Raw genomic sequence first — 288358 nt, 5'->3', positions numbered from 1 at the left:
ACTTCATTCAGAAAAACTGAAAAAAGTTTTTCTTAAGGCCCCCATTGTAGCATTCAAAAGAAGCTAATTTAGGTGATATTTTAGTTCACAGTAAACATAAAAGAATAATTGACAGAATAGGTTCTACAAATACTTGCACTAGTACATGTAAAGTGTGTAAATACATGGACAAAAGTAAAAATATAATTAAACATAAGAACAACACATATCCACTAAAAACTAATACCTACTGTAAAAATAGCAATGTTGTTTATGGAATAGCCTGTGAAAAATGTGATGAAATAAAATATGTCGGAGAGATGGTAACAACTTTATGTAAAATAATTCAGAACCACCTTTCATTAATTAGAAATAAAAAAATGAATGAACCAATAGTACAGATAGAACATGACATGTTTGTAGTATTAGAATAGCTCAAATTAGTCAATGAGACATATAGAAGAATAAAAGAAAGTAAATGGATAAATAGACTGAACACGATTATGCCAGCGGAACTCAACAGAAAAGAATGAGCTAATTAACTCCAATAAATATAGAACTTTTAAATAAATAAATAAACAAAATTCATTCAAAAGTTATGCATGCTAATGTGATGAGGAGGCCAAATCAAGGCTGATCCTCAAAGCCAGCATTGCATGATAATATAAATCTAAGTTTACATAAAATAATGTTAATTAGAATTAATACAGATTTAAAGATATAAGTACAACTGATGTCACAATATATAGAACACCATTACATCATGTAAGAATAAATCATGGATTTGAATATAAACAATAACAAGTAGTTGTCATGTGTCACAAAGACGGCCGGAGTGGGTGGCGTCAGACCAGAAACAGGAACACAAACGACAGAGACTTGGAGTTTGGTGGAGCTGAGCGAATGGTTTCGCTCAGCATTTAATAAAACAGCACAGAAAATAAAAGGGTTTAACAGACAAAAACACGGGACACGGCACTACACGCCAAAATAAACAGGTAGACAAAACGGACTAGACAGTACACAGACAGACAGACAAACGAAACACGGTGAGTGAGACAGTTCTTTCCTTATTATTATTATTATTATTATTATTATTATTATTATTATTCTTTTTACCTCCTTCTCCACACTCGTTCTCCACTCACCGAACACCTAACTACGAGTGACTAAACGTGCATCTATTTATACTGTTTGTGCTGGGATTCAATTACTAATTAATTATTCACTTGAATCCCAGCACGTGAATTCATTACGTGAAACCCCGTGTTCACATATTATATTTTAAATGCACGTGCGTGATGTGCAATCCCGTGCCTAAATACAAATATACACTTTAAACACACGTGAAACACAGACCTGTTTATATCCCGTGTACCAATCTATACACCAACATTAACACACGCACGCAACACACAAATGCACACAGGGACGGGGCACATTGCCACATATACCCCCCCTTGTGCGCAGCACACATGGCCTCAACGGCCACCTCCCCCCTTAAAAATCCAGCAGTCCAGGACAAAGTCTCGGGCTGGGAAGGGAGGCTTCAGTGGGCCCTTGGCTGGCAATGCTGTCAGCACCCCTGCCGGTAGTGGCACGGCTGACAGCCTGCTGGTCCATGCTTGCAGCGAACTTGCTGCAGGGGATGCTGGTCTCCTGACCTCACCCCCTTCCTTCGTAGCCGGTAGCTCCCCTTGGTGGGGCTCCGACCACAGTACTGCCGGCAGCGAAGAAGCTGCAGTGGGAGCAGGTCTCCGGACCTCCCCCACGATCTCTGGCAGCGAAACTGCTGCTGGGGTTGGTGGTCTCCAGACCTCCTCCCCCTTCTTTGTGGCCGACAGCTCCCCTTTCTGGGGCTCCGGCCACCGTACTCCCCGTGGTGGAAGTACGGGAAGCAGAGACAGCTCCTGCTGTTCTGCTTCTGGCGGTGGTGGAGGCAGAGGCAGCTCCTGCTCCTCTGCTCCTGGAAGTGGCAGAGGCAGCTCCTGCTCCTCTGCTCCTTCCGGTGGTGGTGGCGGAGGCAAAGGCAGCTCCTGCTCCTCTGCTCCTTGCGGTGGTGGTGGCGGAGGCAGAGGCAGCTCCTGCTCCTCTGCTCCTTGCGGTGGTGGTGGCGGAGGCAGAGGCAGCTCCTGCTCCTCTGCTCCTGGAGGTGGTGGAGGCAGAGGCAGCTCCAGCTCCTCTGCTCCTGGCGGTGGTGGAGGCAGAGGCAGCTCCAGTTCCTCTGCTCCTGGTGGAGGTGGAACCAGCAGGTATTCACCCTCTGCTGGTGGAGGTGGGAGGGGCAAGCAGTCCTCCCACTGCGGTGGAGGTGGAACCAGCAGGCATTCACCCTCTGCTGGTGGAGGTGGGACCAGCAGGTATTCACCCTCTGCTGGCAGCTTGGGTCCTAGGGCTGTGGAAGCCCCGACTTCCCTCTCTTCGGGCTGTGGACGCACCGACTCCTCCCTTTTGGGCTGTGGACGCCCCGACTCCTCCCTGTTGGGCTGTGGACACCCCGACTCCTCCCTGTTGGGCTGTGGACGCCCCGACTCCTCCCTGTTGGGCTGTGGACGCACCGACTCCTCCCTTTTGGGCTGTGGACGTTCGGGCTCCCCCCACTCAGGCGTAGGACGTTCGGGCTCCTCCCACTCAGGCGTAGGACGTTCGGGCTCCTCCCACTCAGGCGTAGGACGTTCGGGCTCCTCCCACTCAGGCGTAGGACGTTCGGGCTCCTCCCACTCAGGCGTAGGACGTTCGGGCTCCTCCCGCTTGGGCTGTGGACGCTCAGGCTCCTCCCGCTTGGGCTGTGGAGGCAAAACCAGCAGTCATTCTTCCTCTGCTGGTGGAGACGGGGACAGCAGGCATTCTTCCTCTGCTGGTGGGACTGCTACCTGGGCTGCTGTTCCACTTATAACTGCTTCCAGGTAGCTGAGGACCAACCCCACACCTTCCTCCCAGGTGCTTACGGTCTGTTCCCTCGCATAAGCCTCCCATCGTTCCCTATCCATAAACTCCAGGAACTGGACGACTACTGGGATAGACTGGGCCTCCAGCCCAGCATTTTCCAGCATCCAGTCCCGCACTTTGATCGCGTCTTCTGACATTTTTCCTTTTTTTTTTTTTTTTTTTTTTAAATCCAAGAATGCTGTTCCTGCTCTGGCCTGAGTCCTGGAGGTGCTGTAGATCCCACGCAGGACACCACGTGTCACAAAGACGGCCGGAGTGGGTGGCGTCAGACCAGAAACAGGAACACAAACGACAGAGACTTGGAGTTTGGTGGAGCTGAGCGAATGGTTTCGCTCAGCATTTAATAAAACAGCACAGAAAATAAAAGGGTTTAACAGACAAAAACACGGGACACGGCACTACACGCCAAAATAAACAGGTAGACAAAACGGACTAGACAGTACACAGACAGACAGACAAACGAAACACGGTGAGTGAGACAGTTCTTTCCTTATTATTATTATTATTATTATTATTATTATTATTATTATTCTTATTATTATTATTATTCTTTTTACCTCCTTCTCCACACTCGTTCTCCACTCACCGAACACCTAACTACGAGTGACTAAACGTGCATCTATTTATACTGTTTGTGCTGGGATTCAATTACTAATTAATTATTCACTTGAATCCCAGCACGTGAATTCATTACGTGAAACCCCGTGTTCACATATTATATTTTAAATGCACGTGCGTGATGTGCAATCCCGTGCCTAAATACAAATATACACTTTAAACACATGTGAAACACAGACCTGTTTATATCCCGTGTACCAATCTATACACCAACATTAACACAGCACGCAACACACAAATGCACACAGGGACGGGGCACATTGCCACACATGCCATCAAAAACCTATAAATACCTCCAATGTTTTGATTCAAACACATGCTCTCTTGAGAGAGATATGTACAACATATCGAAACGTTGGGCAGCTGGCTCTTTGAGCTATATATATAATGGGGATTATATATATAATGGGGATTGATTTTATTCTTAATACAAGGAGTGATGATTCAGACGAGGACAGCCGCCAGTTCATTTTAGCAGCAGTCAGTGGATAAACCCTCCCCCAATTCTCTGTGATTGGTTGCAAATATGAATGTTGACTGTTCAGTAATTCTCACTAAATGTTGTTTGTACCGATGTGGACGACTACTACCGGGTCGTCTCCTGTCCGTTCTAGGAGCCTGTCCACGTTTTCAGTGATGCATGTGACAAAGGTTCCTGGAAGGCAGCACACTGTTGTAGTAAGGGGGTGGAGATTGTGTTTCTCAATATGGAGTCTCCAACAATCATGACCTTCCTTCTTTTTGCTGTCTGGCCATCACTGTTAATAGGGTCCTGGATGTTGTTCCTTTCGTTCTCTTGATGTTGGTTTTGATCATTTAAATTTTGAAGTGGCTCAAATGTGTTTGATGTTTTGATTTCTGGTGGTTGTGTTTGACAAAGTTTCTTTTTTTACCTGCCTCTGCCTACCTGAAAATGTGCCAGCTCCTCAAGTTCTTGTTGCTGTCTCATTTCCTGCAGCTCCATGTCTAGCATACGTACTAGTTTAAGCAAGTCCTGGATCATGCAGCACTTTACACACACTTGGTTTAGCTCTGCTGGGTTTTTTCAGATTTCCCACATCATGCAGGTGTCACAGGCTTGAAGGCCATGTTATCATTATCATTTTTTTTTCTAAGTTTAAGTTTAGTTTCTGCAGCTGTCAATCTGCTTCTAACTGCTCTGCACTTCTAAACGATGCACTTCTCACACGCTGCCGCTGGAAGAACTGCCTCGCTTTGTTGTGTTCTGTTGTAGCTCCGCCCCATCCCCTTGTCTCAGAACGGCGCTGAATTTGAATCAGCTGCTCTGAGTTTCATTTTTTGTTTTATCACTGGTAGATGTTGGCCAGTGTGCTTATTTTCCCACTCGAGACTGCTGCAACTACCCTTCGACTTAAGATTGTCCTGTGGTCAGTCTCAGCACGCCTGGTTCTCCTGGTGGAGATAACAGTGCCATGGGAAGATTCTGTGGATGAGGAAGAAACTCCAGTATGCTGAGTTAGCCTCTTTATACAATAGATGTGGGTTGTCTGGGATGTGTGTGTCTATTTGTGTATTTGTGTGTTATCATTTCGGACTGCATTACCCGGCTTCTCAGAAATCTTGGATTCAGTGGACAGGAGTTGCAGTGCACAGTGAAGGCTCTATCCGAGGAGGCAGAAAAGCAGTAACTGGCTCTGGTTGAGGAGGAAAGAGGGAGATTGGGGACCTCAGAATAGAAGTGGCAGATTAAGTCAACGTCAATAGAAAGTAATGGATGGCAAAGGCAAGTGATAATGGAAGTTAACATCAATAAAAATGAATGTATGGCTAGGGTAAGTAAACTGGGCTTGGTTGGGTGGGGGGTGGAGGGGTGTGGTGCTGGGATACCAGCATCACTGTCAAGCCTTCCTGAGATGTCAGGGGCTAGTCAACTAAGCACCAAAGACGGGAGGTGCCCACCTCGTGGCCCCTGTGAAGTGCTCAACCCAGCCCATTCCAGACAGTTGCCATGCTGAGGCGCTAGGGAGGCCATATTTTGGATGATCCTTGGAGCCAGCATTGTTGCTGTTGTGTGTGCTAATGTGCCAGGGAGGCCACAAATAGAGTGATCCCTAGAGCCAGCCATCAACACTGGGCCAAAAGGAAATCCACGTTACCTGGCAGAGGAAAAGCACTGAAAGTTCATATATTACAGCAAAGCTATGTCTTGGTTTGACCTCACCACTACTACAGTCAGCACCGCTTTATGGGGACGCCTCAGGAGAAGAAAAAAATATCCCAAATAAGTGGCTAACCCAAGTCACGCTTTTTTGATTCTTAATGAAAAAAAAGAATTAAATTACATCAGATTATTAAATGTTAAATACATAATTCAAAATACGAGTCAACAAAATTAAATCACACCTGCGATGTTGCACTTTCTTTGCAACAGTAGCCTTTGAAACCACAGGAGACTCCTCCTTCAAAAGTTCAACGTGGTTTAGGCAATTTACGCAAGTCACAGCGTAATCACGTACTCACTGCACTCTGCTATGCGACCTGCCTTGCTCTGAATAGCGATCTCTGTTCATCATTTGAAAATACTGTATCCCAATAAAACAAAGTGACACCCCAATTAAACGACAAAAATAGCATTTGGAAGAAACCTCTCCCAGAGTTTTATCCAATTTAAGCAGCAATTCCGATTATCATTCTTGGTTGTAAATCTCCCTCCCGACCTGTGAGGGCGCTAAGTAACGGGAACAGAGTACCATGGACTGCTTGGCCTGACACTTCGTTCCGAGGGTTAAAAGGAAGTCGGTCATTTAGAAAAGGGGCGGAGCTTCAGTACATTAACTCATCAACCAAGAAGGGAAATGATGTGGCAGCCACGGATTGGAGGAGCGGCTGCACTCGTTTACCATGGGGTTATGAGTGACAGTATAAGTAGGGGTCGAAGCAACGTAAACTGTTCCTTCGTTTTGGTTACTGACTTTTGAGACTGGAAGGACCTGTATTGTTGCATCGTGAGTGTTTTATTTGTTTGTCTAACTGTTGTTTGTTATTTGTTAGACGGCTAAACATGTTCCGGAGCTGTCACCAGAGGCCAGCACCTACCTGGAACATAACTGCACTAGAGCACAATAATTGTAAATTCACCACGAGCACTACTGCACTCCCTGAGGACTGGTGACCGTGTATGTTTGGTCTGTGTGTGTCTATTTGTGTATTTGTGTGTTATCATTTCGGACTGCCTCATGCATTATTAATACAGAGTAGTACTCCTGCCTGTACTCCTTATAGTTTTCTGTTGGTCAGTTTCGACTGTTGGATTATAAATAAAAACCCATCACTTCATCAGAACTGTGTTTGTCATTGTTTGGAGCACTGCATCACCTCTACACCTGCGCACTATAACCCACTTTACCACATATGCCAATTAAACTAATCTCACAAAAAAAAAATGAAGGTACAATGAAATGCAACAAAAGATCATAAAAAATATATCAGTCAAAAAAAGCCAACCCTGAAAGCAACTGTCTAAGATGTAAAATGAATAATACAATCAGTAAAGAATTTCAGCTTGAGTGACCCCTGTACTTCATGCAAATTTTCATTTCCACGAACCAGTCAGGGTACTTTTGCCGCTCACCATAGCATGACAGCTGGTTAGACTTTCAGTCCAACGTTACTATTCAGATACAGTATATGTTCCTTAAGAAGTAGGCATTAAATGCCACTTTACCCAATCCAAACTGTATCCTCATATTGAAACACTTATGTTAGAGAAGTATGTATAACATTCTTTCAGATGTTTTAGATATTACTTATTCCCTCCAGAAAAAACGCAATTCCGCGATCGTGGGGAAAAAAGTGGAATTAGACCCTACTTTTTCAATGCATAGAAAAAAAACTGAAAAGTTGTGAATTTTTCTTCAATGGTACCAACTACTGCCATTAGGTGCCAGTAGAGTAGTGCATAAACACTGTCTGTGTGTAGTGAGAAGTGTGGAAGGATTCAGTGTGAAAGTCAGCGTGTGGCATAGTAATGTAAGGAACCCCTGAAGGTACATGGTGTAAAAATTTAAATGGAAGGCTACTATCTCGTGCGCATGACATACTATAATATCTCATGCTCACAAGATAGTAAGTCACGTTACACAAGCATTTTTCAACCAATCAATCCATGAACTTTATAGAGCTTTCCTATTAATTATCTTTTATCCTCATTTGTTTCAGATATACATCTGTATCAAAAGGTACCCTACCTGCCCTGCAATGAACAGGCAAAAGTGTGGAGACAATCTATTCTGAAAAGACTTAATCATTAGCCGTGCATTTTTTCCCATCAATGTAAGCAGCTGATCCCTTGAAGGCAGCATTTTTCCCTTCCTTTCTGGCTTGTTCGACAAGGGGCACAGTTTATTCCTAGCGTCCTTTTCATTTTGTGTTAAGTCTTCAAAGATTTTTATTCTTCTTTCTTTCAGCAGATTGGATGTTCTGGTGTCCTGTCTTGGTGTGTACGGGAGATGAATTGAATGATAGTCCGGCGAGGATGTCCAGTGTTATTCTTTGGACCCAGTCTATGTGCGACATCCACAGTTTCTAGAAGTTTGTCTGCAATATCTGGTGATATTTTTTCCAAATAGATCCACCGCGATTTGTTTCATATTCTCTCTCTCCCGCTCTGGAATGCGTGCAATTCTTAAGTTCCATCTTTTGTTTTCAGCTTTAACCCTTTGCGGTCCTATGTCGGACCAGGCCCAACATTACAATTTTCCCTTTCCGGTCCAATGTCGGACCCTGTCCGACATCATCAAAAAGACATAAAACACAGGTCTCTAGTCGTTTTTTCTCTGGAAAAAGCTGAGAAAACCATTAAAAAAGGGGTGGATCCGAGCAATACACATAGCCCTGGCACCACAGAGATAACACGGACATAAACAAACAAGATAGCTGCTTCTGCATCCAGCACTCAAATATCACGGACATGTGCAGAGCTTTTTGAGATGTTATAGTAATAAAATAATTATTGAGGAGTTTGGTGATAAAATGAGTGATCAGCAGATGATTTATCGGTATGCACGACTATGAAGAGGTATGTGAAAAATACACCAAACAAGGGGTGGGGCAGGGCTGGAGATGTAGTACTGAGTGTCCTGTTGATATGTAGTGCCTTTTAAACCTGTTTTACTGTGAAACAAAAATACTTTTAAACAGTGTGTCTAAAATAAATTGCGTGTGTGAAAATAAATTGGACCTGACGCGCCTGAGACGTGCTGAATAAATGGACCGCAAAGGGTTAAGAGTTGGCACAGCCTTTTCCAAAATGCTTATCTTTTCAGTAGCGTCTTCCATTTGCTTTCCGAAGAATTCCATAGAAGAAGTGAGACTTAAAATGGACGACGTGTTCTCTTTTACACAAGTTTCCACCCTTTGTAACTTCTGGATATTTTCTTCTTGTCTCTTCCCAACTTGTTCAATAGCTGCCAGTAAGACCAAGTTAGAAACATTATCCGGGCTGCAAGATCGTGTTTTCTTGGGAGTAGGGGTTTTAACCGGTGTCTCAGGCAATGAGACAAAATCCACCGCTCGGATCTTGCATTCTGAATCCTTACCCGCGTAATTGTGGAATTGATCTGCATTTGAAAACATATTAGAGGTTTCCTCAACTTCGTTGTCTTCATCGAGGATGAGCTTGCCGAGTACATTATAGCTTCACAAACAGGATGTTTAGAGGATGATCTTTTACCCATTATTTTATGGAAGTTAAAACTCTGATTTAAAAGCGCAAAAAAAGGCTACTCGAAGTATACAGTGTTAGCTAAATGGCAAAAAACTCCATTAACTAATCACTTTAACCCATATTATAGATTAGCCCTGTCTTTTTCACAGATGGATAGTCAAGACTGTTTTGTTTCCCACAACTCCGAGCTTCCAAAGTAAGCCGTTTCTCAACTACTGAGTCAGAGAATGCACAAGTGCATTAATAAAATAAATAATTAATACATTTTTGAAAATACGCTTGCAAGAACTGCGATTTTGAAGACTGTTGATTTTACAGTTTAAATTTTCTGTAAACATTTACAATTTTCTGAAAACATTAATGCGACTTCTACAGTAAGTTGTCATTTCTTTTGATTTTAATATTTTTAATTCTGGTAACTGTTGCTTGATTAAAATATATACAAATAACAGACTTGTAGGACTCGAGTCCGGTGTGGTGCCCAATTCAGTATCCCCTCAGAAATCTGTATCCCTGGCGCATGCATAAAATGAGATTGTCCTACTGGCATGACTGATTCTTCTTTTGCTCGTGTCGGAGGTAAAATAATAGTGATATGCATGTGCAGCAGTTGTCAGCTCCATTTTGCAATCATTTGATAATGTTTGACAGGACAACGTGATTTCTTTTGTTTATATAATCAGGTCTGTTTTCATTTAAAACATGTTTGATGTGTTCTTTAATATGCAACTTATCACCATGATCATACTTCCTGTTATTTTGTCTTGGTTAAAAACAAGTCTTTTTTTTTGGTACTACAAGCCTACATGATAGTACTTACAACTAAAACAATATACTTATCATTAGTCTAACAGATTAATGCTTAGTGTATTAACTATGCAACCGACCTGTTATATAAACGATTGTGCTGATTTGAAAGTCGCCTGTTTTTTTAATATATATATTTTGGGGATTTCAAAACGTAATGTTGTTGAAGCTGACACCCTGGGATCCTTTAAGAAGCTGCTTGATGAGATTCTGGGATCAATAAGCTACTAACAACCAAACAAGCAAGATGGGCTGAATGGCCTCCTCTCGTTTGTAAACTTTCTTATGTTCTATGAGTAACAGAACAACGCTTCACTTTGAACTTGTGACTAAACTATGAAATCCTTTTGTAAAAATAATAATAATCTTACCTTATACCGTTCTTCAGTAGCCACTGTTTGTCTATCCATGGTCATTGTAAAAGTCTTCTGCCGTTTTAAAAGAAGCTATGACGGTGAGTTATTGGAAATACTGAACTTGCATTTTGCATTTGTGTCCTATCTTTTGCTGTTATATTCAGTTCTAATTTAGATTTGTTTCCGGAGCTCACCGATGGCCTTAGGAATCTCTCCATGGCTGAACTAAAACCCCGCCACACTTCTCACTATACAAACAGCGTGTATGCGCTCTAGTGACATGTACAGTGATAGTAGGGAGCAAATGTTTGAGTTTTTGTTGTTTTGCAAAAAATTGAAAATTCCTCAATATTATTAAGTACAACACAACTGAAAAAAGAACAGTTATTTATGTTTTTTCCACATGTAACACTTCAAAAAATGAAATACATAAAAAATGAACATTTTAATTTCAAATAAAAATAAGGTAAATTACATTAATAAAAAATACAGTATAAATACAACATTAATATATATATATATATATATATATATATATATATATATATATATATATATATAATTTGTATATAAATACAATTTTGTATTTAGATATTTTGTATTAATGTCATTACTTTATGTATTTTAATACCAGTAAATAAGTTAATAAATATAAAATAAACAAATCAAGTAAATTAGCAAATAAATGAATAATTAAATATGTAAATGTTAAACAAACAAATATAAAAATAAAGAAAATAAATAAATGAGTAAACAAATACATTGGAATGTGCTACGGACGCCGCACTGTGGTTGTTCCCTGGAGCCAGCATTGCAGCCGTTGTGTGTGCTGATGCGCCAGGGAAGCAAAATAGGCTGATCCCTGGAGCCAGCATTACACTTCCGCCATCAACACCAGCCAGACGGATATCTACATCACCAGAAGGAAGGAAACACAGATGGATCACATTAGTTGGTGCTTATCTTGGCGAGAGCTGAGTCAAATATGAGCATGAAGTTTTAACACCTACTCTCATGTAACGGAAATCAAAATAAACCAATCTTACATTATATATATATTGTAACGGAGCCTCGCGGCTCAGGTTTGTTTTGCCCTTAGCACAGCAGACCCAGACACAAGACTTATGATTTTTCTGCGTGTGTGCACACTTTTATTATTTACAATAATAAAATTAAAAACAAAACAAAACAAAACAAAAAGCCTAACACCACACAGGAGAACTAACTAAACTTTTGCAGTTCCACTACCTAACACCGGACAGCAAAGCTGTTTACCGGTTTCACAAAACACTGAACAACGCACACACGCACAGAGAGAGAGAGAGAGAGAGAGAGAGAGAGAGAGAGAGAGAGAGAGAGAGAGAGAGAGAGAGTTCAGCCCTGAAAAGAGTCCCCTATGCCAGCTGGCTTTGAAGCTCATCACACTGAACCCCTCCAATACTAACTCCAACCAGCTTCAGGTCAGCACTGCTTACCAGCCCCCAATCAGAGTAAACCAAATTATAAAACAAACCAAAAACTCCTATCTGGAACACTGGGACACAGAAATAAAATCCCAAAATAAACTTGATTGCTATCGGGCCCTAAAAAGAAACTACAGCCTAGCAGAGTATCTCTCCATTGTCAGAGATACGAAGCAGAGACAGATCCTGACCAAGTACAGGCTCAGTGACCACAGCCTGGCCATAAAGACAGGCAGACACAGGCAGACTTGGCTGCCCAATGAAGATCGGCTATGTGGTGAGACAGGAGAGGTGAAAACTGAGATGCACTTTCTCCTACACTGTATAAAATACAGCCAAATCAGAGAGTCATTCGTCAATAAAATACAACAAATATATCCTGTTTTCAGACAAATGGCAGACTCAGAGAAACTTGCTGCCCTCCTAGGGGAGGGACACACAGCTCCACTAGCTGCCAAATATGTAGCCACCTGCCACAACCTGAGGGGCACGCAGTGACACGGCACATTGAGAAGGAAGCTGTGTCAGTATATAAACACTTGTACTCATTGACACAGAGGCTGTGTCAGTACATAAACGCCTGTACTTGTTGACACAGGTGCTATGTCAGTATATAAACACCTGTACTCATTGACAGAGGCTGTGTCACCATATAAATGTCTGTACTCATTGACAGAGGCTGTGTCACCATATAAATGTCTGTACTCATTGACACAGAGGCTGTGTCACCGTATAAATGTCTGTACTCACTGACAGAGGCTGTGTCACCATATAAATGTCTGTACTCATTGACAGAGGCTGTGTCACCATATAAATGCCTGTACTCACTGACACAGAGGCTGTGTCACCATATAAATGTCTGTACTCATTGACACAGAGGCTGTGTCACCATATAAATGTCTGTACTCATTGACAGAGGCTGTGTCACCATATAAATGTCTGTACTCATTGACAGAGGCTGTGTCACCATATAAATGTCTGTACTCATTGACACAGAGGCTGTGTTACCATATAAATGTCTGTACTCACTGACACAGAGGCTGTGTCACCATATAAATGTCTCTACTCATTGACACAGAGGCTGTGTCACCATATAAATGTCTGTACTCATTGACAGAGGCTGTGTCACCATATAAATGTCTGTACTCACTGACACAGAGGTTGTGTCACCATATAAATGTCTGTACTCATTGACACAGATGCTGTGTCACCATGTAAATGTCTGTACTCATTGACACAGAGGCTGTGTCACCATATAAATGTCTGTACTCACTGACACAGAGGCTGTGTCACCATATAAATGTCTGTACTCATTGACAGAGGCTGTGTCACCATATAAATGTCTGTACTCATTGACAGAGGCTGTGTCACCATATAAATGTTTGTACTCATTGACACAGAGGCTGTGTCACCATATAAATGTCTGTACTCACTGACACAGAGGCTGTGTCACCATATAAATGTCTGTACTCATTGACACAGAGGCTGTCAGTATATAAACACACATCCTTGTTGACACAGAGGCTGTTTAAGTATATAATCGTCTTTACTCGTTGACACAAGTGCTGTGTCAGTATATAAACACCTGTATTCAACGACACAGTGGCTGTGTCACTATGTAATCACCTGTTCCTGTTGACACAGTGGCTGTATCATTATTAACACCTGTACTAACTGACACAGTCGCTGTGGCGCCATATAAATATCTACCTTTCCCAGTTCACACAGTTGCTGTTCAGTTAAAAAATATTGAAAGTGTAAAACAATGGGATATACAACATAGTAAAAGTACTTTCTTCACTCTGTTAACAATGTTAAATGCGCTGCTCTTATACTCATTACGGTACACTTGAATGCACCGCGCAGTCAGCTCCTTCCCAGGAAAGAAAAGGAAAGCAGAAAACAAACTGGTGATAACTCTTACTTTATTTTATGTACATTTATAATCATGACACAGTAAAATCAGAACTCACTGATGCTACGAATGTTATTCTGTGTGTGTGTGTGTGAACTTTGATTCCTTTCTTTTACCGAAGCAAACCACAAGAGCATCCTAGCCTCATGCAGTGTTCAATCCTGTTTGCTTGAAATGGCTCATTTATATAATTGTATAACAAATTGCTAATAATTAAACAATCGTTAGTGAGGTGGGTGAAACGAGTAAAGGGATGCCTTGGGTCCTGCTATCCTGCCAGTTGCAGTCCACCTGCTACATTTATACTCTGAAGTGCACCGATTTTACAAGATTAAAGACTGGGATGAAGTGACGAGTTCATAATTTCGGTTCACATTGGTGTTGTGAAAACAATAATAATAATAATAATAATAATAATAATAATAATAATAATAATAATAATAATAATAATAATAATAAAAACATTGAGACGAATTTCAATTGTTCTTCTACTTTTACAGAGTGACTCATTATTTTTATGTAGAATTATATTTAAACATAAATAGTTACATTTTCAATACCCGTACCTACACAAACCATTTCCCCCTTCCTCCGTGCTTAACACTTGCTGAGGTGACACAAGGTAAAACAATTATATTGAAATATTCTAAAAAAAAAAAAAAAAACCTCCTAGAAACAAATCAAAACTAATACATATATCTAAGTCCGGTTTCAAACCAGTTTGGACAACTCCAAGTCAACATGAGAGTAGTCTCCCTATCTCCTCCCGCCTGCACCACACACCTTATTTAAATCACTTGACAAGTCAGTTCTTGTTGTAAGGAAAACAAGCTCATGTTGGTGACATTTACTATCCACTCATTCAGAAGAGACAGAAAGACATTGATATGGAAACCGCAGCAAGTAAGTGCTATACAAATTATGCTATGGGCTTTATATGTTTGATAACATGCAAACATTAAGTGTAAATTACTGCTTCCAATTGCTTAGGCTTGTGCAGGGTTTACAAAAGTCTCATGAAATATGTTAATTCTTGTTTTGGAGACATGCAATATATTAGTTAGAATGTATTTTTGAGTTTTGGGCAGCCCCAGAGCCAAAGACTGGAACTTTTACCCGCTGAATCACCCGCTGAGCAGAGTGGAAAAAAGTCCAAGATTAACAACAATTAACCTCTGCAGATTAAGCTGTTAAAATACGTATGTTGTATTATGTTCCATTTATTGTTGTTACACTCTGTGCAGTTATCAATGAGGTTATGTGCAGCAATGCAAGTACTTGTCACAAGTCCCGTTTAACATTATTTTAGTTGCTCTAACGTAGGTAGTTTTTGTTATTGCATTTGAATACCGTACATACATGCCAACAGTCCCTTATGGTCGGGACAGTCCCGATTTCCTAAGAAATGTCCCGTGTCCCAATCCATAGGAAGAAAGTCCTGATATTTACCCATCGAAAAAAAATCATTTATTCTGCACAGTAGAGTTAGTGAAAACGCCCGTTGTGCTCTTTATGCGGCTGACACATCTGCTGATCACTAACTTATACAAAGGTAAGAACGCTTCGTTGTCTATTTTTACTGTCATGATGGTCGTGTGGTGTTGAGTTGCAGGATACATCTATTATATGATAATATATATATATATATATGATCAGCGTCCGGCTGAACAGTTTACAAATGTTGGCAAGTATGACCATACCCATAAAAAATAACTGCATTTATCCTGCATGATGGCAGATTTGGCAAATGTGTGATTCCTAAAGATTTTTTTAGGAGTTGACTTAGTATAATAAATAAGTAACTTAGTGATTCTCTTAACTGTTTACATTGTGTACTACAGATGTATCAAGGCTTGCCACGATGTTTTGTTGTTCGGTGCAGGAAGAAGCATTCCTGAAAAAAAAAAAAAAAAAAAAAAAAATGAAAAAAAAAAAATTCCTCGCAGTGGAAACTCTTGCAGCTTTTGTAAACTGAAATGTTAGTGCCCTGAATTGAAGTGAATACCTAAGACAAGGGCATACAACTATTCCACTTTATTACTTCTTAGAATGATGGACTGTGATATGCTGCTCCTTCTAATTGCTTTTAAAAAGGAAAAATATAAACAGAAAAACAACCATGAGATGCTTTGCAATCGAAACGAACTATACAAGGCAACACCGCTCGGAAGTAAACATTTCACCCGTACTTTGGTTCATATTATGAGGAAACAAGTAGAGCAAAAACAACCTTCATTTTTTGTCCCGGTCAGAAACAGTAAAATTGTTAAATCATCCTTGTTTTGTAATTATATCACCATTTTTTAAAGTACAAAACTGCATTGGTGTGCTCAGCAAGATAATAGCAAAGTAATTGTTTAGGTTGTGTTAGCGCCATTCAAAAATAAAAACAGTCTTATGAATTTTGATCATTCTGATTTATGTGTTTATCACATTAAAATAGTAATACTAATATCTGATCTATATTTAAATCAGGATGATGGACTGAACGATAATACAGTTTCTTTCACCTCTGGTCACAACCCTCCCTCTGTCTGGAAGAAAGAAGGTTCTTTTACCAAGAACAAGTAGAAGAATTATGAGGAAGGTTAATAACAATACGAGATTGACTGCCAAAGATATTCAACGTGAATTGGCTGCAAGTGGGACTGGAGTTTCTATTTCAACCATAGGTCGAGTATTGCGTGGTGACGGTCTCAATGGTCGCAGGCCAAGGAAAAAGCCACTCTTAGGAAAAGCCACAAGGACAATTGCTTAAAGTTTGCAAAACAGCATTTGAATGATGGATATGAGTTCTTGTCAAAGGTTTTGTGGAGTGATGAAACAAAAATCAAGCTATTTGGTCATGCTGATCGTTACGTTTGGAGAAAGTCTGGTGAGGCGTACAAAGGAAAGAACACCATACCTGCTGTCGAGCATGGAGGTGGTAATATCCTTCAGTGGGGCTGTTTTACCTCTAATGGCACAGGGCATTTAGTTCCAATACATGATAAAATGGATTCCATAGCATACCAAAAGATATTGGCCAATTATTTGAAACCCTCCTCTACAAAACCTGGTTTAAAGCGCACCTGGACATTCCAACACAACAACAATGCAAAGCACACAACAAAATCTGCTTCAGAATGGTTAAAGAAGAATAAAATCAAGGTTCTGGAATGGCCTAGTTAAAATCTGATTTAGAATCTTTGGTATGATTTCAAGAAGGCTGTGCACAAGGGAAGTCCTTGGAATTTGAATGAACTGGAACAATTTTGCATTGAATGGTCAAAAATGACTAAAGAATCGTACCAAGCAGCTATAGTTGGGATAGCTCAAGTGTGCCCTGAATAATTTATTGGTTTGGTGTCTAAAAATCCACAAAATTAGAGGAGTTAGTCTTTTTTGGAACAATGCCAAATATTTTGGAAGTATTTATATTTCAGAATTTCAGTTTTATATTATTAATATTATCAATTGTATCACTATTCTAAACTCTATATATTGATGTTTTCTTTTTCTCAATTACCTTCCTTTGGTTCCTGTTTGAGCGAGCCTTTTCTCCCATGTTTATACAAAATAATGTTTGTCTCTCTCTACAAACTCCTGTACTACTTAGATGTTTCACCTCTGAACTGTAAACTCTTTATGTAAAATGTTTTTATTTATTTTACTACTAATATTGACAAAAAGTAGTATTCAGTTTTACTATATATATATATATATATATATATAATATATAATTTTCCTTGCTCTTACTTTTGACATTATAAAATAATGAGAATGTATTTGACTGTTAAATGGTGTGTGCTTTTCTTTATATTCTGCACTTTCCCAGGTTCAACTGAGACACTGAAGGCTGAAGGAAAACATAAAGCGGACCCTTTATGGCTAAAAACTCAGCAGCTTATCATCCCATCAGAAAATGAAAGCCAAGAAAGGCAATCTGGTACTGAGAGCAGAACCACCAACTTTTCTACAATATATGGCCGGGGTAAGAGAATTCTTGAAATTTAGGACTGAAACAACAGATAATTCCTTCTCCGCTGTCTTTTATGTACATACAGTAGTGTAACTGATGGTGGAAGTGGAGAAACTTCTTTAGAAAAGGCAATTGTATCTTTACATAAGTACAAACAGGCTGTTTAAGTGTCTCTAATTTCTATACTCTGAGTTTAAGTTCCTAAAACCAGTGGTCCCAACTTTTTGTTGTTTGACTTTATATTCTGTATGATCGCTTCTTGTCATTATATTCTTATAATTCAGCGGTAAGACACTAGCCTGGCAAGCAGTTAGTATGGAGTCACGATCTTTCCATGTGCATAAGGTTGCCGCACCCTGACTGCTTCAGTATACCCCACAGCAAGAGTGTTGAGGCAACCAGATGACCACGGTCTCTACTTACTGAGCAATCGTCTTACCTATGTTCAGCTTGTAGGAGTAGTTTTGAGTTGATGTCATATTGGCTTTCACGTGTACTACCTTGTTTAAACAGCATTGGTCTCTCACAGTTAATGTTATGCCTGCAGGGGAACTCATGGTAAAAAGACTGTGGTAATGTCCTTTTCAACAAGCCTGTATCTGTTCTTTTGAGCATAGTTTAAATATATAAGAAGTTGAGTTTCCTGAATGTCCGAGAAGACATGAAACCAGACAATGAAAATGAGTATTTTAAACAAACTACTACCACATCATGTTCCACAATACAGTACACACTGTTTTACAGCAAATGCAGTATAGAAGACAATTAAGGCAGATGCTAGGGAGGTATCCCAAATTAACTAGGCTATATGTATTTTAGAATGTTACTGGAACTGGAATTCTGCATAGATCATGTATCACTCAAATGTTTCCGATTAAATTTGTTTTCTATTTTTCCATAGACTTGTTGCCAGCAAAGAATGGTGAGGAAAACACTAAGCAATTCCTCATTGAAGTGGTCCACATACTTCTAAACTATGTCAGCAAATCCTTTGACAGAAACACCAAAGTTCTGGACTTCCACTACCCACATCAGCTCAAGGATGGTCTTGAAGGATTTAGTTTGGAGCTGTCTGATAATCCTGAAAATTTAGAACAGCTTCTTGTGGACTGCAGAGACACCTTAAAATATGGAGTTAAAACAGGTACAATTTTAATAAATAAATAATACTAATAATAATATCATTATCTTCTTGTTACAATTTCCTTGAATCAGACTCACTTTTATTGAAATAAAAGAAGGGGCTGGAACCAGGGGTGAAATTCTGCAGTCATCAGTACTGGGACTTATTTTGATGCTGGTACATTCTGTTGGAAAGCAGTCTCATCACAGCAACTAAACTCATTAAAATATTCTTGAAATGAGCCAATGGATGGCCTCTTGACCTGCGTAAGATCATGACAAGTTATTTGGAAGCTTATGTGTCAATCATTATTAAATCAGTCGGGCAGCTTCATTTTGGCATGCGTCACAAATCTCCACCCATTTCGCTTTGTGTCAGTGCTCATTATTAATTGGAAGCCAAAAATCCACCTCTGTGTCCCCGCCATAACTAGTTGATATTAGAAATACATATCACAGCCTGTTTTGCCTTGCACCGATTTACCACCTTCTAAAATGGCAAGTTATACTGTGAACAGGCTGGCTTGTGTGGTGACGTCAGGCCAGGAAGGAGTAGCACACACAGCACTGAGGTATGAGTGAATGCGCTAGTGCGCCGGTTTATTGTAAATAAAACAAAGATTTAAACAAAACACGAAACACTAGCATAAAACAAACAAAGCAGCATGTTGACCAAAGTAAATAGACAGACAAACAAACAATGGCCGAACCAAAACAAGTAGGACCCGCACAAGTAGGAATTGTTATATTTATAATTCTAATTCTTTCTCCCGACTCTCCACACTGAACACCAACCCTGTGTGTGTGAAATGACTGATTAGCAATCGAGTCTCGGCACCAAACCCTGTGCCGAGACTCAATTGCTAATCAGTCATTCAATTGAATCTCAGCACGGTCTGCATGTGAACTAATTGTGCAATCCCCGTGCCCCCACACAAATACCCACTTTAATCTGCACATGAAGTAATTGTGCAATCCCTGTGCCTAAGTACAATTATACATTTTAAATCACTTGTGCTACATAACCCACACTTCGTGCACCACTACACACATACATATAAACACCCCACATACAACAAAAAACACAAAATACACACATGGGCAGGGCACCCCTCCGCAGATGCATAAACACAGGATTTGGCACCCGAGTCAGAATTGGGATACAGATGCAGGTGTGCTTCACGCTTTCCAAACACCGGCCCAACTTGGTAAATGTGATGTATAGTGATCAACGTTTTGTTTTGTTTTTGTTATTTTCTGTTATGAGGAGAGTACTAACAAACAAAAAACAAAACGGTGAGATTTATTTTTGTACAACACCCCCTTTTCCACATTTATTTTTTTGAAGAGTTTATTCAAGTTAAATCTGATAGTTTTCAACTGTGTGTACAGCTAAAAATTAAAAGGCATACTGTACGTAAACCTGGGGGTGGGGTAAAACTGCTCAGATCATCTTAAATCATACATCAATGTATTGCTCCCTCCCCATACATTACATACCAACAGGAATGTTTATGCTTCCAGACAAAAACAATAATAATTATTCTAGTAATTGAGGTGTTGGCTGAAGGATTGACTGACGCTTTTTATAGCCAAATAAAGCCAGACTAGAGCTCTAACAGTGTTTTTGTCTTCCTCTTATGGAAAGTCAGTAAAAAAAAAAAAAAAAAAGTAATTAACACTGTCCCTATGCCTGTAAATAACAAATATCTGTGATTTTCTAATCGAGATAAAAGGACGGTATATTTTTGTATTGCTTTTTGGTTTTTCAAATCGGCTCAAATGACAATATGCATTCTTCAACCAAGTAGCCAAAGCAAAAAGATTGTGAACTTCCATACAACTAAACACACATCCCATGAGCACAATCTGGTGTTAAAGCTATAGGCACTGTGACAAGCAACCAGTGTGACAGCCAACCCTGGTCTCCCCTATAGACCTGAATACTGTGTGAGTTAAAACAAAGTATATTACATTTGTGAATAAGATATTTTAAAGTCAGTAAGCCGGATATTGTCTGAACGTTATATATCCTGCTAAGTTTAGTTAGCACTACAAAACAGGAGATTGGATTTATTTGTTTTAACCTATTATATTGAGCAGAACACCTGATTATTAGAAGGGCCTGGAAATTAAGATCAAGTAGGGAGTTGTGAGGGGCTGCTATATTTTTAAATGAGAAACACTTTTTGATTTTATTCTAGAAATGAGTGACAAAAAATAAGTGCATATGTCTATTTTCTTTATTTTTCATATATACTTAGGTATATCACACTATGTTGAAAAATTTAAGGTGTACAGTATGTGTAACACAATTCCTCTTATTCAGCTTTGAGAAGGCTTTTCATAATTTTTTTCCTGAAATAGTTCATGGTAATTAATCTAAACAGAAACACAACAGAGAAGCAAACATACTATTGTAGATAAAAACAAATAAAAATGACAGGGTGTGACAGGGTGACTGGGCGGTGACATCAGGCAGAGGCAGGAAGGTAAATAATCTGACACCAAATACTGCAGATTTCCAAACAAAAAGACGCGGTGCACCGTTTTTATTAACAAAAATAAATAAAATATTCAAACAAAAACACTGTGCTCACAGAGCAAAATAAATAGTTAAACAGAACAAAATCACGAACACAAAAATAAATAATAATACAGGCCAGATACTGTTCCTGTATCCTGTTTTTAATTTTAAAAATGTCACTCTCGTTCCTCTCGCTCTCTCCGCTCCTAAAACACCCACCCAGAGTGCCGAGAGCTGCAGGCTTTTATATTAGTGACCGAGGGATTAACCTGTCAAAACCCCAGCCCCTCACAGGCAATTTCCGCCTGGGGGGCTGTGCCCTTAAATAAATCACAATATCTTCCAAAGTATAGACAGCACAGGCATGGTTCAGGGCTTGAATTCAAGGTAATCCCTTGTGCATCAAGACTAAAACCTCAGGTGTGATAAAATTCTTACTCAGTACCACACTGGAAGGAGATATCCAGAAAAAATACATAAAAAAACAACAAAGGCTTTTCATTTTTTTATGTTCTATAGTCATTTTTGAACTTGTAGCATATGAAAAGAGATTTTTCCAGTGCTTCACCAACATGTCTACTATACTGGGTAAAAATTTGGAACTGTTTGAACAAAGGGATCAAATTCTACAGGAGTTTTTACGAAGCTAAGCCCAAGGGTCCCCAAACCTCGCCAAAAATAAACATTGTGTAAATCTTTATGTCCAGTGATATACTAAGTTCTAAAAGGGATGTTAACTTCTGGCACCTCACATGCTATCCATTGCCACATGCATTAGCCTTTGTAAGGCTTTTTTTTCCCCCCCTTATCTCATTCAAGAGGTGGGCGTGTTTGTTTCCACATCGATTACTCTGTAATGGATTGGGCTACAAACAAAGTAAAGGTATGAATGGAAAGCTTGTGACCTCCCCTACAACGTGATCAGGGAGACTTTACCGTCATCAAGGTTGTAAGACCAGAGCAGCAAAACGCAAGCTAGTCGATCCCATTTGTTTTGGAAGCATGGGGGGTACTAGACACATTGCGAATGGGATATCTCAGCGGTGAAATGACAGATTCGACAGATTCCTTAGCTGTTTGACGGTAGGAAAACAACGATTTTGATATTGAGTCAGCTTTTTTCTGTTTTGCTTTTGTAATAATATTACAAATGAGTTATGAAATATAATGTTTACGTGCAGTTCCGTGTTCCGCCCGCGGGACCAGAGGCATTATTTAATAATCCCCCGGTCACATTCTGCACGGGTTTCTAATTACTGTGTGGATGGGGCTTCCCATCCACGCTACTTTAATACAAAAACAAACCCCACAGCGCTTCGCCGTCACAAATACACTTCTAAATAAATACAAAAATAACAAAACACTCGGCTACTCCGTCAATACATTTTTAAATAAATACAAATAAACACACGGCGCCTCGCCGTCATAAATACAATAACAAATAATCCATACTACTACTACGACTACTACTAATAATAATAATACAAAACAAAAACAAAATAATACAGGGGTATGTGTTCTAATCCAAGGCTATCAATGAGGCATAGCCAGGACCTGCTGTAGGTGAGGTCTGTTACATAAATATAGACGGGTATTTCATCACCACCTATTGTGCATTGTTTAACTTGAAAATGTGTGTAGAATTTGTTCATAGCAGTTTTTTTATTTTTTATATACCACTTTTTATAACCTCACCCATTTTTTTAGGATACCTTTAAACAAAACTGTTACTGCATAGTGTAATATTTATTAGTGTTTGTCATTTAAGATTTAACTTAAGTGTTAAGTGTTGTATTACAGTACATGACTGCAAAGGGTACAACACTTTCAGTGTTTTCAGTCTCCTTGTTTAGAACTTAGTATTTATTAATTGGCACTCGCATTGTCTTTAATGTTTAGGTGTAGGAAAAAAATAAATAAAACACAGGTCTACTCCACCTGGCTGCGCATAGGAGTACCTGCACTTTAGTGTGTGTGTGTGTGTGTATATGTATGTGTATATATATATATATATATATATATATATATATATATATATATATATATATATATATATATATATATATAATGTATATATATGTGTGTATATATATATATATATATATATACACACATATATATACATTATATATATATATATATATATATATATATATATATATATATATAATGTATATATATGTGTGTATATATATATATATATATATATATATATATATAATGTATATATATGTGTGTGTATATATATATATATATATATATATATATATATATAATTAGTTAGCAATATGTATACACAGTAAAATAAATGTTTTATATACATAACAGAAATATTCACGTTTTTTATGTAAAGTATGTACAAAATTATTGCACACAATATATACAAGGAATACAAAAAACATATTTTTATTTTTGTCAAATAAAATAAAATTCTATGTATATACTCTAGGTAGTTGATAGTTTCCTGCGGTATCTCCAACTCTTCTTCTCTACGATGTCCTAATATGGACATATGTCCTCAATGTCTTCAAAGACAGATAGGGATGTTTGCACGGAATGCAATTGAATAATAGTCACCTGATGACTTCCCGACTTCAAAACACATATCACATTACAAGCACTGCCTTAGATGATTGAGACAGAGAGAGAAGGAATCTCAGGGGACACAAAGGGGACACATCCAGAGCGCTGTGTTTTTGTTTGTTTATTTGTGTAGCAGAGGACTAGCGAGTCGGGAGCTGTATTTTTCCCATGGTAGCATCTTTTTTTAAATAAATAATTAAATGAGGGTACAGGTAGCGGCAGCAGCATTTTCAGTTTCAGAAACATGCGCTAGTGCATGGAAGAGACTGACCTGGTTCATTCGAGTCATGAGCTTTTTGCCGCGGTTCACAAGCTATGCACTTTTCCATATCTTCTAGATAAAATTGAAATTAAAATCAAACTAAAATAAATAACCTAAAGAAAACAAATAGATCACTAAAGCTATGCTGTAGCCTACTTCCCGAGTATAGCTCTTCACAGACTAATGTTTTTCATTTGAAATAATCACATGATCATGCTATCCATGCGTGCCGTCGTGGTAGTTTTAGTCAAGCACATATGTGAAACATGGAAAAATTGTGACTTTGATGATAAAAACATGGATTTTGGTACACAGTTGGGGGAGGCCCTAAAATATTTTTTGGCTGTAGGGCCATCGCAGATATATCCAATAACGGCCATGGCAGCCATTTTACAAAAAGACCGCCAATGACTGATAGTGAGCTTCTGTGTATGACATATTTGTATTGGTGGGATTGGACAAGCTGCAAGGGGCTCTCTTGAGCTGCATACCATGCTAGCCGTCAACCATCCAGTCCAGCACCAGAAAGCAGCATGGCCCTCCCTTCTCTACTGCCTCTGTTCTATGACCAGGCTGTCAGTGGCAATGATTTGGCATTCTATTGACATAGTAAAAAAGGCATTGGAGATTTTGAATCCTGGTCATGTGCCCATTATTACTGCTGATCAGCCTCAATTGCAAAACAAATCCAGCAGAGGTGGCCAGCAAGCCATGGTGAGGATCACTTTATTGTGATGTTCAGTAGGTTACACATCAAGATGGCAGCTCTAAAAACAATTGGAGACCTTCTTGAGGGCAGTGGGTGGACAGTGCAGGCTGGTGTTGCCACACCTGGAACAGCAGACTAATTTCTGAAAGCTTCCCATGTGACACGCACCTGCCGTGCTCATCAGGTCAGCTAGTAGCATGTATCTACTCCTGCTGAAGGCTGACACCTAATACAGCAGAAGCCTGGAACAGAATATGATGTCACTGGAAGACTGGTGTTATGACAGAGCTGAAGCAAGTCCCAACTTCCAGTTTTGCTACATTATTCTGCAGCTGGAGCTTGTGGCTGTGATCTATGTGAGAACAAAAATGAGAGGCAAATTTCCTATTCTACATAGATGCTTTGACGAAGAGTGTGCCTTGGTTCTTCTCCCTGGATCACACAAATTATGCCAGATGGACCCCTGTCTGTTTGCGTAACATGGTTACACTGGAAGACAGGCATTCTGATGTCTTTCTCAAGGGAAACTTTTCAGTTAAGAAGACAGCATGTGCATTCTCTGCTATTACAATTGACCAGGCCCATGAGCAGAATAATGCCTCTGTAAAAGGTGATGGCGGAGCTGTAGGCCTGACAGAGAACCCTGCAGCTCTTCGGCACTGGATGGTGTCTGGGCTTGAGATGGTTGGAGAGTTTAAGGCATTAACAGAGAAGACACAGTAGAGGACAGATCAAGAGCACAACTTTAGCTGTCTTCCTTGAAGAATGACTGCTCTTTTTTAGGCTATATATTGCTCAGCAGGTACGGGATGGGGATCTGGATGAATTCTTTGCACATGAAAACTAGGCATGTCCACCCTCGTTGTCAGCCATGTGCTAGCTGCGACAGTACAAAGTCTGACCATGTTGGCTGCTTGGAAGATCTCGTTCATTCAGAAGAAAATGTCCTAGAAGTGCAGAAGTCATCAACCTTGATGGGGCTGCTGTAGTAAACATGCTGAGACCTGGTACTGAAAAGACTTTCTCAGATTATACAACACAAGTGTTCCTTCCTTGCATCTAATTTCAGCTGCAACATGCTTGCCAGGTAGATGTTGTATGAGATGAGTATGTACCAGATAGTTTGAAGGCACATACACGGAGCAAGAGGAGAAAGGGGGAATTCGGAGATGTGTGGAGCCATCCAGTGCACTTCCTGGAAACTGGCAGGAGTTTCTCAGAAATGAAGAAAACAAGACAGAGCTGTTCTCCTTTTATAACTTTCAGCATACATCACACAGATGTACTCTGTACTCAGCTCAGAGTTGTATCAGTCTTTCTCCATGCACACATGAGGAGGCAGACACACGCATCCTGCTTCACGTGCAAGATGATGTCAACCAAGGATATAGTAAGGTGTTACTACGTCAGTCCAGCACCTCCACTTCACTGAGCTGTGGGTTGCCTTTGCCACAGGGAGGAGCTTCAGATTTTTAGCAGCTCATGAGATGGCTAGAACACTGGGTTCTGACAAATGTCGAGCCTTGTCCATGTTCCATGCCTTCACTGGGTGTGACACGGTTAGATACATGGAAGTGTTTTGATGAAGTCACGCCAGCATTCTGCGCTTTGGCTGCTAGCCCTGACTGGCTGGGGTTACTGGAATGATTTGTTATGCTCTTGTATGATCATGCCAGCAGTCAAGAGCATGTCAACGATGCTCGGATGCAGTTCTTCGCTAAGAGGGGTAGAACGATTGTTGGCCTTCCTCCAACACAAGCTGCACTACTCCAGCACACCAAGAGGTTCACCTACCAAGCAGGACACAGATGATGGTTACTGTTCCTGAGCTTCCATCTCCTAGTGAATGGGGATGGATTGAGAGTGACAAAGGTGGCTGGGATATAAGGTGGACAACTCTTCCGGAAGGCTACTCAGGCACGTTGCAAACTGCTTCTCTGCGGTTGCAAGAAAGGTTGCAGTGTAAATGCATCAAGGCAGCATTCAAGTGCACTGCTGTCTGCCAGTGCAGTGGACTGTATGTTTCTATATAGCTTTTCTTCATAGCTAGTGGACACAGAAATATGAACTTTTTAACTTTTGTATACTAAATAGTTGCTTTATTGATGATAAATCTTATTTGGTCAAGTGAGATCCGATACTGGCATCCTACAAGTAAGCAATAAGACATGACGGTGTGTGATATACTCTAATATCAACCATCCGGGACGTGGTGATATTAGAGTATATCACACAGGCTGAAGTGCCTTCTTGTGCTTAATTACAAAAAAGTCATTTTTATTAAATATCCTTCTGCCTAAAACTGATCCAAGAAAAAGTTCCATATACAGTAACTTTAAATAAAACCAAAAATGCATGGATTAAGAAAAAAAAAAAAAGCGATTTATAGATGTTGAATTTAACATTGCTGTTGGAAGTGCAGTTTTTCTTTATTTGATTTGTTATACTTCTTGGTTTGTACACTACATAAATACAATTTCACTAGTAACCGACAGTGGCCATTTTATAAAATGGCCACCCAGCCATCATAGGACAAAACTGCATTGGCCCAATAGCCAAAAACGTTTGTTTAGTCAATGTCAAACTGTTTGTCAATTTTCATGCTTTTGTCATCAAAGTCACAATTCTTATACATACCTGCTGGACTAGTAATGGTATCACTGTGTGTTCTTTTTGTGAATTACAGTAATTAAAGTAATTTACAGTAGAATTTCTCAATTTTTAGTAACTTTTATAACTTGCATGAACTTGACTGTATACCGTGATATTAAGGTTACCATGGTATTTTTTTTTGACAGTTATCACAGTGTGGAAATGTTATACCAGCCAATTTCTAATCTGCCGTGCCCATGCATTTCCAGTAACATTAGGTCCATTGTTACCTTCTGTCTATGTATTGTTTTCTGCAGGTCACCCTTGTTTTTTTAACCAGCTGTCAACTGGGCTTGATGTTATTGGATTAGCCGGTGAATGGCTGACAGCAACTGCCAACACAAACATGTAAGCAACGTTGTACTGTATTTTGAAAATTTTAGGATAACTGGCTGACAAAATGTACAGACTAATGACCAGTTTGACATTTTGAAAGAGAAAAACCAAAAAGGAGAAATGTACTGTATGAAGGTACTGTGTCTATTGATTTGCAATTAACTACAATTGAATCATACTAATATTCAAGGAATGACACTTTTGCAGATTTACATTTGAAATATCACCAGTTTTTATAATGATGGAAGAAATCCTCCTCAAGAAAATGTATGAAAAGATTGGCTGGCCATCACAAGAGGGAGATGGCATTTTCTCACCTGGTTAGTAGACCATTGTGTGCAAGTAACCTACTGCAGTAAGCAGACCTCTACTTGTGTAGGCTATTGTAACGTATCTTAGCATAATCTTCACATTCAGTATTGCAATACAAAAATAATAAACATTTTAAAAACTAACAAGAGGTTCAAAAGCCAAAAGAATACTCAAAACAGCATATAGCTGTCAAGTTTGGGGAGATAACTTAACTCAACACGACAGACGGCTAATCTAGAGCTATTTTGACACCATTTTCATTATGGTGTCATTATTCTTATACAGTTGTGATAAAGATACTGTTTTATTGCCTGTGCAAGAATGCTTTAGAAAGGAATTGTGCCTGAAGCTCAGCTTAAATTCTGATCAATTTTCCAAGACGTCCATGAGTGAGGCATTAGATTTAGACCACACACAAACCAAAACAAATATTGGACCCCATGTATTTTGTTTTTGTCAGTTTTTTTTTTCCCTTGTCATTTTAAATGTACGCATTGTAAGGGATTTCAGTTTTAATGTCATTATGTTCTTAATAAAGCTTTAAAAGAATGACATCATGTTTGTTTTTCCTATTTTGATTTTCTTAGGTGGATCCATATCTAATCTTTACAGTGTACTGGTGGCTCGATATTACCGGTTTCCTGAGGCGAAGACAAAAGGAATGGCTTCTGTCCCCAGACTGGTGCTATTTACATCTGAACATGTGTGTATTTTTTATGATTCTTTTTTCACTTTATAGTAGTGGTGGGCAATGATATGAAAATGGTATATCGATATCGTGCATGTATTTCGATGTCGATAATATCGAAGTCTTCCAAAACACAAAAAAATCCGATCACACGACTGCAGTATCAAATATATACATTCAATTATAAACATTAACATAAGACAGATGTTAACCGATATTTACAGATGAAAAGCACTAAACTACTTTAACTCGGTGGTGCTGCTTTGCTTCGTAATATCCATGGAGAAAAACAAGGTCTTGTTATCTTTAACAATGATTTCATCATCATCCACATTAAACCTGTAATATTTCCATTCTTCACTGCGCACTGACTTCAGGGTTGTTCATTTTCTAGCCATTCTGATGTAAATGAATCTTAAGCTGCTCTGTGTGTAAATGCTGACTCACGACACCTCGAACACTAAGTATTAAGTACGGTGTCATGCCGAATTTTGCATTATTTTGAGATGCGTTTTGATGTTTTCATACTGTTTTGATACCTAAAAAGTACATCTCGCTTATAATACAGAAAGTTCACGGCACTGACTAAATGGATAATAATGTAAGTAAACACAGAGACAAAATTAAATGAAACGCCATGCGCATATCTCAAACCTGTGGAGTGGGGCTAAAGTCTGAAATGGTCTGCGACACTTAACTCAGACAGTGATTGTTTACCCCATTATATTGAACTTGCAGCCATACTTTGTGTGAAAGATTTTGGGGAAATATGGCAAAATCATGCTGTGCAAATTCAGCTAAACATTTATTAACTTAGACCCGTAACATATTGTGCTTTGTGTACATATAAACATAGTATTCCAACATCACCAAGTAAAAATACTTTTAAAATCAAAGGTAACGATTACATTTTAAAGGGTGAATGACTTCAGACACAATTCTGGTTCGGCTTTACATTTTTGATCAATAACAATGCTTTTTTATTCTAGTTGAAAACAACTGGAAATACTTCACTTTCTGATTGAAGACAGAAAAATATATCTATTAATTTCTGAAATTTACATAAACTGGACCAACCTATATCTGAACAATTATACTGAATGCTGATAGACTATGTTGTGATTCATTCCTTTTGATTGCATACATCACAGAAAACAGTCATAAATGAATACCATTTGAGACTGCTATTTTAAGTTTGTATTAAGAAGTTTTGAACAAGCATGCATTCACAGTAACATTACATTCAATATGGGAAAATATAATATTTGCATAACCCCACAAACAGGGCGCCGTGTTAATATAATGAACTATTTATGGAAATCAAAATTGAAAAAACATTGACAACCAGCTTCTTGAATACTCGAGATAATTACTGGAAAACAGGCAGTTGCATGCAAGTCTATACAATCTAGTAAAAGCTTACATTGTTACTGCGCCTGCAACTGTAGCACAGAGCACTGTAAAATAAATAAATAAATAAATAAGGTCTTAGTCTTGGATTTAGAAACATTTATGGAATCTTCACCTGTAATAAACTGAGGAATAGAATTCCAAGGTCGAGGGCATTACAGCTCAAAGACCTGGCTTCAGCCAACTTCTTCTGTCGGGATTTTACATACAGACAAAAAGGAATAGAGCAAAAAACTGCCAATACTGTTCAGCACAGAGGGAGACACCTGTTTGGTCTCGTAACATGGAGATCAGATGATGATGATTCAGTCGGAAATATTATGGTGTGAGCTTGTTTGTGCTTTATAGTTACTGTCTTCTATAAATCTGAAATGCAACTACAAAGTTTTTGTTTTATAAGCTTTTCATGGCTTTTTCGAGTCTGTTTGGGTTTAGGACACAAAAGAGGTGGTTTCCCCATAATATAACTTCACCATACTCTTGTCAACAGTAACCACAAATATCTGTTTGACACAACAGGGCCGATCCTGTTGACAGCTTCAAGGGATAGTCTAAGGAATGTATTGATGATGCAAAGAATGATGCAGGTACTGGAACAGGGCAGTTTAAAGCCACATGAAGTGTTGTATGTGTGCTTGTAGCAAACAAGCTAATTTACTATATGCTGTAGGTCTCAAATATTTATGCTTGTGTTTTTTTTTTTTCTTCAAGACAAAGCTTTATTAAATTAAAGAAAAACAGATATTATGCTTTTAACGCATTTGTAAAATCAACCACCCTCACAGTGTGCAAACACAAATAATCAATAACGATCAACTGTCAAAAAAATATACAATTGTGACTGACTGAATGTAATGTATGCCAATCAAACAAATCAAAAAAGCTAAATCAAGTACAACGGAAAGAACCAAAACTAAAAAACTGTCCGGTTTCATCTGGTGAAACTATTGAAGACTTCTATCACAACATGGCACATTACGTTATCATCACTGACAAGTAAACTTCTGAACCAGCTTCTTGGACTGGGTAGTAGAGATATCAGGGTCTTGGCCAGGCTTCCAGGAGGTAGACAGTCGTTTGCCTTGTTCAAGCCAGAATCAAACGAAGGGGAAGGGGTTAAAGTCTTCCAGACATGGGCCATTCAGCTGGAGGAACATCAGGTCTGAGATTGTTGATGGTTTCAGACTATTTCTGCGATCTGTGGCAATTAGGTTCATAAGTGAGAGACCTTCCATTCAGCTGATGTTGCTGGGTATGTTCTCACTGCTGTTATTCATTTGTGAAGTTCATTTTTTGGCTCCTTACTATCAAGTCTAAATCTTTGAAATTGCTGGTCAAATCACATGATCATCAATGTCTGGCAATGTTTGGGGATCCTGGACGCTGACTTCTTTAACTGTGTCAGAGTCAGGAACTTTCCACTGGAGTGCATCGATTAATGCTTAGAGAAATTGGCCAGGGTTAATTCCACCTTTTCCTGTCAGAAGTGTCATGCCCTTGAACTGCGGCTCCGTGTTGGCTACTTGTATGTGGTTTAATGTTTTTTGGAATGACTTTTCCCTATTGATTTTTCATGGCTGTAAAAACTATTTTCTAAATTGCTGCAAAAGCATCACTGATACTGGTGTCACGTCTTTGCAGGAAGAGGGATAGATAATGTTTGGTGGGGAAGTGCATCACCGCCAAGCTTTTCACAAATTACACTGAGGCAAGACTGTTGTGAAGTCCTGCATACTTGTTTCGCTCGCTCTGAGAATGTGTTACATCATTTGAAGCAACTCTGAAGTGTCTGCTGAGTGCAGGAGTCTACCCAAACAGCTCACACTGATTGGAAACTGCTTGCGACCCATCTTGTGCTTAGACAGTGTCTAGCAGCCTGTCTAAGCTGGCTTTGAATCTTCGGTGACTGACTGTAGAGAGGGTACAGTTTTGACATGAAGGCCTGGAAAAAGTTGGTCACAGACTTCAGCACATCGTCAACAGCAAGCTCTACACGGTGGGCCAGGCAATGGAATGGATAAATGTTTTTGCCATATTTCTTCTTAAACAAAGCAGCTAATCCACTCCTGTGCCCTATCATTACTAAGGCTCTTCAGTGCATATTGCTATTCATTCATTCATTCATTCATTCATTCATCTCCTTGGAACCCAGCTTGGCTTCACTCCTCCTCTGCAATGCTCATTATGCCTTTAGCATTCTTGCCTTCTTTTGCTTCTAAGAGACCCAGGGAAATGTTTTCCACAACATGGGTTTGAAGTTTATTCTCAAGACTGCAGCGAAGATAGAGGACAACAACACTTAAATTGTAGTGTAGCTTTATCCAGCATGATAGCCATGTGTGGTCCCTGGGTTTTGATGGCACTGCAACAGCTCTTTTTCATGCAGGAATAAATATGCTGGAGAATGGTTGCACATCTGTGGTCAGAGTGCAGCAAGGGGCCCCCTAAAAGAAGTAAGGGGGCCCTACCCCCCTGCAACTCAAGCACTGGATTTTACCATAAATAAAAACTAATCTAGTGTGAGTTTTGTACTAAAGCAGGATCAGCTTTTGCTGGGGTGTGGCACAGTGGTTAACAGTGAACAGGTGCAGGTGATCAAGAAACAGACTGACAATTATAATCCAGGTGCAATGTTGTTTAATGGGTTTGTAAATCCAGTACCTGACAGAAAAACAAACAGTAAACAATAAATGAAGCTAAGTAATACAGCGGTGTGTATTACTTAAGTTGTAATCCATGGGTTTGTCCCGAAATAAGTCCCATTCTTTATACACCCACATGAAACACAAAACACATACACAAGTCTGTTAGTGAGTGAATTAGTGCTCGTGGTGCAAATACAGTTATTCATGATACAAGTGCAGTGCTGTTCCGGGTTTGTGCTGACCCTTGGCGACAGTGCCACAATGTGTTAGCCATCTACTAATAACAAGAAACAATTAGAGACAAAACAAACAAACACTCACGATACTTTTTCCACACAAATCACAGGTACTTCCAGGTTGTTCTCTAACCAAAATGAAGGAACAGATTACGTTGTGTCGTCCCCTACTTATACCGTCACACATGACCCCTTGGTAAACGATTGCAACCGCTCCTCCAATCCGCGGCTGCCACATAATTTCCCTTCCAGGTCAATGAGTTAGTGCACCGAAGCTCTGCCCCCTTTCTAGATGACAGACTTCCTTTTGACCCTGGGAATGAAGTGTCAGGCCAAACAATCTAGGCTACTCTGTTCCCGTTACTTAGCGCCCTCACAGGTCGGGAGGGAGATTTACCACCAAGAATCATTGTCTTTCTGTCACATATCCCACCGCTCAGAGTAGAGCCGAAGGAACACTTGACTAAATCTACCTTTCCCATTACTTGATTGCAGTAAAAAAAAAAAAAAGGCCTTTCACTAAATGCAGCTCTCAGATTGTGCTAATGAAAATATCTAAACTATATGACACTGTGTTTGCTGTGGTGTATTTAATATCGTAAATAGTAGAACAAACTCACTGCAATTTAAAGTTGTTTACTAAAAATAAATGGTAACATGAGCTGTTTGTGTTACATGCTGTCAGATCAGGACTTCATGACACTGAGCATGGGAGCTGCAGCATGCTATTTCTCATATTACAACTGTACACAATTAAAGGTGCAGTCACCAATTCCATACACAACACTTGCAAAATATTTAGAATATAAACACGCTCAGTTCATTTCAGTCATCAGCTGCATAGATTAACCATTCAGCAGAATGTGACAACAGACACGTGCGTACAGAAATTACATTACTGTATTAGTATCACTTTAGTGTCTTAGCAAGTTGTTGTGTTTTAAGCAGCTGAATATGATAGCAATCAACTTGCCCCTAAAGTGGCTCAAGCAATTGGATTTGGCGACCAATTAGTTTGGCTCCTAAGGCAAAAAGTTTGTCTTGAAACATGCTATTAATGAATTAATTCAGCCAGTGTCAAACCCTGAATCAGATTGTAGACTGCACATGCCTAGAGATGAACTCCCGACCACACTAAAGTGTCGTTTTCTAGTAGGATTGTGGGAAGGAGATACAAGCAGCTCTTATTCATGGCAATGAGCAAGAACTCATTGGGGGCTATACTGTACCAGCATTTACATAAACTGAAAATGCAAGGGTCGTATCAAAACAGAAAATATGGGCATAGTTAACCATGTGTGCAGAATTCAGGCAAAAAACGAAATACATTCTAGACTTATTTTCTGGTAGTCTGTTAATGTTTCATTTCCAAGGTCATTTCAGGGGTAAAATCAAGTTACTGGAGGCAAAGCATGGGGGACGGGGGCTGGTTGGTTAATGAAAGGAAAGAAAGCATTGAAGTGGTAGAGCCAATTACACTCAAGGTTAAATGGCCAAGGGAGCACAAACTAGCAGATTTCTTTAACCAATTCTATTACTCGTGTTTTTACATTATTATGTGTTTCTTTACACTGCACGATATATGTATGGATAGATTTCTTATTTTGCTGTAACCACTTTAATTTCCTAACAGTCCAAATGAAAAACAAAAGAAACATTAATCTCCATAATCCCTTTGTGTTCTTGTGAAATCCTCCCTGTATTTGCCAGTTCCAAGTAATAATAATTGGACCAAAGTTAGAATAAAGGTATCAGCCACGTAAAGCTGTACAAAAGAGGCCATATTATAAACAATGGGGATAACTCGAAGGAATAGCAACACTGTAAATATCAGATCTTCATATTGAGGATGTGTGATGGGGTGCAGTCTATTTTGTGGTGTTTTTGTGTTTTTTGTATTGTTTAGAGTGAGTTTGGGGTGTGGTTCAGTGAGTTTGTGTGAGGAATGTGTGGAATGTGCCTTGGGTAATGAGGTGCGAATTGCCCAATTAGCCCAGGCACCTGTATAAAAGGGAGTGGTTGGGTATGTTAGTGGGGGCGTGTTAGAGAGAGAGAGAGAGAGAGAGAGAGAGAGAGAGAGAGAGAGAGGGAGAGGGAGAGGGGGGGGGGGGTCTCTTCGGTATAGTTTGTTTGAGGCCTGTTTTTGTATTTGTCTTTTTGGTTGGCCATCGTGCCTTTTGTTTTGTGTATTTTGTTTAATTAAAAGTCTTTTATTTTCCCTGCACATCCTGACTCTGAGTCTTCTTACCTTGGTCAGCATGTCACATTTGGTGTCTGAGTGGGATAGCGCCTCTGGAGACTTGGAGCAGGAGTGCAGGATTTTTTTGTTTTGTTTAAAAAAAAAAAAAAAAAAAAAAAAGGAAAAAAAGGAAGAGAAGATGAGGTGGAAGAAGGACTGGGAAGTGAGGGACAGGGAGGAGGAGGAGTACATCAGGGCCAGGTACCCGAGGAGCTGTAGGTCACCACTGTTGTGCCCCCTCTGTAACCAGCAACATCAGTTTGCCGCCTGTTCCTTCCAGTACTATGAGGAGCCCGAACGTCCACGGCCTGAGTGGGAGGAGCCCAAATGTCCACAGCCCGAGTGGGAGGAGCCTGAACGTCCACGGCCCGAGTGGGAGGAGCCCGAACGTCCACGGCCCGAGTGGGAGGAGCCCAAACGTCCACGGCCCGAGAGGGAGGAGTCGGTGCGTCCACGGCCCGAGAGGGAGGAGTCGGTGCGTCCACGGCCCGAGAGGGAGGAGTCGGTGCCACCTCCACCAGCAGGGGAAGATTACCTGCAGTCTCTTCCTCCATCGCTGCCACCAGCAGAGGGAGCATGCCTGCTGGTTCACCTGCTGCTGCTGTCCCGAGAGCCAGAGGGGGAGGAGCCATTGCTGCCGTCCCAAGAGCCAGAAGGGGAGGAGCCGTTACTGCCGTCTCCAGGGCCAGAAGGGGAGGAGTTACAGGCTCAACCCCCTGAATTTTTCTGGGGGGGAGAAGGGCAGGATGCTGGTGTCCCCCAGCAGCCTCTATTTATGCTGCTGAAGGGAGCACGGCGCACACCAGCCCAGCCGCCACGACAGAGGGAGCCAGCACCACCACAGCCTCCCTCTGAGTGGCCAGCATCAGCCCCATCACCACTGCCGAAGGAGTCGGCAGCCTTTCCGCCACCACCACTGCCAGGAGCAGAGCAGCAGGAGCTGCCTCTGTCTCCGACACCACCACCGCTAGGAGCAGAGCAGCAGGAGCTGCCTCTGTCTCCACCACCGCTAGGGGCAGAGCAGCAGGAGCTGCCTCTGTCTCCACCACAGCCAGGGGCAGAGCAGCAGGAGCTGCCTCTGTCTCCACCACCGCTAGGAGCAGAGCAGCAGGAGCTGTCTCTGTCTCCACCACCGCTAGGAACAGAGCAGCAGGAGCTGTTCCTGCCTCCGCCACCAGAGGGAGACGAGCTGCTGTTCCCGCCTCCGCCATCAGAGGAGCTGGAGCGGGCTTTACCTCCTGTAGCCAACAGGGAAGAGGAACTCTGGCCGCTGCCACCCTGGCCGGAGGTTTCTGCACTGTTGGCCACGCCCAAGGATGCCTGCCTCGCACCGCCCAAGGATGCCTGCCTCGCACCGCCCAGGGATGCCACAGCCACTCCGCTCAGGGATGCCACGTCTGGATCGCCTGGGGTTGCCTGCTGCTCTGCATCGCCTGGGGTTGCCTGGTGCTCCTCATCGCTAGGGGAATCGCTAGTTACGAAGTACGAGGGAGAAGTGGAGTTCCCGCTGCCGCCTTCATGGCCAGGGGCTCCCCTCCCGAGTTTGCCTCCTGAGGGTCCGCTGCTGCCGTCGCCTCCCAAGGGTCCGCTGCCGCCATCGCCTCCCGAGGGTCTGCTGTTATGGCCCGGGGCTGCCGGACTATCTTTACTTGGGACCACCGGACTGCTTGTGGGCCAGGGGATGCCTCTGCCCTCTCCCCAGCACCAGAAGAGACGATTTTGGGACTTTAAGGGGGGAGGTGGCCATTTAGGCCATGTTGTGCTGCGCACAAGGAGGGGAGGTGTGTGATGGGGTGCAGCCCATTTTGTGGTGGTTTTGTGTTTTTTGTATTGTTTAGAGTGAGTTTGGGGTGTGGTTCAGTGAGTTTGTGTGAGGAATGTGTAGAATGTGACACTTGAAATGTATTTGCTTACGATTGTAAGTCGCCCTGGATAAGGACGTCTGCTAAGAAATAAATAATAATAATAATAATAATAATGTGCCTGGGGTAATGAGGTGCGAATTGCCCAATTAGCCCAGACACCTGTATAAAAGGGAGTGGTTGGGTATGTTGGGGGAGTGTTTGTGAGAGTGTGAGTGGTTCTTTTTGGTATAGTTTGTTTAAAGCCTGTTTTTGTATTTGTCTTTTTGGTTGGCCATCATGCCTTTTGTTTTGTGTATTTTGTTTAATTAAAAGTCTTATTTTCCCTGCACATCCTGACTCTGAGTCTCCTTACCTTGGTCAGCCTGTCACAGGATGTCATTCTTTTTTAGTTGCTATATTTATTTATTTATACATGTATTCATTGATTTCAGAGCCACTATTCTATCAGAAAGGCTGCTGCAGTACTTGGAATTGGAACAGAAAATGTTATTTTGGTCAAATGTAACGAGAGGTAAGATTTAAAGTGAAAGTTGTTTGTAAAATACATGTATTTGATGTAATAAGTCACAAAGATGAGTAAAGAAAAAAAAGCTTAATCTGAAATTTAATTCTGTCTACAGTCTTAATTTGCATTTTAATTAGGTGACTAGATATCCACAAACCGTTGTCACCAACTAACAGTTCAGAGAATAGTTAGTAAAGACTAAAAGTAATTACTTCACAGATCATATTTTTGGTGTAGCGCAGAGTTCTAACACCCTGATCAGTGATTAATAACACTTGCTGGGTTATATTGGCTTGTGAAGCATTCAGCATTCATTGATCCCATCTTTTAAGATAGTCAATCTCCCTGTAAGTTGTGCAAATCATGTGCTGTATATTTGAGTAACTCACCTGCATCCCATCCTGCCTTCATTTCAGTAAATCTAATGTAATGTATTTGTACTTCAATAAATCAGATTTCTGTAAACCACATTTGGATTTTAACATAACCAAGAGGAGTGACATAGGTCCAAGGCCTAACTTGCCCAACAACACAAAAAATCAGTTACTGGAAATAAAAATCGCAGCAGAGAAATGTAAAGTACGATTTTATGTTTTTGCTTTTTTTTTTTTTTTTAGGGGAAAGATGATCCCCTCTGAACTGGAATCGAAAATCATGGAAACTGAAATGAAGGTTTGTGCTGTTTCTGGTTTAGTTAGATAGATGGCTAAGTTGCTAATGTTTAATTTACATAGACTTCATTTATTTACAGAGCTTTTTGTATATAGAGATGAACTGAACATAGACAAAGAGATAAGTGGACTGAACTGCCTTTAGTACATATTGTTAGGACCCATAGGCAGTAAATGATCTTGTTTTTGCAAAGGCAAACACAATTATGGAAAGTATTACGGAGAAGTTCTTCCATTATCCTGTGTGTGCCATTATGCAATATAGATATAGCCAGCCACAAAACCTTCTCTTCTAGTGTTTGCACTGTGTAGAATTTGGCAGCATTGTTTTTTAGAATCAAGGATATTCTGACTGTAGTGGGTAATTTAAATAATCCTCAGAATGGCAAAAAAAGTACAAAAGTCTGTTGATGACAAACATGTCATTACCTACTCTTGAAATCAAATCTTATTGAAAGTACTGTACATGGGGTGCGATTTATTAAGGTCTTTTGATGTAAATAAATATTGTAAAAGGTACACTCCTAACTTTCAAATGTCACTTTTACATTTTGTATGTTTAAACCTAGCACAAATATAACAAATGCAAGCAAAATGGTAACTAGTTTATTTACATGTATTATTGCAATATTTAATAATACATTTTATTTATGTAGCGCTTTTCATTTAAAAATCACAAAGCACTTCACAAAATCAGACATTTCACTAGACACAGTAAGAACAACAAATCATTTACAGAAAGCCAATCAAAAGTAGTAAGTTTTAAGATTAGATTTAAAAACATCAACCGAGTCACAATTTTTCAAATAGCCCGGCAGGGGGTTCCATAGACGTGGGGCTAAAGAGCAGAAAGCCTGCTCACCCATAGTGCGCAGACGAGTCCTAGGCACAGACACAAGAACATTGTTACCAGATCTCAATTTTCGTTTAGGTATGTAGTACTGAAGGAGATCCCTAAGATAGGCAGGGCCTTGAGAATGTAAGGATTATTAAGTTAGTAATAAAACCTTAAAATCAATCCTATATTTGACTGGCAGCCAGTGGAGAGAAGCAAGGATGGAGATACATGCTCATGTTTCTTGGTCTTGGTGAGAATACGGGCAGCACTACTTTGAACATATTGTAACCTGTTGATAATCTTAGAGGAGATACCTGCAAAAAGTGCATTACAGTAATCCAATCTTGATGAAATAGACATGTGTAAGCATGTCTGCATCAGTCCTAAATAATGAGGGATTGAATGCTAATGGCCCAGTAAAGCTAATGTATGTAATAACTTTCTCCATCTGTTTTTTTTTTTTTTTTTTTTAAGCAGGGTTGTGTTCCTTTTTATGTGAATGCGACAGCTGGTACTACAGTATATGGAGCAATTGATCCTCTAAGTGAGATTGCAGACATTTGCGAGAAGTACAGACTGTGGATGCATGTTGATGTAAGAACACTGAAGAGATCTAAATGTTATGTCAAACAATACTAGCGATATGCAAAACAGAATATCGTAACTTGATTGAACTTTTATTTAGATTCAGTAATTCCTTTTTGATAAAATTGTAATGAACTTAGGGAATAGAATGTTGAATAATACATGGAAAAGGGATCATTTTGCTCAGTTTAGTTCCCACACTGCCGCCAACATGCAGGTAGCATGTTCAGTTTTACAAGAGACACACAGTATAAAAATGTATATTTCTTGTTCTTTTCACTCCAGTGCACAGCCTGAATTTCTTCAGAACAAAGTCACGTTCACATACAGTATTTCAGGGAATATGTATTGTTTACTCCTTTTTGACCTTCAATTTGGAAAAACTAGCGAATTATCCCATTTAACAGCATGCAAGTCCTCCTGCACATCTATCAAGCTGGGGCTGTATTTAGATATCCTAATTAGTATCCATATCGTTACCCAGCAGTGTATCACACATTGTGTGAGATGCATCGTTTAATTTGAGGTTTATGTATGAATAGCAACAAAACTGACAAGAGCCATTACCCATATTGATAACAGAAAATTAGAGGAAGCCAGACAGAAATAAGTCACTGTATTTAAATAAACAACCAAGTATATTTTCTGAACTTTTCTTAGATTCGTTAGCTTGGGTGATTAAATCTTGGTGCTGTAATTTACCAGAATAAAAAATACAAAAAAAAAAAAAACTGTTGTATAATAATGATAATGGTATTGTTGTGGTATGTTTCTACATACTAATATATATATGAATTCATAGATTTCATCACATTTTGTAAGAAAGGTAATACATCTCTAATTAATCAATACCGGTCACCTCAAAATACAAGAAAAACATTATCACATGTTTGGTTGCATATGAACTGTAAAAAATATATATATATATATATATATATATATATATATATATATATATATATATATATATATATATATATATTTTTTTTTTTATTTTTTTTTTACAGTTCATATGCAACCAAACATGTGATAATGTTTTTCTTGTATTTTTATATACAGTGCCTTGCAAAAGTATTCAGACCCCTGACCAATTCTCTCATATTACTGAATTACAAATGGTACACTGAAATTCCGTTCTGTTTGATATTTTATTTTAAGAAGAATGGGCCAAAATCACTCAGACACTGTGTGCAAAGCTGGTACATACTTACCCCAAAAGACTTAAAGCTGTTATTGCAGTGAAAGGTGGCTCTACCAAATATTAATGTGTGGGGGTTGCAAGCAAGATATTTCAGTTTTTTATTTTTCTTAAAAATATTTCCCAACATAAAACCAATGTCACCTTACAATAATTGATTTTGAGTTTCAGTGTTTTAAAACAAAATATCAAACAGAATGAAATTTCAATGTACCATTTGTAATTCAGTAATATGAGAAAATTGGTCAGGGGTCTGAATACTTTTGCAAAGCACTGTATATATATATATATTGACCTTACTGTAATATTGAACAATACATATCAGATTCCCTATTTACTATGGTAATGCCTATAACCAAAGATATTTACATATTTATTACATACAAATCCAGAAATTGTTCTTAATAAAGCATTTACTGTTCTTAATTTTAGGAATAGTATGTATATAAGAACATAAGAAGGTTTACAAACGAGAGGAGGCCATTTGGCCCATCTAGTTGTTAGTAGCTTATTGATCCCAGAATCTCATCAAGCAGCTTCTTGAAGGATCCCAGGGTGTCAGCTTCAATAACGTTACTGGGGAGTTGGTTCCAGACCCTCACAATTCTCTGTGTAAAAAAAGTGCCTCCTATTTTTTGTTCTGAATGCCCCTTCATCTAATTTCCATTTGTGACCCCTGCACAGGAATACACAAATTGCATTTTCCTGCATTATTATTTGTTTATTTAGCAGATGCCTTTATCCAAGGCGACTTACAGAGACTAGGGTGTGTGAACTGTGCATCAGCTGCAGAGTCACTTACAAATATGTCTCGCCCGAAAGACGGAGCACAAGGTGACTTGCTCAGGGTCACACAATGAGTCAGTGGCTGAGAGGGGATTTGAACCGGGGACCTTCTGGTTACAAGCCCTTTTCTTTAACCACTGGACCACACAGCCGCCTATCAAATGTTCATTGGCTTGCACTGCATTGTTGGGAAATAATACTACCATATAAATTAAAGATGAAAATGGATAAGATATAAGGAGTGAGATAATGCAGAATAGACACCAGCATTAATGTGGAAAAATCTTACTTGGGTTTAGCACAATAAATACCATATATATATAAAAATATATATTTTTCTCCATAGGCAGCATGGGGTGGTGGTCTTTTGATGTCAAGAAAGCACTCTGTGAAACTCAGTGGCATAGAGAGGTACTTAAACATAACAGGCACAATTATTGATGCACAAACAATACTTAAGTATTGATAATAAAGGATTTAAATACATTTTCTTAGCACGAGAAACATTATCACTAGCCAACTATTTTTTTTTTTTACTGTTTTGAATAATTGCATGTTTTTACAGACAAAGGTAACTTTCTAAATGTGTAGCATTGTATTTGAAAACTCGAGTCCATATCCCCATTCATTTATAGCAAGTAAATAACACAAATGTTATGCTCACAGACACTACTGGCACTGCACTGAGACCTGCTGTGTACTATACATTCATGGCAAGCCTTGCTGAGAATTCACACTTATTGTTTTATATTTCAGAGCCAGCTCTGTTACCTGGAATCCTCATAAACTCATGGGTGCTCCACTTCAATGTTCTGCCATACTCGTTCGAGAAAAGGTAAGAACTTTATTCTCATTGCCTCAACACAAGAAAGAAGTATAGATAATGTCCATTTAGAATCTGAAAAAAAACATCTGTGAATCCCTAATCTACATGCTTTGAACTGTTAAATTGTTGAGTATATTTTACAAAAATATAGGAAACCAAAGTGTTTAATGAAGTCTGGCATTGTCATTACTGATTTCTTTTTTAAATGTGTACAGTGCCAATTAATTTTGAACAGTCATCAGTAACTATTATATTGCAGGGTCTCCTCCAGCTGTGTAACCAGCTCTGTGCAGACTACCTGTTTCAGCCTGACAAACATTACGATGTTTCCTATGACACTGGAGACAAGGCCATTCAGTGCGGCAGGCACGTTGACGTCTTTAAATTCTGGTTAATGTGGAAGGCTAAGGTAAAAAAAACAGAGGGAAAGGAGGTCACAGATCTCTGCAGGCCAATGTCACTGTTAATGTTATCATACCAGGCTACTGCTGACAAAGGTGCTAGTTGTAAATGGGGGCCCAGTATTGTGCATGATGGTACATGACAAGTGCTTGTGGCATAATTAGGAGGCCAATGATGTCATAGGAGATAAAACTAGCAATGTGAGCAGAGAAATACTTTAAGATTAGATGACTTTATGGGGTCAGGCACATCCAAAGAAGTAACCTATGGCGAAAAAGTACACAAACAGCACCTATATAATTGTTCTCTTAAAATTACAGTGAATGTGCCATAATTGGATAAAGCAATGCAAAAGCACATTTCATGTTAGTTTCTGTATTGTTCATCAACAGGACTCCAACATAGAACAGACAGTATTTAACCTTGCACTGTACCATATTGTCATTCTTCAAGATAAGTTTTGTATTTTGTGCTTTAAGCCATTAGGACCTTAGATTGCATACCACTACCCTTGACACCTCTATTTGTTTAGCAAATTGAGAGTTTGCTGTCAAAGGCATTCATTTTTTTTTTTACAGGGTGCAGAAGGGTTTGAAGTACAAGTCAACAAGTGTCTGGATAATGCTGAGTATTTGTACAACAAACTGAAGCAGAGAGTCGATTTTATACTTGTGTTTGACGGCAAAGTAAGTTTCTTTAAAGACATTTAACTAACATCAGAAAGCAAATCGTGGCAGCTGTTTTCACTAGTATAGCTCAACACCCCTTTGAATCTAAATACCCTGCTCAGGTGGCTTTTAATGTTGGTATGAAAACAAAGAATCACTATGCTACTCAATTTCTTGGTATTAAACCTAAAATGCAAGTGAATTGTAGGCTGTGTGTCATTTAACATAGTATAAAAACACATCTATTCAATTGTAGAACCCATATTTGGTAAGGTGGGTCCTTTCTTAAAGATAGCTTTGAAGTTGCTCTTATACAGTGCTCTTGAAGATTCATGTTTAAAAAACAATGACAAAACATATAAACGAAATATATAAACAATATCTTACCAAAATACACCAAATACCACTGTACAAGTGTAAACGGCACAATTAAAAAAAAAAAAAAAAAGAAAATAGATTGATTTTTCATTATTTAAAGAGACAGTAACCAAATAAATCAAGCACATTAAAACATCCTGCCCATCCGCATAATTTTGGGGGACCTGTAAGTCAATTTAATTTGACTACAGTCCAGCACTAAAGATTGTAACTAAAGAACTAAAAACCTCAGCACATTTGGTTTCCAACCCTTTAATTTCTGTGTGATGAATATATACATTTATATCATTAAGTGAATTATTCCTGAAATGTTTGTCTAATTTCAGCCTGAGCACAGCAATGTTTGCTTTTGGTACGTTCCACCAAGTCTGAGAGAATTGCCAAATGGACAAGAGAGAAGCAAGAGACTTCATGAGGTATGACATTAGCATTGCTTTTTTTTTTAACAGTTAATTTTGTAGAAAATGTGACCTTCAAAAGACTACTTATGCAGTACATACATCGCAGTATGTGGCAGTATACAACATTTTGTTGACTTGTTTCAAATGTAGTTTTATTTTACATTTTTTATTTATTTCATTTTCCTTGTTATTGTATTCTGTTCGCAGTCATTCTAGGTGGTTCTGGATTGTGTTGCTCCCATATTGAATTATATATGAATTGTTCTCAGGCTTTGAAATTGCTTTAACCCCATTACTACCACCTGTTATATATTTGTTTTTCCTTTCAGGTCTAAAAGTTAATAGATTTCTTTTAACACCAACATTTATTTATTAACACTAAAGTGACTATTTGTCAGTGATTCAGTCATACCGTTTCTCGAGGTCAAACACCTTCATTATCTCCTGTCAGCTTTACAAAACATTTAAAAATGAATTGTAAATGTATTCATAGCTTTAATTACTCAACTACAAACACGATCTATAATTATTTCTTATTAGGAATTATATTATCTCCCCTTGTCTGCTAAAACAATAATTGTGCATTATCCACCAGTAGTTTAATAATTGGATCCCGTTTTTATCATATATTGATTATTTTAAACAAAATGTAGTTTTAATTCGCCATCATTAAATAATGAAGCCCAGCAATAGTTGTATTGGCTTTTTCAGGTTTAAAATGAGTATTGTCTGAAAACTCAGAGAAAGTGGTTCCCAAGCCTGTAATTTAGTGGGATCATTTATAACTGAGCTACACGGTTTCTCAGAGACATCAGATTCAGTGGTCAAGAGTTGCGACGCATAGTAAAGAACTTATCTGAAGCCGCAGAGAGGAGCAGCAACTGGCTCTGGTTGAGACAAAAAGATTCTGGTTGGGGACCTCAGACATCGTAGAAAGAAAGCAACGTTTATGTAAAGTAAGGTAAGTAAGCTGGGCTTAGCTGAGTGGGGGACGGATGGGGTGATGCTGGGACGCCAGAATCACTGTCGAGCCTCTTAAGGTGTTGTGGGCTAGTCGACGAAACACCAAGGATGGAAGGTGCCCACTTGAAGACCCCAGAGAAGTATCCTACTCAGCTCAGTCCAGACATTGTCATGCTGATGCGCTAGGGAGGCCGTACTGTGGTTGATCCCTGGAGCCAGCATTGCAGCCGTTGTGTGCTGATGCGCCAGGGAGGCAAAATAGGCTGATCCCTGGAGCCAGCATTACACTTCAGCCATCAACACCAGGCAGAAGGATATCTACATCATCAGGTGGAAGGAAACGCAGATGGATCACATTAGTTTACAGCAAAAGAAGCTATGTCTTAGTTGGTGCTTGTCTTGGCGAGAGCCGAGTCCAATATCAGCATGAAGTTTTAACACCTACTCTCATGTAATGGAATTCATCAAAGTTTAAATTAGATCTCTGCTCGAGAGTGGTGGTGTGATAGCAGGGTAAGTGCAAAGATCAAAGGCGACGCTCTGCTCAAGCTGAGGTGGGGAGGTGACAGCAGGGTTGCCAGATTGAGGGTAAACCCTCCATTTATGGGGGGAATCGGGGGGGAAATGGGGGGTAATGTTGCATGGGGCGAAACGTGGGGGGAAATATTTTTTTAATGGGGGTCTTCAGCTAAAAAGGGGTGGATTTTATGTCCTCTGTAATGAGCTCCTTAATACTTTCCCATAGTATTCTCATGATCTTTCCCGCCTTCTGACAGTGATGGACTACCGCAGTAGTCAATAGTGCTTGCCTTTTACCATACCTATTACATACCCTTGACCCCTCCACAGTCCTCACACACGCACTTCTCTACCATATTGAAAATAGTAGATAGGCAAAATGCAGATTTTGTATGCCTCTTCATTTACTTAAAAAAAAATCTGGCAACCCTGGCTGACAGTCGAGAGAGTGACAGAGGGAGTACAGCAGAAGCAGGGATCAGTTGCTGGTAGTTGCTAAGAGAAACCAAGTGTTTAAGCTAAATCACTTAATTTTCTTTATTGTTTTCTTTAAAAGAAATAAGTTTAATTTGGCAGCTGCAATCTAGCCCCACCTGTTAAGCGTTTCGATCGAAGTTCTATAGCCCCACATAGACGTATTCTCCGACAACTTCACCTTGCACCCAGTCTGCAGAGGGAATCCCCTTTTTTCATTTCAATCGCAACTCGACAGCTCCAGAGTCAGCCAAGACCCGATAATTCTCACTTCAGCTCATCCATTCACCTACACCATCTACTCATCTATATATCATCACCACACTCGCTAATTTCAACGTCCCTCCATCATCTTTATCACCTCACCTCACCAACAGAGTGCGAGCTGTCAAATTTCCAGTGGAAGGATAAAATACACAAACTACAAAAAAGTAGGAAAGTCTACAGTAAAGCTTCATCATGTTGATACATCACTCATTTGGCAACATCTGTTGCCATGCAAAATCAGTTATTTCCATTTAAAATGTGTTTATTATTCTCGATAACTAAAAGGCAATAACAGACACTTATGATCAACCAAAAAATACATACATTTTTTAAAAAGCACTCAGAACAAGTAATTGCACATAACCTCCTTGATAATGCATTCCTGTGGAAAGTGTATTTACCGCAGGAATACTTGAGCATGGGATGTAGATATTTTAAACTGCCTGTTACTAGCAGTACAGACAGTTCAACCTGCTCTGTGGTATTTTATGTTCCGTTACCAAACAACCGTTGCTAAACTTACCGAACCCCAACAGAAACAAACGGTAGCTGTTCTTCTGAGTTGGCTTCCATTGACTATTTCCTTTAGCTTTGAGAAGATTGTGTAAGGCTTGTGTATCATTTGTTTTTTGATACACAATAGGTGGTTCAAAAGGCTTATTGGGAAAGTACAGGGTATGAGGACGCAGAGCAAAATAGATAGTGCAGCAAGACTCAATCACGTTTCTCTTATTCTCACTTCCTGTATCTCCTACATAAAGCTCAACCTGTATCAATATGCTTTAATATAAATCTGTAATTTTAAAGGTGTAGACACACATTTCAAACATAGTTTAACCAATACAAATTACTTGTTTTCTGTATTAAAATTGTTTTTTTTTTAAAAATTACTGTAGATTCTCTTCATTTTTCTAACTTTACAATTTTTAAGCTTCAATGCTGGTCTATTTTTTCCAAGAACTAAAAAAAAAAAAGAGCGGTTTGAGCATAGCAATGACAACGATGTCAACGTACTGACGTTTTAAAAATGTGTGTTCTGTTGAGTCTTATTGTCTGACTCCCCTTAAAAACAGGGCAGTCAGTGGGTGTGTTAAGTAACAGTGGCTCAGAGTGAGAATTTTTCTGCTCACTCAGATCACAGATGAAATCTGCTCATTAGCGCTCTTGATATTGGAGCAAGAAATCAGAACCATTCAGATTATTACACATCATAACATAGTAAGGTAAATGTAAAACAACTAAAATAACATTTGAAGTTACTTACTTTTAAACTTGAGATTTCAAGTCACTTTTGACTCACTATAACTAATTGGTCCACTTCACCTAACCTGTTTTATAGCCATCATTTACAGTATTGCCTCTAATTTGATTAACTCTTTGATGCCAGATAAGATATATAGTGAGATCCAGATATATGCCACTTAAACTGGTTTTGGTCTGTTTTGTAATAGGTTGCCCCAAGGATAAAAGCAAAGATGATGGAAGAAGGAACAACAATGATTGGCTACCAGCCACAAGGAGAAAACGTGAATTTCTTCAGGTGTGTCTTTTCAAACCCAGCCACAAGCAAGGCAGATGTTGATTTCCTCATTGAAGAAATAGTGAGGCTGGGAAACGATCTGTGAATGACAGCATTTGTTTGTTTAGAGCTTATTGATTCTGCTTGAAAATGGGGATATCCATTGCATTTAACTGGGCATGTTCTTATGGGATCTTTCTTGATAAGCAGAAATCATTTTAGTCTATAGGTTCAAAATGTTTATGGTAAAGGTACTGTACTGTAAATACATTGTATGACATTGAGTAGGTAAGCATTTGGGGTAAAAAGTTTCAAGAACTTTAACTTGTAACCATAACTTTCTTCCAGTTTAGATCATTTTAGGGTTGCACTTACTGATGGGTGCAGAACATTACACACTTTTTCCAGGAGGTTGACTTAATAATCTTCCAGTTTACACATATTGTATGTATTGTAATTACATTAACAAAGCTGATTAGAAATGATGATGTACATTAAGGATCTATATGCATTTTAATAAATGATTAGTTTACAAATGATATACATCATTACAATTGGTCTGAAAATCCGTTGTACTGTAACAATCATAACAGAGGTAGGATTTGATAAAGAAGAACCTGTATGTCTGATGGAAGTCAAGGGTCCAGACCGCTACCGTAGCTGTGTAATAAAGCAGTTGTTACAATAAGTCTTTGATTTACCGCATCTTAGTTATACTGAATTCTGCAGTAACCGCGCCCTTTGCGAATCCATAAATCGGTATTTTATTTGATAAACATTTTCATTGGGGGGCTCAACTGAGTAACCAGAAATATTGTGAAACCTTAGCTGAGTGTGGCAACCACAGTCTAACATACAGCTATGGGCAAAAGATTTGCATCACTCTATAGAATCAACTCATTTAACTTCAAAAAGTCGAATGAAACCTCCTGAAATAGTGTTGCATTAACATATTTAATTACATACCGCTTTGCAGTTTTCCATATGCTTAACGAAAAACTAATAGAAATTGACATTTTCAAATCTAACATGAAATACTGAACTACTAATATGGCTTCCACTAGGCCTCTGCAATATCATTTTGTAGTTTCTTTGATTGCATGATGTTAAATAAAAGATCTAAATTTATGTTCATATAGTTGTTTTTTGTGTGTGTCAATCATAAATTCTAGGTGATGCAAAACTTTTGACTATAGCTGTACACTGTCAGCAACAACTGTACACTGATAAACAGCTTTTGTTTATTGCTTGTACTTCAGTGTATACTGTATTCAGTTGTCATTTCCCCACTTTCATGTATCAATAAATACAAAATTATTATCATTGTACATTGTTTTGGGCTTCATTTTATAATTTATTAGTCCAGTGAAGTGTACAATGTAAATACTGTTAGTACAAATGCTATACATTATTAATTAAAAATTACATTACATTTTACCTTCTTGCTGGATTGATCCTCTACTGTAGGCCTTAATACATGCTACATTTTTATTTTGGGGGTATATTTTGCCATGTTGAGTAAGAAATTTGTGAGAAACTTGAAAATAAATCCTAGTTCATTTCAGCAACTCACAATTCAGTAAATGTCACATCCAATCCAGTAAGGTTGTCAAAATTGATATCCAAAATGTTATCTTTGGATACATTTAAAGTAAATTAGCTTGTGGGTGTAGTGAAAGGCAAGAAGGATATTCTCTTAAACAGTTTCCCGCTCAAGACAGAATTCTTACTTCTCTAGTTCATTTGCATCATGTACAGTGCCTATAGAAAGTCTACACCCCATTGAACTTTTTTCACATTTTGTTGTGTCAGTGCCTCAGAGTTTCATGCATTTAAATGAGGATTTTTTTTTTCCACTTATCTACACACCATACTCCACACTGTTAAGGGGGGAAAAAAGTTTTTATTGAGAAAAAAATTATATATTAAAAATACAAAACTGAAAGATCATAATTGGATAAGTCTCCACCCCCCTGAGTTAATACTTCGTGGAAGCACCTTTGGCAGCAATTACAGCTGTGAGTCTGTTGGGATACGTCTCCACCAACTTTGCACACCTAGATTTGGCAATATTTTACCATTCTTCTTTACAAAACTGTTCAAGCTCTGTCAAGTTCCTTGGGGAGCGTTGATGGACAGCAATCTTCAAGTCATGCCACAAATTTTCGATTGGATTTAGGTTGGGGCTCTGACTGGGCCACTCAAGGACATTTACCTTTTTGTTCCTTAGCCACTCCAGTGTAGCTTTGGCTGTGTGCTTTGGGTCATTGTCATGCTGAAAGGTGAACTTCAGTCCCAATTTCAGCTTTCTTGCAGAGGGCAGCAGGTTTTCCTCAAGGACTTCTCTGTACTTTGCTCCATTCATTTTCCCTTCTATCCTGACAAGTGCCCCAGTCCCTGCCGATGAGAAACATCCCCATAACATGATGCTGCCACCACCATGCTTCACAGTAGGGATGGTGTTCTTTGGGTGATGCGCTGTGTTGGGTTTGCACCAAACACGCTTTGCATTTAGACCAAAAAGTTCCATTTTAGTTTCGTCAGACCATAAAACTTTTTTCCACATGGCTACAGAATCTCCTGAGTGTTTTTTTTGCATGCTTCAAATTGGATTCAAGGTGGGCTTTCTTGAGTAATGGCTTCCTTCTTGCCACCCTACCATACAGGCCAGATTTGTGGAGTGCTTGGGATATTGTTGTCACATGCACACTTTGACCAGTCTTGGCCATAAAAGCTTGTAGCTCTTGCAAAGTTGCCATTGGCCTCTTGGTAGCCTCTCTGATCAGTCTCCTTCTTGTTCGGTCATCCAGTTTGGAGGGACTGCCTGATCTAGGCAGGGTCTTGGTGGTGCCATACACCTTCCACTTCTTAATAATCGTCTTGACTGTACTCCAAGGGATAGTCAAGGCCTTTGATATTTTTATACCCATCCCCTGATCTGTGCCTTTCAACAACTTTGTCCCGGGGTTCTTTTGAAAGCGCCTTTGTGTTCATGGTTGAGTCTTTGCTTTGAAATGCACTATCCAGCAGAGGGAACCTACAGGAACTGCTGAATTTATCCTGAAGTCATGTGAATCACTACAATTTAACACAGGTGGAGGCCACTTAACTTGGTGTGTGATTTTGTAGGAGATTGGTTACACCTGAGCTAATTTAGGGGGGTGGACACTTATCCAACCAAGTAATTTCAGTTTTTATTTTTAAAAAAATGTTCTACACATTTCTAGAATATTTTTTTCACTTGGAAGTTGTGGGGTAGGATGTGTAGATAAATGAAAAGAAAAACTATTTTAATGCATTTTAATTCCAGGCTATAAGGCAACAAAAGGTGAACATTTTGAAAGTGGGTGTAGGCTTTATAGGCACTGTAGATTGGTTTTTAAATCCAAAAGTAAAAACTCATGACCACAGTATATACCTGTAGTTATAGCCTGCACCCAACATTGTTTTATGAAAGGGGATTTACACTATAATAAACTTGTAATGAAAGCTTTTTATTGGTTACAAAAGATCAGCATTATAAAAGGAGCTGAATACTTTCATGTACTGAAAGAGAATGGATGCAATTGAAAAGCCTATAAAAAACATAAATCCAAACAAACAATTTAAATGAAAGCATGTAAAATGAAACCGAATGAAAGAAAAAACAATTTGAATTAAAAGCAGCTCGCAATTGGCCCATCCATGAAGTGCTTTGTGATAATCCTAATATAAACAGACCATTGAAAGCATCCTTACATTCATCCTTGAGTATAAGGAAAGCTGAACAAAAATATTATTTGTTTACAAATATGATAATCTTCCACAGACACACCCTAACAAACCAGTTAGGCATTATATTTCATCCATTAAAACATAGAACATTGGCTATGTTTACACGTTTTAGCAAGACAGAAGTTCTAAACTGGGTGTACTTTAGTTGAACTCAAAAACACCTGCCCTGCTTACACTGTAAACACTGCTGTTGACTACAATCAACAATTCATGGAATATCAGGTGGTGAGAGTGATGAGGGAGACGTTCTATGGAAACGGCTGTGCTGAGAAAGGGGAAGGCACAATGTAGACATAGGAGGTCATTGTAGCACAGCACGTAGACTTGTGCTTGTCTGTTTGTATAAATTGGCAGTACACTCACTTTTTGAGATGCGCTCCAAGTCCTCCCGGTGACCTTGAAGGTGTGTGCCAACGTGTTCTCAGAGGGATAGGAACCGGAGCTCTAACTTTAGTTCTGTAATAACTAGTGCTACATAATTTTGTATAAAGATAATGTTTAAATAATTTGCAGACTTTTTTCCCCTTAAAGTAATTTTGTTCTCATTTGACATAACAGGTTACAAGTAGCCTGTTAAAATTGTTTTAAAAAAAAGAGAAAGAGACAGGATTCACATACTATGGGGTAGGCTATACCCTATAAATTAGTTACATTACCACTGCACCAACATTGCGCCTTTACGGGAGCCTTCCTGTTTGACTTTCATTAAACTTTACCATTTTAGCATAGCCCCACCTCAATAAAATACAATGTTGCCCTCATACAAACAGGTTTGTTGTAAACCCTCCTAAAAAAGCAGGTACATTGAGAATGTTATTGTATTACAACGGAACGACAACAGTATAGCACTGTTTCTGTTGTAATCATAGTCAAGGGAAGAGAGCCCTCACCACCACCACTTCCTGCTGCACAACACACACACACAAACACATATATATATATATATATATATATATATATATATATATATATATATATATATATATATTTGAAGAGAAAACAATTATCTATTCTGGGATAACCATATATTTTGTAAACAAGTCATCACACTTGGTTCAAATGGGCAGCAAATGGAGCATAAGGATTAATTTAGTACAAAACAAAAATAAAAAAAAAGCTTTCTAAATAATGGGCTAAATGTAATTGTAGAATAAAATAGCATTTTTCTGAGTAAAAATGCATTACCTTACCTCAGTTATTAAGGAGGTAATGTGAAGCTTTTTTCCCCCCCGAGTGCTGCAAATGTACACGTGGATATGTAGCTAGATGGCTGACTCAAAATAGAGTTTTCATAGAAAATACAGAGTCTACATTGTATTATTATTATTAATGTGAGCACATTTTACTTATCGGGAAGGGGCTGGAACCGCACACACGTTGGGAGCAAGGCAGTAACAGAAGGGAAGAAACATAATTTATTAATGGAAGCATTTTGTCCTATTAACACCCTACGGGAAAAAAGAAACTAGTGTTTATCCCGTGCACATTAAAGGAATACTAGAAACGACTAGCAGTACTTATTGTGTGTTCTTCCTCTCATAGCGCAGTTTACTGTAGATGTTGATTAATGTCTACTGTGCGGAAACTAGCAATGTGTCAAACTCATGACACTAACTATGGTGGTGTATAACACTTTTAACAGCCAAAGACTTGAATATCTGTGCCTATGGTCTGCACTTTGCAACTGGTACAACATTTGATTCAACAGTGACATCTGCTGGTTTAGTAATGCATTTTCTTCTCCATACCATACCAGCTTTTGGAGGGTCAACCTCCAAATTCTAATTGATTCATGCTGTTTGTTCTGGTTATACACAATGCCCCTATTCATATATGTATTGTTATATTTATATTGGTTACACCTGCCAAATGCACAGCTAAGGTGGCTGGATTCTGGGTGGCTACCCCTGCTCTAGAAGTGGAGGGACCTGATATTTTTTATGGAGGGGGCATAGAGTGATTATCTCCCTGGATATGTGATAGAACGGCCCTGTGGCAAATGCATTGTCTATGTATTGGAATACGCTCCCCATTGCTCAAAAAATACAAAAATAAAAGTAATAAATTCAATGGTAAATGTTTTAAATATAAGTTGTTCTCAATGTCCCCTCTCCCCTTACGCACCTCTTTGTTTTACTCCTTGTAACAAGGGTGTTCTGTTACGAGTGTGGGGATTTGCTGATAGAGACACAGAGGTTGATGTTGAAATGCCGCTCAGGTGTCCAGGTTTAATTAACAATTCAGACAGTTGCTGTGGTTGGTGGCCACCACTAGGCTAAATACAAAAATGCAAAACAAAACACTTTTCCAAAAGCTAGAAAATAGTGCTACTGTACCTCTTGCTCCAGGAACCCTCTCCCTGACACATAATTACATACACTAAGTGGGATTAAAATCCCCTAAATTAAATCCATTTTGCTCTACACTAGGATCCTGGCAAACACACAGTGAACTCTAGTAGTGGGTTGCATTGTATGCTAACCCTGGCTCAAACACAGCCATGCAGCTTCTCAGCCAATTCTTCTCCAGCTTGCTTAAACAAAGGACAACCCAGGACTGGTTTTTCAGCCCCTTTAAAGGCACGTGGCCAGGGTTAATTGATAATCATTTAGTCAATCAACACCTGGTCACATGCTGCACATGAGTTTGAATTAGGCAGGGAGGGAATTCTCACCTCCCAGCCCTGTCATATTTAACACAAACTTTATTTGAAAAAAAACCTTAAAATTAAACACATTCTATTTACAAACAAAACAAAAACATATTATTTACAGGTGCAGGGCCTGCCCTGCCACACTCCTGTTATAATATGTCTTGTTATAAGGCTTAGTTTAAACTATTTTTTAAATTATAAACTAGTTTCTCCAGCCTAGCATTGTTTATCATGTAATTTTGAGTAATTAAGCTTTTTTCATCTGTATAATTATTACTTTTCAATTATTCCACATGGTCATATAGCAAAACAACTGTTGAGACATATGTTGAGTGATTGTGGCAATGCATCACTACAAATAAAATGACCCCACTCTGATATGATTTATGTAGATGAGTTCGCATTGTGTAAATGCTGAGACACTGTAGACCACACGTTATTCTGTTTTATAAAGCCACCTTTTTTATGCACAGTAAGCATGTACAGTTGTTAACTAGCTCACTGGTGTGAGTCTTATATTGTTGACTAACTGAGAATGATTCACTCATTACAACAGCCAACTTTGTGGAAAGGATGGCTAGCAGGTGACGTCAGACCAGGAAATACAGACAGTACTGTGAGGGCCACGCGCTGGTGTGTGGATTTATTGAAAACAAAATGTTTAAACACAAAACAAAACACTGAGACAAAAGAAAACGGCACGTTGGCCAAAACAAACAGACAAACACAAAACCTTGAACCAAACAAGTATCGTGCTGGTTTTAAAGCCTGCATGAGAAGCAATTGTTATTTTATAATTCTTTAGTTCTCTTTAGCTTACGTTCCACCTCTGAACACCCAACCCAGTGTGAGTGATCCGTGCCTCTTTATATACAGCTGTGCCGGGACTCGATTGCTAATCAGGAGGCTGTGTGGTCCAGTGGTTAAAGAAAAGGGCTTGTAACCAGGAGGTCCCCAGTTCAAATCCCAGCTTACTCGGTAAATCGCTTAACCTCCTCGTGCTACGTCTTTCGGGTGAGACTCAATCATTCAATTGAGTCCAGGCTCAGTCTGCACGTGAACTAATTCGTGCATTCCCCGTGCCCAAATACAAATCTACACTAACTCACCTGTGCTACAGACCCAAACTGTACAAAATAAACCAAATACACCCAGGGACAGGGGGTACCCTGTCACAGACTTACAGAACACCATGCAATATGAAAAGGGTATAATTACCATTTTTTGTAGCAGTCTTCTCTTCTTCCTCTGCTTTCAGATAATAGCTCTAAAAGAGCCTTTTTCTTCAACAAATCTTTCTCTTTGTAACTGTTCTTCAGTATAGCTTGGTCTTTATCATTTTCGTAGGTAAACATACTCACAATCCATGCATTTGACACACACACCCTGCTAAGAAGATACATTACTGCAAGAGATTACAAGACACAGACATTGGTACAGAAGATTACAAGACTGACAACCTCCATATATCATACCCAAATGAAGAATGTGTCCTTATCAGTAACTTTCCACATGTTTGTCTTTACATTGAGTTAAAGAAAATACATTACAAAAAGATAAAATTACAAAACCTCTGCCTTCGGATAAGGGGTGTTCTCATCATACGAATCAATGGGGACCCCCAGCCACACCTATCCTTTCGCAGCTCATGAGCTATTACTTATCTTAAATCAGAGACTCGATTCTCTCTATATATATATATATATATTGTAACAAACTGGAGGGGTACCCTGCGGGATACTCCTTTCCACGGCTTCCACCGACGAGCACAGACACGTAGAGATTGCAGGCAAGTAACTTTTATTTACAATATTCAAACACAAGAGACTCTTTAAATCACTGAATGCCCTGTACGGGACACTAACTGTCTCACTTCTTCGCCCCTCTCTATCTAGTATAGAATACCAAGTCCTACAGGTCAGAGCCTGTAGAAGTCCGCTCCCGAGGAAGGGTCCGCGTAGACTCTCCCTGTGGTATGAGCTTGTAATCCACGTAGTCCAACCGCTCCCTCTGCTGGGGTAGTCCTGTAACACGGGTAAGTATCCACAGACTCCTCACTCGCTGCAGTCTCTCTGACACAGAGGTAAGGACAGCACCGACTCCCTCTGCAGGAGTCTCGCTGCAGCACAGGCAAGACCAGCGCCGACTCCCTCTGCTGGAGCCTCGCTGCAACACCGGAATCAGGTAAGGACAGCGCCGACTCCCTCTGCTGGAGTCTCGCTGTAACACAGGTAACAGGTAAGTACAGCGCCGACTCCCTCTGCTGGAATCTCGCTGTAACACAGGTAACAGGTAAGTACAGCGCCGACTCCCTCTGCTGGAATCTCGCTGTAACACAGGTAACAGGTAAGTACAGCGCCGACTCCCTCTGCTGGAATCTCGCTGTAACACAGGTAACAGGTAAGTACAGCGCCGACTCCCTCTGCTGGAGTCACGCTGTAACACAGGTAACAGGTAAGTACAGCGCCGACTCCCTCTGCTGGAGTCACGCTGCAACACAGGTAACAAACGCCGGGAAGACTCTTGGCTGGAGTATGTAATGGGGCCCTGAATAAGAGCTCCTGAATGAACACTCCTGTGTCCCACCTCCCGAGCAAGACGTGCCCAACGGCGTTGATGACTATATCCAGACTGTGGGGAAGAACCCCGGCAGCCAGTGTCCTGGGAGGTTCCAGAGCACCCCTGTGTAAAACGTGCTTATTTCCCTGTTACAATAAACTGTGTCCTGCAAACCACACTGTTGTTTCAGTCCGTATTCTTTCCTTTTATTTCTACCCGCTGCTCCTGCAGCGCGTACTCATACAATCCCTTTCCAGGTCCCGGATACTCCACACAGACACACAGACGGCCGCTGTGGCGGTTCTCAACCGACACGGAAGCTGCGGAACTGCTTTACTTAACACTGAGGAGCGGCGTTCATACAAACGATTCAATAAAACAAATTATCCTAGTAAAACAAAAGGCTACCTCACCAAGAGGAAAAACGCTCACAATTTACACAAAACAAAACTCTTGTTCACCAAACAAAACCCGTTCGCTTTACCTTGCCAAGTTTTACAACACTCTCTATTCTCTGGGTATTTCCTGCAGGACAATCCGGCGGTGCTCCCCACGATCACCCCCGTCCTGTCCTACCCTACTTCCTTATATACCCCAGGAACCCCGCCCTACCAATTAGTGCTCCGGTTCTGGGTGCTGTTTGCTTCATTTTCTGAAGTAGCGCCGCCATTCCTTAAAGGCGACGTTACTTCTTTCTTACATATCCTCTTCCCCAGCTCCAACCTATCGGTTAGAGCGGCCCAACTAACCCCGTGCTTTCTCGACAGCCCATCCGCGTTCGCATTTTGAATCCCCCGTCTATGTTCAATCCTGAACTTATATGGCTGCAAAGCTAAAAACCAGCGGGTTACCCTAGCATTTTTCTCCTTATTCTCTTTCATGAATTTTAGGGGTGCATGATCTGTCACTAGGGTAAATTCTCTGCCTAACAGATAATATTTCAACGCCTCAATTGCCCACTTCACTGCCAAGCATTCTTTTTCAACCACGGCATACCTTCTTTCTCGTGGTAGAAGTTTTCGGCTCAAGTACCCTATGGGGTGTTCCTCCCCCTCAACTATCTGCGACAACACTGCCCCTAAACCTACTTCCGATGCATCTGTCTGTAATATGAAAGGCTGGGAAAAATTGGGTACCTTCAACACCGGGCTGTTACACAGTACCTGTTTAATAGCTTTAAACGCTTTATCCGCCTCGGGGCTCCACTTAACACGGACCGGGGCCGATTTTTTTATCAAATCTGTAAGGGGTGTGGCAATGGAGGAAAACTCTGGCACAAACCGCCTATAATATCCTGCTAACCCCAAGAAGGCTCGTACTTGTTTCTTATCTCTTGGTATCGGCCAATTTGTAATTGCCTCTACCTTGCTCGTTTGGGGTTTGACTTTACCGCCCCCTACGACAAACCCCAAGTATTGCGCTTCCTGTAAGCCCACAAAACATTTCTCCGGGTTTGCAGTTAATGCTGCTTCCCGTAAAGACTAATACAGCATTCACTTTCTCGAGATGTGTCTCCCACGAATCGGTATATATCACAATGTCGTCGATGTAAGCCGAAGCATACTGTGCATGAGGTCTTAATATGATGTCCATAAGCCGTTGGAAGGTGGCGGGTGCGCCATGCAATCCAAACGGCATTACCTTATATTGGAATAGTCCTAGGGGTGTGGCAAATGCAGTTTTTTCCCTAGACTGAGGGCTGAGGGGAATTTGCCAATACCCCTTTGTGAGGTCTAACGTGGTTAAGTACTTCGCCGAACCTAATCTTTCAATTAACTCATCGACTCTAGGCATAGGATACGAATCAAATTTCGATACCTGATTGAGCTGGCGAAAATCATTACAAAACCGCCAAGTTCCATTGGGTTTGGCCACCATCACAATTGGACTGTTCCACGGACTCGAGGACTCCTCGATGACGTCCAGCCTTTTCATCGCTTCGACCTCGCGAACGACTTCGTTCCGTTGGGCCTCCGGGATCCTATAGGACCTAACCCGGACACACACCCCCGGGGGTGTGTGGACCTCATGTTGGATAACCCTTGTTCTTCCTGGCATGGAAGAAAACACATCGTGGTTAGCTTTCACACATCGCTGTACCTCCTGGACTTGTTGGGGAGTAAGGGAGGGACCTATATTAACTGACCTCCCTTCCAGTCCCTTCCCGTCTTTTCCCAAGGCCACAAATGCGACCAACTCCTCCCGGTCTACCCACGGTTTGAGAAGGTTAATGTGGTACACTTGTTCTTTCTTTCGTTTATCCGTCTGCCTTACTTTATAATTAACTTCTCCTACTGGAGCTATTATTTCATATGGGCCTTGCCACTTAGTGAACAGTTTACTCTCTGGCGTTGGTACTAATACCATAACCCGGTCTCCGGGTGAAAATTTCCGGCGTACTGCCGACCTGTTATACTGACCTGCTTGTCGGGCCTGTGCTTCCTCCATATGGGCCTTTATTATGGGTGTTATTTTTGCAATTCGATCTCGAACCTGTAGGATATAATCTACCACATTACGTCCTGACGAAGTTTGAGCTTCCCACGTTTCCTTAGCTATATCCAGGATGCCCCTGGGCTGTCTCCCATATAATAATTCAAACGGTGAGAACCCGGTTGAGGACTGTGGTACCTCCCGAACAGCAAACATCAAATAGGGCAATAGGAGGTCCCAGTCCCTCCCGTCTTTGGAGGCTACCTTCCTTAGCATCGACTTCAGGGTCTTATTAAACCTCTCCACAAGTCCATCCGTTTGAGGATGGTACACTGACGTTCTAATAGGGTTAACCTTAAGGGTAGTACAGAAATCTCTCATCAACTGGCTCATAAAAGGAGTACCCTGGTCCGTCAACACCTCCTTCGGGATACCTACTCGAGAGAACAAGTGTATTAATTCCTTAGAAATAGTTTTAGATGCCGTGTTTCGTAAAGGAATGGCTTCTGGATATCTAGTAGCATAGTCTAATATGACTAGGATATATTCATGACCCCTAGCTGACTTATTCAAGGGCCCCACCAAATCCATCGCTATTCTTTCAAACGGGACTTCAATAATCGGGAGGGGTTGTAACGGTGCCCGGAAACCTGGATTTGGACTCGCTAACTGACATTCTGGGCATGACCTACAGTATCGATCCACTGCCTTTCTAATGCCTAACCAATAGAACCTTCTCAATATTCGTTGCAGGGTTTTTTCAGATCCTAAATGTCCCCCAAACAGATGTGAATGGGCCAAATATAACACCTGCGATTGGAAAGCCGGCGGAACCAACAACTGTTCTACTGGTTCTTGATTAAGCTGAGTACAGCGATACAGTAGATCATTTTTTATTATAAAATGCTCAAGCGGGTTAATCACAGTATTTTCAACCCTGCTGCCATTTATCGAGACCACCTTTTTCCTAACATTTACTAGCGTGGGGTCTTGTTCCTGTTCCCTCGCAAAACTCTGGGAAGTTGAAGACACTCCTCCCAAGAACCTTCCCTTGGGTTGTCTATAATTACTTCCCCCGACTCTGCAAGTATTTCTGCCTCATTGCATTGTGTAGATACCCCCTTGCTATTGCGTTTTGTCAAGACCCCAACTTCAATAGTAACTACGGCCGTTGGATAGTGCTTAACATCCCCATGAATACAAGTAATCCCTGTTTTGAATTCCTGATCTAATGCGCGATCTAATAATAAATCGGGCGTAATTAACGTAATTGCACTTCCCGAATCAGCGAGAGCCTCCGCCCTTTTCCCATTGACCGACACCAAAACCAAATAAGGATATGCCCCGACAGGGTGACGTGGAACAATAATGTTTCCACAGAATGAGCTCTCTGCAATACTGGGTTTAATAACATTGCACTCCATCCTTTCCTCATTCCTGCAGTATTTGGCAATATGGCCCAACTGATTGCATTTAAAACACCTATAGTTTCCATAACCCGGGGCCTCAGCCCTTACCCCCTTGTCTGTCCCCAGTCCCTTCACGGCCTCTGACCGCTCTTCACCCCTTTCCGGCATCGCCGGTCGCTTACCCGAACCCAAGTTCGATTGAAGCTTCCACGTGGGTGGTCTCGTGGTCCTCACCGCTGGGTTCTGGGGCTGACGGGAGAGTTCTTCTGCGGCTAACTGCCGCTCCACGAGGTCCACAAACTCATTAATGGACCGAGGGTCTCCTTGGCCGACCCACTTCCTTAATGGGGCCGGTAATGACCGTAGATACCGGTCCATAACGAGGATCTCAATAACCTTTTCAGCATTATTGATCTCTGGCTTGAGCCACCTAGTGGCTAAGTGAATCAGGTCATACATCTGTGACCTGGGTGGAATTCCCGGCACATAGCCCCAGGCATGATATTTCTGGGCCCGCACAGCTGAGGTCACCCCTTCCCGAGCAAGGATCTCCGCTTTCAGATGTGGGTAACTCTCAGCTTCCTGCGGGGCCAGATCATGGTATGCCTTTTGGGCCTCTCCAACTAAAAATGGTGCCAAGATTCCCGCCCATTTTTCTGATGGCCATCCCTCCCGGGTGGCGGTGCGTTCAAACGCCAGTAAAAATGCCTCCACATCATCCTCCCGCGTCATCTTCTGCAAGACGTGGGAGGGTCGAATTGAAGTCGCCGGTGGTAGGGTTGCCGACTGTTCCATACGCCCTTTTAACACGGCTACCTCTTGCCGGGTTACCTCCAACTGTTGGGCGTGCAGCCGGTTGGTTTCCTGCTGTACTTGAATAGCTGACTGGTGTAGCTCCTGCATTTTCGTGTTAGTGTCATATTGTACGGCTGTTGCATGTAACAGCGCACGAAGTAGTGCGTCGGTGTTCTCCATCTTGTTACGTTCTCGTGGGTCCGACTGAAGTGTGTTTTCGGTCGTTAGGATCCCACCGCTGCCACCATATGTAACAAACTGGAGGGGTACCCTGCGGGATACTCCTTTCCACGGCTTCCACCGACGAGCACAGACACGTAGAGATTGCAGGCAAGTAACTTTTATTTACAATATTCAAACACAAGAGACTCTTTAAATCACTGAATGCCCTGTACGGGACACTAACTGTCTCACTTCTTCGCCCCTCTCTATCTAGTATAGAATACCAAGTCCTACAGGTCAGAGCCTGTAGAAGTCCGCTCCCGAGGAAGGGTCCGCGTAGACTCTCCCTGTGGTATGAGCTTGTAATCCACGTAGTCCAACCGCTCCCTCTGCTGGGGTAGTCCTGTAACACGGGTAAGTATCCACAGACTCCTCACTCGCTGCAGTCTCTCTGACACAGAGGTAAGGACAGCACCGACTCCCTCTGCAGGAGTCTCGCTGCAGCACAGGCAAGACCAGCGCCGACTCCCTCTGCTGGAGCCTCGCTGCAACACCGGAATCAGGTAAGGACAGCGCCGACTCCCTCTGCTGGAGTCTCGCTGTAACACAGGTAACAGGTAAGTACAGCGCCGACTCCCTCTGCTGGAATCTCGCTGTAACACAGGTAACAGGTAAGTACAGCGCCGACTCCCTCTGCTGGAATCTCGCTGTAACACAGGTAACAGGTAAGTACAGCGCCGACTCCCTCTGCTGGAATCTCGCTGTAACACAGGTAACAGGTAAGTACAGCGCCGACTCCCTCTGCTGGAGTCACGCTGTAACACAGGTAACAGGTAAGTACAGCGCCGACTCCCTCTGCTGGAGTCACGCTGCAACACAGGTAACAAACGCCGGGAAGACTCTTGGCTGGAGTATGTAATGGGGCCCTGAATAAGAGCTCCTGAATGAACACTCCTGTGTCCCACCTCCCGAGCAAGACGTGCCCAACGGCGTTGATGACTATATCCAGACTGTGGGGAAGAACCCCGGCAGCCAGTGTCCTGGGAGGTTCCAGAGCACCCCTGTGTAAAACGTGCTTATTTCCCTGTTACAATAAACTGTGTCCTGCAAACCACACTGTTGTTTCAGTCCGTATTCTTTCCTTTTATTTCTACCCGCTGCTCCTGCAGCGCGTACTCATACAATCCCTTTCCAGGTCCCGGATACTCCACACAGACACACAGACGGCCGCTGTGGCGGTTCTCAACCGACACGGAAGCTGCGGAACTGCTTTACTTAACACTGAGGAGCGGCGTTCATACAAACGATTCAATAAAACAAATTATCCTAGTAAAACAAAAGGCTACCTCACCAAGAGGAAAAACGCTCACAATTTACACAAAACAAAACTCTTGTTCACCAAACAAAACCCGTTCGCTTTACCTTGCCAAGTTTTACAACACTCTCTATTCTCTGGGTATTTCCTGCAGGACAATCCGGCGGTGCTCCCCACGATCACCCCCGTCCTGTCCTACCCTACTTCCTTATATACCCCAGGAACCCCGCCCTACCAATTAGTGCTCCGGTTCTGGGTGCTGTTTGCTTCATTTTCTGAAGTAGCGCCGCCATTCCTTAAAGGCGACGTTACTTCTTTCTTACATATCCTCTTCCCCAGCTCCAACCTATCGGTTAGAGCGGCCCAACTAACCCCGTGCTTTCTCGACAGCCCATCCGCGTTCGCATTTTGAATCCCCCGTCTATGTTCAATCCTGAACTTATATGGCTGCAAAGCTAAAAACCAGCGGGTTACCCTAGCATTTTTCTCCTTATTCTCTTTCATGAATTTTAGGGGTGCATGATCTGTCACTAGGGTAAATTCTCTGCCTAACAGATAATATTTCAACGCCTCAATTGCCCACTTCACTGCCAAGCATTCTTTTTCAACCACGGCATACCTTCTTTCTCGTGGTAGAAGTTTTCGGCTCAAGTACCCTATGGGGTGTTCCTCCCCCTCAACTATCTGCGACAACACTGCCCCTAAACCTACTTCCGATGCATCTGTCTGTAATATGAAAGGCTGGGAAAAATTGGGTACCTTCAACACCGGGCTGTTACACAGTACCTGTTTAATAGCTTTAAACGCTTTATCCGCCTCGGGGCTCCACTTAACACGGACCGGGGCCGATTTTTTTATCAAATCTGTAAGGGGTGTGGCAATGGAGGAAAACTCTGGCACAAACCGCCTATAATATCCTGCTAACCCCAAGAAGGCTCGTACTTGTTTCTTATCTCTTGGTATCGGCCAATTTGTAATTGCCTCTACCTTGCTCGTTTGGGGTTTGACTTTACCGCCCCCTACGACAAACCCCAAGTATTGCGCTTCCTGTAAGCCCACAAAACATTTCTCCGGGTTTGCAGTTAATGCTGCTTCCCGTAAAGACTAATACAGCATTCACTTTCTCGAGATGTGTCTCCCACGAATCGGTATATATCACAATGTCGTCGATGTAAGCCGAAGCATACTGTGCATGAGGTCTTAATATGATGTCCATAAGCCGTTGGAAGGTGGCGGGTGCGCCATGCAATCCAAACGGCATTACCTTATATTGGAATAGTCCTAGGGGTGTGGCAAATGCAGTTTTTTCCCTAGACTGAGGGCTGAGGGGAATTTGCCAATACCCCTTTGTGAGGTCTAACGTGGTTAAGTACTTCGCCGAACCTAATCTTTCAATTAACTCATCGACTCTAGGCATAGGATACGAATCAAATTTCGATACCTGATTGAGCTGGCGAAAATCATTACAAAACCGCCAAGTTCCATTGGGTTTGGCCACCATCACAATTGGACTGTTCCACGGACTCGAGGACTCCTCGATGACGTCCAGCCTTTTCATCGCTTCGACCTCGCGAACGACTTCGTTCCGTTGGGCCTCCGGGATCCTATAGGACCTAACCCGGACACACACCCCCGGGGGTGTGTGGACCTCATGTTGGATAACCCTTGTTCTTCCTGGCATGGAAGAAAACACATCGTGGTTAGCTTTCACACATCGCTGTACCTCCTGGACTTGTTGGGGAGTAAGGGAGGGACCTATATTAACTGACCTCCCTTCCAGTCCCTTCCCGTCTTTTCCCAAGGCCACAAATGCGACCAACTCCTCCTGGTCTACCCACGGTTTGAGAAGGTTAATGTGGTACACTTGTTCTTTCTTTCGTTTATCCGTCTGCCTTACTTTATAATTAACTTCTCCTACTGGAGCTATTATTTCATATGGGCCTTGCCACTTAGTGAACAGTTTACTCTCTGGCGTTGGTACTAATACCATAACCCGGTCTCCGGGTGAAAATTTCCGGCGTACTGCCGACCTGTTATACTGACCTGCTTGTCGGGCCTGTGCTTCCTCCATATGGGCCTTTATTATGGGTGTTATTTTTGCAATTCGATCTCGAACCTGTAGGATATAATCTACCACATTACGTCCTGACGAAGTTTGAGCTTCCCACGTTTCCTTAGCTATATCCAGGATGCCCCTGGGCTGTCTCCCATATAATAATTCAAACGGTGAGAACCCGGTTGAGGACTGTGGTACCTCCCGAACAGCAAACATCAAATAGGGCAATAGGAGGTCCCAGTCCCTCCCGTCTTTGGAGGCTACCTTCCTTAGCATCGACTTCAGGGTCTTATTAAACCTCTCCACAAGTCCATCCGTTTGAGGATGGTACACTGACGTTCTAATAGGGTTAACCTTAAGGGTAGTACAGAAATCTCTCATCAACTGGCTCATAAAAGGAGTACCCTGGTCCGTCAACACCTCCTTCGGGATACCTACTCGAGAGAACAAGTGTATTAATTCCTTAGAAATAGTTTTAGATGCCGTGTTTCGTAAAGGAATGGCTTCTGGATATCTAGTAGCATAGTCTAATATGACTAGGATATATTCATGACCCCTAGCTGACTTATTCAAGGGCCCCACCAAATCCATCGCTATTCTTTCAAACGGGACTTCAATAATCGGGAGGGGTTGTAACGGTGCCCGGAAACCTGGATTTGGACTCGCTAACTGACATTCTGGGCATGACCTACAGTATCGATCCACTGCCTTTCTAATGCCTAACCAATAGAACCTTCTCAATATTCGTTGCAGGGTTTTTTCAGATCCTAAATGTCCCCCAAACAGATGTGAATGGGCCAAATATAACACCTGCGATTGGAAAGCCGGCGGAACCAACAACTGTTCTACTGGTTCTTGATTAAGCTGAGTACAGCGATACAGTAGATCATTTTTTATTATAAAATGCTCAAGCGGGTTAATCACAGTATTTTCAACCCTGCTGCCATTTATCGAGACCACCTTTTTCCTAACATTTACTAGCGTGGGGTCTTGTTCCTGTTCCCTCGCAAAACTCTGGGAAGTTGAAGACACTCCTCCCAAGAACCTTCCCTTGGGTTGTCTATAATTACTTCCCCCGACTCTGCAAGTATTTCTGCCTCATTGCATTGTGTAGATACCCCCTTGCTATTGCGTTTTGTCAAGACCCCAACTTCAATAGTAACTACGGCCGTTGGATAGTGCTTAACATCCCCATGAATACAAGTAATCCCTGTTTTGAATTCCTGATCTAATGCGCGATCTAATAATAAATCGGGCGTAATTAACGTAATTGCACTTCCCGAATCAGCGAGAGCCTCCGCCCTTTTCCCATTGACCGACACCAAAACCAAATAAGGATATGCCCCGACAGGGTGACGTGGAACAATAATGTTTCCACAGAATGAGCTCTCTGCAATACTGGGTTTAATAACATTGCACTCCATCCTTTCCTCATTCCTGCAGTATTTGGCAATATGGCCCAACTGATTGCATTTAAAACACCTATAGTTTCCATAACCCGGGGCCTCAGCCCTTACCCCCTTGTCTGTCCCCAGTCCCTTCACGGCCTCTGACCGCTCTTCACCCCTTTCCGGCATCGCCGGTCGCTTACCCGAACCCAAGTTCGATTGAAGCTTCCACGTGGGTGGTCTCGTGGTCCTCACCGCTGGGTTCTGGGGCTGACGGGAGAGTTCTTCTGCGGCTAACTGCCGCTCCACGAGGTCCACAAACTCATTAATGGACCGAGGGTCTCCTTGGCCGACCCACTTCCTTAATGGGGCCGGTAATGACCGTAGATACCGGTCCATAACGAGGATCTCAATAACCTTTTCAGCATTATTGATCTCTGGCTTGAGCCACCTAGTGGCTAAGTGAATCAGGTCATACATCTGTGACCTGGGTGGAATTCCCGGCACATAGCCCCAGGCATGATATTTCTGGGCCCGCACAGCTGAGGTCACCCCTTCCCGAGCAAGGATCTCCGCTTTCAGATGTGGGTAACTCTCAGCTTCCTGCGGGGCCAGATCATGGTATGCCTTTTGGGCCTCTCCAACTAAAAATGGTGCCAAGATTCCCGCCCATTTTTCTGATGGCCATCCCTCCCGGGTGGCGGTGCGTTCAAACGCCAGTAAAAATGCCTCCACATCATCCTCCCGCGTCATCTTCTGCAAGACGTGGGAGGGTCGAATTGAAGTCGCCGGTGGTAGGGTTGCCGACTGTTCCATACGCCCTTTTAACACGGCTACCTCTTGCCGGGTTACCTCCAACTGTTGGGCGTGCAGCCGGTTGGTTTCCTGCTGTACTTGAATAGCTGACTGGTGTAGCTCCTGCATTTTCGTGTTAGTGTCATATTGTACGGCTGTTGCATGTAACAGCGCACGAAGTAGTGCGTCGGTGTTCTCCATCTTGTTACGTTCTCGTGGGTCCGACTGAAGTGTGTTTTCGGTCGTTAGGATCCCACCGCTGCCACCATATGTAACAAACTGGAGGGGTACCCTGCGGGATACTCCTTTCCACGGCTTCCACCGACGAGCACAGACACGTAGAGATTGCAGGCAAGTAACTTTTATTTACAATATTCAAACACAAGAGACTCTTTAAATCACTGAATGCCCTGTACGGGACACTAACTGTCTCACTTCTTCGCCCCTCTCTATCTAGTATAGAATACCAAGTCCTACAGGTCAGAGCCTGTAGAAGTCCGCTCCCGAGGAAGGGTCCGCGTAGACTCTCCCTGTGGTATGAGCTTGTAATCCACGTAGTCCAACCGCTCCCTCTGCTGGGGTAGTCCTGTAACACGGGTAAGTATCCACAGACTCCTCACTCGCTGCAGTCTCTCTGACACAGAGGTAAGGACAGCACCGACTCCCTCTGCAGGAGTCTCGCTGCAGCACAGGCAAGACCAGCGCCGACTCCCTCTGCTGGAGCCTCGCTGCAACACCGGAATCAGGTAAGGACAGCGCCGACTCCCTCTGCTGGAGTCTCGCTGTAACACAGGTAACAGGTAAGTACAGCGCCGACTCCCTCTGCTGGAATCTCGCTGTAACACAGGTAACAGGTAAGTACAGCGCCGACTCCCTCTGCTGGAATCTCGCTGTAACACAGGTAACAGGTAAGTACAGCGCCGACTCCCTCTGCTGGAATCTCGCTGTAACACAGGTAACAGGTAAGTACAGCGCCGACTCCCTCTGCTGGAGTCACGCTGTAACACAGGTAACAGGTAAGTACAGCGCCGACTCCCTCTGCTGGAGTCACGCTGCAACACAGGTAACAAACGCCGGGAAGACTCTTGGCTGGAGTATGTAATGGGGCCCTGAATAAGAGCTCCTGAATGAACACTCCTGTGTCCCACCTCCCGAGCAAGACGTGCCCAACGGCGTTGATGACTATATCCAGACTGTGGGGAAGAACCCCGGCAGCCAGTGTCCTGGGAGGTTCCAGAGCACCCCTGTGTAAAACGTGCTTATTTCCCTGTTACAATAAACTGTGTCCTGCAAACCACACTGTTGTTTCAGTCCGTATTCTTTCCTTTTATTTCTACCCGCTGCTCCTGCAGCGCGTACTCATACAATCCCTTTCCAGGTCCCGGATACTCCACACAGACACACAGACGGCCGCTGTGGCGGTTCTCAACCGACACGGAAGCTGCGGAACTGCTTTACTTAACACTGAGGAGCGGCGTTCATACAAACGATTCAATAAAACAAATTATCCTAGTAAAACAAAAGGCTACCTCACCAAGAGGAAAAACGCTCACAATTTACACAAAACAAAACTCTTGTTCACCAAACAAAACCCGTTCGCTTTACCTTGCCAAGTTTTACAACACTCTCTATTCTCTGGGTATTTCCTGCAGGACAATCCGGCGGTGCTCCCCACGATCACCCCCGTCCTGTCCTACCCTACTTCCTTATATACCCCAGGAACCCCGCCCTACCAATTAGTGCTCCGGTTCTGGGTGCTGTTTGCTTCATTTTCTGAAGTAGCGCCGCCATTCCTTAAAGGCGACGTTACTTCTTTCTTACATATCCTCTTCCCCAGCTCCAACCTATCGGTTAGAGCGGCCCAACTAACCCCGTGCTTTCTCGACAGCCCATCCGCGTTCGCATTTTGAATCCCCCGTCTATGTTCAATCCTGAACTTATATGGCTGCAAAGCTAAAAACCAGCGGGTTACCCTAGCATTTTTCTCCTTATTCTCTTTCATGAATTTTAGGGGTGCATGATCTGTCACTAGGGTAAATTCTCTGCCTAACAGATAATATTTCAACGCCTCAATTGCCCACTTCACTGCCAAGCATTCTTTTTCAACCACGGCATACCTTCTTTCTCGTGGTAGAAGTTTTCGGCTCAAGTACCCTATGGGGTGTTCCTCCCCCTCAACTATCTGCGACAACACTGCCCCTAAACCTACTTCCGATGCATCTGTCTGTAATATGAAAGGCTGGGAAAAATTGGGTACCTTCAACACCGGGCTGTTACACAGTACCTGTTTAATAGCTTTAAACGCTTTATCCGCCTCGGGGCTCCACTTAACACGGACCGGGGCCGATTTTTTTATCAAATCTGTAAGGGGTGTGGCAATGGAGGAAAACTCTGGCACAAACCGCCTATAATATCCTGCTAACCCCAAGAAGGCTCGTACTTGTTTCTTATCTCTTGGTATCGGCCAATTTGTAATTGCCTCTACCTTGCTCGTTTGGGGTTTGACTTTACCGCCCCCTACGACAAACCCCAAGTATTGCGCTTCCTGTAAGCCCACAAAACATTTCTCCGGGTTTGCAGTTAATGCTGCTTCCCGTAAAGACTAATACAGCATTCACTTTCTCGAGATGTGTCTCCCACGAATCGGTATATATCACAATGTCGTCGATGTAAGCCGAAGCATACTGTGCATGAGGTCTTAATATGATGTCCATAAGCCGTTGGAAGGTGGCGGGTGCGCCATGCAATCCAAACGGCATTACCTTATATTGGAATAGTCCTAGGGGTGTGGCAAATGCAGTTTTTTCCCTAGACTGAGGGCTGAGGGGAATTTGCCAATACCCCTTTGTGAGGTCTAACGTGGTTAAGTACTTCGCCGAACCTAATCTTTCAATTAACTCATCGACTCTAGGCATAGGATACGAATCAAATTTCGATACCTGATTGAGCTGGCGAAAATCATTACAAAACCGCCAAGTTCCATTGGGTTTGGCCACCATCACAATTGGACTGTTCCACGGACTCGAGGACTCCTCGATGACGTCCAGCCTTTTCATCGCTTCGACCTCGCGAACGACTTCGTTCCGTTGGGCCTCCGGGATCCTATAGGACCTAACCCGGACACACACCCCCGGGGGTGTGTGGACCTCATGTTGGATAACCCTTGTTCTTCCTGGCATGGAAGAAAACACATCGTGGTTAGCTTTCACACATCGCTGTACCTCCTGGACTTGTTGGGGAGTAAGGGAGGGACCTATATTAACTGACCTCCCTTCCAGTCCCTTCCCGTCTTTTCCCAAGGCCACAAATGCGACCAACTCCTCCCGGTCTACCCACGGTTTGAGAAGGTTAATGTGGTACACTTGTTCTTTCTTTCGTTTATCCGTCTGCCTTACTTTATAATTAACTTCTCCTACTGGAGCTATTATTTCATATGGGCCTTGCCACTTAGTGAACAGTTTACTCTCTGGCGTTGGTACTAATACCATAACCCGGTCTCCGGGTGAAAATTTCCGGCGTACTGCCGACCTGTTATACTGACCTGCTTGTCGGGCCTGTGCTTCCTCCATATGGGCCTTTATTATGGGTGTTATTTTTGCAATTCGATCTCGAACCTGTAGGATATAATCTACCACATTACGTCCTGACGAAGTTTGAGCTTCCCACGTTTCCTTAGCTATATCCAGGATGCCCCTGGGCTGTCTCCCATATAATAATTCAAACGGTGAGAACCCGGTTGAGGACTGTGGTACCTCCCGAACAGCAAACATCAAATAGGGCAATAGGAGGTCCCAGTCCCTCCCGTCTTTGGAGGCTACCTTCCTTAGCATCGACTTCAGGGTCTTATTAAACCTCTCCACAAGTCCATCCGTTTGAGGATGGTACACTGACGTTCTAATAGGGTTAACCTTAAGGGTAGTACAGAAATCTCTCATCAACTGGCTCATAAAAGGAGTACCCTGGTCCGTCAACACCTCCTTCGGGATACCTACTCGAGAGAACAAGTGTATTAATTCCTTAGAAATAGTTTTAGATGCCGTGTTTCGTAAAGGAATGGCTTCTGGATATCTAGTAGCATAGTCTAATATGACTAGGATATATTCATGACCCCTAGCTGACTTATTCAAGGGCCCCACCAAATCCATCGCTATTCTTTCAAACGGGACTTCAATAATCGGGAGGGGTTGTAACGGTGCCCGGAAACCTGGATTTGGACTCGCTAACTGACATTCTGGGCATGACCTACAGTATCGATCCACTGCCTTTCTAATGCCTAACCAATAGAACCTTCTCAATATTCGTTGCAGGGTTTTTTCAGATCCTAAATGTCCCCCAAACAGATGTGAATGGGCCAAATATAACACCTGCGATTGGAAAGCCGGCGGAACCAACAACTGTTCTACTGGTTCTTGATTAAGCTGAGTACAGCGATACAGTAGATCATTTTTTATTATAAAATGCTCAAGCGGGTTAATCACAGTATTTTCAACCCTGCTGCCATTTATCGAGACCACCTTTTTCCTAACATTTACTAGCGTGGGGTCTTGTTCCTGTTCCCTCGCAAAACTCTGGGAAGTTGAAGACACTCCTCCCAAGAACCTTCCCTTGGGTTGTCTATAATTACTTCCCCCGACTCTGCAAGTATTTCTGCCTCATTGCATTGTGTAGATACCCCCTTGCTATTGCGTTTTGTCAAGACCCCAACTTCAATAGTAACTACGGCCGTTGGATAGTGCTTAACATCCCCATGAATACAAGTAATCCCTGTTTTGAATTCCTGATCTAATGCGCGATCTAATAATAAATCGGGCGTAATTAACGTAATTGCACTTCCCGAATCAGCGAGAGCCTCCGCCCTTTTCCCATTGACCGACACCAAAACCAAATAAGGATATGCCCCGACAGGGTGACGTGGAACAATAATGTTTCCACAGAATGAGCTCTCTGCAATACTGGGTTTAATAACATTGCACTCCATCCTTTCCTCATTCCTGCAGTATTTGGCAATATGGCCCAACTGATTGCATTTAAAACACCTATAGTTTCCATAACCCGGGGCCTCAGCCCTTACCCCCTTGTCTGTCCCCAGTCCCTTCACGGCCTCTGACCGCTCTTCACCCCTTTCCGGCATCGCCGGTCGCTTACCCGAACCCAAGTTCGATTGAAGCTTCCACGTGGGTGGTCTCGTGGTCCTCACCGCTGGGTTCTGGGGCTGACGGGAGAGTTCTTCTGCGGCTAACTGCCGCTCCACGAGGTCCACAAACTCATTAATGGACCGAGGGTCTCCTTGGCCGACCCACTTCCTTAATGGGGCCGGTAATGACCGTAGATACCGGTCCATAACGAGGATCTCAATAACCTTTTCAGCATTATTGATCTCTGGCTTGAGCCACCTAGTGGCTAAGTGAATCAGGTCATACATCTGTGACCTGGGTGGAATTCCCGGCACATAGCCCCAGGCATGATATTTCTGGGCCCGCACAGCTGAGGTCACCCCTTCCCGAGCAAGGATCTCCGCTTTCAGATGTGGGTAACTCTCAGCTTCCTGCGGGGCCAGATCATGGTATGCCTTTTGGGCCTCTCCAACTAAAAATGGTGCCAAGATTCCCGCCCATTTTTCTGATGGCCATCCCTCCCGGGTGGCGGTGCGTTCAAACGCCAGTAAAAATGCCTCCACATCATCCTCCCGCGTCATCTTCTGCAAGACGTGGGAGGGTCGAATTGAAGTCGCCGGTGGTAGGGTTGCCGACTGTTCCATACGCCCTTTTAACACGGCTACCTCTTGCCGGGTTACCTCCAACTGTTGGGCGTGCAGCCGGTTGGTTTCCTGCTGTACTTGAATAGCTGACTGGTGTAGCTCCTGCATTTTCGTGTTAGTGTCATATTGTACGGCTGTTGCATGTAACAGCGCACGAAGTAGTGCGTCGGTGTTCTCCATCTTGTTACGTTCTCGTGGGTCCGACTGAAGTGTGTTTTCGGTCGTTAGGATCCCACCGCTGCCACCATATGTAACAAACTGGAGGGGTACCCTGCGGGATACTCCTTTCCACGGCTTCCACCGACGAGCACAGACACGTAGAGATTGCAGGCAAGTAACTTTTATTTACAATATTCAAACACAAGAGACTCTTTAAATCACTGAATGCCCTGTACGGGACACTAACTGTCTCACTTCTTCGCCCCTCTCTATCTAGTATAGAATACCAAGTCCTACAGGTCAGAGCCTGTAGAAGTCCGCTCCCGAGGAAGGGTCCGCGTAGACTCTCCCTGTGGTATGAGCTTGTAATCCACGTAGTCCAACCGCTCCCTCTGCTGGGGTAGTCCTGTAACACGGGTAAGTATCCACAGACTCCTCACTCGCTGCAGTCTCTCTGACACAGAGGTAAGGACAGCACCGACTCCCTCTGCAGGAGTCTCGCTGCAGCACAGGCAAGACCAGCGCCGACTCCCTCTGCTGGAGCCTCGCTGCAACACCGGAATCAGGTAAGGACAGCGCCGACTCCCTCTGCTGGAGTCTCGCTGTAACACAGGTAACAGGTAAGTACAGCGCCGACTCCCTCTGCTGGAATCTCGCTGTAACACAGGTAACAGGTAAGTACAGCGCCGACTCCCTCTGCTGGAATCTCGCTGTAACACAGGTAACAGGTAAGTACAGCGCCGACTCCCTCTGCTGGAATCTCGCTGTAACACAGGTAACAGGTAAGTACAGCGCCGACTCCCTCTGCTGGAGTCACGCTGTAACACAGGTAACAGGTAAGTACAGCGCCGACTCCCTCTGCTGGAGTCACGCTGCAACACAGGTAACAAACGCCGGGAAGACTCTTGGCTGGAGTATGTAATGGGGCCCTGAATAAGAGCTCCTGAATGAACACTCCTGTGTCCCACCTCCCGAGCAAGACGTGCCCAACGGCGTTGATGACTATATCCAGACTGTGGGGAAGAACCCCGGCAGCCAGTGTCCTGGGAGGTTCCAGAGCACCCCTGTGTAAAACGTGCTTATTTCCCTGTTACAATAAACTGTGTCCTGCAAACCACACTGTTGTTTCAGTCCGTATTCTTTCCTTTTATTTCTACCCGCTGCTCCTGCAGCGCGTACTCATACAATCCCTTTCCAGGTCCCGGATACTTCACACAGACACACAGACGGCCGCTGTGGCGGTTCTCAACCGACACGGAAGCTGCGGAACTGTTTTACTTAACACAGACGAGCGGCGTTCATACAAACGTTTAAATAAAACTAATTATCCTAGTAAAACAAAAGGCTACCTCACCAAGAGGAAAAACGCTCACAATTTACACAAAACAAAACTCTTGTTCACCAAACAAAACCCGTTCGCTTTACCTTGCCAAGTTTTACAACACTCTCTATTCTCTGGGTATTTCCTGCAGGACAATCCGGCGGTGCTCCCCACGATCACCCCCGTCCTGTCCTACCCTACTTCCTTATATACCCCAGGAACCCCGCCCTACCAATTAGTGCTCCGGTTCCTGGGTGCTGTTTGCTTCATTTTCTGTAGTAGCGCCGCCATTCCTTAAAGGCGACGTTACTTCTTTCTTACAATATATATATATTATCACTCCGCCATAGTGTTTTCTCTTAAGATTATATTCATAATTTGATCTGATGTGGTTTGTAAAAAAGATTTTAATTGAACAATGTCAAATTGTGTGGCAGTGAAGGGGTTAATCTGCAGAACAGTATATGCTAAGTGTTTCAGCCATCTTATAGCAAGAGAGAGCCTGGTATAAAATGTGAGCCAACCATCAACCTTGCTTTCTCTCAGCGACACCTCAGCAGTCAAACGACAAAGGGGCCTGTCTGAAGAGACTTGTCACCATGGTAACAACAAGGCTAATTTCCATCTGTCATATGAGTTATCATGCAGGTACCGAATACACAGCATGCATTCAGATTAAACTACGTGTAACCCTGTTCACACTTTGTAATGGGTATAGGTTTTTCTTGGTTTAATCAAAACTATAAAATGTATTAGTTGATTTAAAAAGATCTGAACCCTGCTCTGTAGTGTTCTACAGTATTGAAACCCCACAAATAATACAAGTAGTAGATTTGCTAGGTGAGGGGAAACATACATCACTTCCCAACTTCTGTATAATAAATAATGAAATGAAATAATATGCAATCATTCCGTAACAGCAGTGTATCATACAACACTGCCCGTTACACTTTGTATACAATAACGTGGTAGCAGTTTTGATTTCCTATTTTAAAAGGAAAAAATGAGGAACAGACACACTTTTGTTTATTAGTGTTAGAACATTAAGTGAGATGCAGATTTTTTTTTTTTATTTTATAAGAAAAATAAACACCGTATGAGACCGATGTAATAATACATTGGGAATCACATCATTTTCTAAGTGCCCATATGCTTGTTTTGCTTGTTTACTGTTCACTACAGATTACACAGGGGTTCAGAATCTGGTTTTCTCTCAGCATTACACAGGCATTGCTGGATGTTTTTATTTTTTTATTTTTTTTTATTCCTTTTGACATTTCAAAATATATACAGGTAAATATAACCATTTAAATGTTAAAAATAAAATAATGGTAATAAGGATCTTCAGCACTTGTTCAGGGTGTCGGCATAAATACACTGGACAGGACCTCTCAATATCTAACCTTAAAGCTGATAACACGTTGAAATGAAGCTGTCATGAAAGTGTATGGAATGATGCTCAGAAAAGACAATCCAAGATGTTTCCATTCCCCACAGTTCCAGCCCTGTGCTTATTCCCATTGTCTAAGACACAGTCCTGATTTTTTTCTTCATCAATCTTTTGACTGCCACCTCCCTTTGGGGTTCACCTGACTCACCACCTGCTTTCCCATTCTCTTTACTCACTGTACTGTACCCTGTTTGTTGTCTCATCCATCACAATTTGAGACGACATAGATTCACTGAATACATGTTTGCCCAGGTGTTCATTCACCAATGACCACAAGAGTTTGTTCTTACCCTACATTTTTCCACTTTTGTCAAGTAGTTTGGAAGCCCATGCCTTCTTCAGAGGTTTCTACTCATGATGCTTTCAATCCTCACCACTTCAGTAATGGACATAGTGCAATGTGAGTGGCCATAAGTTACCTGGGCAGCAGGACAAACAGCAAGCAGAACAGCTTGAGTTATCCTGGCAAGCTGAATGGTTGATGTTGCTCAGACCTTCTGTTGCCTGCTGTCTTACCTCCTCTGCCCTTCCGCTGTCCTTCATGCTGGCAATATACATACATTTTATGTAGTAATTATCAGTGAGAAAACCCATTTATCTCTGTAAGTCATGGAATTCTTGACGATCCAACGTCCAGGCCATAGCGATGTAATAATAACATAAAAAAACACTACATTTTAGGCAAATAGCTCCTACATTATGTATTTATTTTCTTGTGAGTTTATAAAATAATAACTGGAGGTATAATGCCTTATTGTTTTAGCAATTGATTTTAATGGCCTGAAATACAAAATCAGTATCTTAAAAAAATAAAACAAAATAAAATAAAATAAAAATTAAGCGTGGATATTATTGCTGATTTGTCCTTGAGCCTCACTCTCCAGCCTATGACCAGATCAAAGCGGAACCTTAGTAGAACCCACTTAATCTTTTCATCTAAACTGTTTTCTTATCCAATCTGTGGTAGAGTCCCTGTTATACTAACAAGCATTTACACAAGTTTAATACAAACTTTTTTCACATCTCCAGAGCCGTGAGGCTTAAAAGGGTTCTAAAATCTCAAAAGAACAGAATGTTTCCCTTTTGGCAGGATTGAATGCACGATGCTCTATTAGCCCTAATGCATTTCTCAGTAAGCCACAAAAAGATTGATATGGATGTACTGTACAACAAGCACATGTCTGGTAATATAAAGGGCATCCTTTACAACTAACCGAAAGCTGCTCATTATAGTGAATAGCTGTATCAAAAGCAGTCCTTTTATACTCGCTCTCAGAAGCCCTTGTTGCTTTGCTCTTCTATTCACATCCTTCCTGTTGTAGTTATGGAACATCCCAGTTTCATTTTTTTTTTTTTTTTTTTTTACTGCAACAGGAAGGTAATGAAATTGAATTGTATTGGAAAGTACATTGCTAAAACTACTGTATACTGGTTCATGTGTGATACTGAAATACTAAATAACAGAAACAAATGTTTAGGGTTGTTCCAGTTCTGAAATGGATGGCTTGCAATAAGTATTGCATTTGCCCCACAATGTTAAAAATGAAATTGCATACAGAGAATGTTATGTTTCAAACACAATGTCAGGATATGCTGCTTCAGGACCTGTCCTTCGTTACAGTGTCAGATGAATAGGTGTAGAACACCACCCAACTGAAGCAGCCAAGGTCGTACACTTTGAATTACCTCCATCTGGATGGCAAGTATAGTGTGTACTCCTGTGGCACAAGCACAACAATGGTCTGTTCTGTGTGAAACTCCAGGCATGTACAGTCAATTACATCATTATTTGTGTCATATGATTATGCATACATCCTGGTACTGCATGTGCCCACATGTTCTTGACCATGCAGATTGGGACTCACATGAAGTACTGGGTAACATGGGTCTCGTGATGAGCTAACACACATCATCAAATAATATGTGTCACTGTACCTCACCATGTCAGCTTCTGTAAATGTGACATGCAAAACATGTGACATGCAAAACATTTAGTCATGCAAAACATTCTTTGGCACAATATACCTCTGAATATTTGATTTGGGGTACAATATTCTTCTTCTGTTAACAGGAGAATGACTAGAGCAGTAACAATCTTTGATAAAATCCACATACCGAAAGCTCCTAACCCTAAGCCTAACCCTAACCCCAACCCTAACCCTAACTCTAACTCTGTACATTCATTTAGACTTCTAAACAGTATTACAACAGGTGGCAATCAATAAAATATATACAGCAGAGCTTATTTAAAATGATACAATTTGAATTTAATCTGATCTGAAATTCTGCTGGAATACATATTGATTGGAAATAAATAAAATACACATTTGTAATACTAGTTTGTAATACTGTACCATGTGCATAATAATAAAAAAAGGCCACCAGGGGTCTGTGTTGCACAGTTTCACTAGGAGAGTCTATGGCCAGTCTGTCACTGAGCAATGATAAGTTCTCAGGTATTGTAACTACAAGGTCCCCGGTTCAAATCCCACCTCAGCCACTGACTCATTGTGTGACCTTGAGCAAGTCACTTAACCTCCTTGTGCTCCGTCTTTCGGGTGAGACGTAGTTCACACACCCTAGTCTCTGCAAGTCGCCTTGGATAAAGGCGTCTGCTAAATAACCAAATAAAAGTATGAAGAAAAAAAGTTGACTTCTATATATTGTGAGATTTTATATTTGTTCAGGCATTCTGTTACACCAGCACATTAATTGTTAGGCAAAGGTTTAAACTAATAGCAATGGTGTCTTGGTATGTATGAAAAAGATGTTATGATTTGATGCTCTACAATTGTCTTTTTTTTTTTTTAAAGTGTACCAAATATTCACTTGAAGCATTCTTTTAAAATGGTAGAGGACTTAACTATGGGATTCCAATTATGTATTGTGAAATATTGTGTCCCAATACTATTCTATTTGTTGTATGTAACATTGTATCTGGATTTTGAGGTTTCATTAAACTTTAACAAAAATAATCAGCCATAAATGGCTAGTTTCACAGAACTTTTCCTGGAGAACATTAAGAACATTTAAGTGAAGTGCCATTTCAGCCTAGTTTGTTTTGTACTTGATGTAGTAAGCTATGAATGTGGCAGCCAATGCCATTTGTTTAGTGGCATGCCAGATGACTAGATGCGGTTACTGTTCTCAAGATAGCAAGTGAACAACCTAAATAAAATGCTAACTTATCCAAAGAGAAGCAAAGTTATTGGAGCAGAAGATCGAGTGTGGTAAAACACCTTGCGCTGCAATGATTGGATATTATTTTTATCACTTTACACTATGTTTCATTTATGGAAAAAAAAAACATAGAGCCAGTGTAATATGTGCAGAGAAATAGTTGACAGCATACAAATAATGCTATGATTGCCTGGTTGCATTATTTGTCAAATGTACACTGATATATTATTCATTATCAAGCTTGAACAGTGCTACAGTTCACATCCCTAATTACAATGTACAGACTGAATAGCTGCGTACTGATAATGTTTGAGAAAGCAACAATTTGCTGTCTGAAAACCAACACAAACAGCCTTATACAGTATGTGTGATGTTCCTAGTTTTATATCAAACAAGAAAAGATAGCCACTCAAAAGCAGTAAATCCCTGCTTGATCAATAAACAAATCTCTACTCTTATACCCTTTAACAAACAAACACCAGCATCTGTTTATCAAAAAACAGATAACAGGGGATTGCGCAACCAAATTCCCTTATCATAAGTGTGGTTGCTTTTAATTAGAGAAGATGTAGGCCTGATCCCCAGCTGGAGTTGAGTATAAGCTATCAATGTGTTTATACAAAGTGCTTTGAGGCTGGTTAGAGTATTCTACTTGGGGTTAGTTAATCCTATTTTTCTAGTTAAAAAACGAAATCTGAGGAAGATAATTAGCAATTTAAATAGTCACAAGACAGCCATTTGGAAACCAGTACTATAGGATTTCAAAGGTAAAACAACTGCTTAGCTGTAGTTTATTTTTTCAAATGTTGGTATTTCAGAAGAATTAGTAGCCATATAAGTGTACATATTACATACATATTTTACTTTGTAAATATCAGACAGATCTTTCCCCATGTCCCAGGGTCAGCAAATTGTTGCTGTAAACTCTTTTTGTTTCATGCATGTGAATTGTTATTTGTCTGTGTGTACGTTCATCTACATGTAGTCTGCATTGCAGGCAAAACTTCCTCAGGGGACTGTGGAGACTGATACAAACTGGTATGTGCTACTAGTAAAGCCCTTGGAGGCAGAATGTGTTCAGCTCAACACACACACTCAAACAGTCCTGTCAACTAGTCTCACATCACACCATTCTTTTCCACAGTCGTACAGGACCATTTCTATGGCTTTTATGTCCTTGTGTTTCATAGTGTGGATACTGATTTCCCACAAGACACCTTTGAAATGTTTCATCTCAGTCAATGGGGTTTTGTCCTGGTGACATCAGGCCTTGTTTCCAATCCATCCAACAATTCAACACAGAATTATACTTATTTCCATAGTTAATCATCTCATTTTCTGTCAAACCCAACTTGTTTCTAATTCAGAAGCTGGCAACTTCAAACAACATGCCAAGTTGAAACTTTGATCTTTCAAAACTAAAAAAGAAATAATTGTGCATGAATCCCGAGCCTTGCCAAAACAAGTATAGCAAGAAAAAGAGTTAAACAAACTGGTTGTCTACATATACGGTTTAAAAAAAAAAACGTAATATGATAAAGTAGATTTCTGAAACTGACGTTACAAATAGTAGAATGTGCTAATAGCATGTGAGTTGCTGGTTTTCAGTGAAACTCACACAGTTGACAAAATATATTTCCTTGTGTAATTTTCCATCATTAAGTATTCAAATTTATAATTGTATTACACCACCTATTTTTCTCTCAAAGATACGAAATGCACACATTTACATAGAGAAGCACAAAATGAAAGACAATCATTACATTTGTAATATATGTCAAATTAAATTAAATGAGTGAAAATTTGCTGACTACAAGCTTAAAATTATATATAAAAAAAACAAAACAAAAAAAAACCCAGTAGGTTTATGACCGCTAACCTGGACCACATCACATAAGTAATGTTCATTTAGTGTTAAAGACCTATCCTCACAGTGAAGACTGGTAGAAATATTTCACTCCACGCAGTTACTTACTATTATATTTGGAAAGGAGAAAATGATATGCTAATGTTACACAATTCCATACTCTTTAAAGAGCCAAGTATTTTTGCTCCATCTTTAAGTGGGTGAGGAGTAAAGTGGTGTATTGCTAGTATTACTCACATTCACAGTACAGACATTATTATTATTTATTTCTTAGCAGACACCCGTATCCAGGGCGACTTACAATTGTTACAAGATACCACATTATACATTTTTTTACATACATATTTTTGTTACATACAATTAACCATTTATACAGTTGGGTTTTTACTGGAGCAATCTAGGTAAAGTACCTTGCTTAAGGGTACAGCAGCAGTGTCCCCCACCTGGGATTGAACCCACGACCCTCCAGTCAAGAGTCCAGAGCCCTAACTACTACACCACTACTCCACACAGACAATGGATAGGGGACCATACCTAAACAAACGCTTTTAGGATAGTAACCACAAGGAACACAGGCAACAGCTTTTGTTAATCATGTCTTTAATGTTTGCATTCACAATTTATATGTGTCATTGCAAAATATATATATATAGCCTATTTGAGGAAATATTTTTTAAAGAAATGTAAGTGGAGAGTTCTTCATAATTGCCGTCATGAAACGTGTAAAAGCAATGATCAGTTAGTTGTATGGCAGAAAAATAATATGTTATTTGAAATCACTTGACTGGCTTTTCCTTAATAAATTAGACCAGTTTTTTTGCATTATTGTCACCCATATTGTTTTTAAAATGCATACTCTCTGATCTCTGATTTTTTTGTTGTTGTTATTCCCTTATCAAATGAATTATTCTGTTATCTTATTTTCAATTTTCCAATACAGTGATTGGTTACTTAAATCTTAAGAAACAAGTATGAAATATGCTAGTTTTACAGGTATTATTTTACTGGAGGCTATTTATTTCATTGCAATCCATCATGTTACATCTAAATTGAAATATTTGAATGAACCGTATGTAAGAATTACAAGCCCTTTAATCTGTTTGTCACACAAAACCTCAACTAACTAAATATTCAGATCCCCCCTCCCACTGGGTATAACCGAGCCTGCTCTCATACCTTAATACCATAACACCCCATGGGACCAAATAAAAAACCCATCCCTACCGCTAGGGGCATCTCAAACGGGACCCCAAGCGACATTCTTGTGTCACTATTCCAGCGCAGTCAAGCCAGTTCTGGATTTAGTCACAATATTATTTGTAGGGAGAAAAGGGAGAAAACAAGTGGGGTCCAGATTGTACCTGGTATTACCACTGTAAAATGCTGGTATGATAAGGTTTTAACTTAAACTAACAAGCATACCCCCACTCTGATACACTGTCTAGATTGTAGTTGTTTTAAATGTTTATCTGTTGGGTTTGACCTGTTTTTAGTTATTTTTTTTCTCAAGGGAAATGTTATCACTAAGAGATAGACCTCCTGAAATAACAAAACATCACTCAAAACTAAAAAAAACAAACCAATGTTCAATCAGTCCCACCTGCCATGTCTCTGTGACTGGTCTATAAAAAATACAAGGCATGTCTCCACTGGATCAATAGTGACAAAGCCCATGACCCAGGAGAAAAACAAAACAGTAAATTAGCTGCAAAGATGGGTCTTTTAGCAGCAGGACACAATGCTAAAAAAGCTTTTTCACACCAGGACGCAATGAAAATATCAGCTACGAAAGAAAAGCATTTCCTGTCATTCTAAAAGTCATAACATCTTTATGGCACCAAAACAGCTTCCATGGTACCTGCTGGGCCCTATTCTATTCAGAACACACAGTAGGTGGGGATGAGGCTGACAGCTCTATCTTTTTGTTTAAAGAAAGAGCACAGCCTATCTATCAAACCAATTTTCACTGTAAATGTCCGAGCCGGTGGACATCCATAGAATTAATTGTATGGTTGATAAAAGTTTAAAGCTTGTAAACCTTTCATATGTATTGTCTGTAAAATATAGTAAAATGTGATTGTAACTTGTGAGTTGGTGGTTTTCACTATTTCCTAATGTGCAATATTCCTCCAATTGGTAATAAAAAGTATAAGTAGAGTATACCACCTGTTTTCTTTCAAAGAAACTAAATGTACAAATGTACATAGAGAAGCACTGGATGAAAGGGTACTACATTAAAGGCAAACATTGGATTTGTAATATGTGTCAACTAAATTATAGGAGTTACCTTTTCCTGACAATATACTTTGGGTTCAGGTTTGGGCTGCTAAGTTTGCTTGAGATATGGGGCTCTATGTACTAATATTACTTACGTGTTCGTAAATACTGCGAATTCGTAGCCTCCGTCCTTCGTAGAATTTCTGCTTATGATTTACTAAGCAGCTCTTTTTCATGAACAACTATCGTAATTTCACCGCAAGTTTACGAGTTTGCAACTCGTTATCAATAGGTTCGCAACGGCGAAAGTCAAAATTTAGAACTTCGGTAAGTAAAGTAAAAACATTACAATGTAATAAGGTAGCGCAAACAGATCCCGGGCACAGCGAAAACAAACCAAAATGTAATCTAAAAGAAAGGGTCCCCAAAAACGGAAAGCATGAAAAAAACTAAGCTTGTTTCTATATATGTAAGTTTGACATGGTACATATGCACGGTAATTCTGAACCCTAACCATGCTTCCCTATATGCTTTCAGTGCTTTAATTTAATTTAATTTAAGAATATCGCAGAAAACTTTTGTTTCAGTCTATGTATATTTTAGTTGTGTAAAGGAAATAAGTACAGTAGTCTACATACAGCAGGCTATGCGGGTAAATACTTTTCGCCGTGTTTCATTTGTCTATCCACTACGTCAGTAACTAATTTCTAACAGGTACTGTACAGTATTATTGTTCAGCCAACACCTGCCCTCCGTCGTGCTGTAGGAGGCACTGCACTGTGCTCCGACTGTTGGCAATTTGAGAAAATACTGAATATATGTGAGCTCTGTCCAGTTGTTCGGCTTGGATTTTGGTATCGGAGCTTTAGTTTCTCGCACTGTCCATGTAATTTAGGGATACCATGTTTGCAGAGTGAAACACTTTTTTTTTTTATTTTCTTCAATTCACTGAAGCCGCACTAACTCTGAAGTAGTTAAAATAACAGTATATAATAATACAATAATACAGTAACTAAAAAAAATTAACATTGGGTGTGTGTATTGCAGATGATAACAACTACGTATTTTCTTTATATTGTCATCTCATAACATGTTATAACACATTTAATAGAGAAAAGTGTAAAGTACTGCATGCAGGCAATAAAAAATGTGCCTTATAAATATCATATGGGAGATAATGAAATTGAAGAAGGAATCTATGAAAAAGACCTAGGAGTTTATGTTGACTCAGAAATGTCTTCATCTAGACAATGTGGGGAAGCTATAAAAAGGCCAACGAGATGCTTGAATATATTGTGAGAAGCGTTGAATTTAAATCAAGGGAAGTAATGTTAAAACTTTGTAATGCATTAGTAAGACCTCACCTAGCATATTGTGTTCAGTTCTGGTCACCTCGTTACAAAAAGGATATTGCTGCTCTAGAAAGAGTGCAAAGAAGAGCAACCAGAATTATCCTGGGTTTAAAAGGCATGTGGTATGCAGACAGGCTAAAATAACTGAATCTATTCAGTCTTGAACAAAGAAGACTAAGCGGTGATCTGATTCAAGCATTCAAAATCCTAAAAGGTATTGACAATGTTGACCCAGGGGACTTTTTTGACCTGAAAAAAGAAACAAGGACCAGGGGTCACAAATGGTGATTAGATAAAGGGGCATTCAGAACAGAAAATAGGAGGCACTTTTTTACACAGAGAATTGTGAGGGTCTGGAACCAGCTCCCCAATAATGTTGTTGAAGCTGACACCCTGGGATCCTTCAAGAAGCTGCTTGATGAGATTCTGGGATCAATAAGCTACTAACAACCAAACCAGCAAGATGGGCTGAATGGCCTCCTCTCGTTTGTATGTTCTTATGTTAAATGTGCAAAAAGCCAGATTAAAAAAAAATAAATAGATCAGCTATTACCATTTAAACGTGATAACACAGACTCAGAATGATTAAACAAAATAATCCATAAGATTGTTTATTTTATTTTTGAATGGCGCTAACACAACCTAATAAATTACTTTGCTATTATCTTGCTGAGCACACCGATGCAGTTTTGTACTTAAAAACAAGGGACGATTTCACAATTTTACTGTTTCTGACGGAACAAAAAATGAAGGCTGTTTTTGCTCTACTTGCTTCCAAACTACACGGAAAATGTTTACTTCCGAGTGGTGTTACCTGTATAGTTCGTTTTGATTATGTGAAGCATCTCGTGGTTTCTGTTTGATATTTTTCCTACCTAAAAGCAATTAGAAGGAGCAGCGTATCACAGTCATTCTATCACCAAGTAATAAAGTGGAATAGTTGGAATGGGGGGGGGGGTTCTTTTTTTAAAGTAACTAAATGCACGCAAACGTTTAAACTGGAAGTTTCACATACGAACAGATAGTTGAATCTACGCCAGTGAGAGGTATTCGTAAAATAACAGGAACAAACCGAAGTCATAAATCAGCAAAAAAATGATTAAGGCTGGGACCAAATCAAAACTTTGACAACCCGCTAATCGCACTTAACAAAACTGTATTTAATAGCGTTTTCTTTTTTTGTAAGTATCGTATTTCTTCTACTCATAAAAAGAAAACGCTATTAAATAAAGTTTTGTTAAATACGATTAGTGGATTGTCAAAGTTTTGATTTAGTCCCAGCCTAAATCACGGGAGTGAAAATGACTTTAATGCATCGCGGGTAAGTCTAGGAAGTCACAAAAACCTACAAAAAGTCAAGATAGGAAAGAAAACTCAATGATAGATAGAGCCCATGGTTGTTAAGTACCTGTCCTTTAATAGAATTAATAATAATAGTCAGAAAAAGGTCCTTCTGGTATACTGGAGTGAAGCTACAGCAATGTTTTCCTTTCTAGTAACTTTGTTTCAGCTGAACTGTTTGTTGAACTTAAACATAACTGCTGCAGGAAGGCCAGATTCATATTAAATCTGAAGCTTTCTTATACTGTACTGTACTTCTTGTAATTTTGTAAAATCATCACGCAATTGAATACAACATTTGCTGTGAGTGAATTAAAATGAACCATGGCCAAATCATCTAGTGTATTGGATTAGAGGCACTCATTAAACTTTGATGATTAGTTCATGTAGTGGCACAATTTTATGAACAATATCTTCTGTAAAACACTTAAAACATGAATCCTTTGTCAGCCCTCCCACAGAAAGCAACATAGTTTGTTAAAAGACAAAATTGAAGACATTGTAACAAATTAATACAAATGAAGTCATTCCTGAGTGACGCCATCTGCCGTTGAAAAGAGGCCCGTCCACTCCCCAACACGGTTTAGTGGCAGATAATTAGGCGCAACTCCAAATGAAGCCACACAGGTAATCCAAAAATAAACACCTACATTGAGCCACATGTGATCCACTGACAATCTGATTGATATTTTAAAAAAAACAACTTTATATCCTCATGGTACAAAAACATTGCACAAAAGCATATACCCCGCGAAATTGATTGGGGTGCTTTATAACAATATAAAAAAAGACTACAAGCCCTATTATTCTTGTTTACAAAGGTTAATCAGAATATATTAATGCACTACAAACCAAGCGGGCATATTAGGCAAGCGTGGGTATCTTTTTTTCTTTGTATTATTAACTAATAACAAATGTTATTCATCTTCATAATGGCTAAATGACAGCCTATTTAGGATAATAAATTACTTGTCCTCATTGAATATTACAGGGTGAATATGACCTTCACACGTTTGAGTTAAACAACTGCTCTTCTCAAAGACTTTTAGTGACTTTTTAATTGCAGCAATGCTGTTTGACACCATTTGGTGGTCGTATAAACAAAGTTCTTGTTTTGTTTTTTTCTCACATATGAAGTTGTTACCATGTCAGTGTTGTTTTAACTTAATCCAGACACGAAGCAGTCAAATTGTTTTGGCACAAGACTAGCGGTGAAAAACTGAAAGACAGAGTTTTTATTTTCTTCACAGAATTTAAAAAAAATGAATTTTACACTGATTCCCAAGTGAGTGCTTTCGAAAAAAGGTAGTCAGTTATATATGTCAAAGTGTATACTGGTTTTAATAAGATGACTTCAAAAACAATTGTTTTCAAAGCCACATATGATTAAATACACAGTACTGTATCTTTAATGTTGTATCACACAGTCGTACACATTTCCAAAGCAGGCACAAATATGCTATTTTCATTGGTGAGCTCTTGCTGCCGAAGTAGTAGGTTATATTATAAAATACACCAAGGAAACCATGTAAAATGGCACAATGAACAATTAAGTTACAGTATAAGGTACTTCTCAAGTACAGTACTTCTTGTTAGTCTAATACTCACCTTAGAGCAAGACGAGATTGAATTTAGGGACAAGACTGGACCCATTTTCAATTAAAGTCAATAATAATGTAAAGGAAGCAAGAACAAAAGGTAACATAGACATTAAAAAATACAGATGGATGAAATACATTGTGGATGAACAAATACTTCAAATTAGGAAGTTGACATATACTGTAGTGATTTTCTTTTGTGTTTGCATTTTAAAAAAAAATCCACCCTTGTGTTAAAATGGTATATATATATATATATAAAGCTTAGTCTTTTTGGACAGCTGTGAATCTTAATTTACATTTGATAAACACACCATACAACAAAAACAGACACCGTGCCAGACCCCTATTTTATCTGGTCGAGTTTCCTGCCAATGCATCCTGACACTGCCCTGGAGGGACACCAAATACAAGTTCTTGGGAATTTATTTTAATTAACAGGCACTGCTTTACTATCCTATTCTTTGAGCAAACATTGCTCACCAGTGTATAAAGCAAAAATGTGACAACACATTTTATCAGTGATCACAATACCATAAATGACACAAGTATTTCATTGGTTTCTTAGTTTGCCTTCATTGTATGAATCAAATACAGATTAAGTGACTCATATAGGTTTAAAATATAGGTATTTGTATAAAATGTTCTACTTTAATAGTGCTAGTTTACAGTCTTTATTTACAAATCCAACTTACCTAGATACGATTACTTTGTACTCCATGATTTTAAAAAAAGTTTATTGTACTGTACTTCCCATACAAAAAAGATTTGAAAATGATGTTATCAGTGTAGTACCCTGAAGAAACTGCAGCACACCCAGCATTATCAGCAATAACAGTGCATTGCATTAGGATCAAATACTGCACAGTTCCTAATATGGTTGCTATTGCAATGGATTTGTCTACCAATGTATTTGTTTAATATACCATTGTGATATCAGTGTTACAAAAAGACTGAGAAATTCTACCTGGTAATGTGTGTGTGTGTGTGTCTTACAGTCAGGCTTTCCTGTGGTGAGAGTCACACTATACTTCTATCTCCGCAAGAAAGGAAAAATCATAAAATGATAAGGTATGTGAATGACCCTTTGTCATATTAACTCAAATAGCATGATGGGCCCATTCCACCAATATTTTCCTTTTTTTTTTTTTAACAGTCCAACTTCCAAACTAGATTAGCTACAAGAAAGTTAGCGTGTGACCCATTAAACAGTTTTAATTAAAGCAATTCCAACCCTATTAATATGAACTGCTATTTATTGTAGTTTTACTGTTAATTTGTATATTTGCACATTAGGTTTGTGTCCGTTATTGTAAGCAAACTGGAATTTTATATATATATATATATATATATATATATATATATATATATATATATATATATATATATATATATATATATTTGTAATTATTGAATGATGTTTGCTGCATTCTTTTAATAAAGAGATAAAACATTACTAGGTATGATTTTAAATCCAAACAACAAAATCATACTCTTGTAAATAAGTTACTTTCATGAACAATAACTGTAACATTGCTCCTTTTAATTAAGAATCCCTGTTTAGATCAAAATAAATTACATTGGGACAATGTACATGTATGTTGTGGTTTCTTCTCAGCTGCATTTTAAATGAAATCTATAAAAATGATTCCCTGCATGGTTCATTTCTAACATGCCGTAAGGTATAGGGTTTTGCACATAGGTACCTATTGATTTTCAGTATTTTTTACTTCTGTGTTTGAGTATTTGAGCGCCACTTGTTTTACACTATGATGTTGGTTAAGTTGGATTACATGGAAAACAAGAGGAATTCTAAATGTGCATAACAAATTAATATGGAAGCCAGAAATGTAAGACATTTTATCGGCCCCTCTCACTTTAACAAACACTTGGAAAATCAAAAATGGAAAATAGATAAAGGTGTGACATACATGCAAATTTCAAAAGGTTCAGTTCCCCAATTAACAGAGACACATTCATTATCCTTGCAGTACATACTTTACTTTTTATAATTATTCTCATCCACAATGAAGATGTGAGTGGGCAACCACACAGATCTTCACACAATCTGACTTCATTACCTGAGAAATTGCAGATGGCCCACTTCTGTGGCACTAAATCTCAGACAACAAGCACTTCTTACCTTCATTGGATGAAAAGATGGGAATACATGGTTTGCAGCTTCACATTCAGGATCCATGTGAGTTCAAAGGGTAATTGGCACGCTATGCACGATGAGAAATAACAGTTGTAATGATATATTATGCCCCATTGATGAGAAACCATAAGACATCTTGTAATAGCCTACTTCAATCTGTCAAGTTGCGAGAAATCTTTAGTCCTGGTGTAGTATTTGCCAACCACTCTTCTCCCATCTAAAGTAATATTTGCTTTGTCATTCAGATCGATATGTTTTACCACTTTCAGGAAGCCTATAAAACAGTTGCAGAATCTTTTGCTAATATAAATACGTAGCCTGCCGAGCATTCCTTTTAAAAAGCAGTACCACACAACCAACAAAAATGTATACCAAAATGCTAATATTTATTTATTTGGCAGTCGCCTTTATCCAAGGCGAGTTACAGGTGTTACGGGGCAGTACAGGGTTAGAATGTAAGATTAATAATGCTATCCATGTGGGACAGAGAGCGAATGAAGCCTTATGAACAATCTCCCTCCCGTCCTGGGGGGCACTGTATAACCGGAGCAGAGTACCCCAAAATGGATGGTTCAGCAATTCATTCCAGGGTCAGTCGGAAGCCGGCAATCCAGGAAGGGGACGGAGCCACGATACCTGAAGTCATCGCCTTAATGCGGTGCCAGTAAATTGGAGGATATGTAATTGGCCGCGACACCGAAAGAGGGCGTGACGGAAGGTATTTAGGGGAAGTGGCCCCAGCGATCTGTTCCTTAGTTTATGGTTAAACTGCAAGGAGCGAGAATGAGAAAAAGTAAAAAGTACCGTGAGTGTTTTGTGTTTTGTTTGTTTGTCAGTCTAATTATCATTGTTTGTTCTCACTAGATGGCTAAACACAAACCGGGAGCTGCACCTCTGTCCTGATTGTGTTGTCCTGTCACTATACACCTGCACTAAAGAGCACCCACTGTCTGCAGACGTGGTTGTGTTTGTGTTACGTGTATATTATCAAAGTGTCTTATTATTTTGGGACTGCAACCCTCGTTTTGCACGGCGCAATACACATGGTTGTGTAGAGCCTGTGCCTATTATTTAAAGAGTTGTTTGACACGCAACCCAGCAAAAATAAAGCTGTTTTCATTGTTTTTAAATTTTTGTAGTATAAAAAATAAACAACTCTTAATAATTGACAGGATATAGCAAATAGTAAATTGTAATCATTACAATACATGTGACTTTGTACAAGTCATAAGGAGTGAACATTAAAAAAAAGAAAGTTAAGTTACATAAAGGCTTTTTATAATAGCGAGTGTTAGTTGAGGAAAAACTGACATAATGTATATAAAACATTTTGTTAGATGCATTACTTAATGTAATACATACACATATGTTTTGTCGATACATACTTATGTATCAATTATACTGTGGTATTTTTTGTATGCATGCAATTTGAGTTCTTCAAAGCATGCATTCAGTCAAACTATTTTAAATGCTTTGCTTATAAATCTAAATAGTCCTTGTATCGCATCAAAAGGAGCATAGGTTACTGAAGAAGAAGCTGTTTATATATCTATGGGGATCACTGTTATGCCTTTATTAAGCTCTGTACTCGCCAGTTAATGAAAGCTGTGTTCAGGGTATCCACTCTTACATATTTAGGGACTGCCGTAAGCCAAGTTGTTAGTGTTTCCGGTTTGACAACATGTGGTGTTGACTGTACATACAATAAAGAGCAGTTCACATTTACAGTTACAACTGAAATGTTGTACCACTGTAGGTGTACAACAGAGAAAAGGTAACGAGACAAGCTTGTTTATTTTTTGAGGAAAGTAACTAATATTACTCTCATTCACAATCTAATGTGTTATATTACCTCGTTATTCACAAAACTAATATTACAGTAACACAGTACTTAAGTAACGAGGTACCCCAACTCGTTGAGTACCCTTCTGTTGAGAAATGTTTAAGGAAAATAGTTCTGAAAATTGTAATTAAAGGATAACATAACATACATATTGAGATAATAAATAACATTATTAAACAAATAACTTTTTACTTGTCAGAGTTGTTTATCTGGACATGCCGGATAACTGAATGGGGCAATATTACTGTACTGTCCATGTCTTGATTGGTTGTTATTGAAAGATGATAAGCTAGAGTTGAGCTGATAAGCTGTGACATACCAGCAGACATCATCTGATAAAAGTCCACAAGAGCTGGAAGCTGATTGGCTGATGGTACTGAATCATTTTCCATGTTTAAAGGCTGAAGAGGTTAATTGTGGTATGATTCAACCTTGCAGCATTCATCAAGAATATCCTGTTAATGGAAGACCATGGTTAGCTGAAGTGTGGAGAGAAATATGTATTGAGAGATATGAATAAGCAATGAAGTGGGTAGTTGCAGAAGGGAGAGGGCAATTGATGATAATTAGTAATAAGAAATAGGTAGGGACATACAAAAGAAAGAAAAGTAGTAAAGACATTATTTAAAAATAAATATATAATTGGTCAGACCTGCTGGTTGATCCAATAAATGCTGAGGTTGTTTCTTGCCTTTTATAGTGTCCATCTTAAAGTCCTTGTCGAAGGACACAGTCAGGCAGCTGCAGTGGGTGGTGGGGTGTAATGGGTAACTGTGGATTCATTGTTTTTTTTTCTTTTTTTCTTTTTCTTACCACTCACAGGCACTTCAGAAACCGATCTGTAAGTTTCCTTGATAGAATTATGTCATTTATATTTCCATATCATGCAATACATGAAGTTAAATTGACAAAGACTTTTAGTCTAAACATTTTGTCTGATTTTAAGTTATTGCTCTTAAGAATAGATGGCTATTCTGAAAGGAACTAGGGGGGCTCAGATGAGAGCTAATACATTTTAATGCTAACTATGCCTATTTTTGAAAAATATTCTGTAAATGTCTGCGTTATTTCCCTCTACCACCTATACTGCATAAATAGACCAGTAAATGGCCGGTCTAACTCTCTTAAACTATTTAAGAATGTAATGTCATTATCATGTATCATAATCTCACAAACTTCTTATCTATATTATCTGCTAAGAAATAAATAATAATAATAATAACAATAATAATAATAATAATAATCTATATGCTCCCCTAGGATGAATTATTAACAAATATAACCTTGGATTTCACTGTTATGCAGACGATACTCAAATATATTGTTCTTTTCCTAATAAATCGGCGGTGTCTGTGCTATCTCAGTGCCTGAGTGAAATGCAATCGCGGACAGCTGAAAATTGTTTAAAAATAAATCCCAATAAGACAGAGGTGCTATTAGTAAGCTCTTGACACACCACGTTTTGAAATCTCTTTTGATGGGAATCTTTTGACTCCATCTAATACTGTGAAAAATGTGGGAATAATTCTGGATCCAGAACTATGTTTGGATACCCACATTAGCTCAGTTATAAAGGCCTCATTTTATCATTTGAGGAACATTTCCAGATTGAGACCCATTCTATCTGATAAAGATGCTGAGATGTGGGTTCATGCTTTTGTTTTTTCTCATCTAGATTTTTTGTAATGCTTTCTTTGCTGGCCTTCCCAATTCAAAACTGCGTCGGCTTCAACTGGTTAAAAATGCTACAGCCAGAGTGCTAACTCACTTGCCGTTCACAACACATTACTGTGGTACTTAAATCACTACATTGACTCCCTGTCAAGGATTGATTTTTTAAATTCTCATGACTACGTATTAGGCCCTTCATGGCTTAGGGCCTTCATATTTGCAGGAACTGTTGGTACCTTATGCCCCCAAGTCGTACCCTGAGAAAATGCTGGGCTTCTGCTAGATCCTAGAAGTCGGCTGAAATCAGGAGGGGCAAAGGCCTTTAGTTGTTATGCCTTTGGAACTCTATCACAAATCATGTCAGGAATGCTGGCACAGTTGAAACTTTTAAATACATTTTAAAAACATATCTGTTTAAGTTAGCTTATTTTTTAGCTGGATTGCTTGACCATTGGCTTTTCTTTTTCTTTTTTAGTTTTTATTGTAAAGCACCCTGGGATGCTTCACGTAAAAAGCACTATAAAAAAAGTGAGTTGTATTGTATTGTATTCCATGTCAATCAGTAGACTTTTTATTTCCCCCCAGAGGTACTCAACAACACTGAAGGCTAACTTTTGACCTAAGCAGCAGGAATTAAATAAATTGGCTAAAAACATGCTACAGGGTGTTTTTAATAAGGTAAAATTAATGACAAACAAATTAGTGATTTAGACTTGTATTTGGTTGTGTCAACCTCATCTGTGGTTACATTTTCTAAATGTTGCTTTATTTATAAATCATCTTGCTGTGCACTGGTTTACAGAATAGAAAAAAAAAAAAGTTTGTCCAGATGTGGAATCAACAATTTATATTATTTTAGCCAACAAATTCCTAATTCTGCATAGGCTAAAGTTGTATGTATCTTAGCATCCTCTGACTGGATACTATCATGATGTTATAAGCAGGAACTGTTCTACATGCAAACATGCACAATGTACACATATAGTACAAAGACAGTTCTACAACCTCCTGCAATTGGTGGCCTATTGTATCACTTAGACATGCTATTCCTGGCAGCGAAATTTTGATTTTAACTTCACAAAGTAGCCTACAGTGTAAACCTTTAACATAATATATATAGTATTTTATACTATATATAAGCCATTTAGAAGCACAGGATCTGCAGAAGGGTCTTGCAATGAAGTGAGGTTTAGCCAATTGTATCTGTGTGTAAAATATGCTTTGGTAGCCGAGTTATGTGCACACACACCTTATCACCAAGGGGTCAATTTGATCACCATGGCTCTCTTTGCGGTCGGCAATACATTCCCTCAGACCAAGCTATATAAAACAGCCATGCTTATCCAGAGAAATTTATTTTTTAGGGAGAGTTGCCTAAACATTACACAAAATGAAGGTTAGCAAAATTTTGTTAAACTTACATAACTATAAACATTCTCTTCAAAAAATCACAAAATAAACCAGGTCAAAAAGATTTCATTGCATAAGACTTGAAATTTCCGAAACATTTGTTTAGATTTCTTCTTAAGGCTGCATCCATAAGGTTCCAAAATGTTTCAATACAAATTGTAATGCTGATCGTTTGTTTCTTGAAACGTGTTGTTCCATGTGAGGCTCCTGAACTAAAAACTACTGACTTTTGTGGCTGGCTTCCAAACACATAATACCATTGTTCCAAGGGAAGCAATTATGAAGTACTTCACATTTTAAATGAATCTCTTCACAAAACTGGAAAATGTAATATTTCATTCCATGATGATTGGAGTCCTGATAGCAATGTAATAGACAGAATAAACCTTTAGCATGCCATTACTTAAGTGTAGAGACCTAATGGTTTGGCAGATTCTATTATTATAAATGTGAGTAACCCCAGCATGCCACAAGCAACCGTCATAACCACAAAGCAAAAAAGCCGGGCTCATTTGCATGCATGGTTTTAGAGCTTACAAACTTATCTCATCTCACCGACAGGGAACAGAATCTGTAACCGCAGTCTATCACACAGCACTACCCACATTACATGTAGTTGCTACGAATGTGTTCTATAATAATACACATCTTTAAACATGATATTACACTTGATATTATGTGTCTTTTTATCCTGATCTTTTTTCTTCCCATTGTATTACCAGCCTCCAATTAAAAGATGTCTACACTAGACAACAATTTACATTATTTTAGCAAACAAGTGTTTCATTCTGGGAAGGCTAAAGACCTATGTATTTAAGCATCCTCTGACTGGTTAATACAAACTCATAAAAGCTGTACGGCACCTAGATGCAACGGTACAGCGATATGAGGTGATGTCATTGCGGGAACGACTGGAACGTGGAGGCTCCCGGACCACAGAAAGACAGGGATACAACAACTCGTCCCTGTGAGCCTCATGAGCCAAATGAAAAGTTCCCCCATGGAGAAACCACCGGAGCCCTGGAACAGTCCAGCTCCCAATGCCAGGAGCTACTGACCCATGCCCAGCGAAACGAGAGCTGCGGCGAACTGGAGGAGAAGAGATGCCTGATGAGCTGACCAAGAAGCACAGGCCCTTGCAGAGCCAGGACGAACTCCAACCCAAAGACAAAGCTGCAGACACAGAGGGAGACGTGACGAGAACAATGTTTTTTTTTTTTAAATGTATTCATTTTTATTGTTACATTTATTTATTCTGACGGAGGAATTCATGACTAATCTCACCACGGTGGAGAGGAAACCCCCCACCACTGGTGAGATGACCCCCCACTGCGGGCATACTTGCAATACTCTGGGCCGGGACCAAGGCAACATGCAGCCGAGGGCGAGGAGGAACCTGACACTAAAACGGAGGTGGAGGGCACTGCTCAGGCGGCAGAGTGAACAGACCACGATGAAGAGTGAATGGAAAGAAATCAAACGCTAGAAAGGGCTGAGTTATGGATATTTATATAGGTTACAATTAAATGACGTAATGTGTAGGGGGCGTCCCTCCTCCCGAACCTTAGTTTTAAACTTCATATTATTACATGCAGCACAGCAGCAGTTTTGCTTTACATAAACCAATTCTTGAAAAGCACTGCAGGGAAAAGAATAGCAGATATTACACATGAAGAAAGGTGGTTTTACGCTGCTGCACAAATCATATTACTAGAAAGACTAGCTAATACAAATGTTGGTAGTGAGAGAATATACAAACTTAGTTTACGATCTTAAAAATCCACAATTTAACAAGTAAAAAATATTTTATAACGTGATAACTTGTAATGTGATATTTGATATTGCGATACTTTGTACTGTGATACTTTGTAACAATTATAAGTCGCCCTGGATAAGGGCGTCTGCTAAGAAATAAATAATAATAATAATCACACATTGTGACCGGGTCTTACGTCACGTGCGTGGATAGCCGCTGTTTACAAGTACAGAGAGACAGCTGGGGGGTGGATTTGAAACGCCGGCACAGGCACGCAGGATTTAGTAATTCAAACAGAAAATAAAGTAAAGGTGGTCATGTGAAATTACCAGTCATGGTAACGCACAGAGGACACATACAGCAAGCTGTACAAAAGGCAAAATAAAATACAGTACAAAAACTACAAATAAAAGGTGCCCCGGAGGGCGAGCGCTACCCTTTAAATGAGGCGTCCCGCTCCAGGAACCGGCTACACTACATAACCCTCGCTATACATCACATGGGATCACAATCCCCTAACTAACCTACTCATGAGCCCGTATTCATACAACGACTCGTGCTGCTTCATACGGCCTTGGCTGGGCATTGCCTTCACAAGCACCGCTTGCACTCTCAGGGTTGCGTAGCGGTAGTTCCTGCAGAGAGGACCCTCTCCTCCCGAGTATACGCCGCTCCCCTCTGGCATGGCGTTACAGTCGCCCCGAACCATCTCCCGCGGATGCTTTTGAACTGACAGACACTTGATCAAGACCTGCCCACCTGCTGATTGAGGTCCAGCACAGCCAATCACTTGCTGCCCTTCCTTTCAACCAAGCCTAGCAGGCAGCAAGTCTCAATCGAGCACCCGTCTGGAAACAATAAATGTAATTAAACAAATCAACTCCACAACGACATACAATAAACCCATTTCCCCATACAAATGATATCAACACTAAATACACACATGCAGGGCAATCGCCCTGCTACACACATATACGGTAAAAGTCTGAATTTGGTCAATCTTAAGTTTTACAGGTAAATGTCAACATTTACCAAATAAGGTGATAAATGTCAGAAATTATTAAGAAATAGATTGCTTTTCAGACATTTACCAGTTCATCTTATGATTTACCAAAGCTTATTAGTAAATGTCAGAAATTATGAAGAAATAGATTGATTTTCAGGCACTCTAGGCTCCATTCTAGGTCCCTTGCTGTTTTCATTATATATTCTACTGTTAGGTGACATTATCCACAGATACAGAGTGAACTTACATTGCTATGCTGATGATACCCAGCTATATTTGTTCCTAAAGCCAAGAATTTATTATGCCTGGGTGTTATTTGCTACTTGCCTTAGACATCAAGCATTGGATGTCACAGAATTTTCTGATGTGGAATTCAGATAAAACAGAGATTTTGCTAGTGGGATCAGAGAACCAACTAAAAGGAAATGTGGGATTACATGAGCTCGACCCTGGCAGTCTCTCATCAAAACTTGAACTAGAAATTAAGAGGTAGGGGGTCACCTTTGTTCCTGATTTATCATTTGAGACTCATATTAGGGGAGTTACTAAAGTATCTTTTTACCACTTGAGAAATATAGCCAAACTTAAACCAATTATTTCTGTATCTGATGCCGAGAGACTAATGCATGCCTTTGTTTCATCTAGAATCGTTTATTGTAATGCACTTTTTTCTGGTGTCCAAAAATGTGTGGTATCCCGCTTGCAGTGTGTTCAGAATACCGTCGCTAGAATTCTGACTAAAACCAGGAAAAGTGAACATATTACCCCTGTTTTGGCCTCTTTACATTGGCTCCCTGTGCAGTATAAAATTGCTTTTAAGATTTTGCTGTTAACTTACGAATAGATTAGCACCTAGTTATTTACAGGAGTTACTGACCTTGTATCTTCCAAACGCAGAAGCGGGGCTGTTGGTTATTCCTAGGGTCAACAAAAGCAACATGGGAGGTAGGGCTTTTTCTTGTAGAGCTTCTAAATTATGTAATGCCCTGCCTTCATTTGTCAGGGAAGCTGGGACTGTTACAGTTTTCAAGTCAAGACTAAAAACTGACTTTTATAAAATGGCTTTCTTATCTTAGTGGGTTTTAATGTAACTTTAAAATTGCTGCTTTTGTATTATTATATACTGTGATTTAAATGGTCTGACTGTGGCAGTTGTATGTGTGACATGCTATACAAATGTATTGTGGTTTGTTCTTTTTTTCCTGTTATGTACTGTACAGTGCTTTGCGTTACTTTTGTATAAATAACCCTATATAAATTAAATAAATAAATAAATAAATAAATAAATACATACATACCTGTTAATCTTATGATTTACAAAAGCTTATTGATAAATGCAGGTATATCATCACATAATTTATTTATTTCTGCATAAAAATGGTCAATTAAGAAAATAATCATTAATGTCGAAGAATATATTTATTTCTGCATACACATTTTCCATTAACAAAAAACAGTGATGTCGAACAATATATGTATTTCTGCATACAAATGTTCTATTAACAAAAAAACATTATTGTCAAACAATTTCTGCATGCACATTTTCCATTAAAATAATAATCATTAACGAGCTTACAATAATGCAGAATTGAGCAATTTAAACTAGTTCTACGTGGTACTGAACAATATTGTGATCCACTTATGTAGAGGATATTTTACTCCAGATATGTAGTAGTTTGATGAAAAATAACATTCTGTTAAATGCAAATTAAATCATTTAGGACCTTTGTTTTTTCAACAGAAAATCACGCTTTGGTTATGACACAAAACGCCATAAAGATAGGGAGTGAATAGGGACATTTACTTACTTATTGCAGCATTGATGCACTTGGAGTTACACAGGACTCCTGAAGACTTACAATGTGTGAAAGCGAGACATTTGGTCATTAGCCAAAGCCACTTGGTTATTCTTGAGATTTACCAGTAAATGTCAGAAGTAAAGTGTTATCATGTTTATTTTGTAAAGACATTTGGTCATTAGCCAAAGCCACTTGGTTATTCTTGAGATTTACCAGTAAATGTCAGAAGTAAAGTGTTATCATGTTTATTTGTGACATTTTGCTGTTTTGCTTGGTAAATGTTGACTTTTACCATAGCACACACAGTGACGAACAGTCCATATAATGTCACTTGAATAAAACAGTACCACTGGAAAAGTTTTTCATCTTATAATGAATAAAGAATCATTAAGCTAAACCGTTACCAAAATCAAATAGCTTCCCTTTTATATTATAATATCAAACAATAAAAGACATTCCATGAAATTCTAAAAAGCCTTTCTCTTGACACTGATTCGATTGTATACTTAGTCAGGATGCTGTCTTGCTGCTTTTTGCACATCTATGCTCCCACTGTTTAAAAAGCCATTCTTTGTTCTCACAAATTATGGAACTATTCTGATTTACTCTTTTGTTTGTTATTCAAGTTCTTTTCAACATCCTTTCATGACTCAGATACTTTCTCTACAACCATTTCAGGCTTCATAATAATCTAGTCTATTATTCCTGCACTAGTGTTAGATGTACAGTATCAAAAGGACCTTTTTTAGAAGCCTAAAAAACAAAGGATTGACTGTATCTAACAGGTTTTTTTCTTCGAAAAACACAAAATACAAAACATCAAGAGACACTTTTATGTAGGCACTAATAAAATCCTATTTAGCTCCAATTATTAATAACAATCCAATGGTTATTTATTTATTTCTTAGCAGACACCCTTAACAAACTACTAGAAATGTGCAAACATTGCAATCAAAATTAAAACCAGTATTTAATAAATTGTCATTTACCCAGAGATGCTAATGTATAATTTAATTCCATTTACTTTTAATAACACCAGTAGATATACAGCATTGTATTAGTTGTGTTATCATTTATTGTTCTGATGAAGATAATAAAGACTTTCTAGAACTTCTTTGTGTGTGGTCAACTTCTTTTTTGCTCCAGATTATTGTTTTGACAATGCACCTACAACAATCTCTTGAATGAGCGTTGCAGTTTGTACTTGAATAATTGGTCCATATTCTTTTGGCAGAAACTGGAACATATTGCCACAAAGATAATGTCACTACACTTATCAAGCAATTTTTCCCCCAGGGCCTACTTTAGGACAAACTGATGCTGTGTGTGAGGGGAGCTGTAATAGGCCTCTTGTGGGTATTAGGAGCCAGGATCAAATACAATGGTTTTTACTTTTAATTTAGTTTGTTTGCAAATTCCTCAATTTCCATTTAATTTCATTAAACTGGTCTAACACGCAAATTGAAATTAAAACCAGATAGTTTTCTTAATATTGTAGTGTTTCACAGACAGCCAGAAAACAGGACAGACAGACACGTTGGTTTCTCGTTCCAAAAGCTTTATTCAGCACTCAGTCACACACACAGCTCCCTGTCAGCTGCTCCGGAACCATGGCAACCACGACACAACCACAACAACAGGGCGTCGCAGCGCCTTTTATAACCCCAGCACCCCGCTACTTTATTCAACCTTACACATCACAATGGTCCTCAGCCGCATACTTCGGGCCAATGGGATCACACTGAACACGTGAACACACAGTGACTTACAGACAGGACCAATCACAGGGGAAACACAGACCAAGCACTACACAACTGATACAGCGGGAAGGGCCAATCACAGGGGAGACAAAGAACATGCCCCCCCGCACGTAGGCTAAGTTAAACAACAGTGGCAAATACGGAGGGGGAAGGGAACACAATTAAAACAACGGGAACGACATAAGACACACACAGCACATAAACACGCATACACAGATGTACAGTACAACACAAATGCACAGATCGTCACTTAGTCTCTTTTTGTCCCCAAAAAGTCCGCAGGGCGCAATGCAATTCGTAGCCTCAATCGGCCACCCCCTCCCTTAAAACTCAGCCCCTCTCTCCTCATGTCCAGTTTTTCCCCTTCGGATCCTTGTAAGGAGGTTAGCAGGCAGCACTGTGATAGAGGCGGTCTCCTCCTTCTGCCAGGCTGGGTCTTTGGTCAGGGGCATCCGTTTAACCCCTCTGGTAACCCCTGGGCTTCTGTAAGGGGGTGCCCATTTAACCCCCTTCCTACCCCCAAAACCCGAGTGACTTTTGCCCCATCGGGGCTCATTTACAAGCAGTGGCAATGCTGTCGGTGGCGCGGTGCACTCCAGCAGGGACAATGCCGGTAGTAGCAATGTCGGCGGTGGCGTGGGACCCTCCGGTGCTTGCAGTGGGTAGCTCGGCAGCAGTGGCGCGGGACAGTCAGGCAGCGGCGCTGGGCAGTCAGGCGGCGGCTGTGCAGTCAGGCGGCGGTGCTGGGCAGTCAGGTGGCGGCTGTGCAGTCAGGCGGCGGTGCTGGGCAGTCAGATAGCTGTGCTGGGCAGTCAGGCGGTGGCTCTGTGCAGTCAGGCGGTGGCTCTGTGCAGTCAGGCAGCGGCGCTGGGCAGTCAGGTGGCGGCTGTGCAGTCAGGCGGTGGCTCTGTGCAATCAGGCGGCGGTGCTGGGCAGTCAGGCGGTGGCTCTGGGCAGTCAGGCGGTGGCTCTGTGCAGTCAGGCGGTGGCTCTGTGCAGTCAGGCGGCGGCTGTGCAGTCAGGCAGCGGCTGTGCAGTCAGGCGGTGGTGCTGGGCAGTCAGGTGGTGGCTCTGTGTAGCCAGGCGGCGGTGCTGGGCAGTCAGGCGGTGGTGCTGGGCACATCAGGCGGCGGCTCTTTTCAGTCAGGCGGCAGTGCTGGTGCTTGCTGGGGGACGGGAGGTTGTACTCTCGGCCATCGCCGCTCCTGCTCCCTGCTCACGCCCTTTGCAGGGGCACTTGAAAGGGCTGTCGCTTGCAGTGGCTCTTCTCTCCCTTGCAGTCAGGCCGGCAGCATCTCCCTCTCAGACGGTGGGGACGGGGCCAGCTCCAGTGTTTGCCTTCGGGGACAGCCGCCCCTCTTTAACTTTTGCTTTTGGGCAGGCAGCTCTTCTCCCTCTTGACGGGGACAACGCCCCACTTCGTGCCCGAACCCCCCGCAGACGAAGCAGCAACCCCGGTCCTCTGTCCTCAAAGATGACCTCCCATCCGCCATCCCACCGGATCCGGGAAGGGTAGGGGTTCCAGCCGCTCCACTGCTCCGTCTTACTCTCCAGCACACGCGTTGCACTCTCTGGCTCCCAGGTGGGCAGCCCCTCCTCGTCTTTTGCTTAGGGGCAGGCGGTACCTCCTTGTGCCCGAACTCCCCACAGGCAAGGCACCAGCCTTGATCCTCAAGGCCACCGAGGGGGTCTTCCACGTTGCCCTCCCACTGGGTCTGGGATGTGTCAGGGTTGCAGCGGATCCACTGGTCCATCTCTCCTCACTGCTCCTGCTTGACACTGTAGGTTGTGTTCTTATCCTGCTTCTGACGCCAATGTAGTGTTTCACAGACAGCCAGAAAACAGGAGACACAGACACTTTGGTTTCTCGTTCCAAAAGCTTTATTCAGCACTCAGTCACACACAGAGCTCCCTATCAGCTGCTCCAGAACCATGGCAACCACGACACAACCACAACAACAGGGCATTGCAGCGCCTTTTATAACCCCAGCCCCCCGCTACTTTATTCAACCTTACACATCACATCGGTCCTCAGCCGCACACTTCGGGCCAGTGGGAATACACTGAACACGTGAACACACAGCGACTTACAGACGGGACCAATCACAGGGGAGACACAGACCACAGACTACACGACTGATATAGCGGGAAGGGCCAATCACAGGGGAGGCAAAGAACATGCCCCCTCGCGCAGGCTAGGGTCACACAGCAACAGAGACAGAGTTAAACAACGGCAGGAAATACAGAGGGGGAAGGGAACGACATAAGACACACACAGCATGTAAACACACATACACAGACGTACAGTACAACACAAATGCACAGATCTTTATAATATGTTATGTGGTTGTAACAATGAGTGGTAAAGATATGAGCACAGCTTTTTTTGTTAACTTTCTATAAACTACAGTATATTTTCATCAGATCTAATAAAAAAAAATCCCATACAGACGAATAACAACTAAGCAACTTTCCACCAGACCAGATCTCCCAGTCCGTATTGTAACGTCTTTGACATCCACGGCTTTTCTAACAGGTACTAACAGGTACTGAGCTCTCTGAAAAGACAAAATGCATAAGTCTGATCTCCTATGTCATATTTTATAATTACCCAAATGCAATGTTTTTCAAATAATTCTCATTGAAAAGACATGAACAAGTGTGTGAGATGCTGCTTCAAACTTTGAATATATTAGAACTTTTCACTTAACAGCGAACATTAGAAAAACTTTGCTCAAGGTTTTCTTCAATAAATGCACCAGTGTTTTAAAGAAACACATGTAGTGGAATACAACCAGCCTGTGTAGTGTCAAAATGTTATGTTGATTCAGACAAGCATCTGTTTTCAGGTTTTACAGCAGTAATATATTTTAGGGCTGTTAGACTGTTACAATTACGATAAAATACATAATTAATGATCTATGGGTCACACTTTATTTTAAGGGGACTTTTTCTTCGTTAATTAGTATTGACTGTTAACAACTAGCTTACTAACACATTAAAAATGTTGATTTTGTGTGATTTTATTTTTACTTCTGTTGTTAATATGTTGTAAGGTAGTTGTTAACAGTTATTAAACAAAAACAAGTTCCCCTTGAAATAAAGTGTAACCTGTGTGGATATGCATTATTAATAAACAATAAACAATAATGTTTGAAGCTGCTGTCAAGCATAGGGAAAGGTTGTTAACAGAAAAAAATAACAACAACAGTGATTCAGTTAAGGTCATGTGTGTGATTTACAAACCTTGGAAAATCAAAAGTGTAAACTTTCTCACCGTGGAAGAGCCGTAAACAATGATATCAAGCACCTGTCGGATCCATTTCCACCAGCCCCCAACTGTACCATTACTATTGCTACTTAATAAGTACTTTACAACAACTGAAAGGAATTAAAAATATATGAATGTATTATTTCCATGATAATTCCGATTCCAACAATTACAACCAATTCATAATAATCCACACGTATTTATATAAACATCCTTAATTTGAACCTTAATCATATGAACAGTAATTTGTAATATATTTATCACAAATGCAAAATCAAAGGCAGATTTGGAATGATATACAGTAGAACGAGCAGAACAGCTGTTCCTTCCTGCAACTTAGTTATCTCCAGGTGACTGTATACCACTATACAATTCTTTTCAGTAAATGCCTCTTTTCACTTGCTTCTGTGGAGACATATTTATCAAAGTCAGTAGCAAATGCCTAGGCACAAAATTGAGCCCTTAAAATTGCTTCCTACTTTGGATTTTCTTTTTGCAAATTACATTTTGTCATGAAAATTTGGCCTATTGTTTTGCATACCATACTGCACATAGCAAAACCAAAGATTCTAAACATGGAAGTAGTCATTATAACACAAATTGGAACTACAACAACTTTTAAATATAAACTAAATGTAATGATTTAAACTAACTATGTTTTACTTTTAGAGTATGGTTGTATTTTAGAAAAGATCAATGTAAATATAGAGGAATTAATCTATCATCTATTTTTTTTTTAAATCTGTAAACTGTCTACTTAGCACAAAATTGTAATTTGTATTTTGTATTATTCACAGATGCTGTTCAATAGACTGGGATAATTACACAAGAGTGTTCATTGTCCTTGAGCACAATTTCACATAACAAAAAAAGTTATTAACAGATGTATAGATTGTTTCCCTTGGCCTACAGTTTGCCAAGAATGCAATGAAGGAAGGGAATCTAGGCATTTCTCAGATATACAGCAAGTCCACTGTCTTATTTATGGAGTAGATGTGGGGGAGCTTCTTGGATACAACACCTTTCATCGGGAGTGAGTTTTGACAGCTCCCTGGGGAGAGGGAGTGCAATTCCTGGAGCCAATAGGCTAATTCAATTTACTTCAGCTGCATTTGCCTTGTCAGAATATTCATGAGGTGAGGAATGAGTACCAGTGCCACAGGCACACAGTGCAGTCAGTCAGAGGGAAGGAGGAACCAAAGACAGGACTTCTTCTCTTGTTAAGCAGTGCATTTTCAACAGAGGGGGAGAAAACTTTGTCCTGCTCATTTCCCTTCTTTTTTTTTATTATTGTAGCAGCTGACGGGGTGTTTTTCATTTGAAAGAAAAAAAGAGTTAATGATACTTGAATTTTGCTTGAATTCACTGAGCAGCTAGCTTACATTGGAATCTGGAGGTGTCGGGAGAGGAGTGAACTGAACTTCTTAGGTGTCAAAACTAACAAGGAGAAGGCAGAAGGTACTAAGGTAACTGGATCATTAAATGTATCAGAGTGGCTTAACAACTGTCCTGGCAATTGTAATTTGTAATGTGTCAGGGCAGCAGACTGTAAGCATATCTTGCATGTAATTGTTGTTATAAATTAGCAATAATGTTAGTGAAGCTTTACAATTTACTGAAAACACACACACACACACACACATATATATATATATATATATATATATATATATATATATATATATATATATATATATATATATATATATGCGCGCAGAGTGGCCATTTAATTGTTAATTTGCCACATTTTTAACACGCGGTGCATTAGAATGTGTATCTCTACACATTTATTGTCAAATATAGTATCTGATAATAAAAGGGTAGTCTTGTAAAAGGTAGTAAACCATTAAATTCGCCCTGGATAAGGGCGTCTGCTAAGAAATAAATAATAAGAATTGTTATTTGGGGTTTTTTTTTTTTTTTAAAAAGTAGTTTGTTACAAATATTGGAACATATTTTATTTGTGTTGAATTCTAAACTGTGTTTATACAGTATTAAATTAAATGTATTGACTGGAGTGGCACTGGACTGTGCTTTAACAATAGCTGTCACCATGCAAGTTATACAAAGTTGATAAGTAGCTGTAGTAGATTTTAAACAAAAGGTTCCACTTGTCTTCGGCTTTGGTTACTTTCAGCTGTAATTATGACTGATCAATGTGTACTTATCAAAGCTATCTGTGCATTAATCAGATTCCATACACTTGGGAACAGAATAGGCTGTTTCACACTGAAATTAGAGAAAGGAATCTGTCTGTTGGCAGCCCACACAGTAACCAAGGCAGCTGACAAGAATAAAAGCCAACAGGGACACCGTTTATTTCTATTTTTCTCCTTTTTGAAACATACAGCCTCTGCCAACCACTGATTCTAACAGTGGATAAAGATCTCATTGTGGGATTGTGTGACTAGAATCATTAAGTATCTATTTGTACAGTCCTTAGGGAGCACCATTTAACCTGTTTATATGTGGTTAGGATATTACAAATGTAAAGCAAAAAAAAAACAAAAAAACAACATAGTAGGTTTAGTCAGCTGTGATGTGCAAATAAATAAATAAATCAATATGATGGAAAACAATTTAAACTCAAAAGAAGGATGAAATACAGGGTGAGGATTAAAAGGAAAATAGTCTGAGGAGGGAATACTATACTTTCTGTATCTTCATACTTTGCAATTGACACAGCACTTACATAACATGAAATTCAGAGTTGGTTTCCTTAGATAATAATGTAATCCCTTAAAATGTCTTTCATTACATTATTTGTCTAGCCTTCATGTTATGAAACCAAACTATTGTATAAGATGCTACAGTATGAATCCCATTTCTGAAACATTTGAATGTAGTTTAATAGACTAATACTAACAGTAAAGTGAAATTGCCATTTCCATGAAATATGTGTAAGATGGCTATTATAGACGTGATAAAGATGATTGTTATTATTTTAAACTTTGAACTTCACACGTGTTCTCCTCTCACAGTTATTTCTAAGAAACTAAGGCAGATATGTCAGTGAGGCTTTTTTTAGTGAATTAGTGAACTAAATAACATATCTATCCTTCTGAGGGTGTTCAGCTCTCACCATGACTTGTTCATGATGTGTTGCGTGTTAAGAAGGTTGAGCCCCCTGCCATTGCACTGCTTCCATTACTTCCAAACTACAATATAAATGTACTGTATGGCTAGTGGAACACCCATTTTCAAAATTATATATTATTATATCAGACCTCTGATTTCATTTTTAAGAAATACACTTGCAGCCCTAATATAACATGAATAATGCTGTATCAGAACATGGGTGCTGCCAGCTGTATTTTTTCAAGGACCCCCTTGTATATGAGGCTCTGATACTAATAATAAATAAATACATACTTCAAGGTAAAACCCTCTGATAATGTGGAATAAGAATATGCTTGGTTTCAATTTGGCTTGATCTTGTCACAGGTGACTTTGAGTCCATTGGTTCCTTAAATTCCTTATGTTCTTGTGTCGTTTTTTTCCCATACAAATTATACTGTACTTCTATTATTTCTGAACAGGTGGCCAGCCTTCTTTAAGGGTTTTTATGGGCTGTTTTTATAGGCTGTGACATGATTAAATGAAATGCATGTGCTCCTTATTCAAAGGCCTTATTTTTTAGTTAGATGGGCCAGTAAATTACTCTGACAGCCATCAGCATGATGAAAGCAATTATGTACTTTGTTTTTTAGCCAAGCTTTCAGGAAATGAATCTATTTAATCTGCAGTTGCTTAAGTAATAGAGCATATACCTTAGGCAGAAATTAATTTAAATTGATTTTCTCAGACAAGCTTTTGAGTAAGTTTTTTTATCAAGTGAGTCCACGTAAACAGATCCATTTTGAAAATGACCCTGAATTTTACCCTTTAAGAAAAAGAGCACTTGATTTATATAAGCACTACCCTCTCGTTTATTGTCATGCATCCTGGCTGTCCTCACACTTCATTAGCTTTCACTAGGAACTCAGAAGATGTCATGTAACAACAGCACTAATGATGTTTAAGCAAGCACAAGACCTGAATTTCAAACAGTATTTCTAATTATGTTACCCGCTTGGCTCTCTTCCTATTTTAAAAGTGCCAAAAATGTTATACTCACAAAAAGCACCTTTGTTGCTACAAACAAAAGGCTACTCAAAGTTTATTTTTTTTGTGTGTTTTCAAATGTTAAAATATCCTTTACTATAGCTCTTTCCACATAATCCTCCAATTATTGATCAATTTTTCTTTTTTAATTCTAGTAAAGCTGTAACTTCTGATCACTCTGACCAGAGGCCACAGTTGGAAATTAAGCAGAGATAGACTTGGGGCAGAAGGATGGAGTCACTTTTTAATTTTTTTTCATACAGAGTGATGAGGGTATAGAGTGGGTTAATTAGTCATGTTGTTCAGACTGAATGACCTGGATGCTTTAAGACCCGACCTGACAAGGTTTTGAGGTCAATCAGCTAGTAGGAATGAGCATAGATGAGCCGAATGGCCTCCTCTTGTTCGTAAATCTTATATATTATATATATACAGCTCTGGAAAAAATTAAGAGACCTCTGCAAAATTATCAGTTTCTCTGGTTTTACTATTTATAGGTATGTGTTTGGGTAAAATGAACATTTTTGTTTTATTCTATAAACTACTGACAACATTTCTCCCAAATTCCAAATAAAAATATTGTCATTTAGAGCATGTATTTGCAGAAAATGAAAAACTGGTCAAAATAACAAAAAAGATGCAGTGTTGTCAGACCTCGAATAATGCAAAGAAAATAAGTTCATATTCATTTTTAAACAACACAATACTAATGTTTTAACTTAGGAAGAGTTCAGAAATCAATATTTGGTGGAATAACCCTGATTTTTTTTTTTTGTTATTTTGACCAGTTTTTCATTTTCTGCAAATAAATGCTCTAAATGACAATATTTTTATTTGGAATTTGGGAGAAATGTTGTCAGTAGTTTATAGAATAAAACAAAAATGTTCATTTTACCCAAACACATACCTATAAATAGTAAAACCAGAGAAACTGATAATTTTGCAGTGGTCTCTTAATTTTTTCCAGAGCTGTATATATATATATATACAGACGTGCTCAAATTTGTTGGTACCCTTACAGCTCATTGAAATAATGCTTCATTCCTCCTGAAAAGTGATGAAATTAAAAGCTATTTTATCATGTATACTTGCATGCCTTTGGTATGTCATAGAATAAAGCAAAGAAGCTGTGAAAAGAGATTAATTATTGCTTATTCTACAAAGATATTCTAAAATGGCCTGGACATATTTGTTGGTACCCCTTAGAAAAGATAATAAATAATTGGATTATAGTGATATTTCAAACTAATTAGTTTCTTTAATTAGTATCACACATGTCTCCAATCTTGTAATCAGTCATTCAGCCTATTTAAATGGAGAAAAGTAGTCACTGTGCTGTTTGGTATCATTGTGTGCACCACACTGAACATGGACCAGAGAAAGCAAAGGAGAGAGTTGTCTGAGGAGATAAGAAAGAAAATAATAGACAAGCATGGTAAAGGTAAAGGCTACAAGACCATCTCCAAGCAGCTTGATGTTCCTGTGACAATAGTTGCAAATATTATTAAGAAGTTTAAGGTCCATGGAACTGTAGCCAACCTCCCTGGGTGCAGCCGCAAGAGGAAAATCGACCCCAGATTGAACAGAAGGATAGTGCGAATGGTAGAAAAAGAACCAAGGATAACTGCCAAAGAGATACAAGCTGAACTCCAAGGTGAAGGTACGTCAGTTTCTGATCGCACCATCCGTCGCTTTTTGAGCAAAAGTGGGCTCCATGGAAGAAGACCCAGGAGGACTCCACTTTTGACAGAAAAACATAAAAAAGCTAGACTGGAATTTGCTAAAATGCATATTGACAAGCCACAATCCTTCTGGGAGAATGTCCTTTGGACAGATGAGTCAAAACTGGAGCTTTTTGGCAAGTCGCATCAGCTCTATGTTCACAGACGAAAAAATGAAGCTTTCAAAGAAAAGAACACCATACCTACAGTGAAACATGGAGGAGGCTCGGTTATGTTTTGGGGCTGCTTTGCTGCGCCTGGCACAGGGTGCCTTGAATCTGTGCAAGGCACAATGAAATCTCAAGACTATCAAGGCATTCTGGAGCGAAACGTACTGCCCAGTGTCAGAAAGCTCTGTCTCAGTCGCAGGTCATGGGTCCTCCAACAGGATAATGACCCAAAACACACAGCTAAAAGCACCCAAGAATGGATAAGAACAAAACATTGGACTATTCTGAAGTGGCCTTCTATGAGTCCTGATCTGAATCCTATCGAACATCTATGGAAAGAGCTGAAACTTGCAGTCTGGAGAAGGCACCCATCAAACCTGAGACAGCTGGAGCAGTTTGCTCAGGAAGAGTGGGCCAAACTACCTGTTAACAGGTGCAGAAGTCTCATTGAGAGCTACAGAAAACGTTTGATTGCAGTGATTGCCTCTAAAGGTTGTGCAACAAAATATTAGGTTAGCGGTCCCATCATTTTTGTCCATGCCATTTTCATTTGTTTTATTATTTACAATATTATGTTGAATAAAAAATCAAAAGCAAAGTCTGATTTCTATTAAATATGGAATAAACAATGGTGGATGCCAATTACTTTTGTCAGTTTCAATTTATTTCAGAGAAAATTGTGCATTCTCCGTTTTTTGTGGAGGGGTACCAACAAATTTGAGCACGTCTGTATATGTATATATATATATATATATATATATATATATATATATATATATATATATATATATATAAAAGATGAGGTTGGTTATGTTTAGAAAAAGCCTGATGCCTGGGAATTTTCACCTTTAGGGTATTCAGTTTTATCAGCATACATATGTGAGCGTCTAGTAATAAAACCACTGTTGCTTGCAAGGTATCTAATAATCCATACAGTGAAGTACACATTACACCGTGTAACAATTTTTTTTTTTGGTTCCTGGGTAGTAAGTGTTATTTCCTAATTGCTTATGCCTCAAAAGTATAGAAAATGGCTATTATTCCCCACAGACTTTGCTTTTGTGACCAGGACAGTGATATTTTGAAATTTACCTATTTTCCAGAACATTCCAGATAGATTCAGTGCTGAGTAAACTTGGAGTAACTTCTAGAACTTTCTAGAACTTTCCAGTAATATAAATAGCTGCTCCATAATGGCAACAAGTACCTGTCTCTTCCCCTGGCTCACTCGGTGCACCTCAAAGAGGATTACAACAGCATCAAGACCTTGCTGGATGCCTTGAAGTGGACCCCCGGAAGATGCGATGCCACCACTGCACATCAAATTGGGCCTTATGAAACAATTTGTCAGAGCTCTAGATAAGGAGTCGGCAGCCTTCAAGTACCTTCAAGACTTCTTCCCTAAGCTGTCTGAGGCAAAGGTCAAAGCCGGTGTCTTCGTCGGACCACAGATAAAGAAGATCCTGGAGTGCAATGAATTCCCCAAGAAGCTCACTAGTAAGGAGAAAGCGGCTTGGAACAGCTTTGTCGCAGTGGTTCGGGGCTTCCTGGGCAATCACAAGGCCGAAAACTATGTGGAACTGGTTGAGACTCTGGTGAAGAACTACGGCACAATGGGCTGTAGGATGTCCCTCAAAGTCCATATCCTTGATGCTCATCTTGATAAATTCAAGGAGAACATGGGAGCGTACTCTGAGGAGCAAGGCGAGCGCTTCCACCAGGATATACTGGACTTTGAACGCCGCTACCAAGGACAGTATAACGAGAACATGATGGGAGACTACATTTGGGGGCTGATTCGTGAAAGTGATTTACAGTATAATCGTAAATCTCGAAAAACTACTCACTTCTAAATCTTTTGTAGTCATTTTTGTATTACTTTAGTATAAATACATGTTAATTTGGATTCATATGTTGTTTTTTCTGACTTTATGTGAACGAAAAGACACAAATTCGCCCGTTTTCTCATTGGAAATAGGTAAATTTCAAAATATCACTGTCCTGGTCACAAAAGCAAAGTTTGTGGGGAATAATAGCCATTTTCTATACTTTTGAGGCATAAGCAATTAGGAAATAACACTTACTACCCAGGAACAAAAATTGTGTTACATAGTGTTATTATTATTATTATTTACTTCTTAGCAGACGCCCTTATCCAGGGCGACTTACAATCGAAGTAAGTCGAAGTAACTTAGATCGAAGTAACTTACATATACTACTTCGGAGGACAGCGTGTGTTCGTCTTCGCCCTCCCGAGTCAGCGCAGGGGTGGTAGCAGTGAGCTGAGCCTAAAAATAATTGGCCATTTCCAAATTGGGGAGAAAATAATAAAAAATAATTGGCAATGACTAAATTTATAAAAAAATAATTAATCAATTTTTTTAAATAATTTATTTTAAATCAATACCTAACAGCAAGATCTACAGTTTGAAGATTGTAATGGACAGGCTCCTGAACAATTATTGACAAAAAATGTTATGTTGTGAATATTCAAGGTGTTTCAGGCAAGACTTCCTGTGTTCAGAAGGTTCTACTGCAGACCAAAAGTTTACTTTCAAAGCAACTCTTGTAAAAATGTATAATTACCATCGATATATTGTACTGTATTTGGCCATTTGTATGTACAGTATTTTACTTTAGAAACCTTCTGTTTGAAATATAATCTCATAAAAAATGAATTGTTCTACGAGCTTCAGGCATGAACTTGATATTGGCTTGAATACAAAGAAGAGCTGTCTCCTTATTGTTGGTATTGTGCAGTTAGTTTCTTTGTCCCAGCAGTTACAATTAGATTGGAACTGAGCTGTTCATAATGGTCCTTACAATCTGTAAACCTGGCCGATACATTCCTTATTAGTATTCAAGTGACAATAGCTTGTAATATTATAGCATAAAATGACCCTTTTTCTATGTATTGCTGGGTACTTACTCCCAAACCAATAACGCAGAAATGGTGGATGCTATTCAATCTAATTACATGTAGTTCACAAAGATGCCAAGAAAGAGCAACCAAATACTGAATTTAATGGAAAAACACTGTTTTTTATTCAGGACATGAAGCAGGCAAATGGGCAGTTCATCTGTGAAGATAAAAATTACATCCTAAAATGCTATTTACCGCAGGGTGGCCAAAAGGCAGAAAGCAAACAGACCCAGAAGCCTGCTGGGCTTTGGCTGAGGCTTGTCTGCTCAGCTGTCAATGGTATCTGGTGTTTGCTTAATGGTAGAGTCAACATCTGGTCAGACACGCATAGACATTCTGAATTTGCTGCCATGCTGAGCCTCTACAGCAATGTTTATTTAGAAGAGCTACTTTTTGTTCATTAAAACCTAATAGCATGTATTTGAAGGAGTCATCAGGTGTGCAATTTATAAACGATCAGCCCTGTGGCTGAAACTGATTCTGGCAGTGGGCTCTGTTTTACTTTAACTAATGCCAGAGCACCTGTATAGGATATAGTGGGCTTTTATCAGCCATTCAGGGGAAATATTTCTATCTTTAAATGTCATTTTTGGAATCATGAATTTGGAATTCAATTTTGAATAATCTCAGTGGTGACTGAGGGTAATACTTTTACTGTGGAAATGTGCTATTTGTCCTCTAATTAACATTTTTTAATAAATTATGGAACACAAATAAATGGTAGTTCATGTTTTTTTTAAATAAAAAAAAAACAAAAAAAACGAAAAGGATCTTTGTCCAGCTGCAGGGATAACATGTAAAGTTATGACTTTTACCAGTAAAGTTTTTAATCCAATCAAAGCGATAATATAATATATTTAAGCATCCTTGTACATTTAACACCATTAATTTTCAAAATATAATGTTACAAGTTGTAGGGTGGCAGTATTAAAATCCACCTCTTATTTAGATCATTAAAATATACCTTTCTAAAAGAGAAGCTAAATACAAATTTTATGCACATTTTAACAATCACCAATAATATTAATTTGTCAAAATACGACATGGATTTCTCCTTGACATTTAGGACGGGAACTGGGTCCAGTCTCAACTTCAGTATCTGCAAAACAGATTGGATCTCCATTAGACCTCATCCAAAGAGAGCTCAGCAAAGTGCCCACACAGAGCTGAGGTGTTAGTCTAAAGCTTGCAATGCCTTTATGATGACTTGTGTTTCTATAATGGATGTCCACCTCTCGCCACATATAAAAATGGTTTGTGAGAGAGCAAGCAAAGAATCTGTCTGGAATGATTCAAGGCCCAACAACCTCTTCGTTACCTCAAACATCTTTTTTCATTATCTCAAAGACGCAGTGAGTTGACTGTGTCCGGCTGTTCTTTTAGGGAAATAAAATAGTTTTTTCAGCTTACATTTTAAACATTTTAATAAAAGAGGTCACTTCTCTAGTATTGCCAGAGCAAGATCCAAAGGTAGTTGACCTCTTTTATTTGTAACAAAGGTAGCAATACTGGCTGTGACACAAAGCGATTCCAAAGAGAATCCTCCTACCCACCTTTTAGCAGATGTTGTTTATACAACATGGTAAAAATCACTAGCTGTACGTGACTTTCTGTTACTGCTTCAGCAAGTCAAATCCACATTAATTGTAAACTTACACTAGTACTAGTATTAGTCAACAAAAAAAAGAGTTTATTTAGACACTACAGCACATCTAACTGGCTGCTTTTTAACCCACTATTAATTAGTACTATACTTTGCATTATGTCTTGTCTTATTGTGTGCCATTATTATTATTAATTAGGTGTAATTAGATACATGGTTCAAACCTAGAAAAAAATACCCCTTTCCTTTGAAAATAAATAAATAAATAAATGTTTAGCAAGATTAAGTACTGGAGGTGTATTGTTTATTCAAAACAAGCATATAAAGAGACATTGCATTCAGTATTAGACCTGCCAATCAAGCTCAGACTTTGTAAATTATGCTAAATTTCATCAAATGCCTATCACATGAAATTAATTTAGGATTTAGAGTTTAAGAAGTGGCTTTGAGCTAAGGTCTGCAGCCTCAGATCTTTGGAAGATTGCAGTGCATTGGTAACATATCTATAGAAAAACAGCTCTGCAAGAGACTTAAAATAATAAAACTGTAGGTGGTTGTACAGTGCCTATAGTAAGTATTCACCCCCCTTGGATGTTTTCACAGTTTGTTGTGTTACAACCTGAAATCTTGATGCATTTAAATGGGTTTTTTTTCCTTTGATTTACACAACCTACTCAACACTTTGAAGAGGCAAGAGAATTTTTATTGTGAAATAACAGTTAATGAAAAATAAAAAAACTGAAATGTCTTGGTTAGATAAGTATGCACCCCCCTGAGTCAATACTTGGTAGAACCACCTTTGGCAGCAATTACAGCTGTGAGTCTTTTGGGGTAAGTCTCTACCAGTTTTGCACATCTGGATCGTGCAATATTTGCCCTTTCTTCTTGGCAAAATTGTTCAAGCTCTGTCAAGTTGGATGGGGATCGTTGGTTGACAGCAATCTTCAAGTCTTGCCACAGATTCTCAAACGGATTCAAGTTCCAGGCTTTGACTGGGCCACTCTAGGACATTCACTTTCTTGTTTTTAAGCCACTCCAGTGTCGCTTTGGCTGTGTGCTTGGGGTCATTGTCCTGCTGAAAGGTGAATCTCTGTCCCAGTCTTAGGTCTTTTGCAGACTGAAGCAGGTTTTCCTCAAGGATTTAGCTCCATCCATTTTGCCCTCTACCCTGACAAGCTTCCCAGTCCCTGCCAATGAAAAGCATCCCCATAGCATGACGCTGCCACCACCATGCTTCACAGTAGGGATGGTGTTACCTGGGTGATGTGCTGTGTTGGGTTTGCGCCAGACATAATGCTTTGCATTTAGGCCACAGAATCTTTTGCCACATCTTTTCAGAGTCTCCCACATGCCTTTTTGCAAATTCCAAGCTGGATTTTACATGGGCTTTTTTCAGAAATGGCTTCCTTCTTGCCACTCTTCCATACAGGCCAGTTTTGTGGAGTACCTGAGCTATTGTTGACAAATGGACAGTTTCTTCCATCTCAGCCATGGAACGCTATAGGTCTTTCAGAGTTGTCATTGGCCTCTTGCTGACTTCTCTGACCAATGCCCTTCTTACCCGACTGCTCAGTTTGGGAGGACGGTCTGCTCTAAGCAGATTCTGGGTGTTGCCGTATACCTTCCATTTCTTAATGATCGACTTGACTGTGCTCCAAGGTATATTCAATGCCTTTGAAATCTTTTTATACCCATCTCCTGAATCTGTATATTTATCCTGACGGTGGTTTTATGAATCGGACAAAAAAAGTAATTACGTGTGTTATACAGTCGACGGTCTGAAAATAGTCTGTTTTTAGGCATAATCCCGCCATGTTCATTCATTCTATCGCTTCTGTTGCATTCTATTGATCTTCTGCCAGCTGAGGCTCCCAAAATGCTGAGTACATAGTATTGTATATTGCTCATGTTGTGGTAAAATGGCAAATGTTAATAGCAAATAGAATGAAAAAGATTAGTCATGTAGGAAAAAAATCAGTTTGCATATTGCAATTAATCTCCCAGTGTCTGCATCTGTGTGGACAATTACATTTCCACTTTAGCTTTCTGTCCTGGACTGTTAAAACGCTTAATTAATTTCATTATTTTTCAGTCAGACTTTTTATTTCCAGAGTGTTGGAAATAAACATACTGTAATTACTTGTTACAGTGGATGCTTAAAAAAAAATCCTTTTTGGAAACTTTAACAAAATGTAAAGTTTTTAGTATCATTTTAAGAAGTAATGCAGTGAGTACTTAGATAGCTTACGGGACATGAAGTTAATGGGGCTTTAGCTGCAGTGATGGAATAACAATATTAGTCACGGAACACTGATATTTGGTTACCACATGATGGGCCTATAGGGGGAGCTGTTTTCCATAATTAAACATGTACATTACAGACACAAATGCCCCCTATGGGCTAATGTAAGGTTGTGGCAACTGTACCTATTCAGCACTGCTGTTTAGTGACCAAGGACCTCATTTACTAAAGGTTCTCATGTGATAACACGCGTGTTATCCAAGGATAAGGCACGTGCTAGATAATCCTGTATTTATAAACCACGATAAAGCGTGACTTAAAGTATAAGACGTGAGTTAGCATGAATGCCTTAAAAATAACACGATGGATAGATTAGCATCTGCTGAATATGCAAGAATGCATGGTGATATATTCAAATTATTATTATTATTTTTATTATTATTTATTTTTTAGCAGACGCCCTTATCCAGGGCGACTACAAACAAAAGAAGTAACAGGACATTGAAAATAAATGTGTGTGTGTAGCCTATAGACATAAAAGCATGCAAAAGAAAAAAAAGACATAACTGCGTTCATACAGACATAATTGAAACACGGTAACATAAATAAATAAAAGAAATTGGGTTTACAATCACAACATAATATCAAAGGAAGTGTTCTCCTAAATCATATCTGCATACGGTGCATTATTTTTTCTCCACACGATTTCGGCACAGCTATGCCATTGCATGTGTCGGCTGGCACTGGGGTCGATACCTTCTGCATACCTGCTTTGACTTCTGTACAAATAATTCTGTACCATCTTAGCGTAACCAATTTGCACTTTTCTGTACAAAATGGTTATTTGTGTCTAGCTACAATAGATTATACAGTAGGCTATGTACAGTATAGTTACTCCTAGTTATTATTACCTGTGCATTTCTTGCAATTGGTGTCTGCGAGATCCACGTTGTAAAATGGGATATGGGATTGTGTTAACACGCGTCTTATAGCTACTTTTAAGAACCTTTAGTAAATGAGGCCCCAAGAGTCTATATAACCTCCTCATCTGTGCCTGTCTGACTAACGACTAAAGAAGAGTTCATTAATAGTCTCTACATTTTGTTTAAATAGTATGTTTGTGTGAGTCATTGTATACACAACAATACAAAATCATTAACTCAGGTAGCATCTACCTATCTTTTACATGTCATTATGCTGCCATTAGCAGACGCATAGGATATTATTAAACTGACAAAGCCCACATCACCAACAAGGTAATTTTGCAGACATGCATAAAAAAGAGTGTTCAATGTAATTTCCTACAAATAATAATAATAAAAAACCATTCAATTAAGTTATATGTTCATGCCAATGGTAAGATATCATTGTTTTCAGCTCTTAAACAGTTGCAGAGTTCAAATTAATTACAAAATGTTATAGCTAACTTGAATTCTGCAACTGTTTAACAGCTGAAAACAAGCAAAAATGTCTAGTTAAGCAAATTATCAGTTCAATTAAGGGTATAGTTAAGTAATTGAGAGCTCAGCTGGAATAAAAACCAACAGGCACAGGGGGTCCCCAGGACCGAGTTTGAAAAGCCCTGCTCTAATATCACCATGCCCCTGGTGTGTTGTAAGTCACGAGGTGAAGCTTTATGGAAAAATAGGTATTTGGCTGTTCACCTCAAAAATGCAATGAGCACAACTGGCAACGCACTAGAAAAAGCAAACTGGGAAATGCCAGCAACAATTGTGACTGTTTAAAACATGCTTTCAAAAGTTCTTAACAAATTGATGCAATTGTAAGTGTCACAATTGCCTGCAGCTTTCATACATCTCATTATAATATTTGAGAACCCTCATTTGCACTATGTCCGCCCCCTTTTTGCAAATATATGCAGGAATGCCCATTACATATTCATCTACGCTTGAACCGCTAACAGAAACTGCTGCTGCAAAGCATTCCTTAAAAAGTTGCAAATAGCATTGTGCTTGTTTAGTACATTTCACCCAAGACTTCCGACTCACTTGCAACTGGTTTGTAACTATTGCGACAGGCGCAACACTTTAGTACACCTACCCCTATGAAAAAAGTTAATTAAAAAAGTGCTGTTTTGTGGTGCTGACTGACTGACTGCACTCACCGTCAGGTATTGGGCTAGGTACCGGGTAATGTGTACTGAATTGAAGAGTGATAAACTTCCATGGGTTTTTATAATAATAACAGTATCCCCTAGTCACTGAGGACTTGTTTCTTTTTTATAACATGAGGCAGAACCTTCAAAGACAACAAAGCAACATCTTCTTATTAAACATGAACGCCATCCCCTGTTTTTGATTCCCGTAGTACGTTTCAGAGCCTCTGTCCTTTGACTCATTACAGGTGCTGGAAACCAGCAAATGGTTTTGAAAGACAGTCGGTGTGTACCTAAGACATGATAACATTTCTATGTCAGGGATGGTAATTTGCACATTGACTTTGGAACATTTGATCTGACACAGCTGTTGATCTCTGGGTTTACTCTTGCTGATGTAAAAGAAAGCCAAGATGAAGTAGCTTGAGGCATTTACACGGTACAGGGAAAGGGAATCGTTTTGTTCTTCTGACTCTCCTGATTGTGCACCTTTCATAATTTTCAAGACAGGTTGCCTCTTCCACATGTTGAAGTTAATGGAAGATGAACATGGGTCAAGAAGTGTACCTTAAATCCGGCAAATCAACTCACCCTACACAGTTCTCTAAGTACGTCAAGTGCCTTTCATAAAAAATGCAGCAAAAGCTCCAGAATGTTGAGCGTACATGAGTACATGTCACATCCCAATAAATCAGCCTTGCATACATATTTTATGCAAATGTTACTTTATTGTGTAAGGTGAGGCACATAGAACTGGGTCTGTGAACACACACTGGCAGTTTTCTCTGACAGATGGAAGACCTGGTTCTACAAATGTTGTCGACTTAAATAAATAAAATAAAATTATGTGATTATTGGAACAAGTGAGCTTATATAGTGTATTTGTTTCTGTTATTTATCTTGGGGGGTTTTATTGATTTAAAAGGCAACAGTATTAATAAGATCTGCTGTTTATATCAGAACATTTGTGCAATGGCAGCATTGAAAAATCAATACATTCTACAATTAAGTACTTCCTTCTATACTAGAATGATCCTAATGCAAATATTGTGTTTTCATTGTTATTAGTATTGACTAAAGCGTCCCCATAGGTGTTTCAGACATTAAGGGATAATAGCCTTTAACTTTATACAAATAAATAAATAAAATAACAAAAAAGGGCACTAGATTGCTTGCATTGCAACTCTGTAATAGATCTTTGCTGATCAATGTGTGAAAACAATTGCTTAAAGAAAATCTCTATCCTTGGTTTTCACACAATGCTGTTCTCAAATGCATGTGCAGCTGATAAGCCCCTTTACTCCATACAGAATAGAAAACAAGATTATTCAGCATTGGGTAAACTCAAATTAATTACATTTCTGAATATATCTGTACCTTATGAAATGATGGAAAAAATGTCAACAGTCTTCAGATCAAAGTGTTTCAATTGCAGTCACTTGAAAACAACATACAATTGCTGTCCTGAAAACAACATACTTAAAACAAAACTGATACACATACAGTACTATACCTACTGGAAACCAGCCATTGAAATAGTGTACTCTCCTTCTGCATAGTCCAATGAGTGATTTTAAATTGTGTATAGCTGAATAAAATATTATGAATAAAAGAATTCCAGTCCCTATTTCTACTACAGGCACCTGGAACCGGATTAATTACTTTTTTCACATATAAAGCGAGGTCGATGCAAATAGCTAAATGTTTCTGTGTTACAAAATTAATTGTCTGGCTCAATGGGATTGATTTGTAGAGTAAATAAGATTGTAATTTGTATGACAGGAAAACATTCATAGCAAATGCTATATTTTATAATGGAGTCTGTTGTTTCCTCACTTTAATTAAAATCCTCTCTGGCATTCTCTTCTGAATGACGGACCTTTCACAGCACCTTTATTCTTAATGTCTTTCATGGATCTTTGCATCAGAACAAATCCTTCCCAATGTGCAAGTTAATTGAATGGATGAGAACCTTGTTCCATTCAATTCAGCTTTATGCAAAAGGAAATGTAAACATGTGTTGAAATAAAGTGGTTTCTGACTGAATTCTTACCAGGTGTTGAGACAATAGATCGATAAAGAACATAAGAGCTCCACAGGCTCTGGCTGAAAATGGCTTCCTATTAACTAGTCAAAAGAATGCTATTTTTACAACTGCTTTGCAGTATATACAGTGCCCTCCATAAGTACTGGGACAGTGAAGTGAAAAGTGAAGTGAAGTGAAATGTCGTTTTCTCATTTGGCAGCCTATTCTCCTCCTCCTCCCTCAATTCCTGTGCTTCAATAAAGATGTGGCTGGTTAGTGTCCTGGCCAATCTGTCCTTGCATGCCTGACTACATCCTCAGAAAGGCAAGGGTCCCCTTTGTTTGGCCCCTGCATGGCTGGGTGGCATTCTGCACCAGCAAGCATGGCTTCCACCACAGTTGGAGCTCTGCAATAATTGCCAGAACAAATTGAACTGGGGCTTATCAGAGCCCATTCTTTTCAATGGGAAAATTGACTTGTATTTTCATATTGCTTGAGTGTACCTTCCCATCACTTTGATAAAGGTTAATCTTTGTCTCATCTGTCCATAAAACTCTGTTCCAAATCTCTACTGGCTCATCTCTGTACTTTTTAGAAAATTCTAATCTGGCCTTTCTGTTTTTGGTGCTGATCAGAGGTTTGCATCTTGCAGTGTAGCCTTTGTAATTCTGCTGCCGAAGTCTTCTGCGAACAGTAGATTGTGACACTTTCACCCCAGCATTCTGGAGGTTGTTGGTGAATTTTCTGTCATTAACTGCTGTTGTTTTCCTTGGCCGACCTGGTCGTTGCCGATTGCTGAAGACACCAGTGGTTTCTTTCTTTTTCAGGACATTCCAAACTTTTGATTTGGCTATGCCCAACTTTTGTGCTCTGGTTCTAATTGAGTTCCTCTTTTCTTTTAGCATCCAAATCACTTGCTTTTCTTTCATAGACAGCTCCCTAGTCTTCATATTGGATTATGCCTACTGACACCAAATGCAGACAGCAAAGGCAAAAGCAAAGGATAGAACTGAGACTACACATTCACAGCTCTTTTATATGTGAACAATCAATGCAACAGGAAACACCTGATCGATTAGAAACACCAGTGAGCCAAATGTCCCAATACTTAAGCTCACATAAAATGGGGGGATGGAACTCTGAAAGTGCTGTTATTCTTAGTTGGTAAAACATATATGTGTTGAAACAGCTAGAAATAAAAGATGACATTCTGTACCGTTGCCTCATCTTTTAATTGTATTTTCATATGTGTACAGCAAAAATAGCAAATTTGACTTCACTGTCCCAATACTTATGGAGGGCACTATAAATATAATATGAATTTGTGAAAACAAAAAAAGTCCCAAATCTCTATCTTTGTTATTCACACAATGCTCTTCTCAAATGCATGTGCAGTTGATAAGCCCTTTTACTCCATACAGAATAGAAAACAAGATTATTCAGCATTGGTTAAGCTCAAATTAATTATGTTTCTGAATACATCTTCACTTCATCAAATTATTAAAAAAAAATGTCAGCAGTCTTCAGATCAAAGTGCAGGTGCAGCCACTTTCACTCCAGCAAGCAAAATACCTAAAGAAAACTGATACACCTACTATACCTACTAGAAAACAGACAGCCATTTGAAGGCTTTCAAAGTTGACACACAGTCCACTTCATCCATCAAGACTGGATGTTTTGTAACTGTCACATGTATTTGGGCTGAAATCCTTTTACTAAGATACTGGTAAAGAAAACAAAATGACATCCATAACCTCTAATCTCTTCATATACTATATACGCCCTGTTGTTATTGCTTAAATAACATGTTTTAATGACATCTTCTTAAAGACCCTATTACAGCAATGAGCCAGCCCATAAAGCAGGCTCATCAACCAGATTAATGAGTACGTTCTCACAGAAGCTGGGGTTCAGACACCTTACAACTGCAGGGGGGTTAGTAAATTGATTGTTGTTGTTATATTGGCACTCGGGTCCACTGGCCATTGACATTTTTCATTTAGTCCATCTTAGTAATGTTTTACTCTATAATGCAAGTATAATACACACTTTTCTCTGAAAAACATGCTTTTGTATTTTAGAACATGTCATTATAATATAAAAAATGTAAGACATGTTCAACGGCATCTCAAATTTAAAACATATACTTTTTATGCTTTTATCTTTTAAGATAATCATGCTGTAAAACACCTTTGAAAGAAATTGTATTTTATTTGTTATGACAAACCTCAATTTGCAGTTTATAAGTGAATTTAAATTCAAACTTCCACTGTTACTAAAGATGAACACACTAGGGTTTATAAGGCTTAAATGGTCGTTAAAGGTTCTACTACAAATTTATATTGTGCTCATCAGAAATTAGGAAGTGAACTAAGCTTTCCAAGCAGCAGTTCCCTCTTTCACCAGAAGAGGTCCCTTTGACTTCTAAACCACTAAACCTCTATAAATCAATATTAATCCATCTGGTATTTTCCCCAGGGCTGATTTTTAATATTCAAAGTAAAACATAAACTATGATAGAAAAATATTCATGATAGAACGTGTTTCCTTGTGGCAATAATAACATCCCCTGCTGTTTACATTGTTAAAAGGACCCCACTGACTACAGCACAATTCTATAAAAATACATTGGTACAAATAAAATATTATTATTATTATTATTTATTTCTTAGCAGACGCCCTTATCCAGGGCGACTTACAATTGTTACAAGATATCACATTAATTTAATTTAAATTAGGCCCCTAGTAACGACTGTGGATAGGGTTGATAATGGTCATCATCTTTTTCATCATTGTGATCCTACTTGTTCAAAGTCAGTTCTAGGGCTGTGTTCATCCACAAACTAACATGTCCTTATTACATCTGGCATATATCACTGATGTTGTCCGGTACACAGCTCCACGCTGGCTGTATCCAATCTATTTCTACGCTGTATTGTCACAAGCCCTGGTAGGTCTTGTTCTTGGGATTACCTCCATTTTCCCATTGAAAAGAATGGGCTCTGATAAGCCCCAGTTCAATTTGTTCTGGCAATTATTGCAGAGCTCCAACTGTGGTGGAAGCCATGCTTGCTGGTGCAGAATGCCACCCAGCCATGCAGGGGCCAAACAAAGGGGACCCTTGCCTTTCTGAGGATGTAGTCAGGCATGCAAGGACAGATTGGCCAGGACACTAACCAGCCACATCTTTATTGAAGCACAGGAATTGAGGGAGGAGGAGGAGAATAGGCTGCCAAATGAGAAAACGACATTAAAAGAGATCAGCAAAAAAATATCTTGAATTGATTGAGAGAAAAACCTTCTGACCATCTGGCCCTATGGATGGTATTGCATTTATCTGTGTTTTAGTCCTCGACAATAGACTAAATTACTCTGTCAGAAAGATTATTAACTTTAAAAAGTCATTGGGAAACAAGTGTATGAAGCAGGATTAAAAGATCGGACTAAACAAGGTAGGGTTCACAATACACACAACAGGAAGGTAGATTAAATGTTGTTTTAAATGTTGCTTCATATCACTCTGTCTTTAGTTATACAGAAGTGGCAAACTGTATTTTTTTTCAGTTTTTATGACACCAGGAAAATTAGGTGTATTTTAAATGTATTAATAAATACTTTAATTGGCCATGAAATACTGCATTATAAATCACGTTCTGTAAATATAATATGTACTTGCACCCTTTCAGTCAGGCTTTTATTAAATATACTGTGTATACATCTATATACATTTATACTTATTTACATATATATCATATTCACCAGTTACTATATATCTTTGTTTTTGTACTTAGCATGCAAATGTTTGCCCTGATATTAATAATAAAAAAACACAATCTCACAATTCTTCACATATTACAAATAAATAAATAAATACATACATTCATTCACTTTCAAAGGCTGATGTACAAGTATATAGTGTGGTCCTGATGTTTCATTTATATTTATATATGTGTGGTACTGTTAAGTCAATGTTGATCTAGGAAACTGCTGTAAATAACATCAATCTTTATACATCACATGTATTGTAAAGCTTTAATAAAGAAAAAGGGAAAATGACATAATTCGTTTTCTACACTTGCTGTGTGTGTGTTAGTAATTATACTTTCCAGTGCCATGTACCGGTTTCCAAAATTAATTGCTTTGCATTAGTTTTGGTAGACAGCTGAAAAATGAAAAAAGTACTTTAGCTTAATCTTTTATGCCCATAAATCTCTCTTCAGATCCAATAGTGTACCACAAATCTCATTAAAATGTATGAAGGAAGGTTGGTATGATGATTTTAGTTTCTTCTTCGCTGCTCAAGGAAATAACTGTTTCCCCCATAGGATGCTTTATTCACTTGTAAATACCCAAACATGCCATGACTGCCTTTGTTGTAAGTGCCGCCCATGAGGCTTGTGTCCCAGCACCATCTTCCCAGTGACCGCTTCTCTAAACCGGTGTCACAGATTACAGGATGATGTTACAGCCATGGGGATTGCTTTTTCATTGAAGAAAATGGCTTTTTTTTCTGATTGGCTCTCAGAGATCTCTTGTGAAAAGTATTTTGCAGTGTACCAAAGAGGAAGAAACTTTTAAAAGATAGTTGTGTTTAAGAGACGGAAGTTTTAGGAACCAGATAATTGTGTTAGTTTTGTAGTTTTAGGTAAAATACAATAAAAAAATGTGCTGTAAAAAAATGTAACCTGGCAAGAAACTTCATGAAAGTAACAAGGTAAGGTTGAGTTTTTATTTTGGTGTTTTATTTAAACCTTAAGCATGAAGTCTTACATTTTACTGCTAACCTTAATACGGAGTACTTTCAGTCTACAGTTATTTGAAGCTTAATCTAATGAATTCATGATTTACTTACATGTTCATATTATTATTATTTATTTCTTAGCAGACGCCCTTATCCAGGGCAACTTGCAATTGTTACAAGATATCACATTATTTTTACATACAATTACCCAATTATACAGTTGGGTTTTTACTGAAGCAATCTAGGTAAAGTACCTTGCTCAAGGGTACAACAGCAGTGTCCCCCAGCTGGGATTGAACCCACGACCCTCCGGTCAAGAGTCCAGAACCCTAACCACTACTCCACTATATACCAGTATGAGGGTTAAATTGTGAAACAAAATTTTTTAAAGGTGATGGCACAGCCTGGGTTACATTACAAATTCTAATTCAAGCATTTGAGCTTTTCAAGTCCTGACATAAAAAATATATACCATAGCTGAAATCTTAAATCAGGAAATTGCAACCGATGCTTAAAAATGGACAACCATTTTGTGGGTCAGATGTGGTCTTTGTTAAATATTGAAGTATATTGCTTGGTAACACTTGCAGTATATGTTTTCAAAGATGTAGCATATACATACGTTTAGAAGCTTATGGAATGAACAGTTATAAATATACAATTTCCATTAGAAATGTATGATTTCTACTTGTTTAGTGGTATTTAGGTTGATAAAACAAGCTGCATTGATTATGTTGACCTAAGAGCTACATATCTGAAATTCACTGCAGAGGCTGACATTTTTTGATCTGAAGCTAACCCTCCCCTCGTTTTTTAAGTAAGTTCATCTTTTCACAACATTCAGTTTTATGAAAGGTAACAGTCTACTGGCTGATGATTTCTTTCATCCTTTCATATCCTATTTCATCGCTAAAACAAGGACACACACAGACACAGACAAAGACACAGACACACACACACACACACACACACACACACACACACACACACACACACACACACACACACACACACACACACACACTTACCTCACAGATTCAATTTATGTCCAAAATGACACTGATTGCAAACTTGCGTCATGACACTTAATCACAATGGTATCCTTTCCATGCACCAGTGCTTGATATGAATGCAAGTTTGTTTGATTCAATTTCTTCATAACTGACAATGTTCTTTTATGCCTCCCAGTAATAAACAAATGATTAAAAAGCCTGTAAAAGAGGCTTTACGATATTTGTTGTTTTTCTTGTAAGGAAAAAGGGGAGGCGGGGGTGGCTCTGTGCAGGGAAAAGGCTGAACGGCTCTTTAGGATCATGGTCTTTCGTTTCTGAATTACAGATCAGGTGCAAAAAAATAATTAAGCATATATTATAGTAGACCTCCCCAAGGGAAGATGCTGCACCAAAGAGACAGGTTCCATTGAGAATGAGCCATAGAGAAATTAAAGGAGGGAGTGGCAGGTTTGAAGCACAGCGGTTGCTGCTTTCTGAAAAAAAAAAAAAACACTCCAGGAGTAAAAGCAGATTACTGTGATTCAAGCCTTTCTTCTCAACCTACATGGTGCAGACAATAAAAGGCATCCCATTGCTAAAGTGTGCCTTTTGAAAATAACAATTTCATGTCCTGCTCTCTTGCCTTCATAGAGAGTTCTTAAACATGAACGTAGATGAAAGTAACAGCATGGGATGTTTCTCACCAGTTTATTCATTTGTAGTCACTTTTTTGTTTGCTTTAAAACTTCTACAGGGTGGTACATCTTTGTCTGATAAAAGGGGGTCTTCATATAATCCAGAGAGACTCAAAAGCACCATTTATAACTAGTGACTGGAAAACCTGCATGCAACGTTTTGCAGCAGGGACAAGTACAGAGATAGGTGTGCAAATCCGCAGTGTTTAAAAAAGCGGTCAGCTGACGGCACACGCTTCGGAGGACAGCGCGTGTTTGTCTTCGCCCTCCCGAGTCAGCGCAGGGGTGGTAGCGGTGAGCTGAGCCTAAAAATAATTGGCCATTTTCAAATTGGGGAGAAAATAATAAAAAATAATTGGCAACGACTAAATTTATAAAAAAAAAAAAAAAGAACTGGAAACAAGAATGAACTACACAAAGGAATTGATGAGAAAGGACTTCATTTTGTGCTCCTGGGGTCAAAGATATGAACTGCATCCATGGTGACAATTTTTACCATGAGAGATTGATTGTTGTTAACAAATCAGACATGACACAGTTTTTAACTTTTCAATGTGGGCCTTTCTAAATAGCATTGGCTTTTTTTTCTGCTTCTGTGCTTCTATATCTGTTCCATGGAAATTGATTAAGGGGAACAGCAACAAAGCTTGTAGCAAAGCTTATAAAGTATTCTATACAATATCAATATCCCCATATATTAATAGATCCATTTATATTTGCTGTCAATAAGAATTATCTTATTGTTAAATTTGAAGTATGTTAAATTGTTTGTAATTACTGTGCAAATACAATTGGTTCGACGGCTTGAGTATTAGGCAGCTGAGGACTTTGGACTTCTAAGCCTTGAATACCATCTGCGGCAACCGATATGGAAGCAGTCCTGCAGTAGCTGCAGTTATACATAAAACACTTTGCAATTCTGGACCTGAGACTAATAGCTTAACATATTGTGGGAACTGCTTTGCATTCCTTTATTTATCGCAGCAAGCGTATCATATTGTAACATATTCCAAGCAACTTGTGTGGTTATTTAAACAAACAAAAAAATGCTGCTTTTCACAAGTGAAAAGCCATAATATTAGTGAAAGAAAGACGTGTAGAGTGTTTTTGGCAGCACAATAAGGTGATGTCACCTCATTAAACACAACAAGACAGAGAAAAATAAACGGCTGCAATCTGTGACCTTAAATGAGGTCACCGGCTAATTTGACTTCATTACAACAACAGGCCATTTGAATGTGGAGAAAGGACCACTAATGGAGGTCAGCATTCCTCCACTCAGTCATGTCATTCAGTCTTTGGAAGGGAATTGCGAGATAGACTCATTGTGGAGACATCCAACAATAGAGCCTTGCCCACCAGTGCCTCAAAATGTTTTGTCCCCATTAAATAATGATTAACTTACTATTGAAATTCTAAGATTGACAGTGAGACACAATAGCTGATTTTTCTTTTTTTTTTTAAAAAAGCTATTTTTAAAGTACTTTTTTTGGATCAAACTTTCTAAAATACTCCCGTTGCCAACCCTAGGGCCCCTTGTTTCCTAAGGGTTCTGAACAGTCAACATGCATTGCTGGCGCAAGATCATTTGCAGAGAACCAAGAGAGGGTGGTAATGGGTGGTGTAAAGTATCTTGTGTTTGCACTTCTTTACATATAGATTTACATGCCAATGTAAAATGTCAGACTGCCATCATTTACTTAAGCGATAGTGCCTGTCGATGAAGGCTCTACCATGTGGTAGGTGACAGCAACTGGAGTTATGCGTCCCGAGCCAAAGAAGAAGGCCCTCATGAAAGTCAAGGTCAACTACCACATGGAAGAGCCTTCAATGATTTTTATCGATATTTCCATTAAAACAACACTTCAAACCCTACATTTAGTGTGAACTTGTTATGATTTATCAGGTACACTTCTGCTGAGAAAAGTTTTAGGAAAATAGTTCACAAAGGATCACATACACAATTAGATAAACAAACAAAAAACTTTTTACTTGTCAGAGTTGCTTATAGTCTGGGTTTCACATAACTTTTATCATTAAGGTCTCATTAGGTACGCACCTAAATTAGGTCATCATCCAAGTCACCGTCTAGCTCCACCTCCTCCTCCTCCAACAGTTCAAACAATTGTGATGGCAGCGTCAGAGACCACAACAATAGCTCATGAATGTTTAATTAGGAGTCCGGATTGCTGGTTATTACAATTTGTAACAAATCATCACACATTCTCTATTTATTTCAATATCCTAACACCATATTGCCGCCCCAGTGATTCAAAAGCAAAAACCCAAACACTTTGTCACTTTATAGTGTTGTTGTAAACGTTAGCTTGACAGCACAACATTATTTATATAATGATATAACTGAAGGGGGAAAATATATTATTTTAAGTCAAATGGTTAAGTAAATGTATTTTTTAAACGCACATTTAAATGTGTCAAACATCGACACCTCTCACCCGCGCTCAGTTTGGGAAGCAAAATATCAATGAGCCACTCCTTGTAACTGCATCCCTCTACTGTGAATGGAAGGCTTAACAGAGATCCCTGCTATCATTGGTTGTTTCAAGTGCCCATTAAAAGAACATTATTGATGTTATGAATTGGAGTGGTTCCACCTATCACTCTCCATTTTTTAGTAAAAACTTGAAGTAGCCAATGATAGCGCTAGCAGGGAGGGACTGTTGTTAAATTGGAACCCTCCGGTCTTATGTGAAATATGGGGACATACTTAATTATGATGAACTCAGTTACCCGGAGATCATTGACAGAGCCAGGAGACCCTGAGACTGAATAGAAAACCCTGAATCACTGGGAAAAATCCAGAGCTCAGGCAGGCATGGGTCACCTTGCAAGCGTGAACACCCTTGCTGCCTTTATGAAACATGATTGCTTGTTAAAAATGTACTGACGGTACGCCTTTGCATCTTAAAGAACAATATGGAAGTCTGCATTTTTTTAATGGTTCGCATGCGTACCTGCATACCAGTCATGTAACCCCCTGCTTATAGTTTATCTGGACAGTGCTAGATATGTAAATGGAGCAATGTTACTGAATTGTTCGTGTCTGTTTAAAGATGTTGAGATCCGGTCAAGCTGACAGGCTGTGATTGGCTGATTTGTCAGTTGCAGGTACAGGACTGGTTGCTTTCATCAGTGCATGGTTTTGGCTGACAATAAAATAAATTTGGACTTAGTATTTGCGGTCTGTAGATGAAGTTACCTTGATCAAATCAGTCAATAAGATCTTGTAGGTAATGTTTCTCAGTAGTTTATTACACAAAAAGCAGAAGTCTAACAGCATCACAGTACAGTGAAACTCAAAGTACTGGGTGAGCCTCAACAGCACTGAAGATCACAGGTTTTCTGTTTTACAGTTCTTTCTTATACAAGCAGCAAAACAAGCATTCATTAACATATAGTCTATCACATGCAGCCAACATCCCAGACTTACCCAATAATAGCTAACTCATTTGTATTACTCTAAACTATTTTTATTACCCTATACTAATCTTTTAAACCAGTTTTGAACATAGCTTTGTTACCTTTATGGCGACACACACACCGCCCTCAGGTTCAGGCTACTGCTGAGTGACTAACTATATACCGTGTAATATATACATACCAATTTCACCTACACAGTACAATAGATGAACTGAGTTTTCATTGCGGAATGTCAAAATGAAAAAGTCAGTGCTTGCGGGGATTGATTTTAAGTTTGATTCACAGTTGACGCTGTGAAGTTCCAGCAGGCATCTACCATCTGATAGAAGCCTGCTAGAGCTAGAAGCTGATTGGCTGATGGTACTGAATCGTTTTGTAATAAATCACAGAGCTGAAGTCGCAACAGTATATTTTCAGAAGGATTTCTAATGTGTATCTCCAGAGGATACTAAGTCCCACTATTTAGAGCTGCACAGGTTCAGCAAGCTCCACTTTGCATACACCTATCATGGGGATACAAATAAAACACAGTTTATAATGGTGTTCCCCAGCCGTGAGATACTGGTCCAGCACACCAGGAACTTGCTCCAAAGGACACAGCTGTGAATGTGCATGTCTTGTACTGTCTTGTAAAATGGTAGGCACTAAAATGTAACACTGGTCACATCATACCATTTTGTATGCAGGCAGTGTCTCAAGCAGTATTGGCCCTATAAATGAAAAGGTTTGATAAGGCTATGGGAATTTGGGTTATTTGTGTTGCTTTTTAACAAAAAAAAAGAAAACCCAAAATGTTGTTTTGTGTTCTTTTTTAACAGAATAAACAACATAAACAATCTATCTCAAAATATCAGATTTTTGAGCCAATTTCTCCATATTGACTAACTTAAAGAAGATTTCGCAAAAGCTGCTTTCTGGTGCAGCAATAAAATCCTTTGATCGAAGGAAGCACCAATCTTGAAAATGAGTGATAAGCATTTGCTGAAAAGCAGACTTTGCTTGTGCTTAATAATTCTGGCACACCTTCTACATGCCATGGCTGAGGAAGCCGCACTGCAGACTAGAGGGGAAAATGAAAAGCAATCAGATGAGACATTGCTGCAGTCTGATGAAACACTTGAGCACCATCAAAGAGTAAAGAGAGGCTGGGTCTGGAACCAGTTTTTTGTTCTGGAAGAATACACAGGATCGGAGCCTTTGTACGTTGGCAAGGTACGTGCAAAATATAGGAAGGTAACGTGGTGGTTTGAAATATGTATCAACCAAATCTGTATGAACCAAAAACAGCATAAAGTTTGAAGTAGAATATTCAGATACTTTCTAAGTGGACCGGTACTAGAGAAACTCTTTGAACCTATTATTACTGTTGAGAGGTGGTGAACAGTACCGGTAGTTATAATAAGAACTAGACACAAGACCTAAAGCTGAAAGGCTTAGGAAAGTAGCAGGAGGATGTCATGACAGCTAAATAGCTACAGTCATAGTAAACCCACGCAGCAATGCCCTAAATCAAGGGACTAACTGCAATAAGGGTGCCAATGATATCCTATTTGCAATCAGATAGGATTTGACTTGATAACATATGACAAGTTTCTTTGAACGAATAACTCCAGGCTTGTTCTCCCCTGAGGAAGTGCACAACTTAGTGTGGTAGTCTTAGAACTATAGCTTCAGGGATTCCCAGTGGTAGCTGCAGAAGAGCTAGGTAATCGATAGCTTTGCTGTCATCATCCTGATATGACCAGACACATTATGACTGGTTACCAAGAGCAGGCTTTTAACCTACGAGAGATTTTGTGCCACTCAGGACTATCATTAAGTAAAATTATGGTGAGACTCCGGATCTAAGAATTTTATGTTGAAAACCAAGGATTGTTTTATTGCAGTCAGCAGCTGAAATAATGCAACCTTTCTTGGTATCAAATAAGTTTTTGCTATACTGGGCTGTAACATGCATCATTTAACCCAGACATCTGCTGTAGACTTTTCAAATGTTTCTGGTTGTAAAGTTGCTATTAAGTTAAAATGACTCCAGCTTTCTACCATGACAGATCCACTTTAATAGGAGATCCTTCTTATATTATTAAAATTGAATTGCTCCTCTCAGATAAGTAGTTAGTTGTATTTTCCATTAATAAAACATTAATCATAATTTGAAATACATTTGTTTTTACATACTGCAGAGCAGTTTCTTTGTCATTATTGATTACATCTTACAAAATTGAGAAAGAAAACATTACTGTGGTTGAGGAAATGTCAGAATGCAAATATGTTATTAACCAATCAACAATATTAATAACCAGATAAATGTATTTGTATTTGAAAGAGATGAGCCCTTGGTAGGCCAAATGGACTCTTCTCATTCACAACCATGTGTATCTTCTTCTTATCAAAAGGAACAGTCAAGTTATAAATGTCCTGACATTACCAATTCCACCCAGGTTTCAAAATAATGTTTTTAAGTCAATTGTATTTAATTAGTAGTAGAGTAACTATGCAAGTGCATTGTTATGAATAAAACCTTTTCTTATTTTTAAGCTTCATTCAGACATGGACAGAGGGGACGGCTCTATCAAATACATCTTATCAGGAGAAGGAGCTGGCACTATGTTCACTATAGATGACAATACTGGTGATATCCATGCCATCCAGAGGCTGGATAGGGAAGTGAAAGCCCAGTATATTCTACGGGCTCAGGCACTGCAACGTCGAACAGGCATGCCCTTGGAACCCGAGTCAGAGTTCATTGTTAAAATCCAGGACATTAATGATAACGAACCCCAGTTTCTGGATGGGCCCTACACAGCGTCTGTACCTGAGATGTCAGTGATAGGTAAGCAATAATGCAAATGTAAACAGTGCTCTAATGATGTAACAAGGTTTATTTTAATCTATTAAGTCTTTTAATTTGTTATCATCGTAGTATAGAATACCAATCAGATACAATATATTAGATTCCAAAAGCAGAAGCTGTTTTTCAATAACAACACACCAGTCCTGAATTAAAAAACAGTCCTTTAAAAAACACAAAGTAATGACTTGTAATACTTTTGCACTTCCTTAGGTACCTCTGTTCTGCAATTGACAGCTACAGATGCAGATGACCCCACTTATGGCAACAGTGCCAGGGTTGTCTACAGTATCCTACACGGACAGCCTTACTTTTCTGTGGAGCCCAGAACAGGTACTCAATGACACACAGTTCATGCTGAATGAATGAATTATTTAATTCTGAAAATGAACCATGAATACATATTACTTTTAAATTGTAAGTTATATTTATTCAAAAATACTTTTTTTTGGTGAAAAAATAGAGCAAAATGTATATATTGGGTTATTCATGTTTGTATTTAAAATTGTACCAGGAATGTGATTTATGGCTTTAACACATAATGTGTATTAAGAGGTACCCACGATAAGATGTGTACTGCTCTCGTCTTCTGCATTGTAACGTACCTAATGCTGCCATCAGGTGGTCACTTTGATGTATTTCAATGTATCTTCAGATATCTCAGCGTAAACAGATAAGAACAAAATACATTTGTTGAAACAAGCAAAGATAAGTTGTGTCAGTATGTATGGCACACACTCATCAGTGTTCAAAAAATATATATATTAGGTGGAAAAAATGCATTTAACCTGACGTGGAATTAAACTGCAAGGGTCTGATCAACATCAGTGCTGAAGAACATTGGAAGTCTTTGGAAAGGAGCAATGTGAGTCACAGTGGTATGCTTCTCACCAGAGGTAAATTAGGCATGGCCTTTTTTACTGGTTTGCTTGTTTATTAAGATGTATTTCATGGCTGGACTTGCAGGCATCATCCGAGTGACTCTGCCAAACATGGACAGGGAAGCCAAGGAGCATTACGAAGTGATCATACAAGCCAAAGATATGGGCGGGCAGTTGGGAGGATTAGCTGGGACTACAACTGTCAATATCACCCTTAGTGATGTCAATGATAATCCACCAAAATTTGCACAGAGTGAGTATTTTCCAATGTCTTTTGTCCATGCGCCACTAGGTCTTGTCGGTTCTGTGCAGCATTCTCAGCATTTGTCCAAACAACACACTCAATCCCAATGGTTTATATTGCAAGCTGTTTTCATTCACTGTCCGTCAGGATGATGTGGAACCAAATGGCAAACTTCAGTCCATATTACTAATTTTTCCTAACAGATATATTATTGACTCTCTGGCCTAGGGATCCAGGTACTCCATTTAGACTTGTTTCTACACTGACCTTTAATTAACCCACAACCCAAGATAATGTTATTTTATTTCTGTACTGTGTGGATGGAATACAAACTATGATAAAAGAAAAAAAAAAGTGTTATGAATAAAATCACAGACATGATGCATATTAATTTATTCCTAAAAAAGACATTTATTAAAACAAAAGCAAGCTCTCATGAGATTATAATGTAAGTACAGTCAATTAATATTGAACAGTTTTTGAGATAATTGATGGTGGCTGTGTGGTCCAGTGGTTAAAGCAAAGGGCTTGTAATTAGGAGGTGCCCGGTTCAAATCCCACCTCAGCCACTGACTCATTGTATGACCCTGAGCAAGTCACTTAACCTCCTTGTGCTCTGTTTTTCGGGTGAGATGTAGTTGTAAGTGACTCTGCAGCTGATGCATAGTTCACACACCCTACTCTCTGTGAGTCGCCTTGGATAAAGGCGTCTGCTAAATAAACAAATAATAATAATAAAATAATAATAATAATTGGTACCATGGTTAGAAGGCATACCCAGTGGTGTTACCATGGCAAAGCAACACTCTTTTTTTTATTCTGCCCAGGGGTGACGTAATATCATTGTAACAAACACCCGCCAAGTGCTTTATTGTTGTTGAATTATTTATCTAACCTATATAAATATATGTATAGTACAGGTTTCCATTATTTATGCAGCTTGTGTTTGGTTATTGTACCACTTTCACGATTTGCTACCTCTCCTAGATTGTTTTATAATGTTTAAGCCAGGTAGCAATGACCAATTTTGTTTAATAATTTTCTTAGACGATTCTTATATCACTTGCTAATTTTTGTTTTTCTTGACCAAACATGAGTTGCAGGCTTCACGGTTTCAGTGAACAGTACACTTTGGCTGTTTGCAACAAACCCTTAGATTAGAAAAGACTGTCAGTGTATTTCTTTTGGTTAACATGATTGAATTTGAAAGACAGCCTGAAAGCATTTTGTTCTTGTCTTGTAACAGAGCTGTACCAGATGAGTGTGCCAGAGTCATCCCCAGTTGGTTCCATAGTAGGCCGGGTGAGGGCTAAGGACCTGGATGAAGGGATCAATGCTGAAATGAGATACACCATCATTGATGGGGACGGGAGAGACACGTTTGACATCAGTACTGATCCCACAAACCAAGTTGGCATTATAACCATCAGAAAAGTAAGAAACAGACAATTGTAGTTGAATAATTATTTAAAACTCTTCCACAGAAACCCTACCGTCTTGAGTATTGTTTTTGAGCTTTCAAGCTTTTTGTTTCTTGATATTCCTCTAATTATATGGATGATCTGTCATATACAGTATGGTTGGTTTAGGTAATCCAAGATTAAGTAAAATAAAATAATCCAGGATTAGTCTGCAAAACCAGTAGATAGCTCATATTAAATCTAACTGAAGAGATTTCGAAGGAACTGCAATGTTTTTTTAGTAAACACCAGTAATTTGGTAACTGGTCATCCACTAGAAACTAACAACAGATAGTCCAGTTTCTCAATTCAAATTAAATATTCAAAAAACAGTTGCAATTTCCTGGCAATGAAACAGAAAAGGTCAACTGGAAAATATGTAATATGTGTGCCCACATTAGAACACAGAATATAGGTAATGTTGATGCATTTTCTTTTTAACATTTGGCAAGTTACCAAATATTAAAGAATGTGACCTTTACAAAGCCGTCAGGTACATTTCAACCTGTAACGAAAATTGCTTTGAGCCATATTAAATATTAATGTCTGGTATTAGGTCCTTTAAAAACAATTGCTGGTAATTATAGAACTGTGTGCTAAGTATCTGCATAATTATCTGTGACATCTGTTCCTTCATTAGTATCACTACATTGCAACTTGCCTTTGGGCAAAACGTTAGCTCTGAAAGCAGGTAAACATAAAAAATGGAACTAATAAGAAGAACCCCTGGTGGCTTGTGCAGAGAGTACATTACATTACTACTTTACACAAGCCTAGGAGAGCCACAACACATTTTTTAAAAGGATATACAAAATGATGAACCTGGCCCTAAGATATTCTAAACACACATATTATGCTGCTTCATGGAAAGTAAATAGTTCTACAGTACAAAGCCATGGGATCCTCTGCTGCTCAGTCTATACATGGAAACCCCTGAATCTCCCTTTCTAATCGCTTTCCAAAAGCCTTCCAACCCTTTTCAGTAACAACAAGCCATGTGACTCCAGGAAACTTGAAACTGCACCAAACTTCATTCCTTTCTTTTTTTATTTGTTTCAGCCTCTAGATTTTGAAGGTAAAAAGAGCTACACCTTAAAAGTAGAGGGAGCCAACACACAGCTGGACCACCGTTTCCTGAGGATGGGTCCGTTCAGTGACGTGACCATCATACACATCAGCGTAGAGGATGTAGACGAGCCCCCACAATTTGATTCCAAATTCTATTATGTGGAGGTGCCTGAAGATGTGGAGATTGGTACCGTCTTCCAGACAGTCTCTGCCAAGGACCTAGATGTATCTAATAACTCTGTGAGGTAAGCCAGGGGTTGCAATTGGCCATTTTTGTGCCACTGTGTCCAAGACGCTGGTTTAAATTTGGTTCCAGCTGAGCTAACTAAAATAAGTCTGTCCAATACAACACATAGTATACAATGATGAACTTACTGAAAGAGGTCAAAACTAAAGATGAATAAATTGGTTAAATAAGCCAAAAAAAAAATAAGTTAAAAAAGTACAAAGTAAGTGAGGAGCAAGTGAGTTGAATTTCAGTTATTTCCTCATTCCCCTGTGTAACAGGGCGAGCAGCCCTGTATATTGTTTGTTTGTTTATTTTTAGAACGAGGGTTCCCCCTCCGCCCCTGTGCAGATTATTGTTTTTTTGTGTATTATGATTTATTGTATTTATGTCGGCGAGCGCCGTATGTTTTATTGTTTGTATTTTGACGGCGTAGCCCCATCCACAACATAATTCAAACTCGTGCAGAAGGTGGCCATCTCCCGAATTAATTAGGTGATTTAATTTGTTGCTAATCGGGAGATGGTCACCTGTTATAAAAAGCCTGCAGCTCTCTAGCTCGGGGTGGGTGTTAAAGAGGAGAGCGCGAGTAGAGAGACGGAGAGCGAGAGAAATTTATTTAAAAACCGAAACCAACTAGCGTCAGTGAAGGTGATTGCCCAGCCTGACCTGGGTTTTGTTATTATTTTGTGTTCGTGATTTGTTTTTGTTTACCCTTTTATTTTGCTCTGTGAGCAAGTGTTTTCTGTTTAAATATTTTATTTTTGGATTCTTTAAATAAAACGGCGCCCGCGCCACTGCACCGTACCTTTTGTTTTTGTTGTGCCTTCTGGTCTGACGTCACCACTCGTCATCCCTGTCACACCCTGTAATAAGGATGTAGTCCTGGAAAGTTATATTTAGGTGGCAGTGTCGATATGCTAACACAGTTAGTGCCCAAAAGTATCAATTAGTAAATTCATGCAGTGCACGAGTTCAGTCAGGGAACTCATGTGATAGATAAAATATTTATTACAGATTAGACACGATAACACATTGATGCATATTATACGTTCTAGGATAACACATTTAACATATAATACATCTTTGGCCTTTGGCTTCGCCTCGGGGTATCCCTGCCCATAAATATTTCCGCTGATAAGTGGAGAGGCTGACTGAAGGAAATCCATGGGCACGGGGCAGATAGCTGCCCTCCCCAACAGACAAGGCCGTTTAAATTGCCAAACCAATTGACCTGCTGCATGATAAATACCTGGCCTTTGATAGTTAAGCAAAGGCAGAACTGCATCTCCCCAAAATACAGGTTATTTTTTAACCAGATGATTTGACTACATGATGACGCTCGATCAGAGGGCGTTGGCATTCCAGCAGCCGACACTGCTCCCTGCGTGGGGTGAGACAGCAATGCTGATCTTGCGGTTTACAGCACGGCTGCAACCTTAGTGGCCTGATATAAGGCGGGGCAACAGTACAGTTGTTACCCACCTAGAGCAGAGCAAGGTGGAAAATGGTACTCGCTTGTGCCACCCCCTGAGCTGGCGCCCTAAGCTCTAGAGCACGATTGCTACCTAACGCTAACGGCCACGTAAAAACATGAGGCAACTATTTGATTGTTACCACGTGGACATGTGGTATACTGCAGAAATAATTGAGATCAATATCTACCAATTTGTGTTATTGAAGGTAAACCTAAAAGGAAAAATCTCCGGGGGCCCTAGACCTTCAGCCGCCTCCCCTCCGGGCCTACAATATATATATATATATATATATATATATATATATATATATATATATATATATATATTATAACACGGCTTGGAAAAATAACAACCTCTGATTGGTTAAACAGCATCACATGACTGTACGTATATATAGCGTATAGCACGGCTTGCATACTAATGAGCCGCTTCACACTGAATAAATCACTACGCACCACTACATTCTAAATTCCATGATAAAATGCCATTTTATTTGTTATTAGTTACAAAACCACAACGAAATATTTCCTTTAATATATTTGGGGATGAAACTCCACATAACTGGTACAACACCAACTTTCTGAGTGAAGACAGCAGTCCATCTGAAAAAATAAATAAATAAAATAAGTGCACCAGCAAGAGTGAACACATAACAGTAGATGAGGAATAGTTAAACGACATAGAAGAAAACAAAGATTGAAAAAAACACACACACAAAAAAAAGAAAAAAAAATATGGACATTCATTTTATGGAAATAAGTCCAAAAAATCTCAACAACATTAAGGGAATTTTATTCCAGTGCAAGAAGTTCAACTGGGGACCAGTAGTATTCAGTCTCCAGTTTTATAATGCTGAGCTGGACTAAATACATATTTTAACAGTAGAAGTTTTAACATCTCTGCTGACAGCGAGTTTAAAACCAGCAATAATGTATTCCTGTCAGTCAGGAAAACTCTAGAAAAGCAGGTAAAGACAAGGCCAGATACCACCCCCCGAATTACCGGCCTGGATTTGAAGTGCCTGCAGGAAACTGAGGTACTGTCCCCTGACACAACTAACAAAAACATATTTTGAGATCCAAAAAGATGAAAACGTACTGGAATATATGTGACTCGCATATAACGAGTTCACATACTCACTTCCTTAGTGTCATTTGAAACTCCGCCCATCATCACAGCTTGTGGTCAGTCCTCTAGTTTCTAGTGAGATGGCACTTTCGATGCAGAAATTCACAATAAATGAACATGTGCAATTTATTTTTAATAAGCGAACAATGAATTAAATTAAATTAAATTTGGGACTATCTTACACTGCTAATGTATACACAATAAAAGTTTCTGGTTTTGTCTTAATTTAAATGTGTTTTAATTATTTTAATTATTTTTCTTCCCTTAAATGACAGGTAGCAGTGCTATAAGTGGTATAAACCACTTCGGCTGTGCGGTTCCGATGATATATACCACTTCTGTGGTGGATAAAGGCTCTTGGCTGACACCTTGGGCCTTATCACCACCCCAGGAGTGGTATATGTCATGGGAACCGCACGGCCCGTCATGGTTTATACCTTACATATATAGCATATTTATACATAATAGGTGGCATCATATAGCAGAATGCAGTTCATTTTGTTTTTTCTTTCAATATAAGGATATGGTAGGGTTGGATCCTGGGATAAAGTCCTTCTTTAGGATGCAGGTTCCGAGTGTTGTTGGACAACAAAAGTCTTTAATGTTTGTTCGAAATTTGTATCCTGAATAGATTTTCTGTTGGATCCGTTGAGATCGTTAGTTGATCTGGAGAACTGGTGAGTGAGTGAGTGATGGACATCCAGTTTATCGGTGTTAAACATTAATTTGCCCCTTAGTTTGATACCTAGTCTGCCAGCGCCAATCTGTCTGTTACGTTATTATTATAGTTTATTAACATACACCTGCCCACTGCCTTTCTCCTGCTCATCCTATTCATCCACGCATTGATGCACGACGTCACGACAAGCAACAATATCTATTCATTTATGGATTCACATTGTGTCCGATGGTCGACTCCACCCGAAAGAACGCCTCGGCTAGAGACACTCGCCTGCCTCCTGAGGGGCTCTCGCCCAGCCAGAGACCCCTGCCATAACAAGCCCTTTCTCCACGACAGGACAGAGTGCATCTTGCCCAAGCAGCATTCATGAAATTGGACATTCATTATTATTTAATTAGTATGCACATACCTCGATAGCACTTGTCTGTTATGCGGTGTCCCGACTGTCCATCATGTTTGTGTGGTCCGACGCTCTGGGGTAGGATGCATGATGAAAAACTGATGTGTTATTTTCAGGTACGCGCTAAAACTGGTATGCAGTGCACTGCTCTGTTGCCAGGCTACTATATGTGCATTATTATCTGACGATTCCAGTGTTTTTGAGTTAATCTTGGTCTGCCTGCCATATAAATTATTCAGTTTCAACTTGACTATAAATCACTGGGGACAGTAAATTCTATTAAATAATCCAATCAGAAAGAAATGCCAACATTTCTATTATTTAGCATATGAATGCATTTTTCACGTGCCTGCAGTTCTGATAAATACTTTGGGAAATGATGATTTACAAATTCAGCTACAGGCATAGCTGTACTATAAATGGATCATAAAACATCACTGCAGGGATGGTTTTGAAAGGAATAAATTGACAATTAATTACAATTACATGACAGAAAAGGGCACTGGATGGCTTCTTGTTACATAGGGTTTTAAAAATGTTAAAGGTCTAATCTTTCATGTAATCAAATTAATTATTCTCTCAGAACTACACAAATCTCCACATTATGGGAAATATAATACTCACTGTTTTGGTGATGAAGGAATGATATTAATAGATGTCCCTTAAGGAGATTTCTTTGTCGACACAGTGTCAGCCATTCCAGCCAGGCCTTGCTTGAGTGCATTTAGTGTATGACCTTAGAAAAGACATTAATACATACACTTGGGGGGAAATTACAGTTATATGTTTTGTAAGGGAAAATATATTGTGTGCATTCACGGTTCATGGTGTCATGATTTAGGCAGGGAATATGCATTACTCAGCAGGGACTCCCAACCCATATCAGTATTTGTCATGTAGCTGCCAACTACCAGCATTTATTAGTGGATGTAAATAAGCAGTTAATGCTGGCGTGAATTAGTCCCATGCTTCCCTGTTTTGTTTTCTAAGATATTCCATTGAGAGGAACAGTGACCCGGGGAGATACTTCTACATCGACATCACATCAGGGGCTCTAATGACTGCAAGGCCCTTGGACCGCGAAGAGGTCTCCTGGCACAACATTACTGTTATGGCTATGGAAATGAGTAAGTAGCAGACAGCAATGTCAAACAATAACTTTTACTGGCTTGGCAGAGTCCCAAACCATGTAATGTAATACGATTGGAGTAAGCTGACAGAAAGCTATAGAATAGAAGGACATAGAAAAAAGGCAAAATCAAGAGAAATAGAACAGAAAATGAAAGAGCAATGCTTGTCCCAGCCCACTGGATCTCCAAGCATGTCTTAAAAATGTGTTTAGGTTAAATGAAAATATAAAAGGCAGCACTCGTAGTTTGAAAGTTAGGATAATTTTTTTTTTTTTTACAATGTAATTATTTCGTAATGCTACCACATATTTTTTGAGGCAACTTTCAATAGATGCTGTGGATTTTATCTATCAAAAAATCCTCTTTAAATAACTGATGAGTTAAAGTTTTGTCAATAGGGTTCACAATCACATACAGGTACATGATAACTGGGTATATTGTTTTTTTGTTTGTTTTTCAATATAGTTTCAAGCTGCTACAGTTTATTCTGTGCTGTAATATATCCTAAGTTTAATATTGTTAATGTACTTGTATATAATTGTATGCTAAAAACTCATGAATGCTGCATCTCTAACCTTTTTGTTACATCAGACAACCCCACACAAATTGGAAGTGTGTCAGTCACTGTGAAAGTCATAGATGTCAACGACAACCCGCCAGAGCTGGAAAAGTACTATGAAGCCTTTGTCTGTGAAAACACTAAAGCTGGACAGGTAAAATACAGTGCAATAGTATATGTTTGACAGTGTTTTTTATCTAAAATAATTGTAAAGGAATACATGCCACTTATCCACTTTACACTGCTGTTGTGAAAAAAAGTGTTAAGTGCACAATGAAATTTGGCAGGTGGAGGCAGCAAATAATAGGCAACAAGCACGATTCTGTTGTTTTGCATGCACCAGTCTCCATGCTGCTTCCATACGAGAAATAACTTTAAAAATAACAGTCAAATGTGCAATGTGGTACAAAAGAAAAACTGAACACAAAGTTAAACCTAAAAGTAAATAAATAATATGTTCTGCTTCTATTCTTTTCAGCTCCATTATGTATAATGTTTACTCAGAAAGATTATGTGTGGATAGACAGCACGCAATTCATGTAATTAAGTGGAGAATATTAAGCCTGCAGTGTGTGCTCATGAGAAGGCTGTTATGCTCATCGATTTTGTTTGTTTGTACCTTAGCTGATTCAGACAGTAACTGCCGTGGACCTAGATGACCCACTCGGAGGTCAACATTTCTACTATAGCCTGGCACCCGAGGCAGCTAACAACCCAAACTTCACACTCAGAGACAACCAAGGTAATAAGAGAAGATAGAATTAATCATTTACATTACTGCCCTCAGCGGTATGTCGAGGTGTTGAATAAAATAACTGTACCTCAGTACAGTTATGGCCTTTATCCAAAGCAACAATTTGCATTAAAATACTACAATCTACATTTCTTTGTTTACAAAAATGTTATGACAAAAAGTGTAGGAAACTGGGCCCCGAAATTATATAAACAAAACATATTCTGAATTTTCATTAATAGAAGCATCTGACTTTATTAAAGGCTATGCTTCCACCTACTTTTTGATATTTTACATTTATGGAAATATAAAAACAACTAAAACATTACGCAAACAACACAATATGGAAGCGTAAGGAATTTGTTAGTTTTTCAGTATTCATTTCTATAGAGATACATCTTATGACTTACATTGTGTGAAGTCTAACATGGTGTAATTATCATTCTTCTTTTTCAGACAACACAGCCTGGATAGTGACCCGGCGAGGGGGTTTCAGCCAGCAACAATGGAGTATTTATTACCTACCAATACTCATATCAGATGGGGAACAGCCTGTGCATAGCAGTACCAGTACCCTGACAATCCGAGTGTGTAGCTGTGACACAGAGGGGAATGTCATGTCATGCACTGCTGAAGCCTACACACTTCCTGTTAGCCTAAGCAGAGGAGCTCTCATTGCAATTCTAGCCTGCATTTTTGTGTTACTTGGTAAGCCAGCATAGTTTTTGTTGTTGATGTATATTTCATGTTGAGGTAGATTTAAAGGTAAAATAAATAGGGTTTACAAAATGTAAATAATACTTGCAGCCACATCTCATTGATATTATTTGCTTTCCAGATCTTGTTTTGTTTCATTTTTTTTTTCATTACATCCTTGAGACTTTTATTTAAAAAAAAAAATTGAGATCAACATTGTGTGTTCATAGTATGTTCTCTGCTAAATACCATTACAAGATGCTTCTAGTTTGTTCTTGCATCATAAGTGTTCTGTGTGAGCTCTTCCCAATAGAAAAAAAAAACATCACTAGTGCATCTCGCAAATGTCTGCAGAAAATCTCCCATAGGTGTAGAAGATGAGATTAATAATCAAATTAGCCTCACACTGATGATGCAAAAAGCCCTCAAGGGGAACCAAGTAGAAGCATCTTGTAAATATAGGTAAAAACTCCTCAATCTCGGAGGATGCATTTGAACTCCTGTCTTGTTAATTGAATTGAGGTGTGAGCCCCAAAGAGATTTTTAATGTCACATTTAATTTTTACATGGTGTTATTTTTAATTGAGAACATTTTACTTTTTTGTATTTAAAGTATGGTTCAGAATTGTTGATCGGGTAATTGGTTTGTTCTTGTTTGTTAAGTAATTGAGAGGAAGATGTTGTAAAGGGGAGTTTGGCTGACTATAACAGACAATCAATGTTAGGTGTGTGGGTTTTTATCATTTTGAGCATTAGTATGATGTCAGACATGTGTACTCTGAATGTGATAATGTGACTTGTTGGCAACAGGAGGAAAGTAATACAGAATGGCATCAGGTCCATTTCAGTAACCCTGTATCAGCAAATTAACTTTATCGGTTTGCAACAAAGTAACGTACCCAAAGCTACAAACTTAAAACAATTAAATAAAAAATAAGTGGGGTGTTAATGTTCTTCACATTCCTATGAAAAGCATTTTTTCTTTACATTTTTTGTAAACAAAAATAAAAACAATTTGTTCTCAAGAACAAAAAGGGTTTAATTTTTTTTTTTTATTATTGAATTTTTTTTTACTAAAAATGTAAAGAAAAAAATCGCTTTATAGGAAACACATGGGATACTTTTAAGTTAATACTGGTAGCCATTTTTTGTTTTATGTTGACCATTGTTAAACTGATTCACTTAAAATCAGAGAAGTAGAGGTTTAATGGCAATGCAGAGTCTTAATGCTTAATGAGAAGACCACACCTAATAAAATGCCCTATTTTCCTTTGTTTAAAAATCTCTACGGGGTATACTGGTATTTAGAAGAGAACATATTTTGACAATAATAAAAGTTTCAAGGATTGGAAACCACATACTATGAATGATACAAGTGTAAGAAAATGATTAATTTTGTACCCCCTGTTTATTCTACCTTAAAAAGCTGTACATATGTCTTCCTTTACTGCTCCCCTTTTAGCACTTTAATTTTCTTCACTTTGATACACATGTGCTGGAGCCCCTTTCCAGTGAGAAATCCTCTTTACATAAGCTGTGCTGTCCTGCTTCACTGAAACTATGGGACAGGTGAATGCTACAGAGTAAAATGTTTCCTCAGAAAGAGACATTCTGTCCAGCATTGAGATCACTGTCTAGCGCTGAGGTTACATCTAGAAGTGTTTCAAAGTTCAACTAAATAATAACAGAGGGGAAAGTGAGTTCCCAAATATATTGTCAAAATCCTTCATGGAGATAGCATAGATTGTGTAGATTGTTTAAATAATAATAATAAATATAAACATTTAAATTAAGAATACTACAGTTGATCAGAACCCAATATTGAGCAGATCTGCTCTAATATTAAAATGCATTCATTATTTTGTTTAAATGTAATGTTATCATTTGGCTTGCTATTAAATCCTTACACTGTCTTCCTTCAGTGATGATCCTGCTCATCCTGTCCCTGCGGAGCCAGAGGAAGAAGCCCTACCTGACAGACGCGGAGGAGAATGTACACGAGAACATCGTGCGCTACGATGATGAAGGTGGCGGAGAGCAGGACACTGAGGCCTTTGACATTGCCGCCATGTGGAACCCGAGAGAATCCCAGGTGGTGAAGTTCAGACAGGACATGGTGTCGGAGATTGAGAGCCTGTCCCGCTACGTGCCTCAGAACTACATGGGGGACAGTAACGTTCATGGTTACGTGCTGGCCAAGCTGTATGAGGCCGATGTGGACCCCTGCGCAGCCCCCTACGACTCCCTACAGACCTACGCCTATGAAGGAGAGGGGTCCGTGGCGGATTCTCTCAGCTCCTTGCAGTCTGTCACCACGAACACCGACCATGACTATGACTATCTCAGCGACTGGGGGCCCCGCTTCAAAAAACTGTCTGACATGTATGGGGTTTCGGAGATGGACAATGCGTTATGGTAGCCATTTAGACTGTGGAACTAGTACCCAGTATTTCACAAATACCATGCGTGCTGAACAGAAACTGTGCCCTTCTTTTTATGAGAGAGTGTGAGTGCATATTTCACAAGGAGTATGCAGGATTTCTAGTATTGCATCTAATGAGAACAAACTCCTGTGCAAGAGAAAAATAACATGTCCTTCTGTAAAGCTCATTCACACTAACCTGGTATTTCGGATACAGAAGAACTTAGCAATGTGCTGCTAAGGTATTTTAAGTATTGTGTTTGATTATAAGAAAGATCGCATATTACTGGCCTAGGTAGCCCATCCTGTAAATTTAAAATGGGACTTTATGGCAAGAATCCCTTATGGATTGTAAAGAAAGTATTACATTTACACTTTTCTCACTGCCGGTGGTTTACAGCCTCATGGTAAACAGTGCAAATCCTATGTACTTCCAATAATGTATATAATTTTTTTTTTTTTTTTAAATTTAGGGATGCATATACATTTCCTGCTCATATTTATTAAAATACAGTATTTATATTTTATATAAATTATTGGAAATATTAGAGGCACATTCCTGTGATTTTCAAAAAATGTAGATGCTATAGTTCCATCTAATTATGATGTAGCTGAGTAAGATAAACAGTGTAAATTATGTGTAAAAAGCCTCCCACATACTGAAACCTGACAGTTTGAGTACTGCTGGAAGTGCTTGTTTCTCTAGTTGTAATGCAAGGAATGACTTTGTTAGTGTACTGTATTGCCTGACTGCCTTCAACTTCCCTGTTTTTTTTTTTGTTACTAAGCAACCACATATTGTTGTACAAATGGGAGCTAAATAATGTTCTATTTACACAGTGCAGCCCAGGGCTCCCATCTACGGAGCTACCCATGGAGGTGTTTAAATGTTTTTTAAAAATGTTTAAATATAGTTTGCAGAAAGTTTACACTCACCATGAACTCAGTAAACCACTAGTTGTTTGCAGTGTATAAATGGGATTAATTCAAACGCAGGCCCTTGAGTTTAAAGGGAGGCAAAACATGTACATGAATGACTGGTTGTAAATCAATAGACTGGCATCTAACCTTATCTGTGGAGTTATCTTTGAGCCCTAAGTAGGATGAGCAGACTTTATTCTAGACTGTATAGCTGTGAAACCATTGAGGATTTAAAACGGCAGTTAATTTGATGATCTGCCAGTGCCAAATGCAAAGTAAACCTTCTACAAGAGAAAGCCAAATATGGAAAGGAAAAATACGTCGTACAGTAAGGAGGGCTCAGACCTGTTATGTCTGTCTGTCTGAGCAATGTTTACAGGGGAAACCTACTTGAATTACACACAGTAAGCAACAATGTTACAAATATTTGAATGTATATACATATATATTTTGTATATTTGGTAATAAAAAACTTTTTGTAAATACCAGTAGGTATGTTGTGCTGAACATGGATACTGTAGTACTTTTTTTTTTCCTAGTTCCAACTCTTTCTCACTCTTGGAACAGATAGAAGACTGTATGTAAATAATGTTTGTTTGCTTACTTAATCAATCTTTTTTTCACTGCAGCACAAGGAAACAATGACATGTTGAGGTCCCAGGCTGGGGGTCACTGTTCCACATTTTAAGGACCATAACAGCCAAAGTCACCCTATCATCAAACTAGTGTTCAGAAAGAAAAAAAATACTATGATATATACCCCAATGTTACTGTATACCACAGTTATTGTAAATACAATAAAATATTATCCATTCAAATTAAATGATCCTCTGTTCATCAGGTCTTTGATAACCATTTTGTAAATCAGAATAAAATTACATTACATTTGAATTCAATTTGAAACTTTTTAAAGAAAAATAAACATCTCCATTGTTCCCTATGGGAGCAGTCCATTTAAAGACTCACACATGCTTAGGGATACATTTTAGTTGGCCACTCACCTCCATTCCTGTACAGTAGGAAATGAATCCAAATGCATGCTTTTGAAAATAGGGTTGGTGGCGATTCTATCCGGAGAGCATCGTAACACATCGTACTTAAATGATATATGGTAAACAATATCTATCAAAATAGTGCAATTCCGTCACTACCGTGAACTTTGCACTCATCTGCACTCTTTTTCATTTAACCTTGTGGTTTATATAATATTTTCACTTCCTTAATAAAATGATGAACAAGACTCAGAACCTTTATTTAGTCTGGGTCAGTCAGGGTCAGTTAAAATGTTTGCGAAAACATCTTGCAGCTCCTGGCCATTTAAAGCCTTGCGGCTGTTCCAGTATTTTATGACTTAGGTTGGCGTTTACCAAATTCGACTGATAGCTGCAGCGTTTTACAGCAGCTCTGGGGTCTAGTTATTATATCAGGGTAAATAAAGTTTTGTTTGTAAGTGTAACAGGCAGTGTTGTGTAATATACTTTCTGTAAATTGGTATGGTACCAAAAAAATATTTGTTATAAATAACAATATCAGCCAGCCTACACCATACACCTGAACTGCAAATTATCAAATGGCATTATTTAATGAACCTAGATGTTTCGTTAAACTAGTATATGCCTTTTTAATGAGGAAAACTTTAATCAAAGTGATATAGTTGCAAAAAAAAATGTGGTGTAAATATTTGATTAAAGTAGCTTGCAATGGCTGTACAAAAATAATTCAAACTCCTTCTGTAATGGTTTCTGTTCAGACTCCAATGATCCTATCACATAGAATCTATAGAAAAATTACTTACTTACTTGTTATACAAAAAACTTGTTAAGATAACAAGGTTAGGGATGTTTTAAAAACCATAGTTGATTTCCCTTTAATCTGGAACAGATATTATAAATCACCTCAAAATGGCTGTACATCATGGCTACATATGCCAACCCCTGAATAGAACATATGACACAATTGCAAATTTAAAAAATCAATAACACTTTTTTTATTTTTTAATATTCATTCCTGAGTACAATCTTTGTTTTTTTGCAATTTATAATAAGTTAATTAGTAAGTGTGTAGGGTGTTATTCTAACCCAGGGCTTCTCAAACTCCGTCCTGGGGACCCCCTGTGGCTGCTGGTTTTCATTCCAACTGAACTCTCAGTTACTTAACTATACCCTTAACTGAGCTGATAATTTGTTTAATTAGACGTTTTTACTTGTTTTCAGCTTTTAAACAGTTGCAGATTTCAAGTTAGTTGTAATATTTTACAGGGGGTCCCCAGGACCGAGCCTGAGAAGCCCTGTTCTAACCAAAATGACTTCACACAGTCTGAGAAGACAGCTTTGCTTTGCAGTCCTCTCACCCAAACTAGAGACACTCTACACACAATGTATTCATTTATATTAAAGTGCTGTATTATCGTGTGATGTTAGAGTGTGATTAGATGTGCTCAGAAACATTTTTCCATTTGACTGGAGTCAATACTGTGAACCTAGGTAGATTTATTAAAATGTCATAGATTTTTGCCACATCATTTCCATTGTGTGCTGTATCAGTACGATTCCAAATAGAAGTTAATAAGGCTCACAGTACGTTACGTTTGTGCCTGCCCCATTAGGTAATAATATGCATTTTCATTTTTACCATTACTAGCTGCAGCATGATCAGCCTAAGATCAAAGTCTTGGCTGTAAATGTCTGCTCAGAATTCACCATTTAAAACAGATTTGGGCTCATCTTCCATAAAATAAATTACACACGTGTGAAATTGTCCAGAGGCAGCATGGATCATTTTAATCGCAAAATGACCATTTTAATAAGAACATTTCTACTGCTTATCATGTTGGTCTAGTAAAGCTTTTGTAATTTGATTTGGGCTGATTAAAGTAAACAGTGGCAGTACATACTTCCCAAGGTATGCAAGCAGAAGTTTACATCATATCTTTCAGTTTACAGGACAGATTTAAAGACATAGTTGCAGTCATTTAGTTGAATCAACAAAACAGACCTAGTACACACTTTAAAAGACAGGGAAATACACCAGTAATAAAATGTGCAAATATGTTTTTTGGTCCATTAATCAAGTCTTTCAATGGTTTGCTTCTCTTTCGTTTTGCTTTTTTAAAGCTATATTTCATATCTGAAAAAAATATTTTTTAAATATGATGAAAAAATTTGATGAAAGGATCTGTATCATTGATATGTCCAGAGGTTGAAACAACACTTGTAATGTAACTTTATTGACATCATCGTCAGTGTGTGTGGTCTGTATCTCTGATATGGTCAGAAGTTAAAGCAATGCAACAATGAGAGGGGTTATTCTTTTCAAGACAACACTGGTAATGGAAATTAACGAAGAACATGTAAGAATACAGCTGTGTTCCAAACATTAAGACAATCACAACAAGTGGACTGCCTCTATACAACAGAACTTTAATATGGAAGCCATATTTGGTCAATGTCATGGTTGTAGTAGCAGATTTACAAACTCATACAAGCTCCCCTCACTGGTATGCTTAACAAATATATTTGGTACCAAACTAGGTTAAACAATGTACTCAATGTTTTGCTTGCTTTACTTTCATATAGTATCTAAAACAACTTTCTAGGTCAATTCACTGCAGTAGATTGGTTAATGGCGAATAGACGATACTGACCTAGAAAGTGCAAGAACAGGCAACCTAAAAGTAAGGCATGAAAACTGAGAATTGTCTTCAACCTAGTTGAGATTCTGGGATCAATGGGCTACTGACAACCAAACAAGCAAGATGGGCTGAATGGCCTCCTCTCGTTTGTAAACTTTCTTATGTTCTTATGTTCTAGTATAGAACCAGAATGTGTGGGGTTTTTCTGTTTTACATAAAAATCTATTTTTTCTTCTTTTTAAAACGGCACTTCACGGGGCAATGGTGAGTGTTAAGTGCAATGCTTCATGACAGCTTGGAGAGTGCCAAGATACTTGAAGGGAGTTATAGGGATAGAGCAGGAGTCTTGGTCCGGGGGGGGGGGGGGGGGGGGGGGGGACAAAAGTAGAATCATCCTAGCTGAATAGTTATCAAGTTAACAAATTGAGGCCTTTTGATGCTTGTACAATACGTACAGTACCAATGCAGTGATAATAACAGTCTTTCTTTATTCAATAGAGATGCACTTCATTCCAGCTGATCAACAGACAGAACCAGGGCTCAAAGTTTGGCCAAAATCCTTAGGGGCATCTGGCTGTTAGATTTTAAAATTTGGTAGCCAAATAAAAATATAGGGGTCAAGTAAATAGTGTTAGTTTCTGATGGCGAATGCATATTACAAAATTATCGTAGAGACTAATTTTGGTTGCCCCTGGTGACCCACAGCTCGCAAATTTGAGCCCTGAGAATGCAATTATATATTTATTACATTTTGAATGACATTAAGAGCTGTCAAAGCTGAAAAAGTCAGGAAATTCGAAAAAAAATAAACACCGCCACTGCATTCTCACTTGAAGGCTTTCCAGCACACCCTGCTTAGCTAACTTTTTTTCCAGTAGAAAGCTGTCTTTCACCAACATTCCACATAGTTTAATTGTTGTTATATATCCCTGAATATCTAAAAAACTACAAATGACACAATAAAAGTACAAAGGGAAAATATGTTCCTTTTTTGCAAGCGATGAAATGGTTAGTTGTAAACTGACGTGTTTTATTATCCAATTTAAAAAATAGGTAAACAATCGGACAATATAAGTAAACGTGAAATAAAATAAATTATTATTATTATTATTTATTATTTATTTCTTAGCAGACGCCCTTATCCAGGGCGACTTACAATCGTAAGCAAATACATTTCAAGTGTTACAATACAAGTAATACAATAAGAGCAAGAAATACAATAACTTTTGTTCAAGCAAAGTACAAGTGTGACAAACCACAATTCAATAATACAGCAGATAATAGTGATAGTTACATCAGGATATGATTAAATAGTGATAGTTACATCAGGATGTGATTAAATACAAAGTACTACAGGTAAAACACTTGGCAGATTACAGTATTCTGAAGTACAGGATTAAATGCAGTAAAATAGGGGGCAGATAAGAGCAAAATAAAGCACATTTACATGAAGGGTGATAGTGTCCCAGGATACAAACAGAGGAGTTCTACAGGTGCTCTTTGAAGAGGTGAGTCTTGAGGAGGCACCGGAATGTGGTCAGGGACTGGGCAGTCCTGACATCTGTAGGAAGGTCATTCCACCACTGCGGAGCAAGGGTGGAGAAGGAGCGGGCTCTGGAGGCAGGGGAGCGTAGCGGAGGTAGAGCTAGTCTTCTAGTGCAGGCGGAGCGGAGAGGTCGAGTGGGGGTGTAGGGAGAGATGAGGGTCTGGAGGTAGCTGGGTGCAGTCTGGTCAAGGCATCTGTAGGCTAGTACAAGAGTCTTGAACTGGATGCGAGCGGTGATCGGGAGCCAGTGGAGCGAGCGGAGTAGTGGAGTAGCGTGGGCGAAGCGAGGCAGAGAGAACACCAGGCGGGCAGCAGAGTTCTGGATGAGCTGGAGCGGACGGGTGGCGGACGCAGGGAGGCCAGCCAGGAGGGAGTTGCAGTAGTCTAGGCGGGAGAGTACCAGGGCCTGGACCAGGAGCTGGGTAGCATAGTTGGTAAATCATAATTTCATTTGTAATAAATAAGAATCATAATTTCCTCATGACTAAATATAACAGACTGCACTGATCACCTCACAGCGCAAGCACCGCCTCCTTCTCTGTTTTGTTTGGCTGTTAGCAACTTTACTTTCTAATGTTGTTGCTAAAAAAAAAAAAACTTGAATGACAGCATATATTCAATAGACCAATCAAAAGCAGCAGTTGTGCTGATTATTACGATGACAATTTTTCAAGTTTCTTGTTGTTTTAGTCAACAAGGTACAGCTGCCCGTTGCCAATTCGCACCGCTGGTACAGATCCGCTGGGCACCGAACGGCAACGTTGGCATCCAAAATGTTAAATAGAAAAACAAATTTAAGACCTTCAGCTGCAAATCTGTCATATTTAAGACCTTCCAAGGCCTTTAAAATGGAAACACAAATATAAGAACCCTGAAAGATAACACTTTGTGTCTCTCTACACACGCTGACACTGCCTGTGTGTTTTGGGGAGGGGCATTTCTTTCCTATAGGAGAGTTTTGAAAATGCACATTTTTCTAAACGACTGTAAATAGCATACAAAAGCATGCATAGGTTCCTATGCCTATGGATGAATATAATATTCACCACGCACTTCACCACAGACTATATCAGTGACTCTGAACCCAGATAGTTTGTGATACAAAACAATTTAACATAAGAACGTTCAGGAAAACGTGCTGTATACATATTTTACAGTTGTTCATGTATATATTTTTGCAATTATTTTGGTTGTTTCTAAGTCTACTGCAATATTAAGTTATATTTCTTTGTTTTGCTTACAGTAGAGGCTTTTAGTTAACTGGGTGCTAGAAGCATGCCTAATGTGTTTGACTAATTCACACCAAAAAATCACATGTTGCTTTGACTGTTCCTCTCTGCTGACTCCACCAAACATGTAACGGTATCACATTATGCAAAGAAACAACATATTTTATTTTATCTTCATGAACACAATCCTATCTTATTAAAACTCTACAATACATAAACAGGATATATTCTTGCCTTATCATTATGTGGCCTACTGTAAATTATTACAAATGGAAAGCCTATGTTATGCGTAACAACATACTTTTGTAACCTTAGCATTGCCCCAGGACAATTTAATTCATTCTTACCTCATGTATTGCTTGTTTAGTTCAATTAATCATTGTATAACTGACTTTGAGTCACTACAATTAAAGCCAATGAATGGTTACAATAATTGCGATTGCTTGACACTGTATATATATTTTAGAGCTCATTCACAGGGCTGTGATCTCACCTGTGGGGATAGGACCATGCTCCTACTGCCCACCTCACTGGCACAGCTTGAGATCTGCCCTTATGCTAACTTCTCACTGTAATAGTATTTAATCTTGGCCACAGGCCACTCTTTCCTATCTTTACCTGTCCATTCGTGTTTGAACTGGAGGTATATGGTTAGCAGTGGATGGATTATGTAGGAGACAAAACAAATATAAGTGAGAAACTGTTAGAAACTGTGGATTATTTGACCACACACCACTTTGAGTTGTTTTTTCCATGTAAAACATCTTATTTAACTGAAATTCATTCAAACCATTGCCGAATATTACTGAATAGAAAATATATGCATGATTTAGTAGATCGCAAGAATTACAATGCAAGTGTTATAATCACACAAATGCACTCGAAATGCTGAATTTGATTTGTGATCCACAGTTCGCAGTTGTCCCTGTCACAAACTCCGTTTTTTGTCGAATTGGAATGGAACTTGAAATTAGGCTTTAATACCAGGAGTTTGGATTCAAAGTGGATTATTTGTCAAACTGAACACAGTGTTAAAGATTAAGACTTAAATTAGAGAGAGCATTGAAAGGTACAAGGTGTGAGTAATAAAAACATAACCTTCACTCTGTATCAAATGTTCCTTCTACTTTTCCAATCTCTTACTATAATAATAAAATCAATCTTTGCGCAGTGTCTTCCACAGTTGTCTGGTTTCTTTACAAAGTGAGAATTATATTCCATACTACAGTTCAAAACTGAGACTGCAAGTCAGCTGAACCCATCAATCTTTATACAACCAATTGACTGTCACAAATCTGAAAGCTGGCCAAATAAGCAACTGGGAAATATGAAAAGATGATGGGTTTTGAAAGCTTTCCAAGGTGGTTTTGTGATAAGGGACTAATTGATTGCACTAAAGAATGTATACCATGATCAGATATGTCCAGTTTCCAAAAGATCTAGTAGTGTTCCGAAAACAAGATCCCATGAATCCTATATAATAATTATATTCTCAAATCTTGGGTCATACAGTTTGGAATTAAACTAAATATATTTTACAAATAATGATCAATGCCATCAATCAAGAGAAGCTGCATCTGACTGCCCTTCACTAAATTCTCTTTTTGTATCCAAATCAATTCTCTCTGCTGCAGTAATGCAGATGCTCTGATTGAAAGGCATGTGTGGTAACAGAAAGACAGCATCAGCACTGTTGAGAGCACTGATGCATGACGTCGAGGAGAATTCAGTTTCTTTCAACTTTTTTATGACAAAAATATCAAAACAATTGTGATTATTTTTCATAATATAACTATGACACTATACGTACAACACAGCAAAAAAAAAAAGTAATGAGTTGCAATCAGAATTGAGTGTTCTGTAACCCTTTAATAGATAGACTCGGAAAAAAAATCTTCAAGATTCTTCTCATTCATATACAATTTGTGTTGTATGGCTGCAGTAAAAGAGCATGCCAAGCAGTTGCCAGTATTTTTTACAGCTCGGTTGAGTCACCTGATTGCCTTCCTTACCCTTAAGCCACTTCTCTCAAGAGAAAAAAAAAAAACATCTGTAATATAGCAAGTGAAAAATAGAATTTAGTGCCAAACTAGGTCATGCAGCGCCTCCTGAATTGCACATTTCAAGGACAGCGGTTGCTCTCACTAAGCTGCTAATTATATTTCAGGGCTGGTAATTACACTGCAGTGCTGTTGAATATCTTAATCAACCCTTAGTCATGCTAAAGTAAAGCTTTCCTTTCCTCGTTAACATTGCTTTCAAGGTGAAGGATGAAAGCTTTGCTGGAAAGAAACATTAAAAGCTTTTGCTCCTATCAGCAACGGAAACACACTATTGCAAACAAGGTTTTTTATTAATTAAGTAGAAGTAAGAATTATAGAGAGAACATTTTGAAATACATAACCAAACGTCTCGCCATGTGAGCCTCAGTACCAACAATCGGAGATTTCAGATTTCTTCGGAGCAGGTATGAACCTGGAGGTCTCCAGTGGCTCTTCTAGTACAGTATAAGCACTCATGCATGGAGTGCAGGGAGAGTCATCGAGAGCTCCCTGGAATGTTGGTGGTGTGAAGTTGCCATTCCTGGCTGTGGGTGCTGTATTAGCCTTTGCAATCCTGCAGGTTTGGGAAGACAATTGACTGAGGAGAGTCAAGACTGGGTCTCATCTCCAGGGTTCAGTTGCTTGGGAACATTCGTTACTTACATAAGACAGGTGAAAATACAATTTTGGCTTGACTGCGGGAACATTAATTTTCCAGTTAATACATCAGCTGAAATGCCATTGTTACAATTATTAGCTGATTCCATTGTTACTGGTATTTTATCAACTTAGAAAATATGTTGTTCAAAGAGAGATGTTTACTCTCTAAAGTGGAGTAGTGGTTAGGGCTCTGGACTCTTGACCAGAGGGTCGTGGGTTCAATCCCAGGTGGGGGACACTGCTGCTGTACCCTTGAGCAAGGTACTTTACCTAGATTGCTCCAGTAAAAAAAAAACTGTATAAATGGGTAATTGTATGTAAAAATAATGTGATATGTTGTAATAATTGTAAGTCGCCCTGGATAAGGGCGTCGGCTAAGAAATAAATAAATAATAAAAATAAAAATTATTAACCCTGATATGCTGTCAGGGAAATACATAACACATTACAGGTGTCAGTTCCTGAAAAAGTATGTCTCTGTGACCTATATCCACAGTAGTTGGAAAAGACTCACAGTGTGTTTTGAAAGTAGGAGTGGTATCAGAATCTGCAAAAATCCCCATCCTGTTGTGCTAATTTTTAATTGCCTTTTTATAATAAGCCATCATGACTACATTGGCCTAGAACATTTGTACACTATTGCTGTACAAACATTACCATACTAGACTAAAAGCTGTAGTTATGTCCTGTTCAACTGCAGACAGCTGGAGCTGCTTGCAATGGCTTGGCATCTCTGCCCATCAAATTGAATGAAGGCACCCCCTTAATCAAACCATGTCCTTGAGCGTAAATACAAGTGCAAGCCAACCTTATCTTAGGGAGTTTCAACATCCAGCTTGCCAGGATCCAGAGTAACTTATGACAGCGTATAATGCAAAGAAAACAGACAAATGGCCTGTTTGAACACAAAGGGTCAGGATTCTTTCCATAGGGAGTCTCTGTAAAGAATTGCCATCCTAACCGATTGAATTGAATGGGAAGACAAGGGCTAAACATGAACCGGTACCCTCACAGTTAAAAGACAGAGCTTCTTTGTTTGGAACCACTGTACAGTAATGGCTTGGCATCTCAGCCTATTGCAGCTCTCTAGAGCAGGTTCTGTAGTTGAAAGGCAGGTATGTGTCTTATGATGATGTCAATATTATTAACTCATCAGCTGCTAGGAGGAGATCCATTCCATGCTTCAACTGTGATCCAAAACATGGATGTCAGAAAACATGGATGTCAGTTAAGCAGACAAGGAGACAAGGACTGCGAGCTAAAGGACTGGTGGAGGGTGAATTAGGTCCTGAATTAACTGCACAAAATGCAACAGTACTGTGTGTTTACCCAGATACCCAACCACTTATTTTTTATTATTGTTATTTTTTAAATACCTTTGTCTACAAGACATCATTACCATGAGTTTCTCCAGTTACTTATTAAACTGTACTCTTTGCATCTGTGTACATATGTTTCTTTATTATGTATTCCATCTGGTTTGGCAAGAACACAATATTTAAGCAGTGAATACATTAAGGTTAATTGATAGACTCCCAGCTGTAGAGGGAGTGACTGGAAGCAGTATAGATATCCATAGAGAGAAGGTCTGAGAAAGGAAGATAGTAAACCCAGAACTGCAGAAAGGCTGGCTTATGATAAAAGCTTTGAAAAGCTAAAAGACCTTGTGACCGGGTACTGTCGGCAATGAGACTCAGAGACCAGAAAGCTGCAGTTTAAGCGCTCATGCGCATTTATTTACAATTACAAAAACAAAACAAACACACACACACACACAGTCCAGCACCTTCACCATCACAATTCTAAACTAACACCCGTGATCACCCTTTTTATTCAATGTACGACTCCAGCCACATTCCCATGTGTTTTTGCAGGGAGGAATTTAACCCCCTCCCTGCCACCCAATATTTCCCACACACCTGTGCACCGGCAGGGCTTTCACTCTGCCATACTGCCACATTCCTACCCTCATGTGCGCAGCACACATGGCCTCCATCGGCCACCTCCTCCCCTAAAATGCCAACCCCCTTCCCTCATGTCCCTTTTTCCCCAAATGGATTCTTGTGGGTGGGCTAGTGATCGGGGCTGTGGTGGAGGTGGTCTGCTCACCTCCTCCTTCTGCCGGGGTGTCTCCAACCCTGACAGCAGTGCGAGGCATTCTGGCAGCAGCAATGCTGACAATGGCACCGCTGGCCGCAACAATGCTGGCAGCGTACAGGGCACTCCGGCAGCGAAAATGCTGACAAGGGCGCCGCGGGCAGTGGCAATGCTGACAGCAGTGCAGGGTACTCTGGCAGTAGCGGCAGCACTGGGCACTCAGGCAGTGGCAATGGCACTGGGCACTCCTAATTGACCCCTTAGCAATCAAGTGGGCGTACACAAAACTCAGGTACCATAGAGATTATCGACACAGATAGGCTAAACATCTCTTCAGTCTCATAAAGGTCTTCTGCAGCGCAAGTTACTAAACATTAGCATTTATTCAAGCAGCTCATGTAGTCCTTATCTTAAAATGTATTATTTGGGTGATTCTCAACAGTTAGCTGTAAAACCATGTCCACAGTGGATATATTTTGCACTAAAGAGGATTTACCATTTGTTCTTATTTTTCATTTTTTTGTATTGTTTTTGTTCTTGAAATCTCAATACAGTAATTTTCTTAAACATTTATTCATTAAAGAATGAATATCTATCACAGAATTGTGCAGAATTGTTAATAATTTTACAATAATCGATGGATTTTGAAAGTACATCTTATAATTACTGATTTTTTTGAGAAATGCTACATGTCCAAAAGGATTTGTCTCAGTACCGTAATATTTCTTCAAGTTCTCCAGTGATTCCTGGAAGTATTTAAATAAAGTTTTAATTACCCATGATTAAAACTTTATTTAAACCAGGAAGTTATCTTCAAGATGGACTCAAGGGAGTACATTTCTGGCCATGTCTTTTTATTGTAAATTCACAATTTACCTTGGTATCCCCTATGTGTCCCACTTACTGATCTCATTACTGTCATTTATAGAATATACAAAGTTAATAACAAGATTTAAGAAAAGAAGAAAAAATTAATTAGTCTAGTAAGACATAAAAGTGCCTGCCTCTTTTGGAAATCACTATGGTTGCCCAGTTTTATTTGCAGAATCATGGTAGGCCTTCTGATTACCATGTCAGTAATCTTAACAAAAACTCATTACGGTAATGAGATGTAAAATTACAGTAGTGATAAACTATGTTATTTCTAGCTACTTATAACGTCTGCCCTATATCACAGATATAGGGCAGACGTATATTAGGCTATTTCTTTTTATCCATAAAAAATGTTGTTTTATTTAGATTGACAGAGAGAGCGTAAAAAAGAAAGCAGCAGCTGTGTGAGTAAGGGTACAGAAAAGATCCAGAGCAGTGTTGATCTTCTAGATAAGTATAGAAAAAGAGATCCAGTGCTGAGCTTCTAGAGGAGTATAGAAGAAAAAAGAGATCCAGAGTTGCTTGGCTTCTAGTGGAGTATAGAAAAAAGACAGAGATCCAGAGCAGTGCCAAGCTTTTTTTTTTATACAAAACATAAGAAAGAAATAAACCTGTGTATTAATACTCATAATTATCACCAGTCTTATTTTCTTTTTTTTTTAAGTTAGGCTATATCATAAATAATAACCTATTTAAAAAAAGGCTATAAACTATTAGAACTACTTCATAAATGTAATCCAGCAATGACATTTTCTGAAAAAACAGAGCAAAACGATCCAGATAAAAGTCATCTCAATCACAAAATATAGGATTACAAAATTCAGAACACTGTTATCCGATTAAAAGTTTTGAAAAACCGGCCCCTGGAGACAAAATATGGTGCTACAGGCAGGATATAAAGGATATTATTCCAGAGCCTTTACCTAGGTTTATTCATTTTTCTACATTTAACTTTTACTGTTATCACTTGAATCTAATATCATTGAACAATTAAGTGATTATTGTGTACTCAATTAATCAAATATTCAACTCATTAATTACTGTGATACACCATCTCATTCTCCATAACATATATATATATATATATATATATATATATATATATATATATATATATATATATATATATATATATATATTGTGAAATTAAGAGTGTCAAAGGGGTTAGAGACCCAGAACGACTAGGAACTACAATTCCCAACAACGGGGCAAACATACCGTGCATGACGGGTAACAGCGGTAGCTTTAAAAAGCTGCGGGAATCAGCTAGAGGGGAGAGGGAGAACAGGTGCACACACGAGCCATGGGACGGGAGAGTACCTAACCCAGACGAAAGTGGGCAGCGGCATTGGGAGCGAAATTGGGAAATTAACCAGTGGTAACTCAGAGGAATACAATTGTAGCACTCGTTTCTAAAACGGTACAGCGTAGTGGGACATTCCATTGAAGCAACCTTGCGGACTACCATTGTCACCAGTCGGAGACAACCATTGTTTCTACAGCGGGACTGTGCACGGTGGTTTTACCTTGGAAACAACACGGCGGACTACAGGCTTCCCTGCATCGGAGCAACGCCGAGAACACTGACCGCTGTAGAGTGAGTACGCTGTGTTGTACTGTTGATATGCTGGGAGCTATGGAAGTACGGGACTTGTGTGGATGTAAACAGAGTGCTTAAAGACTGTATCAAAAGCCCACGAACTGGGCAACTGATTAACCCAGGAGAACTGTGTTCGGCTGGAAGAGTTGAACGGTGTACAAATTACGCAGGGACACAGAAAGGGTGATTTAAATGAAAACAACTTTATTGTATGTCCGGGGAATAGTGGAACCTGCAACAAAAGAGAGGCGAGAGTTAGAGAACGCTCAGTGCTCACTGTTTTTCACCTGTATTAATTCTATTCTACACAGCAGTGTTATTACTTACCTTTACGAAAGGTTGGCCGGGTGTTGGGGCCGCACTATACTGCAAACAGGCTTCCGGGGCCGTCGGGATTACAAACCTGTGAGTAGGACGGGGACTACCACAACTCCACAGCGCCATCTGGTGGATGTCCGCGACAACCTGGAAAAGAGAAAGAAGCCACAATACCAAGCCACCACCAAAGAAACTGGGATACAGCAAGCCATTTCTTACCTGAGGGTCTCGTTCCACAAAAAGTCCTGGACTGTGTTTATTTGAGTTGTGTTATTATTTGTCTTGATAATTGGAACTTCTGTGTGTTCATTTGTAGAATATAAGAGGAAAAGGAAAATCATTAAAACCGAAATCTCCTTGGACCGGTCTCTGTCACGTTCTTCTGCACCAAAACAGGCACTACGTACACATCTCATATTTACGTGGACTTCACCAGTTCACAATATATATATATATATATATATATATCATTACTGTAACAGGCTAGTGCTGTTAAAAATAGCTGAAAATGTGATAGACTTTATGTGAAATTGCTAAGAAAAATCAATACTACCAATGATTTCCTCTACATCAATAGATAACATCTGAAAGATGTACTGTGATGAGATTAACTCAGATTTGCTCAAAAATACATGAACAGTTACTGATACGTTTAAAAATAACTTGATAAAGATGACTGCATCACATAAAAGCACCAATTTCCATGTTTTTAATGTAAAAATGACTTGTACGGTAATGTGATTTTTCTGGGTTGGTCACAGAAAATGTTTAAAAAATGAAAAATGTGAGTACATTTATTTTTAAATATACTTGTATATTAAACTCGAGCCTCTATTCTAAGCATTGACTATTCATTTTTGTTGCAAATTTTTAAACACAAAATCCATTAACAGACTCATTTGGGTGAGAACCAACCATCTATTTGCACATCTCAAACAATACAAGTGTAAACATCATAAAACAAAAACTTATAACACTGTCATTTAAGTTGCTCTTTAATTGTCAGATAAAAATGTGGGAATTGGTAAATCAATTTTACTTCCACTTTAGTGTTTGTTGAACTAGATAAACACCTTTAAAATAACAGTCTCACCATTCCTATAAACATGACCTTGTTTGTAACGCAGGTGGTAACTGAGGAAGCAGTTTGATTATTGTTTGTGCTTATCCTGCTAAATATAACCCATCAGCAGACCAGTGTTTGATCAGGGGCAAAGTCAAAGTGTCTGTGTCATAGAAAAAGTAGGGACAAGGTGAGGTGTTACAGCAGATGTAATCAGCAAACTAACTAGGCTATGTTTATTTCACTCTAAAACTGTGTTAGGACCTGACATTTAGCTGTAGTCTTCTAATATAATACATTGGAAAGAGTACAATTGTAGTCAGGATGAGGAGGCCTGGATTATAGTTTGGTTACAGTCTATTTACTAGTGTCTTGGCCCTGTAATAAAAAAATGTTTAGACGAATGGATCACCCCATTGTCTTGGGGTCAGGCAAAGACAAGGTACAGCAGTCATTTGTTCATACATTAACATAACAGTACAAAGTACAGCAGTCATTTGTTCATACATTATCATAACAGTACAAGGTACAGCAGTCATTTGTTCATACATTAACATAACAGTACAGATTTCAATAATATATCAAGAGCAACAAAAAGGGGAATTAAATGGCAAGGCAATGGCTTAAATTAGAGTCCTGCGCGGGTCCGATTTTTAAGACCCGCTTCTGACCCGGACCCGCTACTACAGGACTCGACCCGACCTGAACCCGCAACCCGCTGCAACACCATCTTCTTACCCGACCCGCTTTAATAAGACCTGCAACCCGACCCAACCCCGCTAGTGTTTGGCCTTTACCTACTGCCTGCATCAACTGACTCTCTATGATATCTCTACCATTCTCCACGGACTGAGTTTGCAAAAGGTTATACAGCAACGGAACCAGTAATGGTTCATTACATCTCGAATTATTATCCACTTACATGATATAACCCCTGCGCTATCTTTTGTTTCACCTCGTTCACAAACATTTTTAATATCCCCAAGGAGACGTAATAAAAAGATCTTGCGACGTATCAAACAACCGAATCAACACTGCTTAGTCAGCGGAATCCTCCCTAATCGCCTCCTGATTTAGTGCAGGAAATACCGGTACATTTACCTTCTAATACGTTATTTGGGAAAGGGTTACAGATGAGTACGCTGAAAAAACAATGTTTTTGGTGATTCAATTTCAGACCTGATTTTTTTTTTTTTAAGCTGCACCTGAACCGCAAACTGCGAAAAAGTTCACATTCCGACCCAAACCCGACACGCTTTTGCGGGTCCATGCGGTGCTCGGTGCATGCGGCGCTCGGTGTACTCAGTGAACTCGGTGTGCATAGCTCCCACAGTGCTCAGTGCGCTCGATGCACACAGTGCTCTTGGTGCACGGTGTTAATTGGTGCATGCGGTACATAGTGCCTCTGTGCACGCATAGCCTGGTGCACGCGGTGCCCTCGGTGCTTCGGTACCTCGGTGCAGGTGGTATTAGAGGAGTGATGGCAAGCATGTCTTGGTTCCATGTTTCCATGTTAGCCCTCGGGGATGAGACTTCTTGTGACATCTGCATGGCTTTTAAGCCCCGGATACTTCGCAATAGGCTGGCTAGGGCCAGGGGGCAGAGGCTCTGTCCCCTGCGGCCGAGCTGTCAGCGGCCCTGGGGGCCCCGGTCCACCTGCTGCTCTAATTGTCCCAGAGCCCCTCGTAGGATATTCCTTGCGCACAGGCTCGGGTGTCGAGCTCTCGTAGCCGCTCCCCATTTCCACAAGTGAAGCGGGTTAAGCATTTGAGACAGGCGTGGGACATAATGGACCTAGAGCCCTTGACGAGGCAACAAGCACTTGTGGCTCCGGCCGCAGCCCCAGCTCCACCATCACCTTCCCCAGTACTAGCCCCTCTCCACCGCAGGGGTGATCAAGGTGAGCGGAACGCGCCATCACTGATGGCAGAGGAGGATGCGCTATCGATAGCGGCCTACTGGGGTGAGGGCTCCCGAGATGGAGGAAGAAGAGGAGCCTGCACTCTCTGTCGAGGTTGCCTCAGAAGCTAGTGTGCCCCCGCTCTATGTCGGCACTGATGGGACATGCTGCAACCTTTTTGCAGGTCCCCTGGACGACAGCGGCTGAGCCACGCCGGTCCGTGTTCCGGACGCAGGCCATGGCTCAGTGCCCACAGCCCTTCCCAGCATTCCCCGATTTCATGGAGGAGGTGCACTCCTCTTGGCATCGGCCGGCCTCGGCACCAAGCGTGCTGAAGCAAGCCACGCAACTTGCTTCTTTTGAAGGCGTGGAGAAGCTGGACCTGGCAGGGTTTCCCCCAGTTGACTCCACTATTGCAGCCTTAGTTAAGGCTCCGTCGGTGGGGGGATTGCCTAAAGTGTGCCTGAACCCGCAGTGCAGGGTCACGGAGACACACCTAAAGAGGGTGTATGCAGTGGAGGCACAGGTGACCTGCCTTGCAAACACGGTGGGTATACTGACTGCCTACATGGATGGCATACTAAGAGAAGCCCCGCTCCCCGAGCTGGTGACTTCCGAGTTACGCCTCCTTTCAAGCACGCTGCTCCAGATTTCCAGCCTTCAAGGGCTAGCCCTCCTCAGGCACACATGATTACCAGAATGATCCCAGTCCCCACGGCTGACAGTGTCTCGCTGGTGTTCGATAGCCCTGCGCTGGTGGAGGCGGATCTCTCACCTGCATGGAGGCGTGCAGATGAGAGTAGTGGTAAACCATCAGGTGGTGACGACGAACACCTCCAACTTGGGTTGGGGGGCAGTCTGGGAAGGCAGGGGAGTCCGCGGCATCTGGTCGGGCCGTTGGACATCCCTGCACATAAGCATGCTGGAGTTGCAGGCTGTTTACCTTTCTCCCGGTGCTACAAGGGGCACATGTGTTGGTCTGGATGGACAACACTTCAGCAGTGGCATATGTCAACCACCAGGGTGGCCTTCGGTCCCCGGGGTTACATCGCATTGCCTTCCGGCTCCTGACTTGGGCACAAAGAAACCTGCTGTCCCTACGTGCGACGCATCTTCCTGGAGTGGCAAACTGGGCAGCAGACCTCCTTTCGAGGGAGGGTACGCATCTGTCGGAGTGGCGCATCCACCCTCAGGTAGAAGGTCCAGTTAGAGAAGGCGACAGTTCTTCTAGTGGCTATCCGGTGGCCCAGTAGAATCTGGTTTTCGACCCTGTGCCAGTTCTTACAAGGCCAGCCCTGGGAGATCCCGCTTCGCCTGGATCTCCTCAGTCAGGCAAAAGGCACTCTCTGGCATCCGGAACCAGGCAGGTTCCAATTATGGGTCTGGCCCCTGAAGGGGACTGCTGGTCAGCCCTACGGCTATCTGACACGGTCATGGGCACGTTGGAGAACGCTAGGGCAGGCTCCACTAGGTCGTTATACGCCAACAAGAAGATATTTTCAGAACTGGTGTCTGACTAAGGGTTATGACCCAGTCTCTTGCCCTATGCCATTTATCTTGCAGTTTCTGCAAGAACTGCTCGATGCTGGTAGGTCACCTCCTACATTGAAGGTGTATTTAGCAGCCATTTCTGCGTGCCATGCCCCCGTTGATTCTCTGGGTGCACATTTCTTGGCAACCTGTTTTCTCAAGGGTGCTCGGCCATTACTCCCTTCAAGGTGGGTCGTTCTCCCCGAATGGAACCTTGATAATGTACTGGAGGCTCTCAAGAAGGCCCCATTTGAGCACATACACTTCATAGAGTTGAAGTATCTGTCTATGAAGACAGCCTTCCTCTTGGCTATCACCTCCACAAAGCGGGTCAGTGAGCTACAGGCGCTGTCAGTGCACAGCTCCTGTATGCGTATTTGGGATGATGGCAGCAGGGTGTCACTATGTACAAACCCTACTTTCATCCCTAAGGTGATCACAGCCTTTCACGTGAATCAGTCCGTGGAATTGGAGTCTTTCCATCCACCTCCGTTTTCTTCGGAGGAGGACAGGAGATTGAACTTCCTCTGCCCGGTGCGGGCTTGAGGTATTACATGGATAGGACAAGAGCTCTGCGTCATTCTGACCAGCTCTTTGTCTACACGGTATATGGACCCTAGGACCGTCCCTCTCAAAACAGCAACTGTCACACTGGATTGTGGCGGACGTCACCCCAGGAAGGGGCCTATCAGCAGCTCTGATATAAAGAGCTCAGTGAATACCTACCTAAGGCAGGCATATCCCAAGTATGTTGGTGGTCGTCTTCTCTTTAAGTGAACCAGGGTTACGGTAAGTAACCTAACATTTTATGTTTTACTTAAAATATATATCAGGTCAGGTGCCTGTTATTTTTTTAATTTTTTTTATGACAGAAGCAATTTCCCCAGCAGTCACATTACTATGGATTTGCTGAAATACCGGTAATTATTTTTAAATCCCTGTGCTAGTGCTTGCCAATGTGTTTGAATATGAATCGCTTTTTAAATGATTTGCAAACACTGCAATAGAAAAGATTGACTCTGAAAATGAGTACAATTACTTAACACAAAAACATCAATAACTTCTATATATCTGCCACAATAAAATAAAAGATGATAGCTGGTCTGCATTTTAATCTGCTAGTGTGGCAATTTTCTGAATAGACCAATGAGAGACGATGGCTCTGATTTAAAAGAATAGCACCATTAGACCTTAATGTGAGCCCCCTGCTCATTTACCTTACTGGAACCAATCAAGCTATATAACTGAACATGATGCAGGTCAAAAGAAATCTGCAGAGGGTCGACAGTCTGTCATTCTTATTCCCTCACTATCAAAAATGACTCATCTTTTATCATTAACCTTCTTGTGTACAAGCAAATGAAGATATGATATTAAAGTGGTACTACAGAAAATGTAGATGCTGTAAAAGGACATTCAGCTACAAATACATGTGGTTTTCAACACAATAACTGTTTGCTTATACTAAAACAAATTAAAATTGAAAAACAAACAGCTCATCTTCAAAAGGTGCTCAGAAATAGATTTTTAGATGTCTGAATCTCAATCTCCTTTCCTTAATACCAACATTACGCTGACAAGTCGCTTTTGAAGGTCGCTATAACCTTCACTGTTGAACACCAAGAAAATCAGTCTTGAGGTGTTTTGGGGATATAAGCCAGTCTTTTACACACACATATATATATATATATATATATATATATATATATATATATATATATATATATAGAGAGAGAGAGAGAGAGAGAGAGAGAGAGCGAGAGAGAGAGAGAGATAGATAGATAGATAGATAGATAGATAGATAGATTATAGCTTTAATTACGGTATAACAGGAATAACTATTCATTCTGTGTTCTTGTAACACAAGACTTCATGTACACATTATTTATTCATTACCTTCTTCTGTTTCTTTGATGGGTGAGTATAAGGCATTATTAATATATCTGCCCATATCCACCCTTCTGCACCACCAACACTATTTACTAAAACATCTAATTTGATATTAAACTAAGGCTGGGTGAGAGATCCTCGAAATATATGTTAAGTAACATCTTGGAGTTGGAAGACAATTATTATTTATTTTTTTTGGTCTTTGAAATAATACAAAGTTTTGTCATTTATTTAAAGTCCAGTGGTCCTCCATGGAATATCTCACTAGATACAGATGTTTAACATCAACAATTATAAATTGTGAATGGTTATAGGCTATATTAATATTTTTTATGAAGACAGTTTAGAATATCTTTGGGTGATGCTAATGTAACAGAGCAAAGGCTGGGCATGAGAGTCAGCATTCAAACTCCTAGGGCTTTCAACCTCATCTCACTCACCGACGGGACAGAATTGACAATGTAGTTCATCACAAAACACTGTCCGTTACAACATTATTTCCAATTGCAAAATCTCTAAGACAAGCCTTTTCCCCAGTATTATTACAAAAAGAGTATCATGGGATACTGAAGATATCCATCTATACTACACATGTTTTCATGGGAGATAAATGGTACTTAGATGTGCAACACCTCAGACAGCAAGTAGCTGCAATTGCTTGCCGTCTGCCCTCATAACTCATGACCAGCGGGAGAGGGAGTCATGTTTAATAAAAGCTGTGTGGTTTCTTCCATGCGTGTGATTAGTTTTGCAGTCTACTGTAATTTTTTTCAGGTCAGGTTACCCCACAGAAGATTCCCAATTTTTATTTTCACACTGGCATATCGACCAGGTGGGTCAATAGCCTGAACTAATGTTTTCAAATAGTCCCAGGAGCTTAAGTCTTATCCAGTTTTGAGTTCTAATGTTCCACACTACCAAGTAAAGCTGAAGCGGTTTCATTGAGTTATCGGGCTCATAAAGTTCCTTATCAAAATAAAGTAGATGAATCTCTAAGTTAAAAAAAAATAAAAAATCATCAAATTAAAAAAGGTTGTTAAAAAAACAACCTTGTTAACACTGAACCTTTAACAAGTAATCTGTTTTATGTGATCATGCATACTCATAATTCTGTAGATTGAAAGTTTAAAACTTTTTTTTTTTTTACAGCTACAGCTTTTTGCAGCAGTACAGTTTACCCAACATTTGGTGTATTAAAGTGAAAGCAAATCTAATCGGAGAAAATAAAAATGATATTTAAAACATACACATACACATCCACAAAGACAGACACACAGACCAAACTGAAACCATATTTGGAGTTTTATTATAATAAATGTGCTTAACAGTAGTCATAAAATCAGCATTACCACATATACAGATCATGGACAGTGATTTCTCATAAAAAACACAAGATCTATATTTATTAAAATCAGGTCAATGAAAAATAAAATTCACAGAAGTGAAGAAAGAATAAGCAAAACATTTTTTTAAAGACACATTTCTAGAAACAGCGGATTTTTATCCTTTACAAATTCAATATTTGGCAACATTGCGACTACTTAAAACACAGCCTGGTGGCTCATGTGTCTAAAGGGCCATTAAACTTCAAAAGGAATGGCCTATAAAATAAATTTCACTTATTATTACAAATGGAATGACTCAAGGACTGCAGTTCATAGGCAGCATTGAATATTAGCAAAGCCATCTGACTTGAATATCATGAACTAGGGGGAGTAAGAGGGGATACACTTATGTAATCAACACAAGAATACTGTTAGACCACCCTAGACTTCCTGGGATAAAACAACCAACACTCCAAGATGGAGACCAAATCCATGCATGTCCCGTCAGTACCCTTAAGATAAACCCGGCATCCAATGTGAATGAAAAATTGGTGATGAATGGGGAAAAAAGAAATATAGTACTGTGGCTAAAATCACTTTACCCTTAAAGTAATTGCAGCTAACAAAATAGGTCCATAAAATGTCTCTGCCATGCACATCCATTCATTATATAGGTCTCAATTGTGCAGTTTTGAAATAAATCTGTTTACAACCTATGCTTGCACTTCCTCTGTCATTTCACCTGGAGAGTAAAACTGTCCCCACAGCTTCACTGGCTTCTTTTCTGCCAATAACCAATCAGCAGCTGCTACCTCTATTGACTGACCTGCTTTCAACCAGTAACATGACTTGACCCAGAAGACACTTCTGAGGTGAAATGACCCAGGAAGTGCAAGTGCTCTGCGTAAAAGGGTAAAGGGAAAATCTGTATTTTCTGCACATCTCTACTTTTAAGAATTAAGAAAAAATACCACTTAACTGTAAATGGATTTTAACCACATGATTATAACCTACGGCTTGCTCTGAAAGAATAGAACTACAGCACAGGAACATCAGTACCAACCTGATTTTGGCCCTTAAATGAAACTAATTATTTATTTTTCTTCCAGTCCCCAACCATTTTGTTCTGCAATATAAAATTACATTGTACACCTTATTCCAGTCCTCTAGCTGCTGCTGCAGTACTATGAAAAGACGAGAGGTGGTCATTTTCTAAAGAAAATTAGACTGGAGTTGCCTTCTTTTGTTGTTTTCATGTTTTTAGATTCTGGTCCTGCGAGAGGCAGCCTATATATATTATATACATACATATACTGTATTTCTTAGCCAGTGAACAACATATGAAGCAAAGCGGAACAGCAGTAGCGTACAAACTCCAAAATAAAAAGCATTTTCAGGTTCGTCTCGCTTCAAAAAGTACCTTCAACAGAAAGGGCATGCTGCACTGTCAAGGGAGACCTCATTTGATAGCACACCTGGCACTTTTTTCAAAGCGTGTGCAAGGCAGATGTACCCAGTATAACATCAAAATCCGTTACCAGAAGCTAATTTTCCTTAAATTGGTCACTTATTTTATGAAAAATGTAATATTACCTGCACCCCATGGTGAAAGCCTATATATTTCTATTATTTCTGACTTTATATTATTACATCTACGATCACTCGATTACAAAACAAAATACAAGCTGCACTGCAACTAAAAGCATGGTTTACGTAAAACTGACAATGTCCTGTGATTACATAAAAGGGTAGTTGGTACAGTAGTTGCCTGCTTCGCAAAGGTAAGAGACGCTACCGTATAGACAAGGTCAACAACCAATGTAATGCCTGATACTCAGGAAATTATTTTTGCGATAGTGCTTGTCAATGAAGTCTCTACCATGTGGTAGTTAACCCTGATTGGAGTTATGCGTCCCGAGCCAAAGGCTTATCGTCTATCTGGACTGTTTGTTGTTGTTGAAAGAGGCAGAGCTCCAGTTGCGCTGACAGGCTGTGATTGGCTGATTCGGCAGTTGCTTTCGTCAGTCCAAAGTATTGAGTAGCAGGTTTTAATGGACAATAACATTCATTTGTTAAAAGTTTACGGTAGTAAATATGAGTAAGCGGATTGTTTGGGAGCGAATCACTTCCAGGACACGTGCAAAAGAAAAGGCTTTTTTTCACAGTAAACTCATTTTGATATCACATTGTTAAATTATGTTTTTATACCACATAACATACTTTGTCTTTGCACTTTATATGGACAAGTCTGTTTATTTTCAATATATATGGTATCACAATATTTGATGTCGGGGTGAACGAGTTTTAAAAACACAAGCCCTGATTTATTAAAAACAAAATACATCTTATTGCCTTATGGTAAACATTTACCTTAACAGTTGAGAGCCAACAACCCTTAATAACAACTAGGTTGGTTTACTGCATGACTTTTCAGACTTGCATTTGGTTTTTCATGTAAGGTACACACGTTTTAAATGTGGTTTCAAGCTGCAGTGTCCCAAAATCATGAATTACAGTTCCTTGGTGATTGTTTACAAGTGTACATTGTTGCATAAATGTGGCCTCTCTGGAACCTGCTTATTTTAAAAGCAGAGTTTTTTCAAGTATTACTAAGCACTAGGCAACCTTGCAAAAATACTTTTATGGAATTAAGTCATACAAAAATGATATAAGTGCATACAAAAATCTAGGGTGGGTCTGCTGTACTCAGTAGCAGTCTGTCCTCTTGAGTTATATTCCCACCATCTTTGGGGGAGTTAAGAGAAAGAGTTAAACACCATTTTGAGGGGCACTGCACCTTTAGATATGAATATTGTTGCAATATCCTTCACTGTACGGTGTAATTAAATAATGCTGGCCACAGCATCAGTAAAACAAACCACTTTTAGAAACATCAGTGTACACTGATATTTCAAACAGCCCTTACAAAGCAGCTATAAAAAATATTTATGCAATGAAATAAACTTGGATTCCATAAAAAAAATCACCTTGGGTTATACATAGAAACTAACACAAATATGTGAGTAACCTTTTCACATTCTTAAGCATCCCAATCCCAATGCAGTGCACAATCTTTGAGAAAGAAACCCTGTCACCCCAAAAACATTCTTTTCACTTTCTTATCTACTGCAAGTATTGATACATTGTACACAGACATTGTACGCAGTAGCTGCTGAAACAGAGTGGGATTTGACAGCACCTGACAAAGTACCGCTACAGATCAGAGCCCTCAATCATAACAGAAATAAATGATCAACTACCTCACATAAATCATTGTTTGGCACACTACTACACTAAACCTTCCCTCTAAAAAAAGGTAAAGATTTTAAATGCAGTAAATGTTAAATGGTTGACACAACACCACATGTCCTCAGGTTTAGGGGGCACTTGATGTACACAGTGAAAGTATTAAAAGCCATCATGTATACTGTATAACTAGGATATTGCAGTGCTCAAGAATATCAAGGGTCAATAGTCATTTCAAGTCAAATATCAAGGGTCAATTCTCATCTAAATTCTGGTTCCTACAGTATCTTCAAAGATCAGACAAAGTATTCAGACATTTTTATCATGCCCTTAACTTTTTACTTGTGTTATGTTTTCGTCAGTGAAAATAGAAACAGCCAGAGAGCAATTTAAGAGGAAATCAATGCATTAAAGCTTGTTTACAAATATTAAATTTCAATGGGTTGTAAGAATCACTGATCTTTGTTACAAAAACAACCATCAAGAATCAGGTACAGGCAAATAAGTGCCCAGGGCACTGAGAAAGCTCATTGTAAAAGCAGTACTTTAAAAATCAACTTCAGGTGTCAGATTTTTACAAAAAACAAAACAAAAAAAAACATCATAACAAAGTCTGCATCTATCTATTTGTCCTCAGATTTAACCCAGCATACAACCACATTCTGTGCCATTTTTGATTCAGTGATATTATGTATGCCAACGACAGGCGACTCAAACACTTTACAAAATGTTAATCTTTTTATTTAGATATTGATGGTTGAGCCAGGGAGGTATCAACACATTGCAGGTTTGTGTTGTAGAGTGCCCCTATGTGCCTGCTGGCACACACTCCCTGGCACACTGCCCCTCCCCCAGGGGATGACATGCTTTACTGGATTTGCTTCAGGACTTTGGGCCATAATGGGAGAATCCAGACATCTGTCTTTAATTTCCATGCCTTAGGATTTACTGGCATTGTAGAATACAGAACTAGGTTCTTGAAAGCAAATTGGCTACTTCTCAAGCTTCAGTAGAAACTCTCAGGAACAATGCCATTGCTATATGGATGACTAAACCAAAGAGAACCATCTTTCCATCCAAGCATCTACTGTATAGTGACTGAAATGCTCATATCACTTTAAGGCATTGAGCAGTTCATGATTTACTGCCAGTTCACATAAGACCAGTTAAGTCAAATGTCTATAAGGCTGGCAGAGCCTGGATTCATTTGAGTATAATATGAGCTTCCAGAAGTTTATATTTTAGTCAGCACGTACATTACTGCATACCAATTTGACTTCTAAGAATCAGGTATTAGTGCAGTGACAAATATTTGACTCTGCTTTAAAAATATTAACACATATTTGAGTAATGTTTTGATTTGGCAGGAAAACAGTATAATTGGTATAATTAGTACCATTTTACATTGAAAGAAAAAAAAATCTCAGGAGTAAAATAACTCAAAACCCAGAGCCGCATCAAATTGTCTGTTAAATAAAAGGAGAAAAGCACACTTCTGTACGTACAGTATTAAGATCCTTTTCGAAGACCATTAAAGTAGACCACATTGTTGGATTAATACTGACCTGAATCTGGAAAAAAAAACAAAAAAAAAACATGCATCTTGACTACTGGAACAAGATGTTAACCAGCATGGCACTGAAAGGGGAAATGGTGAATCTGGTGGGCAGTTTGATAATGCATTTTACAGTACCAACCAAACAAACAATTGCATTATTTTCTGAAACAAAAGACTACACATACAGTATGAGTTTCACTTGAAATAAAATAATTACATGCATTGAACTGTTTGTAGCTGGTCACTTTCGAATTCATATTCCACTTAAAGCAACACATTTAACTGGGCTGCCATCAACGGTGACTGTATTCCAGAGCTACATAGTTCCAATACCAACCAGCCTTGGCATAATCATCATTCAGATCACCAATAATCATGAATCATTTTCAAACCAGGCAGCTAAGTACTGGTATCACTTCGAATCACTATAAACAAAGAATCAAATCTGTGCAAATGGCTTTGCTACCAGTGGATCAGGTGATTCATTTAAACACTTCCTAGCATTTTATAAATAACGTCAGGATGCTACTTAATTTCTATAAACAACGTCAGGATGCTACTTAATTTCTATAAACCCACACACATGGGGAAAAAAAACCCCACTCATATCATACAACAGCATTTCTTGTAAAATGACAATACTACTACTCTCTAGCCACTGAGATACATAGTTATAGATGAATATAACTTGTTAAGACCCCACCCTTACCGTTTTCAAAACACAAATTACTTCTATCATGCACTGTACCCCAGGGAGCTTTGTCCGAGGACGTTTTTTGATAAATACGTCAGGAGATTTAAATTAATAATACATACAATCTTCTGTTTTGATATACAAGTTATACAAACCCTGTTTGTTGTTTTTTCACACATTTCATTGCTTTTATACCATATAAGGTCAAACTAATTCAAGCAGACAAATGTTTCGGCAAGTGCCTTCAAGTGATTAAAACTGCATGCGTTATTTTTATATATTAATTAGGAAGGGGTTGGCCACACCTTCCTAACTGATATAATGAAAAGACCACATATAAGAAAATCAGTATATTGATTCAATATTTTTTTTAAGATTTACCTTATAATTTGATTGAGAATTTTGAAGATATGCAGGAACTATATTGTACAACTGCTTGTGAAACTTGGCACAATACAAATGACAAAACACATAAACTGGCAGTTGGGGTTGAAACTGTTCTACACCAATCTTACTGTGACTTGTATGTTCTTTATCTTTCCCACAGCTAAATTGCCCATGTTCGCTTACATAAAACCCAGCTAAAGTCAAGTCAACAATAAAAGACAGTTCCTTGTCCTAAATAAAGCCACCCAAATCTGAAACTGCTCAACATAAAGAGGAAATGGGTTCAGCAATGTTGTTTCCTGAATCAAAAGCGGTCGTGCTTTGACTTCCTGAAGATGCCAATAACGACAATGCATTAATGCACAGATGATCTGCATGCAGTCAGGCAGGATAACAGCATCAAAGCAAAGCACTCGCTATTTATTCTATGAACACACGTTTCTCTAGAATCCAATCTGACAGACATAGAGAGAAAACAATGTTATTGCACCAAAAACTGAACATTGGTTATAAGGTTGCATTGTTTTTAAGTAAAGATCTGTGCTTGCACCTAAAATGCTGGTATTGATATACTATTGTGTTCCCTTGTTTATAAATGACATCCTACCAATGTATACTGTAATGCAGTACATGTAACAATGTAAGCTTTAGCAACACCAATAGTAACTTTTTTTTTGTCAAGGAATGGGAAGAAAATTCACATTAATCAGCATTTAGTTATCCCTAAAGCACAATACCTTAATTGAAACTGATTCTAAATATTTAGATACTGCAGCACCAATTACAAGGGAAACTGCATTTAGATATTTTATACTGCATCTCCAACTAAGAACAGGACATCTTTTATTTTTTTATTTCCTACATTTAGAGTGTGATGATGTTTTGCACTACTGTTCATTGTAGGCATTGCAGTTTTGCAATGATGCATGCAATGTTCTCCACCACTGCAAGACCTGAATGGAATGAAAGTTAAATCCTGATGCCTTCTTAAGCACATTCTGTTTTACTTTCTTAGGGTGGGTTCCTGTGCTAATATCTGCAGCCCAGTGCTTGTGAATGCTTAGCATTGGGCTGCGTAAACTACTGTTTACAGTGAAGTCCCAATAGTCACTTCAGCCCCCACCCAGGTTATCGTGTGCACATATCGAGCCTTTCTTTCAAGCTGAACCTCAGCCACAGGAGATAACAGTAAACCGCTTTGAGATGCAGGACATGTTATGCAAGACGATGCCAAGCAGAAACAGAAGAACACAGGCTACCAGTATCACAGTGCAGACCCCGGACCAGGTGGAACTTTTCACACCTCTCTGTCTCTCTGCCTCCTCTTCTTCACTGTCAGGGCCTGGCCCGTCCTGCAAGGGCTGCTGCTGAGGAACTGTCACCACGGTGACTCCCTTTTGCTGGCTGCCTGGCAACAAGTGGCAACCCAAGTCTCCAGGCAATGGAGCTCTTTCCGTGGCTATAGGGAGGGGCAGCACGTAGCAACCGTTGCTAGGCAGCCTGATGAAGACCGGGGTGTGTTCCGAGGCATGTGGGATGGCAATGACAGCGATAATATCTGGGTCATCTGGGAGCTGAGAGATAGAGAATCCTGCTGGCAGCTTGGTGACCCCTCGGCACCATGGGCATCTAATCTGCTTCTGACTGGTCCTCATCTGAGTGAGACACACAGAGCAGCATGTGTGCCGGCAGTCTAGGAGTTTTGGTCTGCGCCGAGGACTGAAATAGTTGAAGCAAATCTGACATTCCAAAATAGAGTCTTGGGAAAGGGTCTCCATTTTGTATTAAAAAAGGACAAATCAACCCGTACAAAATTCAACAGTGCTGTCAGCAGGTATGGTACTGCCTTCTCATGAATATCAGCTTTTCAGATGAAGCTTCCTTTCACAGAGGATGTTTTCAACAGCACATTAGAGAAACATCCATGTTACTTCTTTCCAAATCTGTAAAATAATGGAAATTACAACATTAATCCTATAAAAAAAAAGAAGAAAAAGGTCCTCTGTTATTCATCATCAAAGAGATTAAAATCACAAGCACTTCATGGTTCAAGTATGAATAAATGCTTAATCTTTGATTTGTTTTAAGAGTACAGTCATTCAAATTAAGGTCAGCTTATAAAATGCTGCTTTTAAGGTGGCCTTGTAAGACACGATTTACTGGCTTCTGTTAAAAGCTGGTATAAATGGTAACTTTTACACATTCGTGAATGGCAGAACATTTATTTATTTATTTTTAATTACCAATTTATACACCATTCTTATTTTCATATCTCATTAATTTAAGAGTTCTGACCTTGGCATCTCAGCAAGTCATTTGAACTAATAAAATAAATAAATATAAAGCTGACAGTTGGATCTGAACGCTTAACTAAAGCGGCGGCTCAGGTACTCCATTTAATTAATTGGTGTGTCAGGAATGTGAAACAAAACTATTTATACAGTTCTGTTTGGATTGGTAGAACTAGGTCTTAAATCATGTGATACATATTTTCTTGCATTGAAATAAGACCACATGGCAGGAGGGAGGACAGAGATGGAGTGGTGGTTTGCATCAATGTAAGGGAAGATAGTCAGCTGGGTTATGTTCACATGTTTGTGTTGAATTGGAAAGATTTTGTGGTATTTGTTTGCGGACATCCTCCCACAGTATTTTTAACAGGTTTGACATCCTCTGCTGCCATTTTGTATGAAAACTATAAATGGTTACACAGCACAGAATTCTGTATCATGTCTCCCCAGTTGACAGGCTTTCATTTCACAATCCTTTGAAATGCAGTTCACTGGATGTTATTAAGCACACATAATGGGATTCTAGTAAGAACAAGCACCTAGTCTATTAAAAACAATAAAAAGAGCTACCAACATTAAATAATGTATTTGCTGTGAAAAAAAAATCCACCACAATCTTAAAAGCATTAAGTAATTAATATAAATCACCATCTTACTCTTTGTTGGATTTTGCTGTTGGCAAAGATTGAGCATTAATTCATAGTATCAGCCAGTTCACACAGCCACACACTTTTTATAAGTGACCTAGATTCTTAGCATTAGGACAGCCGAAGGTCAGCCTTTGTTCAACAGTTAAAAAAAAAAAAAAAAATAAAAAACAGCACACAAAACAAGGGCATTTCAGAATCCTTCTGAATACAGAGATTTTCTTTGATTGGACTACAGTATAATGCTTGGTTACATTTTCCCATACTCTCCCTCTCTCTGGGGGGGGTATCAACATTTTCACACAAGAGAGAGAAGACACATATCAGGCATGTCACAATATTTGAATGCACTGTTTATAACGAGGGGTCTACTTAAATCGCGGTAAATTTACGTATTTTTCGGGGTTGGTTAGGGAATAAAATTAGGATTTTGCTGACATTTCACAGATCTGTTTAAACATTAAATGAACCTATGTAGACAATATTTCAGAGCACTATAAAAGCCTAAAAATAGTGGTACTTGCTTCCTTACTAAAACAGAGTGCTGTCATTTGTTAAAGGCAAGCATGCAACATCCCCCAGCAGTTGCTGCCAACATTCTCTGTCTGGTGTAGACTTGCCCATACATTGAGACTGCACGTTCTGCATCCACTGAATTGGTTGGAAGTGTAAGGCAAAGCTTTGCCAAGTTGTACAGATGTGGAAATCGATTAGAAACAGTCCCAAAACTCGGTTACCCGGGGGCATCTAGCATACTTTAATAAAGGCAATATATGCAGCACGTTCGCTGTCATGTTATTTGTCCCATCCAATAATTTATTTTATTAGTACAGAGTCAAAACAAAGAAAACGTGCCTATTCGGGTCTAAAATTCTACCTGCGTTTCAAAAGTAAGCAGCAGGTTGTTTGAAGCAGGGTGGCTGTGCTGGATCGTACATGTGGTACTGATTTAACTTGGCTACAACCGACAGGAATACTTGCGCTGACTTTCCAGTTTTTTTTTCTTCTGAAAGCTGTTTATTTTACATTCTGTTCAGCAGCCTCTGTAGTAGCCTTTCGTTTAATGTGTGATTCTGAAGCTAAATAGTGATCGATCGTATTTTCTCCAAAGATACATTACAAGATTTGCAAAACAATTACCACCATCTGCATGTACAGTTTCTTTGGGGAATATCTTGACACGATCATAAGCCGTAATATACTTTGCTTTTTTTGCTTTATCGTGCATTTCTGGAATTTTACCTCCAATGCTGAAAATTAGATTTTAGCAACCGAAATCAAAACAATGCAGCACTGACTTTGTCCCACCCCCTACTGTACAGTGCAGGTCACAGAAAAGCCATTACAGACACACCGATAGGCTGATTAAAACACTGCTGTCATTTGAACAAAAAACAAGAACATTAACTGCTTTGGAGTATTTCTTTGAAAAACAAGGACGTGTTTTTTTTTTTTTTTTTGCCTAAGTGCAATGCACACAGGACAGCGAAGGAATAAAAAAAGCCTATCTACAGAAGGAAGATACGTAGTTTGCATCGCTTGCGTTGCGCAGTAGTTCATTTAAACAAGTTTTTTATTTTTCTCTCTCCGTACTTGTCCTGTATGCATTGACCCCTAAAAGAGGTGAATTTCGCAGTGACCCCTCAATTTCCTGATTTCCACGAAATCGCAATTTAGGTAAACCCCTATTTATAACTACAACAAGCAGTAGTGGTGAAAATGGCATCCCTTTCCCATCCTCCTTGGCTGCCCCACAGTCTTTTTTTTTTCTAATAATGGAATTCCACATTGTGTGAAAATTCAGTGAACATCTTTAGGAATCATTTCAATAGAATTACCATGCATATACTGTATAGCTATTTCTGTATAGATATTTTCGGAAGCCAGTATTAACAGTAAATAATTATGCTAAACCTTAAAGGCATTAGAAACCTCAGAATATTCATCCACCAATCACTGTATAGCAACTGAATGATTGTAGCCAATCATTATGACACAAGTTCTACTTAGCACCAGAGAGTGCAGTTAAAGCATCCAACATGCCTGTAACAGGGTTGTTGGCTGTCATACCATATTTCCTCAGTTATTTGATTCCAGATCTCTCTCTTGGGGCTTATGCAGACCACAATCTTTGTTTCTGATGCAGAAATTACCACTGATCAAAGCTCCGAAGTTTACTGCATGAAATGCTTGGTAACACAGAAACTGGATGAAAGTAGGATTTGAAATCATCAGTATTGCTGTAGTTTTTAGAGTAAATTGACTGAAGATTGCATTCCCTATAATTTAATGACTGGGTATGTGAAAATATTTGTGTAGGCCAAAAAAGCAGGCCTTTACATTAAAACATGTGGTCTATTTTCCTTTAAGAGTCATGGTGACTAACTGTAATCCTACAGAAAGGTGACTAAGTGACTAGGTGACTAATCCTACAGAAATTCCAGCCTGTGGTTGAGACCATAGATGGAATTAGAGAGAACTCCCTGTGAAGATAACACATTATAGCAATTTCTAGCTTCAAAACCTCATCTCTATCAGCAGTATTCAATGGCACTGATAACGTCCCTGCATAGGCACAAAGAAGCTGGTTCGACCCAGAATATTTTCAGCAGGCTGCAGACAGGAGTGTAAACAAACCTCTTTTAACCATCCAACACCCCTGGCTTAAAATGTATACTTCAGCATGACCAACAACTTACCATTATCAGTAGGTATCTGTGCCCAGAAAGCACTTCCACTCCTAAAACCTTGCTCTGGCAATTTACAATGCAATCAAAAACTGTAATGTTTGGCAATTTTAGCAAGGACCTACAGTAATTCCTAAAATAGCCCAGACCCCAATTCATGCTGTTTTGAGTTTCACTCATAACCATTAAACACTGAAATTAAACACTGAATGCTGAATTTAGAAATACTAAAAGAAAAACTTAAAAAGGTCTCATGTTTTTCTTAACTGATTTAAACTAATCTACAGCCCCTAGTGAGACTCTGCTCACTGCCATGTGTAGAGCCCTGCACTTCTCTTTCCCATAATCCTACTGGAGAATTGTGTTGCAGTGTGCTTGTGATGTCACATAATACAATCCGTACCCCAAACAGGGAACGACCACCAGCCGAATTCAAGAGAAGGATATTAAACTAGTCGAAACAAACCGTTTCCATTTCCCTGGTCTTGCAGTTGTAAGATGTGAAAAAAGCAGCTCAGCCCGTAGGATAAAACATTTAAAAAATAATGTGACTTGACATGACTGATTTCACAAGCAGGGGTTTCGGTTAGTTGAAACAATATGTTTTGATCACAGTTCAAGTGTCTATACAGGTTGTAGGAAAAAAAGAAAAAAATTGCTCCAGAGTTTTCAATGGAGCCTTCATGGTTCCTATCAAACTGCAACATCATTTTGCATGCAACATGAGAGCCTAGCAGCCCAATACGCAGGGGATAAGCAGCACAGCTGTGGATAGCTATCACAAGTAAAGGCAATAACGCATTTCAGATATTTTATTTACTTTTTTAGGATTGAACATGTAAAGGATTTAGAATTAATTTTACAAAATTCCATTGAAAGTTCCCCTTTAATAAATTCAGTAGCAAATATTTTGGCTAGAGGTCTTTTTCAATATCTTCAAACTTGAAGACAGTTCAAGTGTTCAGAGTCTGAAGAACTCCACAAACCATGTTCCAGTTGTAGCAATTCCTCATTTCACATTTGAATTAGCAGGGAAACCTTAAGCCAATCCTCTCCAACTACATAGTTGTCTTACAGTATAAAAAAATGTTTAAAAATGTTTTCATCATGATCTTGTTTTTACATGATCTACTCCTTTTGAAGCCCCTGTTCATTTTATAACCATCCAATGCATTTTGACCTAATATCATTTCAGAATTATTTCTTATATTTGTTACCAAATATAATAATTTGCTCTTATACAGAAACTGCATAACATGCAGGGTGTTTTGAGATTAAGATATTCCCAATATTTACAAAATGACATACTTTTGTACCAAACAGTAATAAAAGACATAACAGATTATTGGGACTTGAAATGGGTATCTTCTGATGGCAAGTTACCAAACTCAATGCTTCTTGTATTTTTACCTTCCGTAGCCTGCTTAACAAATACTTCTGACACTTGCCCGTGGTCTGCCTGTGGTCTGCCTGTATAAACAGACTGAAGTGTGATGCACTGCTGCAGTTAGTTATTTTTATTCTTCTAGCTGTGAACACAAAATCTGCACATTAAAAAGTCAGTTCATCTCACTTGGATTAAAAAGTACTGTTGAAAGCAAATTGGCCTGACTAACAAATGGCTCCCTTAACATTTTTAGTGGAGTACTTGGAGATGTCACTTTACACAAAGCAGTGGCCCGTGGAGCTGCAGGCTAAAGTAGCTAGCATGCCCCGATTTTATAAATCACACTTGCAAGCTATCTTGTGAATGGGCATTCAGAGACAGACATCACAGTTGGAATAGGTTTCAATCATTTTCTATGGGGATAACTGACAATGAGCTGTCCACTGTGAGCAGCATTTCAAGGCTTGAAAGGGTTGCTGCGCAGGCTCTAATAAAAAAAAAAAAAAAAAATAGGTCAATGCCCAACACAAATGATCATACATTAGTGAAAAAAAAAAAGATGGGGAAAAAATCAACAATGGACTGATTTACTGTACAGAAGCTCTACTAGACACTCCAGCACAGTTAATTGGCCTTGCTTTCTCCTTTCTGTCTGGGCTAACTGTTCAGTTTCAACTAAAAATGACCAGGCCGCTGCTGCCACTGTTGCCACGATATCAAAATTCCAGTTTTCGATTATTCAACCATTTTAATTGTACGGTTATTGAAACTATCTACAACACAATATTTACATCAGTTCACATAATTTTTAGCAAGGCTCAACTGATTTTAGATAACTTACTATAGATTAAAAGTTACCAGGTTGAAGAACTCATTTTGCTTTGAAGTGTTTTAAACAATCTTATGTATTTATAAACTTATTAACCTACTGTTAAATATTTCCTGACGTACAAGTGAATGACTGATGGTTGTTTTTCACATGCCATACAAATAGGGGTACCATCTTTAACTGGTTCACCTTTTTCATTATTTTCTTTTCAACTAAAATAATCCCAAACTGGGAATTACCGTCTTTTTAATTTAGGTGCAAGTCCAGTTGCTTTGTCCTGTGTAAACTGTGGAAGTGGAAGTGCTGCCTCAGGAACACAGTCACCTTCCACCAGAGGTTGATCCATCGTAATAAATAAATAAATAAATAAATAAATAAATAAATAAATAAATAAATAAAAGTGTCCGACTGCCAGTTAACGTGCTGGGTATTTCAAAGCCTAAAATCCCTTCCTTTGGTCGCACTGTAATCAAACTACAAAATGGTGAATTAAATGACATTAAACCCCACAATTCAAATCTCACGAGATCTTAAGTTAAACAGGGTCCTATTGATGACAATGTGACGAGATAATTTCCCATTATCGCAATTATGAAATGGTTAGCTTTTCATTGTATTCTACAGTATTTCAAAACCAATACAATAAGTAGTATCATAACAATACAATATTGTAAATACAGTAGTAAAACAATCGCGGCAACCTTCGCTTAATTCCGACATTTGCGGTGCAGCATAACAGGAATGGTATGAATACCGTAATGTACCTGAACCAGAGTAAACCGCAAAACTGATACACCAACTCGCCCCTAGTATGCCTACAGTAAGTGAAAATGTTCTGAAGTGTAATTAAAATAAATTGCCTTGCTCTGTTCCCATTACAACCCTACAGGGAATCTAGTGAAGAGTGTGTCGAAGGTCGAACACGCACTGCTTCAATTACAAGAGTGGACCAAAGGATGGTACTACTTGTTCATCAGATGCCCTGCTATGGGAACAAAAGAACAAACCTGCAACTCTCCCCCACTACAAAAGAACAAACCTGCAACTCTCCCCCACTACAAAAGAACAAACCTGCAACTCTCCCCCACTACAAAAGAACAAACCTGCAACTCTCCCCCACTACAAAAGAACAAACCTGCAACTCTCCCCCACTACAAAAGAACAAAACCTGCAACTCTCCCCCACTACAAAAGAACAAACCTGCAACTCTCCCTCACTACAAAAGAACAAACCTGCAACTCTCCCTCACTACAAAAGAACAAACCTGCAACTCTCCCTCACTACAAAAGAACAAACCTGCAACTCTCCCCCACTACAAAAGAACAAACCTGCAACTCTACCCCACTACAAAAGAACAAACCTGCAACTCTCTCCGACTACAAAAGAACAAACCTGCAACTCTCCCCCACTACAAAAGAACAAACCTGCAACTCTCCCTCACTACAAAAGAACAAACCTGCAACTCTCCCCCACTACAAAAGAACAAACCTGCAACTCTACCCCACTACAAAAGAACAAACCTGCAACTCTCCCTCACTACAAAAGAACAAACCTGCAACTCTCCCTCACTACAAAAGAACAAACCTGCAACTCTCCCCCACTACAAAAGAACAAACCTGCAACTCTCCCCCACTACTAAAGAACAAACCTGCAACTCTCCCTCACTACAAAAGAACAAACCTGCAACTCTCCCCCACTACAAAAGAACAAACCTGCAACTCTACCCCACTACAAAAGAACAAACCTGCAACTCTCCCTCACTACAAAAGAACAAACCTGCAACTCTCCCTCACTACAAAAGAACAAACCTGCAACTCTCCCTCACTACAAAAGAACAAACCTGCAACTCTCCCTCACTACAAAAGAACAAACCTGCAACTCTCCCCCACTACAAAAGAACAAACCTGCAACTCTCCCTCACTACAAAAGAACAAAACCTGCAACTCTCAGCCACTACAAATGAACAAACCTGCAACTCTACCCCACTACAAAAGAACAAACCTGCAACTCTCCCCCACTACAAAAGAACAAACCTGCAACTCTACCCAACTACAAAAGAACAAACCTGCAACTCTACCCCACTACAAAAGAACAAACCTGCAACTCTACCCCACTACAAAAGAACAAACCTGCAACTCTCCCCCACTACAAAAGAACAAACCTGCAACTCTACCCCACTACAAAAGAACAAAACCTGCAACTCTCAGCCACTACAAATGAACAAACCTGCAACTCTACCCCACTACAAAAGAACAAACCTGCAACTCTCCCTCACTACAAAAGAACAAACCTGCAACTCTACCCAACTACAAAAGAACAAACCTGCAACTCTACCCCACTACAAAAGAACAAACCTGCAACTCTACCCCACTACAAAAGAACAAACCTGCAACTCTACCCCACTACAAAAGAACAAACCTGCAACTCTCCCTCACTACAAAAGAACAAACCTGCAACTCTCCCCCACTACAAAAGAACAAACCTGCAACTCTACCCAACTACAAAAGAACAAACCTGCAACTCTCCCCCACTACAAAAGAACAAACCTGCAACTCTACCCCACTACAAAAGAACAAACCTGCAACTCTACCCAACTACAAAAGAACAAACCTGCAACTCTACCCCACTACAAAAGAACAAACCTGCAACTCTCCCCCACTACAAAAGAACAAACCTGCAACTCTACCCAACTACAAAAGAACAAACCTGCAACTCTCCCCCACTACAAAAGAACAAACCTGCAACTCTACCCCACTACAAAAGAACAAACCTGCAACTCTACCCAACTACAAAAGAACAAACCTGCAACTCTACCCCACTACAAAAGAACAAACCTGCAACTCTCCCTCACTACAAATGAACAAACCTGCAACTCTCCCCCACTACAAAAGAACAAACCTGCAACTCTCTCCCACTACAAAAGAACAAACCTGCAACTCTCCCCCACTACAAAAGAACAAACCTGCAACTCTCCCCCACTACAAAAGAACAAACCTGCAACTCTCCCTCACTACAAAAGAACAAACCTGCAACTCTCCCCCACTACAAAAGAACAAACCTGCAACTCTCCCTCACTACAAAAGAACAAACCTGCAACTCTCCCTCACTACAAAAGAACAAACCTGCAACTCTCCCTCACTACAAAAGAACAAACCTGCAACTCTCCCCCACTACAAAAGAACAAACCTGCAACTCTACCCCACTACAAAAGAACAAACCTGCAACTCTCTCCGACTACAAAAGAACAAACCTGCAACTCTCCCCCACTACAAAAGAACAAACCTGCAACTCTCCCTCACTACAAAAGAACAAACCTGCAACTCTCCCCCACTACAAAAGAACAAACCTGCAACTCTACCCCACTACAAAAGAACAAACCTGCAACTCTCCCTCACTACAAAAGAACAAACCTGCAACTCTCCCTCACTACAAAAGAACAAACCTGCAACTCTCCCCCACTACAAAAGAACAAACCTGCAACTCTCCCCCACTACTAAAGAACAAACCTGCAACTCTCCCTCACTACAAAAGAACAAACCTGCAACTCTCCCCCACTACAAAAGAACAAACCTGCAACTCTACCCCACTACAAAAGAACAAACCTGCAACTCTCCCTCACTACAAAAGAACAAACCTGCAACTCTCCCTCACTACAAAAGAACAAACCTGCAACTCTCCCTCACTACAAAAGAACAAACCTGCAACTCTCCCTCACTACAAAAGAACAAACCTGCAACTCTCCCCCACTACAAAAGAACAAACCTGCAACTCTCCCTCACTACAAAAGAACAAAACCTGCAACTCTCAGCCACTACAAATGAACAAACCTGCAACTCTACCCCACTACAAAAGAACAAACCTGCAACTCTCCCCCACTACAAAAGAACAAACCTGCAACTCTACCCCACTACAAAAGAACAAACCTGCAACTCTACCCCACTACAAAAGAACAAACCTGCAACTCTCCCCCACTACAAAAGAACAAACCTGCAACTCTCCCCCACTACAAAAGAACAAACCTGCAACTCTACCCCACTACAAAAGAACAAAACCTGCAACTCTCAGCCACTACAAATGAACAAACCTGCAACTCTACCCCACTACAAAAGAACAAACCTGCAACTCTCCCTCACTACAAAAGAACAAACCTGCAACTCTACCCAACTACAAAAGAACAAACCTGCAACTCTACCCCACTACAAAAGAACAAACCTGCAACTCTCCCTCACTACAAAAGAACAAACCTGCAACTCTACCCCACTACAAAAGAACAAACCTGCAACTCTCCCTCACTACAAAAGAACAAACCTGCAACTCTCCCCCACTACAAAAGAACAAACCTGCAACTCTACCCAACTACAAAAGAACAAACCTGCAACTCTCCCCCACTACAAAAGAACAAACCTGCAACTCTACCCAACTACAAAAGAACAAACCTGCAACTCTCCCCCACTACAAAAGAACAAACCTGCAACTCTCCCCCACTACAAAAGAACAAACCTGCAACTCTCCCCCACTACAAAAGAACAAACCTGCAACTCTCCCCCACTACAAATGAACAACCCTGCAACTCTCCCTCACTACAAATGAACAACCCTGCAACTCTCCCCCACTACAAAAGAACAAACCTGCAACTCTCCCTCACTACAAATGAACAACCCTGCAACTCTCCCCCACTACAAAAGAACAAACCTGCAACTCTCCCTCACTACAAAAGAACAAACCTGCAACTCTACCCAACTACAAAAGAACAAACCTGCAACTCTCCCTCACTACAAATGAACAACCCTGCAACTCTCCCCCACTACAAAAGAACAAACCTGCAACTCTCCCCCACTACAAAAGAACAAACCTGCAACTCTCCCCCACTACAAAAGAACAAACCTGCAACTCTACCCCACTACAAAAGAACAAACCTGCAACTCTACCCAACTACAAAAGAACAAACCTGCAACTCTACCCCACTACAAAAGAACAAACCTGCAACTCTCCCTCACTACAAATGAACAAACCTGCAACTCTCCCCCACTACAAAAGAACAAACCTGCAACTCTCTCCCACTACAAAAGAACAAACCTGCAACTCTCCCCCACTACAAAAGAACAAACCTGCAACTCTCCCCCACTACAAAAGAACAAACCTGCAACTCTCCCTCACTACAAAAGAACAAACCTGCAACTCTCCCCCACTACAAAAGAACAAACCTGCAACTCTCCCCCACTACAAAAGAACAAACCTGCAACTCTCCCCCACTACAAAAGAACAAACCTGCAACTCTACCCCACTACAAAAGAACAAAACCTGCAACTCTACCCAACTACAAAAGAACAAACCTGCAACTCTCCCTCACTACAAAAGAACAAACCTGCAACTCTACCCCACTACAAAAGAACAAACCTGCAACTCTACCCAACTACAAAAGAACAAACCTGCAACTCTCCCTCACTACAAAAGAACAAACCTGCAACTCTACCCAACTACAAAAGAACAAACCTGCAACTCTACCCAACTACAAAATAACAAACCTGCAACTCTCCCTCACTACAAAAGAACAAACCTGCAACTCTCCCCCACTACAAAAGAACAAACCTGCAACTCTCCCTCACTACAAAAGAACAAACCTGCAACTCTACCCAACTACAAAAGAACAAACCTGCAACTCTACCCAACTACAAAAGAACAAACCTGCAACTCTCCCCCACTACAAAAGAACAAACCTGCAACTCTCCCCCACTACAAAAGAACAAACCTGCAACTCTACCCCACTACAAATGAACAAACCTGCAACTCTCCCTCACTACAAAAGCGATCCTCACTTCAATGCTTTCATTTAACAATGAAAATTACAACCAAATGCCAGGAAGCAGTTGTTGCTGTAAAACAGCCTTCAGCTTTGTTGGACATCAGTTTATTTGCTGAACTTGGTAACATGTTTTAAAGTTAAACAAAATGCAAGCTAAATAAATACAATTTGCTTCAGTGGGATCAGGGATAGAAAGCAGGCAGGTCTTGTTTTTGTTTTTCTTTGGAAACAGCGATACTTCACAGGTCAGCTCTCTGTTAATATATTACCAATGTATTTAATGCTTCCCTTTCCTATGCATTGTGTTCACTGTTTTCTTCCAAATTTACAATATGTGTGATTTTTTATGGGCTCTACGCTGCCTCTGCCTGGGCCAGGACCCTGCAGTGGAAACTATACCAGGTCAACCCCACTTGTCCTTGCGATTTTATTAAATCACAATTCAGTTGAAAAAGCAGTAAAAAGCAACCTTTTCTTTTCTACTGTCCTCGGCTCACCGCGCACCAGTGACCCCTGTAGTCTGGTCGGACGCCTGCGGGCTTGCCTGTAAGCTGCCCAGAGCTGCGTTGTCCTCCAACGCTGTAGCTCTGAGGTGGCTGCATGGTGGGTCTGCAGTGTGAAAATATGCGGTTGGCTGATGGCACACGATTCGGAGGACAGCGTGTGTTCGTCTTCACCCTCCCGAGCAGTGAGCTGAGCCTAAAAATAATTGCCTATTCTAAATCGGGAGAAAATGATAAAAAACAATTGGCAACTACTAAATTAAAAAAATAGAAATTGGTGGTGTTGGATTGCAAAGGAAGTAAGGCTCAAATGTTAACAGCTACCTGTATTAAAGATATAGTCATTTTGCATAATCTCTGTGAACCGAACTGCTTAAAAGATAAGGTTAAAGTCGTTGTTGTAAAGGACATAACATAACAGATAACAAGTGGCATGCTCAGTCTCAACTTACAGGTCAATCATTTATAGTTTAACTGGTTTAACTGACAATAGGATAGTTAATAGTGCTTGTTTACAAGAATTCGTGGAATGTACAAGTTTCCTTGGGAAAATAAGAAGTTAAGTACAAGATAACAGATATATAAACAGCTGTTCTCTTGCACATAACTTCTTATATTTGTAAAACAGATGTTTAAGGAACACTTCTCATACAAAGTGTGTTTAGAGTTAAAGACAAAGGAGGAGAACATAGTAATACGATTTCAGATCACACTGGGTTCAGGCAGGAAATATGGGCACTGTCTCATTGACCCCCCCCCCCCCCCAAAAAAAAGCTAAGAAACAAACATTTGAAACAACATAGAACTCAAAAAGCATGTGGTCAGTAGAATTGATGTGTCAAGACATGGCAGTAAAAAGGGCTATTTTTTTGCTGGACAAAAAACAATAATGGAACAGAAAGTAAAGAAAAACAAATACAGCTGTAGCAAAAATGTACATAACCACTAACACACTTAGCATGCAGGGGTTATAAAATCTGTATCATTGATATTTCCAAGGTTAAAAACAATGTGACAGTGAAAAAGTTAACTTGACACCACCTGAACTTTGAGACAATCGTATAATAAAACTTTTAAAGACTCTTGACTAAGTGAGTGTTCTGTATCAATAATATGTTCAGAGGTTAAAAGAATGAGGCACTGAATTGATAATGTTTGAAACTTTATTGAGAGAATCATAGAACACTGCGTACCAAACTATAAAGACCCCATCAAATAATGTGGTCTGTATTATTGAAATGGCCAGATGAAGACACTACAGCAATGAAACAGTTTATTTGTTGCTGGTCAGCACTGGTAATGGCACTTAAGTAAGAAAATCAAAGAATTCAGCTGTGTACCAAATGATGAGACAGTAACTCAAAGTGTACTGTCACAGGTCAAAGTGAACAGTGCTGTTAGATTCTGAGGAGTATCCATAACACTGACATTATGCAATTTTATACAAGCTCCCCTTATTGGGTTGTTTAATAACTGCCACTATGTATATATATATATATATATATATATATATATATATATATATATATATATATATATATATATATTCATGTAACCCATGATCAAATTTGAACAAAGAGAAATACAGGGTACAGTTGTGAACCGAGTATGAAACCGAGTATAATCAGGTCAAACTGAAGGATGCCTTTAGATTCCCACCCACCCCCAAAAACACTGAAAATATGAATTTGCAAGCTGAAATGGTTTATGAGATATTACCAGTTGTAGCGCTTGTGGTGGCGATTGCAACATGATAAGCTCACCTCACAATATTTTGTAATTAATATATGTCAACAGTGTTCAAGATTAATGCAGGTTTATACTTTTTCCAGTTTTGGATGGAAGACATTAAGCGTGAGGGCTGGTTACAACAGAGCCTAAAACATCTACAGATATCACGTCAGGAAGTTGTACAAGTCATCCAAATACACACATTGGTATTTGCACTGTGTATACCAGCTTTTGTGCGATCAATACATTGTTAACCTCTGTTCTTAGTTGTCTCTTATACAAGAGCTCCTGTTGAAAACAGGAGATGGCAATACTTCATCACTGCCATCTTTCTTAAAACCTCTGCCTTTCAATCCAATTACAGATTAAGTAATCTCTTCCAACTGGATGTTCTGACTACACCAACGAATTACAGTGATCGAGCAAGCAATGGCAGAAAGGTCAGCAGGGTCAGGTTAGAAATACTTTCTCTGGGGAATGATTGCTAATGAGGCAATTTTCTCCTCAAACCAATAAAATAACCTGGGTTAAGAGTTTCTTACATTGAGAGATGGAATTTTAATTCAATCTCAAGCCTACATTTTAAAGTAAAATGAGGAGTTTGAGGCAGGCAGACTGCCAGTCACTAGAATATGTACCTGACTACAAAACACTTGAAACACGTCTCATTTTAGAGTGATTTTGATGGATCTAAAAATGACATTTAGAATGTCATTAGCCCTATGAATGCTTCTGTGAATTCTTCTGTACAGTGCATGTTCCTTTTAAAGTAGAAAAGATATCACTTTCAAATTACTTAGGTGTGCTCATAATCTAACTGACTTTTAGGTACAATATGTGGGGGACCTTGGACTTGGATATGTTGCTTGGTTGAGTCCAGCACAAAAGCAATACAGTAATACAGCAATACTATTTTGCAGAGAAATGGTTGTGCAGGGTCATTTGCATCTGTAGGAAGGACTGGAAAGCCTCAGCAATACGGCATGAGAGAAATATGAGCTGAACAGGTTTCAGACCACAGATGCAAGCACCAGTTTTTAAGAAGAGGCTAGGGTACACACTCAAATACTGTCTATTTACAGTAACAGCATAATTATGAGCATATATATATATATGTATATATATATTCGAAGGGCCTCAGTGAGTTACAAGAAAATAATTATCTTATAAACTGTCACAGAAACCCGAGATGAAATTGTTTTCCTGTAACTCACTGAAGAGGCCCATCTATTATTTTTTTTTATAATACATGGATACCCTTGGGATGCTAATATTAAAGAAGACGAGGTTCAGCAGTACAGTTGGGTTGTTTTAAAAGTAGCGTTCCAGTGCTGTACAGATGTTCTATGTCATTATCCGTTAGAGCTTCAGCTTTATTTGGACGATTGCCTTTACCTTGTTTTTTTTTTTTTTTAACGTATTCTCATTTTGTTGATCATTAATGAACTTTTCTGTACTGTGGGTGTTTGTCAAGTGATTGAAAACTAGAGGAATTATCACTTTTTGACGTCACTACTGTGGTATTATGCCTTTTTTTTCAAATGGCTCAGGATGCAAATATAGCCTTCATCCATGCATGTAGATAGATAGATAGATAGATATATAGATAGATAGATAGGATAGAGATCGATCGAGAGAGATATATATACACAGTGCCTTGCAAAAGTATTCAGACCCCTGACCAATTCTCTCATATTACTGAATTACAAATGGTACATTGAAATTTCGTTCTGTTTGATATTTTATTTTAAAACACTGAAAATCAAAATCAATTATTGTAAGGTGACATTGGTTACACAGTATTCAACCCCTGTGCTGTGGAAGCTCCCAGTTCACACCGATGAAAGAAATTGCCCTAACAAGGACACAATTACCTTACCATTGGCCTCCACCTGTGAACCATTAAAGTTGCTGTCACATTTTCTGGATAAAAACCCCACTGTTGAAGGATCATTGGTCAGGCTGTGAATCTGAAGGAAAATGAAGACCAAAGAGCATTCTACAGAAGTTAGAGATAAAGTAATACAAATGCATAGATTAGGGAAAGGGTACAAAATAATATCCAAGTGTTTGGATATCCCAGTGAGCACAGTTGGATCAATAATCAGGAAGTGGAAGCTGCATCACACCACCCAGGCACTGCCAAGAAAAGGCTGTCCCTCAAAACTCAGCGCTCAAACAAGAAGGAGACTTGTGAGAGAAGCCACAGAGAGGCCAACAATCACTTTGAAGGAGCTACAGAGTTCAGTGGTTGGGAGTGGAGTAATGGTGCACCAGTCAACCATATCAAGAGCTCTGCATAACACTGGCCTGTATGGGAGGGTGGCAAGAAAGAAGCCGTTACTCAAAAAGTACCATCTGAAAGCATGTCTGGAGTTTGCCAGAAAAGCATGAGAGTGACCCAGCTGCGATGTGGGAAAAGGTTTTGTGGTCAGATGAGACCAAGATAGAGCTTTTTGGCCAAAACTCAAAGAGCTATGTGTGGCGCAAACCTAACACTGCCCATGCCTCAAGACACACCATCCCTACAGTGAAGTATGGTGGTGGCAGCATCATGCTGTGGGGATGCTTCTCATCAGCATGGACTGGGCATCTTGTTAAAATTGAAGGAAGAACGGATGGAGCAAAATACAGGGAAATACTGCAAGAGAACCTGCTTCATTCCGCTAAAAAAATGAAGCTTGGGAGGAAATTCACCTTTCAGCAGGATCCCAAGCACAAGGCCAAAGCAACATTGGAGTGGCTCAAGAACAAAAAGGTGAATGTCCTACAGTGGCCCAGTCAAAGTCCTGATCTCAATCCCATTGAGAATCTGTGGCACTATTTGAAAATTGCCGTTCACAAGCGTCGTCCAACCAACCTGAACAACATGGAGCAAATCTGCCAAGAAGAATGGGCCAAAATCACTCTGACACTGTGTGCAAAGCTGGTACATACTTACCCCAAAAGACTTAAAGCTGTTATTGCAGCGAAAGGTGGCGCTACCAAATATTAATGTGTGGGGGTTGAATACTTATGCAAGCAAGATATTTCAGTTTTTTATTTTTCTTAAAAAATCCCAACACAGGCCCACAGGGAATGGGATTTATCACTATTGTAAGTCACTATTACATAATGCCAATTGCTGACAACTCAAAATCCAATTACAACACAAACTCAGTAATTTTTTGTAACCTGCAGAGACTACCACACAGTAAGCTAAAACAATATCCCACTGCAACATAATTGGAAAAAATACAGAAAAAAATGGAAATATACTTCTTTCTAAGTGATATAAATCACTATGTACGGTTTACTCTCTCTTATGGTACTTGTGAGCACTTCGGGTGGACAAAAGTACTGATGGGTGGTCAAAACGAGAGGACACTTCCTAAGAGACGGTCAACTGTACATATTAACATTATAAATCACATTTCCATAAAAATAAAAATAAATTGTTATTGCCGTTATCCACGTCTTTAGAATGTGTGCAAGACACAACACTTATGGCAAAATATGATGTGCTGGAATGTTCTGAAATTTGGCGTTTTTATGAGGAGTGGCAATCATGATTTATAATATAAGTAGTACAACAAACATTTAGTAGAGAACAAAAGAGAGAAAAGAATAACACAAGGAGGAAATTGCTGGTAGGTTGTGCAAAACTAATGATTTCTTTGGCCTTAAGTGCAAGTGTAAAAAAGGATAGCGGGGCTCCTGAGTGGCGCATCTGGTAAAGGCACAGGATGCGCCCTATAGCCCGGAGATCGCCGGTTCGAGTCCAGGCTATTCTATTGCTGACTGTAGACTGGAGCATCCAGGAGCAGCGCACAACTGGCTGAGCGCCGCCCGGGGGGGGGGGGGCTTAGGTCGGCCAGGGTGTCCTCAGCTCACTGCGCATCAGCGACCCCTGTAGTATGGCCGGTCGCCTGCGGGCATGCCTGTAAGCTTCCCAGAGCTGCGTTGTCCTATGACGTTGTAGCTCTGAGGTGGCTGCACGGTGAGTCTGCAGTTTGAAAAAAAGCAGTTGGTTGACGGCACACGCTTCGGAGGCAGCGTGTGTTCGTCTTCGTCGTTCCCACATCAGCGCAGGGGTGGTAACGTAAAAATAATATGCCAAATTGGGAGAAAATAATACAATAATTGGCAATTACTAAATTTAAAAAAAAGACAAGTCGGTCGGACAAAAGCTGTTAATCTTTGAATCTTTGGTTAACCTTCCACAAGACATACAATGAAACCCACAGAAAAATGTTTATTGTAAAATACCTCCATTACTTTCTTAGATATTACTGCAATAATACTTTCTTCCACAAAGGCTGCCAGAAAAGCATAACAAAATGACAAGAAGAATGAAACTCTTTGTTAATACAGAAGCATTTACCAACAGAAAATAATCTAAGTACCAGACTTACTTGGGTTCCATGATTACAAATGATAGTAACAAAAACAACTTTCTACATACTCAGAAAAATCAATGGTACTCAAAATATGCAATAAATGTTAGTATTTGACATCTGGTTTTTAAAGTTACTTTATAAATTAAAACCATCAGTGCAAAACACACACTTATAAAATGTAAGATATCTGACATACTGAAATTGCAATATTAACAAGTTCTTGCTCCGACATGGTATCATGAACCCTGCTTGGTTTGACACATAAAACCTCTGTGCTATGTCCATATTTTGGCATGTATAATATAGTTACCAGAATATATTACCTTTGGTATAGTACCAGAGAATGCCCAAGCAAGGTTTTTGTAATGAGGTCACTTTAAAAATGACCACTAGGTGTGCACAGGTAATTTCTTCCCCACCGGAAACAGTGAGTTTGTTAACGATCTGAAATGGAATGGGGGACTCTTGAGAACATGTACTCGTACTGATGGCTTAAACATTCAAAGCATGTAACACCGTACTGGCTGCTTTACATTGAACTGCCTTGCTCCTGTTACCTCAAGGAACTCATCATTCCCAACACATCCTCTCATACTCTGGAATTCTCAACCAGCTGATATTAGGGAGTTCAGTTCGGGGCATTGTCTTAAAATCCAAACTATTAGTTTGATGATCTATAATTGGCTATGAATTTTAAAAAAAATCAAGGTTGTTGTAGTTTCAGTCATCCATGGTTTTCCTGACAGCTTATTTATAAAAAAAAAAAAAAAAAGGTATTGGCTTATTAAACAAACAATCTAAAAGCTGGAATACCACAAAATGATATGCAAAGGCAGTCTAAAAGTGTGTTTTGTACCCCCTTGTAAATGAGGCCTCGGTCTCAATGGGTAAATCTCCTGGTTAAATAAACACATAAATAAAACTAAACACATAATAAATACAAAAATAAATACATAAAAAGGGAGATGAATTTTAATTAATTACTGCAAGATGATTCCATTAAAACTGCTTACCTGCTGTAGACCCCACTCATGCATTCTATGAGCAGTAGTTTTAATCCGTCGCCTCCTTCAGCATATCACCACAGTTTAAAACATCCCATCATTAAATATGAGAGATCCGATAGGAAATCTAAAAGCTCACTGGTAAGCTACAGCAGTTTGTTTTTTATGTGATGGTGGCAATTTACATTTTAGGAACACCACAGAGGCTTGGCAGCAATATGTTTATTATGGTGCTAATGACAGTAGACTAGGCTATTATTAGGAACTGTGGAATCCACCTGGTTGAAGTAACCTTGTACACCTCAAGGCTTTATACCCATGCTGCAGCGACTGTTGTACAAACCTACAGTACACATGCATGCAGTGCAATTTAGTGGCCTGCTAGAGCACAGATTTCGGGAATATGAAACCCAAATGTATTTTATTCAATTTAACATGGCTGGAATTCACCTTATAAAACCCTGGCTGGGCTGAGCAGGTCATTCTGTTTTTTGCTAAATCTCCTAATAATCTAAATGCCGTAAGTGCAACTAATAAGTTAGCAATGAACTATACCAGTGTTGCGCAAACTTTTTAAATGCCACCCCCATTTTTTAGCATACATTTTGTCGCACCCCCCACCCATATTAAAACGTTAGACCTTGACTTTATATTTTAACAGGTGTTTTTTTTTTTTCTCGATTTTGTGTAAATCACGTTTTTTTTTTTTTCCTTAACCACAAAATGTCCAGATTTAGATAAATACATATGCGTGTCACAAATTCAACATTTAAAATCAGTCTGTAAATCTTTTTTTTTTACACTTAGCAAGTGAACATTTAACTGACATGTTAAACCTGGGTTTCTAACAAATAAATCAGTGATTTTTTTTTTTTTTTTTTAAACTTGGCAATTCAACATTTACTGAAAAACATCATCGTTCAGCAATGAAATCTTGGGTTTTCACAAAATAAAGTATGCACACCGGGAGCGAAGCAAATGACATGAATACAGCAGGAGTACAAAAAAATGACGTAGCTAGCCATGAAAAGAAGACTCTCGTTTTGCTCCTTTTGTGGAGACAAATAAAAATAAATAAAACACAAATGAGCATGGGTACACCACGTACTAAAAAAAGGAAACAGTTTGGGGAATACAACCGGCTTGTTAAAGAGCTAATGTGATTATTATTATTGGTAAATATTATTAAAACAAAGAAGTGTCATTTTACAGAAATACAAAACCACTGTGTAGTGCTCACTGTCACTTTTACTAAAATTAAGGTGAAATAAAGAGAGATTGACACACCACCGATTTCCAATTGTTCTGCTATTTGTTGACATTTTGCTTCATTCTTTTTATTGTCCATAACCATGGACACTGGCATCATAAAGAACATTATATTTTTCAGCTTTAATAATTACATTCTCATTGATGTCGAATTTTTTTATTTCTGTTGTAATCTCTGCGTGATCGAGACACTGACAGTCTGACAGGCACTACCTTTGACCTTATTTCTGACTGATCCATTGCGACACGAACAGTGTGTAGCAAAATACGAATAAAACAAATGTATTTCTATATTTGCTCGCTTCATTCACGCCGCTCGTTTCGCTTGCGTTGTGCATTGCTCCATTTAAATCAATAGTTTTACTTATTTTTGATTCGCAAGCTTGCGTCCGGTGTGCATAGCTCTTTAACATGTAAGCTCACGTCCATTGACGCGTTTGTTAACGGCTCATTTGAAAGGTAATTACTTGGCCTAATTAGCTGTTATTTATGTATTTATTTAAAATGTTCTATCCTTAAAAAAAAAAAAAAAAGCTTTTTTTTTTTTTATAGAACTGCCCCTTTAGTCACAGTCACGCCCCCCAGTTTGGGCACCACTGAACTATACTACAAATCATTTCTAGTCTGGATCATGTCACACAATCCTAATAATTTGTTGATCCCAACAGTGTGCCAGTGTACTATTTAAAATAGACACAAATGTCTTAAAAGCTTTTAATGCAGTACTTGCATCACATGTCTACATAACATTATATTAAATGTAGGCGAGTAGCCTCAGTACCAGGAAAAGGCCATCATACCAAACATTTATGTATGTGAAATAACTTATAGTAACAATGTCAATGCAATTAAACCAACATCTAAAAGTAGTCTCTATGACCCAGAAACTAAAAAAAAGTCTTGGATCAGTGAGTTTTTAAAACCCTACAAATATGAAGCCTGTATCTAAAATGTTTTCTCTTATAGGGATGCTAAATAATCCATGGCAGAACACACAAAGCCATAATTTCCTGAAGAGGTCCAAGGAAATCAAATAGTGCTTTTTGTTCTTATTCTTCATAAAGTGTTATTTTATTTTCAAAGCAACCTACAGTATTCCTGTCATTCAATTTAATCTCAAGGTTCAAATAAAAGAACTCAGATTTCTTTGTTTCAATAAAATGACAGTTTTATCAAAATAGGATAACATTCTGGAACAAGCCAGTCAATTGAGATTGCTTGTGATAAATGCATGATCTTCATTATACAATAACAAAGTCCCCAGAGCCTAAACTAATGAAAACCTTTGTATACCTTAACACAGATGTTTGCCATTAAAAAAAAAGCTATACAATTGCTTAAAAGTGGTTAATGCATACTGTTGTTAAATCAACATTAACTGGGTATAGCTTGTAGCAATGTAGACAGTCAGTGCTGAAAGAGACAAAACCCATATTTAAACAAGTATATATTTTATACATGCAGCTATGTAAATCTGTGCTATAATTTAAAAGGTCTCTAATTTTACAGGATAGTAATACTTATTTCATGAAACACACATCTGTACAGCCATCTGTGAAATAAATTGCATACCAATAGATGCACAGTAGACACAACAAGCTGTGTGCAATGCAGTATATTACGTAAATATCAATTACTACAATACTTGTTTGTGTGATAGAATATAATTTACCTGACTATGTCAGCGTGTGGCCTCTTTCTCTGCATAATAATGTAGACAGCGCAAATGTTCGGTTTCTTCTGCAGACAGGAGCACAAAGCGTCGGGGTGTCAGAGCTTTGTTCTGGGTGAAGTGAATCCGATGCAGCAAGGTTACAGGCTGTCAATATACAATACAAAGCAGCTTTCTTGATCTGGCTTCCTTCAACGGGAACCCAACACATTTATGTAATTAGCTTGTTTGCACCGAGTAACGTCGGTTAAAAATAATACAGTATTTCCCTTAAAAAGCAAAAAAAAAAAAAAAAAAAAAACATGTTTCTGTCCAAACGGAATTCATTACGTTATGTTTTGATAATTACCTTTTACTTCCAATAGGACCATTTCACAATATTAGGGTTACATACTTACAAGTGACCTATATTTAAAATTACCACATTTTAGAACATATACATTTACTACAATGTATTTTTTTGTTATAGCGTGATAAACTGCCTATCATACTGTTTGTTAGCTTCAAAAATCAAAATGTCATCATAGCAATTTTGATTTGCACACTCAGTACATATGATAATTAATCATATTACTTACACTATGTCAACTTAGATAAGCTATAGTAAGTAATAGTAAACATTTCATTTTAAACCGAAGGCTAACAGTAAGTTTCGAACATATAGCATTGAAATGAATTTACCTTTACAATGGAGCCACTGAAACAGATTAACTTCTTGTTTGTTTTGTCACCCAATGCTGTGCCCTATCTTGGTTTTGTTTCACTATGACATCCCACAGGCTTCTGAAATACCGCACTGCCTTCCTGTATTCTTTTTTTTTTTTTACCCCCGAAATGTAACAAAGTGCCTCCCCACCACACTGTTTCTACCGCTGTAGGTCAGCTGTTTTCAAAACTCCTCCCATATATATATATATATATATATATAAACACTGCCTACTTACCAGACCAGCGCTTCACTTCAGTAGACAAAACGGTGCATGATTTAATGCTTCTTACAGTATCACTTCTCACAATCAATGAATGTCTTACATGTGATCAACATTTGTTACAAAGAAACATGGAATGAATACGGGTAATTAAACCGTTCTGAATTCAACATTATTTATTTCATAACTCGGAGGAAGCGCATAAGATATTCAGGTGTCATTGTGGCGTTCACCCATTATTTGAAAGTGTTACCCATAAAACAATGGATCATAATTTGTGCCAAAATGTAAAAATAAGTAAATAAATAAATAAATGAATACACCTATACTGGCGGGACTGTGTGCCTGTGGCCGGATTGTTATTCGGGGCTGTTTAGGAGTGTGGAACCATGCTCTGCTAGCCGGAGCTCAGAGCAGAGACTTGCTCGAGTGTTTGGCGCTAAAGGAATAATGCATGACAGGGCGTGTGTTGTACTGGGAGAAGTGTTGTTATCCCAGCACAACACACAACCAGGAGTGCATTACTCCTATTAAACAATGGCACACTGTAAAAAAATAACAACTAAGACTCATTTCATGTTTAAAAGTGATTTTAAATTAGACAAATGTGGAAATAACATTCCGCCTCATAAAATAGTTCCTGTTTTCCATTTACAACTGTAGTAAAGTATTAACTTTGACGTTCTAATAGATATACTAAAGTGTTATTTATATTTAAAGTGAGTTAATAGCTGCGTTTTGTCACAGCCCTGTCTTCTCAAGTTTTTTATGTATGCCATTTGACAGTATAATGTTATGGTTCATTTAAGTGTCTGTTTAAGCCTGCTCTGAGCCCCATGTAACTGCTTATGCCATATGGCTCTCTGGAGCTATTTCTCTCCAAAGAGCACCGTTCCAGAGTTACCACTACTACAAGAGATCGTGGCGCTGGCCAGCCACCTCAGTGTCCAATGCCCATCAGCAACATCCATTGCCACCTCCCTAGAGCACCCGGAAACCATATGGCAACAACCCTGGGCCTGCATGAAGGGAAACCCCCATGCCCCTTGATGACTCACCGACCGCCTCGTGCAACAAGCGACGGTCGCACCTTGGTAGGGCCCAACACCACAGATGGGGGGTAGAGTCCAGCTCCCCCAGGTGCAGCTGACAATGGTCCTGTAACCTGCTACAGTCCTACACTGCCGTGGACTTTCTGCACATTCCATTCCGCATCAGGGGGGTTCCCTGCATGGCTCTGGTAGACACAGGCTCCAACATGCTAAGAAATAAACAATAATAAGAAGAAATAAATAATAATAATAATAACATAGCCCTGGTGAGGCCAGACGTCCTCCAGACGGCCAGAAGAGATCTGCAAGCCTGCCTGGAAGACCCCCTGTATCCTGGGTTTAGACTTCCTGCAGAGGGCCAGCGGCAGCCTGGATCTTCAGAGGGGGAGCCTCTGCTTTCAAGGGGACTGACCCTCACGCCGGCCCCCACCCCGGGGGTACCAGCTAACCCCCCAGGGCGGCCTTGCAGAAGTCGGAGGCCCTATTCCAGATGAAGCCAGTGCCCAGTCACCGGAAGGACTTGTCACTCACGCCCATCAACCCAGGGCGGCATCGTGGAGGTTGGAAACCTTATCCTCAACCCAGAGACCACCAGCAGGAAAGAACCAGCCAGTGCCAACGACTAGCTATTTGGGGAACCCTGTGCCATCACAGCAGCACACCAGCCCAGGTACCACTTGGGCAGCAATAGATGTGGTCTGGCGCCAGAGCTGTGAAGGGTTTAGCCCGGAGCAGTTGGCCAAGGTTGCCAACCGTTTGTAAATAACAAAAAATGCCTGTGATTTTGGATCAAAATAAAAGATTTTGTATTGCATTGCTGCTTTCCAAATCAGCTTGAATGACATATACCTACACCTTATGTGATGCTAGTGAAAAGTATCAAAAGAAGAATGCCAATTAACAATACTGCACTGAAACTAGTAAGCATTCTTCAACCAAGTACAAAGTAGCTAAAGCACAGTGAGCTTGGGTGACATTGTCCAGCTTGCAATGTTTTTCCCACAGATTGTTCTTGGAAGTATGCTGGATAGTCTAGAAATTGAATTTATGCAGTACCAAATGACTGACTTGACGGATCCTAGACAGGACCTGGCGGCTGATGAATACTGCCACACTACTGCAGGATTAGAACAAGTTCTTTCTCAGATTAACCTTGTAAAAACAAATGTAAGAAACTGTCTACAGACATTCTGGATCAAATTCTGACTATCAAGACTGTTGATAAAAACAGTACCAGCTTTCAGACCAACGAAGCAAATGATTCAGTCTGCAAATCTGTACATGTATGACCATAATATGTAAATAAGACCTAAAGGAATGTAAGTCTATAACAATAGCCTATTAAATAATGTCAGTAAAAAAATTCAGTGTCAGTAAAAGAAAGGCCACTATAAATCTGTATTTCAGTAAAAGCTAAATTGCAAGGTTGGCAACTGTGCAGTAGGCCCAGCTGTTGTTGCTGGAGTTTAAAAATCTCTTTGCAACCAAGCCAGAAGCTGGGCAGACCCACCTGGTGCAGCACACCATTTATACTGGTTATATACCCCCCATCAAGCTGGGGCCCCACCAGCTACCACTCGCCCAGCAGGAGGTTGCAGAGCGTACCCTAGCCAAGATGCAGGAGGCTGGCCTCAGAGCTGTCGAACAGCATGTGGACTGTACCGGTTGTCCTGGTGCCCAAGAAGGATGGGGTCTGGTGATTCTGTGTCTACAACCGGCTGCTGAACAATGTGACGCGGAAGGACTCCTACCCCTGCCCAGAATCGATGACTTCTTCGACCTGGTTACTGGATTTTCCTGGTTCAGCTCGCTGGACCTGCGAAGCAGCTATTGGCAGATGGAGCTCGCCCCAGGGGCCCAGCCCAAGACAGCCTTCTCCATAGGCCGGGGTCTGTGGCAGTTCAAGGTCATGCTCTTTGGCCTGTGTAATTCTCCCACAACCTTTGAGTGCTTGATGGAAGGGGTGCTGAATGGTGTCCCGCCACAGAGCTGCCTGGTATATCTGGATGATCTGTGTCGCACGCACCCACTTTAAGTGAAGTGCTCTGCAATCTACAGGAGGTAATGCAGCAGTTACAAGTGACAGTCTGAAGCTCCACCAGGACAAGTGCCATTTCATGCAGCAAGCTTTCCTGGGTCACCAGGTGGGCCATGAGGGCATTTGCACCGATCTGGAGAAGATCGCTGCCATCCAGGGCTGGCCTGTCCCGTCTGACCAGCGTCAGCTGTGTGATTTCCTGGGCCTCGCCTCCTAGTACCGCTGCTTTGTAGCCCGGTTTGCTGGCATTGCCCACCCACACCACCACCTGCTGTGAAAAGGGAAACTGTTCATCTGAACCGTGGCCTGTCAGAACACCTTTACTACCCTGCAGGAGGTGCTAACGCAGGCACCAGTGCTGATGCTGCCCACCCCTGGTTTGCCGTTCATCCTTGACGCAAAGGGATCAACTGCTACAACTGGTCCTTGAACAAGGCAGAGCAACGGTACTGTATGTGGTTTGCCGTTCATCCTTGACGCAAAGGGATCAACTACTACAACTGGTCCTTGAACAAGGCAGAGCGGCGGTACTGTATGACCAGGTGAGAGCTACTTGCAGTGGAAGTGTCAGTGCCATTGCGCCATTTCCACCCCTACCTCTGTGGACTGCACTTCATCCTCCACTCTGACCACACGGCACTCCAGTGGCTGCTGAACTTCCTAGAACCAGAGGGGTGGTGGATTGAGCATGTCCAGTCCTATGACTTTCACATCCAGCACTGCAGAGGGGATCCCATGGCCTGTTAGACAGCAGTGCATGAATTCACCCCAGCACTCCTGATGCTCGGCTGGGAACTCCGGAACCCGGCCGGGCTGCTGTTCGGCCAGCCCCCGGATGCTACATTGGACATCCCCAGACCAGACACCAGGTGCCTCCAGTACCGGCTGGACTCCGCACTCCGGTTCAACAGGGACCAACTCTGCGCAGCAGGAGCTCACTAGAAGCACTATTATGACACTATTATGAAATTATACAATTTATATAAAACCTTACATTAACTTTCTAAAATATATTCATAGTTGGCTGCACCACAAAGCAAGTATAAGACATGACTGACTTCTAAAGGTTCCATAAATATAGCCTATTAAAGCAGTTGACTGCAGAACTTTGGATAGAGTAATGCAGAACTGACCCGCTTGTAATTCTGTGTTTGTGCAAATATGGAGGCCGAGTGAATTATATAGTTCCTTTTTAAATACACGAAAAGGTGTTAACAGACAAAGTCAAATTGAAATGACCTATGAACTCATTTATGAGTAATGAATAAGCTATCCTCCCCAGCTTTCAAATTGTGCTATTTTCAGACAAGGACAAAACAATGCCTGGTATGACATTTGCATTCGCTTGCATGCCATCAAATGTGCTGATGTATTACCATAAAGGAGAAAATCTTGTATTTGTGTAACACTGTCAAAACTTCCCCTACTTGTTGGTTCTGACGTACTAATAATGGATGCCTAAAATGATTTTATGACAACCACTCCGGATCAGTGGTATGTATTGTACAGACGTTTGTGTATATCCCTTGTATAACACAACTATACGTGACTTATATTTTGTTATATATAACAGGTCAGTTTCAGTTATGATGGACAAGACAGAAGATATAGTGCTTCTATATACAATACAACAGGTTTTTATTTAGTGCCTTTCACAACAGTTATCACAAAGCGCTATACAGTCAATAATAAGCCATATATAAAAAAAATAACTTTTTAAATCCACTTTTAAAAATCAGAAGCGAGTCAGCCAGGCAGATATTCTCAGGGAGTGAGTTCCAGAGTCTAGGCGCATAATTAGAAAAAGCTCTTGCACCCATAGAGAGAAGGAAGTTCCCTACAAGCCTTATATGTCAGAAGAAGGACCTTAAAATAAATGATCTGCTTTACAGGCAGCCAATGTAAGGAAGCCAAGACAGGTCTAATGTGCTATCTTAGTTTAGTATGAGTTAGGAGGCGCGCAGCAGAGTTTTGGAGTAGCTGAAGTCGTGACAAGGTAGAGTCGAGAAGGCCTATAAAAGAGAGAATATATGCAAAACTGCACAAAAAGCTGATGTTTTGCAAAAACTTTTAAATCAAGTAAATATTTGGTGTAATTAGACAAATGTAAGGCCTCCTATTAAGCTTCCTCTTGTCTTGGTCACACATTTCTACAGGTCACGGTGCTTTTTAGCTGTTAAGAACTGCTGTAACTTACTAACATGATTAATGTTCATTAATGGTTGGTTAATGTTAGTTATCAACTATTACAAAGTATTGTTAACTTTTTAAAATACTTTTAAACAAACTGAAACCCATTTCACTGATATGATCGACAGGGTTAAAGATATGATAAGGGCCCTGTGCTTCAGCAGAAAATAATAAGTCACTACAGATTATAACCTTTAACTAACCACTTGGAAACATTAGAAACCTCCGAACTTTCATCTACCAATCATGAAGCTGCATTACAGGGCATACCATGCAGCAGTTGACCACAAAAATATGAAACAGAATAATTAGCTTTAAAAAAGAGAAACTTAAAATGTTTTAAACAACAATAGGGCCACTGTTTGACAGTTTCCATTCACAATAAAACCAGCATCTCACATTACCTTCTCAACATGGTCAAATACAGATAGTAAAGCCCTCTAATCAAGCTACTATAAAATAAACACAAGTATTACATGTTAGGATGCTAATTATAAAAAATAAATTTAAAAAAAAGCTAACTAAAAAAGGTACAAAAAATGTAAACAAATGTTTGCGTAAAACAGTTTTAGAGATCTGGAGCTTAATAGCCCTTGTGTTTTAGAAACCTTTCGCTTTCGATTCAGTTCTACAGCTAAGAAAATAATGTGTTGACATTTGTCTTTCAAAGAGGTTTCCATTATTTATCTTATTCCTTTCTCTTATTTTCTGTTCCGAATGCCCCTTTATCTAATCTCCATTTGTGGTTAAAAAAGTCCTTGGGTCAACACTGCCAATACTTTTTAAAATTTTGAATGCATGAATCAGATCGCCACGTAGTCTTCTTTGTTCAAGACTGTATAGATTAAATTATTTTAGCCTGTCTGCATATGACATGCCGTTTAATTCTGGTCACTCTTTTTTGCACTCTTTCTAAAACAGCAATATCCTTTTTGTAGCGAGGTGACCAGAACTGGACACAATATTCTAGATTAGGTCTTACTAATGCATTGTAAAGTTTTAACATTACTTCCCTTGATTTAAATTCTACACTTTTCACTATATAGCCGAGCATTTTGTTGGCCTTTTTTATAGCTTCCCCAAAATACTTTTAAGTCCAGTATATACAGTTAAATTAGACCAGGACATTTCTGTGTCTGTGGGACTTTTATGTTGTCCCGTTTGTTTGTCTTGTCCTGTGTACGTGTCACAAGTATTGTAAGGGTGCAACCACGCCACCTAGAATGGGGAAAGGAGCAGGATTAGACTTGGTTGGTCAGTCTGAGTGATGGGGGCGGGAGCAGTGGAAGGGATATAAGTACCGCGTGTGCGGGAATGTGAAGGAGAGAGTCGCAGGTTCGAGTGGTGAACGGATGATTGCACGGAGCTGGGTTAATTTCAGAGAGAAAGAGGGCCTGTGAGAGAGTGTGTGCGACCGAAGCCTGGGAGTGGCTTAGAGCGAGAGCCTGAGTGAGAGATAGAGAGAGAGAGCCAGAGAAAGGGAAAGTGCAGGGTAGCGATAGAAATAGATAATTTATTTTATTGTTTTTGTGGCGTGGTCTTGGCCCAAGGGACCGTGCTCATTTCTACCAAGAAATTGGTTTACAATTGTACCTGGCAACGTCTCCGTCTTGTGCTTCATCTTCAAGGGCACGGGCCACAGCATTAGTTACTAGCAGTTTCAAATACAAAATGGGAAATGCTAACTACAAACTCTTTTGTCATAATAGCAAGTTATCTGGCAATGTGTTGTCCTTATCTCTTACGAATACGTACGTGTATAATCGGCTTATAAAAAATATTTATGCAGCCAAAAAATGTTTAGCAAATAATACAAGGATAGTACACGGCGCTTTCTCTGGACTCTTGACTGGAGGGTCGTGGGTTCAATCCCAGGTGGGGGACACTGCTGCTGTCCCCTTGAGCAAGGTACTTTACCTAGATTGCTCCAGTAAAAACACAACTGTATAAATGGGTAATTGTGTCTGCTAATAAATAAATAATAATAATAATAATAATGTTTTTTTTATTATTATTATTTGTGTCAGTAGAATCAGCAGAGCTGCACACACAGGAACAATGTATTTTTTAGTTTGTTTGGACCAAATGAGTCAGGCTGTGTTTTTAGACAATCTAAAAACTTCATGGAAACCCAGTTTAAGAAAGCTGTACAATATCAGTAAGTCGCACAAGGCCAAGTTGGAACTCGCCAATGTATTTTCTGAAGTACTGGTACCTTCACATACATTTGTTGGTATCGTATTAAAATAGCGTGTCAGCGTCTGTGTTTTTTTTTTTAACATATCTTCCTCGCGATGGCATTGTACTTGTGTTTCTGCTTTTCAGCCTCACTCTCATACCTCCTAGGTGCTGCTTTGTCAGACATTTACCGGTTCTGATCTGCGTCACGTTCGCCCCGCAGCACACCTGATAAAAGTGGTACGTGACTTGATCGCAGGTCAAGCCATATGATCAGGCAGTCCCTGCTCCTCCAACGCAATACGACTTAGTAAAACAGCCCTGTTGTTCCTATCCATACAGTCACACGCTACTTATTCATTTTTTAGAAATTGTATTATAAATTATATATATTTGAGCGAGCCCCCTCAAAATCTGAAAAAGGGCAAAATATGATAATGTCACAACTAACGAAATGTATTTATTATTTATTTTTGTCCACTTCTTATTGTTTTGATTTATTGCACCTTATATTGTGTTATGTGTCAGAGCTATTTTTTTTAATTGCACTGTTTTTTTTTTTAAATTTGTTGCATGTATATAGAAACAGCTTCACTGAAAAAGGAACTGGGTTTTTACAGACAGTGAGGTAGAGAGTGGGACCTGTGGTTTTCTTTTTATTTTCTTTTTTACTCCTTTCCTTTGTTGGGGTATTATTGCTTTACTGCCGGTTGATGATTGTACCCTGCAATTGAGAAATAAGGAATGAAATGAAACCTGGACATTGAAAACTGTATTGTATTTTATTTCGGGACTCTTTTATTTTTTTATTTTTATGTTACAAATCCTTTGGCTTAGCAAGAATTGGATTGCTCATAGAGTCTTTTGACAATAATAACCAGAGATTAACAGTGGTGGGTGCATTGTATTGTTCCGGGCTGGGGAATTGTCTGCCAGCCTTGAGTTGCAGTGTGAAATAGGGTGGATACCTAAGGAGAGAGAAGTGGGTGTTCAGATAAGTGGTTTGACCAGCCTGGTTGAAGTACTTACCGATTACATCCATTTGATCTTGTATCTGCTTGGAATGAGTTGTGAGGTGATAGCGACAACTGGGATCACCTGACTGCAGCAGGGGCTGTCCGTCTACATAAGGGAAGTGATATTTTTATTTTTATTATTCCATTTTAAATCCTTCTGTTTGAGCCCCATTACAGAATACTTACTCTGTGCTGAGCCAGCCTTTTGTGTGTTAAATAAGGCTTCTTCAGCTGTGATCAGCGGCAGTGGAGATCATCCCTGGGTATAGGGTAAGAGACGAGGAGCAACGGGTGGCGCCCGTATTGAAGGAGAGCAAGGGAGATATATGCGGGTTAAAGACAGTGAGGTGACCCAGCCTAACTGGGAGTGTGTGTGAAATAATAAGTAACCCACTTACCTGTGAATGTGCCGGACCCTGAAGGTCTTTACTATTTTGCCCCCTCTCAGGTTACCTGGGATCTCCCACTCCAGCTTCAGTTCGGATGCTAGAGGAGGCCTTCATCCTCGGTGACGTCACTCCATGACTCCGCCCTCGGACGACAACCCTACCAGAAGCATTAATAGACATATCCACGTTTATGATACTACGATCTCAATTCTACCAGTTAAGCAGAGACTTTTGTGAAGGATGTTGTTTTAAATAGTATTTAAAAAAAAAAAAGAAAACTTTTAGCATATATTTGCTTGTTGAGTAATCTCTATTTATTTTTGCCTTGTTAACCTAATAAAAATGGTAACTTTGATTATACTTACCTCTGTGTTTGTGTTGTGGGGGATCCTAGGAATCTAAAGAACCTGCTAAGGGAAGGAAAGATCTGGTTAGTGCTAGAAGGCCCTTATCCTCCAAGAAAAAAAAAAAACAGTGTCGTGGTCGGCTACGAATATAGAAATAGTTGTTAGATTTAGAATTAGTGATCGCTTGTCGTTTAACCAGTGACACGTGTGACTTTGCTGACATTGCTGACAATAACAGTATAAAATTGGCTACAGGAAGGATGCTTATCAGGGGTAATATATAAAGTACTGACTTGCCTGTCCTTGTATGCAAGGCCGGCGTAACCATATAGGCAGACAGGCCACCACCTAGGGTGGCAAAAACGGTACATAATTACATTTTATACTTCACATTTCTTTAATTGTAAAATGTTCAACATCTTAGATCACTGTTTCTTGTTCTGCAAAACTTATTGCTGATGTTACAGAACCATATCATGAGCAGTGGTGTAGTTCTAAATCTGGAAGTACAGGAACGCTGGGGGAGCGGAGTGATCATGCCGGTGTCGTGTCAAGCGAAATCCTGTCTCCCCTGGGAACAGGCTCGTTGCTAAGCAAAGGACGCACTGAAGTTCCTTGCATATTCAAATGGGGCGGGGCATTCTTAGGTTTCATTTGCTGCACCCCCAGCACCCCTAGTTCCAGCTCCCCTGGTTGTGTGCCATTTAAGCATTTTCATATCACATTGGTAAAGATTCTTTAATTATTTAAAATGAATTGTTAAGTCAAGGATTGTATGATCACTAACCTACATGTCAGATGCCAGTTTTATAGTACTTAAGGAATGCAATACGGTACTGGAAAAATAAGGTACAATGAAAATCTGATGTGTTTGAAGTAACCAGCGTATCCTGGGTCAATTGTCATTTAGAACTCTAAGCTCATGCATAGTGGTAGAATCCATTGATCATAAACATTGTCATTGCTGACAGTAGATGTCACTACCGTTTGTAACCAGTGATGATTGTATATAGTTGTATATGGTTTTGTTACGATGTAAAAAAAAAAAAAAAAAAAATCTGGTGTACAATAATTTGTTTATACGTTGGGTGTGTGTGTGTATATATATATATATATATATATATATATATATATATATATACACATATACACACACACACACACACACACACACACACACACACACACACACACACACACACACACACACACACACATTGTAATGACCCTGGCGATGGCATTGTCCTGGACATTTTGTTTTGTCTAGTGTGTCTTGTTTGTTGTGTCTCATTTAGTGTTCTTTGTATTGTAAGGGTATGGGGCACGCCATTAGTGTGTGTATGTGGTGGGTGTCACCCCCCCCCCCCCCCCCCCCCATGAGGCTATAAGTAGAGGGGGCCGCGGGCGGGAGAATGTGTGAGCTAAAGGCTGAAAGCAAGTGCCTATCTGTGAAGTGGTGAAAGAGCCCAGAGTGAGCTGGAAGAACAGAGAATGAGAGTGAGAGTGTTGGAGGAAAGAAAGAGAAGAAAGTGAGAGGAAGAGCAGAGAGAGCGTGGGAGTTATTTTTATTTATTGATTTGGCATGAACTCTGGCCCAAATGGATTTGCTTTATTTTATTCAGTGCAGTAATTAAAAGCACCACATTTGGAATCCCATCTAGTCTCCATGAGTCTTGTTTCACTTCCAACGCAGCAGTTCATTACAATATATATTATACACACACACACAATTAAAAAAAAAAAAAAAAAAAAAACCCACAGTGAAAAGGGAGGGCGGCAAAAATTCTTGCACCGGTGTTGCTTGTATGAAATATGGGAGTGATCAAACACTTCAGGGTGCTTGGACACCTCCGTAGACAACAGTTTCATTCATGAGTTTTCCTGGCAAGCACGTGTTGTCAGCACTTGGCTGTGATCGGTTAATCCACTGACTGTACCGCGCGGCAGTCAGGAAAAATCGATTTGATCAGTATTATCCCACGCTGATCTGTCCAACACCATATGAAAGCAATACCAGTGACACAGGCGGCAAAATGCCTCGCGTGCCACGCCACGCCACGCCCATTATGATCAGCTGTGTTGTATGCGGCGACTGGATAGAGTGTGGCACTGCAATGATCACAAGGAGTCGTTTAGCAGTACAAAAGGGAAGCAGCTACGCGAGTATGGCCTCTTACTCTGATACACTAAAGCGCTAGAGCACTGTGCTTTTGTTTTGTTGTGTTGTAGACACGTAGCAGATCGGAAGTTGTCGCTTGGAGGCCAGTATCACCCCCAGGATCACTTGCACTGTCACTGCACCACAAGCAACCTTCAACACCCTGAGCGCTTGAACTGCAAATTGTTATTTTTGTGAAACTGTTTATTTTGGGACTGCAACCCACCATTTAAACCCCTCCTACCATTTCTGGTAGAGGGGTTTGTTTTGAGAGACTATATATATATATTGCATGTATATGATGGCTATCAGTCTGCATTAATATAAATCAAACCAAAGTACTAAGAGGGCTGGGGGCTCACAAGTCTAAGAAATCCCATGGTACACAGGGTATATACTCAAGTTCTTTTAAAAAAACAAAAAACAAAAAAAAACTGCTGGCAAAGATGTTTGACAAATCAATCAAGACAGACTATGTCCCGACCAACTGGTGCAATGCAAATGTAGTACCAATATTTGAAAAGGGAGATAAAGCGGAACCAGAAACTACAGACCCATCAGCCCCTTGTAAAATCACAGAATCAATCATGAAAGGGAAACTATCTGTGTATCAATATAGCAACGGCATCATAGAAGACGGCCCACAGGGATTCAGAAAAGGGCAAAAATCTTCTAGACTTCTTTGCAGGAGTCACTTCAAGAATAAACACAAAGAGCCTACGTCATCAGGTACTTGGACTTCCAAAAAGCCTTTGACAAAGAGCTACAATCCGGTGGAATACATGGAAGTTCATGCAAGTGGATACATAACTGGTTAAAACACAGGAAGCAGAATGTATTTGTAAGTGGAGAAACCTCTATCTGGGGCCATGTACTCAATGGGGTGCCGCAGGGCTTCGTGCTTGGAACCCTGTTGTTTCTTATCTACATCAATGACTTAGATCAGGTGATAATTAGCAAACTTGTCAAATTTGCAGATGACGCAAAGCTTGACAGACAGTAAATTTAAAAAAAAGATTTAGACAACACACAGGACCAAGGAAAAATGTGGCAAATGAAATGTGTATGTCAGTGTTATAAACCGGTCACACAAATGTAGGATCCAAATACTAAATGGAGGGGTGTGTGTGTGTGTGTGTGTGTGGAACTGCAGCAAGCTCACTAAAAGAAAGAATAGATTAAATTGCTGTCAGCAACCAGACAGTGTGGGGAAGCAATCAAAAAGGCAAACAGAACAGTGGGGTATATCGCCAAAAGTGGAGAGTACAAATCCAAGAAAGTTAGGATGAGGTTATATACTGAACATCAAAAGAAACGCATCACTTATATTTGGATAAAATTCACTAGATGTGATAGAACATTTACAAATTCTGTTTTAGAGCAGGTGCAGTGACTTTTTATTGTGCTGATTAACAATTGACATCACGACGATGCTGCAAAATAATCTGTCGATCTTGGGCAGGTGTTGTGACTCTTGGTCTCCCAGTTCGTGGCCAATTCAACAGCTGAAATCACTCCATATCCAGTGTCCAAATCAACTGTCTCACTAATTAGGTGATTAAGTGTATATGCTTCAGTCATAGTCACTCAAGCATGTCATGGTCGAGGATGAATGATCGAGTGGTTAAAAAGAAGCCAAAAACATTTTGTTAAATGTCCACCATTTATATACCTTTTTTTTTTAAATAAATGTGTTAGAATAGTCAGATCAGGTGATCTGCAACCAGACTAACTCCAGGGCTTAAACGATAAGGTGTTAAATAAACTGAAAAAAACAAAATCCATTTACAGTAGCCTACAATAAAGAACGATTGGGGGGGGGGGGGGGGGGGTGCATGAAGTCTTTAACGTCTTAAAAAGGAGTTCACATAGTTAATCCTACCAATACTTTAAGGAGAGTACAGAAACCAGGATCAGATGACACAGCTAGAAATTACCAGAGAGACTTAGGACAGAGGAGGAGACACTTCGAGTGGTGAGGGTATGAAATGGACGACTAATTGATGTTGTTGAAACGGGAAACGTTCCAAGATCAATCAGCTACTAGGTACCGGACAAGTTTCGATGGACAAATGGCCTCCTCTTGTTAATAACTCTTCTTTTTCAAGTCATACCTACATCTGTACAGATTGTATCCCTAGAGCCTGCTTGTCCAATTGTGATTAAACTTGCCAAGAGCCCTTCAGCAGAAACAAAGAGAATCAGAATCAGACATGCTTGTTGAATTGCCATCATGGTACAAAGCAAAGTTGCAGGCAAGAGATTCAGCAAGTAAACGTGTTAGGAACAAAGACATTTACAGTGCCTTGCATAAGTATTCACCCCCCTTGGACTTTTCCACATTTTGTAGTGTTACAACCTGGAAATAAAATGGATTTAATTAGGATCTTTTGTCACTGATCTACACAAAATAGTCCATAATGTCGAAGTGGGGAAAAAATCTACATATTCAAAATTATTTACAAATAAAAAACTGAAAAGTCTTGATTGCATAAGTATTCACCCCCTTTGCTGCGACACCGCTAAATAAGCTCTGGTGCAACCAATTGCCTTCAGAAGTCACATAATTAGTTGAATGGAGTCCACCTGTGTGCAATTAGTGTCACATGATCTCAGATTAAATACACCTGTTTCTGGAAGGCCCCAGAGTTTGTTAGAGAGCATATCTAAACAAACAGCATCATGAAGACCAAGGAGCTATCAAAACAAGTCCGGGATAAAGTTCTGGAGAAGCACCAATCAGGGCTGGGTTATAAAAAAATATCCCAAACTTTGACCATCCCCCGGAGCACCGTTAAATCCATTATTTAAAAATGGAAAGAATGTGGCACAACCGCGACTCTGCCTAGAGAAGGCCATCCATCAAAACTCAGTGACCAGGTAAGGAGGGCATTAGTCAGAGAAGCAACCAAGAGGCCAATGGTAACTCTGAAGGAGCTGGAGAGATCCACAGCTGAGATGGGAGAAACCATCCATGGGACAACTATAACCCGGACGCTCCACAAAGGTGGGCTTTATGGAAGAGTGGCGAGAAGAAAGCCATTGCTGAAAAAAAACCATATCAAATCCTGTTTGGATTTTGCCAAAAGGCATGTGGGAGACACAGCAAAAATGTGGAAAACAGTTCTCTGGTCTGATGAGACCAAAACTGAACTTTCTGGCCTTAGCGCAAAACGCTATATGTGGCGCAAAGCCAACACTGCTCATCACCCTGAGAACACCATCCCCACGGTGAAGCATGGTGGTGGCAGCATCATGTTATGGGGATGCTTTTCATCGGCAGGGACTGGGAAACTGGTCAGGATTGAGGGCAAGATGGATGGAGCCAAATACAGTGAAATTCTAGAGGAAAACCTGTTTCAGTCTGCAAGAGACCTGGGACTGGGGCAGAGGTTCACCTTTCAGCAGGACGCTGATCCTAAACACACAGCCAAAGCTACACTGGAGTGGTTTAAAAACAAGAACCTGAATGTCTTAGAATGGCCCGGTCAAAGCCCAGACCTCAATCCGATTGAGAATCTGTGGCAAGACTTGAAAATTGCTGTTCACCAACGGTCCCCATCCAACTTGACAGAGCTTGAGCAATTTTGCCAAGAAGAATGGGCAAAAATTGCAGGATCCAGATGTGCAAAGCTGGTAGAGACTTACCCAAAAAGACTCGGAGCTGTAATTGCTGCCAAAGGGGCTTCTACCAAGTATTGACTCAGGGGGGTGAATACTTATGCAACCAACAAATGTCTTTTTTTTTTGTTTAATTAACTTTTGTGTCACAAAAAAATATATTTTGCACCTTCAAAGTCTTAAGTATGTTGTGTAAATCAAATGGTAAAAATCCCAATCCATTTTAATTCCAGGTTGTAACACTACAAAATGTGGAAAAGTCCAAGGGGGGGTGAATACTTATGCAAGGCACTGTACTAGTGAGAGTAGTGCATCAGTGTAATGTAGACTGTGATCGGTGATGCCAACCTGAAATCAACTTGTAAAATACATGCAAAGAAAATAATTCTAAATTGGCTGTTGGAAATGCTTTGCAAATCATATCTTCATGTTTTCCTTACTGCATAGTTAGTTGATTAGAAGAAATATTGGTACAGTGTAGTATAGCAAGGCAGTAAATCTATTTATATCTATTAATATATACAGAATTAGTTATATTCTCAGAAGAACCTGAATGGAATAAAGTGTATGCAACAAAACCAAGTTTTCACAAGTGAACAGCTGTGAATTGTATAAAAAAAAAAAAAAAAAAATATAAGATGTTCTGCTTTAATAAACTTATTTACATTTAAAAACTACAAGACATTTTTAGATTTTGGTGTTAAATATTGCCCATCAAAATGATGTGCATTTAAATCATTAAAAGCATGCCGTGTACAATGGACCATGTTACAGTAGCATAATGTTTCTCTTTTAAATGGATCTACACAAAACGTATTGACCCTGGTTATAGCAGTCAGAGAGAGAGAGAGAGACAGACAGAGAGAGAGAGAGAGAGAGAGAGAGAGAATTTGTTTTACATTGGTCTGGACAGCACAACTTGCTAGACATGAAAACACTTAATTGCAAAGCTAGCAATTGCCTCCAATTTGAGAACTTTGGAAGGCATTCATCAACTGTTAAATCACACATCATCTCAATTACAACCAGCAGAACAAAGTTCATCTTAAGAACACAGGATTGTGACTGTTCTTATCTTGAAGACAACCTTACACAATGCTGTACTTTTAAATTCGGTGCAATGGATACAATGCCATCTTGTGGAGAATATCTGTAGTACCAATATTTTCTTATGGGTCTCTGGTACCAAAAGAGTGACCAAATATCTTAGTAACTAGTACCCTAGAGCAAGAATCAAATGTTCTAGTGACACTTGCTGGTTAAATATATGCAATGAATATTTGTGTCGTACAGTTTGCTCTTATTCCAGTACAATGGATCGTCATCAGCAGCATTCCACAGAGAGTCCTTATTCTGACTGTTCAATTTATTTACCTCACTTTGCCAATTCCAGCAACTGAAACATCTTCCTGAAACATCCCACGTTAACCTTTTCACTTACAAAGACAAATAATCTGAAAAATAGTCTGCAACTGAAATGTGTTCATAAATATTTTATTAAAATTAGTGATTTCTGTGTAGTTCATTATAGTCGAGTGTCATTTTTATTAACAAGTGCAACAGTGAACTCAGTATCTTGTGCCTCTTCTTTTGATGTATCCTAAAAAAAGATAAGCTTTATTTAGGAGGAAAACTGTAAAAAGAGTTCTTCAAATGCTTTACACTTAAGAACCTAGGGGCAATGTTTGTGCCTAAACTTTTCTGGAAGGGGCAGACCACATCAGTGTGGAGATGCCAGAGAATCACTGCACAATTGAGGCATATTACTCACTTTAAGCTGCCTATAAAATTATATACCAATGGTTCTCTTCAGAATATACAGCTGGTTTCATAACTTCCTTCCCCAAATGGAAATACAAACCTCTTCCTCGGTGTGGTCTTGGAAACTTCCCCTCGTAAGTTTCATCACGTTCATCTCTCCAAGGCCTCTGGTACACACCTGGCCTGCGGGGAAACTTTTTCCAGTGATACTGCTCTAAAAAGAGATTTAAAAGTGAATGAGAATTCTAAATTTCATAGGGTGATAGTATCTTCAATACTTTAAACGACCCACTCACCTTGTTCTGTATTTCGTGGCTGGGGGTACGATTTCCATTGATTATTAAAATTCCTCGGTATGGCCCCATAATGGTCCCAGCTTCCCTTATTGTATGCCACCATGTTCTCTTTCCATGGAATTTCTAGGCAAATTGCACAGCCTTCAATTAATTTTGTTACAAGAGAAAGACATTCTTCATGTTAACTCGGATGGCTCAGCCTGAGAGCATCTGGCAACAGACGCTTTGTATAAATAATTGATAAGCAATTTCCAATTTTACTTGTAAGCCAATTGTCATGAAACTTGGTATTAACATTTAGGATAAAAGTAATGAGACCATCAGATTGGGGACATACGGGAGATGACTCTGTCCGCTCATCCATCATTTGCATATATCTGGAGAATCACTTCTCTAATTACAATTTTAACATTGACATTTTCCACTTTAGTCAATGCTATTCTGTACATACTGTTGATATGTCATGGTCAAATTTAACACTGTTGGCTGTAATTTTGATTTTACAACTGTGGCTGGGGGATGACATACTTGATAATTCTTTAAAGTACAAGGAACATACGCATCCCACAGATAACTTATTTTTACAATGAGGTGCACAAAACAAGTTTTAATGTACGGACAGGTTGGATCTGGTGATCCAAATTGTCAGTTTCCTTGCGATACTAAAGTTACTCAAATTTTAGGAAGAAACCATTTGAACAAGCGCTCAATTCCTTGTGTATCTTAAGGGATTAACAGTTCCAGCTGTACCCAAAAGTTTTGCATCACCCTATTGAATTAACCAACTGCTCCATAAAGTCGTAATGAAACCTGCTGAATAAATGTTACAGTAACATTGAATTACCTACTGCCTTGTAGTTCCTTATACTTTATGAAAAACTGCCATTAAAAAGATGTACAATGACAGAGAGATCGAATACATGTCTCCCTCCTAACATAAGGTAGTTTTCCACTCTAACTACTACTTTTAGTTACTTTCCCAAATGCATATTCACTTTAAAAATCAATTAAATACTACATGCAAGGAAACATTCCCCTGGTTCTCATTATCCATTTCTCTGGCTATCTTGAGTGAACTTATCAACAGAAGCCCTCAGAGAAACACATGATGAAAACAGATGAAAATTTCCCCAATGCATTTATCCAATATACTAAAAGGAAAGTGAAAATTGGTAATCCTTACCCGTTTTAATTTGTTTTGTAACATTCTTTTTCTCTGGACATTCATATGCGTCTGGTTTCAACATGGTTGCACACTCTTCATAACATTCCTTAACTACATCGGGGTGGCTTTGTTCTTGGGCATCGTGATGAGACACACACTTGGTCCCATCACAGGAGCGTTTCTTTGCTTTTTTCTTTGGAAACTGCCTAACAGGGCAAGGCTCAGACAGTCTCATTTGATAGGTTGTCTTATTTACACAAGCAACATTCCTAGACGTGCAGCTTTTTTTTGGTATTTCTGAAACATCACCTTTATCCTCTGTCGTCTCCTCACCTGGATTCTCTTCATTGCGATAGTCCTTGATTTTGGATCCTGGACCTTTCTTTTTCTTCACAACTTTTATTAAAGCACATTTACAGGCTTCACAAGTTTGTTTATTGAGATCAGCTGGAGTCGGACAGGACATTTTGCTGCTTTTTCCTGTATCCTTTGCAGCCTTAAACTTTTTATAATCATGCAAGTTTAATTTTGACAAACAGTGAGTGCAATTTTTAATTCCCGATTCCTCTTTCGGGCCCGACACATTCTTACTAAAACAACGTTTACAAATCTTTTCATCGTCTGCATTACCCCGAACTACTGCTTTTCTATTTTGCCTTCGTCTTTCCTTGTATGCACAACTGGACACGAAGCCATGAGAAGCATCTTCACATTCCGAGACCTGTTTTTCTCTCGAGGAAAGGTGATCTGCAGAGGCACAGGGAGCACTTTGAAGTTGCTGTGCTGCCTGTGGTAATTTGCTGCAAAAATATAAATTCCCAAAGTCAGAAAGCCAGCTTGCAGCAGGGACATATGTAGGGAGTGATTCCACTGACCATATGGATTCATCATGTTGCTGCAGATCTTTTCCTCTTGCAATTCGTTGCTCAAAGGGCAACTTCACAATTTTGAACTGCACCTCTTCATCACGGGAAGGAGACGGTTCTTGATTTACATCATCTCCTCTATCTACTTCCGTCATCTTCTCAAGACAGGGATTTTTAGATATGCTTTTACAGTTCAACTCAACACCTTGGTGAAGTAATGATCCAACAGGAGGGAAGTAAGGGGCCAATGTCTCAACTGACCATACAGACTCATTAACTCTTTCCAACTGTTCTACTGTATTTGGCAATTGGAGTATTTCACAGCAAACATTTTGAACCAGGTTTATCCGACAGCCTCCCTTTTCTCCCACATTCCTTTCCACAATTTTCTCATCAGTAAGTTTGTTTGGGACAGTTCTGCTGTCCTGTTCAACCAGCTGACCCTGTTGTAATGCATTTTCAGGTCTGCTTACGCATCCTTGAGCAACATTTCTCTTTTTCTCTGCAAGAGTAGGAACATTATCTGATGGCGGAGCTCCAAGGAGTAATACAGCCAGAAATACAGGCACACATTGCTCATGTTCCTCTGGACAGTCAGTGTTTGGCACTGCACTGCCTTCATGAATAGAAGAACTATAAAGGGGTAGAACACCTTCTGTGGAACTTACAGACCAAACATCGCACTGAACCAGGTCATTTGACCTGTTTTGGGTAGATTCAGATGTCGTTTTACGAGACCTAAAAATCTTAAGTGCTGTTGGTATGTCCGTACATTCTATTCTCACTTCCTCCTTCTGGAAGACATAGCTATTTGGAGTTGCACCCCTGGACTTTGCAAGACTTGCCTCCTTTTCTTGTCCACTTTGCTTCTGACCCTCAGAATGCATTGCAGAATTTGGGGAATTAGTCTCTTTAGTTCCCAACCCAGAATCCGATCCCCGTCCCTGACCTGCATCGCATGTTTCAGTACTGCCTGAATGCTCAGAGTTGTTTAACAATCCATTGGGTTCAGTCTGCACCTCAGAGCTGGTCGTCTCCCTATGCATGGTGTTCTGCTGATATCGAAATCGTCTAGCATGATAAGCCATGGTAGGAGGAAAGTGGGGAGTAAACATTCTTCCACAATCTGCTGGATGCAATTGAGCATGGGGGACAATATATCCAGGAAGCTCCCCATAAGGGTTGGGGGGTAAATGTTGATATCCATAATTGTAACCTTAAAAAAAAAAAAAAAAAAAAAAGCACACTTTACCCCTCCTTCCAAAAACGTAATATTTCCTAGAATATTTAGATATTTGAATGGTTTTGACTGGCTGAGGGAGAAACTATAGTAAATATGTATTGATAAGATAATGAGGGAAGGGAATTGTTTTGCTACTGCATAAAGCCAATCCTTCAACGTCTCTTCATAGACGACTATAAAAGATGACTGATGCCTCATTATAAAATAACTTATTCCAAAATTATGAAGCCATATTTGGTAAATAACCTGGATTCACTATCCTGAATTGTCTGGTCAATAACTGGGCACATAATAAAAGGCTTTAAATGGATATTTAAATAAACATCCACTACAAATGAAAGGACAGTGTAAATCTGCTCCAATATTGGTCTCTTCATACAGTTAGTTCTCAGGTGTATTAATTTTAGTTTTTCAACTTCTCATACCTGAACCAGGAAAGCACATATATGGATTATAGGGATTTTGCATGTGCCACTGGTATGGGAAATAAGGTTGTGACGGCTGTATGTAGAAAAATGGCCTTGTGTGGTCTGCAGGATGCTGTCCATTTCCCACTGAATGTGGAGGAGGATTCATTTCTACAAATAGCAAAACAGAAACCTTAAGCAGCACAGATGAAGAGAATGTTAACTAAACAATGCTGAGAGGTATTAATGCTTGATACACTGCATACACATTCCAAATGGCTTCCTTTCTATTACTTATGTCACATCTTTATTGTGGTGGTGAATAAATATTCTACTTATGAAAACAAAATACTTTTTAAAACATATAAATTCTACTTTAAGCGTTGAGTGCACATAGACAAGCAATGAAAATGCTGAGTTGTGCTTACTACCATGTACACTAAAATGTAATGGGTTATGTTATTCTACGGCCCAACACTCATCACATGGCCAAGGACAGATGGAGCCAGCTTATCCAGCGCAGCCTTTGGAATGTTTTTTCATCCAAAACGAGAAGGCTGGAGATTAACCATTGAAAGCAGATATTGGTGAAAGTTTACTGTCATGTCAGCATTGGACTGCTCCCTGTACAAAAGTTGTCATTTATGCATGTCTATTTATTCAGAATAGACTGAATTACCGAGTCCGGATCAATTGGTTCTCATCAGCATTTGAAATGTTAATGAATTGCCAACAGATTGTCTAACTATAGAATATTGGTTACAACAGCTTTAGATTGTTAAACTTAGAAATATTTGTCTCTTATGAACAGAATCAAATGAATGCCATTTCTTTGAATAGGTGAGGCAAACTTTTTTTAGGGTACGGTACACTTCACACACATCAAAAAACAACAATTTTACCAAATTTCTCATCCTTGACACACACAAAGAAAACAAAATGCAGAATATAAAATTCTACCCATTTAAAAACACATTTTAGAACAAAATACAGTTGTACCACAACTATAGCTCTCGTTGTATATATTACATACTCTCCTTAAACTGGATATATATGGCAAATCGTATTTGTAAAACCTTCCCCACTGCCTTCAACAGAATTGAACTAAACGCCATGTCACTCCATCATTCACCTTACCTCATTTACAATTACTAACACCATGTATTTGTCCGCGCTCGTCATGAGACTTACACCTAACTGTTACTATTTCAACACAATTTGTTTCGCGCCTACTAGCGGCCTCTAGTGGCTCCTATATCCGACGTTCACCGCCTGAACAGAAAGGTAATACGCAGTAATATTTTCACCTATAGTTCATGAATTCATAATTCCTGTATTTCTCACTTTATGTCTTAATTACTCATTAAATCTATACTGTTTAAATCCCACCAACCTTATAAGATTTTTTTTTATTGAATTCAATAAACTATCCATTTTTACCTACTACATCCAACAATCATCCAAAAATTAACAAAATAGGCAAAATATAGGCAAAATTGCAAATAACGAACATGATGCACATTGCATTGACAGAATGCAGTTAAAGAAAACATATTTGTAGTAGGAAGCCAGCACGATACACGAGACGAACATCAAATGTTAATTAAATGAATTAAACAAAACGGTATCAAGTATATTACTGTTTAAAACATACATTTAAAACTTACGTGTGAATAGTAATTCAGGCAAAATGTGCTTTTCCTCTCACAGCTGATCTTAAATACTAATGTTACTTGTATTCCATTAGATTTAGTACCTAGGAAAGCATCAGCATAACATTTAGTAGAATGCAAGTCAATGGAGTAAGGATGAATTACATTTTGAAAGGCAGCAAGAGGACTCAAACTCCAAGTACCACACCAAATTCCATAGGTGATATATAAAATGTGCATATTATACTTTATTTACCATTTTAAAGGATATGTAAACACAGGAATTGTGGACCTTCAGAATATTGACGTACCAGCAAGACAAAATAATGAATTCACAAGATTAAAGTGCAATGCAACCATTTAATGACAGAACACTGTGCAGTACAGAAATGAGTCTACATTTCAACATTACAATGCTTAAAATACCTGCACCATAACAAATGAACATAATACTGGTTTAGTCAGTTTAACAGCAGACACGTTCACTTTTCACAAATTCTAATCTCGCTGTATTTCCACTGCCCAAAACCCTGCTGTGAAAGCCATTCAAGGAGCAGACTGTCCAATTCATGCAGAGGGAGGGAGAACAGGGTTATTGCAACTCTCAAAAAAAGTGGAGCCTTCAATACTATAAATGCAGGGATCTCCCCCTCCCTGAGAACTCTCGCAGCAGGTGTACACAACCTTGGAGACGGAACAGATCACTTGAGTGCTCTATGAGAAGGCTGCTAAACAGGCATGAGCATGGCAATACTGATTGGTGCAAACAGCTCTTATTTTTTGTCCTTGCAGCAAGTTGTTCTCTGCTATCTAACAATTCAAAATTCAAAAACACGTGTTCATTAATGTTTTAATATACTGTGCTCCGTGAACATTCTTTGTGTTAAGTCCTGCAGTGTGAAACTTCAGTATCTTGTGCCCCTCCTCTTGCCGCATCCTAAAAGAATTGATTACAAAAGGTTAAGTGACATAAGAATTAGTGACAAGAATTAGCACATTTTTTCTATGTCTACTACAATATTTGCAGGGGAGCAGGTTAGTGGTTACACCCTGATGGATTGGGAGGTTTCTACCAACCTCTGCCCCTTTGATTTCTTGGAAACTCCCCCTCTTCATTCTCATCATATTCATTTCTCCTGGACCTCTGGTACACAACTGTCTTGCAAGAGGGCCTCTTTCTTTGAGGTCTTTCTGGAAAGGATACATGAAAAAGGACATTTATACTGCAGCTCGCTTTAATTCTCCTGCCACAACCACCCTCCTACCGGACATCCCCCACAAAGATGTACCTTGGCCTCTTCCCCTTGGTTGAGGATACGGTTTCAATGGCTTATTCCTCGGTCTAGCCCCATAACTCTCCCAACTCTCCTGATCAGATGTTGTCGCTGTGCCTTCATGGCACAGTCTCCCTGTATAAAAATAAATAAAACACAAAACAAAACCCATGCGAGGCTATCCTACAAAAATAAAGGGAGAGGGCTCCTTAATTGATCTTGTAATCTGCTTAACAGAACACTGCTCTAATGCAAGTCTAAATATAGTTAATATTAACTGCATTTGGACGTTTTTGGAACCGACGCCATGTGTAGATTACACCCCTTTTTGCAGAAAAGAAATTCCAGACAAATGTTGACGTAGGGAGCATAATATTTAAACAAATGTTGAACTAGCTTATTCCATAGTGATACAAGTCTGAGGAGTTGTCCAGAAACAGAATGCAATGTCAAAATTGCCAATTATATGTTAAATCAAATTAGCATTATTTCTGATTTCTCAATTTGCCCCTATCTAGTTCAATTTATTTATACAAGACACACAAAATAGAAAGACAGGGATGCAAGCCACTAAATGCATTTAAAATAAGAGGGTGGCAGTATGCGTAGATCAATATTTAATTTGTAACACTAACCCATTTGCTTCTGTGGAACATTTCTTTGTTCTTGACCTTTAAACTTTTCTGCCTTGGATATGGTCTTGTGCTCCTCATCTACGTCAGGACAGCCGAGTCCTTGCTCCTCATGACAAGTGGAGCCCTCAACTTCTTCACAAGAGCCTTTTTTTGATTTTTGCTTTGGAAACTGTACTGCAGCAGTACAAGGCTGAGAGGGTCTTTTTGGAGGGGGTGTCTTTTTTAAACTGGCAGCTTTCAGAGGCTTATGACTCTTAAGCATTTCTGAAGCATCTTCATCCTCAATAACCTCATCTTCATCCTCCTCTTCATCATCATCATCATCATCGTCAGGCACTGCAACCTTAGTTTTCACCAAATCGTTGGATAAACAAGATCCACAGGTTGCACACGTTTTCTTTTTAGGACAAATTGGGCATTCCTGCTCATTCAAGGAACAATTGTGGTAGTCGTCACTGTCAGCATGCTCCTGCATCTTATTTGTGGCATCATCAACTCTCTCTCCCTTGTAAACATGACTAGGCATTATATCGATGTCTTCCATATCAGTTGAGAACATCTCATCCCTTGAGGAAAGCTCATCCAGGGATGCACTGAGGACACTCTGCCTTTCCTGAGCAGCCTGTGGATAGTAGCTGTAATATGCACTCCCAAATGTAGAAAGCCAACTTGCAGGGGGAATGCGAGTGTTAAGTGAATCCACAGACCACAGGGGATTGTCTTTTTGCAGCTCTTCTTGGGTGAAAAAGGGCAATTTCATGATTCTGAACTTCAAATCCTCACTGCTGGGCAAATGCTTTTCTGTGATTTCATTGTCTCCCGCTTTCTTTTCTGGACTTTCCAGGAGTGGAATGGGCTTTTTGAACCCACTTCTGCCGTCTTCCTCAACACCTTCATAAACGAGACAACTGGCAGAAGGCAAGTAAGGAGTCAATGGCTCATCAGTCCATAAAGAATCACTAGTTGGTTTTGAGGCTATTTCACAGTTCTGCTCAACACCTTGGAGGTGGCCCTTCCCCGTCACCTTTTCAGGTTGGCTTTTGCCATCATGAGCAAATGTATTTTCCCAATTTGAACGGTTGGAACCATTGTCAGCTTGCACTTTGGAAAGGCAGTTTTTGTCAGGAAATGTTGGTACACATTGTTCCTCATGTTCTTCTGAATATACATTTTGTAGTACATTGTCTTCATGAACAGAAGAGCTATCAAGAGGTAGAACACCTTCACAGGAACTAACAGACCACTCTTCACGATGAGCCAGGTCATCGAGCCTGTCCTGCCTTGATGTAGCAGAAGTGGATTCATTGAAAAGCTTATGGGATGGCGGCTTCTCTCCAGATTTTTTTCTTGAAGGGACACTCCTCTGCGGTAGACCCGTTTGCCCATACAGAGAAAATTGCTTCTGCTCATCAGGCTGCAAACATGTTCCAGAACTTTGGGATACCATGCCTGAACCCAATTCCTTTTCATTACCTGGATCACAAGTATCCATTTTGCCAAAATGTTTCATTAACTTCTCTACTGCGTCACTGGGTTCAGTCTGAACCTCAGAGCAAGCAGTTTCCCGTCGCATGCGTGTCTGATGGCATCTATATCGTAGATCAGAAGTCCCAGTGGAAGGAAAGTGGGGATTAAACATTCTTCTATAGTCCATTGGCTGCATTGGTGCCTGTGGGACAACATATCCTGGATATTGCATGTACGGATAAGGAGGCAAATAAGGCCGCCCATAGGGTAAACCTAAATAAAAGACAAGAGGGTTACTTCAGGATTATAATTACCAAGCACCTTGATACAGTACATACACTATGTATTCATACCTGACCCAGGAAAGCCATAGTGACTGTAGGAATTGTTAATGTGCCATTGGTATAAGAAATAAGGTTGAGAAGGTGGTTGTACGTAGAAAAATGGCCTTGTGTGGTTCATTGGATGCTGATGCTGTTGTCCACTTCCCATTGAATGTGGAGTATTCATTTCTACAAGCAAGGAAAATGCAGGTCAGTTCTACATAATTTTCTAGAGAGATACTTTGGCAATAAGTAACAATAAGGAAATTTACACAAGTCTCCAGAATTAAAAGACACAATTTAAAGTTACCTTTATCTGGTGACCCATTCTCTAGATGGCTAGCTTAATGGTGGCCATTTTTAATTTGAAGCCTTCATTTTTGTAAATATTGTACAAAGTTACAGGATTTTTGGTACAGTTCATACTGTGCAATCTTGTAGAAATTCAAAGTTGCTCTAAAAACATATTGTAATATATAGGTCAACAGTTTGTACATTAACCTTACTCTTCCAGTTTCACAAATATTAATTTTACAGTATTAGATTAATTTAATATTGGTGGTTGCTTTTCATATATTCAATATAAAAATGTTAGCTATGTTCCAGCTTAAAGGCAGTTCGAAGGCTGGCACAATTGTGTTGATTTCATTACTCGTACCACAGCTACAAATCACCCAATGTGTGTATTGAGGCAATTTGATTGGAGTTCATGAAAGCAGTGTCACATGGACTCAGGACCAAGTGATAAACTACAGGAATACATTATAATGCCCAGCATTCAACAATATTCCTGGGAATAACAATGCTATAGATTACATACAAGAAAATATTAATAGAAAAGTGTTGAAGCATTTCAGGTGTATCAGGTACCCAATTATATGCACCAGTTTATTTTTGGTCAATTCAGTCTTATTCTAAACAATGTAAAATTAAGTCATATTGCAAGAATAAACTCCACAAACTAAAATGACTCTTAAAGCATATCTTAATACTGCATATTGTACATTGGAATTACTATTAAAAAGCGAGTCCAGTGAGCAACCAACCCAGAGGAGCGAATTAATAGTGTACAGGAAATTCAGGGCAGAACAGCATATTGTATTTATATAGTGTTTGCTCTGCTGAAAGTCGACAAAAACCTACATTCGTCAGAGTGTGGTATATGGGAAAAAGTGAATGCTACACATTTGTTGACTTACTGTTATAATATGGATCATTTACTACTAGTTACGGATTTAAAACCTAATCCACTTGTTTAAATGCATTAATAAACACACACAATTTGAACTGGGAAAAGAGCATTCCAATAGTTGCATCAGTGACCTCTACTCTAGCAACATGATAAAATGCTGCAGTAAAATTATTATAAAACCAGTTGAAATACAACATCTGGCTACAAAAAGTATTACAAATGGAAACTAACATACCTTCCATATTCCGTGTGTTAGTTTTTACTCCAACCAAGTGAGACACAAAGACAAACAGCACAGGATACAGTATATAACAAAATGCTGAAAGAGAAAAACAGTAATTTAACATTCAACCATTTGAGAATTCAACAAGTTCCATATATATATATATATATATATATATATATATATATATATATATATATATATATATATATATATATATATATAATCAGCATTTACCAGGCGGCAACATTCCAAAACTAAACAAGCGAATGCACGAGTGCGACATTACGGAAGTTTACCTTCCACCAGAAAATGCATACACTAAAGTACAGCTACCTTTAACGGTTATAATAAAAGAACGAGGCGCATTAGTTGCGTGGCTTCTTTATGCTATATAACTACCACAACCTATAGGAACACGCATAGAAAAAGGTCGGACGAACAAAAGGTCACATTTATGTTAACAGTGTGCATGATTAGGAAAACCCTTACAAATAAGTAATCCGGGTCATGTTATACACATATACCCCTTGTTTATTTTGGGTCATGATGGATTACCGTACAACTGAGGTGCAATACAGTGTAATACACTTGGCTACAGGTACAAGTACATTATTTTAATTTAGGCCTTAGTACCTAAAACAAACGAACACATAGCTCTGGAGAGTCGCGTTTACTAAACTTACGCAGAGGTAAACCGAAATAAAATACTCACACACCTCAAACGTGAAAGTGATTATTAAATTCAGTGGAGGACATAAAACGGTGCACCTAACATGGAGAGTACTATACGTCTCTCCGCCACCCGCCGTCTAAGCCCTTTTTATAGAAAACAGCTGGTTGCTATTAATTAACCAATTACCGGTGGTTAAAGAGGCGGTGACAGAGCGTAACTTTTAATAGTCATTTATCAAAAAAAAAAAAAGTCAGAAGCCGAAATTCACACCTAATTCGAGTTTGGAGGCAGCGTGCAAACTGATGGGAAAAAAAATATATAAGCAATGTTTTTTGATACAATCTTTGAAAAATGTAATCACAAAAAGATGAAAACAAATCCTCTTTATAAATGGCACAGTATCAGGATCACATGCTTTAATTACACTGTTACAATTATGGAGACTGTTAATTAATGTATCTTCTGTTAATACACGTGATCTCCAAATATTATGCAATAGTATATGTAACTGATACAGCTTAGTACTTTATATGATTTTGCGAATAATGTATTAACTATATTCTTAGATTATAATGTCATAGTTAAAATTACAATTAAATCGTGTATTGTACTACTGTCATTTTGTCACGGGAAGTTGTCCACCATGGTTGTTAAATGGTTGCTGCAAGATGATTGCATTACGATTAACATTTCAGTAATATTTCTTGACTGAACCACATCAGTGAAACCTTCCTGTGTGCGGCATCACCGTATTATAATAACATTATTTTCTTACCTACTCAGTAGTGACTCCAAAACAGAGATCAAGAAAGTTACAAACGCAGAGACCTTTACATGTTACGACTAGTTCAGCAAATATGTAGTGAATGTTCCCAGACTCACAAATCGCAAAGTAGTCTGCAAGAAAGACTACAGGTCACACAAATAGTGAAAGGCATTTTTATTACAATTTCAACATCAACATTGCTTTAGAAATTCAGTTTGACTGGTAACATGTGTTTATATACAGCAGAGTAATGAATAACGTTGCAATACCACGTTGTTTTGTATTTTGGGTTTTTCAATATTTTTATGATTGACTTTTTTAATTTAAGGGGGGGGGGGGGGGGGTTGTTATAAAGTAGGTGCCATAGCTCGTCCTTCGATGACGAGGTCAATGTGCAACACCAGACTCAGACTTTAGGTTTGTTGTGTGATGAAAGTAAAAACGCCAACTGTGTGCTTTGCTGCCGTGCAAAATCAATTACAGTGGACCTGTTTACAAAGCATTGGCTGCTGCCAAATCAGCCCCCTACAACTACAGTACAATATAAGAACCACAAGGGCCAAGGGAGAGATTGTGAAGCATACTGGTTGTTTTTCTGATTGATATTTGTCCCTTTTAAAAGCAATTAGGAGTATTACAGTCTATCGTTCTACCAAGTAATAAAGTGGAATAGTTGTATGCCTTTGTCTTATGTAGGCATTCTCTTCAATTCAGACCAGATTAGTTTCCAAAAGCTCTCTTATTTTGAAAACTCAGGTATGCAAACCTGGTAAACAATAAACCGAGCAGATACAACATCATAGAAAGAACATCGTTAAATAAATACAAATAAATGATAAGGTATCGCTTTATACATCCGCGTAGATATCTCCCTTTGATACACTCAAATAAGGTCAATCAAACGCCCTGGCAAAATCCATCCTCCCTGACAATTCTCAGAAAACAATTTAAATTCTCCGTGCATCTCATTGGATCTACCCTGCCAAAAAAAAAAAAAAATGCTTATAGCAACCTGGGGGTATTTGGCAGTTTTGCTGAATTTGGCATGGAATTCATCGTATGTTTTGCGCAACTGCTCAAAGTTTGGTCGGTTTTATGTAGTTCAGAACTTGGCCTTTTTTTTTTTTAGATAGCAAACACAAGCGAGTTAACAGATTAATACTCGATTCGCTTTGTTTTTTTTTAGACCTGCAGGCTTTTTGCAAATGTAGCTAGGTTGTTAGTATCATATTCCTCCAGAAGAGGTCCAGCTTCTACTACTTTCAAAAGAAATATGCACACAGACGGCCAGGCGCATGCGTAATATCCTCATTTGGCCCCAACGCTAAGCTGCAGTGCGCTTGCGCTGTCTGCGGAGAATCCGTGCGGGTCGATAGTACTTGTGTGTGAATTCGGTTTCCGGAGCCAGAGTTTGTAACGGCCATAGGAAACACATTACATTAAATTACAAAAAATTAAAAATTAAAATAAAAATAGTAACAACATCGGGGAACTAGAAAAAGAATCTGAAACCAAAAGCTTCCACGGGGCCTACTCAAGCACATATAAGAACCTTAGATCGGCGATTTTGCGAAATGAATTAATGAGCGCGATGGAAGAGATGACTTAGTTTGGCAGGAGGATATCAGTGGGTGTAAATTCTGTGTGTCCAAGCAGGAGGGACCCGGAAGGGAAGAGGCTGCAGCAGCTGCTGCTGTCCTGATCTGTGGGATCTGTTAGTGCTATCGAGAGAGCGGGACCCGGCAAACAGAGTGAATTTATACTTCACTGATTGCATCTCAAAGAGAAAATAATAATCAGGTAAGATTAAAAAGCGGCCTGCACTAATGGGCTTTTCGTCTTGACTGTGGTACGAACAAGTCATTCTTTGGGGGAGGAGGGGAGGTTGTTCAGGGGGCACGGGGTGGGTTGTGAGACTGCGAGGCGCTGTTTTGTGTCAGTGTCCATTATGTTGCTTGCTTAAGTATTTTCTAAGGCTAATACTAGTATTAATAATGTGGCCTAGCAGTGAGGATATGGTGTGTTGTTAACAGAGTGGGTGAGATACTTCGCTAGCCGTTTTACTGCTGTTAGCTAGGGCGATCAAAATGTATATAATGACGGACTGCATTTATTCCCATAATTGTGTATACCACTGATCATGAAATAAAACGTGCTTGTTTGATAACCTGCTTCCTCTGGTACAGAAATGTCTTTTGACTTGGTTGCAGGAGGTAAAGTAGATCTTCTCGTTACCGACTATTATTATTATTATTATTATTATTATTATTATTATTATTATTATTATTATTATACCTTGCCAAAATATATGCCAAAACGTAATAATAATAATAATAATAATAATAATAATAATAATAAGGGAATCCTGTCGGTATACGTTTACAATAAAACATCAATACCAGTTCGGCAGTGTTTCTTAAATTACTAGTGTTATGTGGGTGGTATAAAAGTACTTTTTTTAAATGTATAAACAATTTTACTAATGATGCAACGGATGAATAATCTAGAAACAAAAACTGTAGTTTCTATATTGTTAATAAAGTAATGTCAATTTTTTCTACTTCGTCAAAATGTGTTACCGGTAGCAAAATTTCATCTGTAGCTGTAAACGTTATTTATTTTATTTTTTGATCAAGTTAAAACAGTCCAACAATTTATCTTGTTGGTTATATAGAGATGATTTATAAAAGATTAATATATAATAATGTAAAATAATTAACATTACTTAAAAAAAAAAAAAAAAACAATACCAAAAACCTGATCAGAATTCACACCAGGACGACTACTAATACCTTTGCAAAACAGTTTTATAAAGGTGTGCTTAAGGGTTACTTCTTATAGTGTGAAGAAAACGCAACGCTATATGTAAAAAAAATGCAGCCAGTGTAGTTGCCTTTTAATCTTTTTGCTTTTTTATTAATAAAATCAAATTTACCTAGCTCTATAGTACATTTTATCGGTCGTTAACACCACCTGTCTGTGTTTAATATAACGAGCGTCCTAGGTCTTAAAGAAAAAACACATTTTGCCATGCGCAGTGCAGGGTGAAAATCGCTGTTGTACTTAGTCAAATGCATACTAAATGTAAAATATGTTTTTAAAAACAAGAATAATTACTCAAATGTAATCATAAAATTTAATTCGAGTGAGGGATGTGCTGTAAATTCTATCAATTCCCCAGCATTAGTAAATTAATTTACCACATCTCTACAGTACATTAATATTCAAGGTGAATACAAGTTTAATGATTTTGCAAAACCTTGTTTTTGTATTTATTAGTAATATACTGACCGTAGCTTGTGGCAGAGGGGCTATCATCTTATTTGTAAAATTATGTGTTTTGAAAAACAATATCGGGTACTAGGGTTGGACGATGATTACGTTTTTCAGCAATCGATTATCGTCTATAAAACTATCATGATAATCGTGATCAGTCGAATCAAATTTATACTTGAGCAGCATGACAACCGCCAGTCTAGTTTAAAAGGAAAAAAAAAAAAACTACACAGTATATTCGCTGAGTTTTTACATTTCTGGTGGGTGCCAAGAACACGAAGTATACAAATACACCTATTGCATACATGCCAACCGTCCCTATTTCCTAGCAAATGCCCCGATTTCCTAGCAAATGCCCCGCGTCTCGATATTTACCCATAGAAAATAATAATAATAATTTATTCTGCACAGTAGAGTTAGTGAAAACCACACGCTGTGCTCTTTGTGCGGCTGACACATCTGCCGATCACTAACTTATACAAAAGTAAGAACGCTTCGTTATGTCTTTTTTTTACTGTCATGATGGTCGTGCTGAGTTGGGGGGGTGGTACGTCTATTATCTGATAATGAGTGTTTTTTTGCGTATGACTCCTCCCCTTGTGTAGTATAACATAATACATATATTTTTGTCATTTAAACATTTATGTTAATTCGAGAACGTTTACTATCATAAAAGAAAGTGCCACCAGATGTATTATTATAACAAACCAAAATTGCTAACGTTACATGGAAGCATTTGTTTTCTTTACTTGTGTGGCGAATCTACCAATAAGAGAATCAAACTCGGTTATATATATATATATAATTTATTTATATATTATACGAGGGTTCTGAGCTGTACAGACCATTAACCTTTGGTGGCTTTTTCCTTTTAATCCACTGACCCCCTAACTCTAATCCCACTGTTTTTTGCCCAGAGATGTCCATATTAAGCCCCTTTCACTCTGGCGTGCCTACCAGGCTTCCAACCTTGATTCTGGCTACCCAGGTCACAGTTGACCCTAGCTCAGGATGTAGGTCGACACGTTTTGATCCGGGTCGAGAGAGACACAATGCATGATGGGCGTTGGGTAGAGCATGCTGGTGTGAAAAGGGCTTTTGTCATGCAAGTCAAAAACATAAATAGTAAAATTTAAGTTTTTCTAAATGTGTTCTCAAATCACTCATTCATGGTCCGATCTTAACTAAGCCTGTTTTTATTGTGGTATCTTCTTTTTATTTATATTTTCCGGTTCTATATATAAGTTGAAGAAGTTCCAAGTTAAACTGTTGTTCTTTTGTCAAACGTAGTACTGTATGTATATAGTCTACATAATACAACCTTTTCCATAGCAAAGTAGCTTTGGGAATGTGCTACTACTGCAAAATAGAAAACTGGCTGATTAAACTCTTTGTATTTCTTTAAAATATCCCCTTAATTTGGCATACACAACAGTAGCTTTTGCTTGTAGGCCTATATAATTCATATAGTTAAAGCCTCAGAACCCGTTTCTACAAAAACAAGTATTGTTCAGCTTCGTGTGCTGCTATTGACTCTATCTTTGTTCACAAGGTAATGGGTTTTTCACTTCAAATCATAAAAACCTTTAAAAAATATAGATATAACCTTTCAGTATAAATAGAGTTCTGAAAGCAAACACTTAGACCTTGGCTGTATGTGGAGAGTATTCATCACCTATCATGCATGTTATGTCCACAAGATTCCGCAGTAATACAGCACATACTTTTTGAAGGATGCACAGTTTAATTGATTAATTTGGTTGAAGGCTTTTCCTGTCCTCCTTGCTGTTCTCACATGTACTCCGGTCCTATTGTAAAACATAGGTTCATTCAGTAACACTGGCTTCAGAGAGGGTACTTGTTTTTAAGCTATATTATGAATGTAATAGAACATTAGAACCTGTAGCCAATCAAGAAGCAGCATTTCAAATCATTACCCGCTATTATAGTGGTACTGGGAAATGGAACCCACTGATTGGCTGTCCTATAATACTAACCATGTTAGCCACAGCAAGAGCGCCTGTGAAGCCCCAGCACTGAATACAACTAGGCCTAGTATCAGATTTTAAAGTCAATGCAAGAATTATTCAAATAAATGTCTCTACAGTAATTGCAGACATGGGTGTGCAGTAAGCAGTTTTGTTTGTGTTGATTATGAGTGACACCAAAGTATCTTTGGTGATGCCCATCAAGCCAGCAAGCAAACCAGCCAGCCTCCCTCAAAATGCTTTCCTGCCTATATATTCAATTAGAAAATGGATTGGAGATTTCCTTTAATTTGATATGAGGTCCCTAATCTCTGGTAAAGGACCTTGAATGTTATCTTTCAAACTATTTTAAATCTGTTACAAATCAATCAGCTGGAAAAAAGTGTAAATACTGTATTAATTGATGTAACTTGCTTTTTTCTGCTTGATGAATGAAAAACTCAGTTTTAGAACGCCCTCTGAATGTTGTATTTCAATTTAGCATAAAGTCTGCTTCCTCTCTGTCCTATACATTATATATATATATATATATATATATATATATATATATATATATATATATATATATATATAAATTTAGTATAGCAAAGAAAGTAAAAATAAAGAAATAAAAACAAGAATAGTGTTTGCTGTCAGCAGCAATACAGTAACTATAACAACAGTAGCAACTAGTCTCCTGTTTGAATTACAAGTTGCAGAAATTAAGTAACTATGCAGGCTGATTACTTTCAGCAACTTTATTTCAGCATGTCGTAATAACAACACAGGCACTGTTCTCTCTTCTCTAACAAAGCCAGGATGCTATGAATCAACTTTATGAACACGTTGTACAAGAAAGATCCTGAACAAACAGCAAGATCTTTTAATTACTATTTTATTTTATTATTTGTTTTTTATTTTTTACTTTTGCTAATAAATGCTATGACCTAATGGTAACTTAAATACTAAAACATGTACATGAGCCTGCACTCAAATCCTAACAAAAAAAAGTAGCTTTTACTGGCACTTATATTCTTTTACATGTTTTACATTTAGGAGGTTCTAATGTCAAAACATGTTTGCCTTTGTGTATGAGGTTCACCTTTGGCTCGAGACATTTAACTGCAGAAGACGGGCCTTACTAGACATAAAGCCTTCTTCGGTTTTTAAGTAAGGGTGTAACGATGTATCATGTATTTTTTAAAATTGTGGTTTTTAACAAAGTAGCCCATCATAAATGACCATTTGACCTTAAAGTGCATCATACTATGTATCGTGATACATCTGTCGTATAGTGACCTGCGTATCGTATTGTGACATTAGTGTATTGTTCCACTCTTGTTTTTAAGTGGGCCAAATCTGGTACCACTGGCAACATTCTCTGTAAAATCATAGTGAAGTAATATGTTAGGCTATTGCTGTATTTGCAACATCCCTATATCTCTGGTACTGTATGTAATCGCTTAATTTTCCACACAATTGCCCAGTAACTGCCTTGTTTTACAGTATGCTCGGTACAGTGCTTTAATGCTGGTGCAAAACATAGTAATGGTGACCTGTCATGTTTTGTGCAATGCCATCGAAAATGCATGCAACAGCCATGTATGAGACTGTATCTCTGGAACTTACAGGACATAACTGGATGTTATATAAAGACACAGGGGTTGCATTTTTTGAGGTTTCTTGATTCGGGAAATTAATATATTTGCTTACGATAGTTGTATTTGCTTACGATTGTAATTCGCCCTGGATAAGGGCGTCTGCTAAGAAATAATAATATTTACAATTTTTCAGAAATAAATGGATTATTCTGAACAACTTTATTTTCCCCACTGGTCCCAATTGGTTTGGATAATTGAGATTTTAACTGTACAGAAATGTGTGATGTGGTTAGCCAGGCTTCTGTAATGGATGCTCCACTCTCAACATTCCTCACTCTCAGACCTTGCTTGATTAAACATGGCAAGGTAAACATTTTAAACACCTACAGAGTTATGGGTCAGTCAGGGCAATTGAATCTATGTTTTTCTAAAGGAGACAGTATTTTCTCAACGGTTGATTATTGACCCATTTATTAGCATCGCTTAAAATAAATACAGTATATTGAATGATTTCAGAGTTGGTTCTGGTTTCTAAGTTAAATTATAAATGGTGGGACAATGCATATTTTGTTCAATACAGAACCTGAGCACTGCTGCAACATGTTCTTTAGATAGTATTTGTTGTTTGCGCATTTACTGATTTATTTGATAGAGCCTAGTACATACAGCTGGTGGTGTGCTTGTTTTCAGTGCGTATCACAGCGTGATTACTGGGGTTTGTATAACAGAGCTTGGTCTGAATGATAAATGTGACCAGATATTCATCAAAGCCTGTGTCTTGGATTGTCTGTAGTGCTCACCCCCATCCACTCCACACATACTGTCTGGCTGTCTCCTCTTGTGTAACTGATGTCGACGGTAGTACTTGGCAGTGCCTGCAGATGAGACTGCATTGTCGACGATGCATTTTGTAACATTAATGGCACACAATACATTTCACTACACGTCCTGTGCTGTATGCTGTATAAACACACACAGGTTGGTGGTGTACAGTGCTCAATTTGAAATATTATTCTAACATGCTATACTGTAGTCAATGAATATCAATATACGCTGCTTGATTTGTGTGCTAGTCTGGAAATTAGCATGCAATTTAGGCCAATTTAAGAAACACATCCTGTTATACAAGTGAAAAGTTAATATTTATAGACAGTAGTTAGTCTCCATCTGTAAATGCTACACTGTAGTGTGCATTTTGTGTTGGCAGCCAGTGTCTTCGGTACAGACTGATTTAGCAAAAAACAAACAAATACAGATACAACTCATTTTCATTCAGTATCCCTAATTTAATTTAACCACTGCTGATCACTGGTCTTGGAGTGAGGATAGCAAACCTCGCCGTTAAAGTGAAGTGGCCAGTCAGGAAAAACTGATGTGCCCGGTCGGACACAGAAAATCAACACAAATGTGCCTGATAACAGCTCACGAATGCCCTGGGCACAGCACTAACTGTATTATATAGTTGTTAGCAAAAAAAGATTAGAAAAATCCATGTTTGTACTAGCATGAACAGATGATGAAAAATTAGGAGGCAGCTCCATCAGTATTTCTTGGTTCTTGACCAGTGACTGTTTTTCTGTGACGTGAACTCGTTTCTGTGTGGTTCTTACTGAAGACAAAAATGGGTTGCAACAACAGCTTACTGTACCCTGTCAAAGTAAACAAATGTTCCTGACTTTTATCCATTTTCTCTTACAAATTTAGACTGTCTATTCAATTGATCTTACAGAAACAGTGGCAGTTTATTTCTAGCTTGTGACATTCACTGTTTTTGCCTTAAAAAACAAAAAAAAAAGCCTAGCACCCCAACTTAATAAGGCTGACATGCTCCGTGTTTTAACAGTATGTTTGTCCCTTGTAGGCACTGACGCTGGCTCGCATTGATGTAGGTGTGTTGCTGAGGATCCTCCCACCTGACTACCTCAGGTTCCCAGTAATGTGCTGTGTCATCCCCAGTCTGCACAGGAACTCTGCAGACTCTCTTCGAAAGTCTCCGGAGGAAAGGCTTAGACACCTAATCGATCTGGAATGACCAGGGAACTGGCTCTGAATCCCAAACGAGTCTGCTGATTCAAGGGACCTTACAGAACAGAGCACACCATCCAGCCTTTGGCTTCGCAAACAGAAAAGAAAGCAGACATTCATACCTGATTCCCATCCTCGTTAATCGCCAGCGACCAAAAAGCTTGTTTTGTTTTCAGGGTTCCTGGGCTTGCCTCTCTCATTCTTTCTCTCTGTGATTCGGCCCGGGTGGGATTGATGGGATGCAATCATGTCCGATCCGAATGAGCTCAGGCCAGTCAATACTCAGTATGCTGTCTCCTTGCTGGAGCAGCTGAAATTCTTCTATGAACAGAAGTTACTGACTGACGTTGTGTTAATTGTGGAGGGCACTGAATTCCCTTGTCATAAAATGGTCCTGGCAACGTGCAGCTCTTATTTCAGGTAAGTGATGGAGTTTACCTGTTATTCTTTAAGTGAGTGTGGCTAAGATTTGCTGCAATTACCTGTTCACTTCTCACCTGTCAGTATTTTATTTGCATGCAATTTTAGTCCCTCCCCCACCCCCCTTCAGCAGAAATGGGGTATGGCATCTTAGTCAGACAGTTATGAGTTAAAAAAATTGAGAATACAGCAGGTAATATTGCATTAAAAAAACAGCTCCCTGTGAGGTAACTGTTACCGAACATACAACAGATCTGGCTAGCTTTTATTAAGTGACCACTTAAAAGCCTGTGTGTCCAGGTTTACCATGAGCCAATCTGTAATCTGAACAGGTTAAGAAAAGAAATGGGCATGGATGTGGGTGTCAAGAATCCAGATAACTATGTGTCTTGTGGGAAAAGGGGTGCAGTGAATGGTACTGAAGCTAATAGGATTTGTGAACTACTACATTTCCATCTGCCCCATTAAACCAGTCAAACTGGGGCTGATGCTGCTTCCATCTGCATGCTACAGTACATACAGTGCTATCTGCAACCAGTCATGGAGGCCTAAGGAGAACGGGATTGTGAAGACTATGATGTTGCAAATGAATCATACAGGACTCCTTTCTTTACAGGGCGATGTTTATGAGTGGACTCAGTGAAAGTAAACAGACACATATTCACATGCGGAACGTGGACCCCGTCACTCTCCAGATAATCATTACCTATGCATACACGGGTAACCTGGCAATAAACGACAGCACTGTGGAGCCTCTATACGAGACTGCATGCTTCTTACAGGTAAGTCTGAGGGCACGAACAAACCCTTTTGGTATGGCTGTATATCTATCGTATCAGAGACGCTTCTTGTGTGTACATTGTATATACTTAAATATTATGTTAAGCATTCTGGTGAGGGGAGCTTGTATGAATTTTCCAATCCGTATTAATTAAACGATTTAAGGTTGGAAATTCGTTTTTTCAGTGTTACGGAAACTCCTTGGGCAAAATCTAAGGCAAGGGTGCCCAAAGCATGCAGACCAGGTCCGACATTACAATTTATCCTTTCCAGTCCGATGTCGGACAGGGTCATACACAGGTCCCTAGTCGTTTTTTTCTCTGGAAAAAGCTGAGAAAAGCTTTCAATGGCCGAGAGAGGCCGATAGAAGCCGAAAAAAAAAAAAAACCTGAAGGCGGATCTGAGCAATACACAGTACCTTCACCACAGACATAACACGGACATAAACAAACAAGATAGCTGCTTCCGCATCCAGCGCTCAAAGAAAATCGCAGACATTTGCCAAGCTTTTTGAGATGTTGTAATAAAATAATTACTTGGGTAGCATTATTGAGGAGTTTGGTGATAAATCGAGTGATCAGGAGATGATTTATCAGTATGCACGACTATGAAGAGGTATGTGATAAATACAGCGAACAGGGAGTGGGGCAGGGCTGGAGATGCAGTACTGAGTGTCCTGTTGATATGCAGTGCCATTTAAACCTGTTTTACTGTGAATAAAATTACTTTTAAACAGTGTGTGTAAAACAAACGGCTCGTGTGAAAATAAATTAGACCTGACGCGCCTGACAGGCACTGAATAAATGGACCGCAAAGGGTTAATCCGGCCTGCAGCATCTCTCCAATTGAAACTTATATGTGGCCTTCAATGAACTGACACCCTTATACAGCAGGCAGGAGAGCAGGGCTACGCAGGAACTTGCATAATAATATAGGAATATATTTTTGCACATACTACGCATGACACTGATGACAGACTGACTCAACGGTTTCTACGTGCATGCCAGTCTGTGAGATACTGAACTCAGCTACGCAAGCAGTGGCAGCAACAGGGAAAAAAATTAAAAGCTCAAGAAGAGTTTCAAACATTTCAAGACCAATGGACAAGAAAATATTTTGTAGTTGAGAAGGAGGGCAAACCTCTCTGTCTTCTGTGCAAACAGTCCATTGGAGTCATGAAAGACTAGAATGTTAAACGTCGCTATGAAAATAAACACGCAGCATGTGATCAATACATGGGTGAGCAGAGGGAAAGGTGGGTGGAGAGTCTTTGCAAGGAATTAACATCTCTGCATTCATTTTTTTGAAGTTTAAGTCGGTATAGCATTGTTTATTTGCGATAACTCAACCCTAGCCAGAGAACTTACTGGACTGGAAATGTAGAATACTCATCGCCTCGATACAGTAATCGATTATAGATTAAAGGAGCGTAAAAAACACACATTATGCACACAGATAATAATGATATTCTTCACAATGTATTGAATAGCTTGTTATAGTCACTGACAACATGAATAAATGCTAATGATTTAATTTTACAATTTATTGAATTGGCTTTTACTGTTAATGGCATATTTTAATGTAATAAATTGACTTAACAATAGTAATATAGTAAATGATTTGATACTTTTAATGTATTGAATTGAGGGTTATTGTCACTGGCAACAAAAATATATGCTAATGTCTTGGGTTAATGTTCTTAAAAGTTCTTGACAGAGGGAGTAAAGGCTAAGAAACTGTTTAAATGTATTAAGTTTGCACTTTATTAAGCTGAAATATTGAATTGGCTAGCAACAGTAAATACACTTGAAAAAGGTACTTGAAATTTGCAATCCATGCAATCTGGTCACATTATGGCCCACAGTACCACAGTAGCCTTGCTATGCGGCCCTCCGCTCTGTAAACTCCTTATCTAATGGTACCCTTCACTTTTACCTGTGACCAAAGAAGTTTAGTTACAGGTGGTGTCCAGCAGAAATGAACCATTTCGTAGTCAAATTGTTTTAATCTTCAAACATATCAGTGATGTTGATCTTTTTCACATCCATTTTACTTTGTTTACAAACAGTTTGATCTGATACGATATTCCCCTTGGGTTATGGGGATCCTTATTCTATCACATAGAAAATGTAGCCTGTGTCTCATTGAAAGCCAGTATGATTAAAGAATGAACTTTCTGTATTTTGGTTTGTTAATAGTTATGAAAAATAGTTTAATGGATAGTGCAATTAAAAGTAGTTGCTCCTTTTTTAGAACCATGTTGAGTTGCATGAATGATTGATTTTTATGAGGAATAAAAATAAAAAAATAAAAACGAATGTATTTGTTTTGAGATAATACTGTGTATTCATTTTTGTTTTTTGGACCACAGGTAGAAGATGTATTACTTCGATGCCGGGACTATTTAGTCAAAAAAATTAATGCAGAGAACTGCGTGAGAATGTTGAGCTTTGGAGACCTTTTCAGCTGCAACGAACTGAAACAGAGTGCCAAACAGATGGTGGAGCACAAATTTGCTGTGGTGTACCGACACGAGGCCTTCCTGCAACTGTCCCACGAGCTTCTGATTGACGTGCTGTGCAGCGACAATCTCAACGTGGAGAAAGAAGAGACGGTGCGGGAGGCAGCCATGCTGTGGCTGGAGTATAACACTGAGTCACGCTCCCAGTACCTCTCATCGGTCCTCAGTCAGATTCGCATTGATGCTCTTTCCGAGGTAACGCAGCGAGCCTGGTTCCAGGGCCTACCGCCCAATGACAAATCTGTGGTGGTCCAGGGCCTATACAAGTCCATGCCCAAGTTCTTTAAGCCCAGGCTGGGCATGACCAAGGAGGAGATGCTAATCTTCATTGAGGCGACTGCTGAGACCCCTGGCGACAGCCATGGTGGCTGCAACACTCACTCAGCTGTTTGCTACAGCCCCCAGGCTGAGAAGGTTTACAAGCTGTGCAACCCGCCTGGCGACCTCCAAAAAGTGGGTACCCTGGTGACCCCTGACAATGACATCTACATAGCCGGGGGCCAGATCCCGCTGAAGAATTCTATCGCCAATCACAGCAAAACTAGCAAGCTTCAGGCAGTCTTCCGACCGGTGGACAGCTTCTACTGGTTCGATGCCCAGCAGAACACCTGGATCCCTAAGACACCCATGCTGTGTTCCCGCATCAAGCCTTCTGTTGTCTACTGTGAGGGCTACATCTATGCAATAGGAGGCGACAATGTTGGTGGGGAACTGAACAAGCGGACAGTGGAGCGATATGACTGCGAAAAGGATGAATGGACAATGGTGAGCCCCTTGCCCTGTGCCTGGACCTGGAGTACCTCGGTGGTGGCTCACGACTGTATCTACGTCATGACCCACAACCTGATGTACTGCTACTTCCCCCGGGCTGACACCTGGGTGGAGATGGCCATGCGCCAGACCAGTCGCTGCTTTGCCTCGGCTGCCACCTGTGGAGACTTAATCTTCTACATTGGTGGTCTACATATTGTCAGCAACTCAGGCATCCGACTGCCCACTAGCACAGTGGATGGCTCATCTGTGGCTGTGGAGATCTACGATGTCAACAAGAATGAGTGGCGGACAGCAGCCAACATCCCCGCCAAGCGCTACTCGGACCCCTGTGTGCGGGCTGTGGTCATCGTGAACTCCATGTGCATCTTCATGCGGGAGACGCATATGAATGAAAGGGCCAAGTACGCCATCTACCAGTACGACCTAGAGCTGGACCGCTGGTTCCTGCGCCAGCCCATCTCTGAGCGGGTCCTCTGGGACCTGGGCAAAGACTTCCGCTGCACAGTCGGCAAATTGTACCCCTCCTGTCTTGAGGAGTCCCCCTGGAAACCCCCAACCTACCTGTTCTCTCCTGATGGTGCAGAAGAGTTTGAGCTGGATGGCGAGATGGTGGCGCTCCCCCGCGTATAATAGCTTTTAGCTAAACTAACTCTGCACCCTTAACTGGTATATTCGAAGGGGGGGGGGGGGGGGGCGGGGGGGGCATTGGTTAATAAATCCTACAGAAAAGCTGGAAAATCCATTTACAGAAGGCAATTTCCTCCTATACAAACACACACACACATACACACACAAGTACATTGGTCCATCTCATCCCAGACCCACCTCACCCACCCTTTATAACTCTCCAAATGGCATGTCCCAGAAAGATTTATAAAACAATTAAAAAAAAAAAAAAAAAAAAAAAAAAAAAAAAAACTAATGTAGTTCCCTTTTTAAAAATATTTTAGATATTTTTCAGTTCTGTGTAATGAAAACAGGTTTATTATACTGTTACAAATCTGAGCTATGAACGGATTCTTATGCACTTACCGACAACTCCTTGTATTATGTTGGCAACAGAACCAAAACCTCTTCCTGGAAAATCGTGTGACAGCAACAATGGATTGGAACGGGCCTATATGACTGCAGGTTCAGTCAAAAGCAGGTTCTTGTTGTTAGATGCATGTTCTCCTGATGTCATTAACCCTTTAGCCTGTTTATTTAGATACAGGTCTTCCAAGCAGCTGGTAGTTTAACAAGTATGGTCTCGGAAGTTGCTGGGCTTGCAATAGGATTAGCCAGCCTCGATTAGTGCGGGACTTGATGTGGAGCTCTCTTCAGTAAATTCCTCCACTTTCTGTATTACAGTAATATGGGCTCATGCATATTATTTCCTGCTGCTGATACATACATATATTTTTTTTTCATTTGTAAGTCAAACAAAAGTTTAAGTGTGAAATTACCAGGTCTATTTTGTATTTGCGTTTTGTTTTTTTATATATATAGTTAATTTAATATCGGACATTACTGTAGTGTGATTGTGTATAGATAATCCTACCTACCAATTTTTTTTTTTTTTTTTTTTTTTTACTACAGATTTTTTTTTTTGAGTGAAATATTGAGGAATCTTGCTGCTCACTGAGTGCAGAAAAGCAGATCCCTAGTGCTGCTCTGGCATTAGTCCCAGGAACCACTAGCAGTATCAGAGAGGAAGGAGGGCTCTCTCCAAACTTAACGTGAGCACAGGTGCATCATGACAAATCTTACTAGCATGTTCGGCTGCATCATGTTCCTTTGGCACTGTATTTTGAATGACATTAATTTATTAAAACACCTTTACATAAACAAGCCAAGTGTGGTATTTGTATATGTGTTGTTAATTTTGTGGGAATCAATGAGTAATAACCAGTGAATACAAGGCTTCCAGTCACAGGTTAAATACACAAGCCAACGTTTAAAAATGAGACCTGTTTTTTTAAATGTGTGAGTAGCTTCCTAAGGCATAATCATAAAACCCTCCTAAATGTCATAAAGTGGATGGCAACCCTAATTATTTAAGGTATTCCTCCATTTGTAATAATGCAGTCGGAAGAAAAGTAATCATTTAGACATGTTTCTTAAGTGGGTACTACAAAACGACAGTAAACCGCATACCATACCAAAGAAATAGAACGATTATCTAATCAATGATACTGGGAAAGTTAGCGTGGGGTTGAGGTTAAATGGACAATAAATGCCATATCACCAGCCATTTGTTATTCCTGGAAAACAAAAAATACGGGGTTGTCCCACTCCACTTGTGAGACAGCTTACTCTTTTAAAATAATGTGTATAAGGAGCGGACGATTGTCTGTTCAGGGATACAAAGATAAGTGTTCATGATTATTTCATGTGTATTAAGGGAAATGTTATGAAGTCATGCTTGTGACTTTTGAATTCAATAGGAATTTCATTTGAAATCAGTAGGAAATCATGTGTTAGTTACATTGGAATTGCGGACACTTATTTTAAAGTCTTACCAAGAAAGCTGTACTCTGCACTTTGCTCCAAGTTGTAGATACGTTACTTGGGTATTTATTTGGAGGGGCAAGTTTGACTTGCGGACAATGGATCTGGTCTTTGCTGCTAGAAACTTCAGGTAAGGGGCCTGTAAGAAATTCACCAAAAACAAAGTGCAACAAAAAAGTGAAGTGACTGGGCCTAAACGCAAATATCAATAAAGATAATCTGCCTTGGAATTGAACACAAAATGTGACTTTGTGCAGTTTATCAAACAACCTTGCGAATACAGTATACTGTATTGTAATTCAAACTCGTTTTGCTTCTCATTTACACTGGTTAGAGAATAAATGCCCAGACCACCTCCTTTTTTTTTTTTAAGATTTTAATTTGTTATAAATGAAGAGAATGTTCAGCACATTTAAACCCTTTCCACACTACCTGAACAATGTGATTGTGAAAAAAGCAGCCTACAAAAGGTTGGTTAATACCTGTAATTGATGTGAAATGTATCATGTTAAGATTCACAAAAGATCTGGAAACTAATTTTTGGATATTGTAACATCTTGGGGCCTAAAATATCAACTTAGATCACATTTTAAGCATCTTCAGAAATATACTGTATATTGCTCATTCTCTGCATTCCTGCCGTACTCCATCTCCCTCCTAGTCTGATTTAAGATGTTACATCATCCACAGCAGCTAAAGTTAAAATTTGGAATGTTTTTCTGTCTTCACAGTTCAGCTACTAAACTCTTTGAATAACAGGTCCTTTATTCGGATGTGAATAGCACATCCTTGTTATTCCTATCTTGGCTAGCTTGATATTGGATTCAAATACAGAGATTATCTTTTCAGTTTTGTCACTTCTGACTTTGTGGTATTCTGTTTATGAAATGACTATAAACAGCACAGTTCTTAGCTAATGCGATTTTAAAATCATAGAGTACTCCTAGCCATAGCGTCCTCACTTGAAAGCATTATTGTGCTATTCAATTGCAATAAACCCACATCTGATTTTCAATGGTGCCCTGTTTTCTCATTCAGAAGGATGAAGCAAGAATTTGCCCTTTTGGTTCCCATTTGGTCCAGATCGCTTCTTCCACAGCCTCAATGCAACTCCTGGGGCAAGTGTGTAATGTACCAATATTATGGGAAAGGCAACATTGACGGTCCATTGCAGCGTTTAGTCCATTTTAAGCTGACTAATGCTGGGACTAGAAAACCCACAGGAACTGAACAAAATGAGTTCCAATTGCAGCTTACTAATAAGATGAAGTTAATTAGCTAATCCGATCAAGTGGATTAAATTAGACTGATCACGGAAACCAACCTGTAGAGCAGTATATAGAGAATATAAACCAGGATCTTAGACGATTTGAACAATCTGCATTGCAGAGGGCGCATGTGTAGGAGACCCAATGGAACGGTCTGGGAAGCTGCTGCCATCAAGCCCAGAAGTTTTTGGAACGTCGCTACTGTGGGTGCTCTGTTGAGAGTGGCCAGCATGACCCTGGAGTCCAAGCACACTCCTAGACAGGAAGCTGTCTGGGAAGGCGTGAGCTGGCTCTTAGGATGATTCACCGTTGGCTCTTAGGGTGATTCAGTCACCTGGCCCGATTGACTGCAACAGCTGTTGCATTGTCAACATTTTGAGCCTCCTTAGGCTCAGATACAGGTTGACCTGTCTGAGGTCGAGGCTCAGCCTGACACCACCATCCCACTTGGGCACTAGGAAGTACCTGGAGTAGAACCCTTCCTCCAACTGGAGGGGGTCTGTCATGCGAATCACCCATTTTTGCAGCACAGCTACTACCTCCTGAGACACCACATCCTGTGGGTCCATAACTGAAGTCGCAGTCATGCCCCAAAAGGGAGGGGGACCGTGCTTGAACTGCAGTGAGTAGTAGTCAGTCTGAACGGTAGTAAGCACCCACATGTCTGTGGTGCACTGACGCCAATAGTCCAGATGGCCCCCTGATAAGGGGCCCTGGGCCTGTGGCAGCAAATTCCTAGGGCTGTTGCTTAGCCTGTGGCTTCTGTCTGAGCAGGGCGGCAGAACCTATTAAAGCCTCCACGGTGAGCAGTTGTGGGCCGGTTCTGAACATCACCCTTGGCAACGGGTTTACATACTGGAGGTGGTAGCATGGGAAGCAGGTGAACAAACTCCTTAGTGGATTCCCGCACACAGTGACAGCGCTGCAGCATCTTGTCCACATTTTCTCCACATCGTGCATCCTGTATACGGCATCCATCGAACGGGAAACAGCAGGAGCTGCTGATGGACGGTGCCAGGAAGACTGGTGGGAAACAGCTGTCCAGAGCTTTTCCATCTGATCCGGAATGGTAGAATGGTGACTCTTTTCCTCCTTTTCTGCAGGGGAGAGGAAGGAGAGGCAGAGCTTGAGGAGGATGAGGAAGACTGAGGATGGTTTCCTACGTGGGCTACTTTCCGGGGTGCGTCGTCCACTCTCCCCTGGCACAAAGCCACGGGGTGGTGACGCAGCCACCTCTCTACAAGAGGGTGATGGGGAAGAGTGCTGAGCAGGAGTAACAGACAAGTGTGCACTTAAAAAAAGGAGCACAAAACTCGCAGAAGCTGCGATTAGCCAGAGCCTCCTTGGCATGCTCTGGCCCCAGGCAGGAAGAGCACCTGCCGTGCTTGTCCTCAATAGGCAGACTGGCCTTGAATGTCTCGCAGGGATAGAACCTGTGTATGATGCAAGGAGAAAGCAATGCAGTGTACAGATACAGTTATACAGGTGCTACCTCAATCTGCTTATAGATATCGATCGGGCACATCAAGACCCGAACAAGACCGGTTTGGTACCGGACCGGTGACATTAGCATCCGGTCGGTACGGGTATGGTCTGGGATGGTGCCGGGACGGGTACGGTACCGGGTCAGGAGCGGAGCGGGTCGGTGACCTCGGTACCGGATCAGTACAGGTCCACCGGTTCACGGTCACCATGGGTGGCAACGTACAGGGATGCCCACCTGTAAAAGCCACTGGCAAAACCACTCAGTCAGTACCACACACGAGACTGAGGGAAGCCTGCTTTTTAGAATGGACTAGCAACCTTCATAATGGTGATGCTAAAAGCTGTCATCAAAACGGCATCAAGATACTGTGGTTGAAATTGTAAGCAACAACAACTGAGCCCAGCAGCTGCTCATACTGCTCGTGTGCCTTGAGCACCACGTTGCAGACAGGCCTGCGTGCAGTATCTGTAAAAAAAAAACACACCCTCAACAAAACACGGTAATTAATTATACAATTACATAAATTATATAAAACATACTGTATGGTGCTAAAAAGCAAAAACGAGAATTAAAATAAGCTCCAGCAGGAGCTAAGCAGCCTGGGGGGAGATCACAAAGTCCGTCGACTTATGTTGCTGGATCCCTGGGAAGGAGCGACTCAAGCCGCTGGCTTCACATGGGGCACAAGGCCGCAGCGGGACGTAAAAAGCAATAGGGTGTAGTGCACACAAAATGCATAATTAGAAAAAAACTATTACCAGCTTTGGTATACAATATTCAGGTTTCGGGTCTTTAGGAGGTAAATACCCATACGGTAATGGTTACATTTCGTACTTGAAATGGAACTACAAAACAGTGGGGAAGTCTATAGTAAGATACATCACATTGATACATTGCTCGTACCAACATCTACCACAATGCAAATGCAGTTATTGTCGTTAACATATTTTATTTATTATTGTAGTGGCAGTAAGAATCCAAGAGTACAACTTATCTTCCAGAACTGACAGCTCTTTTATTAGCAGATGGAATAAACAGCACACACCCAAGTTGGTTCGCAGGCCGCTTATATAACCCCAGTCCCTTTAAAGTTGCAACATTCATGCAGATTAGCCTATAGTCCTGTTCGGAACTAGTCCGATAGAAAGGCCCGGGCTGTTCTGGCTGGCCGATCGGGGTGCTTCTGTCATGCTCCCCACCCCCGTTTCACTAAAATTGATCTTTGATTTATATTTATATTTTATTTTTGATATTCCCCATGCAAATTATGCAGCTTATTAATTAAATTATTTAGTGTAGTATTTTAAATCTAAAAAATAAAAGTTTTCTGCCAGCTTCTGATAAATTCATCCAGTCAGAAGTTAGTTTATTTGTTCATTCCAAATATGAAGGTCGTCTTATTTACATGTTACATTTCATAGTTGTTTGGTTCAAATTTTGATAAATTAGCAGATAATTTGTATATTCTGCAGCAAACAAACAAAAAACATCTGTCCCTATGTGTACTAGTTTATTGTGTCTTGTTTCACAGTCCAACTGTTGTAATATAGAAAGTGGAATGAATTCCTATTCAACACATTCAATAATCCTTTTTTTAAAGTCTGTACTCTAGATTATCTATTTACGTCAGAAACTGGGTTTGTTTTGGTCATCTGCGTATTGTGCAGTCATTTGTGTCATGACATGATGGTATATTGATTGCATTTCCTATGGCTACAGGGTAAATAACCACTTTAAACTGAACACCCAACAATGCCTTCATACATCATTCAGTGCATTAGAAAAATATATCTCTATGTATATGTTTTGTATCACCAGTCAAAAACAGTTTCCGTTGTTAATTCCATGTATTATTGTACTTCAATGCATTTGCTGGTGATAGTTTTTGTATTGTTAAAAGGGATTTGCTGCAGTTACAAATTTACGGTGTTATGTTATAAATGCGCATGTAATTCTTCTACTAGAAGGGAGTATGAATTGTAAGAACTGTCTTAATTTCTCTCTCTTGTTGCTTTTGTTAAGTGACCTACATTTTTAGAAGTGGTCATGCAATTCATCTGTAAAAACAGGACACTGAAAAGAAGGGTAAGATTCCGGTATTTCACTCCATAACAACCCACCTCTTTATTTGAAGAGCATTATAGTTGTTTTATTCTATAAATCCACAACTGGCAGATTAATGAACACAAATTAAACAAAGAGAGTTCAATGCTATTTTTCAATATATTTTAATAATGTGTACAAGGGGTCTTTCAGTCACTGAAGAAACAGCTTTTAGTGTGAACAAGACACATTTTACATTTTAAAATACATTCATACATAAAACACCCAAACACAGTGCTGTACACAAAATAGAAATTTTGACCCATTGGTCTTCAAGAATTTTAAAAGCACTTAGCTCATTAACCAAATGACACTTCACAACTGTTTTTACCAAACAAAAAAAGGAACACAAAAATTGAGCTTTTCTTAAAAGAAAAAAAAAACTGATGTAAAACAATATTAAATCAACCAAATATTCATCTCGTGATTTTAAATACAACACATAATGAAGATAACAGATTTTTTTTTTATCCAAACCAAACTTGACATCAAACAGCATGCCCATAGTTCAATGTCAATTTCAAACATAAACTGTGTTAGAGGCAAAGTTATGCAATACAGTAGAATGGGTTTATTTCTTTGTGCACACACATACTACAAGTAGTACTTCATTTTTGTTTTGTAGAGTGTCACCAAAACCACAGAAAATAGAGACTTCATGAAAGTTAAGAGACAAACCACAAAAAATAAAAATAAATAAATAAAAGAACAGAAAGTTCGCATGACAATCACTGTTCTCCAATCCAGGTACACGACACACCTGATATGGACAGAGGCTGCTTGTTTTATTGCCAGCCTTCATGAAGGTAGGACTAGAATGCCAATTGCTGATGACATGTACAATACACAGCTGCAGGGCTTGTACAATTGATCTCTGTTCAAAACAGGTGTTTTTCTTTCCAAAAATGGGTAAACGGTGCTGTTTAAATATTTGAGTCTTGTAAGAATTGTGCATTCTGTGGCTTGGCATGGTAAGTCTGCAACCCCTTTTCTTCTGATAGAAATTCAGCTAATATGGTAGCAAAGCCTTTTTGTTTGTATGTGTTTCTTTTCGAGTTTCCACAGAGGCTAACTTATACAATAGAAAAAAAATAAAAAACATATCAGACTTGTCATGCTTACTGTATCTAGCTACCGGTCTATTTTCAAAACAGTTAACAAGCTTATCTGTTAAACAAAAGTCCTTACAACATGCCGCTTTTCACAATTTGTGTGTGACATTTCTGGGCTGTCAGTGTCCTTTGGAAAATAATTACAAGCAATCAAATAAATTAAAACTACAGATTTAAAGTCAACTTGTCTGCAATGCAATTAAAACTGCTAAACCACTGTGAACAAATTGACAGTAAAACGGTGGGTGCAGTTTTGAGGCTGTACATGATCATTTCTGCAGCGCAACCGAACAATATTCAGCAACTTTAATAACTCTCACTGAAAGAGTCAACAGGACTTCAAAGACAACGTTCTGATGCAATTAGTTTCAAATTACTGTTCCAGCATTCATTTGTTCCAAATATTAATATTCAAGTGTATTCTAAAGATACTTTTAAGATACCTGGAAACAAAGGCATCTTCACAACAATTTGATTAATACTTACATATATAAAAGCGTGTATTAAACACTTGAAGCTAAAGTGCACCAGTTAAAGAAGTGAGGCTAACTTCAAATATTCTCATTGGAATGCAATTATGAACAGAGGTGAACCAGTCCTAGACTTTTAACTTCTAGATGAACTTTTCTTTTTAAAATGATTTGTACTGTTAAGTTTTCCACATGGTAATCATGTGTTCCAGTAATCACAACTGAACGCAACGCCTCTTCTAGTCTGAGAAGGGACAAACAACTGGTCTATTTAACCTGGAAACATGGTGAAAGACATTTATAAGGTTTAATGAAACTGGTTTTGTCCCTGGGAAAAAGTTGTGGAATGCATGTTTTTAAATCGACGCACAGCATTTTGTTTCTTTGTTGGAAAGTTGGGTCATGGTTTAGCTTCCCGCTGTTCGCTGTACCCTGGTGGAGCAGCCTGTGCGAAGGTTGAAAACCAGGAGGACATTGCCGACTTTGCACTGGTGAGAGCTCCTCCGACCGACTGACCTGCATTATGAGAAGGAGAGAAAGCACAAGCGAAGTATAGACACTAAGAAACACTCTTGTTTGTTTGGTAAGCAATTAGTTGCTGTCCCAGAAATTCTAACATCCCCCAGTAACTAGCTTAATATAAAAGGACAGTCCTGTCAATGTGTGTCTTCAAGAACACATGGTATTAGGACCAGCTGTATAAAGACCACGTCCCTTGGTTGTTGCAGAGGCATTCCACAAAAACAACTAATCAGTAAGAGAACAATATTAATTTTATAATAAGTGTTACCATGTGCACATGTAATATTCATATATGCTTATTTAGAATATATAACCATTTCCAATATCTGTCACCAAATATATACTCTTCAGTAAATAAAACTGCAAGAAATAAACTCAGTGTACTTTTGTTGTGTAGTTCCTTGCTAGTTTTATGCCATTAAAATCAATGTATTTCTCACTGAAAGTTTACTTAAAAATAAGATCCTTTACGTCCTACCAGATAAATCAATGGAAAAACGGCTTTGTGTATGCTTACCTACTGCCTTTCCTGTCTGCACAACGCTGCGGCTTGTGGTTATCACTGCATTACCAAGTTTCTTTCCTCGCTCACTGTTCTGTACAGAGCTGTAAAATCAAAAGGGAAAACGTATATAAGATTTGATATTGAGGACAGATAATGCAGCCTATAGGATTTTGTTTTACTGATAGAGAATACGAATTACAGCATCTTGTCTGTGAAAGATACATTTCGTGGCATGGCAACAAAACACTTCTCTAAACAACAAAGGGTTTTTTGTTGTTTGTTTATTTCCCAACTGTATTTAAAGCATATTCCCAACAAAAAAAAAACACTTTAATTGTAGAACATGTCTGGAACATACTGCCTCTGTGCTTTCAATATAAAATTATATAGTCTAAAGGGAAAAATAACATGGGAACTTATTTTTATAGAAATGTAGGTGTTAAACAATAATCATGCAAGACCATCCCATACATATACTGGAACATTTGCTGATTTCCCTCAGGAACAGATTGCCAGATCCAATCAGTCTAAGCAATCTGCTCCTTTTTATTCAGTATTGTAACAGCCCCTTCTATTACTTTCCATGTGTTTTATAACAGTGGCTTTGCAGTCTTTGTGGATGACTTTGACTTCAAAGAGAGTGCTTGTGGAACTACAGCCTGGAATCGGAATGGTTACCAAGGCAACTGTTGGCAAGCTCTGTTGAAGGAAGTTCTGGCAGACTAAGGATCTCCCACAATGCAAAAACGATCAATACAGCAGACAGAACAGCAAGCACTTGTGTTCCGTGGTTTTCCTGTCTTAATTAGCTGCTGAAAACGACACTGTTGCCCTTGGGTAGCCTTCAACACTGGTACAATAACATCCAAGCATCTGCTTTACCATACTACAACAGAACTGTAATACAGGGATAACGCCCATTCAAACTGTGTGGTGTGGGCTTCGAAACCCAATTACTAAGTATATTTAGTGGCCCCAGAAGTAAAACCTTAGTTCTTCCCCTGTTGGAGACATATTTAAAAGTGTACAAAGAATTCACATTTGATTTGAGTTGAAGCAGTGGTTTACAAATAAAGGACTTCAGAGAGAATTATTGTGCAAAACTGCATTTTCTTTTAAAAATAGAAACCTATTAATGTTGCAATATTGTTGAGGGCTGTTAAAATATGATCCTGCAAAGCTATCAACAATTAAGTGTTCATTATACACCAACCTTGGCTTAGAAGAGTTGAGCAAGTAAACATGTAGCATGTAACTCTAGAATGAATGTTTGTGAGAAAGCAATTTAACACGGTCCATATTACGTTTCCATTGCACTTCCCCAGAATGAAAACCTATCCTCATTGTCCATCTGTGTGCAAGAACGATAACTATCTCATGACGAAAGCATAATGTAAACAAACTTCGGAAATGGTTGTGTTGACTCATTGTGCACTGATTAATTACAAGAAAATGGAAAAGCAATGCTACAGGACTGCATTGTATTTTGTGCGTTTAAATATTCACCAGCATCAAATATTTTTTCCAGGATAGTGAAATCAATTTGTATATCTATATCTATATCTATATCTATATCTATATATATATATATATATATATATATATATATATATATATCTCCCTTGAGAAAGATATGTACAACATATCGAAACGTTGGGCAGCTGGCTCTTTGAGCTAATATATATATATATTATATATATATATATATATATATATATATATATATATATATATATATATATATATATATATATATATATATACATATATATATATATATTATACAGACACACATTTCAATATGTCTAATAATTAAAACAGTGTCCTTATTGAGTAAGGAACTATGTACTTCAAATCCTGATGACTATTACTTTTTAGATTTAACCATGGACTTGTGTATCCTCTGTGCAATCCCTTTAGGACCACATAAGATGCAATACAGTCAGTAACCACAAGATGGCAGTATCTACACATTCAACAGTCACAAATGTGTAACATCTAGGAAAAGACTGTGAATCTGTAGAAACCTATTGATAGATCACTTTTTCCAAGCATGTGACCAGAAATCTATGATGCACTTTCTCTTAGTTAGAGCTGTTTTCCAAATGTCATGGAGCACACTTAATGAAATGGTGCTTTGACTTGAGTTTTCACATATTTTACAACGACAATTCTGCCAAATTTTTACTTCTCAAGTCTCTGTTTTATAAATTTAAGTCAGACTTCTTGACCCCTATTAAGACAAACAAAAAATAAATAAGCTTTTTTTGAAAATGTGATTTAAAAAACAACAACAACAACAACAATACTTACTGTGAGAGTCTCAGTTTCACATCTGCTACACTGTATTGCCCTTGGAATGGATGGCTAAAAGGGAATTGAATTTAAAAATAAAATAAATAGAACCTTTCACAATAAACAAATAACCCCAAATACCACTAATCAAAGACAGAACAAGTCAAAATCATGGTAGCACATTTAGAAGCTTATATTTTTTCGAAATTCAATAGCTTAAACAGTAAGTGGCGAGGGGTTCCGAAAAACAGTTACACACCCCCCACGTGTTTCTACAACTGTTTAAACAATGTACCTGTAATTATTCTTTTCATTGTTAACATCCTGACAACTTTTTACACTTATAACTTTAAAGTCTGTTTCAAAGCTCTTTTCAAAATGTTCACTCTAGTGCACGAGTTTGAGATCTGTCCTCTAAATCACTGTAGGAAGAGCGATTAAAAAAATAAATAACAACATAACAAGTGCTCTGGCTTTTCTGTTCTGTACCACATTATGGATCGTTATTGCTGTGTTACCTGTTTGACACCATGGGCAATAACCCTTACACTATCAGTGCACTAAAGAGGCTATTTTGAAAATAGCTTTTAAAGTTATAGGTGTACAAAGCTGCCAGGATGTTATCAATGAAAGAAACAGTTGTAGCAACACGTGGGGCCGTGTAACACTGTATTTTTCGGAGCCTCACTACTTATTGTTTAAAATATTATCATTACTATTATTAATTAATCATTTAGCAGATGCTTTATCCAAAGCAACTTACAGAGATTAGGGGGTGAACTATGTATCAAAAACTGCTGCTGCAGAGTCACTTACAATAGGACCTCGGTTTTAAATCCCATCCGAAGGGTGGATAAATAAATAAATAAATAAATCCAGAGTAGATTAAATATTGCAAAACTAAAGTGATTTATTTTTTACAGTTTTCTTTTATGATATTCTATTTTTGACTTCTATTATTTTTTTATTATATATTATAAAACATGCATAAACGCAACATACTGTATACCATATCCTGAAATAGTTTTACCATTACATTATTATTATTATTATTATTATTATTATTTATTTCTTAGCAGACGCCCTTATCCAGAGCGACTTACAATTGTTAAAAGATATCACATTATTTTTACATACAATTACCCATTTATACAGTTGGGTTTTTACTGGAGCAATCTAGGTGTCCCCCACCTGGGATTGAACCCACGACCCTCCGGTCAAGTGTCCAGAGCCCTAAACACTACTCCACACTGCTGCCCTATTACATTACAGATTGGGCACGAATCTGAGAAGTAAATTAAGCAGACACGAGCAAAGTGCATTACCAGTGTTCTCCCCTCCACATACACTAACTTTGATATTCGTCTCGAAACCATATCTAAAATGGCAGAACTCACTGCAAATTTAAACAAGTGTATCCTTACCTGGGTGTGATCTCTGACAGAGCAGGGTGCTTGTTACTGTACCACACTCTGTAGTTGTGTGTGATCTTCCAAGTGTTTACAAATGCTGCCCCATAGTCCGCCAACATCTTTTCATTATCTGAGGGAACAAAAAAGAAATGGAAGTAGACTGAACATTTGTGTGTGTGTTTTCTGCTGCGTTTAAATAAAGACTAAATAGCTTTATGAGCAAGTGGGGGTTTACAGTTGTAGGTAAGATGAGAATCACAGCTCATTTAAATCGACCTTGTGTAAAAATTTACAGAATCAATGTGAATGTGTCGTCACTTGACCATCTTAACCGTGAAAAACAAATTGAAATCTATATTTATTTTAAATGTTAAATGAAATATTAACCACAAGGATTGTTCAGCCAGTTTCATCAGGACTAACCTTGCAGTAAGCTGGTAGACAGAAGAGAATGCAGGTAGAGTCCGAACTGAGCTCTGATCCACTCGTCTCCCCCCTCCCAGCCTGTACCATCCAGAAACACATCGTCCCGGTTCTCGGTGACGTGCTTCACCAGGTAGTCTGCAAACCGCAGGTCTGCTGTGGTCAGGCTGAGCACCTTTCTCAGCTCAGGGTCCTGGATATGTATCCGACCCTCTTCCACCTGGAAAAATATTTGTGTTTTTAACAAGGGGTTTGTAAACATGTACACGCTTCAGCTTTGATTACTAATTTTTATACTAAACCTAGAGATATCAAAAACTTGTTTCATTCAGTTTGTTATTCTCTGGGAGTTACGGTCCAGCCAAGTAAAAATTTTGATGGATGGAGGAAAACTACTGTGACTACCTATACCATACATAACTGTATTTACAATGTTTTTAATGCATATTTATGTAGATTATAATATTTTATTCAAATTAATTTGAGTAATCACTAACTGGTTTTTAATAAAATGCTGCCAAAACTGATCACCACATGCAACTCATACAACCAACAGAGCTGAACTTGGTTACATTGTGTGGATCGATATACAGGTAATGGTCATCACATTACAAAGCACCAGAACCAATGGTTTCTAATTAAGCTTCAATAGCTTGAGATGAAGGGTTAGTATGTCTCATCAATCTCTTGATGAACTGCACAGTATCAGGTCAAGACTTGTAATAGATGTACTGGCTGCACTATAAGCAAGGGTTAATAAACAACGAAACCATCAACGAAACAAACAAGGCCAGCCTCACGTCCACAATGGCGTCGCTCAGGTGCCTCTGCTGTCGAAAGAGGATGTTGGTGGCTCCCGCGACAAATCCACGCACAGCCACATCTGAGAGAAGGTGATGTTGCTGCAGGGCCATGTAGGGCAAACACAGGTAACCCTGGCAACAAAAACAGAAGACTGTGATCACTCCAGCAGGACGCACGAACAGAGCACTGACTAGCCCATTCTCTACCTTTCAATCATGAAGTGATGTTTTCACTTCTCACCCAAAACTCTGTGTAATTGTCATTTATACAATTTACACCAAGCATTATTCAGTCAGTTCACCTGTTTTATAGTTGCATATGTAACTTACAGTAGACTTCACAGTACATGACACAAACATTGTTTTGACACAATTAAGAATGTATTTTCTTAGCTCTTGTTAACAATACCAGCATTATCATTGAATATATGAAGTTGGCTTCTCAAATGGTTTATGAGATTGCCAATGTTAGACATTTAGAATTACTAAATGTTACCAGAAATATGCATGTGAAAGTAATCACCATATACAGTGTAAGGCTACTTATAGGTTATAGATTATTTAGCAGACGCCTTTATCCAAGGTGTCTTACAGAGACTAGGGTGTGTGAACTATGAATCAGCTGCAGAGTCACTTACAACTACATCTCACCCGAAAGACAGAGCAGAAGGAGGTTAAGTGACTTGCTCAGGGTCACACAATGAGTCAGTGGCTGAGGTGGGATTTGAACCGGGGACCTCCTGGTTACAAGCCCTTTTCTTTAACCACTGGACCACACAGCTTCCTATACTTATTTAACATTTGGTATTAATTCATAGTCTATTAAATATAAACATTAGTGTTGTACACTTTAATACTGTAATTATTTTAAATTTTATTTCAACATTCCAAATATGTTAGTTTAATCTCACCGTTTAAACATTTGCAGTAAGAAAATAAAACACCCCAATCTAAGACCAATACATTACATGAAAATATGCTGAAAATACATTTCTAGGAAAGATGCTGCAAAAGTTTTCTTGATAAAAGTATACAGTGGTTATGACCAGGGATCCTAGGAATCCGTTTACTGTGGAATTTCTTGTTTTACACTTGGGGTGGAGCAAAAAACATGCAAGTCTTTTTTTTTTGTTTGTTTGTTTGTTAACCAAATCAATACACTTATCATATATAATCATCAACACAGATAAACATACTTGTTTAATAAAACTGCTTCTGGAGTACAGAGGTCTAGGTTGAACAAGGCACACTGTCTCATTCATGCTGAAACGTAGCTGCAGTTTACGTCAGTATCCAGTGCGTTGTTACTACTGAACAAGCTGTTTAAAGTTGACGAAAATGATTAAAAAAAAAATCACTCCTAAAATTCGGGTCATTGAGTTTGGAAATAGCCATCCTGATAACAAAGACTAATTCGGAGATAAATGATTGATGGCAATGGTGAGCTTGTAACTTCCTTAGAATTTGAAAATGTACCAGTAAATACTTCCTGTGTTAACTGTTATTATTCAATAGTGCTGTCTGTTTATGTTATAACGGGAATGGGTGGGGTGGGGGACGACGACTCGATTTTGGCCTTTTATTTTAATTTATTTTAATTTTTTTTTTTTTTTAAATAGGAGAATTTTGTTTCTTTTATTTCAGAAAACTAGGATCCCTGGTTATGACTATAACTTATACTTTAAGGATCCATGAAATAAGCATATTTATTTATACTGCATGAATCTATAGTCCCTGCTTTACAGACTTTCTGGTTAACAGACAAAAACTAAAATAAGAGCGGTACTGTAGCAGCCACTAAACTGAATCACATGTTCCAGCTGACTAACACAGGGCCCCAGCAGTGACTTAGCAGTTTCCAGTTACAAAAACAGTGCAATACAGCTGGCAGGGATCTCCATATACTGAACTGGGCATCAGGTGGATCTCTCTGGCTATATTACAGTGGAGTTAAATTGGAAGAGTCTTCACAGTACTTTACTGTATTAAACCTGACACTGTGCAGATGCTGGATCACATTTACATCCAGGCAAATATCATATTCTGTTGCTTTTATCAGGACACAGTTACAATCACCTAAGAGCACAAAGCACAGTATGTATCTGCTTTATAATATAGTAGATTTGCTATGCACCCAAAAGTCAATTAATATTGATAAGGGGTCCATTTTGAGTAACACGGCCCAGAAGCTGCCAAGCATTGCCAATAATGGGAACCAAGAGCCTTGTTTTAAAAAACAATTTAGCTACAAAAAATACATCATGGTGCTGATGCATGTCACTAAAATACACAAGACTGTAAAAAAGAATATAAGCAGGAGTCTGTTGATCGGTTACAGCACCACAGAATCCATACAGATTCTGGAGAAAAAAAAAAAAAAAAAAGGGTCACCCCAAACCTATAGCCAACAGCTAGAAAATGATGCTTTCGTGCAAAAAATGTGTTCAAACAAAACAAGGACACACATGTGCTTTTAAATGCCAAAGCACTTTAAAATAAAAAACGTAGTTACTGGAAACAGTATAAATGTCATTTAGTTTTATACTGACCTTATTAGAACATGTCTTCATTGGGCAGACATTCCATAGCAAATCATATCATCAGGAAACCATTTAGAAATTGCACACTGCACTCAACATTAATGCAAAAGCTAGGTCCCCCTTTTAATAAGGCCAATAATAAGTCCATAATTAATTATAACTTACATGACTTCACCAAAATAATACCTGTAATTATTTTTGTCGCCTAAATTACCTTTTAAAAAAGCCTCCAAAAACCAACATACCTTAGTAAAAACCGCCAAAGGCAAGCCAAACTGGTCTTCTTCCAGCCCTGACACAAGGCCTTGGACGAGTACTGTCTGCCCAGTGTTGGGCTGGGGCTGCACAGTGATAGGGAGTGTTCTGGAGGGGGCCAACTCGCTGGGAAATGTTTCCGGGAGCTCGAAGGAGTCTTTTTCCTGAGTTTCTTCTTTTGGAGCCCCTTCTTCCAGGGCGCTGGGGTCCAAGGTTTCCCAGTCGCTCTCTGAAGAATCCGGAGAAGTTCTTGATGGGGGCTTTAGATGATGGTTGTCCCTAGTCAAGGATTGTGACATTTCTTCCTCTTTAAGCTTGGCCTGGTGGGTCTCATTCTGATTCACCCCAGAGGTCTCCTTGGCTTCTCCACCACTTTCTTGGTTGGAGTTTGAAATGTCTGAAACAGAGACTGAAACATAGTCCTCAGAACCGCCAAGGACTTCAATCAGATTGAGGTCTTCAGAGGTGCTCTTCCTCGGTTTGTAATGGGAAGAGTCTGCAAGGCCATGCTCAATCATTCCTAGGAAACAAGAAAGCATTTTAATCATGTTTTTCATTCTGAGTAATTGAATCAGTATTGAATTGTTTTTATCATATTGTTTTCTATCCAAATGTGGTGAAGCAGTACAATTCCTTGGGGAGTGGTACCACAGTTAATAGATTGCCCAGGACAGATTGAAAATATCAAAACAATCCTTTTTATGTTCAAATAAATGGTGGTTTGGACTTTATTTTACTGTTTACTGTCAGAAGTATGAGTTTGTAAATAGAAGCCAGTCAGATGCTGCTAGCAAGTCAGGAGCGACCTGACAGAGAAAATGATAGCCCTGAACTGTAATTGGTTATCAGGAATGCTTTGGCTGTGATCTTGATGAAGAAAATATTGCATCACTTGTTAATGCATTATTTTGAAATATTTATAGTCATTAAACAAAAAAATGCATATGCTATTGCAGTGTTTCATTACATTCATAAACATTTATTATTATTATTATTTATTTAATAACACTTCTAGTCATTTGCAATATAGCTCATTTATAATTTATATGGGAACTGTGATTTGGAACATGGCTTCATAAAAATGTTGTGCTGCTGACAAAAAATATAGATTTCTATAGATTTCTTTTTAAAAATTGTTTTAATATATAGGCCTACACCACATACTTCATAATTTCTGGAAGAGTTTTACATTTTAATATGCATTACATTTTTTGATGTCGGTCTTCAGAGCACCTGCGTATATGGTTTCAAACCTGACACACAAAAGATAAATTTCAAAATATGAAATTATCTGGAATAAATCACTTCACACAAGTGTGTAAGAAAATAGGTATTATTTTTTTAGAAACCTTTCTTTTTTATTATTTTTTAAAGATCAGCACAATATGTTATGAAGCCTGTAGGACAAGGAGGTGTGATGAATGAAGTAGTTTTCACAGCTTCATTTTTCACACTGTTTGCACTGGCTAGTGGTTTGCTTCATCATTAAACTGAGCCCAAAATGTCCAAAACAAACCACATATTTTTAATTTGGCTTTACAAAGACCCTTTTTTGAGCTCTCTGCCAATAAACTGAAGCTTAAAGAGCCAAACTGAAAATATAACTTTCATTTGTATTGATGCTGAGAAACAAAAGTGTATTTCTAGAGTATGAAACAGCCCCTTTCAATGATGACTGCATAGCCTAACCAACTGTTTCTTACCAGGAAAAAGTGATAAAATGGTCATCAGAGCTCCTACGAGTCTGTTGACTGGTGACACATAAAACAGGACCTAAACACAATACATCACGTTAGTTAGTCGTACACAACCACAAATCAATTACGTTATTTCTTCAAAAAGACACAACAGAGAAATCTAATTCTGTTTGGTCTCAAACTTCAATTAAATTACCTTGCCAGACTGTATTTCCAACTCTGGAAATACCTTGCCTTTTAGTGTGGTTTTTAGTTTCAATGTTACATATTTACACTTTCTTAAAATATGGTAAATTAAAATAGGACATATTATATTACCTTTTTTTCCAGCAGAATCAACTTAAACAGAATCAGGACCTGTAAGCATAAAGAGTAAAATGGGTAATACTCTCACTTGTAAAAAAAATGAATTTCTACAAAAGTAATTTTTTTCCTTCACTACTTTAGAGTTAATCTGCACCAGTTTTTTTTAAATAAATTTAGTCGTTGCCGCTTCCACCCCTGCGCTGACTCGGGAGGGCGAAGACGAACACACACTGTCCTCCGAAGCGTGTGCCATCAGCCGACCACTTTTTTTCACACTACGGACTCACCATGCAGCCACCCAAGAGCTACAGCGTCGGAGGACAACGCAGCTCTCGGGCAGCTTACAGGCAAGCCTGCAGGCGCCCGGCCAGACTGCAGGGGTCGCTGGTGCGCGGTGAGCCGAAAACACCCTGGCCGACCTAACCCTCCCTCCCCCCGGGCGATGCTCGTCCAATTGAGCGCCGCCCCCTGGGAGCTCCCGTCCTTGGTCGGCAAAGGAATAGCCTGGACTCGAACTCGTGACGTCCAGACTACAGGGCGCATCATGCACTCTAGGCAAGTGCTTTTACTGGATGCGCAACTCGGGAGCCCTATAAATGTTTTCTAATGGTTCAGCAGTCAACCTGTGCTCAGAGCTGCACACATAATTAGTAATGTTAGGAGGCTGTGTGGTCTAGTGGTTAAAGAAAAGGGCTTGTAACCAGGAGGTCCCCGGTTCAAATCCCACCTCAGCCACTGACTCATTGTGTGACCCTGAGCAAGTCACTTAACCTCCTTGTGCTCCGTCTTTCAGGTGAGATGTAATTGTAAGTGACTCTGCAGCTGATGCATAGTTCACACACCCTAGTCTCTGTAAGTCGCCTTGGATAAAGGCGTCTGCTAAATAAAGAAATAATAAACAAATAATAATGTTTCAAATGTTTTCCACAAAAACTGTGAAACCAGCCATTATCATTTTATTTATCCCCTTGGAAAATGTTTAGAGTGTTAAGGTCTAATCCCATTGTTGTAAAGTTGTGTGTTGTAGCAGCATAACAATACATGATGTTGGGAGGGTGCATCATGAAGGAATTAAGGAAATTACCTTATGTTGAAACTGAAGAATCAGATCTCGAGGAGATAAGCCTAGTAAAAAAAAGCTTTTTGTTAACATTATATAGTGTACATACATAGGCAGAAATGGTAGTAATGAAGCCACATTTAACATGTTATTTAAGTCGAAGTCTTTTCAAATAATATTTAGGATTACAGTAATTCAATTGTTTCTGTTTCAGTTATTGAGTGCAGGTATTGCCCGATAGTGTTTTTCCTTACCAAGATATACCTGGGATCCCTCCAGTGATGTCCCACGCAATGATCCATTCATGTGATCATAAAGTTCCTGTCATAAAAGTCAGATTATTTAACTTATTCAAACTACAATGGACATTACTGCAAATAGCGAACAGCAAACAAAAAACAACATTTTTGTTGTCATATATTTTTATGTCAGACAAGAGTGGCAGACATATTTTAAAAGCCTGTTTAAGTATTTAGAAACATCTTAAAGGCATATAGGTAAACCCAAAGCCATGGGCAGATCTGACGGACAAATATTAAATATTTAAAATCAACTTTTATGGAACTACCACAGGCAAAAATAAAGCCGCCTATTGCCGCATTCTCCATGTATTTATTCTCCATGTGCATCGAACCCTATGTAGGTCCATTTTGCTCATTCTTCCATTTCTTAATGCGAGTGCCATCTTAACCTCTAAATTAAGACAATTGCACACGTGTGCCTACACATGGAAAGAGGAATGTGGCAATAGACTAAGTTATCTTCTTCAAATCAACCCCATGTTAGTTCAATTGAAGGTGAAATAACAAATATCCTAAATATTTAATTTATGTCTGTCACTTTCTTGGTCCCTCAAAATTCCCATCTTATATATACAGTAGACTCTTGTACAAGAGTGTCTAAGCATAGAGCACCGCAAAGGTAAGGGAGTGGTGTTACTCAAGAGCTAGCAACAGCTTGACATCAGGCACATATGTACGGATACAAAACAGTGCAGATACATATTACTTCATACAGAATTTCACAACCATTTCTTTTTCAGTTTACTTGGAGTTTTCATGTAAGTTGTTTCCAAACATCATCACCTTTTTGAGCACATTAAATGTAAAGATAATTTACTAAAAAGAAACACAAACACACACACATATGCTCTCTTTTGAGGGTAACTGACTTGATCTAAACAGCAGTAGATCTATATGCTGTTTGGATCAAGGTAATTACTCTCAAAAGAGAACATGTGTGTGTGTGTTTGTTTTTAGTATATGATCTTTACATTTAACATGCTCAAAAAGATACCAGTAATTAAGAGTTTGTTTTGTAAGGTTATGCAAATTAAACACCTAACAGTGCATTTCTTTCAGTAAAAGTATGTAAAATACAAGAAATCGTGGCATCATAAATATTACCTATTTAGTGATTTAATGGACAGTGGTATTTAGATTCACCAATGTTTAGAGCAAATCGAATAAACACAGTTTTTTTAGTGATTTTCAGTAAGTTCATGCGTCACCTGTAGGGTCTTAATAAAAGTGCCTTCATTTTGCACAGTCTGAGCAGCCAGAACATGCACAAAACTGCACACGATGACAATGACATCCCCTATACAATAATCGACACCCTACACATGCCATATTATACAATAACACTAGGTTCTAATCGTGTCTTGTATATATGATTCATGGAGACGCCCAACATTCATCTTAGTATTAAATGGTTCAAGAGGTTTGGTTCATAAATAACTGTTAGGCTTTCAAAGAGTGGGCTGGAACTTAACATTCACATCAAGAAAATACTGATTCAAAAACCTACCTTTAAAATTGATATCTGGGAGAAATCTTTTTCTTCGAAGTAGGCATGGGTGATGAGTTGGAGCTTTGCTTGTAGCAACCCATACAACGGCTGGAACGAAGACAATAGACTGTTACACTGTGTAAACATACCACCCCACACTCTATCTCAGCTTGAACACAATTGTGTTTATCAATGCTAACACAACAATCTGCATACCAGTAACACTAGAATCCAAAAGTGAATTCTTCCATAGCAATGGTACATATTCTCATAGCAACCACTGTGACCTAGACTGACGTACTCACCTTTCAAATTAAGCTCAGGTTTGTTTTATTAAACCAATAGTAAAACCACTGATGTATCAAACTATGCAACAGAAGTCCTATATTCATCCCTGATTTTAATAAAATATGAATTTAAAAAAAGAATAGGGAGGCTCCAGCACAAACAAGTCTGAAAACCATTGCCTCAGGGGAGTTTATTTTAATCCACTAAATTAATCAAAGCACCCAGACTATACAAACTAATGGCTTTTGTACCAAATAATGAAATTAATATAGATAGTCTCAATCATACATTACCAGTCTACTAAGTACACAAACACTCTTCTGAACCGTCTCTCTTGTAACATCTGCCTGACGAACCTTAAGTGCCTATACAAATAAAAATAAAGGACAAAAGAAGAAACTTTAACTTAGCAAAAATTTGAAAGTCACTTATATTCCGTAGTCAGACTCCCTCTCTCTACTAACCTTAGCTTCTATCTGCCGATAGCAAGATACTCCATACACTGTCTTCCGATCACCATTTCGGGGAGGTAAGTGAAAATAGATAGTATCTATATTGTAAAAAAAAAATAAAAAATAGAAAGTGGTGGGACAAATATCAGAATATTTGAACAAATATTTTTTTGACATGTATTCGGATACCTTTCACTTATTTATCACCTCATCAGGATTTGCGCGACAGTTTCAAAAAAATGGCAAATTTGATGTGAGATGAATATATAAAGACAAAAATTACAGGATCAACACAGCAGCTTTTGGGCCTCTATTTAAAAGTTTTATACAGCAAAAAGTAAACAAAACCAGATTATGCGCACGCACACATAGTGATCTATGGAAAGCCATCTGGGACAAAAATGCGTTGTGCTGCTTTAGAGCAAGCCAGAATCTCATGGAACAGAAAAAAAGGCATGCACATCATTCTGAAATGCCTCGCTTGAACAGCGCCCAACTTCCTGAAAATGTTGTGTCGTGATTTTTATATAGACTGTATATATTATATATATTTTGTTGTGACTTTCTGTTAGGTGGAATGTAATAAATGAGAACCAAAATGGGAATTTTTTTTCCCCCTTCACTTTACAACGCCATTTCTACGTTTGTTTTATTTGAAGTGTTTATTTTAGTTAAATTTCAGTTTTCGTTTGCTTGTTCTGCTACAAAAAGGCACAAGTAAACCTCATGTTATTACTTTATGAAAATGTATCGATGGCCACTGTTTACTGTGAAGAAACAGCAATGGCAAGGAATGAAAAAAGGAGAAAATAAATAAAATGCGTTGTCAATTTTATGTACTATTTATTTCGGGAATAAACAAAACAACGTTTAACTTGAACTGCTATTTGGCATCCTTTGTTTTGTAGTTAATTCACTGGGGTAAAGCAAGTCCTACACAACTTATTCTTTACTCCTGGGATATGTTTCTATTTTATATATATGTTACATATTGTAAGGTCTTGCTGTAAAATAAAGGCACACACACAGGGCCACGGCCACGCCTCCTGCCCCTGCTGCTATGCTGTCTCTGCCTGCGTTCAGAGCAATATAATGGCTTTTATTACTTTTTGAAAAATGAATGAATATCCAAACGAATATTTAAATTATGAGTGAATATCCGTACATGAAAATCCTGTGCTCGTCCCAGCACTAAAATATAATTACTATAAGATACATAAAAAAATGTAACTATTTCTGAGCAAGTAGGATACTATCAAAACTTACCTACCACCTTACAGCTTGTTAACACTGCTACATTGAACAGTTTGGAAAGAAATGGCATCTCTGTTAGGTCATTGAAAATAGGCATTTGTCTAAATTCACCAACAAACAGAACAGTATATAATGTATATTTGAAGACTATGAAACAAAAACACAAATAATATATTATAGTGCTAGAAAACTAACCGTGATATGAGTGCTGAGGGTACACAAACAGTTCTATGTGGATTCATCAAGATCATTCCATTTCTTCACATTAATCTGTACTTTAGTGAATTGCATTAATGACAAAAACAAATTATTTAGGTATATAAATAGAATTTAAATACCAGCTTTCTTTAATACAATGTGCTTTAGACACTCAGACAAGAACTAGGTGGGTTTCATCAGTGCAATACAGCATCCAGCTTACCTTCTTGGTAATTATGGGCCCCGTCAGGCAGGGCTAGGAACGGGAGGTACTTCCACTCCTCAGGTAAACTGCTGTTGTCATGGCCTTCTCCTGGTATTAGTGGTGGGTATGAAAATTCAACCTGTTCAATACAAAACACTTGTGTGAATGGAAAAATGCTGCCTAATGAACATTGTGTACAGATAATGGCACGCACACAGAGACCACCGGTCAAAACACCAATGACCAGTCATACAGTACAAAAACATTGTAAAGCTCTAAAATTGTACTTGAAATAATTTTTATGTTTTGTTTAAAATGTTTTTGAAGTGATCTATACAGAGAGAAATAGTACAGTATATTGATATAGCCTCTATACAGTATAAAGCTGATGTTGAAATCCAACCATATCCCATTATAGTAAGGTGAGCAACATAAAGAGACACCAACTATTATTACAATACTGGATAACACTAGAAACAATGATCCTTAAAGTAAGGTTTCATTGCATTTTGTACACCGCTGGATTTAATGCTGTACTTGCAAATTAATGTAAAATCCAGAAGTAAAACATAAATATATAAGGCTGTATGTGTAAAGTGTTTTATTAAGTTGTATTAGATTTCAAAACAGTGAATTTCTGGAAACAATTCAAGATGTCTTTGCTACTTATTTCAAAATCCACAAAAATGTTGGATTCTGTTTAAACTAGCTCTTCTGTGTCCAGTCTGAAGCTGGCTGTATCAACACATTTATTGTAAGTGTGGGTGTGCAGATCAACCAGAAAATAACCTACATTAATACCCCTTATAGGCCAGAGATACACAAGCATTTTTTTTCTTGGCAACACAAATGTTATATATTGTCTGCGTGTCAAAAACGTACACCTCACTCATGCATAAATATTTTGCTAGAGAGGTAATAGGGATACAGACAAGTGGTGTTTTGACCCACATGATGTTAGCTACATTTGCAGACTATAGAAAGACAGAAATGCTGGGGGGGGATGTAACACAGAAAACATGGCTGGTTTTATTCTTTTCTTGTTTACTTGTATTGGTATATAGGCAGCGGGCAGCTATATCTTCAGAACTATAACTCAATAGCAGGATTTTTTTCAAAAAGCAAAAACACACATGCAATGAAGTTACTAAACAGTTAACAACTCTGACATTTAGCTGGGGCTTGTGAGTAGTCCTAAATTGTTTTATTTTGTTATTTAGTGCTGGGATGAACATGTTCTTTTCATGTCCGAGTTCAAATTTTAAACATATATTCTTTCATTTTGTACCACAGTAAAAAATAAAAATAAAAATAATAATAATAATAATAATAATAATAATAATAATAATAATAATAATAATATTATTATTAATAATAATAATAATAATAATAATAATAATAATAATAATAATAATAATATCTCACAGGAGTAAAATAACCCCAGTACCCAATCATATGAATTATTAAATAGGAGGAGGGAAACACTCTTTAGTGGAATGAGTGTACAGTGGAATGTTTGTTTTTTTCCCCCCATGAGTCATTTTATTCATTGGTTTTCTTTATATTATATTTCTTGGTACTGTAATTTCCAGATAGAGCTCATCAAAAGACAAGAGGTCTTACAGTAAGAATAATAATAAAAAAGCACTTTGCATACTTGTTGCAATAGACATCTACACTACTTCCAATTGGCATCTGTAACAGGGAGAGATCTGGACTGGCCGTCTGACGCAGGCACGATGCTGCAGGGAGGGGGCGGCAGTCCCGTGGGGTCGGCCTGTCAGTCATGGCGGTGACACGGAGAGGTGGGGAGGAGGGGGTGTGCGCTTTCCCCCTCTCTGAGTGGCTGGTAGGCGGGCTCTAATGGGATTGTGTGCCCTATAAAAATAATACTCTGCTGTTTCCTCAGGTCTGCCCTTTTAAAGAAACAAACAAAAGACGTACTGGGAAGTACGGGAGCCGGGACCAAGAGAGAACCGGGACCAAAAAGAAAAACGAGGAAAACAACGAGAAAGAAAGATCCTAACTGTAGTGGGGAACCCGTGGGCAGACCCCGTGTGTACTAGTGTGAGGGTAGGCTGAGGAGACGGCCAGAGTAGGACGGAGACCCGGGCCGTGCGGCTAACGACGGCTAGGGTAACGCTGCCGAAGTGCAGCCCCTTTTCTTTTGTAGTTTTGTTACTGTGTTTTATTTTCCTGTTTTTTTTTCCCACCTTTGGTTTTGGAATTATTGTTTGAGCACTTGTAAGTGCGCCCGCACTTGAACCGTACCGGACTGGTATATCCCGTGGTTCTGTGTTACCATAGTTGGTACGCAGACCACGGTGAACAGCGCCCTCTGCGGGCTAAAAATAAAAAGTACACCCAGCACAATAAAACTGGGCACCTGTGCGGTGCTTCAAGTACACCTGCTGTTTCTTGTGTCAGTGAATCACCCACCCCCTCCCACACGTGGTGTCAGAAGTGGGATTCACTGGCATTGCCCATAAAGGCAGTGCACAAAATAAATCATGGATGCCACACAGTTCGCCGCCATGATGGACCTCCTGCGCCAGACCCTCATGGCTGCGGTGCAGGGGGCGGCTAGACCCGCAGCTCCAGACCCCCGGTTGCAGAGGCCCACGAAAATGACCACCGAGGATCGACCTGAGGCATATTTGGAGGTGTTTGAGGCCATGGCGACCTCGGCCGGGTGGGATCCGGCACAGTGGGCCAGCTACCTGTTGCCTCAGCTGACGGGAGAGGCTCAAGCAGCGGCGAGAACGCTGTCCCCAGCGCAGATGTTGGATTACCCAGTGCTGAAGACGGCTATCCTTAATCGCGTTGGGGCCACGCCGGAGGGTTATAGGAAAAAGTTCCGGGGAGAGCATTTCGCTGCAGGGGAGCATCCCCGAACCATCGCCCACCGTCTTAAGGATTACGCCATGGGTTGGCTGAACCCGGATGCCACCACCAAAGCCCGGTTGGTGGAAGTAATCGTGGTAGAGCGGTTCCTGGAGTGTTTGGCCCCGGGACCTCGGCTGTGGGTACAGCGGCAGGCACCTGCCACACTGGATCGGGCGGTCGAGTTAGCGGAACAATACCAGGCAGCGGAGCCAACGCCCACGAGACTGCCTGGGAAGAGTGTGGCTACCGAAGCACCCCCTCTACTGCGCCCTGAGAGGGCGAAGGGACTGGGGGGGAGGGGTAGCCAAGTATTTGGTCGAGGGGTGACCGCGGGAGCTCCCGGCCCGGGAACCGGAGCGGGGTGGGGTTCCCCGCGGGCTGCTGCGGTGTCGGACCGGGGTCTCGCGCAGCCACCTTATCGACGAGCCCCTTTGATGGCTCCGGTTTTTCCACCTCTTGCTGGAGCTCCGAGGCAAGAAACCAGTCCACCGAGGTGTTGGACGTGCAGGGAGGTGGGCCACATCGCGCGGGACTGTCCCGTGATGGAGTGTGACCTCAGCCGACCAGGTAAGCATGTTCAATTACCTCAGTCACTCCAGCAGACGGGTTTTGTTATTCCTGTGACAGTGGATGGTACAAAAACCCAGGCGCTCCTGGATTCAGGGTGTGGTCAGTCCCTAATACAGGATAGCCTAATCTCACCGGGGCATAAGCAAATATTGGGACGGGTGCATATTAAATGTATTCATGGGGATGTACGCTCATATCCTAAGGTTAACATAACGGTGAAAATTGGACAGCAGATGACACAGGTGCAGGTGGGGTTGTGTCCTCGATTGCCGGTACCGGTAGTTCTGGGACGGGACTGTGGGCAATTCAAAAGTTGGTTGGCTGCCCTGACGGCCCCGTCCTCCCTATTGGCTACGAAAGAGGAAGTAATTGGAGAGATCTTTCCCTTTCGGGACCCGGAGTGGTTTTGTCATAAATTTAAACCCCGTAAAACTAAACGGGAGCGCCGGGCTGCGAAGAATGAGGGCTGGCAGTGGAGGGGGCTTGAAAAGTTTCAGGTGGGGGCGATTGGTGAAGAGTCTGGGGGGGAGGCCGCGGAGCCAGCGCAGGGGTCTGGTTCGGCTGCCTCCGCTCAGGACCGACCTGATCCCGAGCTGGAAGCCATGGGAGCTGATTTTTTAGCTCGTTCCCGTGACTTCCGACTCGAGCAAGGGCGTGACGACGTGCTGGGCAGGCTCTTTGACCAAGCAGCTGTGGTTAATGGTCGGGTGGTCGAGCCCAGACGCGCCGCCACGTACCCTCACTTTGAAATCGCTCGAGACCTCCTGTACCGTGTCGACAAATTGCCCCAGACCGGGGAAGTGCGTCACCAGTTGCTGATACCTCACCCCTTTAAGGAGGATTTGCTGCGGCTGGCTCACGCTATTCCTTTGTCTGGTCATCTGGGCAGGGATAAGACTAAAGCAAGGCTTGTGTCACGGTTCTACTGGATGGGGCTGGATGGTGACGTCAGACGTTTTTGCGAACGTTGTGGGGAGTGTCAAAAGGCTAGTCCTAGAGCCGTTCCACGAGCCCCACTGGTGCCGTTGCCCCTAGTGGAAGCTCCGTTTGAGCGTATTGGAATGGATTTGGTTGGGCCGCTGGAGAGGAGTGCGGCGGGATACACACACCTATTGGTCATTCTGGATTACGCCACGCGTTATCCCGAGGCCATTCCCCTTCGCTCTACCTCAGCCAAATCTATTGCCAACGAGCTTGTGAAGGTCTTTTCCCGAGTGGGGATCCCCAAAGAAATACTGACCGACCAAGGCACCAACTTTATGTCCCGACTAATCCGCGGAACATGTAAACTTTTGGGGATTAAGACCATTAGGACCTCGGTGTTTCATCCTCAGACCGACGGTCTTGTGGAGCGCTTTAATAAAACCCTTAAGAACATGTTGCGCAGATTTATTAATAGTGATGTGCGTTACTGGGACCAGCTGATTCCTCCCCTTCTCTTTGCGATCAGAGAGGTACCCCAGGCTTCCACGGGTTTTTCGCCATTCGAGCTGCTGTATGGGCGAAGACCCCGGGGTGTGCTTGATCTGGTCAAAGAGATGTGGGAGGAGCAGCAGGATAATTCGACTAATACAGTCCGGTATGTGTTGGACCTGCGCAAACGTCTTGAGTCTGTGGGAAAATGGGCGCATGACAATTTGCAGCAGGCTCAGCACAGACAGGAGACGCAGTACAACCGAGGAGCCCGGTTACGCACATTTCAGCCGGGGGATAAAGTACTTCTATTATTACCCAGTTCTGAGTCGAAACTTCTGGCTAAGTGGCAAGGACCCTTTGAGGTTACACGCCGGGTTGGGACGGTGGATTATGAGATCTGCCAGCCGGAGCGACGGAGAGAGAAACACATTTATCATGTAAACCTCTTGAAGCCCTGGCTGCAACCGGAGGCATTGGTAGTGGCGCAGGCAGATGACGTCACCGACCTGGGACCTGATCTTTCTGTGGTGGCGAAAACAGGGTCGGTACAGATTGCAGAAAATCTGACACCAACACAGAAATGTCAGACTCGGGCGCTGGTGACGGAATTTCCTGATGTGTTTTCTCCCGTCCCGGGGCAGACTCGAGTAGCCCATCATCACATTGAAGTTGAGCCGGGGGCGCCAGTTCGCCAGAGGCCATACCGCATACCTGAGCGTAAAAGACAGGTAATAAAAACGGAGATTGATGAAATGCTGAGACTGGGGGTGATAGAGGAGTCCCAAAGTGACTGGAACAGTCCAATTGTTTTAGTGGATAAGCCGGACGGGTCAACTCGATTTTGCATTGACTTTAGGCGAGTTAATGAGAGATCGAGGTTTGACGCTTATCCCATGCCTCGGGTAGATGAGTTGCTGGAGCGTCTAGGCACGGCTCATTTTATGACGACACTGGATTTAACGAAGGGGTACTGGCAGATACCCCTGACCCCGGAATCCCGAGAGAGGACGGCGTTTTCGACTCCCTTCGGGTTATACCAATTTAGGACCATGCCCTTTGGGTTGCACGGAGCACCAGCCACTTTCCAGCGGATGATGGATCGCATTTTGCGGCCCCATCAGCAGTACGCCGCTGCTTACATAGATGACGTGGTTATCCACAGTGAGGATTGGCCGAGTCATCTGTGTAAGGTAGCGGCGGTATTGCAATCCTTGCGGGAGGCTGGGCTCACTGCTAACCCAAAGAAATGTGCCATTGGGAAGAGTGAGTCGGAGTATTTGGGGTATCGAGTAGGGAGCGGCCAGATCAGACCGCTGATTGCTAAGGTGAAGGCCTTGGCTGACTGGCCGGTCCCTACGACCAAAACCCAGGTGCGCTCTTTCTTGGGACTAGCGGGCTATTATAGGAAGTTCATCCCGAGCTTCGCCACGCTCGCTGCTCCCTTGACAGACCTCACCCGGAAGGCTGCCCCAAATACGGTTCAGTGGACGGAGCCGTGCCAGAGGGCCTTTCTCGCTTTGAAGCGAAGGCTGTGTAGCAAGCCAGTGCTGTGCAGTCCTGATTTCAGCAAGAGGTTCACCCTGCAGACGGATGCGTCAGAGACAGGTCTCGGGGCAGTGTTGTCTCAGGAGGCGCGGGGAAGCGAGCACCCGGTCCTGTATATCAGCAGGAAGCTCCTTCCCCGTGAAAAGAACTATAGTACCATCGAGAAGGAGTGTCTCGCCGTAAAATGGGCAGTCGAGTCACTCCGGTACTACCTCCTGGGGCGACACTTCACCCTGATTACAGATCATGCCCCCTTAGCATGGCTTCACCGGATGAAAAATAATAATGCCAGGATCACGCGGTGGTACTTGGCCCTGCAGCCCTATGCCTTCCGGGTTGTCCACCGAGCAGGAAAACTCCATCTAAATGCTGATTTTTTCTCTCGGGAAGGCATGGGGGTGTAGGATTTCGAATGGACCGGTGGTGCCATTCTGAGGGGGAGGATGTGTAACAGGGAGAGATCTGGACTGGCCGTCTGACGCAGGCACGATGCTGCAGGGAGGGGGCGGCAGTCTCGTGGGGTCGGCCTGTCAGTCATGGCGGTGACACGGAGAGGTGGGGAGGAGGGGGTGTGCGCTTTCCCCCTCTCTGAGTGGCTGGTAGGCGGGCTCTAATGGGATTGTGTGCCCTATAAAAATAATACTCTGCTGTTTCCTCAGGTCTGCCCTTTTAAAGAAACAAACAAAAGACGTACTGGGAAGTACGGGAGCCGGGACCGAGAGAGAACCGGGACCAAAAAGAAAAACGAGGAAAACAACGAGAAAGAAAGATCCTAACTGTAGTGGGGAACCCGTGGGCAGACCCCGTGTGTACTAGTGTGAGGGTAGGCTGAGGAGACGGCCAGAGTAGGACGGAGACCCGGGCCGTGCGGCTAGCGACGGCTGGGGTAACGCTGCCGAAGTGCAGCCCCTTTTCTTTTGTAGTTTTGTTACTGTGTTTTATTTTCCTGTTTTTTTTTCCCACCTTTGGTTTTGGAATTATTGTTTGAGCACTTGTAAGTGCGCCCGCACTTGAACCGTACCGGACTGGTATATCCCGTGGTTCTGTGTTACCATAGTTGGTACGCAGACCACGGTGAACAGCGCCCTCTGCGGGCTAAAAATAAAAAGTACACCCAGCACAATAAAACTGGGCACCTGTGCGGTGCTTCAAGTACACCTGCTGTTTCTTGTGTCAGTGAATCACCCACCCCCTCCCACAGCATCTTAAACTTTTAGCTGTAAATATTTTACTAGCAGCTAATCAAAATCAAGAGAAACCACAATATAAAACAGAATTATGTGTTCTTATCAGAATTTCATGCATTTAAGAAAATAAATGCCTCCAGACACTGTGATAAATGTTTAATCTCGTCTACAGTGAAGTAACCATTCCTATATCTAAATGTATTGGCTGCTCCCTGACTGACTGTGACACTACATGTTGTGTTTGCTGCTTCAGTTTACAGTGATGCGTGAAGCCTCATCAGGATTCATTGGGATTGTGAGTTAAAGATGCACAGGTAACACAATATGTACCATTTCACATTGCCATAGTGACACCAAAACACTGGTTCCATCACCACGGCTAAAGCACACCAGCAGAAATCATCTGTAATCAAATTCCACATATCTGTTTGTCTTTGATTCTGTCATCATTGGTGTACTACAGTACCTATAGCACTGCCAGCACTTACCCACGTTCACGGGGCAGTTTGACTGCAGTTTGTTTCACAGCACACACTGAGTTCCATGAGTAGCTGTCACTTGATTTGAGCAGTTCTAATGATGCCTCAACACATGAAAACTCCACAGGAGTACTTCTGGGCCAATTAGAAGGAACAGAATAAAAAGATTTTTGTCCTTCTACAAAAAGCCTAAAGAATTCTAAAAATGAACATGAAAAAAATAAAACACTGAAAAACTAAAGCCCTATATAATGTAATCTAATTACAGTAAGTGACCACTCTGAAGAAAATGTATACTTGTACTAGGAGGCTGTGTGGTCCAGTGGTTAAAGAAATAGGCTTGTAACCAGGAGGTCCCCGGTTCAAATCCCACCTCAGCCACTGACTCATTGTGTGACCCTGAGCAAGTCATTTAACCTCCTTGTGCTTTGTATATAGTGCCATGTTAAACAGGATATTAATCATGAGAAAGAAAATACTTAAATTTACTTTTAAACTGTGAACACTGGATTACTGCAGACACCACAGCAAAAGGTTTTTGCAAACACAAAAAATGACATCTGTGGACAGCTCTACTACAGTATGTGGTGATTTTTGCAAGGTGGTTGCTTTCCAAGTTCTGTTTACTTTGCTACCTTATTTGCCTGCACAGCAATCCAGTTCACAGCAAAGGCCTTCTTACTTCCTCTGACTGACAGCACAGTGTGGCTTTGCCACTTCACACTTGCTGGGCCAAAAGGTCTAAGACTCCATTCACACTTGTGATTTAAGGCAGCCCAGGGGCCTTTTCTCATATATGAACGCTCCAAAAAAGAAAAGGCAGCCCAGGGCCGGCCTAGATTTAGGCCACCGTTTCGATGTGGCCTAGGCCCTTCAATCCAGGACCAGGGCCGGCCTTTTACATATATATTGTGGAATAACAAGGAAAAACGTGGATTTTCTATGATGTCAGAGATTTTTTTGTTTTACGTTTGGGGAGGGGCAAAAAACATGCAAGGCTTTTTTGTTTGTTTTTATAATAACCAAATCAACACACGTAACATATATACACATTCACACAGGCAACTTTGCTTTAGATTTACGTAAACATACCTGTCGAATAAAACTGCTTCCAGTATAGTTTTTTTTTTTTGCTATTTACAAGTTTGATTGCAATTGTAACGCATCAAAAGGTGAACCCAATATCCACAAAAGCAAGAGACACTGAAAACTAGTTAAGATGGGACAAGTAGTCCCTTGCAAGTCCAGGCTGCGGCCAGCACTAAATTGTGTGTGTGGGGTGATTTTGAACTACCAACTCCTGCCTCTGAACAAAACAACAGGCTCCCAAATGTAAACATTCTGATAAAAATGCACATGTTTGTTCTTGATTTTGAAAAATTAAATGTTGCTGATGCGTCAGTTATTGTCGATAAATACATAATTGATTAAGAAATGAGATTGCCGATTGCACAACTAGCAGCTATTGACTGCTCAAGCATATCCACTCAGTCACACAGGATAAACAACTCTAAATGAATCAGAAATGTTCCCTGTTTTTGACTACCTGCTAAGGACAATACAGTAAGCATTAGCACTGCTTGTTTATTCTCCAAATAGCACTACTAGCGGAAAACACCAATAAAACAGCTTCACAGTGCTGCACTACAGGCTGTATTGAATTCCCAGACAGGGGTTGAATACAATTATTATTATTTGATTTATATGCAGTATTTCAATCTTTGTCTTTATTTAGTTCAATCTACAGTGAAAGGTTTTCTCAGATTAAATGCTGTAATGACAGACAGCTCTGAGACAAACAAATTTACACAATTGAGAAGCCTGATTGAAACTCAAAGATGGAAGACTAAACAATTTCTCAAAACAATTACTTAAGGTGGTTGTTTGGACTGTTTTCTCTGGTTCTTAACTATTATTAAAACATACTTGGCAGTTTAGTCAAAAGAAAAGGGTTATCCTGAAGACCATGAATAGTTATCCTACAGTAATTTAACAAAACAACTACAATACTATGGGGAAATTCTTCAATTTTAATAAATATAAAGCTCCTGCTAACCAAGACCAACATTTGTAAAGCAACTAACTATTGTTTAAACATGAAACAGGACTCAATTTTCAAAAGATCTCTGTGAAGTACCACCATTGTGTAGTGAGACACCTGCGGTACTGTGCAGGGGCTAGCTAGCTTGCTGCCCACTTGAAAACAATCTTACAGCTCACCTGCCAGTCTGCCTCGCACCTGTTCTGTCATGTGACCCTTCAGGCTGTTTTCTTAATCACACTGGCGAATGAACTTAATGGCTGGCTGGGTGGGAAGCAAACACATGGGGTGCGGAGAAGACACAAACGATAGCCTCCACAGAAACCTGACACCCTAATATACAGTAGGAGGTCTTTATCAGTGAGTTTGGACAATCACATAGGACAGGCAGTGCCTTAGTGGGTCCTCCATTCCCACAGGAAGTTAAATTAATTATGAAATAAATCCCTCGTCTGTGTCACAGTCCACACACAGTTTGCTCTTTCAAAATGACTTAATTATTTATTATTTCTTAACCTTCAATGAAAACAGATAATTGAATACCGTCCCTCAGGCTAAGGGCTATATATTCATCAGTATTTTTCTAAAAAGAAAAGAAAGCCTTGATAAAGCTTCAAATGAATACATCAGGTAGTTAATTTTGCCCATGAGAAAATAACTTTACTTAAAACAATAATGTAACTGTTGCTAAATGCTACTTTTAATATTTACATCTTTTTACTTTAAATATTGGGTCAAGTTTTGCACTTGGTTCAGATCAGATACATTATTTTATATATTTAACAAGGCCTAACAGCGCATAGAATGACAGGGAGGATAATGTAAGCAAAAAGATAATATTTACCTTACGATTTCAGGTACGCGCCTTTAAAGTGAAATGACACTGGCAGCAAAAGAAGGACTGTGACCTTCTTGTCGGTTTTTTACACATAAATAGGTAAACAACACAAGCAAATTCCTATACTGCTTGGTTGGACTGAATGAGTACACAACAAGCATCAATATGAAATCTGAACATTAACTTTTAATAAAGAACAACGACAGGTTTTTAACGAAAACAATATTGTAACCTACTTCACTAAAGTGAAAACAGGCTTCTGTTATTTTGAAATACCACTGCTTTAGATTATTATTAGTGCTTAATAACAGTAACAACATTTGATTTAGGGTTGGTGTTGAACTTAAACCCATTCATGGGCCTGCTGGAACATTAACCTGCTAACTTCCCTTATTTTCTATTTTTCTTTTTTAAATAACGGTCTGCTTCTCTCTAGACTTTTTTCAATGAATAAAGGCAAAACCATAACACAACATAGAAGAAGAATAGTGTGCATACACTGAGCAAAATAAGTGAAGGGGCACAATATATAGTTTACCCCCCTTGTAATCAAAGGGGGGGGGGGGACTAAATGATGCCCTAAATGTTGTTAGAGTTTTACATATAGAGAACCGCTTATTCAATTTTGATAAAACTAAGTTAGTAGATTATTTATTGGGAGTGTGAGAATTGAATACAAGGAGGTTTCTGCCATTTTTTCAACAAGATATGAACCCCTCATCAAGTCACATAAAGTATTCTCTCATTCAGCTAAAGTCGTATTGTCCTTGTCAAGCAATGCCTTGTTTGAAATTGCTCAAAATCTATTTCATGTGTGGACATTCAGTAACTTTTGGCAATGAAGTTTTGGTCTGCTGATACAATAGCACATAATTCCAATCTTTCTGCATTTTTTAACCATGCCTCTGAACTAATATTAAACCACTCCCTATTGCAACCTGAAACAGTTTGCCAAGCTAAACTAAAACATAATTTAAGGAAATTTGCAATTGTCAGCTAAGCAGTGAAATAATGTAGCACCTGTTTGCAGAGTTACCATTGCGAAATATCCGTCACACATTAACTGACTAGTTAAAATATTTCACAAAATCACCTGCCAGAAAGTTTCTGGAATGCCACAATCCCTGGTACTGGCAAAGGAGAGTACATTAGGATTGCTTCTGTTCCATTTTCATATTCAAAATAAGCCTCAGGTTTGATTAAATGTGTATAAACCTCTGTGTGGCCCTAAAACTACAGTTCCAACTATTTTCCCCTAAACCAGTGGCACTGAACTCATTGTGGCTTTATATCTAATGCAGCCCAGGACCTTGTTCCAAACAGGTCTTTTAAAACTATCTCATTTAACCTAGGTGTTCAATAATTAAGAACTGCTTGGACTGGAAAGGGCTGAAAAAAGCCACATTTGACTTCCACTGCCCTACCACACCTATTTACTTGTTCAATACTTTAGCAACACATTTAGTATGGCAAAGTCCTGCAACCATGGTCCTAGTACCCGTATATTAAAATGCAAATAATAGGTATTATATCTATTTGAATTATTAGATCAGCACACTAGTGGCTTGTGTTTCACTTCACTTTTGGTGGACTGTTAAGGCACATTGTTCAGATGACCAACTACTGTGTTACAACCACTGGTTAATGCTTCTATACTACCACCATCCAAACTAAACTTTACTAAAAGCCCCCAGTTTCGTGTACAGCTTGGTTTGTATGCCAAGGGAGACGGGAAGTGTGTTTGACAGAATTTGAAGTGCAATGAGTCATCACTATATATTCTGTCATTTAAATAAACATTGCTTTATTTTTTGTTTTTGGTCAATGAATACTGTATTATACAGTGTCAATGTAATTCTGGTTTGTTTGACATTTAGAGTCACCAATATGACCATGAACGACGATGCTGCGCAGCCTATCCTCTGACCACCCTTCAGCACAGCATGATGATGTATTTTGTATTTGTTGACTGACTGACTGACTTAAGTCCTCGTAATTTGTGTTCTTAATGGTTTAAAAGTGTCAATGTTTTTGCAACATTGCTGCTATCCTACAGGCATTTCAGAGGAGGTGCAATCTGTATTTTTTTTTTTTTTTCGATCAGAAACATCTTCACTAATTCTGATCCCAGGAGGATCCACCAGTTTAGTTGTGTTGTTTGTTTACATAATATAATAATAATATAATCTACCTTCGCCATGTCTTACCTGACAGCCCTTCTTGTGATGAAACCCGACCACCACAATGTGTAATACGGGACCCCTGGATTCCTCTTCTCCATGAGACTCCATGGTCCCCGGTGTCGCAGTGTTTTTTTTGTAAGAGCTGCAGATCGATTGAAACAAAACCCCGCTGGAAGCTCTACTCTTCTTGCTGTGCTGATGGCTGCCTACGTTTAGTCACAAGCACCAAAGCTTCGCTTCCGTTTCAGCTCCCCAATCGCATTTGAGTGACGTCGACATTAGATCTATTTTGAACAGCGCCGTCGTTTGGTTATAAAAGATAAAGACCCGAAATCAACTTTACTACCGACCGCAATGTCTAATATTAGTAACCTACTGTATCTGTTCTGCTGAGTAACTGGAAATTTCAGCATAACTGGATAACTAAACCCTCATTCTATTTTATTATTACTAGCTGGATATCCAAACAAAGAAAGGCCAGGCTGGAAATAAAACAACCTTGCACAACCTGTTCCAAGATCTCATTAAACAGGTATGTGTTGAAGTGTACTTGTGTTAAAATGAGCATGAACCATACAGAGTAAGTTACTTTCCATAAGTATATAGGCAAAACAGAATGGATATGGCATAAAAGACATTTTACATTTCACTGAAATTTTCAGTAGGCTATACAAAAAAAAGTGATTATTCTACAATGTATTATTGCTGTCTGCCCTATGGAGTGGAGGGGGGGTTGTCGCAATGCTTCATCGATTGATTGAGGTAGTCTGATTCTCTACGAACATGGCGGCGACTCCTGCTACAAACCCTTCCCAGTTGCTCCCGCTCGGTAAGTAACAGAAACAGTATATATATATATATATATATATATATATATAGTAAAATGTAGGCATTTAGAATAAACCATTTCTTCCCATCTAGTTTTGTTTGTTGAGATTTTTTTACAACCAACACGACTGTGTTTGTGGGTTCGTGTTGGATGGTGTAGATCATGTGCATTTTATTTAACTTTAAAGTCTTCCGAATATGGCCCGTCTGTAATACCTTCCTTTTCGTTGTTTGAAGCACAGTGCAACGTAAGAGGGTGCGTTCACGGAGAGCATTCTAAGCAGATTATGTGCAGAATCTGACTAATTTAGCCAATGATAACAAACCGTGAAACGAGACACGGGACCAGATCAAACAGTGTTAAATTGCAGGGACCACGTTTTAAATTAAATACGATATCTCTTAAAATAAAAGGCTTGAACAACACTGCATTGCATAAACTGTATTACCTAATTACTAAATATCCTTTTCCTTCTGCACAGAGCTTGTGGACAAATGTATTGGATCTCGAATTCACATCGTTATGAAGAATGACAAGGAGATTGTTGGGACCCTGCTTGGATTTGACGACTTTGTCAGTATCCTTAAATTTAAAAAAAAAAAATTAAAGTAATTAACTACATCCCCAAAGACTTCAATTCACATGTGGAGGTCACAATGCTAGTCGTGTTGATGCACGAGGGTACAGTGCTTTAGTTAGCCCATGGATTAATCGATCAAGAACATTTGTTGTAGACTTTCTGTATATATCTATGAAGTGATGTATGATGATGCACAATCTTGTGTACGCAATACAAAACCAAAATAATATGTCAGCAAGTGTATTTTAATGCTGTATTATTCCATCAAGGCAATCTGATGGATTAATGTGGTGGATTTGCATAATTACATTTTAGCTGTCTTTTGTCTGTTATATAATATATACAGTGTACCTTTCAAACTTGTCATCTTGTCTATTTAAAGAGCGTTTAAGTAAAGAGATACTAGAATATTTGTGAATTATGTAGTAGAATGCTAAATTGAGTTTCTACTGTGATTAAACAATTGTGTGTTAAGATCTACTCTGTCTGACTAAATCTAAATTGGCTTTTAGACCAGTAAACTTATCTATATATCTAATTACATTTTTATTTATTTTTTTTTCAATATAGGGCACTTAACTACTTAAATGGTTTTCCTGGGGTTCTATTTCTGTAAAGTTACTTAGTGCTGGTGTGTTGTACATTGCATTCCACTTGAGACTTTCCTTCACAGTAAACTTCAGATATGGTGCTGGAAGATGTCACAGAATTGTAAGTTTCTAAATGTGATATTAATATCAATGCAAACTGGAATTCATTGATACACCATGTTTTGTTTTGTGAGCTATTTAAAGTTAGCCTGTATCATGTGTGTTCTACTTTCTTAATGTTGCATATTTATATTCAGGTTGTATTTAGATTGTTTCAAGACCTGTTCAACCACAAGATTTTTCTTTACCATAAGATGCATTGTAAAAAGTTAGTCCAAGCTGATGATTTTTCTTTAAATGAATAACTGAGATTATGAACATGCTAATTTTATGTTCCTTATGTACTAGGACTTTGTGAGTGATTTATGACAATGCCAATCTTTGTTTCTTAGTGAGATCACACCAGAGGGAAGGAGGATAACCAAGCTGGATCAGATCTTATTAAACGGAAATAACATCACAATGGTACGTATCTTTTGAACTAACATTAAATGGATGTTGGAAAGCACTGTTAGCTACTATTTGTTTTATATATATTCAGCAGTTCACCTCTTGTACCTCAGTACATCTGCAACTCAGTAAAGACACAGGTCGGCCATTATAACAGACTTAAAATGTACACATCATGTACAAGAAAGGTGATTTAGAAAAATGAAAATGTATTGCTAGTGGAATGCTTTCTTGCACGCAAGCAGGTTGCAGTGTGAGGAAACATAACAACATATGAAGTACCTTGGGTTAGAAGGTTAAGCTACATCTTAGCAGTGGCGTGCCGTCAGGACCATTAAGGTATTCTCTGCTGACCAGACAGTGCCAAGTAAACCGTCAGTCAAATGACATTACGTTGTCTCACTCACTTGCGTACAGTGTGCTTGCTTATACTATGAAACATACTATTCTAATTATTATTTGTTCATTTGTCTGACGCCTTTATCCAAGATGACTAACAGGGTTTACTAGAGGTTACCGGTTTCCTGAAGGTGATGTGATCAGCCAATAAGAGATCTGCATTTCCCCCGCATAAGTCTAAAACAACGACCAGACGCTGAAAAAAAAACAGTTGAGGGTATTCTCCGTTTCAGTTGAAGGTCTTGAGTGAGTTTAACAAATAGGCGAGTCGAAGAATGTCCTTTTTATTTTTAGACAGGCGACCAATCAGGAGTGAGCAGAGGCGGGCCATAAATCTCCCAGGGTATTCTCTGCGTCACTTGAAGGCCCTGCTTTAACAACCAATGGGAAAGTCAAAGCTCTGACAGCTGAGCAACCCCAAAGCGAGCAACCCCAAAACATGAATATTCCTTGGGTAGCACTGCAGTTAGGAGGATAGCTGGATTTCAAACGATATTGCTTATAAATGTACATTAATAAATACAAATACATTTACAACATCTAATTATTTCGAATTTTATTTGACACTAAAATAAAAAATAAATGTGAGAACTGAGACATCATAGTCGATTTGGTAACGAATCCTTTTTCAAGGATTCATCCTTTTTCAACTTTCTCTGGAAAATTGGAGATTGTTAAAGGGAGATATACACCACAGATCCCCGAGCTGACACAGGAAGGGAAAGGATATACTTGACACTTTCAGAATTCAAATTATGAAAGGTATCTGTGGCTTACAGGTAGCTGCCACTTAAAGGAGGTGGGTGGTGCGACGACTCTGCTACCCCAGTCCATTTTGTCACGGTACGCCACTGCATCTTAGCAGAAACCAACTAAGGGGGCTTGTAACAGTAAAATGAAAATAAACACAATGGAATGTTGCCTAAAAGAAGCATATTATAGTATAGGGGTACAAACCACATTCAACTTTTTTGTTTTAAATGACAAATGACATCATTTTTTAATGTTTGTTTACTTTTTCATCTGAATTGTGAATTTGTCAGGAACCTTGATTCATCAAAGAAAACTGGATTAGTTAAAAAAAATTGAGTCAGTTGCTTGTTTTTTTTTCTCTGAAAGATAATCACTTTGAAAATCAAAATATAATATTATCATTCCACTGACCAGGTTGAGGAAACTAAAGTCAAATGTGCAGTTTTAAAAGAAACACATGTTTTAGCAAACATATTTATTTTCAGACACCTAGTGTAGTACCAGGCGTATGTTTTAAAATGAAAATACATGTTTGCTAAAACATGTGTTTCTTTCAAAACATCACATTTGAGATTATGTATCTAAGGGAGTTCAAAATGGGTAAGGTTTATGAAAGTATGTTGTTGCCTAAAGTTACGTTACAGGGGTTTACAAGTTTAGGCTAGGGAGTCTCATCTTAATCTAATCAATCTAAAAAAGAAAGGTGGGACAATGCAGATACCTATTTTTAACATGCTCAGTGTCTACATGAGTTCACTACGTCAGCCATACTATCAAGGCATGAATACTTTTCTTTTTACATAATCAATGTATTGTATAATTTTGTTAAATACTTTGTTTTCTATATGTTTGGAAGTATTTATTTTGTTTTCTTTTTACATTCTTCTTTCAGCTTATACCTGGAGGCGAAGGTCCAGAAGTATGACCAGATTTGTAAATTATTCAACCAGGAAACTTCTTTCTATTTCTTATTTTACCTTGAGTTTACCTTCAGTGACTTGTTTTGTGCTGGTTTAAAAAAAATATATTTTTTGTAACAAAAGTACGTTTCTTTACTGGAAGCTTTAATTTTGTATGTGTCTTGCACACATTATGCACTGGTTGTAAACAGTGAATCACAGCTTACCGTAAAATGAATATTTTTGTTTTGTTATAAAAAGAAAAGCAAAAACTAAAGCCCATGTGTTTTTTTTTTTTATTTCAACCTAATTAAAGCTTATTAGGAAAGGTGTATACTGTATACACTGCAGAAGCTGGTCCAGTACACAATTCTAATTACTATATTTATTTTGTTTTGGTCCATATAGATTCTACAACATTAACTCCTCTGGCACAATGTATCCGTGACATTTCTTTTATGTGACCTCTCGGGTTTTTGTCTGTAAGCAGTTGTATTCTTTTAAAGTTTTTATTATGGGTATAATATTTTGCAGCTACATTTGTCACTCAACACCTCTCTATACATCAAAATCTGGCTTTAGTGTGATAATAAAAGGGTTAAGTAATAATAACATTAATGTATATACTGGCCTGATAAAGTTTATATTTTAATATCAACAGTTCTGGCATGTATCAATTTTCTTAAATGTGTTTTGGAATATGTTTTTGGAAATACCGTACAGTCCTCATTTCTAGGTGTACAATTTGAGATTTCTTGTAATGCTCACTCGATACAGTCAATAGCCACTAGAGGGCATGTTTGTAGGCATAATATATATATATGTTTAAAGAACAGGGATGTTAATCCCTTAATTTCTAATAAAAACAATACTTGGTACAATAAGTACATCTTTGTACTGATCAGGTTGATACAGCTTGCATACTGTTAGTATTCAGTGTTTTAGGTTGTGCTGTGTATTGATTGACAGCTTTAACATGTCACAGTCAAATCCATCCATTGTCATCCCCCATCTGTCAACAGATGCATCTAACCTCAGGTACCGATCCCCACTTTTTATCTGGGACATTTGTCATCCTTTTAAATACTAAAATAAGTTCAATTCAAGAAGCATGTGCATGGATATTGTACATGATGAATTAATAATGTATAGAATGAGAAAAAAAAAAATTATGAAAAATACACTGTCCCAATTCAATTCCTAGCGTACTTAAGTTAAATTGGGGTTTTTGTTTCAATTCTAGCAGTCTAGTTCTTCTGAAATATTCTTAATGGTGAAGTTTTTTGTGCAGAAAAATAAGAAGTCAGCACAACACTATCTGGTCATAAGCTAGTTTGAGGTGTATAGCAGTCCACTTCATATAAACACCAGGCACAATATTTCAGTACAATTTGAGAGGCCTAGGGATGTAGTTAAGGTAAGAACTAAAGTTCACAGGTTCAGAGAGAAGCTTAATTACCTTCCTGCCCACAATGCATTGCCTGTTTATGTACAGTGGCTCTCAAAAGTATTCACCCCCCTTGGACTTTTCCACATTTTATTGTGTTACAACATGGAATCAAAATGGATTTAATTAGGAGTTTTTGCCACTGATCAACACAAAAAAGTACATAATGTCAAAGTGAAAAATAAAATCTACAAATTGTTCTAAATTAATTACAAATACAAAACAAAATAATTGATTGCATAAGTATTCACCCCCTTGAGTCAATATTTGGTAGAGGCACCTTTGGCAGCAATTACAGCCATGAGTCTATTTGGATAAGTCTCTACCAGCTTTGCACATCTGGACACTCCAATTTTTGCCCATTCTTCTTTGCAAAATTGCTCAAAGTCCGTCAAGTTGGATGGAGATCTTTGGTAAACAGCAATTTTCAACTCTTTCCACATATTCTCAATTGGATTGAGGTCCGGGCTTTGACTGGGCCGCTCCAGGACATTGACCTTGTTGTTTTTAAGCCACTCCAGTGTGGCTATGGCTGTATGTTTGGGGTCATTGTCCTGTTGGAAGATGAATCTTCTACCGTCCCAGGTCTCTTGTAGACTTCAGCAGGTTTTCCTCCAGGGTTTCTCTGTACTTTGCTGCATCCATTTTGCCCTCTATCTTCATGAGCTTTCCAGGCCCTGACGCAGAGAAGCATCCCCATAGCATGATGCTGCCACCACCATGCTTCACGATAGGGATGGTGTTCTCAGGATGATGTGCGGTGTTATGCGCCAAACATATCGCTTAGCGTTGAGGCCAAAAAGCTTTATTTTGGTCTCATCAGATCATAGAATCTTCTTCCACTTGGTCTCAGAGTCTCCCACATGCCGTCTGGCAAACTCTAGCCGAGATTTGATGTGAGTTTTTTTCAACAATAGCTTTCTTTTTGCCACTCTCCCATAAAGGCCAGTTTTGTGAAGCGCCCAGGCTATTGTTGCCGTATGCACAGTGTATCCCAGTTCAGCCGTGGAAGACTAACTCCTT

General features: G+C 39.5%; 8 protein-coding genes across 19 annotated transcripts; 4 read left to right on the top strand and 4 right to left on the bottom strand.

The window, feature by feature from the left end:
* The first annotated feature begins 14441 nt into the window (after window positions 1-14441).
* LOC117399588 (glutamate decarboxylase 1-like) lies at window positions 14442-49646 on the top strand. 2 transcript variants are annotated; one of them, XM_034915138.2, is made up of 15 exons: window positions 14442-14676; window positions 17591-17746; window positions 18636-18878; window positions 27847-27937; window positions 28133-28245; window positions 28825-28940; window positions 37752-37831; window positions 38443-38497; window positions 39809-39928; window positions 42250-42314; window positions 42660-42738; window positions 42989-43138; window positions 43710-43817; window positions 44504-44593; window positions 48253-49646. In XM_034915138.2, exons 1-15 carry the CDS (start codon window positions 14661-14663, stop codon window positions 48424-48426), a joined length of 1656 nt encoding a protein of 551 aa, XP_034771029.1. In that variant the 5' UTR covers window positions 14442-14660; the 3' UTR covers window positions 48427-49646. The 2 variants fall into 2 exon arrangements, with proteins under 2 accessions (XP_034771029.1, XP_034771037.1); XM_034915146.2 differs by having other exon boundaries at window positions 14443-14676; window positions 39812-39928.
* A 56079-nt stretch (window positions 49647-105725) lies between these two features.
* On the top strand, window positions 105726-149076 carry LOC117400414 (cadherin-20-like). The gene is made up of 12 exons (XM_034000341.3): window positions 105726-106042; window positions 132169-132562; window positions 133889-134183; window positions 134415-134534; window positions 135168-135335; window positions 136573-136760; window positions 137846-138099; window positions 142759-142895; window positions 143490-143611; window positions 144082-144199; window positions 144647-144898; window positions 146809-149076. Exons 2-12 carry the CDS (start codon window positions 132314-132316, stop codon window positions 147303-147305), a joined length of 2400 nt encoding a protein of 799 aa, XP_033856232.3. The 5' UTR covers window positions 105726-106042; window positions 132169-132313; the 3' UTR covers window positions 147306-149076.
* Window positions 149077-169898: 20822 nt separating this feature from the next.
* LOC117400531 (E3 ubiquitin-protein ligase RNF152-like) lies at window positions 169899-209684 on the bottom strand. Of its 4 annotated transcripts, XM_059023094.1 has the most exons (4): window positions 209610-209684; window positions 209437-209529; window positions 200021-200167; window positions 169899-177761 (listed from the first exon to the last, which is right to left on the bottom strand). In XM_059023094.1, the coding sequence occupies exon 4, from the start codon at window positions 177594-177596 to the stop codon at window positions 176988-176990; it is 609 nt and encodes a 202-aa protein (XP_058879077.1). In that variant the 5' UTR covers window positions 177597-177761; window positions 200021-200167; window positions 209437-209529; window positions 209610-209684; the 3' UTR covers window positions 169899-176987. The 4 variants fall into 4 exon arrangements, with proteins under 4 accessions (XP_058879077.1, XP_058879078.1, XP_058879076.1 ...); XM_059023095.1 differs by lacking the exons at window positions 209437-209529; window positions 209610-209684 and adding an exon at window positions 202008-202151; XM_059023093.1 differs by lacking the exons at window positions 209437-209529; window positions 209610-209684 and adding an exon at window positions 200965-201103.
* A 162-nt stretch (window positions 209685-209846) lies between these two features.
* Window positions 209847-223429, bottom strand: LOC131736969 (bucky ball-like). Of its 7 annotated transcripts, XM_059023088.1 has the most exons (7): window positions 223344-223429; window positions 221695-221847; window positions 219179-221242; window positions 217996-218136; window positions 217800-217913; window positions 210178-210222; window positions 209847-209969 (listed from the first exon to the last, which is right to left on the bottom strand). In XM_059023088.1, the coding sequence occupies exons 2-6, from the start codon at window positions 221843-221845 to the stop codon at window positions 210203-210205; spliced, it is 2490 nt and encodes an 829-aa protein (XP_058879071.1). In that variant the 5' UTR covers window positions 221846-221847; window positions 223344-223429; the 3' UTR covers window positions 209847-209969; window positions 210178-210202. The 7 variants fall into 7 exon arrangements, 5 of the variants coding, with proteins under 5 accessions (XP_058879071.1, XP_058879070.1, XP_058879069.1 ...); XR_009328566.1 differs by lacking the exon at window positions 209847-209969 and having other exon boundaries at window positions 210203-210222; window positions 217800-217908; XR_009328565.1 differs by lacking the exons at window positions 209847-209969; window positions 210178-210222 and adding an exon at window positions 217417-217538 and having other exon boundaries at window positions 217800-217908.
* A 239-nt stretch (window positions 223430-223668) lies between these two features.
* Window positions 223669-229265, bottom strand: LOC117400095 (bucky ball-like). The gene is made up of 7 exons (XM_059023091.1): window positions 229162-229265; window positions 228455-228538; window positions 227058-227216; window positions 225238-226977; window positions 224618-224737; window positions 224406-224519; window positions 223669-224265 (listed from the first exon to the last, which is right to left on the bottom strand). Exons 2-7 carry the CDS (start codon window positions 228459-228461, stop codon window positions 224234-224236), a joined length of 2172 nt encoding a protein of 723 aa, XP_058879074.1. The 5' UTR covers window positions 228462-228538; window positions 229162-229265; the 3' UTR covers window positions 223669-224233.
* Window positions 229266-230956: 1691 nt separating this feature from the next.
* On the top strand, window positions 230957-243934 carry LOC117399779 (kelch repeat and BTB domain-containing protein 2-like). Its single transcript, XM_033999152.3, has 4 exons — window positions 230957-231684; window positions 238590-239173; window positions 239790-239955; window positions 242325-243934. The coding sequence occupies exons 2-4, from the start codon at window positions 239001-239003 to the stop codon at window positions 243876-243878; spliced, it is 1893 nt and encodes a 630-aa protein (XP_033855043.1). The 5' UTR covers window positions 230957-231684; window positions 238590-239000; the 3' UTR covers window positions 243879-243934.
* Window positions 243935-250695: 6761 nt separating this feature from the next.
* Window positions 250696-281485, bottom strand: LOC117400332 (late secretory pathway protein AVL9 homolog). The gene is made up of 16 exons (XM_034000147.3): window positions 281353-281485; window positions 268202-268322; window positions 266539-266624; window positions 266368-266439; window positions 265805-265894; window positions 264250-264316; window positions 264020-264060; window positions 262948-262986; window positions 262636-262705; window positions 260923-261452; window positions 258135-258269; window positions 257335-257554; window positions 256924-257041; window positions 255518-255571; window positions 253217-253305; window positions 250696-252693 (listed from the first exon to the last, which is right to left on the bottom strand). The coding sequence occupies exons 1-16, from the start codon at window positions 281434-281436 to the stop codon at window positions 252578-252580; spliced, it is 1932 nt and encodes a 643-aa protein (XP_033856038.1). The 5' UTR covers window positions 281437-281485; the 3' UTR covers window positions 250696-252577.
* Window positions 281486-281727: 242 nt separating this feature from the next.
* Window positions 281728-286165, top strand: LOC117400333 (U6 snRNA-associated Sm-like protein LSm5). Of its 2 annotated transcripts, none has more exons than XM_059023084.1 (5): window positions 281728-281860; window positions 282639-282734; window positions 283421-283448; window positions 283780-283852; window positions 285882-286165. In XM_059023084.1, the coding sequence occupies exons 2-5, from the start codon at window positions 282680-282682 to the stop codon at window positions 285912-285914; spliced, it is 189 nt and encodes a 62-aa protein (XP_058879067.1). In that variant the 5' UTR covers window positions 281728-281860; window positions 282639-282679; the 3' UTR covers window positions 285915-286165. The 2 variants fall into 2 exon arrangements, with proteins under 2 accessions (XP_058879067.1, XP_033856039.1); XM_034000148.2 differs by lacking the exon at window positions 281728-281860 and adding an exon at window positions 281951-282157.
* Window positions 286166-288358: the final 2193 nt, after the last annotated feature.

This window comes from Acipenser ruthenus, chromosome 4, assembly GCF_902713425.1.
Source record: "Acipenser ruthenus chromosome 4, fAciRut3.2 maternal haplotype, whole genome shotgun sequence".
Taxonomy (NCBI): domain Eukaryota; kingdom Metazoa; phylum Chordata; class Actinopteri; order Acipenseriformes; family Acipenseridae; genus Acipenser; species Acipenser ruthenus.
Note: the sequence above shows the minus strand (reverse complement) of the source record. Positions and strands in the feature narration are given on the sequence as shown.

What these genes read in the sequence shown, in the direction of transcription:
- LOC117400333 (XM_034000148.2), top strand. Translation starts at nt 282,112, where the DNA reads ATGGCGGCGACTCCTGCTACAAACCCTTCCCAGTTGCTCCCGCTCG. An exon ending in TGGATTTGACGACTTTGTCA is followed by an intron (nt 282,735 to 283,420) that starts GTATCCTTAAAT and finishes AGTAAACTTCAG; the next exon opens with ATATGGTGCTGGAAGATGTC. An exon ending in ACGGAAATAACATCACAATG is followed by an intron (nt 283,853 to 285,881) that starts GTACGTATCTTT and finishes TTCTTCTTTCAG; the next exon opens with CTTATACCTGGAGGCGAAGG.
- LOC117400095 (XM_059023091.1), bottom strand. An exon ending in ACCAAGGGGAAGAGGCCAAG is followed by an intron (nt 224,520 to 224,617) that starts GTACATCTTTGT and finishes TATCCTTTCCAG; the next exon opens with AAAGACCTCAAAGAAAGAGG. An exon ending in AAGAAATCAAAGGGGCAGAG is followed by an intron (nt 224,266 to 224,405) that starts GTTGGTAGAAAC and finishes CAATTCTTTTAG; the next exon opens with GATGCGGCAAGAGGAGGGGC.
- LOC117400531 (XM_059023094.1), bottom strand. Translation starts at nt 177,596, where the DNA reads ATGGAGACCCTTTCCCAAGACTCTATTTTGGAATGTCAGATTTGCTTC.
- LOC117399779 (XM_033999152.3), top strand. Translation starts at nt 239,001, where the DNA reads ATGTCCGATCCGAATGAGCTCAGGCCAGTCAATACTCAGTATGCTGTC. An exon ending in ACGTGCAGCTCTTATTTCAG is followed by an intron (nt 239,174 to 239,789) that starts GTAAGTGATGGA and finishes CTTTCTTTACAG; the next exon opens with GGCGATGTTTATGAGTGGAC. An exon ending in AGACTGCATGCTTCTTACAG is followed by an intron (nt 239,956 to 242,324) that starts GTAAGTCTGAGG and finishes TTTGGACCACAG; the next exon opens with GTAGAAGATGTATTACTTCG.
- LOC117400332 (XM_034000147.3), bottom strand. Translation starts at nt 281,436, where the DNA reads ATGGAGTCTCATGGAGAAGAGGAATCCAGGGGTCCCGTATTACACATT. An exon ending in CATTTTATCACTTTTTCCTG is followed by an intron (nt 261,453 to 262,635) that starts GTAAGAAACAGT and finishes CTTGTTTCCTAG; the next exon opens with GAATGATTGAGCATGGCCTT. An exon ending in CTGTCAGAGATCACACCCAG is followed by an intron (nt 255,572 to 256,923) that starts GTAAGGATACAC and finishes ATTCCCTTTTAG; the next exon opens with CCATCCATTCCAAGGGCAAT.
- LOC131736969 (XM_059023087.1), bottom strand. Translation starts at nt 221,845, where the DNA reads ATGAATCCTCCTCCACATTCAGTGGGAAATGGACAGCATCCTGCAGAC. An exon ending in TATGTGCTTTCCTGGTTCAG is followed by an intron (nt 221,243 to 221,694) that starts GTATGAGAAGTT and finishes TTTTTTTTTAAG; the next exon opens with GTTACAATTATGGATATCAA. An exon ending in GCCACGAAATACAGAACAAG is followed by an intron (nt 217,914 to 217,995) that starts GTGAGTGGGTCG and finishes ATCTCTTTTTAG; the next exon opens with AGCAGTATCACTGGAAAAAG.
- LOC117400414 (XM_034000341.3), top strand. Translation starts at nt 132,314, where the DNA reads ATGAGTGATAAGCATTTGCTGAAAAGCAGACTTTGCTTGTGCTTAATA. An exon ending in GCATTATAACCATCAGAAAA is followed by an intron (nt 136,761 to 137,845) that starts GTAAGAAACAGA and finishes TATTTGTTTCAG; the next exon opens with CCTCTAGATTTTGAAGGTAA. An exon ending in CTGCATTTTTGTGTTACTTG is followed by an intron (nt 144,899 to 146,808) that starts GTAAGCCAGCAT and finishes GTCTTCCTTCAG; the next exon opens with TGATGATCCTGCTCATCCTG.
- LOC117399588 (XM_034915138.2), top strand. An exon ending in AGATGGCATTTTCTCACCTG is followed by an intron (nt 28,246 to 28,824) that starts GTTAGTAGACCA and finishes TGATTTTCTTAG; the next exon opens with GTGGATCCATATCTAATCTT. An exon ending in GACTGTGGATGCATGTTGAT is followed by an intron (nt 39,929 to 42,249) that starts GTAAGAACACTG and finishes TTTTCTCCATAG; the next exon opens with GCAGCATGGGGTGGTGGTCT.